General features: G+C 39.3%; 3 protein-coding genes and 2 long non-coding RNA genes across 8 annotated transcripts in view; 3 read left to right on the forward strand and 2 right to left on the reverse strand.

Moving 5' to 3' along the window:
• The window catches only part of igsf9ba (immunoglobulin superfamily, member 9Ba), a 71,642-nt gene extending 18,526 nt beyond the window's left edge, over window positions 1-53,116 (forward strand). The window contains 20 exon segments of the mRNA XM_018668251.1: window positions 426-623; window positions 7,338-7,484; window positions 14,205-14,356; window positions 19,186-19,303; window positions 22,997-23,138; window positions 26,363-26,508; window positions 28,862-29,004; window positions 30,124-30,264; window positions 30,371-30,490; window positions 30,648-30,798; window positions 32,318-32,441; window positions 34,230-34,405; window positions 38,173-38,399; window positions 38,980-39,064; window positions 39,188-39,349; window positions 40,040-40,085; window positions 41,675-43,300; window positions 47,986-48,082; window positions 48,084-48,117; window positions 48,215-53,116. Of these exon segments, the coding sequence (XP_018523767.1) occupies window positions 426-623; window positions 7,338-7,484; window positions 14,205-14,356; window positions 19,186-19,303; window positions 22,997-23,138; window positions 26,363-26,508; window positions 28,862-29,004; window positions 30,124-30,264; window positions 30,371-30,490; window positions 30,648-30,798; window positions 32,318-32,441; window positions 34,230-34,405; window positions 38,173-38,399; window positions 38,980-39,064; window positions 39,188-39,349; window positions 40,040-40,085; window positions 41,675-43,300; window positions 47,986-48,082; window positions 48,084-48,117; window positions 48,215-48,423 (4,244 nt within the window). The 3' untranslated portion in view covers window positions 48,424-53,116.
• A 2,002-nt stretch (window positions 53,117-55,118) lies between these two features.
• On the forward strand, window positions 55,119-79,904 carry LOC108877979 (rho GTPase-activating protein 32-like). Its single transcript, XM_018668250.2, is given in 23 exon segments — window positions 55,119-55,923; window positions 62,345-62,458; window positions 63,350-63,455; window positions 64,632-64,723; window positions 64,997-65,081; window positions 68,338-68,424; window positions 68,534-68,671; window positions 68,799-68,891; window positions 69,596-69,718; window positions 69,908-69,985; window positions 70,372-70,453; window positions 70,554-70,703; window positions 71,862-71,964; window positions 72,963-73,107; window positions 73,519-73,601; window positions 74,051-74,158; window positions 74,312-74,457; window positions 74,565-74,778; window positions 75,225-75,373; window positions 75,536-75,610; window positions 75,733-75,785; window positions 75,787-76,408; window positions 76,591-79,904. Coding segments are annotated over 22 exon segments (5,085 nt in total). The 5' UTR covers window positions 55,119-55,923; window positions 62,345-62,369; the 3' UTR covers window positions 78,855-79,904.
• Window positions 79,905-86,231: 6,327 nt separating this feature from the next.
• LOC108877959 (uncharacterized) lies at window positions 86,232-98,772 on the forward strand. The gene is made up of 3 exons (XR_001960178.2): window positions 86,232-86,997; window positions 90,301-90,466; window positions 98,300-98,772. It is a non-coding gene; the product is annotated as an uncharacterized LOC108877959 (long non-coding RNA).
• LOC108877962 (uncharacterized) lies at window positions 98,100-102,115 on the reverse strand. The gene is made up of 4 exons (XR_001960179.1): window positions 101,918-102,115; window positions 101,050-101,128; window positions 99,534-99,595; window positions 98,100-98,332 (listed from the first exon to the last, which is right to left on the reverse strand). It is a non-coding gene; the product is annotated as an uncharacterized LOC108877962 (long non-coding RNA).
• Window positions 102,116-110,998: 8,883 nt separating this feature from the next.
• Window positions 110,999-243,529, reverse strand: cadm1b (cell adhesion molecule 1b). Of its 4 annotated transcripts, XM_051065518.1 has the most exons (12): window positions 243,395-243,529; window positions 152,426-152,446; window positions 146,704-146,850; window positions 141,973-142,125; window positions 139,004-139,141; window positions 133,854-134,012; window positions 131,937-132,033; window positions 131,485-131,657; window positions 122,932-122,982; window positions 114,314-114,376; window positions 112,277-112,405; window positions 110,999-112,119 (listed from the first exon to the last, which is right to left on the reverse strand). In XM_051065518.1, the coding sequence occupies exons 1-12, from the start codon at window positions 243,468-243,470 to the stop codon at window positions 112,001-112,003; spliced, it is 1,326 nt and encodes a 441-aa protein (XP_050921475.1). In that variant the 5' UTR covers window positions 243,471-243,529; the 3' UTR covers window positions 110,999-112,000. The 4 variants fall into 4 exon arrangements, with proteins under 4 accessions (XP_050921475.1, XP_050921476.1, XP_018523770.1 ...); XM_051065519.1 differs by lacking the exon at window positions 152,426-152,446; XM_018668254.2 differs by lacking the exon at window positions 114,314-114,376 and having other exon boundaries at window positions 243,395-243,527.
• Window positions 243,530-269,565: the final 26,036 nt, after the last annotated feature.

Here is a 269,565-nt window from a genome sequence, read left to right on the forward strand (position 1 = left end):
ACCCCTTGGCAGCTCATTTATAGTACAGTATGGCACAGCCACAAAACACTCACCAACAGATGCAGGTGACAGATGACAATGGAGGCAAGAGGAAAGCTGATGAAAGGGACGTGCACGGTGACCATTCAGAATCTACACAGCGATCTTGTTGTAGGCCATAAGTGTTGAATGCATCTTAAGCAAAATGTAGTTTTAATCCATTGTGCAGCAGTTCAGTCGATCACCTTTAATTGCCACCCAATTATTGTTTGTAAATTAGTCTTGGATGACTTGAATGCAATGAGTTTTTTCTGCTTTGTCTGCAGGAATTCTGTGCAGAAGTATTTTCCTGCACCCTGCTGTCTTGCACGTCAGACTCTTAGCCCCATTGATATGAACATTAAAATTCCTTGGTTGTACTGGAAGCTGCATCTTTCTCCTCTCAGGTGCCCACGGAGTGAGAGAGGAGCCCCGGTTTGTGACGGCGCGCGCTGGAGAGAGCGTGATCCTGGGGTGTGACGTGTCCCCTCCCCTGGATGGCCAGCAGCCCCCCTATGTGGTGGAGTGGTTCAAGTTTGGAGTGCCTATTCCCTTCTTCATCAACTTCCGCTTCTACCCTCCTCATGTGGATCCAGAGTACACTGGTAAGATAAATGTAGCAAAAATAAGCTCACTTGTGAAGTCTGTTTTATCTGTAACGGATTTAGTTTAAAACTTTTTAATTAATGAGCATTTGAATGCATCTTGGGATGGATCAGGATCAGGATCTTTTTCACTGCCAAGTACAGTAAATCCACACGACTCTGTAGCAGATACAACAGAATTTCACACTACATACTGATGAACAGTGACCATGTAGGATACAAAAGGGGGACTAAAGCACACATAATCCACATATTCTAAGACTACACTTCCAGCTCTATACATGCCTTGTGCTCAACATCAAACTGCATTATAGCGTATGTGAAAGATAGCGGCTTGCAGATTAAATCATAATTAAAGACATAATATGCAACTTTCCAGAGGTGGAGCAAAAAGGAGCAGTTTCACATTTTGCTTTTTTCCCCAAGAATTACATGAAATGATTGATACCACTCTCATGTCTGTAAGGTATGAAACTACAGCCAGCAGCATGTTAGCTTACCTTAGCATAAAGACTGGAAACATGGAGAAACAACTAGCCTGGCTCTGCCTTAAGGTAAAACCTCATTTACACTGAGTCGCTTCCTGTATATTGGGCAGTTAGTGCATCCAAGAAGCATTGTTGTTCTTGTTGCTGACTGTAGCTTCTCCTCAAAATGTCAGACTATTCTTTTAAACAACAGCAAAGATAACAGGGCATTTAATTTAGTGTTACTGATTGTTGTTTCACTGTTGTTTGCTAGGTGTTGTTTCACCTTGTTGCAGTAATAATATCACTGATGAACCAGATTGCATTAACAGAGATGCAACCTATCTACACTGGTACTGTCAGCCATGTAAGTGCAACCTTACCAGTACATATCTGTAGCAGAATACCCGCGTACACAATCATGGTAAATCTACATTTGTGTGTCCATCACACAAATTGTTGCTTTAAGGATCCTGCATAACTATAATCATTCTGTAAATATTGGTATGATTATACAGTATATAGATTTCCTTACACTGCTGCAGACCTAATTATGAGCTTCTGGCTGAAAGCAGAGCCATTTCTGACAACCAGTTAAATATACTGCAGTGCAAATGTGCTGTGTACATGTACCTCCCAATCCTATTTCATTGAAAAGATTGACCTGCAACTTCAGCATGATCCAGAGTGTTTTCCTTCAGAATGGTACTTCAGCTGTTTGGGCTTTAAATATAAGGCACAGTACAGTACAGCGAGGCCTTTACTGTGGGTACTAAGAGAAAGACTTGGCCATCTTTGCAAACCGTGCTGGCTCCTGAGCTGCACTTCGTTCTTTTCTAATATGGCGTTCAGGGCTGTGCAGGGACATCTGCTGCATCTAAGTGCATAGAGGGAAATAACTGTGCCTCAGCAATTTACAACTGCATTGTACATACATGCTTTCCTACACACTCCAGTGATGATGCAGCACAGAGCACAGATAGTATAGAGTCAATACAGTATATTAAAAAAAACTATGTGCTGTACAACAGAACAGGAGTTTTATAAAGAAAAGTAATCAAATGAAGATTAATCATGAAAATAATTCCTTATATGAACCTATGATCCACAAATTATTGACACAACATGGACATATGTTCAGTTGGCAGAGATGTATGTCTGTTATTTAGCCTACTCTGGACAAAATAATAGAAACACTTGTCAGTACAATGCAATACAGCTCAACCACACCACAAAGTGCAGCCTCTAAAATGACCGTACAGTTGAATCAGCGCCTCTCTAAAACAATTTGAACAAAAACTGAACACTATAACCATCATGTAGGTAGCATTTATGGCAGGACTGTTTAATTAGGTGTACCTAATAAACTGGCAAAGGAGTGTACTGTATTTTGTCCTTTTAAGTTAATATATTGAACTTGTCAGCAAACATTGTAATTAACGCATCTTGCAGATACAGAGCAACATTAGCATTCATTGGGAGTCGCATTTCTGGCCACCTGGTGAATCATTCTGTTTTTGGTCTAAGCCAACTCCCAGAGGAAATTTCTGGCTCTTTAGGTGTTAAATGCCCCACTATATTCACCAGCTAGACCCAAACTTTATTTCTCTGCTGTTTGGGGCTGGGCAGGTAGCTTAGGGCGAGTTTTTAGAGCTTTTTTGCTGAAAACAGTTACCCTTTGTGGCTGAAAACTATGCTAAGAGAGCAGTGAGTGGGCTGTAAAACCAAGACAATGAACTTAAAGATGCTATAAAGCTCTCTAGACCTGAAGTGAACTGCAGTGTCGGCTAATTATTGTTCGTGTGAGCAACCCCTTTCATGTTTGATCCACAGCTGAATAAAATCTAAATATTGATTATGTCAGCTTTAAAATTAGGACATAACTATGTATGTTAGAGCACTTGATATGTGTTCACTTTCACTGCAGCATCACACAACCTTAAAATTTCCCTCTCCTGGCTTAGACAATGTGTCCGCAACTGCCTTTACTCAGGCTTTTTACAGCAGGAAATTGGTTCCTCTGATGTTGCTTCTGTGTCTGTGACAAGATGGCGAACTGTCAGAACGAGGTCAGAATTACCCCATCCTGTTCCCACCTCTTTACCAAGCATAAAACCCTCTGCCTGACCCAGTAATATGCTGCGAAATAAAGGCAAAACACAGCTTGTCGAAAAGCTGCAGGATTCATCTCCCTAGTGTGAGCGAACTAAACATGGACATAACAGATTTTTCTGTAGTTTTTTTTTCCCCTCTCAATTGGAGTGGAGTGGAAGTAGTGTGAATATTATTGAATTCATTGAAATTCCTCTCTGGGGGCTTTTTCAAGCAAGGTCACCACTGCAAAGAAGACTAATGGCAGTGACTCACTGTCTGGGGAACCCTCCTTTTTGTTTTGTAGTGGCTACTGTAGATGCTGCAGCCACTGGAACGATTCATTGTTTACTTAAACCTCCTGACTAACAGCAGGGTATGAGCGAACAGCGCTTCTCAAACAGCATCGCGCTCTACTGTGCTCACCGGGGCTCTAGCAGTGGGCCTCTGCCATGTGCCGTCAAGTCTACCGTTGAGGAATTACCAGTGAACAGATGCAACACAAATATGGCCAGTCTCATTACATAGATTAAAGTGTATTCTGGGGATTGCATGTGCATAGTGACAGTGTGGGTCATTTGGGCTATTCCCATGAATTGTTATCACTCAATTCAAATATGAATAAAATTGGTGAATAGACTTAATGTGCTATTATTCCATCGCACAGCTGCTACCAAAACAGTGGATTACCCATGAATACTGTACTTACAGTATAGACAAAGTGCAGAGTTGTGCAGATTGCATTTTTGATTCCATCCATCCACCAAGTCCATCTAGTTTGAATGTGACTCAGTTTGACTGGGTCAGTGAGCACTGTTCAGTTCCCAGTCCTACTAATTGTTAAGAGGCCTGCAATATATTCATTTTCATATGTAATTCAAATGAAAGAGAAGACATTTTCTTATTACGACTGTGTATTTTCCCTGTCTGTTTTGCTGCTAAATGAGAAATGGTACATATCTCTTTGCAGACTAAAATCTATCCTGGATCATTTTGCCAGTTTGTCCTGCGGCTATATGGAAATTACAACATTTAAAAACATCTATTTTTGTGCCCGCTCGAGCAAAGACGCAATCAATAATTCAGATGTACAGCTTGTGAAATTTTAGTGTCAGATTCTCCCGCTTTGGGACAAGCTGTTGGAAAACTAAATCATATCTCTCTTAGCACTGGATTTAGCTGCAGCCTGCACAAGAATAATATGCATATGTTTTTATATGTACTGCTTTTATACTGTTCTGATCTACTTTTCCTATATGTACACAGGAGACTGTTGGTTACTGATGAAAAATATCACATTTTTCTCGCTGTTAAAAGACAGGGTGATGTTAATGATCATGTGAACACAAAAAATATTGTGTGGCTTTGTCATTTTGCTTTGTTTTCTTGAATTGAGTTGCTAGAACTTTATGCAGTTAGCAGTATGTTAGAAAATGCTGCATATTGTTAGACTGTAAGTATAAGCAGCCATGTGAGGAAAAAACGTTAAGCCAGGTAGTTTTAATTCCAAGTAAGAGATAACAGAAATCTCTGACAGCCGTGATATCTCCCTGTTGATGAAAAGAACAAGAGAAGCTTCAATAAACCAGTGGTAAAACAGCTGCAAAACCGCCATCAATAAGATGCAGTATTAGCAATAATTCAGTTGATATGGCCAGTTAGAAAGGAGCTATACATAGTTTTCAGCCTGTTTATCTGGTTTAATTACACAGCTAGCCATACACTTAGCATTGTGAAATAATGCCTGAATGCTCCCAAGTCAAAATAACACAAGGTTCTCCAGTTCTTTGTATTCTGTTGGCATTGTGTAAATGCTTGGTCTTGCAGGTCCCGTGTCCAAGTTCCCCCCAAATGCTAGCCTTAAAATTAGTGAATAGCCAAAATGTTAATGTTGTTATTTACACCATTAAGCTCTGATTTTCCTCTTTTAATCATAGGTCTTTTGGGATCAAAAGTCACTGTGTCCGCCAACTTTGTTATATTGGATCTTTAGAGTTTGCTTTCCAAAGCTTTCCTATCTGACAAAGCTTGTGATGTGATCTGAACAAGGTGTTAGCTCCTCTGTTTTCACAGTAGACAGAACCCTGTGTAAGTGGTGTATGCCCGGGGGGATGGACCTGACGTGGATACAGTGCCGTTAACTCTGTTTACAGCAGCACCCTCTCACTCCTTGACAAATGGGAGCTGAGGTTGATCCCTACCCTTCACGCCACCACCCACCCCACTCAGCACTTCAATGCCCAGGCAAAAATAGACCTGGACTTTTTAAAGACAAGCTACCTTTTTACTGCAAGACTGCAGTCCCTACTCTTCTCTCTTCCTCTTTGCTGTATTGATTTTCTGCTAACAAAAAGAGAGGGGAAAAAAACGTCAGTTTTCTACCCCAACTATGGCAGCAATCCCAGGGTTGGGGTATCTATCGCTCCCATTTATATGCCGTGCTCAGAGAGCAATTCAGCCCACACTCAACATCAATATATTTGCCTGACACTCAGTCTGAAGTAACAGGAAACAGTGCTTACAGTACATCTACACATCAAAGTTTGGAAAAATGCTTCATCTGAGAACACTCGTCAGACAGAGCAGAAGCGAGTGTTTTAGTCTGTTGGGCTGTCAGAAGCAGCCATGTGAGCAGCGGGCTGGAGGCTTGAAGACAGACAGCTCAGCAGCTGAAGATTTCACCATGCCTGGTTTCCTGAACTTCTCTCATCCCTTATGATTTCCTCCTTTTAGAATTCCAATTTATCCTCAGCCTTGAAGAAAAAAGGCGTGGATGGAGAAGTTTTGTGAGAAATGGATGATTTCTGTGAAGTACAGGCCTGGTCTTTTTCCACACTGACACCACAAACTTAAATTTAATTCAGCTAAAGGTATGGCTCCTAGGTGATTCTATACATAAATCCTCAACCAGGCGGTCATACATTTACAGTAAAATGTTGACAGTTCATCAGAATATATTTATTCTTTTTGTTTTTGAGAGCTAGATGAGAAAATCGATATCAGTCTCTTATCTGCCCCTTAATTATGACGCTACAGCCAACAGCTGGTTATCTCAACTTAGCAAAAAGAGAAGAAACAAGGGGAAACAGCTAGCCTGGCTCTGTCCAACAATAACTAAATCCACCTACCAGCACCTCTAAAGATCAATAAGTAACAACATATATACATCTCATTTGTTTAATCTGTACAAAAGCTGAAGTTTAATTGGAAGCTAAGCTAACCGCTGCAGGCTGTAGCTTCATATTCAACAGACAGGTATGAGAGCGATATTGATTTTCTCGACTTAACTTTCGGCAAGAAAGCGAATAATATTTCCCAAAATGTCAAAACCATTTTTTTAAATCCACAAACAAGATTCTTTTGCTAATGATCCTCCGAGTTTGGGCTGTTTGTGTGTGTATATCCATTTGTGTTTCTTCCAACAGTCCAAAGACAGGTTGATTGAAGGCTCTGAATTGCCTGAAGATATGAATGTACAGTAAGTGTTCGGGATTGTCTGTCTTTGTTAGCTCTGGGAGAGACTGGCAACCTGTCCAGGGTGTTTTCCTGCCTTCCATCCAGTGCTTGGACAAACTCCAACCTGTTGTTCTTCCAGAATAGGAATAACTCGGTTAAAAAAAAAAAAAGCATTTGTTTGTCACTCCCTGACTTTGTGCATCAAAAAAGCTTGTGCTTATTTTGATAGCTAGTATGAGTTTATGAGAGAAAGGAAAAAGAGAGGATTTATGGATTGTTACATTTAATCCAAATAACATGCAGTGCTCACTGGAAGAGTATATGATCTTTTTAATCTCTTTGGAAGATAAAGCAGTATTTTGACCTTTCAGATCCTGATCAAAAATACTACACCATGATTTGTAGGCTACTGTGGATGCAAAAGGCCAACCCAGCATGTCATAAATGTGTTTCATGCTGCAAGAGAAAGGGAAAAAAAAGGGTTGAAGTGAAGCACTTAGCCCCCAACTGCTATGATGGATCTCTGTGGTGACCAGCAAAGCTACTAGGTGTGAGTTTAAATGGAGGAGCCAACCACTGCTGGAAAAGAGCACGCATTCGTCATGAAAAGCAGAGAGAGATAAATGTGTAGCACTGAGGAGGTTAATTCTGGTGTGTGTTTGGTTTTTTTTTTTTTTTTCTCATCCCCATCTGTCTGCAGGTAGAGCCTCTCTGCATGGGAAGGCCTCCCTGCAGATTGACCCAGTGCGCTCCGAGGACCAGGGCTGGTATGAGTGCAGGGTCCTGATGCTGGAGCAACAGTACGACACCTTCCACAATGGCAGCTGGGTGCACCTCACAGTCAATGGTGAGTCACTTAATCATATAGCCTGAGCCTGCTCTCTGACCTGGGAACGTGTGTTTGTGGGTGTGAATGAAACAAAAACATATATATATATATATATATATATATATATATATATGTATATATAAATAAAACCTGTGTCACACATAAGCTCCATATGTCAGTCTGGTATTATCTAGTATAGAAGGTCAGGCATTTGTAATGCTGCATAATTTTGTAGTTTAGTTAACTCTTCATTTATGTTTCAGTGTGTAGCTTGAGTAATAATGATAATTTAAGTAACAGAGATTTTGATCATATTTTCTTGTACCTTTTGTGCTTTTGAAAGGTTATAATGATTTTTTTCTATTAGATGCACTGACAGAAGTAAATGAATAACATCAAACATGTTATTTACATTTATACTGTACTAGTATCTTTTTAACGTCTATATCTCATCCTTTAAAACTCCTGTTAAGCATTTATAAGCAGCACCACTGAGAAGTTTTTGCTATTTTTCTGACATTTGATATGAAAAAAAAATGTATTTAATCAATTACTTTACTCCTCTTTGCTTTGAGTATTTACATTCATAAGAATCTTAAAATATAGACCCCTGTGATTTATGATGATTTAAAAGGGCATTTGTAAAATCTCCTCTAAAAGAAAGCAACGAAAAACAAAGAGACTAATCGTAAGTTGCAACCTTTCAGTCACGCTGGTTGTTCTATGTAAAGACTTTGCCGTGGTCAGTTTTTACCAGGCCGGTCTGACTGTTAGACGCCATTTTTGGATCATCCCTGCAGCTCCTTGTGTAAAACGGTATGAGAGGCTGGTTAGAAGAGAATTGATTGTGGCCTGTTTAAGGCGGTTCCGGCAGGGATCGTCTGTGATAGTCTGAGAGCTATCAAACTGATGACCAGGCGGAAAAAAAATCTGCACCTTTGCATTTCCCAGGAATGCCCCAGTGGCTCAGAGAATCCTGTGTGAAGTGTGTCTTCACATTGTTGCAGAGAACCAGAGACTACAGAGACAATGATGTCTTTGTGTTTAATTTTTTTAAAGCCCTGTATCTGTTTCATATGAGGGGTGCTTTTTAGACTGATATTATGCTAAGCTGCTTCATATGTTTTGCAGCAGATGAAATTGAATAAAGGCTTGCTGTTTGCAGTCAAAGTGAATGCAGCAGATTCATGCATAGTAGTATGTTTAATTTGTAGCATTATTGCATTCCTCTGCATTTCTTAGTGGGGTCTTATGCAGCTGGTTAATATGAGTGGTGGAATATTTCCCAATCAGGCATTTAAAAACGAAAGGTTCAGGCCAGAAGTGGTGATTTTTTGTGTGTGTGTTAAAGCTTCACAGGTCTCTGACTTCAGAAAGCTGTAATCCTCTGTGTTGTTAGAGAGAGACTTTGCGAGCGAAGGACTGTCAGGCTCATTCACATGTATATTTTTGGTCTGTGAACTTATGAGCGCTGTGTGAAACTCATGCATATTCGATTTGATCATGCATATGTTTTACAATGGATGCAATTCTCGTATTTGAATAATGATTACAACAAGCTGTATGCAAAATACTGTGTAAAGAACCATTTATGAAGCCCATTGCACCGCATAATCACTTTGGAATAAAAAATGCTGATCTGTATAAACAGCTATTATCAATGCAGAACATAATGTTTTCTTTTGTGTGTGTTTGTGTGTCAGTGGGGGTGGGGGTTAGCACGTTGCACGCTGCAAATTACTTACTGCACTTTTGGACACGTGGGCGTCTCATTGTGTGTGTTTGCACGCGTCTAAATGAGATCTCTGTCTGCCTGGTTGAAGTCGTAGCTGAGGAGTGAATAGGTCGTGCTCTGCCGCGAGTGTCACCTGCACACTCTCGTGATGTTTGGAGTTTGCGAACGTCTGTGAGCATGTGTGTGTGTGTGTGTGTGTGTGTGCGTGTGCGTGTGTGTGCGCATGAATGTCTTGTTGTGTAGGCATACTGCATCTCTGTAGCTTGCCTCATCAGTATTCACTCTTAACTTCAACTGCTCCCTCCCTCCCTCTTCTGCTGCTCTCCACTCCTGTCAGGCCTTTCAACAGAAACTGAGCTCTTTGGGCTGTAGCAGAACTAATAATATCCTTGAATGTCACATGTATTTGGCATTTCAAATTAAGGCATCTTACATTACCTCATGTGTGTAACATATGTAGCTAAAGAGACACATCACCACTCGTGGGCACTTGTAGTTTAACAGGTACCAATACTTGTTTTTTTCTGGGGGTTGTTGTTTGAATAATAGGCAGCCATTCATGACAATACCAAAAGCAGCAGTTGTCTCAATGTCTAGACATCTAACAGGGGAATTCATATGAAGACTTTATGCTACTGTCGTCCTCTAAATGGCTGTCTGTGAGGGAAGCAGGTGCCATTTTCGTCTGGCCTCCACACAGACACTAAGGGCACCCATTTCCTTTGGCCGTTGGTATTTGCATACACTCCTCCTTTGAGTTCCTGTTTGCTGGCCTTCACTTCCTGCCAAACGGACAGGGAATTCATGCCCACTCAGTGGCAGGTGTCAGATGGCAAGGCCTTGTGCCCAAAAAAAGACACTAAGGCCACTCTCTCTCTCTCTCTCACTCTCTACCCTCCCTCTATCTCCTCTTCTCATCTCCCCTCTAGTCTTGTCTCCCTTGTCCTGCCTTCTTCTTTTTATTTTGCCAGCATCAGCAGGCTTTTCAGCCATCAAAAAAGTAGACCGCCTACGCTGAAACATAAAAAATTAGACCCTGACACTGTGTCACAAGGTTAGTGATGGCCTGGCATTTAGGTCCCATTTGGTTGAGCCAGTCGGGGCCCAAATGCCAGCTCGTTTGTCCAGTAGCTCCATGTATTCCCCATGTGTGTCTGTCCTTGTCAGTCACTAATGGGCCCGATGTGGCCACAAGTGGAGCCCATGTGAACAATCTTCCTCAGGACCATATGAGACCCCAAGATTAAAATTAAATAATGCTCACATGGACTAAAATATCATCCCATTAGAAACTCATGTGTGGCTTACATAAGCAAATGGACAAATGGACGATGGACAGAAAAGAATTTAATATTTAGCTACATTAGTGTAATTCCAGAAACACATTACACATTATGAGCACAATAATGGCCTAACCTGATGAGTTACCGAGTTACTGAGTTACCACAATTATGAGTTTCTGACTTGTAAATAATCCTAACCCTAGCTGTTATATTTCCAACCTGGTGCTTACCAGTACAGAGGTGCCTGAAAAAAAAAAATTGATTCCTCACATCAGCCAACACTTCTTCAGTGTAATTAAAAACAAATGTAATGGATATGCTGTTATTTTGATAATTATTCACAAATTATTAGCATAAACAACATCTTAGCCAAATCTACCATTCATTTCATATGACATGAGCACAGTGTAAAAACATGGTGCACATGTGGAATGTAAATAAGTACATTAAACTTGAGTACTGTGTACTTGCACTTTATTTTCTTTTCATTTTGTTATTTGACAGAAAATTAACTAGCAGTGATTTTAATCTTTGTTTATTGTCATTTTAACGCAAAAATGCCAAACATTTCATGGTTCCAGTTTCTCAAATGTGAGGGTTTACTGCTTTTCCATGTAATTATTTTCTTTTTAAAATTTTGTTTGTAATAATTTTGAGGTTTGGGCTGTCGGCTTGACAAAACAAGCATTGTGAAGGTGTCAGTCAAACAAGCAACCAATTAATCTAAAATCATTGTTTGCAGTCTTATATAAATAAGTCAGAGATTAGCTCCAGATCAACCAACTACAACAGTAAAATGCCTCTAACATGTTAATGTGTGGATGTCAGTAAGACAGAATAACAATCACTGGGGTCATTTTCTCCATTGAGTAGTTTAACTTTTAATACTTGAAGCACCTTTTCTGGTAATACTTACCTATAACCAAGTAAGATTTTCAGTGCAGTAGTCTAACTTGTAATGGATTATTTTTACAGTGTTGTATTAGTACTTTTACCTCTGAATACTTCCTCTGTCACTGGCAAAAGGCAGACCCCACCTTCACCACCAACAATGAGCATACTTAAACATTAAGTGGAACAGTGAAGTTAACCAGTGAGTTGTGATTGGTCAGGGTCCAACATTTAATCTTCATGTTTGTTAACCAAGACACTATGACTCTGTATTCACATAATGTGACCATCTCAAAAGACATCAATATCTTGTAGTGGATGATGGGGGTGTGGTAGTGAGGAAGTGAGTACCTTGAGTATACTGACATTAGAAGAAGAAGGAAAGTCTCCTTGTGTGCCTCTCTTTTCTCTTCGTAGCAGTTTACACTAAAACGTTTGAGGCTCATGATGCGAAATCAATGAAAAATGTGTACTCTGTGTAGCTGTATTCTCTCAGGAGCAGAGACAAGGAAACAATGACCAAGTGAGGGAATAAAATGATGCAGACACGCACTTGAGTTGAGTCAAATGTAAACCTTCAAAGAGCAGACCAGACCCTGCATCTTAGCATCCAGGCCATCTGCTGATGTGCTGTGTGGTCTACAGAGAAGAACAGGCGGGAGCGCAGCATCTTCAAGCATCTTTTAATGTATATAATTGATGAAGAGCTGCAGTAAGTAGGACAGGAATTTGACACTCAGCTTACTTTTTTTTATTTTTTTGTAGAGCAACTCCCAGGTTTCCCAGCCATAGTGACACTTCTTCAGTGACGAGCCGTACCTGACGGCGTGAAACAACTCCCAGGTTGACCAATGTACCCGCTGCTGTCACTGCCATGTGTGCCACCTATTTCTTGTCAAATTATGCTTAATCCCTTGAGAAAAAATCAGAATTAGGATTAAAATTAATAACAGCACTGAAGTCATCAGATCCTTAAACAAAAACAGTGGTGTAAAGTAACTAATTAAGGACTTCTGACAGTCTTTTGACACTGTGGTAACACTGATACTTTTACTATTGTTACTTTTACTTAAGTAAAAGCAAAATTTTCTTACAGTAATAAAAGTAAATACTTGTTCTAGCATATGCAGAATTATTGATGATACTGACGTGTCAGTGTGTAAGCAGCATTTTACTGGTGGAGCCATATTTATCTGATTTATATACAGTTAGGTAGTGAAGTCCAGTGATTAAATCCCCCCATACACTTTTCATATAAAATCGAAGTATAATATTTCACTCTGAATTGTAGTGGAGTAAAAATATCAAGTAACAGAAAATGGAAATGTACTTAGTTACAATGCACCACTGAGTGCCTGCACACTGTATGAGAGGTGGATGCAGCTATGAGCAGCTCAGTGGTTAAATAATTAGAAGGAGTCAAATCTCCCAATGAAAATCAATAATGTGTATTTTAAGATAAAAGCACAAACTCACGGTGAAGCAACTGCACAAGGTTGTCTCTTAATGACTAAAATGATGCGTCACGATCCGTGTTACTGTAGCCGCTGACCCATCAGCCACATTAGCCAGGGGTACATAAACCAGTCATGCGTTTTATTAGGCTCTACCTTTAATCTACTGTATCATATAATGTGATGAGTGTTAGGGAGTGAGAGGGCAGTATGGACAGGCAGATGTCTAAATGTGCTAATTGGGCAATTTGTTTACTCCATACCAGGTGTTTGTGTGCAGTCTGAAGCATGGCAACACTCCCAGCGGCAAACGGTGACCCACTTGTATAGCAGCACCTTTTTTCTCTTTAACTAAACACAGTGCCACCATTTATAATCAAAATATTATGTTGAAATGGTGAAAGCAGCTGGCTGAGGAAAGTACAGTTTGTTGGCCTACAGTAGGCGGTGAAGAGCTCCCCTGTGGCTGTTAGTGAAGCTCAGAAACACAGAAACATCAGGTGGAAACTGATGTCACCAAGTGGTTTCCTTAGGTTTAAATATGTTTTTTGTCACGAACCTTTGTTGTGTCCTCTGTACTGGTACAGAAAACTGTGACAGCCACATCACCCAGTATCTGATCTACTTTTGGAGGTTCAAATGATCGGTCGGTGTTGACTTATTCAGAAGGATGAAGTCTGTGGTGCATCACTGACATAAATGGGATTAGACAAAATACTGAAAACACCTCTCAGTATTTCACAACATAGTTTAGCAGCTTCACAAACTACAGTCCTCCTAAATGACCAATAGTGTTGAATCAGCACCTTTCTAAAACATTTTCAACACAAGGTGAACATTACAACCTTCATGAGGGTATGAAAAAGAATCATGCGTTTAGAAAAACCAAGCCACATTAGCAGCTGTGTGAGGCTGTATTTTGGCACAACGGTGCTTTGAGCTTAACCGTAACATTGACATGGTAACATGCTGATTTTCAGATTGTTAAAATTTACTAATTAAAAAGAAACACTGGTAACACTTAAAGATGCTGGCAATGTCATTAATTTTGCAGATGTTTAGTCATTAACTAACTAAACTATTGGACAAATTAAAGTTTTGACCTCATTGTGGTGCTAGATGAAAAGTGAGGGGACCATCAACGTCAGTAGGATTCATCCTTGGGGAACCTTGAATGTCTGTCAAAAGTTTCATGGCAGTCCACCCAATAGTTGTTGTGACATTTCAGTCTGGACCAAAGTGATGAATTGACCAGCACTTCCATCCGTAGAGCCACGAACACGCCTAAAAATCCCATGTATGTACTTTTATGATTACTGTTTCAGTTTAAATTTTCACTGTTGTAGTGACAACTGCTCTTTTACTCTCTCCACAGCCCCACCTTCATTTACAGCGACACCGCCGCAGTATGTGGAGGCGAAGGAAGGGGGAAGCACTCTGCTTAGCTGCTCTGCCCAGGGAAATCCAAAACCAATGATCAGCTGGCTGAGGGAGGGGGAGGAGCTCGCAACCAACGCAAAATATTCAGTAAGAGAAAAACAATGGCCACGATTCTGATCTGTGATTGTGTTCGAAAATAGAAGCAGCGTTTGTGCACAGATGGTGTCATCCAATGAGTCCATCTGTACTGAAAGTATGTTATGGACTATATCTCATTCAGGCAAATATCACAATATTATGTTGTGCTGCATTTTTTGTGATAACATCTCTGGGTCAATACGTGATTTAGTCTTTAAAATTTGTGGAGCTGAGACTTAAGTTGAAGATAAATCTTGGTAAATTTACATGTAAGAATATATATGGAAATCTTCTCTATCACAGTACAAGAAGTTCAGGGTTGCAGACATTTGGCTAATTAGGACCACAATCTGGGATCGGGCCCAGCTGCACTGTCACTCAGGCGCTTCCTGCTCCTATGTAGTGTCTTTAGCAAAAAATAAAAAATACAAGTTGAATCACTTAAGAACAGCTACTGGCAGCGCACCTCACATTTCTGAGCCCTCTTTGTTGTCTAGTGATGCCTGCTTTTTTTTTTTTTTAATATTCCTGTGGATAAACTCCCAAATGTAGACAGCCTGATGTCATGACAAGATATTTCTGGCACAGCCTCAGTGAGGTTTGATGGCAGTGAAATGTCTCTGCTACATAAACCATCAACAATAAACATCAGCTTTGCGGTGTTCGTCAAACAGATTCAAAGACGTTTCACACGCATACACACACCGTTCCATCACAGATGACTCAGAATCAGCAAAAGCTTCGACAGACGATGATGCACCGCGGTCACGGGGGATGTATCATCCTGAGTAAGAGGTGCAAATGTCACTTTTTTTCTCAAGTGGAGAAACTCTTGCTCTCTTGCTCTCAATATACTATCGCGAGTGCTCTCTCTTTCTGTCCACCTACACGTGTAGCCGGCGGCTGAACGCAACAAGTTCACGCCTGGGAATTGTCAGGGGCCAATCTCGCAAAGAGTAGGAATTAGGAGTACATGAGGGAGGTCGAGGTAAGCGGAAAAAATGAAATCACAGCAGCTCATTACAAAAAGAAGTGGAGTGCTTTGAACATAACAGGTTGTTGATTATGTATAAAAGAGCAGGGTATTTTTTAATAGTGCTTTTAATTGTTTTTGGAACTTTCTGAAGGGTGGATGTCTTCTTCTTCCTTTTCTGCATGCCTTCACATTCTCCTATGTCACCAATATGACAGTCTGCTGCAGGCGCTATCAACTCTCTACAGCTGCCTGTGTGATACAGTGTGATACAGGAAGTGACAGGAGCATACAGGAGTGTCTGTAAAGGGCCTCTTCTCCCCTTTTTTTCCCCCCTCTTCTGCTCCACTGTCTCTCCCTTTGGTTGCCTCTTTTTAACACCGTCCCCTCAGTAAATGATTAGACAACATTTTGATGCATTATTAATCCCCTTCTCCTGCATCAATATTGCATTAGTGCTAATATGAATGTTACACTAAAAATGAAAATCGCTGATGAGAGCCAAACGCTGTGCTTCACTGGCTTCATCATAATACACTGATAAGTATGAAAAAGCGGTGCGTTTATCAGCTTTCGTCATCCATTTTCCAGCTCTCGGTGTAAGCAAAGACCTCAAGCTTGGGAAAGCTCCTTCTTGTGGTGAGAAGAGAGCTGTGTGCGAGTGTGTGTGTGTGTGTGTGTGTGTGTGTGTGAGTGAGTGAGCGAGTGAGCGAGCATCAGGGTCTATTTGCTCACCCACATGCTCAGATCCATGGAGACATCATGGAGAAAGAGGGGAATGTGACAGACAGAGTTAGAGAGGAGGAGGAATCCTCATTCTCCTCCTCTCTTTACTGTTATTCATTACTTTTTTTTGCATGCACACAGCCACAGCTGCAAAACAGCGATATAAAATAAAACACTTGTGCCAGAGAGGACAGAAAGCTATGTGGGATCATAAGGGTCTCCTCAAAAGTGGCACTCAAATCACAAACAAACAAACAAACAAAAAAAAAACCAGCATGCAGGAAAACAACAGTGAGCTCCTGCTGTTTTCAGAACCCAGCGTCGCTCTCTCTGGATGTGTCAGTGAAGTGCATGTGACAGAAATTGAGATTCTGCCTTCATCTCATGCCTCACCTTATCTACTGCTTCTGTCCCTTTTTGTTCCTCATCTCCTGCAGACTTCCTCCTCCTCCTTTTCTTTAATCTTCTCTCCTTCACCTTGGATTGAGTCCAGCTATGGCCCAGAAAGTATTGGAACAGACTTGTGACCATTACGTATCATCAGATCCTGTCACTTTTACTGTCTTGGACATCTGCTACAATCAGGGTTGCATGTGCTGTCTGCATTTGATTCGATTTTGATAGATTCAGTGCAGCATATAAAAGCTGTATAATTGTGTGTTTGGGCAGAATGGGAACAAATTGTGCAATATTGCGAGCATAAATAAGCAACCTACACTTTCTCCAGCAGTTTATGTGACATAGTACCAAGAAGCACAAGTTTTGGGTTTGCGTCTTTAATCCTGGAGGCCAAGAGCGTAGACAAGAGGGATCCAAGAAAGACCAGTGATGATCATCTCCTCCATAAACTTGTATCCACAGCAGATAAAGATTAAACTTATTGGCCTAGCACTGCTTTGCTTTTGATTAGGGTTTTTTTTTTTTTTTTTTGCAAACTTTTGACCCCTTCCCTCTTTATTAATCTCTTGCCAGGAAATTGTTGCATTGCAGTGCTCCATTTCACATCTACAGATTAAATAAAGAAGAATAAAATGACACAACGATAAAATTAAATTAGCAATATAACTGCATCTTCAAAATATAAGAAATAAAAAAATACACCCCTTCAGAATGGTCACTATATACATTGTTGCTATTTACAGACATTTACATTGACTTGTTTACAGAATAGATACAATGTGAGGTTATTGCTTGTGTGTGGGGAAAGTCTGTCCAAGGATCAATCAGTTAACTGACTGATTCTTAGAGTGAGGAGTTGAAAAGGTTGATTGCCTTTCGCATCACTGGCAGACTGTGCAAGACTTCCTGGAATCCCACAATGCCTTGTTAAGTGATTTGCTCACTCTTCATAGAAAATGAAAGGGGGTGAACTTCACTGTGTGCTGTGTTTGGTGGGAATTCACTGTAAAAACTCTTGTGGTTACATTTGTGCAAAAAATTTTGCTTTACTCTCTGTCTAAACATTTTAACTTTACAGCTCTGCATCTATGAATTCTATTACAGCGTCTCGAGATAACTTCTGTTGTGAATTGGCGCTATATAAATAAAATTTGACTTGACTATTACAGCATTCCACGGTGATCAAACACATGATATTTCGGTGAGAAGCTCTTGCCAAGAGTGGCTTTTATCTTTAAGGCTTAACAAAAAAAAGCCTTAAATGACACCAGTTCAGTAAAAGTTACTGGTGTGTGAAGGAGGCTGAAGAGGAACAGAAAAAAATGCCAGATCAGCCAGACAGTATTCACTGCAAGTATGTGATTAAAATAAAGACTATTTGAATCAGTTTCTGATTTAGTTAATCTCTTCCAACTTTTTAAATCAATGCAAATGGCTTTCCAAGCCTCGAAGTGATGCCTCACAACACATCAGTGTTTAGTTCACACTCCTAGCTCTCAGCACACCACACGTGTTGTACATTGCAGCAGTGATACACAAAGTGTTATCTTGCGATAGACAGTCTGAGTGATGATGGTACAGTTTGCCAACAGACTGGCAGAAGTTAAATGTTGCCCGGGTTGATCTACTAGTACCATCTCTTGGCTGTAAAACATTTGAGAGACAGATGAATAGGAATAATTCTGCAGGCGCAGCAGATTCCCCTCAGCTGCATGAATGGACAGACTACAGCTGTGTGTGATTTGAATGGACAGAGCCTCTCGCAACCTGTTGCATAATTTATGAGGGTATTTTCTATTAGGTTTGGTTAATGTGTTTCTTCACCACGTATTGGTTCTCATCAGCGCCTGGACACAGGGACGCGCAGCAACATTGAGTTACACGTTTCCACGGTTACCACATGCAGGAATCAGACCTGGAGTTAATTAACACATGACACATTCATGACTTTTAAGTGTTTGATGTGTTTTCTTTAGAGTAGTCTCTCACCACAATCGATAGCTACAGGAGTGGGTGTGTCTTATATTTTCTATATCTATGTCTTTGTTCTCATTTATGCCTCTTACTGCCACAGTTACCAGTTACTTTACTAATTAGGATACAACATTTACAAACAGAAAGAATATGAAGAGCTTATTAAATATGATGTTATAGATTCAACTACCCAACAGTGTATAAATTTATAGCTGAAACAGAAAGTTGATTAATCAATTGTTTGATTGACAGAAAATGAATTGGCAAATATTCAGATAATTGATTAACGTAAGGTTTTGCTCAAGGTTGCAGAAATTGACCAGAACCAACAGTTCAGGTCAACAGTAAACAGTAAACAATAGAATTGTGCTGACTCATTAATAATTTTATACAAATAATCTAATGATATATTATCTTTTTTCTGCATTGCGCATGTTTACTTTTGATAATGATACTAATGTACGTTTATTTAAGTAATGTTACTCCATTACAGGTAAATACTTTTACTTGTCAGGATTAGTGAAAATAGCCATTGCAATTTCCCCCAGTCCAAGATGGCACCTTCTTATTTCTTATTATCCTGGCCAACAGCGAAAAAACTCAATTTACTAACTCGTAAATATTCACATTCGAGCAGCTGAAACCAGTGATGTTTAGACATATTTGCTTAGATGACCTGCAGCACTTTGCATTGTGTTACGTTATTTAACTGTTTGTGTCTATGGTTTTGGTTATTAATCTGTTTCTCCTGCACATGTAACCGCAGGTACATGATGGCACTCTGACCATCCTTGGCATCACTAGAGACGACAGAGGGGCCTACACATGTCGAGCCTACAGTGACCAGGGAGAAGTGCTCCACACTACCCGTCTGTTGGTTCAAGGTACCGTATCCGTCAAATGAACACACTCTAGCAAGGAAATCGCAAAGCAGTTTATTAATAAGTGTTGTTGATGAATCTATCTTCATGGATCACCAGATTGTGTAATTGGAAAAAAATTCTATTCTTTACCTGCGGCCTAATATTGCATTTGCATCACTTAAGTTTCATTATTTGTACTTGAAGGCGTTTACTGTAGTAGCATTCAAAAGCAAAGTCATGCAACTCTCAAGTGTGCTGATGTATGTAACACACCTTCTGGGTCTGTATCAGTCAGTCAATAGCTCAGTCTGGGTTCTGTTGTGTGCTCATGTGTGCGCGCTCTTGTGCACAGCCATGTGTGTACAACAGGATCCGTCTGTGAGAATGTCACCGTCTCTCTCCGGTCCATTAACTAGGCTCTCTGCTAGACACAGATCAGATAGATGGTTGTGATACCACCCTCCAGTTCTCTCTCAGTCTCCTGATACAGTGGGGCTGGGGGGAGTTACCAGTGTGTATTTAACAAGCAACCGAGTATCTTGCTTTTTATGGTGGAGGTAGCGTAAGGTCTATTTTAATCCCTGACTTCTGTAGGTGGAAACAGGAGCAGAGGAATTACTCTTCTGTTTGTTCCTGTTGGAGTAAATGCATGTTGCACACGTACACACCGCAAATGCACATTAAATAATCATTGCTTTGTAACCTAGTGAAGAATGTCACCAGTGGTGCATGTGATGCAACTGCAGACCTCCACAAATACTACTACACCCTGCTACACAGCATGCTGCAGCAGTGGTGGTTAAATTGTGGACAGTTGTGACTCCATCACGTAAAAACAGGATTATACTACTAGTCTGTTCAGCTGCTACACAGAGGAACACGTCACCCTACACAGCAGACTATATTTACAAAACTACCTTTGTATCATTTTTGTTGACACTAGATTTGGGTGATACAACCAGTGAGTGTGTAAATTAAATAATTTGTCAGATACCTATATGGGAGAAAAAAGTTTAAAATCATAATATTACAAGAATTAAGTTATAATTTTACCAGATTTTTTAAAGTTATCTCAAGGAAAACTGTGTAATATTTTGAGTTTAAAGTAATAATATATGAGAATTCATGTTGTGACATTATGATAGAAAAAGAGACCTGACACTAATTTACAGTATTAGGAGAAAATGGTTCCATAGAGAAGTGACGTACGTTATAATTGTGACACTGTAGTCAGCTACAAGCTGCAACCTCAACTGAAATATTAACAGATTTTATATAAGCCTCCTAAAAGTAACTCTTTTTACATATGTAGTCACAACACAAGACAGTGAAACACAAGGAAACTTTTGATACAAAAGTAACACAAAAAAAAGACAAAGCAACAAATTTGACTTGTTTATTTCATCTCAAGATATTGTTGAAGAGATGCTCAAATGTTTCCCATATGGACAGACATTTAGAGTTATTAAAAGTTATTAAAACAAGGTATTTCCACACTGAAACACTGAAACCATTTTTGTTCCATCTTTGGACAAAAAGAGAGAGAGTTCACATCCTGCAAAAATAACCCAGTTTCTTTGGGAAAGTATAGTTTGTTTGTATATGTATATCTGCTGGAAAACAGGCCAACAATATGAGACCAGAATAAATCTAGCAATGGACAATCCCAAAATAAATGTGTCAGGGTTTGTTCTTTAGTTTGCATCAGTCACAACACTGAGACTCTGAGGGATAAAATGTGTGTAATAAGACATTTGAATTCTCACCTGTTGTGTCTCCCCTGTCGTGTGTGAGGCTGAGGTTTGAATCTCAGCCGCTGCAGTAACCTTGTTAACTTAATACATATCAAATCAGCATAATATGTTAAACCGCTGACTGTACACACATATGAACAGTTTTATATCGCCCTCATAAAACTTTATTGATGTATGAAACACTTAGAATAGAAACCTGACTGAGGTGTAAAACTGAAAAAAAAAGCTTTTCCTGATGTTGAGATTGTTTGAATATTGGCATGAAAAGTGCTGTAAAAAAAAAAAAAGTTAGATATGATTAGGACTCATACCCAGAACAATATCAAACATATCTTAGGAGTCATGATTCTCACTCCAGTGATCTGTTTTTAATTGTTATGTGAGACGCCTGCAGAGTGCCGTCAGTAGTCTCATCTGATGTATAAAGCTGTGCATGCCGAGAGGAAAATAACCAGGAGGCTTGTATCTGGGCCCACTCATAAAAGACAGCTTACCTTTCATGGCTTCTGCTGTTTTATTGAGAGTTAGAAGCAAACCTGGAGTACCTCGGGGGATGAAGAGGTTACAATGTGAAGCACGCATAAGCTTCAACACTGACTACTATTAAGGTTATGATAGCTGGCTGCGCACTGTATTTTACATCAGGCTGTTGTGATATATTGTAAATAATATATAGTGTGTGCTCTCTCTCACTCACCAAAAAAAAAAAGTTGACATTTCCAAAGTGAAAGCAGTGGATTCCTGCATATGGTTTAATATGACTTTATGATTTAATAACACTTTCCCTCTCTTTAACAGTTTCATAGTCCTTTTCTGTTGTTTAGCAGAGTGCATTTTAAGTTGTGATTTGTTGTTGAAAAATTACCTGTACTTCAACCTGATTGAGCTGCAGCGCAGTTACTGTGCAAGTCATATATTATATCTTATTACCAACATGTAACCTGCAGTACCCTGCAAGTCTTAAAGAACCTGAGTTTAACCATAGAACACAAAGTTCTATGGTTAAATTAATTGTTCATTAATTGTTGTCAGTATTATAAAAATGAATATGCTGCACTGTGTATTTGTTGAAATTATTGTCTCAGTATCATTTGTTGGAGATTTTTTAGGTGTTTTCAAAGCACAGGCAGCGATAACATAAATCCAAGGTGATATTTACTCTTGAATATTTGGTAATAATGACAGCTGTGGAAGAAAAACTCACTTAGGGATTGTGTGACTTCTGTGTGAAGTTTATGTCCAGATTGAAGTGAACTTGAAATGCTCAGTTTTCTTGTCAGCACTGGTTTGTAGAGAACCATAAAGAGAGGATCCATTGGCCAAAAATCTAGACAACAGATGACAAAGAATGGACTGCATATTGTATGAGTTCCTGTAATTTTACATAGCCATTACTTATTTTTTTTATCTTTTGAATGTTTATTTGCTAATGTTATATGTAAAGGATTTTATGTGTTGGGTTTACACTTTGCTCTTGTCCATAAAAACAGATGTGTGAATAGGAAATGTTTTTATTTCACATTATTGGAGACAAAACTATGCAGATTGTAAAGATTGCTTTTTACTTTATGCAGGCCTATGTAGCATTTCAGAGCTCTTGATATATCTCTATATATAGATTTAATAAATGGTTTATAACACACACTAAATGCACACACTAAATATAGGTGTAAGCAGATGAAAGTGCACGTTTAATTGTTTATTAATGCACAGTATCATAACTTCCTCTGTGACGACATAGTTTATATTATTACAACTGTGTTTTACTATATTAAAACACATGATAGTTTGTTATAAGCCAGTTATTAAGTGTTTACATACTGTTTATAAGTGCTAAATGTTGGAGGTTAAAGAGTAGTTACTGACCACAGGATCAAAAAAATGCAAAAGTGTTTTTTACAATGTGGGATCATTCATCAGGGGCACAACAAACTAAAATATGTGTTTCTGTTTCTCTTAGGTCCTCCATACATCGTGTCACCACCAGAAAACGTCACTGTAAACATATCCCAGAATGCACTCTTCACCTGCCAAGCGGAGGCGTATCCTGGCAACCTGACCTACACCTGGTTTTGGGAAGAGGATAACGTCTACTTCAAGAAGTAAAGTTATGATCGAGTTCACTTCTGTAACTGTAGCTGCTGTAACTCTAAGCATATAGGGAAGCATCTTAGTTAAACTCGTGGGTGGGGTAGGGACTTCAGGGCTCCTTTGGTTGGAGGCTCAGTCATTTAAATCACCAACCAGCACACAGGCTGCGTGAGGCTTTTATCCCAAAGCGTTTATGATGCGAGTGACATTGTGTGTCTCAGAGCCCTCTGCTGTGCTGTATTTTGAGCAACTGTCAAAGGGTATTTGGTGTGTGTGCCTGTATATACTGTATATGTGTGTGTGTGTGTGTCTAGTGCCCTGTCCTGCTGCGGCCCTAGAGGCAGTAAGAGCGGGCCTGGTGGGGGTCTGTCTGGAGCGTGCCAGGCGAGTTAGTGCGCTCTGATGACAATATCACATGACTCAGGCCTTGTGTCATCATGTGCCTCTCATGCAGTGATGATCTGAAGCATAGCCAGGACCTCAGTGGGCTCCCTAGAGCAGGTCTTTAGAGTCTTAGATGTTTTTTTTTTTTTTTTTTTTTTTTTACAGCAAAACAAGTGACAGACAGAACAAGTGGGAAGGAAGAACAAGTGAATGGGGTTTTGACTGACACTGAAAACAAGTGTCTAAGGAACTTTCACAGAGGAAGTGCATTGAAGTGTCCAGTTTAATTTTAAACAGCTTTCATGGTGTCAGTCTTGATTTTTTTTTTATTTTATTTTGCAGGATAGGTAAGATATACTTTAGAGGTGCCACTTTCTGATAAGGTTCCCTTTATACTGAGTTTATACATTGGACTGTGGAAGTATCAAACATCTAAGAATTACACTTAATAATGTACTAAGGATCCAAGTTAACAGTGCAAAGGGGCCACACTGTGCAATCTTGGGTCAACCAAAGTTGATAACTGGGAGAGACACATGACTAATTCTGTCGGTCATAGATTCAAAATGGTGGTGAATGATCTGCAAGACATGTCCACTGAGGGTGAGATTTGGGGCTTTGGCGACCAAAGATGACAGTGCCATAACAGACAGCGTCAGAAATTTTCTGATCAAGTTCTGACAGTGTCACAACCAATACAACCCGTCTGCAAACCAGCCAATCAGAATACAACATGAAATAATACAGTTGTATGTGCCATTTTTAAAAAAAAACACACATGCATACATGCAGACCAAAAAAATTGAAGAGAAATTGAAGGGAAATTTGTATGACTAGCAAATAAGAAAAGAAGCGCAGATGGATGACATGAGCTGATGACCTTCCATCGTGGTGCTACAGTTCACCACGCATTCATCACACAATCTGACATGCCTCACACTGATATTGCACAGTCTCACACAGATTTTATTAGACCCATCTCACACATTGTAACATGCAGTAAACAACATGTAGTTGTTGCACAGTCTAAAGGCACCATTAGGGGTATAAAAAGTTCTTCACTGAGTGTGAGGAATACAACTTACCACTTAAAGCTAAGTGGATGAGTAACCTTTGACCTTTGGCCTGTCAATTTATCAGATGATTAATCAGACATAACCTGTTAGAGGTGAGAATTTGCACTTTATCTGCCATATTGCTATAATTTAAAAAATTCTTACATTTTACCTTTTAATGTGTTGTTGTCCTGCAAAACCATGTGTGATTTTAATTTTCAAAACAGTTTATGTTATTTGTGTGAAATCCTTAATGTCTCCTGTAGCAATTTACATGTGCTGTATAACATATAGTACATACAGTACTGTGTAAAACCCACAAGTAACTTCACTTAAACTTTAAAAGTAAAGTGAGGATGCTTAAATAATGCCATGAATAGTTTTTATTCATCTGTTCACTTCATACAAAGTGCAGTGAATACCCAGATCAGTTCAGTATTTGGTGTGACCACCCTTTGCCATCTTGGAGAACTTGCCACAGTTCTCTGTCAGTCTGTGTCTTCTGTCTCTTCATGTAATCCCAGTCAGATCAGGGCTCTGTGGGGGCCAGACCATCTGTTGCAGGACTCCTTGTCCTTCTTGTCTCTGAAGATGGTTCTTTGTGACTCTGACTGTATGTTTTAGATTGTTTTCACACTGCCGAATGAATATGGGAGCGATCAGACGCCTCCCTGATCCTGTTGCGTGATGGATAAGAATTTAAAAAACTGAAGTGCCTAAAACCTTTGTACAATGCTGTATCTCTGCATATATACTGTATATGTGTATCAGCTGCTGGTCAGTGAGGTACATCAGAGCATTATTCTTGTTTTTACACCATGACAAAAGCATAAAGTGACTCAACATCTTATCAAATGTTCAAATTACATGCAATTAACAGCCTAAAAGACTTAAGCACGTTGTTTCTCCTGATCTATGGACTTAAATTAGTATGTATTTATCATTTATTGTACATGTTCATAGAATTTCTGATTGATATATTATTGGTTTTTTTTCCAATATGAACAACATACAAGACATTTCAAACAAATACAGATTATCTACTAAGTAAATATGAAGAAAAATATGAATGTATAGATCTGATAAAATATAACATGTAAATTCCCATTCTGAACTCAATGGTCTTAGGTTATGACTATTGGCTTTATTAATGATCAATAAATCGTTATCCAAGCCTTTAAAGATCAGTCATAGACCATCAATAAGAAAAACTTTAGGGTTTGCAGGTTGTGAAAAATGTCAAAGGAATTTTTCACAGCCAGGTAACCCAAATGTAATTCTCTTGATTAGCCTGTAAGTAATCTGTGAACCATTAGTAAATGTATTAGTCATTAATAAAGCCATTAGTTACAGCTTATTAACTGGTTAGAAAGGAGGCCTGATTAGAAAGAGGTACCTTTTTTATTTAAAGACGTTCAGTCTGAGCTGCTCCTCCTATGCGTGATTAATTGTTGAATTATTTCTCTTTGTGGACAAGGAGAGCAGCTCCATTAACAAACAAAGCAAACTTAATATGTGCTCCGTCATTAGTGGGTTTTATTTTAAATGGTGTCAAGGGGGAAAACATGAAGGCTGTACCATTTGGCGATTATGACAATTAGCAGATTTATTTGAATCTCTTGCTCTGTGTACCCTGTGTTCTTTGAATCCCTCTCAGAGCTGGCTGCTGTTTGACTCTCTGCTGCTCTCTTATGGCACCTTGATGTAATATAGGGGAAAAAAAATAGATGGGTGCCCTGTCCTGTTGGTGTATTTTAGAAACACGGTGTGACAAAACATCTGTGTCTTTCTTGCAGTGATCTGAAGCTCCGAGTGCGCATCCTCATCGACGGCACCCTTATCATCTTCCGGGTCAAGCCAGAGGATGCCGGGAAATACACCTGCAGTCCGAGCAACAGCCTCGGCATCTCGCCCTCAGCATCAGCCTACCTGACTGTTCAGTGTGAGTGTTACCATGGCAACAAAGTGGGAAGGGGTAGGGGTGAGGAGTGCGGAAGTGCAAGGAAGGGAACAGCAGCAGTAGTATGGAGGCTGCTCGTGGTGGAGGCTGCTGTATTATTTGGCAGCGCTGCTCCCACCGCTGTAACGCAAAGTAACCTTCTTGAATTTCAAGGTCAGACGTTATGGAGAGGGAGCAGACACCCACCCCCCGCCCTCCCCTTGTCATTTTTGACTCAGCCTCTTTGACCATTTTTACACTCTCAAAGGATTCTAATGATTGAATTATTATCTATTCCGACTCCAGCCTCATTCCTGTGCACAAAGATGGAGACGGGCTGGTCCTCTGGCTCCATTTTTTCTCTTTTGAATCTGCCCCCCCCCCCGCTAAATGAAAATGGTGACCTTCCTGATCATCAGCTGAGACGAGATGAGATGAGAGAGAAATGACACTCCTGGCCATCTGACGTTTCATCGTCGGCCCCCGTGTGTTGAGCTAATTTGCTCCCAAGTTACTGCTGGTCATTGATTACTGTGCTACAGTATGGAAGAGAGAGAGAGAGAGAGAGAGAGAGAGAGAGAGAGAGAGGAGGGAGAGAGAGAGAGAGAGCGGGAGAGAGAGAGAGAGAGAGAGATAGCTGGGGGATTCACAGCACTGCAGGCACTGATTTCATCACTGGCCTGAGACACAGCAGACCATAATGAGACCAGTGTCTTGGATGCTTCATGCAAAACATTTTCTGAGTCTGCATCACTAGCATCACTCCCAGGAATGACACTAAAGTTAACCTGGGACTAAAAATAGTTCAGATTAGGTACCTGAGAGTAATTTATTAATAATGTTACATTTACTTTGAGTAAAAAAGAGGACTACTGTTTGATACATTTTAAGTGTCTTATTGTTTGTTTTTACCGTATGTACCAAGGATTCCCTGAAAGCTGTATTGTTTCTCAGTGGATTGTCCTTGTGAAGTAAATTTAATTAAATTCAAATCAATGCAATAGCAGGTGGCTGAGAAAAATCTGCAAGATTAGTTCATTCAGGAGATAATTACTGCCCATCTATTGTATAATATATCAGCTGCCGTAGCCATTTGTCCATCAAACACGGGCTCATTGACTCATATTGTCTGATGCTGAGTCTGTTCATTACATTCACTTAAGATTTTGTTAATGGGTTTCATGTGAAAAGGTAAATAACTCCAAGGCTATATATACATGAAAGTAGTAGGAAATAAACATTGCTGAGCTACTCACCTGGCTTAAAAAGTAAATGTTGTCACAAACATTTTACTTTAATTCCCCCATTAAGTGTTGAGAACCAGTATATAAACTTTAAATGAAAGCAATTTACAGCACACTATAATATTGCTGTAAAAAGATTAGTGTTTATTAATGTATTTTTATGAGCAACTACATCACTTCTTGTTGACACCAATAAGTGGAGGCTGCTGTGTAAACAGATAATGATTGACAATATAGTAAAACACACACAGCTGTAATAAGGTAAAATACAGGAGACGTTATAATTGTTGAATACTGGGCATTCGTTAACATTTAAAAATGTCCTTGTTGCTCTATACAACTACATTGTAGTGTGTACACTATTCATTAGATGTTTATGTGCTGCCCATTAATCTCTTTCACTAATTCCCCTAAAACTATACCTCCTTTATTTTCCCAACTTGCAAGGAAAAGTCATTTTTTCCTGTAATGTTATCCAGTCAGGATAAAAACAATATGACATGACATCTTTATACTACAGCCCTGCTATTATTTAAAAAAAAATAACAGTAATAATAATTAGCTATATGTAAAACTTGATCCTATATTAAGTGGAGGTATCCTTCATTATACGGATCCATCCTATTCTCACTTGGATCCCTCCTGCACATTATGAGGTCACAAAAACATGAATCAAAGTATGATTCATTAATGTCACAATTGTTGGTTCCGACAGTTGCACAGTCGTATTGTCAGATCAGATCATGTGTTCTGCTCTGCAACCTGCACTGAGTCAATCTCAGAGATTGATTGATTTGGTCTAAACAATCTCTTAATAAGCTCTTTATCATCAAGCGTTCCCAAGCCATCTCACAAGTTGTTTCTACCTGAACGCCATCTCCTTAAAACTCCTAAGACGCTATGGCACCTCTGGAAAGCTCCTAGATTTTGACTGAGATAGAAGTGATTTCCAAAGTTAAGAAAGTTGATAAAACTCGTCACTCTGAGAATTTCAGCCAGTGCAGTGTGACTTCCACGTGTCCATTTTCTGCTCTGAAATTTCTTTACACGTTAGATTACATATTGATTATGTATCCAGCATCCCTAACGCCGATGTTTTCTTTAATGTCCAGACCCTGCCCGAGTGATCAACATGCCACCGGTCATCTATGTACCACGGAAACTGCCAGGCATCATCCGCTGCCCGGTGGACGCCAACCCACCTGTGACATCAGTAAAGTGGGAGAAAGATGGCTATCCTCTCCGAGTGGAGAAGGTCAGTCTGCCTCAGGACCCCGTTCACCTCCTTTTATAAATCAGTCAATTTTGAAAAATGTTTTGGTTTACTTCTCTGCAGCTCCATATGTCTCAGTGTAAACTGTTTGAAAATTGGTTACAAATTCACAGGGGGTATGATTGCGCTTTGGTGCAGCTGACAAAGACGTGGCTCAGTCCAACCTCACAGCATTAGTACTGTTGATTTTACTAGCTCTGTGGTAGATTTATTATGATTTTAATAGTAGCAACATCAGCACTATTTTATTTTTAAATAATTTCAATTTGATTTGCGTGATTGACATTTTTTTTAACAAAATAAAATCACGTGGGCATTCTGCTGCCTCAAGTGCTGAGTGTAGTTAAAGTCTTTCCTAGTTTAGCCCTGACCCAACTTAACACAAATGTATTTTTGATCACTAGACTGTTTTGGTGATTTTGGACAACAGGTTTTTAAGGATTTATTATAGTATGGGACTTCCAGACTGCTTTGAACTTACAGACACTGTATTTTTAAAATGTCATTTGAAATATTGTAACTAACATTTTCAACAACCACAACAACTGAAAACAGAAGAGTGAAACCTGTCAATACATACAGTATATGACATGTTCATATCAGGTAGCTTTTTATAGTTATAGCAGTTCATGAAAGTCCAAGAATTAAAGACAGTAACAGCACATTGATATTTTAAACCATCCCATTGTTATTCAAAAGTTATGATAAATTGTCCAATGACCTTTGCGAATATAGTAGTCTGCAGCAATTAATACCCCAGCTACACAGTTTCTTTATCATTTCAGCATTATCCTGTCTGTCATTTTCAAACTTTTCTGAAGTGTCCCAGAGAAATCTTTGTCCCCTGAGCTCCCTATCTGTTGCTCTATTTGTCTGCTATCTCATCTACTGTCACTGAGGTCACACAGTATTTCACACTGCTGTTGACGTGCATTGCATAAACCTTCACTTCTCATTCATCTAATTTAAATGGAGCTTTGGGGTGTTTCTCTTTTCTTCTGCGGCTCAAAAAAACATTCAGATGGGGCCCTGAGATTTCAGGAAAAACCCTGAAATCAAGCATTTTAGATGCCCCCCCCCCCCACCCCTCTTGTTTTCTAGTACCCCGGTTGGAGCCTGATGCCAGATGGAAGTATCCGGGTGGCGGAGGCCACAGAAGACTCCCTGGGCACGTACACCTGTGTGCCTTACAACGCCCTGGGTACCATGGGCATGTCCCCCCCTGCCACTTTGGTGCTAAAGGTACATCACAGCTCATTTGGTTTGTGGTGAATGTTCAGCTTCTGCATGTTTTAGCACAGACTGACCTGCCTGCGAGTCTGCATGATGTATGTTTGTGTTTATCAAGGATCCCCCTTACTTTAATGTGAGGCCTGGGGGGGAGTACCGTCAGGAGGCTGGGAGAGAGCTAGTAATTCCCTGTGCTGCTTCTGGAGACCCTGATATACCAACCATCACCTGGAGAAAGGTGCAGTAGAAGAAACACACCTCAGTCTCATGAAACTAAATCATCTTGTGTGTGTGTGTGTGTGGTTTTTTTTTTAAATTCTACCTGTCCTGTGCTGAAATGTGTGTTTGCCAAGCGCCTCTTAACCATGATACTATAATTTCCGTGTCCATTGAAGGTGGGGAAGCCAAGCAGGAGTAAGCACAACATCCTACCCAGTGGCAGCTTACAGTTTCTGTCCCTCAGCAAGGAAGACCACGGAGAATGGGAGTGTGTAGCCACCAATGTGGTCACGAGCATCACTGCCAGCACGCGTATCCTAGTCATCGGTACAAACAATCTGCACAGTGCTCTCAGCCTCCTCAACCACTGACCCATTCTTAGTTATTTTGAGTTCATTGTGATCCCACTTTGCTGTGCCTTTTAAATGATTTGCATAAAGAAGAAGTGACCCCTTATCCCTCAAACTCGTGCCTCTACCCAATTTCCCCTTGGGCGTCATTAAAATTTCATTTGATCTTATCTGTAATAGCTTTGGACAGTTACATTAAAGCCTGAGTCTGTAGCTACTATGTGGTATCCACCCCTCTGCTAAAACCCTGTCACTTCAGTCTTTGTCTGCATAGGTTGTTGGGCCAAGGGACATATTTTTACTCTTAAACTGATTTACTGAAGGACTGACAAAGGCATGCAGGGTTATGAAGTTTAAACAGTGTTATAGTTATAATTATGAAATGCTGAATTATTCCTTTAACCGACTAAACTTCACAATATTTAACCATAAATGAATGACCAGCTACCTTCCAGTAGCTGTAGGATTTTTACATAAAACCACCCAGGAGCTGTACCTTTAGCTGAATTAAAATGAAGTATTCCTAGGCAGTGTGGAATAAGACCAGCCTTCTAGTTCACAGAAATCATCAATTTCTCATAAAACCTCTCCTCCATCCCTGCTTTTTTTTCCTCAAGGCTGAGGATACATTGAAATTCTAAAAGGAGGAAATCACAAGGTATGAGAGAAGCACAGGAAACCATTTATCTGTATAAAAACTAACCTACTTTATGCTAACTTTTTACTAAGCTAGCCATCTCCTGGCTCTAGCTTCATATTTTACATACAGATATGTGTGATGGCGCCAGTTATTTTCATTCAGCTCTCCGCGAGAAAGCAAATAATCCTGCCTTTCGAATGTTGAACTGTTCCTTTAAGTCTGTTAGAGCGTGAAATGTGAGCAAGTCAGTAAGTCTGCCCCAGTAGCCCATTGCCCCAGTGCCTATGGAGTCGTTATGCAGTTGCACAGCTGGCAGTGCTCGGCCTGCCTCTGTGTGACCGGCCCTCAGCTGACAGGTGTCGCGGGGCGGCGCAGACAGCTGTGGTCCTCAGACCCACGCTCAGGTCTCTCTTTTATCCCAGGAAGAAGTAGCTGGCTTCGGGCCACACTGCACAGCTGTTAGGTGGGTGGGACGAGCAGTGCTGCAGACAGCTCTGCTGCTCTTGAACTTGACCTTAACACTGTTCACCACCTCAGCCAGTGTGACATTTTCCACACAAAGCAGTCGCGTGATGCAGCACAGCATTTTGGGAATGAAAACAGCAGCAAAAATGTTTGTAGTTTCCGTTATTTGACTTGAATTCAGTCAATAAGATTAAGAGTCTGACCTACCAGTTATACGAATGAAGTGTTAATGCAGTATTCATATTAACAGAATATCTATAGCTTAATTACCACAAGTGATATTTAGTGATAGGTGATAACTGTAAGTGGTTATATATTTGATAAGTTAATTAGTACGTGTGCATTTTCAGTTTATTCCCTTTCTCTATCTCTGTCTCTATAAACCACTCAGGCACCAGCCCACACGCTCCTGGCAATATCCATGTATTGCCCTCAACGACCTCTGCTAATGTGTCCTGGGAACCAGGTTATGATGGCGGCTTCGAACAGACTTTCTCTGTGTGGTACGGTCCAGTGTGAGTGCTCTTAGTTTACTTTAAATCAATGGTAGCAAGTCTGCGTATGTGGAAATACTACCTGGATGTTATCGGCCTAGTTTGACAAACAGTAGGAGCAGTTTTTTTTCATCATCTTCTGTCCTCTTCATTAATGATGATAAAATATGAAAATCAACCAGAGACTTGCCGCAGAATTGTTTTAACAGCTTATTTCTCAGGGTATTTAGTGGATGTGTATGTGCATAATTCATAGTTGTATTGGAAAAGTAATGGAGTGTCACTGCAATAACATCCCACTCAGCATCATACATGAGATATGCGCCTGCTAATAGTCAGAGCTGACTATATGTTTTGGTTTTTCAGTGCTCATCAGTCAGTCATTCATGATGGTACCATTAGATACACATTTGTTGACTGTAAAAAAGTGACACTTCTGAATGAATTGCTACAGCGTTCTTATGCATAATAACATTTCAAGCGGGGTTGAAACGACACATTTGTGAGTCAAAGGCCTGTAATTACCTTGGTAAGAGATAATTGTATGCTAAATACATTTCAAATTGTAGCCTAGTGGAATATTGTGGATGTAAACGCAACTAAATAACAGTGACTTGTGGGTGAAATGGCTGCAGTGATAACCGACAGAATGCCGTAATTCGAACACAAAAGACATAGGTTTAAATACTTTTGTGTATTCTACAATAAGCAAACATAAATCAAATTAATTTGATATTAAGATTTTGTTGCTATAGTGATCATATTTCCTGAGGTGATTATTCAAGTAGTTTTGAAAATTGTGAAGATATTGCTAGCTGTCAGTGTTCAAAGTGAACAATTAGATTTCATGAAACGCTCTGAATTCAGTAATTGGCTTAAAGGAGCAATTTGTTTTTGTTGTTGTGCTATCGCTACATAGCTAGCGTTAGCACTAACAGCTATATTTATTTACCAGTCTAGAAGAAACGTTGCGTTGAGCATCAAACTTAATTCTTTTACTCACAAAGAGCTGTCTCCAGCAGTGGAAAGCAATGCCAATGTTTTGCTTTATTTCTACCACTTCTTCTCTTCTACTGAAGTTAGCATGCTAACCAGCTAGCGCTGGCCAAGCCGGTCTGACTCGACAGAGCGACTCACTGTAGCATCCAGACTGCCCTGAAGAAGCAGCACTGCTCAGAGGGTGTATTCTCACCTCTGGTATTGTAAACACAACGACAGCTGAAGCTCTTGGCAAGCGATCATCATCATCACCATCACCAGCTCCCAGCGAGAGACCTCATTTGGCAACAGAGAAAACTTACAAATAGCCCCTTTAATAGTTGCTATTGGCAAAACAAATGCTGTAATTTTCACTGGGGATGGGTAGAGGACATGTTCCAGACCCGCAGCCTGAAAAGAGCAATGTAGGGTTTCTTGAAACTCCTACTTCATTCACTTTTTTTGATAAAAGAAATATAATTGAATGTGTATTTTTGTTTATGGTCAATAATCTACTAAAACAATACTAAAATTTAACATCATTCAAATACTGTCTTTGTCTTCTTTGTGGTAAAAATGTGTTGAATTACTGAATTACTCAAGACTGAATGTTGTAGTGAATGGCTGATAGTAATACTTCTAATGTTAGAAACAAATTTTAAAAATTTTAGCTACTTTTCTTGTCTTTTTTTTGTTACAGAGTCAATAATCTTTTGAGTAGTTTCCTGACATGTGACTAAACACAGTTAGCATATTATTCACCATTACGCAGTTTTACACTTTCATCTGCTGTATCTAATTTCAGTGTGTCTGTCTCATTTCTGCTCTCAGGTCAAAGAGAATAGACTTCGGTCCTCATGACTGGCATTCGATGCCAGTTTCTGGTGCTCAGACCTGGTTGGTGGTGCCAGGGCTGGAGCCTGGGACAGAGTACCAGTTCAGTGTGTTGGCACAAAACAAACTGGGCACGGGCCCATTCAGCGAAGTTGTGACAGTCAACACTGCAGGTGGGTGCAGTTTATCAGAGGCTATTCCATCCCATGTTTGCTGCGTCTTGACTTCATAATCAACCCACTGAGCTGCACTGAGACACTATTTATAATTTTAGAATATCAGCAGACAGGGTGTGGAAGATACTGCCCTCTAGTGATGTTTAAATTAATGTATATAAGGGTGTAATTTCCACTGGAGGATGAGGAGACATCTTCCCCTTGCTTCACAATCCTATTTTTGTCCCACTCCTTATATCATCTTACAAAAATCTCCTCAAACAATGACTGTCTGACTCTCCAGCTGCTGAAATACAGATGAGAGAAGGTCTGACTTGATAAAAAATGTTCATCTCAGTCAGCTTCAATTACTGCTGTGTGCTCAGAGTAATAACCTTAAAGAGCAGCACCAAGTGGAGCTGCAAGTAAGTTTCTGTCTTTTTTTTTTTTTTTTTTTTCCGCCCTGCATTTCACCTCTCTGGTGACATACATTCTGCCCTACCCATGGTCCTACCACACAGTCACTGAAGGGAATACCTACAGATAATGTTCAAGGCAGAAAAAGAACCTCCACCTTTTCACCTTCTCTGTGTTATTAAAATATAAACAAATAATTCAGTCTGGATTTTAGTTTGCGACATCTTCTCCCAAAAATAGGCTGAATAGAGCATCAGTCAAAGCAACACCGTAAAGCACAAAGCTCCCTGTAGTAAGGATGCAAATAAACGATCATTTGTCATCTCTATTGAGGAAACTAAACACAATGTTAGTTTTTCATTGGATTTGTTTAAACAAAACACACACACACACAGGGATTTAACAGTATTCTTCACTGTATTTGGACCAGATACACACTTTTTATCATCATCTTTTATGTGAACAATACACAGGTTTAATTCCACCCACTTGCTTAATACTCGTTTTGGAACTGTACATAAACCAAGGACTCTGTAGCTTCTTATTAAGTTAATTTGTACTGTCCTGTCAGGGTTTAAAAGAAGAGATCAAAACCATCCAATCATTTTAATGATGTTATGACTAAGCATGTGCACAGGAGAGTGAGTCAGTAAAGCATTAAAATGTGTTGAACTTTAAAGCTGCTGATGTTTCATAAATAGCGCTATAAATATATTCTAGTGCATTTATTAAGGCAGTAGATAATTCAAACTGCAAACATTTTGAATTCTTGTAGCAGGAAAAGCAAAGGTGTAACTAATGACATTAATGATGGCACTGTTCCATTTAGGTGTGCCAATAAAACAGCATGTACAATACCAGAGGCATTTGTTAATGTTATTAGTTCCACCTGTGTTTGACAAGTCAACATGTTTGCCGTGAGAAAGATCCATTAAAGAATACCTTGTCAGTCAAATGAGCTGAACTTAGCTGCAAATGAGAAACTCATGCATTCATATGAAGTGTATTTTGTGATGTGAAAAAAGCTAAACAACAACAACAAAAAAACAAACAAAAAAAAAAAACAGACTTACATCATTTGGATTTTTGTGCGTTTTAATCCTACTCACTCCTCAAGGACATGCTGCCAATTTAGTCTTTGTATGCCCACTGCCTGAGTGGAAACTGAATTAAAGGTGTATGGTATTTAAAATCAGTGTCTCAGCAAAAAGAAAAGCATGAAGGGAGAAAAGTGCATGGCTGGATTTTTCAACATATCAGTGGAGAGGACAAAGAAGAGAAGGTTTTGAATGAAGGAATGCATAAATCAAGGCACTCCCAAAGTACAAAACATCAGGCTCTTAGAAAACAAACAGCATCGATACCTCAAACAAACACACATAGTCGAACTATGGCACTTGGTTAAATATGAAAATCAGTGCATAAAGTTACTTATTTACCAATGAAACCCTCAGCTGTGAAGAACTCAGTTATGAAAGCCATTAGTTTGAAACAGCAAGATCGAGAGCAGCACTAAAACTAACCTGAGTGCTGGTGATTTAAGAAAACAAATTAGTGACAGCTTGAATTAAAGCGTTATCATTGTGTCATGCATATAACTATGCTCAGGCAGCATGGGTTTACAGGATACCATAAATTCACACAAGCCGGGAACAGAGTGAGTCTCCATTTCCAAACATCAGAGAAAGAAAAGCATCTTTCACAATCAAATCTTCAGACCATGATTGTCTTCAATAGAATTCATAAATCACTGATGAAAGCATATACTATGTACTGTACATAATACTTAAGAAATCAGAATAAATACTAATTAAATAATTAGGTTTTTTAGACAAAGTTAGTAAACTCAGACACCACCTCATCCATTTCATCATTATACTTTGGACTCACTGCTGCTCACACAATCTGTTTTCCTCCTGCATATAATATTTTTGAATCAATCAACGTCAATGTCCAGAGGAAGAACACCAGATCTCAACTGTGAAACTCAAGATCTATGGCTTTAGATAAACAAGATGAAACATACAATTACTCCCCATAAACACCTTCTAATTTATTCTATCCACTGCCATTTTGATTAGATGATTCCACCATTGGATCATAATCTCTAAAACTTGATGGGAGTAATTTCCTCACAATGCTGGTCTTGTTTTACGCAGTGTAAACCCTGATTCTGCTACAAACAATGTGTTGGAAAGTTTTCCTTCATTCAACAAAGGCTAAATGAGGCTTGCAAAGTGCTGACCTAGTTCACACACTCAGAACTGTAGCCAATAGATGGACGGCAATGGAGAATAAGGTTTCTGCTGTATATTGCATTGTTCCATAACCTCATAGTCTCATTGTTAGTATTCATGTATTAGCCAGTCCCAGGCAGCTCACAGCCATCACCATAGTCTTAGCGCAACATGTTTCCCTATTTTTTGAAATATAGAAAATAAGCAATCATATTTAATTTGTTAAAAAATCTTTGTGACCCAGGATTAGATCCAACTCATGTGTAATTAATGTGTCACTGTTCAACATCTCCTGCTCTTTAATGACAAATGGACTGTATGGTTGTTTTATTGTGATTTGCTGTGTTATTACACCACTGGTAGGATGCCTGTCACTCATGTCTTGAGTTTTTCATTTTATTCATTTAGTTTTTTTTAAATTATTATTTGGGCATTTCAGACATGTAATTTGCTTTTTGGGTAAAATTGTAAAACAGACTAGTGTATTTCTGTGTGCATTTATAAGCAGCACATTTAATAAATAGTTTATACCACAATATAGTGTAGGCATAAACAGATTTGCATAGTGTTTATATATAGTATTTGTCAGCTGTTATAACTTCTCTTTTTAAGGATATATTTTATATTATCACAGGTGTGTGCCATTATAATGTCATTCTTTACCTGTTTAAAGAGCATCTTCACCTCATGGGTGCACACAGGAGGAGTTACAGTTGTTTAGAAATGCATTAATAAACACTTCTAACTGTTCACAGCCACATTATAGTGTGTTATAAACCACATGTTTCTATTTTTATGTGAAGAACCAGGTGTTACTTTGGTCCAGACTGAAATATCTCAGAAATTATTGGATGGATTGCCATGAAATTTTTCATAAGCCCTTGACGATCAGTCTTACCGATCTTGGTGACCCTGAGTTGTTGAGATTTTTTGGATTTTAACGAAATGACAACAATCAGATGGAACTGTTTTCAGATTTTCATGGTGACCAGAAGATGAATCCTTTTAACTTTAGTGATCCTTTTCCTCCAGGTCAAAATTTTCAGTTATTCTATGAAATATTTCTAAAAATGTACTTGATGAAATTGGCACAACATTTGATACAGACTGTGCCCCATTCCTGGTCTGCAGGCTCTCCTCTGGGTACCCCAGAACCACTGGTGCTTCTTACTCCACCACGGTGCCTCACAGCCAATCGCACGCAGCATGGTGTCCTCCTCACATGGCTCCCTCCAGCCAACCACTCCTCACCCATCGACCGATACATCATGGAGTTCCGCCTCGGGGAGAGGTGGGAGGTTCTGGATGACCTGATCCCATCCACTGAGACTGAGCTCATAGCCAGAGACCTTGTTCAGGTCAGTTCCGTACACATTTTGATATGGAAACATGAGTCTGCTGGAGGTTTTCTGGCTTCATGCTTTGATTTTGTTGAATGTAAGTGGCACAGGGGTTATATTGGAGGAAGAATTGGTTGAAAAGTTAATTAACAGAACCCTTTTTTGTGATCAATCTCCCCATTTCATGGTGCAAAGCATACGTGGAAATAACATTATTTTCAGTTCTCTATTCCTATACAGTCCACATTTGTATCATATGCAGGAGGTTTTAGAGGACTGGCTTTAATGTAGAGACTGTCATCAACAAAATTTCTTATTTTTTTCCTTTTTGCACTTCAATGCATTTTAATAACCACTCAGTTGTAGACTACTGTTACAAAAAGGTACAATTATCAATATATACAATACTATATTTGATCATTAGAAAACAAGCAGAATAATTATATATCATTATCATACATAAACCAGTTTTCAGAGCCCTGTTACAAAGGGCTTTGGACATACAGTGCAGCGTGGCTGGCCATGATCTAGTAAGCTGAACACAACAAAACAGTGTATGAGACGATCATAATAAGAGTGTGTTTGGTTTGTTTGGCAGGAGTCCTGGTATGAGTTTCGAGTGATGGCTGTCATGGATGACCTGATCAGTGAGAGCAGCAATGTAGTGGGAGTATCTAGCACAGGTCAGTTTCTTCACAGAGGAGCGTTACAAACCACACATGCAAACGATTCGCTCTTGCGAGGAATAGCATTGTGATCTTTCTGTTTGCAACCTGTCCATTTTACCTCCTCATCTGCCCCGTCAGATCCCTTCCCTCCTGCGGAGTTGCCTGATGAGGGGCTGGCGCGACCTGTGGTGGCGGGTGTCGTGGCAACTATCTGTTTTCTGGCAGCGGCAGTACTGTTCAGCACTCTAGCAGCTTGCTTTGTCAATAAGCAACACCGTCGCAAACTCAAACGTAAACCAGGTCGGTTTCCCTCTCCACATGTATTAAATGTAGTATCTCACCATGTCTCACCATGGATGGATTACTGAACAGGCCTGCTGGGAACAGGCACTGGGCATGAAAGGTCAGCCAGAGCATCTCATTTGAAGTGACTGTTAATATTTCAATCAAATGACCACAAAAGGATGCAAGATGACTACAAATAGACATAAAATGACCACAAAGGATTCAACAACCAAAAAGAGACACAAAACAACTACAAAGACACACAAAACATCCATGATAGATGCAAAACAATTACAAAGGGACACAAAACAACCACAGACAAACAATAACAACTAAAAAGAGACACAAGATAACTACAAAGAGATGCAAAATGGGCACAGACACAAAACAACTACTAAGAAACAAAAAACATCCACAAAGAAAAGATGCAACCACAGAGATGCAAGACAACTACAAAAACAGACAAAAACAACTGCAGAGAGATGCAAAGCAACTGTAAAGAGAAGTAAAAACCACAAAGAGACACAAAAGGACCACAGAGATGTATAAGAACAACAAAACATGCAGCCCATGTATGAGGGGTGTGAGGCTTTCTACATGTCTGTGCCCAGGGCCCCTTTGTTTCATAATCCGTCCATGTGTCTGACTTGTACTCATGGTGTTCAACACAGGAAATGCTAAATTTAAATATTTTTGTCCTCTCAGATCCTCCCCTGTCGGTGACACACTTCAGGAAAAGCATTGAGTCACCGTAAGTAAAGCCAGCGCTAAAGCCCCTGCAGTCTACCAGAGGTGGCTACTATTGTGCATCCTCTTTGGCACCTTTTATAAAATTTGACTTCCAATGCCATGTTGTGACAAGATATACACTGAATAACAGTAAAACCTACAAACAGCAACTGTAAATATTTTTGGAAGAAGAAGCAACCCAGGTGGATGATTAAAAAAACAAAAAAACAAAAAAAACATTGATTATTTGCTTAAGTTTCTTTTGAGGGTGTGGAAGAGCATGTACAGTGGCAACCTCTAGTGGATCATGGGCAGATTAAGGAGAGTTCAAAGTAGCAAAGTCAGCATTTTAAACACATTACCCAGAGTGCCCAAGCTGCAGTATGTGTATTGATTTTTGATCCATCTGTATTCTTTAACCTCAAACGCTGTCTGCTTTCTGCATGATTCTCAGTGTTGAATAATGCTGTTTTTTTGTTTAGCTGCACATTTAATGTACAGTATCAGCTACATGTGTGTACTTGTTTGTCTGTCTGTAAAACCTGTGTACATGTATGACTGCATTTCAATCTCAAAAGAAGCTCATTTGTGACAATAATCTGTGTAAATCCCATTCCTGAATAAATGTTTGTTTGCCTGAGACTCTAGAGAAATCCTTAGTATCAGATACCTTTGTGTATTTACACTGAATGGTCCAGGCAGGTCAGGGAGTTCACACTCAGTCCTTCCTACAAGTGGCATAGATAAAGATGAACCAGGCCCATGTCGTTTGTCTCCCATCGCAGACCTCCTCTCACCCCCTTGCCAGGGGTAGAGCCCTGCTGGGACGAGCCTGCCAGGAGCAGTTTCTTGCCCCCGCCCGCCAGCCCCCTGTGAGTGCCTGCTTGCACCAAAATACAGAGCGTGCTGCACTGCACTGGCTTGGCTGCATGGTTAATGCATTGCATAGAGATGATCGACTGACAGTGACTATTTTTTGTAGTGAAGCCTACTGCTGGTCTTATTGCATGCACAGACTTTCACGCACCATGCAGGGATTAAATTGCATTAGCTCTAGCTGCATGTACAGTACAATACTAAGTAGAATGCACTCTTTATAATGTATGTCTACGTGATTCACTCGATGACCCAGTAAATGTCGACTGTGCTGCTCCTGGTGTGGGTAAATGAGGCCTGGTTAGATGTCATCTGCCTTCCTCACATCACCATTTGGTGCAGCATATGGAAATTGGTCTCACGTCTGCTCAAGAAGATGTAGATTCAATAGATAAGTGATACGGTTGTCATGGTTGCGTCGTTGGTCCTCCTTTCATCCCGTCATTCTGGCTCGGTTCATTAGATGCTGTCCCATCAGGATGTTGCTGCCGCCATAAACTGGTCATTATCATAATGCTCTTCATTATGGCTGCCTTGATAGAGTGCTTTGGCTTTGTATTGTGTCATCTGTTCAGTTTAAGAATGAAACTTCAATCATGCCTAAATTAATTTACAGCATCAGCAATTTTTCTTTTGTTTTAAAATACTTCATGCATTTTTTTCCTGTGTGTTTCTTGTGGTGTATGTTAAATCAAGCCAGTGTCTTGTGTCTGCATTTTATTTATTTTTTATCAGGTTATCTTCGGGGAAGATAAGTCCAGAGAGCTCCCCTCCATCTCGGCCGCGCTCTCTTTCTTCAGAGGGTTCCCACGGTCCAGGCCTGTACGTCAGGAAGCTGCCCAGCCCTCAGAGAGAAAAAGACAAAGAGCTCTCCTTCTACAAGAAAACCAAGCGTGCCATAGCCAGCAAGAAATACAGTGTGTCCAAGCATGAAGCAGAAGTCACCACGCCTATTGAGCTGATAAGCCGTGGCCCTGATGGCCGCTTCGTCATGGAGAGCAGCCCACCGCCCCGCCGCATCCAGGGCTTTCCCTTCGCGGAGGAGTCTGACATGTACCCTGAGTTCCGGCAGTCTGATGAGGAGAATGATTTTGACCCCGGGCCTCTGCCGCCCATCATGCCCACGCTGCGGCCCCAGCTCTCCCCAACGTCCTCCAGCCTGGAGTCAACGCAGCCCCCCACCTACAGCCCCCGCCTGCACAGGCCCATGGAAGGTATGAGCTTTGCAGAGGGCAGTGCACTTCACGCCTCAGGGCAGGCCCCGGCCTCCCGCTACAGGGGCTTTCCCCAGGGCCCATTCTATGGGTATCTAGGCAGCCGCGCTGAATCAGGGATTCCACCACCATTCTACATGCCTGACATCAGCCCGCGTAGCTCCGCTCTGTCCTCCCCCCCAGGCACCGCAGAGGGGCCCTTTGGTTACCCCTCCATCCCCGAGGAGAGTGGAGAGATGGAGCACCATCAGTACACAGCCTCTGGCCATTCTCTGTCTCACACACACAGCCCTCCTCCTCGCTCACCTGAAAGCTGGCAGCCTCATGAGCTACCCTTCCTGGGTCTAGAGGGTCCACGGTTCATATACCCACCTCACCATCCCTTACATCATCCCCAGGACCTCCCTGACCCACCCCCATACCCTCCTCACTCTCTCCCCCCCAGTCGCCTGCACCTCCCTTCTCTAAAGGATCCAACAAGCCCTGGACTCCTGCAGCTGGAGGTCCCTATGGCTCCCCCAGGCAGAGACAGGCCCCCGGGGCCTCCGGTTAGGCGTTTAGCTATGCAACAGGCCCAAAGTCTCGGCCAGCTCAGACACACGGCCCACGGTGTGGGTGTACCAGTGTTGCCTTACCCTGACCCGGCAGCCCGTGCAGGGAGCCCAAGCACAGCCCCCAGTAGTAGTCCTCAGTCCTGGCTCAGCCCAAGGGCGGGGCGCCGGGCAGACCCCAGCCTACCCCCGCTAGTACTCCAACCCTCCCGCCTCTCTCCACTCTCCCAAAGCCCCCTTAGCACCCAGCCGGGTTCTCCAGATATTCTAGTGCGGCCCCCTCCACGCCCGAGCATCCTCCGCACCTCTCGGTCTCTGGAGATGCCCGAGATCACCCTGCAGCCCTCGGCCACTGTCAGTTTCTCCCGGAGGTCCTCCCTGACCGCCTCTCCCACTCAGAGCCAGGGTGCCACGCAACCCAGCCCCAGTTACCACGCCCACATGTCCTATGCCTCCACTGCAGCCAGTTACCCCTCCCAGTCCCCCTCTCCCCCTCCAGAGGGCAGGGATGTTTTCGGGCAGAGGCCATCCCAGAGAAGGACAGAGGAGGAGATGCTACCCTCAGAGCCCTCCCAGCTCCAGATATCAGCCTCAGGGTAGGTGATTCATTCCAGTAGAGAATAGTCACATATTTATTTAAAGAGGAGACTTGTCTCCTCGTCTGCTCTCTAGTCCAAATTTCCTCACTATTTATCCACAGTTTTACTTTGATGTTTCCATTTAGGCATAATTAAGATGCATATTGTACATAAATATGCAGAAGGCATGTAATTGCATTTAGCACACATTGTATCAGTTCATAAAAATGACAGTTCTCTAAACTTTTATGGCATGTGAAAGCTCAATTTGATTTTAAGATCATGTATATTTGTCTTTATTATTTGATAGCTCATATTTAATCTCATAAAATATTGATCACAATAATGCAAAATGAAGTCAACTTTAAAAATAATTACTGGAGGAAGATTTAGATGGAAACACTTGAGCTACAGAAACCCTCAAGTTTACTGTTTTTAAAACTGTGTCATTTTTTTTCTCTGTCTCCCATTTTCAACATTGAAACTTTGGATTGAAGTATTTTCCACAGCTTGATACAAATTAAATTTGATCAGGTCTATTATTGATAGCACTAGTAGTAGAAGTATGAAAATGAAAATGTGTGTGAAGCACCAGCAAAAACAATTTTCATGCTCAAATTTAACAATTTATTGTTTATTTAATAAACATTTAAATTTTCACACATACTGTTATATAAAGTGGTACCACTTTCTGATAAGTCACCGTCTATAAAGCATTTATAAGCTGTAATTAATGACCTTATTGATAGTTAATAAATAATAGATATTGCTAGGTTAATACGCACAACTGCAGACTCGAATTATTGTAAGAATCATCTATTAATGAGATATTATCATTTATAAATACTATACAGATGATTTACTAACTTTTGATTTTGGCTTCTTGGCAAGTGAGACATGTTAATATTTATCACTGCAGAACCAATTGTTTGTTATTAATTATTGTAATAATGACTGTTAATGTGTTGACTTGATTAATGATGTAACACTCTAAAGAGATATTTCGCAATTAGAAACCCAAAAGTTTTCATCAATAGCTCAGACATTTTCTATAAAGCATTAGTAGATCATTTATTGATGATTAATTACACCATTAGTTACAACCAATAAATGCTTTACAAATCGTCAGTTCTGCTGTTTTTTATTTATTTATTTTTAGAAATCACTTAATAAATGGTGAAAGCTGACAAGTCATCTGTACAATATTTGTAATGTTTGTGGCTCATTAATAGATGGCTCTTGCCCTGTAAGTGTAAATGATAAGTTGTTAATAAAAGCATTTTGGTGCAGATATTCTGCAGACCTTTTCCAGGAAGGTTAGAGGTGGTATGATCTATCAGAGAGGTTAAATCAAGTGTCATACTGGAGGAGGATAATAGCCAGCCACAACCTGGCAACCCAACATAGTTTAATAGTTTAATTAGATAGTTTAACTTATGAACCCTTTATAAAAGGTGCCTTATCAGAAAGTGGCAAACATAAGGATTAAAAACTCCCTGAGAAGAAGTTTTTCATGAGGGAATATTACAATGAAATCTCAGTAGTAGGAATTTTTCCCAACATTTTGATAGATCAGTGTCCCCATATGCAGAATTTTAGATGTAGCTGAAACTCCTACATTTTAATGCCCCTTAGTATTTCTGTACTGCACACATTCCTGCGCCCCCTCACACCCACCTCACAACCCTAGAAGCTACAATGATAAAGTGGCTAAAGCCACGAGGCAGAGACTTGCTCCTGCACTATCACTGGCCTTTAAGGGAAAGTAGCTTATAGGGCTGCTGCTTTATAGAGGGTAAGGGTCTTACCTGATTTGTTTTTGATTGATCTCAGCTATCTGGGCAGCGTTGTTGTGACCCGGTCCCCTACGCCGCAATAGGTAAGGGTCGGACCCATGTCTGAGAGGGGAGGGGTCAGCAGGGGGAGGGCTCTAATCACTCTCTCCTTTAAAGGGGAATCGCTTTGGGTTGTGCCTCTGTGCTGGATTCAAGTGAAGTACAACTAATGGTAATAATGACTGCAGGACACATTTGTCAATACACCTCCAAGGCACAGTAAGCCTGCTATGCTGTGGCGTAGGCTACAGTAATTAGGCTTGTGAGCAAGCACGAGGAGCGGTTTTGGACTGTGGAGAAGCATTTGATTTTGTCTTTTGATTGTTTGAATACAGACGTGTTTCCCTGCACCAAAAAAAGCCTTGAATCAATAGAGGACGCACATGAATGATAGACTGGAGTATTCCCCTTTAAAGTTTTGTTCCATGTGCAAAATGCCATGCATGCATTCTCTAAACTTCTCTCTATGACCAAACAAATAACAACGATTCTCAAACTAAATTCTTTGTCACATTTGTTGTCCTAAGTGCTTTCGTTTTTTCTGTCATGTGACTGTTTTTTAATGGCCATTTCCTCTTCCTGTCATGTGACTTGTTCTTTAACGGCCATTTCCTCTTCCTGCCATCTCCTCCCGTCAGCATGGTGAAGCCTCTGTACGCAGTGTTCATGTTTATCAAAGTGTGCTGTACAGTGTTTTATGTCTATGGAAATGTATTATATTTTAACACACTGTGGCCTCGGGCACACAGTTTAATGTGATAATGGAAATGTTCTCTTATCTGTCCAGGACTGTTGCAATTCTCAGATTTGTCTCCCCCTCTCTGCTAATGGCTCTCAATCTCTCTCTCCACAGTGACAAATGATGGACAGCATCTCTAAAGCTTTGTGTTCCTATGCCTTTTGAAACAATACATGTTTGACACAACAACTTGGCTTAATGAAAGCATTAAGTCAGGTTCTGAGGCTGTCTGTATTCCGTTCTTTCAAAGGCAAAGACATTGAGCCGACACTGAGCCTCACGAACCTCATCAAACTTTAATGTTGAGTTTGTGAGGTTACTTGGATCTTTAATTTAACTTTATTGCATATTTCTATGAGAGATGGACAGCAAAACCAGAGTATTCGGTATGAGATGAAACCACTTCTAAAACATACTGCATACTGTCGAAAGTGAAGATACTTTAACGTGATGTGATTGTTGTTTTGCTGATTAAACATTGATTATTTTTCATCCAACTTACTGTAGCATGTATCACTCATGAAATGAAAATAGTTCTCCAGGTTTCAGGAGCACATTGCTGCTTATTTTCTGTTGTGAAACACATTAGCACACTAAAACAAACAATCAGAGAAATGCTCAGGCACCTTCTGCAGGGGTCAGCAACCTTTTCTATGATGAGTGTCGGTTTACAAAATGAAGACGGCTGTGTGTGTGGTGGTAGCATTCGTTTACGCACGCCTGTAGTCTGTTTTCAATTTCTAGCATTGATAGTTACACTATTAGAGGAAATTTGACCTTGTTTATGATAATAGTAAGAATTGTAGTGCAAGGGCCCCTATGATGTAAATGGGCCACACCAATTACTGCGATTCCTGCCTCTGCCTTTTGCTGCTCAGTCCGTCTCTGTCTGGTTTTCAGGATTTCAGTTCTGCGGATGGAGGCAAATCTGTAATTCTGGATATGATGGTGTTTTTTCTTGGCAGACCATCAAACAAAACCCACTACTGAGGAAAGCCTCCGTTATGTATTCTGCGTCCCTGAATGGTTTCCCATTGGTTTAGCAATAGACTCTGTACAAACTGCCCTTTGTAAACTGATTTTTGGAGGTAAACAGTGTTTTAATCACGCTGCCTTGCTTAGCATATTTTGATGCTGCCCGCTTTGTCAAGAGTGATGCTTTACATTTGATGTTCAGCACAATACATTTTCACAGCAAAATGCACAACAGCTCAGACTCTGACCCAAACTCCTTTGTTCAGCTGTGGTTTAGGACCTGCTAACTCTGCTCGCCGTGCACATTGCACATTTATCAACTTTATTATGGTACAACACTAATATTTAACAAAATAGTGACATATGTTAATGTCAACACATAGTTTTGCTTTTTCACATGATATTGAAAATGGCTGTGCTCATAGGTTGCTGACCCCTGATTGAGTGTGTACTAAAACTAATGCATTATCTTTCTTAATCTAATTAAGACTTCACTGTTAAAGGAACAGTAATTTACAGTTCCAGAAATTATTTTCATTTTATGAGTTTTATACAGCAAAAAGACCAATAATGCCTGCATTTCTGAAGCAGTCGTTATTTAAAGACCCAAACCAGTACAGTAATTGCAAGCTTTGAAATGTGTGTGGCACTGTTGATAAGTTTACAGAATGTCCATGATTTGAAAAATAACAATTATTGAAGTGATTTTGTATCACTAACAAATATCCTGTAAGAATACATGCTGTATGCAGTTTGTATTAGAATAATCTTTATAAATCCTGGACTGGGTCTTTAATGTAATGACTGTTTGAGAACAAACTTATAGCCAATAATATCACCAAATCCACTGCCACCTTGTGTCAACTATTCTTTCTTTCTTTCGCTTTCTCTTTTCTTTTTCTTCCTTTCTTTCCCTCTTTCTTTCTTTGTGTCTAACTTTTATCATCCATCAATCACAGATAGAAAGTGGAAATTCATCATCTTAGTGAAAGGGCTCTCAATAGAAGTACAAGAGCTCATCAAATCATATGATAGCACCTACTGGAAATAGCAATGAAAGTGCCATTCTGTCTTTTCACTCTGAGACGGGAGCCGAACACGACTGTTGTATTAATGCGGAGCAATGTGTGCTGTGCTGTCTCTCCTCTTCTCAGGGAACCTCTAGGTGCGTCTAGTGATCCTGCCGGGTCTGAGAGCTTACCAGCACTGCTACACCACTGTATTACTAAAGCCAAGGGAGTGGCTGCCAACAATCAATAACAACACAACCTCCGCTCGGAGAACAGGTTAGTCTGATGATTCGAGAAAAGCAACAAAAGATGTAACTCTTCAAATATGTGGGTGGCGTGTTACTCTTGTGGCCTCTGTCTGCCTCCCTTTCAGGTGTGTCTCCCTCTCAGACCCAGCAGCAATCTCAGACACCCCAAGAGGGAGAGAATCTCAACTTCCCCAGAAAGAGGAAAAGGCAAAACAAGAAGAACCCCTATCTCTATTTGACCTCCTTCCTGCACCGCAGGCAGTCTGAGGAGGACCAGACAGGCATTCTGGCCAGTGCAGACTCTGAGGGCCCGAATTATGGGACTCTACGCTGACCTGTGTGCCCACCAAGCCATTGGACTCGACTAAACTGAAGCCCCCCGCCACCCACACACACACACACACACACACACACACACCCCACCTCACCTTCCCCTGAAAAAAAAGATAACAGAAAACAAAATAAAACACACACCTCAGCCCTCCCTGCTCCATCCCGGTCTCTGTATCAAGCTAATACGTTTCTTATAATCTCTAAAAGTTCATCTGTGTTTGGGGAGCAGGGGAAAACATCAAGCTGAATACTCCGGGGTTGGAAAATCTTATTTGAGGACAAGAACAATGGCTTTTCTGAGTTGTCACCACTACTTGTCTCTGAGGAATTCACTTGAAAATGCTCTGAAAATATATAATGTACATAAATAGTAAAACAAGGGAATTAAGCTTCCTCCTACAGTAATAAAAATGTGTTGGTTGAGTATGTGACAACACGTTAAAGATTTTTCACTCACTGGTCATTGAGGGGTCCATATCTTTAGGTTTTTCAGTGATACAGTGTACTGTTAAGCCTGGTGCGTCCTTGGACAGGGACATGAGTCTACCTTTCCTACAATACAAATAGTGTCAGTATTTAAACACAGGGTTCTTACCACAAAATATACCTCAGAGTAAACGCAGAATTGCTGTAATTCTTGTGGTATACTGTACGTACTTGACCTTTTTACATATGAAACGTATGGATAAAAAGGTTTATATCACACACCATGCTCATTCAAACGGATAATATGGCCTAACTTGATCTGATTTAGAAGCTTTGTATTATCAGTAATAGCTGGCATATATTGTGTTTGTTTTGGTTTATGATCCAATGCCAACCGTTACGGGGACGGTGTCTTAAATTCCAGTGCTCGATGGCTCGGTGTGTTTGCACCCATCGTTGTGGCACTGCATTAAGACAGAGATCATAGCCTTCATGAGAACTCTCAAAATAATTTGGGACTTACACGCTCAACAGAGGTTGGACTTGTAGGAGTTACAAGAACAGGGTGATGAATTGTGAAGTGTACTGTAGTATGTGTTTCATTATTAAGGAATCATTTGTGAAATGTGGCACGTCTTGCGGTGCCTTTTTTTGCCTTTTTTCTCTCTTGTTTTTTCTAACATAAACTGCCTTTTCCTTCGCCTTCTCATATTTGTCTCTTCGGGTTAGGGGGAGGGGGATATTACATGTGTTTTTACTTTCTCTGCCAAGGACACATTAGAGAAAATGCTACAGAGGATGCATAACTCTTGTTTTTGTTTTGTTTTTTGCTTTAGTATTTTTTTACATTTATATTTTAAATGGGTACCTGCTTCGACTGTGTATATCCAAGTAGAAGGACAGAACCATAAAAATGAAAAAATACAGAAATTTAGATTTGAAAAAGGCAAGTAAATTAATAAATATAACTTCAGTACATGAGTTTCCATGCAGGAAGAACAAACCAGAACTATAAGGATGTTAATGTTTAACAACAGCTGCGAGAGGAGAATGTGATTGCTTCATAAAGCTGTTAACAAGCAATGGGAAATATTAACAACGGCCACCCTGACTGTTTATCTTTTAACAACTGTATATTACTTGCTAGCTACTTCTCTGTATGTGTGTTAATTTTTCGACACTAACCGATAATGAATGTATGTTTTGCTGTACAGGAAATGAATGTCCCGATGTCACAGTACATTGAATGACCCATTACGCTGTTTAGAACACAGCTGCGATTGGTGAGACGACCAGTTGGCACACTAAGTCCAAATTGTTTTAACTTCTCTGTCTTATCCCTGTTTGCGATAATAACCGGTGCCCCCCCCCCCAAAAAAAAACTCTCTCTCTCACACACACACAGTTTCTCAGCCAAGCTCCCTTTTGCCTATGACAGCTACCAAATACAACCGTTTTCCTTTTTATTGCTAAAGCTAGTTCAATCACTCAAAGACATATCAGATAAGATCCATCTGCCACCAACAAATCCGTGGTTTTCCAACAAACCCACATGAATGAATCGACTCAATGTCTGCTTACTGAAAACTCTTTTGACAAGTGAGAAAGTGATGATTGCCTGAAAGTGAACGTCAAAGTGCATATTCTACTTTAATTGGTTTTCATGTAAGATACGAGGAAAAAAAAATCTATATTTGTTATGTACTGTACATGGTGTGTATTGTATTTGTAAAGATGAATCAAACCATGTTTTACAGGAAGACGTTCTTGTATGAGGGTGTATGAAAAGATGGGACAGATCCCAAGGTAAAAGAAATTAGATTATATATAAAAGTATTTGCTTACAGTACGGCTTTAAGTGGATAATGTTTTTAAAACATTTTAAGGTGCCTCATTTGTCATACTTTAGCAGACATTATTTTATCTGAGAAGAAAAGAAACCTTAATGTTAGTACCGTACAATGTATTATTGCCATAGCCCGCTGGCTGCACAAGTTGAGTAGTATTTTCTCTGATGTATAGTATGTGAATGCCCATTGGAAAAAGCTTTAGAAGCAGACGTGTGTTGCCCTCTATAATATTTCTGGAACAAAGTAATACTGTATTTTGCCCGTTCATGAGCACACATGTAGATTCACTCCAGATCTCGTCACCTTCAGGTGTCCAAAGCAAATAAACTGAAGGAAACTTTTTTCTAAGAGTCACAGACATGCTCTAGTCATGTACAATACGTGCTGTGGAGGAAATTGTGTTTACATTAGTTTGATAAAGAAAAGTGTGTTAGGGCATAGTTGCTTTTGAACATTACGACTTGGTGCTATGTTTAACTTTGTGGTGCTGTAGAATAGAGGTCTAAAGAATTTTTTCGTTTTTCTGTTTCCACGAGCGACTCTCTTTTGGCCCTGTGTGTTTGAGCAACTAAACTAAGCTCCGGTAGACACTATAGGTCCTTATCATAACAGTATCATGGTGTGATGACAGTGATAGACAATAATGGAAAAATAGTAGTATAACCTCAAATAATAGAGACTTGTGACATCAAATGAACTCAAGATGACCTGTTTTCTATAGTGTTTGCAATGTCTGTCTGTGCTTCCAAGGTACCCTCTCTAAAGTATATTTGTGATGATATTGAGAATATTAACCCAGCCTAAAAGGAGAAACATAACCTGATTTTAGATTAGTACACACACACGCACACCACAGGACACACAGGAGGGAATCTGAGAGCATTGTCAGGTCACAAGGGGGATCTTTTTCTACACACTTCCTGTAGGTCTACAATCTTTGGTTAACAGCACTGTTTTTCAAGCACACTACTGCAGGGGCGCAACTGTCTCACATCATCCCCACCACCTTTTTGATGGAACAATTCCTACTAGTACTGTACAGTATAGCCATGACCAGTCACCAGACCACATTTGTATTTACTGCTGATTCTCCTGGTTAGAAAGGTATTGGGAAAGCTCATACATCCTCTCCATGGGTTTTAAACGAATGGATGTCGTCTTCCGGGCTCTTTTTTGCATATTCAACAGAAACATGTACAGTGTTTAAGAGGGCTGCTTTGGACGTACTGTTAGCTTCAGTTTTGGGGTTTTTTTGGTTTGTTTTTTTCTTTTGTTGTTTTTCTTTTTTTTTCCCAGTTTTTCTGCTTACAGCTTTTAGTGCATCACTAGGTGCTGGTAGGATGATACTTAGAACTGATTTGATTTTTTATTGTATTAATCTTGCATGTAGAGACAATACAAAAATGCCTATTTAGCAATCATTCATGGACATCCGAGCTGGTTGTTATTGGACGGAAAATAGAAATATGTAGTATTTTCTATATTCTCTGTTTTTTCATGTGTACCAGCACTGAGAAACTAGAATGTATTATTATCGTAGGCTACAATAAGCACTACATCGTTGACTGTTTTAGCTAATGCTCATACTCAAGCAAACCAAGTAGTGCTTAAAAGGAAGAAAATTTACTACATTTCATTTCATTTTCATCCACTGAACTCTGTGCTGTACATCACATGTTTACATTCTGTATTATATGTTGTTTATTCTGTTTTTTTTTTGTGCATAATGTTTCCATAATGTCCTTCTTTAAGTTGAAACATGTATTCAACAATGTTCATATGTAAATATTTCAAAGCAAAAACATTTTTTACTTTTCTCTGTTTTAAAATGATAACCTGATGTTCTCTTTTCTTTTTTTTTTTTGGTCAGTTTTTTAGACTTGTCATTCTGTTCTCTCACTGCATCAGGTAATACGCTTCACTTAACTTTTTGTGAGCAATTAACTCATACTGTATGGTGCTGTACCAAAGCCTTATGTATAATATTTGTATTACTTTCCTCTCGTTTGCCACTGCTGTCCAGTGAATTCTGTATCGTCTGAGATCATGTCTTACTCACTCTTCATGTTCAACTGCCATGGATCTTGTTTCTTTATTGAGTAAAAAAACAGAAACCTGAATGAACTATGATGTTGGAAAAAAAAAACACTCTGGCCTGTTACCAACTGGCCTGGATGTATAGTGACAGTCGCCATCTCAAGCCTTTATAGGGAAAAACGCACAGGCTCACTCCTGGTAGCTCATCATGACGTAGACATGGGCCTAGCACATGATCTATGCTCTTATCTATGGCATGTCTGTGAGAATATGAAAGCAGTGTTGTATTCATGTCACCATATCATTTCAAATGCTTAGTCCCATACAAAATTTTCCTCTCAAATTTTTGTATTTTGATATAATAAAAAAAAATCAAAAGAGGTTTTATTTTTCTTGTGGTTTTGTATCCTGGTCCAATCAGTGAAGAGGAAGGTGTAGTTCATATGCTGGACACAGGGTGTAAGTATTGGGCAGAGAGTGGAGAAGATAGTGTGATTATTGGAGCAGCTTAATCAGGTCAAGGTTTTTTTTTTTCTTCCTTCTTTCTTTTATTTAATTCTAGGCCACACGGACAACAGCTGAGGGGTTAAAGTCCCAGGTTTCTAAATCATTCAAAAAATGAAAATAATCAAGAAATAATAGACAAGTGTAACTTAATCTACAAGGAAATTTGTTAAAGGAGGATCAAAGGCTGTGTTTCAATGCATGTGTGTTGTTCAGTGATTTATTTTTTGACCCCAGCTCTGCCATCTCCACCCAGACGTTAAGGAATGAATTGTGTGGCGGCTGAGCCTGAATGAGGAAAACAAATAACCTGAAAGAGGATGAGGTCTGTCAGAATGACCTTTGAGCTTTTGTTCAAATTCCCTCTGGCAGACTGGGAAACAAACAAATGAGCAGCCATCTGCATACACCTGAGGAAAATGAAAAGTGCAGTTAATCCACTGGGCAAACACACACACAATCTTTAGGAGGCCCGGACTCCTAAATTTCAAAGGGGATTCTTGAATGTAGTGGTTTAATTGTTCAGTATATATTCACTTGGTATTATCATGAGTGCATTTTTCATGTAAAATAGGTCAATTATGTAAGTGACAGTCACTCAAGAGCTGTTTTTCAATAACTTATTCTTAATTTTCAGCAATGGTCGTTAAAATGCCTGTCACACTCTCCTTAGGTGACAGCCGACAGCCTTTGGGTGACAGCTTCAGATATCTTGTTTTGTCGAGCCAACAATCCAAAAGACAAAAATACTCAATTTGCAGTGACATAAAACAGAGAAAAGCTACACATTTAACGTAATACTTTGTTAGATTAAATGATTGACACTACTCTGCTGTCGGTCTGGTAAATATGTAGCCACAGGAAGAGTTAGCTTAGCTTAGCATAAAGACTGGAAATAGGGGGAAACAGCTAGCCTAAGTATGAAGATAACACAGTCTACCTTCTGCTACTTGTTTCCCCCTGTTTCCAGTCTTTATGCTAGGTTAAGCTAACTGGCAGCTAGCTGTGGCCTTAGCATAGCATTGAACTAATAACTAAGCTAGGCTAACTGTCTAGCCTCATATTTAGGCTACTGTAAAGACAGAACAGTGGTACTGATTTTCTAACTCTCTGCAAGAATTAGTAGTGGTAGAGATCCTTTACTAAGTACTAACATGACACTGTAAAAAAAATATTACATGTAAAATACCTAAAGTACATAAGTATAATTAAGAAAGTAAAAGCAAATGTACTCAACTGAGAAAAATGGCTGTGTGACTATTACTTAATTATATAATTAGATCATTATTATTCATGCGTCAATGTGATGTGTAAGCAGCATTTAACTGTTGTGACTGGTTGAGGTGGAGCTTATTTATCTATTTATACATGACTCCAACTAATGACTGTTTCCATTACACACAGATTATTTACACAATTGATCAACTTTAATTAATAATATATTTGAATTAATAAAATCAATCAATTTCATTTGTAAAAGAACAAAGTGAGAAATGCCCACCACAATTACCAAGAACCAAAGTGACACCTTCAGATAGCTTGCCCTGTCTGACCAAACTGCAGATGTATTCAGTTTATTGCAATATATAACATGTAACAGCAGCTAACCCTCACTTTTGAGAAGCTGGGACAATGGAATGTTGGGCTTTTTTTTTTCTAAATTTGATCAGTTATTTATATTTAATTTTACTATATTTATGATACTTTCAATTTTCTGTTGATTGACTCAGTCAATTAATTAACCACTCAGTTCATCTTTATTTTCATACACTGTCTGGTAATTTAATCTATAACAATGCATTATGTTTCATAAGCTTGTTTTGCATGCAAAATCTTAACTGGCAAACTAACTAGCATCTCAATAAAAGCTAGGTAGGAAAATAAAGTCACATAAAATGGAGATATATGTTTGGCATTTTTGCAGATATATATCAGACATACATCAAACATCATACATCAAAAAAGTAGAGGGAGAATTTCAGTACATGACCTAGAGAGGTAATAAAAGGGTCCCAGTGGCCTCCCCCCACCCCAAAAAAGAGGAAGATCTACATTTCACATTATCTCCTTGAGTGAACAGGCACAATGAGGTGATGTATTAGGATGAGTTATTTGCACACCAGGTTTCACTCCTCTCACTGTTACCACCCCACCTACAGAAGATGGTTATGTAATTCTGTACCAAGCATTACCTAACACCACACAATTTACCAGATGGGGCTCCTCGGGCTTGCGAATATTATCAAACAGGGGATGCATGCGTGCTCCCATGACTACCTAATATTCGTGTCCCTGACTTTGAAAAAGGTCCGGGAAGCCCTGGGGCTAAAATATCTGAGGCGCGGGCACAAAACCAGTTGCGCGCGCTCCCGGTAAGGCGAGTGCAGATTCCCAGCAGCCTATTCAGATTCACACACATACACACATACACGCTGGCAAGCCGGTCGCGCAGGCTCTCCGGAATGACTCCCACGCCGCCTCAGCGATGTCGCGCCCGGTCGCAGTTTTTATCCTGAAACCATCAGTCTACCTCAGATGATCGGCCGTAGCCTCCCCGCGCGCGTGTATGTCCAGTCTGAGCCCTTTTCTGCAGTGCGATGCTCACAACATGTTTCCTCGTCGAGAAGCTCAGCGCTGTGCAGCATAGAGGAGGCAGCGGAGCGGAGCAACGCGCACAGTTACAGGTAGGCTGTTTGAACAGGGGCCTCCACTAACTATCACGTACTGTACAGACAGAGCCAGGTTACTGTTTCATCTGCTGCCTCTGCCCTGACGGTGTGATCCTAACACCTGTGTGCGCATTTCTCTTTCAGTTGATCAGTTTGACAATGGACCGTGTGTGTGCGTGTGCGTGCGCGCGTGTGTGTATATATATATGTATGTACATATACATATATATATGTGTGTGTGTGTGTGTGTGTGTGTGGCTGTAGGCACTTGACCAGAGATTTGTCAGGCCCAACACGTCAGAGTAAACCGGTGGTAAACTTTTCCCCAGTGGATCCTAGTTCCGTTTCCAGCAGGGTTAGAGGACTCTGTGTGTGTGTGTGATTGCATCACGGGTTATGAAAACACATCTAAGTTTTATCTGTCAAGAGGATTTTGGTTGATGGTTTTTTTTTTTTTTTTTTTTTTTGGTCCCCCAAGGAATCACTGGTAATGACGTGGGTGGGCACATAAATGATAAAGACCTGCATGAGCTAATGCAACACTGTGCAACAGCTCTGCAACAAGTGCTACCTTTGTCAGACTAAAATTTTATGTACATTTTTTAAAATTATACAATCTACTGTAAGCAAATGTACTGTTCATTCTACAACATCTCTAAGGCTGCTGTTATTGTGTGATTCCTGTACCACAGATATAAGATAAAATAATAGGTACATGTTAGGTATTTTATGTAAGGCTGAATCAATTAGTTGATTAATCACTGAGATGATTGATAGAAAACTAATCTGCAACTATTTTGATAATCAGTTACTCATTCTGGTCATTTTTAAAGCTAAATGCGCTGCTACTGGATGGAAAGTGTGTCACAAAATAACAGGTAAGGGGTTTCATGTTCATATGGAACAAGTCGACATAAAAATAAATCTGCAACTATTCTTAGCCGTTATTGATTTCCCAAGTAAAAATGCCAAACATTCAGCTCCTGAATTGTGAGGATTTGTTTCCTTTCTTTGTCTTACATTATAATAAACTGAATGTCTTTAGATTTTGGATCATTCATTGGACAAAATAAGGCATCACCTTTGGCATTGGGAAACTGCTTTGGGCATTTTCTCCTATATTCTTCAATTTTTCAATTAATCAGTGAATCAGGAAAATAATCTACAGATAAATTAATTGTTATTAGTCTCACCCCAGCAACATATTGTGAGGCTTTTATTCACAAATAAACAAAACTTGTTTGAGTGTTGACCAGGATAGACAGACAGTAGGAAGGTATTTTGACAACTGATTAGTCGTTTCAGTCATTTTTTTAAGCCAAAAGTTCCAAAAATCATTGGATCTAGCTTCGTTAATGTGAATATTTACTTTTTTCGTTGTCATATGTGATAGAAAACTGAATATCTTTGGGTGTTTGACTTTTTGTGGGGCAAACATTAACTTGGCTTTAAGAACTTGTTAGATATTTTCTATAAGAAAGAAAACAGTCATTGGCTACAGTCCTGCATTTTATTCTGAAGTCTGTAGCCACAGTACACAGTGTCCTTTAGTGTATGTTTGTTTTGGAGTGTGTAGAGACAATATCATTGGAACATATGAGGTATTTTATGATGTAACGCTGTCCAACGCAACCACTGCCTTGAAAATGATTATCAGAATTGAGCCAACTCTGACATAGCTGAACATGACCTTGACAAAGGTAGTAATTGTTGTAGGGTTGTTGTATTCGATTGCATTAGGTCATTGTGATCACCATGATTTGAGTTAGTGAGCCAGTAGCATAGTGACATGGCTGTATCCTCCAGTATTACTGTTAGATTCCCAAAATATTTGTCCCACAGATTAACATTCCCTCTTTTTTTTCCTATTTTCACTATATCATCTCTATTTTCAGAGGAAGTAAATTTGTGCCTACACTTCACTGTAAAGCTTAGGTTGTCTTCCTTGGTGACAGATCGGCTTGTTGATTAAATATTTGGGTCTTTGTTGTCTACAACTTAATCGCCCTGCTGTTAACCCTGCTCTTTGCCCCTCATCTGGAATCTCTGTGGCTCTGAAGGACAGGACAGGACAAAGATTGAGCTATGACACCAACTCAGATGAAATAAAGTTAATCTCACTCTGGTAGATTTCAAGAAGATTATAGGATCACCAAATACCCCCCGCCCCCCCTCCCCCTCCCCCTAGCTGTGAAGCGAATGACACAAAGCTCCGGCAAAGATGGTGGTTGATTTAAAAGAAATTTCTGCGTTGCGGCTTGCTCAGACAGCAGCAGAAGCAGCACCACCTCAGGCAGACCGGGTGCTGATGATGATGGTGATGATGTGTCAAAGCCTGTGGTCAAAGGTTCCTCTAAGCTTTCATTTCCCTCCTCGTGTTGCCTCATCCTCAGTCTGGAGGAGCATCAAGTCACGATGGACGGGAGACATGCTACCATGGCAACCGCGGGCCTCTCTCCACTGCGTCTCTCGCTTGTGTTGACTGCATTCCAGGGCTCAGAATGAGAGCATGAAACCAACTTCTTCCCCCTCGTTGACAACATGGGCCTGGAACTTCTTCTTGGGGATCTGCGCAAAATCGAGGCATGTCAGAGGTGCAATAGAACCTGCAACGATCAGTCATTTTAAATGAACAATGGATCACGTGGCTATGTGTATGTGAAAGGGCTGATGAACCCTCAGGGAATTATCATCCAACTTTGCAGTTCACTTCAGCTCTACTGGGCGCTCCAGCATCTTTTAGCTCACTGTTTTGGTTTTCCTGCTCGCAACTTTACTATTATGGCTCAGTCTGACAGCTCCCGTCTGCATTGTTCCCAGGCACAACAGGCCTAAAAACCCGGCATATATTACCTACCCAGCACCAAACGACAGATGGACAAAGTTGACAACTAGCTGTTGAAAATAGTGGAGTATTCAGAAGCTGAAGAGCCCAATATCTCTCTCAGAGCTAAAAGAGAGCAAATGTTGGACTTCCATTCATCAATTGGACACAAACATGACTCCAGATGAATGACAAAGCTGTATATCTGCTGCGTGTGTAAACTGGAAACTTTTTGCTGATAAGCGTTGCATGTAAAGCTGGTTTCAAAATAAGTAATATTTTGACATATAGTTGCACAAAATGACTGATTTGAAAAGCTTATGATGAACATTTTAAGTACAGAGATATCTGGTTTACCCTCTGGTTTGTACTTTGTACTCTGCTTCTGTTGAAAATTAAATAGCATTTTCAATTTCTTCTTTACTGGCATCTGCAGCTATGTTATTGTTACAGCTCAACAAGCCAAAAGAAATAAATGACAAAGCAGTGTTATTATTTCTCTCCTCGTTTTTAGATTATTTTGCAGTACCTGTTCTTATTAGCTTTAATCATAAAAATGTGATTGTGTCATGTTTGTCAATTACAGTCCTCCTTAAACAGTGTACCAGAAGCTTTTTGATGCTATTGCAATTCCATAATCACCTGTAGGTCCATAAAAGTACTACCTTCTATGCATATGAGCTATATTAGCATTAATGTGTGTCAGTTACGCTTCACTCTGTTTGGGTGGAGTCTGCATTGTCAAAACCTGTTAAAGAAAAAGATGAAATAACAGTTTTTATGTTCCCTCTTCTTCCTCTCGGCCGTACTTTCTCCCTCTTCTCATATGTGATAAAGTAGCTGTGACTCACTTAGACACATCTGCTGTGTGTTTGTAGCTACAAATATGTAGGCAGCCATTCTTCATGTCAGCACACTTGCTGATACCAGTTTCATAAACAGCGTCTGCAAGATTGTGTAGGCTGCTGCCCTATTTTTTCTTGAAAAAAGCCATGTAGGCCATCAGATACCTGGTGGCGACATCTTTCTGTGCTGCTCCAGTCTCCTGACATCAGAACAATGTCTCTGCCTTTGAGTGTGGCAAGTAGACGCCGTCTTTATTCTTGCAACTGGAATAGTTTTGCTTAATACTTTGGATATGATTGATAGGAAATTAGTGGAGAGATGATCTCTGTCTGATTTTCAGCAGGTGTGTGCGGTGTTGGTTCCAAGGCTTCTAACATTAAACCAGTGTCAGAGATTCTGTGGCACTTGGTTTAGCGTCATTGTATATTTTTCTTGCCTGTGATGCTCCTGTGTGTCGCTATATGCCGCCCATTTTCCTCTGCTATGGACAATCTGATGTATACAGAGTGAAAACTCTTGACTTTTTACAATCGTGACAGCCTTTTTATAGCTCAGGCTATTTAGGGCATTTCCGAACGTTTCATGTATTGTGGTGTTCATAACACAGAGCAGCTCTTGCTATCAAGCATTCACTTGTTCACATGTTCCTCTCTGTTGTGTTCAGTTCATCTCCCACAAGGTCTTTCAGATAGAAAGCCCGTGACTCCTTTACCAGGCAGGCAGCTTTAAAGCAAACAGCCAGCCACCCTCCTCTGCAATGTGAAGAACAACATGTTCTTACACTTGAAAAGACACTCACTGTCTGATGTGGTACAATCAGTAAGGTCAGGCATTGTGCTGTGAACCATGCAACATTTTTTTAAATCATAGATTGCATGCAGCCACTGGGAATCTGTCCTCCATTAGCGCCACATAGCCAAAATATTGTAAACGAGGTAATGATAATCACCATATCTTGATGACTGTGCAGTGCAACTTGGTTTTTGTCTCATCCTACATATTTTAGCTATACAAAGAGGAGCTAATTATATTTCAAGTACTCCTAATGGCCCTAGTTCCTCATAATTTGGTGACACACTGCTCATTCATATGACTTTCCAAAGACGTTTTCCCCAAGCGACCCCGATAAAACAGTACTCTCTAAACAGTAAATTAATTTGCTGTCTGTGTAATGCATTGGCTCTCCTCTGGCAAGGTTATGGTGTCTATTAGAGAGGAGATATAGTATGAGATGTGGATAGAGTGGAGTCCGATCTAGCCTGTATTCCTGTCTGCCTGCTCACATTCTGCTGAGTCAGGAGGCTTTGTGGAAGTCAGTCAACAGCAACTCAATGAGGCTCCAGGCCAGAGAAGGGCTGGTGGGAAACTGCTACTACAGCAGCGGCTGGGCTGATTAATCTACTTGTTACTCCAAACATTTCTGTGTTGATTAGCAGACCTGCTTAGGGAAGAGGTAAAACTGCCTCTGTGTTAATTGGAGGGATTTTTTTTAGTGCTGTAACTGGACCTCTGAGGTGTGAGAAGGGCCCTGGGTTTCATGCCCACATGCCCTAAAGCCATTGTTTAACACTAAGCACCCATTTGGAGGCTAGTTATGGGAAGATTGTAGAGGAAGGCTGTAAAGAGACCAGTTTCACTTCATCAGGACATTCCTTCTCTTTGTTTACAGTATATCCAGAGAGGAGTAGTAATTATGGAGACTGATAAAAACTTAGAGTGATGGAGGCTGTCCCAGTATCAGTCTTCTCAAGGACTGAACACAGGCCAGGTACATGTTGAAATGTATTCATTAAAAAAGGGTAGAAAATATCACAAGTATGCTATTTCTGTGTAGTACTTTGGACTGGTAAATGGTTGGATTACCGTACTACCTGACCCTTGGTTTGTGTGCGCCGGTTAATACAAAATTATTTAGGTATATGTGCCATGTGAGCAGTGCGGCACGATGGAGAAGTGCCTGAATATTTTCCCCTCTGCCTGCGTGGGTTTTTTCCTGCAATCCAAACACATGCAGGTTAGGTGGACTGACAACTCTAAATTGCCTGTAGGTGTGAATTTTAGTGTTAATAGTTGTTTGTGTGTGCATGTGCGTGAATGTCTGTGACAGACAGGCAACCTGTCTCTCGCTGAATGGGAGCTGGGATTTGCTCCAGCCCCCTAAGATAACAATGAGCAGGTATAAATAAAAGCCTCAAATACAATCTTAAATCTAAATTCTAACCGAGGGCCCCTCTAAAATAGAGTGATAGTGCACCATCCACCTTAGTTCATATTGTATTTAAGTGGTTCCATGTAATCAATTAAAATACAGTGAACCTGGGTTCAGTATATTCATGAGTGATAAAAGCTAAAATAACAACCCTAAACCTGCATATATTATCCAGGCAGTGACGCCACTGTGACAGTCTTGACATTTCCTTGAGGAGTATATAGAATGTTTTCCAGCCAAAACCTGTCAGTGCTTTGCTAAAAAGAAGCTGATATTCTCACAAACCCGTCCTATGAATTTGCAGCCTGACATGCATTATCTCTGAAGCAGCCCCCCAGCACTGTAGCATGATGTCATCGCACATTACAGTCTGGGCTCTGTGGATCGTAAGCCTTGAGAGTCGCGCGCGCTGCAGCCTCAAGTGGGTTAACGTCTGGTGGCTTCATTGCATCGGACTTTGCCTCCCATCTTGTACTCTCTTAACCCACCCACCTTCCTTCCTTCTCTCGCTCTCTCCGTCTCTCCCTTCTTTCCCTCCCACTCACGTTTCTCTACAGCGGGCTGTTGCAGTAAGGCAGCATCATGGAGACTGGATGTGTGGTTGCCGCGGTGATTGAAAATGCTGCTTCAGGACCCCAGGGAGAACCAGGAAGTAGTGACGTCCTTGAGGGGTGAGTTACTCTCTTTTTTTCCCCCCTCGCTTCATGTCAGCTGATCTGAATTATGTAAAACCATACAGATGCGCACCAAGAGAAGTGCGTGTAAGTGTTACGTCATCTACATGTGTGTTTGCATTTGAATGAGATACAACATGCATTAAAGTTGGAGCAGTGTAATGTTAAGGGAAAGGCAGGAGCCTGCTCCCAGAGTGGGACAAACTGTGTAAAGCTCCATTAGGTCCAAAACTCAGTATATTTCCTATGAGTTCACATGATGTCTATGTAATTAGTTTGTGTGACAGATTATACTGACTCTGTGTTCTTGACCTCATGTCCTGATCTCATCACGCTGAATCACTGTGACAAACCCAAGGCCTGTCTCTCCCCTGTCTTTGTTGCTCATAAAAGTTGAGCCGAATGGACCTCACCCTCCATCCCCGAATGCATTGAGTTACATTTCAAGTGAAGGTTTTGTGAAGCGCTCCCTTGTGGGTGAATGCCTTTGTGACTCTCTGAATAGACAAGCTTTGCTTTCCTGAGCACTCACAAAAGACACCGTAGCTTTTTGTTGACCCCCATGGAAGATGCAACCATTTTTCAGACCAATCTCTGTCAAGGATGAATTTACTGCATCTGTTCCCATCCAAATCTGACAGGAACAGATGATTATATTCTCATGTTTTATTGATGATGACAGATTCAAACACTACAGTCCAAGCACAACGTGTTTTCTGGGCCTCGCTGGTGCAATGTCATGATTTGTTACTTTGTCTCCCTCACTTGCTCCCTCTGGTGTATTTTGGAAAAAACTACAAGACCTTTTTCTTTTTTTTTTTCTTTTTGAAAAAACTCACACTACATGCATGTGCACATGTCATTGTTCTTCTCCTGTGATCTCTTCAGAGATGTGCTGCCTTCTACTGACCTGGACAAAGACGACGCCTTACCTCAAGCTACCAACAGTAATCCTCCAGAAGAGAAACAGCCACAGGAGACATCCACTGCCATGGTACACGCCCACATACACACACACACACACACACACACACACACACACACACACACGTAATACTGACTCATCACTTACAGGGAAAAAAAACAAACACATGCCAACTGACATGTCACCTGCTTCTATAAGGCTGTATTGGTTGTGATTCACAGAGTAATGTCACACATCACTAAGGTCGTATGGCAGTCACATGAGAGTCGTTTCTCACGGTGATAAAGGCGTGGACAGGTGTCAATTTGCATTTGAGGATGTCTCACCTGAGAATGAGGTGGCGTGTTTGATAACTGCTGAGGTAGTGGTGTTATAATAATATTGCAACAGGCAAGCGATGTCTTCTCTCCCTCTCAGTTTACTTCTGGTTACTCTAGTTTTATAAGACAAGGTAAGATAGACTGTATTTATCCCACTGGTGGGATAAATTATGTAATAATAATTTCTTAAATATGGCCTCCATAACAGATCTTTTTTTACACCTTCATATTTCTGTAATATATAAATATAATAATAATATATATAAAATAATATAACATAGTTTATCATAGCAAAGCAGAGAATGACACTACAATAGCAACACATAAATAGCATTAGCATAGAATAGCATAACCTAGCTTGGAATGGAAGAAAAAACATAAGGATTATCATTAGCATAGCATGGAATTGTAAACTTAATATTACAGTAGCATATCATAGCATAGCATAATATTAGCATGAAATAACATAACATAGCAAAGTATAACATTACAGTGGCATAACAACATAACATTAGAAAAAATTGCATACCATAGTATAGCGTAGCTTAACAACATTAGCATAATAAAATGAATAAAATAAAACAGAAGCATAACATTACAAAACAACACAGCATATAATCACATGACAATATCTCAGTAGCATACGAAAGAATAACATAATATTAGCATAAAATAATATACATATCTTTAAATAGTAAAGCATATCATAAATTGTTAGCATAAAATAACATCAGCATATTATAACAGAAGATGCATGACATATATTCGTATATTCTTAGACCAGACGTCTAGGTTTGTATCTTGCATCTTTGCTGCACAACAGCTGTTTTATGGTGGTCAGCATAATTATTCTTGACTGTAATCTCTTCTTCATCAGTTGTCCTGCGACTGACACTTAGTGATGTTTGCTTTCTGTGTTTGGCAGGTGAGGACTGATGATATCACAGAGCATGCAGCTGAGCCCCTCCTGCGCTCCTGCGTCAGCACGGCTAGCATGAAGGTCAAGAACATGAAGAAGTAGGTGCTCCCCGAGACAGTGTTGCTGCTATTATAGGCTGTAAACCAGGGCTCTTATCCAGGCCAGTGAAATGAGGACCTGTAAAATGATGGGCGTGGCACAGGCAGACACGTCAGCCTGCTTCATCTCTAACCCTGCTCTCACACACAGGCCTAATCTCTCCCTCCCTTTCCCCCTCTTTTGCTCTCTTTCGCTTTGCTTTTTCTTTCTATCACAGTGACACTGTGATGAATACTGATGAGCTGCTGTTGTTCTTGCTGTGTTTTATTTAGGCTGACGTTCCCCAGAGGTCACTTCCCCAGGTTGGCAGAATGTGCCCATTTCCACTATGAGACTGTTGACTTTGGCAACATTCAGGTGAGCCCTGAAAATACTTACACTGTGACTTCTGCAGCTACTATGTTTAGAAACTGTGTCTTTGGCTCAAGTCCAGTGGCCATTTTGGTGAGCTGCTCCAAAAATGCGTCATTCTTGTAATGCAATGTGGCAATTGAATCAATGTCCTTGTTTTTTTTTTCTGGACAGTCCCACCCTCATAATCACATTTTCCTTCCTTTTCCTGAAATGTCACATTAGCGCTGTCAGTGTGTTGTTTTATCACAAATAAAATATAAAATATAAATTTGTCCAGAATTATAACCCACCGTGCACATATCATTATTATAATTAATATCATTATTTTTGCCGCTACCAATTTTATTACCTATTCGTGTTGAAGCTGTGAGCCGATTCCAGCGATGTGTTAATCCTCTATATTACAGTATATTAATGTCACAGTCATCTGACCTCTGTAAACCTGTGATCTGGGCTTTTAGTTTGACTTAAGCGCATGATGTCAGCCAGTGAGTAAATAACATACAGTAGTTTCCTGGATAGACAGCTGTGTCTACCTAGGAACTGAAGGAGATGACTCATTTGACATAAACCTGTTCTGACAAAACAATAAAGTGTGTGAGAATATATAGTTACACTTAAATGTAGGTGGAGGTGAATGCTATATTTTCAAAGTATTTTCAAAATATTGTCCTAAAAACAAAAGTGATTTTTAGCCATGCTATCTGCTATCTATTTAGTGACTCTTATAAGCCAACACAGTTATTTGGACATACAGACTTTTCTTGAAGTTTAAGAGAGAGTATATTTGCAGTAGTGATAATGAGTGATGCAGTGATGCATTACTGGTTGTTCAGTCATGTGTGGAAGTGGCTGTTAACCGCCTGGTTAACCTCAGAGCAGTTCAGTTTTCTTGCCAGCAGAGTGCAGCAGTCACCTCTCCACAACCACATGCTGCTGGTGCAGCCTGACACAAAAGAGTGCTTGAGCAGCTGCACGCATGTCAAGGGGCTGAATCCCTACATGAGGCATTAATGGACCACAGTGCAGCGGGCTGGATGGGACTTAAATCCCAGGATGCTCTCGGTCTGTTTGGTAAACGTCCTGCTGCGGTCGCCTGCGACCAGCGTGGCTCTGTCCTTAAGGCTGGAGGGAGGTGAAGCAGCATGACAGTTTAAGTGACCTTGAAAAGCTCCACAGGGAGAAGAAAAGCCGAGCTGAGCTGGAGGAGACAGTAATGCTGAAAGTTGAGCACACTGGCTGCACATCCATACTGAACACAAACACATACAACAACAACATAAAGCAGGCACATACCGCTGCGGTTTATTTTTGATTAATTTCTTGACTTAACCCTGAGAGATAAGTCTCTCATATGCTATCTTCCATGATGCATTTGCCTGTCTCCACATTCACAGACCGTGGCGGCAGGGAGGGAGGGTACTGATCAGGTCTCATGTATCCCACTCACAGAATAGCACAAGGACAGCAGACTGTCTCTGTCTGCAGCCCGCCCGACTGATTCCTCCCCAGATTAACCCCAGTCTCGCCTTGAGAGTGGAATGAATGAGAATTGTTTTGAAATGAAGAAAGGTCGTCTATCTATCCTGTCTATTGCCTCTGTGTGATGGATGAGCTTTTGCAACTGTGTGCATCGGTTGAGCCAAACCCCCCCTTTGTCAACGGGGGAAAGGAGTAGAGAGGGAGGGAGGGCAAGATGGAGATGGGGGGCAGGGAGGCAGAGTACAGGAGAGGGAGGAGGGGGAAGAGATCGAAACTGGGAGGCAGGAAGGAGGGGTGGGGGGCTAAGACACACAGTGGGAAGCATCCTCTTTTCATATTTTTTCGGCTTTGAATAGAGCAGCGAGTGCATGGCGATCTGAAGCCCCGTGAATGATTTAATGTGAGGCGGCGGGAGGGGGGCAGCAAAACAGGCGACTGAGGAGCAGCATTTAAACTCTGCTGCCCTCAGCCAAGATTTAGCTGGTTGGAGGAGCTTACTGAGGTCCAGGACTGCGGCTGCACACAAAGGGAGAGCCACTTCCTCTGGTTTGCGGATGGATATTTGAGACGCCTCAGTGGCAGGTAACAAGAACGCGTGGCTGATTACGCATCAATATTAGCTTCTGGTGCCAGATGTTTGTGTAATAAATGACATAATGCAGGTGTGTCTCTGTGCAGAGGGCTCAGGTCTGAGCTGTGTTTTAGACAAGGAGGAGAATCTTTAAGGTGTGAGCATCATAGAGGAAGTGATGCTTGAGCATGCCTTCAGTGCAAACTTTTAAGATTTGTGCTGTTTCATTTCAAGCTGTTTTTTTGTTTAATCAAAAAGGGTCTCGGTTTATCTGCAGTTCTCTGTATGATTATGCTTCCCATCATCCTTTTGGCCTTTTGACCCCCTTCAGTACTTAATTTAGCTGTTTGGATCGGACTGTTATTCGCAACAAATCCTTGCAGCGGATAGAAGCTCTTCCATCATGCCTTATTCAACAACAATTTCTCATTCTGGGGTTCTTTGTCAGTCTGGTTTGGTGTATTACTGTTGAGCAGTAACTAGGTCGCTGTGTGTTGTGTAACAGTGTATCTGGATGAGCTACAGTTATAAATAACCAGAACTTCCCTTGGCTTCCAGGTCTTTGAAGTGTCTTTGACAGTAATGTCTATCAATGTATTCCCGAACTCCTGCAAGGCTTTGATGTTCACAGTCTTGGGGTGAGGTAAGGGTTGGTAGGGGGGCATATAGAATATTTTTGAGAATAAGAAATCTGTGCTAAATCTACACCTGCCTCCAAGCACCAATATCTTAGCAGCTTATGTATTATACATTTCATACTGCAGGATTTATAGTGAAGTGAAAATATGAATCACTTCTCTGTTGGCAGCAGAGGAAATATACTTATCCCCCCTCCAAAAAAATCCGACTTTATCATAAAGGCTGACATATCCATCAGACATCTGTCAGAATTTCTAAAGGCTCATTTCTAAACCAAAAAAACCCTTTTATTATATTTTTTAAAAGTGTTCACTCACATCTTTTTTTCAAGCATTTTCCCCATGATTCTGTGTTGCTTGAGTTTTTAAGGTATTTATACTCCACTGCTCAGTGTAAAAGTGGTTTTACTATTTAATGGGAAGATGGAGTTGGACATGATGTTTTTCTTGTCCACCAGGTCACGTACAGAGAGGCTGTTGTACTATACCCATCCATTATTTACAATATAGGTCCTCTCAATATTAGCTCCTCAGTCTCTCTCTTCTGACTGGTTCTTTTCCCTCATAGTTGGCCTTCGCAGACGGGCAGAGTGAAGGACCGAAGGCTGGTTTGGACTCCAAAGAACTGGTCTTTCTGGTCCAGATCACTTGCCAGGTACCATTACTTGCTGCAGTCGTGAAACAGATTAAACTGCATGATATCACAAATTGGTCAGTGATGTTTTTCTCCTGTCTAACTTAGTTTCTCATTTTTTCTTCATCAGGGTCGAAACTGGTTGGTGAAGAGATCTTATGAAGACTTCCGGGTGCTGGACAAACACCTGCATTTGTGTATTTATGACCGCCGTTATTCCAATCTCACTGAGCTGCCACGATACGACACATTAAAGGACACTGTTGAGGTACCATAGAGCTACAATGGCTTTATCTGTAATCTGTAACACACAAACTACTTTATAAATTAGGTTTTGGGAAATGATTTAATTTGTTAGACTTTCTAAATCTTGACAATTTCATGTTTCCCCTCAGTCAATAACAAAGATGTTGGCCACCTACCTGTCCCGCTTCTCTGCCATTGCTGACAACAAAATCAACTGTGGTCCAGTATTAACATGGATGGAGGTATCACTTCTTCTTATCAGTTGTTTGCTCATACTGATACTGCACTGTACAGAATGGACCCCACTGTTTAATATTCACTTTTCAATAACTCTCCATGTCCAGTACAAAAGTAAGTCCAGGACAAACTGGGGTTGCTACTGGGTTTGAACTGGGTTTGAACTATGAGGTTTCTTATTGGAGTTTTCTGGCGTTTTTAATTCCGGCATTTAGACATCCTCGTCCTGCAGAGTCGGTCTCTCTGCACCATTTCCACCTGTGGGGCGATACTTTTACAGGATAAAATGGAGTTAACCATGAACATAATCTGCGCAGAGCAGTTTAGAGGCGCAGCATAAATTAACAACATCTCTGAACAAAATCAAAAGACAACTGAGCCAAAAAACACTTATGGTTATGAGCCTCTTCTTTTAACATTCTAAGATAACACTCGCAGACTAGACGCAAAATTAATAACACTGTTAGTGCTGGGGCCAGAAGTCGTAATTATAATTACTTCGGACATCCGATTCTTAATTTCAGGGAAGCAGGAAATAATACACTGGTGGTAAACACAGTTGCGTATCATCTGCCTAGCAATGAAAATCAATATTGTGTCTATGCATGATGAATTAAACTAGACTAGCTACCTCTCCCTGCTTCCAAACCTAGGCAAACATGAAGGAATTTCAGTCAAGCTGTGGTTTAAGTAACTCTTTTTTTTTCAGATTGACAACAAGGGGAACCATCTGCTGGTATCTGAAGAAGCCTCAATCAACGTCCCCGCCATCGCCGCTGCCCACGTCACCAAACGCTACACAGCCCAGGCCACAGACGAGTTAACCTTTGAGGTAACCTCTGAAATATGTTGTTTATCATGGATGAGTCACTTTATCATCAGTTGGCAGCTCTTTCATCTCTGAGCATTAATTTTTCACCACCTGTTTTGCATATGCATATTTGGGATCCCACCGTAATGCCTTTTTAATGCGCTCAGCTGCGATCGGGCTGCTCTCATCTTCACACTCTCTGTGATCCAGGTGGGGGACATTGTGTCAGTGATAGACATGCCTCCAAAAGAAGACACAGGCTGGTGGAGAGGGAAACATGGCTTTCAGGTAAGACGTCTGCTGTGATTCACACTGACAGGTAGACTGCAGTCTGGACTTTTCATTATGTCTGATAGAAAATAATAGTGTCCCTCCCTCCAGAGATGATATATGAGCTGAACCCCATATTTTTGAAATCGCCTTAGCAAAAAGAGGCTAGTTGGTCGCTTTGGTTGAGTGACACCCGAGGACTCTCGGCACAATGATGTAAAGCAAGCAGTTTTCACCCTGAGGCAGCTTGTACCCTCATGCTCACTGACCTATTTTTGCACCTTTGCCCTACAACAGTCTGCTACAGCACTAAGCGCCCCCAATGGTCCTTTGAACTTACAAGCGTATCACTGTCTCTGTCTCTCCTCTTTACTTGGCTCATCCCCTCTCCTCTCTACTTGCAGGTTGGTTTCTTCCCCTGCGACTGTGTTGAGCTGATAAATGACAAGATTCCCCCCAGTGTTCAAAGCTCAGTGCCGAAGCCAGGTACTCTTCAATGTGTGTCCTCTGTTGATGACTTATTTGCTCCCAGAATATGAGTCAGATTGATTTAAAGTGGCTGTTGTGTGTGTGCCATCCTAATCAGTGTGTAAGAAGCATGGGAAGCTGGTAACGTTCCTGAGGTCTTTTATGAAGTCTCGACCGCCGCCACAGAAGCTGCGGCAGCGCGGTATCCTCAGAGAGCGAGTGTTTGGCTGTGACCTGGGGGAACATCTCCACAACTCAGGACATGAGGGTAAATTATTCCTACCGTGGTTTCCCTTTTTGTAATTTCCTTTCTTATTTTCCACCATGTAATTCTTACCTGCTGGCTGTTCACAGTGAAATGTTTCACATTTTCAAATTGTGAATACCCCAAGAAGGGATTATCCGGTGACTCTGCTGCCTGCATAGTGGATTTGTGGTACATTGAGCTGGGTCGGTGGTGTGAATAACTGGTTTATGTTTGCCAGTCGGGTTTGATTCTGCATAGATCCTTGTAGATTTGCCAAAAGCTCTGTGTTTAGTTGTTTTTTTAAAAATGTGTTGAAAGGCCTGTGGTGCTTTAAGGATGTTTATGACATGTCACGTTATATATGCAGAGTATAAAGCTACTTGAGCACCATTGTCAAATATGATGCAGACCAGTGGTTCCCAAACTTTTTGCCTGTGATCCCTTACAGTCAAGTAATGCCTATTTGTGGGCCTGACATAATTTTGTAGAGCAGAAATATGATTTCTTCTTTTTCTGATAATCATTTTGTGAACATAGATTTATTTGCAACCTCTTTGGGAGATCCCATCCATAGACTAGTGCATTATTCTAGTACGTTTGTGGCATTTATCTTAAAAAGATAGGTCACAAGTATGTATACTTTCATTTTAAAAAAGGCTAAATAATTTAAACAGCTGGGCACTGTATGCTTCAGCAGATGTTACACAAACAGGAGTAAATGGTGCATATGTCTGGGACTATTTAAGATATGGATTAAGACACGTTAATCCACCAGTGAGTATTCACATCAGCAGGATTGTATATGTTGGATTCACTCACAATACACTACAGTGCACGTATTCATAGTAATGAAAGAACATGTCACCCAGTTATGGCTCACTAATGTGTTTTTAAAACTTGTGGCTACACAGGCAATTCCTCTGATGAGATCAGTGACGTGTTGGTTTTGTTCTTTTTATGGGATTTGTTGATTTGAAAATACTGAAGATATTAGAAGACTTATCATTTTAATGTGAGTTGTCTAGAATCTAAAGGTTACAGTCACCAGTTCTTGAGCTATACTGTAATTTGTCTTTAGGTTTCCTAAACGAATAAAATATGGTGCTCCTGCAGCACTATATTTGTGCTTTATAGAAAGTTATTGTCTCAGCATCTTCTCATGGCTGTTGTGTCCTACAGTCCCACAGGTTGTCAAGAGTTGTGCTGAATTCATAGAAAAGCATGGAGTCGTGGATGGAATCTACAGACTGTCTGGGATCTCCTCCAACATCCAGAAACTGAGGTTTGTGACCATTTTGCTCATGATTGATTGATTAGGAATATCACACAAAATAATGCCGCTCCCCCAACACACACGCACACACACACTTCTTCTAAAGCTTCTTCACTGACTGACTTCACTGGATTTCTTATTACTAATATGCTTTGTACAAAAGATTTGTTGTTTAATAAGAGTCAGATAAGGGTAAGGCTGCAAATGTGTGTTTGCATGGCAGGGGTCTTGGTTGGTGACTCAATTCTGACAAGCAGTGAATTTCTATTTAGTTAACATGATGCAGCAGAAAGCACTAATTAGGAAGCAGTTCTAAGAAACAGACTGTTTCTCATGAGTCCACTGTCAATATGATGGACGCTGTTGATAGTGTTGTTTTTGAGCTGCTTCTTCTGAAATCTATCAAACACAATTTGTTTCATGTTGTGTGGCTTTGAATGACTATGATGGTCTTTTTTATTCTTGGCAGGAGGAATTCATGAAACAAACTCCAGTCAGTAGATAAACTGGGAAACACATAATCTGATGGGGTGTTGACGGCCAATTACAATGACTTTTCTCACATAAAAAAACATGTTGACTGTCACCACGTCACATCTCATAGTTTTAGGAAATGATAAATATCTGGTGACATGGTGATGTCTCTCACAGTTTACACTTGTTAAGGGCGTTGAAGGGCTATTCACTTTACCTGCTCCAAAGGAAGAAGGCTGCTATTTTTTAATTGGGATGGAATATTTTTAGAAATGGCAAGGAGATGGAAATCATTATAATGTACAATTTTGTTTTTTTTACATTTATTATTATGACACTATGCCAATGCCCAGAATTTTACAGAAGAGATGAAATCAAAACTAAAATCATAAATTCACCAGGAAAATTACAGAGTCAAAAGTAGCTCGTAATGTTAAAATGTCCTAATTGTTGTGTTTTCATGCTGACAGATGGGCAGTAGGATGACTCCCACGCTGTTCTATATCTTCTTCTTCTCTCCTGTCTCTGTTTAGGCACGAGTTTGACTCTGAACAGATCCCAGATCTGAGCAGAGACGTCTTCAGACAGGATATACACTCAGTGGGCTCCCTCTGCAAGCTGTACTTCAGGGAGCTGCCCAACCCTCTGCTCACCTACCAGCTCTACGACAGATTCTCAGTAAGGACCAGAGCAATGAAATTGGGGCACAGACTTATGATGGGTTAAATATGGATGGTAGTTAAATGCTGTGAAGGGGAAAAGCTGCATAGGACAAATTTCTGAGTGATAACAAAAATAATATACTGTAATGAAAATGCCAATAATTGTATAATTTCATAATTTCATTTTCATTTTTCATTGCATTTTTTTTACTCCTGCTCAAAATGGGGTCATCACTGTACACTGAGCTTTCTAGGAATAGCAGGAGATATGCATGCTAAAACCAAATAGCAGATTAAGTGAGCTGAAACACTGGCTGCTGTGAATATAAAAGGGGGAAAAAAAGAGAGCGTGAATGTTAACGCAACTCCCTCTCCTGTGATTATAGGCCTCTCAGTGACGTGCGCGTTATCCTCTGTCTTCTCACAGGAAGCCGTGTCTGCAGCTACAGATGAGGAGAGACTGGTCAAAATCCACAATGTCATCCAGCAGCTCCCTCCTCCACACTACAGGTCAGGTTCGAAGCTCACTGCCGCACCCTGGTGGTCCGAATTGGAAAATGTTTGATCTCTAGAAAAGGGGGTGCTGCGTCAAAACTGCTACCGTCTGATTTGATTCTTGTGAAGATAATGTGCCACCAAAAACTTTTCTTTACAATCATATCTCAATCCGTCAAATCTCTGAGATGTGATTCAGCTCAAGATGAGTCCTCAAAAATGTCATTCTGATGGCCACCGAGTAGAGCACAACATTCCTGCTCTACAGAGGGATTTTTCTAACAGTATCAGTGCTTACTGGATGCCCTGAACTCATCAGTTATGACTCCATCTGCTGCTAATGTGCTGGTAATCTAGTGGTGTTAGATGACCTCCATGACCGGGGATTTTTTTCTGTCTTAAAGGAAATATTTTGAATTGACAGGCGAAATATATATCAGATATTTGCATTTCTTTGTTTACAGGACACTGGAGTTCCTCATGCGACACCTCTCCCACTTGGCCACCTTCAGCTCCATCACTAGCATGCACACTAAAAACCTGGCTATTGTTTGGGCGCCTAACCTCCTCAGGTGACTGTCACTATCTGCACCAATATCTGGCTGCATGCATAGCACTCTTAGCACTGATGATTCGCTGTAGCCTTTCTGTGACAGTGAACTGGGGCATGTCTCAGTGGTCCAGAGCTGTGAAATAGGTTGTGGTGTACTGTAACTGTGTTTCAGGTCCAGACAGATTGAGTCGGCCTGTTTTAGTGGCACAGCAGCATTCATGGAGGTGCGTATCCAGTCGGTGGTGGTGGAGTTCATCCTCAACAACACAGAGGCACTCTTCAGCCCAAAACTCAATGCCATCATACGGGAAAGCACTGGTGGGTCATCTTCATTTACCTCAATATAAGAAGAAACAGAAAACTGAAACAAAGTGAAAGTGATTGTATGAATCGTTAACGCACTTATCTCAACACCTCAACTACAGGTAACAACACCTTATCCAGACCTAAGTCCCTGCTGGTCTGCTCCCCATCCACAAAGTTACTGTCTCTGGAGGAGGCCCAGGCTCGCACTCAGGCACAGCTCAGCTCCCCGGCCACCACCCCCTGCCTCACCCACAGTGACTACATTGAGGTCGGGGAGGGACCCGGAGCCCTGCTCGGCAAGTTCCACACAGTCATCGAGCTCCCAATGGAGAGGTAGATTTATGGACTGTCAGATACGTGTTTGCTTTTATATGAAATTACTCTACAAGCTGTCATTTGTTGTTTGAGCTGTCAAACATAATGCTTTGTAGTGTGAGTAATAAGTCATATTCTTCATTGCTGAAATAATTGCTTGATTAATCAATTAGTGGATTGACAGAAAATGTGTAGAGAACAACTTTGAGAGTTGATTAGTCATTCAAGTCATTGAGTGACTCGAAGTGGTTACAGCTTCTGGAATGTGTCAAATGTGAGTATTTGATACTTTGTCATTTTAAAACATTTTTGTAGACTAAATGATGAATCAGATTAGAATGCAAAAAAGATCATCATTAGTTGCAGCCCTGTTTTGTTTTTTGTTTTTGTCATTTTGAGAGGTGACATGTACTATTGTTAGATGAAAAGCATAGTGTTGAAGATGATTTGTTTCTGTGTTGTAGCAGCAAGCGGCCTCCTGCTAAGGCTAAAAAGTCTCCTGTGGGGAACTGGCTCTCCTTTTTCCACCTGGGCAAGTCCCATTCTGTGTCTAAACGTAAACTGAAGCGACACCCCAGCGAGCCTAACGAGATAAAGAGCATTGCACTGCCAGGTCAGATCACAGCCATTGTTACATGGCAAGAGATCACAAAGCTTCTGTTCCTGTACTTTTCAAACCTTCATTTCCTGTTTTTTTTTTTTTTTTTTTTTTTTATGAATGCGAACTTGTCAGTTTCTTCAGTTAATCTTGGCAGTTGTACGTGTTTGCTCGCAGGTGGCAGAGGGGATAGTGGAACATTGCGCTCCACCAAAAGTGAAGAATCTCTCACCTCTTTGCACAATGCAGAAGGTAATTACTCACTCAGAGTCCTATGCTGCAATAGGCTCTCAGTGGTTTATATTATCTGTATATTTGTGACTACTGAAGACTAAATATACATGTTTTTTTGGGGGTGGGTTTTGCTATCCCAGGGGAACCTCCAAGTTACCGCCCCCTCAGACCTCGTTCGACTAGTGAGGCCATCCTCTGCCATCAGTAGAGATGACCTACGCAACACCAGAAGTAAAGATGACAACAAAACCCACCTACTTAATGAGAGTCATAACGGTGCTGACCGTGCCCGCACCGCAGTGTGTATTTCACCTCCGCACCAGGAGGACGATCTCGATCTTTGTCCGCCGGCTGCAGGCATCTCTACTTTGGACTTTGACCCCATGTCTTTTCAGTGCAGCCCACCCTCAGCGACCCCTGGAATGCAACACAACAGAGATGGAAATAAATGGAGGAAGAGCGCAGGCTGTTCTAGTGAATCGGAGCCAATTTCCTCTCCGAACAACAACATTAGCTGCTCTCAGTCTCCAGATATTAGCCCCGTTCTTGGTAAAGGTGGGAGGAAGGTTACCTCCAAGCAGCTCTCTCCTAAACTCAGGAAGAAATCCTTTAAGACGCAAGCAGATGTTCAGACTGCATCTGCATCCCTACCACCTTTCCCTCCCTCCTCTCCCCCAGTGGAGAAATGTGAAGCTCCAGTGGCAGATGGAAAAGAGCCAAGAGCCTCCTACCAACACTGCAGCCCACTCAGCACAGCGAGCCAGGCATCAGCCCTGACCGACCTCAGCCAATCTGCACAGAACCTGCCCGATCCAGGTCAGTACCACTCCTCTTTCACATCATACATAACATTTTCTGTATATAGTTAGAATATCTATTTAAATAATAATGCATTCTGTAGTTTCTTATGAAAGCTTTTGTGTCTTGTCCCATCATGTCTTACCATAGCTTTGTTTGTCCTGTCATACTGTAGCGTTGTTTGTCTTATCCCTCCCCAGGAACAGATAGACTTATGAGTTCAGTGTCTGTTCTCCCTCCTCACCCTCCCCTGACGAGTGCTGCACGCAAGTTGGCTTTGGCTCTGGCCGAATCTGCCCAGAAGGCCAGCAACAGCTCCCAAAGACGAAACAACATCCCATCACACCCTCTCCAGAGACAGGAAGCTTCTCACGCACAGGAGAGACCACCCCGGCCCTCTGTTCTCGATCTCAAAGTGTACCCCCAGGAGTACTGTAGCCCTCATGTTTCCCAGTGGCAGACATCAGCGCACGGCCCCGTGGAGAGCCTCTGCTGCTCTCACCCCGGTCATTTCCCGCCTGCACACCTCTGCCCGGAGCCGTTGCAGGTCACTGACGGACAGGAAAGCATGTGTAATTTCACGCCTAACGTCAGCCCGCTTGGGTCAGGGAGCTTGGATGAAGGCAGCACAGACAGGAGGGACCGCAAAGAGGAAAAAGAGCTTAGAGATGTCGCACAAGCAGAGCCCACCTATCAGAGTGTTGGCGTTTCAACACCCACTCAGCCGGTCTGCTCGGCTCAGAGCCCGTTAACTTCTCCCGTATATGTGAACACCGATTCTATCAATATCTTTAATTTCCGTGCCATTCTTGCTGAGACCTCCATGCCTGCCTCTGTTGAGGAGGTCCTTCCACGGCCATTACAGCCTTCCTCGACCCATAACTACAGCCCAGAGGAGGACAGACCTCTGGGCATGGTTGAGGATGTCTATAGTAATCACCATCCTCATCATCATCATCGGCCAGTTCGAGCAGGACGAATGCCTGTACCTCACTGCCCTCGGCCTGACGCTCTGCCGCCTCACCTTTCGGGGCCAAAAAGCATGTACAGCCAGTCCTCTGAAAGCCGCTACAGCACTTTAGGTTTAAGGCACCCTTTGTCACCTCAGTACAGACGTAACCATAGAGATGAGCACCTTATCAGTGGCTGCCACAGGCAACAAGGCCAGTGGCAGAGGTCAGAAGATAGAATACTCGGGCATCCGGCCATCCGGAGGGCTCGCTCCTTCCATGCCCCTCAGATTAGTCACTACGAGCTGGCAGAGACAGAAGTCCTGCCCCCTGACACCATGTTTTATGTCGAGCAGACGACAAGCCAAGAGGCACCCTACCAGAGGCTGATTCAGACTGGCATCAACCCTGTTCGGCAGCAATTTGAGAACACAAGCGCTGAGTACCGTTATGGCACTTACTCAGATATGAACCCAACAGATGGTTCCCGCTATTATGTAGAGCCTTACCGACAAAGTGGTATCCGACATAGTCAGTCTTATACCATGCGTAACATGAGGGAAAGCGGACAATCAGATTACTACAATTACTCTCCACATCGTGTCCCCCCTGTGAACAGGGAGCTTTACATAGAAAGCAGGGACACTGTCGTTTACGAGGCTAGAGATGCAGAAGTATTTGAAAGAGTCGTATATCAACCGGTCAAGCAGGAGAGTAAATCCAGACATAAAAATACATGTCCAGCTGTGTCTCCTTATGAGAGTCCTGTCTCACCAACTGACACAAGAAACAGAGACATAATGCACATAAGGAGCAAGTCAGACCCAGGAAATGCCTGCCTCCTTTCCACTGACAGGACGGAAAGCCAAAATGTTGTGGTTGCTACATCCCCAACGTCCCCGAGGTCTCAACAGGCGGACCCCGAGGGCACTAGGCAGTGCGGTCACCGGTCGGGCTCAGAGCCAGGACCATCCAAGCGAATCCAGATCAAAGAGAGCCCCTCGCAGCAACCACCGCTTCGTAAAGTCCCCTCACTCCCAGAAAGGGCCCGTCCTAACCTCAAGAACATCGAGCACAAAGACAGAAGCCATACGCGAGGTCATGACCAAGATCGATTAATGATGACCAACGCTGTCAACAGCTACTCTGGTGTTGTGAAACCCAGCATCCTCAGGAGACCCGGGCGGTCACAGAGCACCAGAGAAAATCGTCACTACTATCATTACCACGCCAAATCCCCTCTGGATCCTGAACATCTGGTATCCTTTCCAAGTCAGCTCAACAGAAGGACTCAGAGCACTAAAGTCAGGCCCACACAATATGACCACATGGAGGGGTATTACGCAGCTCCCAAACTTAAAGCCACAAGATCCAGTAAAGCCGTGACCGGATATTTGCCCGGACAAGGCTGCATGTCTCCCCGCGGGCACAGACTGCTGTCTAAGGCTCTGGGTCACGAGGCTTTTTGTCATGCTGCACTGAGATCAGAGGCCGGGGTCTACGAGGGATTCTGACCACTGGTCTTTATCTGATTCTACACCGGGGCCAAAGGAGAACAGCACTTTATCCTCTGCCAGACCAACAGACTGTTGCATTGAAAGTGTGTTTGTTTTAACCTTCAGGAGCTGCTAAAAAAAAGTGTGAAGTGAGGCTGCTGCTGGGGATTCATACTGTCTCCATCACTGGTAGTTTCATATTTTGCAATGGCTTTTAAAGATGCTGAAAGGGAACAAATGAATCGTATGCAGATATTGTCTTAAATTTAGAGATTTGAAAATAACAGTAAGAGAGAGGGCACGTTTGAGAAAATGATGGCTTGTATTTTATTTAATGTCTAAACAACAAGAGATGAAAAGTTAAAGTAACAGGTTTTATTAATATTATATATAATATTATATTTTAAAGTACATATTAGGAATGTGTATAAAACAACATTCATTTTAAATGTATTATATTTGTATAAATAACACACAGCTAACATGTGGCCAATGTACTGTACATTTTGTTTTCTATTCTAGTCTGCTCAGACTTCAACAAGCACTTTTGAGGATAACTGTGTATGAAACACATTGTCTTAACGTGGTGTACATGAAGCCTCTTGATATACAGTATATATATTTTTTCTGTAAGAAATGGCTTGCTCTTAATCATCGTTAAATACTAAATTAGCACTTTTTGGGGTGGGTAAAATGGATGATAACCTCCTGGTTTCTAACTTTTCGCGTTTTCCTTTCACACATTGTATAATGCAATCTTAACATAACAATGAGTGCTATCAAAGCTACCATGGCCAATATGCTAGACATAAATGCAAATCAGCTCATTCAGTTAGGTGAAAAAGTGTATTTTATATGGCAGTGTGGTTTTGTCACAAAAATGAACATTTCTTTCCTCTTTTAAGGGAACTTTTAACAATGTGGTGTTTTACATGAACTATGATGTTGTTTTATTCATTAAAGCTATTTCAAATCCAAACATGTAGATGAGGATATTCTGTTAAAACATGTTAAATGCGTTATTTTAGTGAGTCTAAAAAAATAAAAATAAAGGTGTATTATCAATGATTATAGTTTGTTGAACTCTTGTGTCATGGGTATTAAAGGAGAGAATTTGAGATGTTCATTTTAAAGCAGTAGCTCCCCACCATTAGCCTTATCACCCCTTAAAAAAAGGGGTAGGCAATACTACAAAAATGAGCTTTTGATCCAAAACCAAGTAACATAATGCCTGTGTCACCTATACCAATACCGATACACTTATAAAAAGGAGTTGTAGATTTAAAAAAACGCCCATTGTTGTTCCGTTTACTTTGTGCCTACATTAACCACACTGCCCACTCGCTGCCCAACGATTGGTTCGACTATCAGGTATGTTACTTGTAGAAGAGAATATAGCCAGAAGTAACTAGCCTGCCTGCGGCGCGGACTGCAAGTATCTGGTAAACTTTTTTCTGACTAATTTCACACTCTCTTCATCGTTTTTTTGTTTTTTCAAGCTTATACTTTTTCAACCCCATTCGATGTCGACTCGTTTTATTTGAGCTAACTGTCGGTTAACCGTCTTAACCAGCGATGTTTGAAGAAAAAAAAAACATGGTCGTTTAAAACATTTACCGGTATTATCAGAATCATCAAACACTTTTCTCGCCGCGGGGATTAAGTATATTCCGTCTGCCGTAAGTTAAAAAAGAGTTTTAATCGTTTAAATTGCAACTTTGTTAACTGTCCAGGTGGGCAGCGTACCGCCATCTTTGTTTTGATTTGTAAAAGGAGAAATGGGCAGTAGGCTGCTGCACAATTTGGTTGCCATCTGCTATCAAATAATACCAGGGCCTGGATCACTGATATCTGTGCCGATAGCTATATATTCTTAAAAGCAGCGAATACACTGTTGTGTAAAGGAGATAAATATGTCGTGATTTATAAGAAGAATGGATCAATAATATGGGCTTCTTCTGGATATATACCACTTGTAAATATGAGACATTTCTTTTTACTAGTCTGTTTATTGCTTAATTAGCTACACGCATGTTTGAACACGAGACAGTTTTTAAATCAACAAATCGTGAATTTTATGGTCTAAAGAGGTGATCACTGCGCACATGCATACAACAGCAACAGAGATGCAAATACTGCAGTACCCAAGTGCTCTCAAAAAATATTACTTTTATGTCAGTCAGTCTGCTGATTATTATTCTCATGGTTAATTGATCAATTGTTAAGTCTGTAAAAATCCAGAAAAAATGGTAAAGGGGAAAAAATGCCCTTTTTCATCTGGCACATACCAAAGTGACGTCTGACCAACAAAACTCATAGATATTCATTTTACCATCAGCATGGTTTGCCATGCATGACAAAGCATCAAATTATCACATTGAGGAAACTACAGACAGCAAATATTTGGCTTTTTTGTTAGAAAAGACTAAAATGATTTAAATTGATTTTCTTTTTTCCAATAATATAATCGATTACCTGGGTGTTCATTGCAGCATTAGAATGATTGTGTGCCCCATTGACTCTAGTTCTGATACTCAAACCAAGTTTGTATTGGTAGTATTGATACTTTGGAGATTGTACTGCACACCCCAAGCCGATATTTGAGGGGAACAAACTAGGGCTAGTGAACAGAGTGGTTTTCTCCTCTAACATTGCCTGATCTTAAGATTTTTTGGAGGCTTAAGGAAGTAAAACTATGTGGTAAAGAAAAATTATGGAAAAGTCAGAGAGCAATTGAAATAATTGTCTTTTTTTTCCCCTCTCTCTTATCTGCTTAATTATCTTGCAGCCTGACCCCCTGGGTTGGGAGCTGCTATGTCAGAATACTTGGCAGGACTTGCACAGTGGTGACTGCTCACCACCAGGTGGCACTGTAGCACTGCAGAAATAACAATGGTCCTATTGCATTCTGGGGAGATCACAGACTTTGATTTGCTTCTCAGACATCTCATATCTGTTCAGAAACACTGCAGAGGATCCTGACTGTTTACTTGTTTGTGTTGCTTTGGAATTTCAGTGGAGGTTATAGTAAGGACTACGAGGGTTAGATGTAAAACAAATAAAGAACTCATTTATTCAGTATGATAGATTCCTCTAATTGACAATATTAGTGACCTTATCCTCAGATGACATGCTGAAAGGGAGCATGAGGCTATTCCTCATATATCATAAGCTTGTTGTTATAGAAAGCCCATTCAATCACAGTTTAAAGTGAGTGAGTTGCCGGGGGATAATCAGATGGAATCAGCCAAGGTTGTCCAGAATGCCTTGGGAATTCTTGCTTTGTTAGAAATTATTAAAGTGTTCCCCCCCCCAGATCAAAACAGCCTCCCATTCACAGCTGACTGAAAGGCTTGGTCTGTGGCAGAAACCATTAAGAGAGCCTGTGAACTCAAAGCAATGTCTCCTGGCAGCTCTGCATTGCTCCTGGAGCAGTGAGCCATTGTTTATTCATCGCCACATTGGCATTCAAAGTGCATCCTCACTGTTCTCTCTCATAACCAACAAGTTGCAATTTTTATGCATGTGAAGGTTGAAGGCAAATTATTTATGGGAGACTGGACCTGAGGAAAGAGAACGGCCTCTAGCAAAATGGTTTACGTTGAGAGCAATCCTTTTCTATAGGCTATTGAATTCGCTGGATCACAGCAAGATATGCATGTATTATTCAGCGTTTCAGAGAAAGAATTGTTGCCCTGCTAGACAGCCATCTGCTTTTTGGACATTGTGATGCATTCAAGACATGCTACCTTTCAGGATCAGGTTAAAGTCTTATTTTTCAGCAGGGGGCAAATGAAATGAGTGGGGAAAAAAGTTCAGTGTCCCTCCCTCTAGGTTTTCAGCTCCCCCTCGCTGCAGTGGTTTGTCAGAAAGTGAGAAGTCTCTGAGCAGAAATTGCTCACGTGTCTTGATGTGTCTAGATGGGAAAGATCGTGGAGCTGGTCGAGGTTTAACTGTGAAGGGAAGGAACTTTTCACCTGTGTGAGAAATTATTCAAGAACATCTGGTGTCATCCAGATGCAGATATGGGATGTGTGAGGCATGTGGTTTGAAACACCAGCAGGTGCAAGGTGAAAGGACTCTCACCTCTCCAGGGGCAGGTGATCTGCGGGGTAATAGTTGCCCTACACATTTGAGGAGATGACTCCTTAGAGTTCAACAAAATTGTGCATTATAGACTCTTTACATTCTGGAGGAACAATTTAAAATCCTTAATGGTTCTGACTCTGACTGCAGTCTGCAGATCTATTAGTAATATAGCACGACGCAGGAGCTGTGTTTCTCTGGTTCACGGCACTTTAGTGGCTCCATAAAGAACCATTTTTGGTTGTTCATTACAGTGTAATGTTCCATTACAAAACATTATTGGAACTTTATGAATGTACACTTCCTCATTGTTTCTTTGATGGATCTTGACTGTGAAGTGCATAGCATATTTTAATAGTAAAATGGTGCAGTAGAAGCCTCTACTTTTCTTACTCTACTTATTTTGGAATTCATATTAGTCTAAATATGTGTATGTGTATTCTTTTCTTGTTTAAAAAAAAAGCATTGTCTTTTAAAATGCTGCCACTGTATATAGATAGCACTGGGTGATGGCCTGAAATTGCGCCTTAAAATAGATGTCTTAGTGAGCAAATAAAGCCGTACCTCAGCTTATTGCAAGCTGAATCCTCCATTTTTTTGGTGCTTTTCCTTGTTTGTGTGACAGAGGAAAAGTCTGATCCATACTCTGCCTGTCTGACTCAGTGCCACATTGTCCTCAGTGATGACGGTTCAGAGATGAGTTTCACAAAAGCCGAACAAGTAGATGGCAGTTTCTACTTTTAGTTACGTGCCTGTTATCTTTTCAGGATCTTGCTGATTATGTAGTTAAGAGAAGCCTTGTGTGCTGTAATCACCAGTGTATTTTAGATTTTACTTGTTTTTAAGCTGTTGTAGCGCCATTTATAAGAAAAAGAAAGTTCTAAGGGATCATCTATGGCTCGCTTAATTACCTAGTTAACATGACAATGGATTTTCATTTAATTAGAGCAACCAAGAGAACCTTATTAGTACTTCAGATAACCAATTAGGGCCTGGCTATGGGCAGAAATATATATTTTATTCAAGTGTATCCATGGTTTTTGAAATAGAAAATCGGCTGCTTTTTAGAGGGAGCAGCGGTGGCGGGGCGGTGGAGAGCAGGGACACAATGCTTAGTGATTGAATAAGTGATTAGACCTCAGGTTTACACAAAGGCTCCTCACTTGCAGTAATGGCTGCCTATTAGGGCTCAGTTTTCTAATTTGACATTCACATGCATATCAAAGTGACTAAGCAACTAGAAGACTGTGTGCTGGCCCATACAATGCAAGGCTCAGTTTGTGTAGCAAATAATGCTCTTGACCTTTAACTGATGAATAATAGCCTGAGAAACAGAATGTAATTATCCAAGGCATTACAGTTGGTTCAAAAGGTAACCACCAGTTGAATAAGCTTTAACCATGTGAATCCATTTGAGGCATTTACTTGTAAATGATACATCTGTTATTTGGGGCATGGCTCTACAGTGTTGAATGCAGTTTGTTGATTTAGAATTTCACAAAATTTAAAACCATAAGGCATTACTAATGAGAAAATAGGAACAAAAGCCAAACAATTCAACAGGTTCCAGGCCATGGTGAGAGAATTTTATCCATCAGAAAAAAAAGAATGTTTGTTTAAATCTGCCATCTGGATCACTGAGCATTTAGTCTAGCCATCAGATGAGAGGCCAGAGTAAACAAGCACAAGCTCAGCTGCTGTGTAGACTGAAAGGATGCAGGGCTGTTGCATGTGGTGCCACTGCACTAATTTATGGTTGGTCAGTCACCCTTAAGTCATACAGGTGAGATATGACGCACATGACACAGACAGGGTATGAAAATTATATGTTAAAAAGAGGACCCTGTTACTGAGCAGAAAAGTAATTACATCCATGCAGTCATTTTACAAGCCACAACAGGGAGCCTCACTTGCTTCAGGCTCCACCTTCTGTAATTTCACAAGTATTTAATTTATGCATTTAAGACCTCAGTTTAATTTGTACGTTAAGAAACAAAGCATGCATGGATATAATTTATCTTTCTGACATGCCCTTTTTAAATTGGACTAAATCAAATATGCTTTAGGCTAGAAGTGGAATAGTTTTTTTTTTTGTTGTTTTTTTTAAAAATCTTTTTAAGGTCTCAGGTAATGTGGTTAAAAGTAAACTAATTACATTGACTCCCCACTCTGTTGTTTATGTTTAATTCTTTCATCATTTAGATGGTAAAAATAAAGTTTATAGTGAGCTGGTCCTTCAGACCTCTTTTCATAAATTAATGCTCTATCAACAGGTTCACCAAGCCTCAATAAAAAATATATTTATTTTTTGCCATTAATTAAAGGTGAATAATGCAGACATGGGTGAACTCTACACAGAAATACAACAAATTACCGCAGAAAAGCCCACAAACGCTGTATATTTTTCTCCATTTGGAGCAAAACAAACCTTTACTATTCACACCAAGAAGTGAAGAACTGTCGGTAGAGGAAGAGGTAGAGGACCTAATGTGTTTAAGGGTAATTATCGACTTAATTGGAGAACGTTGTTCAACTTCACGTTTGTTGTAATTACTCAAGTACTAAAATAAAATTCTTAAAATAACACATTATTCTTGGTACTACTACTATTCCTCAAAATACTAATTAAGCGTTGTAGAAAAGTGTGTTCCATCTTGTTTCCATTAACTTGTCTCTTTTGTTCTTTTCTGTACACATTTTTCTTGTTTCACTAGCTCAGTTTTCTTTTGTTCACATCACAATGAGTTGGTATGAGCACGCTAACACTGGGTACTTACTGCATCTCAGGCTCAGGCTTTCATGTCTTAAAATGAATACCCAGTGATAGCACAAGAATAATGTTTTAGATGATGGCTTTCCACATCTCGTGGTGGTTAATGTCTCTCTGCATGTGTGCAATCTGAAATGTTGAGTGAATTCAAACTCAGTGTAGATGTGTAGAGATGACCACACAGGCAAACAGCTCTACTCAGCAATGTTTTACCAAGCAAAAACTGAATCCTTTGCACAGCTGAACAAAGGAAACAAATACCGAACATTTCTCTGTATTTGTCTGCAAACCTTTATAGTCAATCTTTTTTTATCTGCCATACAAAGTAAAAACACAATAACTAGACGATTTCATGTCTTACTTCACTATGAAAATTATTGTACCATAGAAATGTGTCCTTTTTGATGGAAAAAGACATGAGAAATTCACAAATTTGCATTTGGCCATTGTGCCAATATACTGTACATTACTGCAGTATTTTTGGACCATTATCATCACAATATTTAAAAACTGATATTAATATATATTCATTAGCAAGAAGAAAAGTGAAATTTGCTAACTGATGAAGTGAGTGATATGTCCTGAAGTAATCCTTCACATTTTTGTGATCAGACTGTGCACTATACAAAATAACACATGTAAACACAAGACTCAAAGTGAATGCATTTGAACTGCAAAGTTCCCATAGCCATCTGAAAACTAACAGCATTTGAGTGCTTTTAACAAACGTTTTTCTTTGGTTGGATGTCTGTAGATAGGACATTTTCCCAGTGGCCACTTATCAGCTGTACTGTACTACTGTACTGTAGTGAGTTCATTCTTCTCTCACTCTCTTTCCTCCAGCATAACCAGATAGCATATTTCACTTTACTCAGTTTTAAGCCAGATGAGTTGGCAGTTACACCCAGTATCAGTAACGCAACTGAAGAGCACTGAACAGCCAAATCTGTGACTTTATTCTTTCAGATTAAATCCATCCTCTCTTTTCTGTTCATCCTGAGTCCTGTGTGATTCATTGGTGCAACACAACCTTAATGCTGCAAGCGTTTCAATACTGTTTGTTTTTCTTTTTAGGCTGCCCTAGTGCTTTAAACAACGTTGTGTCAGTAGACTGGGCTCCTACAGTTAACCTTGCATATCAGGGAGGTAAGCCCATGTTAGATGCCTCGCGTCAAGAACAGAAGATTAAGTCCAGAGACGATCAACGAAGACACACAGATGGTGCAGAGGCCTTGCTGGATTTTCATTAATCAGCCAAGAATTCAGAGCCAGAGGATGTGACTGAGATGTTACACAATCGAAAAGGTAAATGAATTGTAGTAATAGTAGTAAGTGTAGTAACTAGCCAGTGTCTTAGATTATAGTTGGATAAGGCACATGTGATTCTGACAACAAATAATATCTGTAAACCTGTGGTGGAGGGCTTCTCCCATATGGAAAGTGGTCTCTGGCTGCATCTCAGGAGGCCATACACAGGAGCCTTGCCTAATGGGATTGTTACTTGCGAAAGCCATGGAACATGGATTTGTGAGATAAAAGTGTGTTATGGTTCATCATAAACATGCTGAAAATGCATGATCAACACGTGAGTTCATAATTTCACTTTAATGTAAACACAGAAAGCATTAAAGCTGTGAATACTGTGTTCCTTGTTTACATGATTAGTTAATTTCTTCATTAGGTGTTTTGTTTTTTGTTAATGTTCCAACTGCCAGGTTTGAAATGATGCTGAAGCTTTTTGTCAGCTGATTAATGTGATAATTGGTAGGATGACCATATTCACATAAATAAGCTGACAGGAAGCTTCAGCAACACCTCTGATGAAGACTACAAGCTTGGCAGTCGAAACATGTCAGGTAATAAAAAAAAGCCTGTATTTACATCAGAATAGTTAACTGAATAAAAGATTTTCCAAAAATTACCATCTTAGTCTATCATTTACATGATGTTTTCACTGTGAATTTTTGTGCCCATGCTGTTGCATGATGAGGTTAATCTGTACCTGTGTGCTGGAGACAATGGCTTCTGCCTAATTAGTGATAGAGTTGAGGAGGGGTCACATACAAACATCCTTATCATGATCTCAATTGAAATAATGATTACGTTAAAGCTGATATTGATATGCGCCATAATTTCACACCAATACACTATGAGTCTTTTGTTAATCTCTGCTTCTCTTTGTTTAACATTCTTTTTTTTGATTATGTCTATCACAATTTGTGAAAATTATTTGTAGTTACATTCAGATTGTGTATTCATTACAACAGAGTTAACTTATTATTCAGGGGTACTAGAGAAAAGAATAATACATGAAATCATTAGTGCCCTGTTTTTGACTAATTTAAGATCTGAAAGACAGAAAATGCGGGGGGTGGGGGGTGGGGGGGTTGTTATGACTACTTTTTTTCTGATAGAGACCAGTAGATGTGCACAAATTGTATTTCACTCTTTAATGCACTTAGTATAATATACCATAGTAGTACAATGAGAGTATTTCATAAATATGTGCAGTGCTAGTTAATAGTTAATTTCCTGTGTTATTATTTACATGTCTATTGTTTCACTGTTCTCCACAGTTACATTCAGGATAAATAAATTAGAGCAAATATTATACATCCATTTATTTATTTTAAGACACTATTAAATAGGATATTGTATTCAATATTGTCAAAATAAAAATAAGTGCAAATATCTGAAGGTGAAGCACTTTTAATTTGTGACTGTCTTCTGACAAACTGGACATATGAGCCACATGTAATTTGTAAAAGCCAAGCTACTGACTATGCTGCTCTAATACATGTTTCCTGTAGTTAGTTACAGCAGCTTCACTGCCAGGTGGAGATAGGCTACTGCATGTCCTGCTTCATTACTATGTCCAGCTCCATCTGTGATCTTCCCCATGATGAGGATTTACCACAGAGACAGTTTAAGCCTTGAATAAATAAATAAATAATGTGGTTGTCCCACAACGGATGACAAGCTGACCATAGACCAAGGGCTGTATGTAAAAAGAGACTGCCAGCATACACAGATCACATAAACTATATGGTAAATGACTTACAAATTTAAAATACCCTGAAAAAAAACTTAAGGTAGGTCCTATGAAAAATCACCTACAGTGCCTTACCAGTCACCCTTACAAGGCTAATATATTGATTTTTCTAAAAATTATTTTCAAGAACAAAGCCTGACGAGTGACTAATAAATGCAGCAACAAAATCATAATATACTGTGTGAAAATGAAGGTTCAGCTTTGAGTCATTTAATCAGTTTTTCCTTTAATTTTACACATCACACAGCATCACCTGTTAGCTAGCAAGGATCCTCATTCATGAGACACAACAAGGCCATGTGTAGAGTGCCTGCACACGGGCGTGTCGTTGTGATCATTTTGCATCTTCACTTGGCTATTTTACATCTATTCATGGTCAGCTTCTTTGTTTCTTTGTGGTCATTCTTACTGTGTCCCTGTAGTTCTGTGTCCATTCCTGTTCATTTTACATTTCTTTGCAGTCATTTCTTGTTTCATTGTGGCATGTCAGAATCTCATAGTGATTGTTTTGTGTCTCTGTTTTTTTGTCTGTCATTTTTGTTTGTAGATTTGTGACAGTAATCTGTCCATACCTGATTGAGCTCAGTTATATGTTAAATTCAAGCCTGAAAACTAAAGTTTAACTCTGCTCCTCCACAAGTTTGAGCCTCTAACATTTTAGTAACTATGCTGTTGGTTCTTAAGGATGTGATCCTTTTCCTGTCAAATGTGACAGTAAACAGCCCATTTTCTGAAAACACTCCTAATGTTTAGAGAATGTTCTGGTTCAGCTATAATGATTAATATCTATTAGGGGTGTGACAACACACTCAGCTCATGAGAACGAGACAAGATTTTAACAATATTTTTAAGAAACCTAACTGATGTAACTGGAAAGATTCTTGTATTTGACTGAAAGTCACATAATGCACAACAATGCAGGTGCATTGTGAAATGTCTCATGAGTTGATCATAATTTTAACTGTTGGTCAGAAGGTGATTTTAAAAATATCTTTACACTATGCAAGGATCAGTTCTACACTTATTTACTTACATTTTTTTTAACAAAGTCTGTTCACAAGTCTGTTAATTTTTAGTGTTGGTCAAAGGGTATTTTTAAAAATATCTTGACAGTATATAACCACTAGTTCTACACTTATTAAAATTTTTCACATAAGCTGCTGTTAAGACCTTTGTAAATTTGGTTGTTACTCATTGAACTAAAACAACACAAAACAAAGACATTTTAAATATGTTAATAAGAAGAAGGTTGAATTTTAAATAATGATTCTGTATGTGACCATCTGTGGTGGAAGAAATACCCAGACTTTTTACTGAAGTATAATAAACAACAAAAGTTAAAATCCTGCATTTAAAAATGTACTTAACTGATGTTTATTATTGTGCAGTTCACAGTAACATACATGATTGCTTCAGTGATTAGTAGATAGACACACAATTAATAATCATTTTACTTTTTCCCAAATATTTGGTCTCATTGGTTAAACTGTTGATGAGGAATAGGTAGAAGTGTACTGATCATTTTCCTTTGTATGTTTCTCTTTGATTTCCTCAAGGTGTCACCACTTCTTCTATGATACCATCCATGATGGCCGGAACGCTGTCCACGATCACAGAGACATGGTCCATGATCGGAGAGACATTGCCGAAGATAAGGGAGACATTGTCCACGATCAGACATCGTCTATGATCGCAGAGAGTCTTCCTACAATGAAGTTCCAGGTAATTCACAAACAGCTTTACATCAACTGTCCAACACAGAGTACTGACATTAAACTGTTTATGTTCAGTATTGAGTATATCAGAAAAGTGTAATAATACAAGTAATCTGCAATATAAAAATAATGTATAATAATGTATAATATAATAGTACATATTAATAGAAGTAATGTAAAAGTAACTAGCAATATCATAAGATGTAGTAGTCAAAGTAATCTGATATTAGAGGTAACAGTAACAGTAATCTGTAATATGAAAGCAATGCAAAAGTAATAGTAATCCAAAATAGAAGTAAAAATGTCACATTATGGTAAGGCATCAAAAATGTCATAAAAATGTCATAGTATAGTATGTGGTCAAAAATGTCAAAAAAAAGAGCCACAGTGTAGTGAGGTATTAAAAATATCATAAAAATGTCATGTCAATAGCAAGAAATCAAAAATGTCATAGTATGGTAAGGCATAAAAATGTTTTTAGTAAGGCATAAAAATGTCAAAAAAATGTTGTAAGGCATAAAATATATTCGTATAGTAAGCATAAAAAAGTCATAGTCTCGTGCATAGTCAAAAATATCATACTACAGTAAGGCATAAAAATGTCAAAAAATGTCAAGGTATGAGGTATGGCTATTAAAAAACAAGATGCTGTAATGCAATTTTATCGAACAGGTCTTTCTCCTTCTACTCCCCTTCTGCATCAACACATCACTGCATTTGGGTCTTTCACTGATCAAGGCAGTGCAATAGGTCCTCTTCAGACAGTTGTCTCAGAACCTCTGTCGTTCTTAACTTCTGACACAGACCCAAAACGTGTTCTTTTGAGCACAGATTTGATCTTAGGAAAAAGAAGTCACATGGTGCTAGCTCAGGCTCAGGTCATACTTCATATACTAAAGCATAACAATGTCAGTCATCATAGTATAGTAGGGTGTCAAAAACTGTCATAGTATAATAAGGTGTGAAAAACTCATTTTATAGTAAGGCATCAAAAAATGTCATAGTATAGTAAGGTTTCAAAAACTCAAAGCATTTTTAGTATGGTAAGAATTTAAAAAATGTAAAAAATGTAATAATAAAGTGTCAAAACTGTTAAAAAATGTCAAATGTCATATAGTAAGGCATCAAAAACTCAAAAAATGTCATAGTATAGTAAGAATTCAAAAAATGTCAAAAAACTTGTCAAAAAATTTGTCAAACGTCACACTATAGTAAGGCATCAAAAACTGTCAAATAATGTCATAGTATAATAAGGCATCAAAAACTGTCGAAAAATATCATAGTAAGGCATCAAAAAATGTCATAGTATAGTAAGGTGTCAAAAAATGTCATACAATAGTAGGGTGTCAAACACCGTCAAAAAATGTCATAGTATAATAAGGTGTCAAAAACTGTCAAAAAATGTCAGAATAGTAAGACATCAAACACTGTCAAAAAATGTCAAAATAGTAAGACATCAAACACCGTCAAAAAATGTCATAGTATAATAAGGCATCAAAAACTGTCAAAAAAAGTCATAGTATAGGACGGTGTCAAAAAATATTGTAGTATAGTAAGGTGTCAAAAAATGTCATAGTATAGTAGGGTGTCAAACACTCAAAACGTCATAGTAGGGTGTGAAAAACTTTCAAAAAAATGTCAAAGTATAGTGCGAATTCAGAAAATATCATAGTAAAGTGTCACAAACTGTCAAAAAATGTCAAAAAAATATAGTATGGCATCAAAAAATGTCATAGTAAGGCGTCAAAAACTGTCAAAAAGAAGTATAGTAAGGCATTAAAAAATGTCAAAAATATAGAAAGGCATCAAAAAATGTCATAGTATAGTACAGTGAAAAACTTTCAAAAAAATGTCATAGTATAGTAAGGCGTCAAAAACTCAAAAAATGTCATTGTATTCTAGGGTGTGAAAAACTTTCAAGAAATGTTATAGTATAGTAAGAATTTTAAAAAAATGTCACAGTATAATAAGGCGTCAAAAACTCAAAAAAATATCATCGTATGGCATCAAAAAATGTCATAGTAAGGTGTCAAAAACTGTCAAAAAGAAGTATAGTAAGGCATTAAAAAATGTCAAAAATATAGAAAGGCATCAAAAAATGTCATAGTATAGTAGAGTGAAAAACTTTCAAAAAAATGTCATAGTATAGTAAGGCGTCAAAAACTCAAAAAATGTCATTGTATACTAGGGTGTGAAAAACTTTCAAAAAATGTTATAGTATAGTAAGGCGTCAAAAACTGTCAAAAAGAAGTATAGTAAGGCATTAAAAAATGTCAAAAATATAGAAAGGCATCAAAAAATGTCATAGTATAGTAGAGTGAAAAACTTTCAAAAAAATGTCATAGTATAGTAAGGCGTCAAAAACTCAAAAAATGTCATTGTATTCTAGGGTGTGAAAAACTTTCAAGAAATGTTATAGTATAGTAAGAATTTTAAAAAATGTCACAGTATAATAAGGCGTCAAAAACTCAAAAAAATATCATCGTATGGCATCAAAAAATGTCATAGTAAGGTGTCAAAAACTGTCAAAAAGAAGTATAGTAAGGCATTAAAAAATGTCAAAAATATAGAAAGGCATCAAAAAATGTCATAGTATAGTAGAGTGAAAAACTTTCAAAAAAATGTCATAGTATAGTAAGGCGTCAAAAACTCAAAAAATGTCATTGTATACTAGGGTGTGAAAAACTTTCAAAAAATGTTATAGTATAGTAAGGCGTCAAAAACTGTCAAAAAGAAGTATAGTAAGGCATTAAAAAATGTCAAAAATATAGAAAGGCATCAAAAAATGTCATAGTATAGTACAGTGAAAAACTTTCAAAAAAATGTTCATAGTATAGTAAGGCGTCAAAAATTCAAAAAATGTCATTGTATACTAGGGTGTGAAAAACTTTCAAGAAAATGTTATAGTATAGTAAGAATTTTTAAAAAATGTCACAGTATAATAAGGCGTCAAAAACTGTCAAAAAATATCATCGTATGGCATCAAAAAATGTCATAGTAAGGTGTCAAAAACTGTCAAAAAGAAGTATAGTAAGGCATTAAAAAATGTCAAAAATATAGAAAGGCATCAAAAAATGTCATAGTATAGTAGAGTGAAAAACTTTCAAAAAAATGTCATAGTATAGTAAGGCGTCAAAAACTCAAAAAATGTCATTGTATACTAGGGTGTGAAAAACTTTCAAAAAATGTTATAGTATAGTAAGGCGTCAAAAACTGTCAAAAAGAAGTATAGTAAGGCATTAAAAAATGTCAAAAATATAGAAAGGCATCAAAAAATGTCATAGTATAGTAGAGTGAAAAACTTTCAAAAAAATGTCATAGTATATAAGGCGTCAAAAACTCAAAAAAATGTATATCAAAAATGTCAAAAATAAAAAAAAATGTCATAGTATAGTAAGTGAAAAACTTTCAAAAAATGTCATAGTATAGTAAGGCGTCAAAACTGTCAAAAAGAAGTATAGTAAGGCATTAAAAAATGTCAAAAATATAGAAAGGCATCAAAAAATGTCATAGTATAGTAGAGTGAAAAACTTTCAAAAAAATGTCATAGTATAGTAAGGCGTCAAAAACTCAAAAAATGTCATTGTATACTAGGGTGTGAAAAACTTTCAAAAAATGTTATAGTATAGTAAGAATTTTTAAAAATGTCACAGTATAATAAGGCGTCAAAAACTCAAAAAAAATATCGTATGGCATCAAAAAATGTCATAGTAAGGTGTCAAAAACTGTCAAAAAGAAGTATAGTAAGGCATTAAAAAATGTCAAAAATATAGAAAGGCATCAAAAAATGTCATAGTATAGTAGAGTGAAAAACTTTCAAAAAAATGTCATAGTATAGTAAGGCGTCAAAAACTCAAAAAATGTCGTATACTAGGGTGTGAAAAACTTTCAAAAAAATGTCATAGTATAGTAAGGCGTCAAAAACTCAAAAAAATATCGTATGGCATCAAAAAATGTCATAGTAAGGTGTCAAAAACTGTCAAAAAGAAGTATAGTAAGGCATTAAAAAATGTCAAAAATATAGAAAGGCATCAAAAAATGTCATAGTATAGTAGAGTGAAAAACTTTCAAAAAAATGTCATAGTATAGTAAGGCGTCAAAAACTCAAAAAATGTCATTGTATACTAGGGTGTGAAAAACTTTCAAAAAATGTTATAGTAAGAATTTTAAAAAATGTCATAGTATAGTAAGGCGTCAAAAACTGTCAAAAAGAAGTATAGTAAGGCATTAAAAAATGTCAAAAATATAGAAAGGCATCAAAAAATGTCATAGTATAGTAGAGTGAAAAACTTTCAAAAAAATGTCATAGTATAGTAAGGCGTCAAAAACTCAAAAAATGTCATTGTATACTAGGGTGTGAAAAACTTTCAAAAAATGTTATAGTATAGTAAGAATTTTTAAAAAATGTCACAGTATAATAAGGCGTCAAAAACTCAAAAAAATATCGTATGGCATCAAAAAATGTCATAGTAAGGTGTCAAAAACTGTCAAAAAGAAGTATAGTAAGGCATTAAAAAATGTCAAAAATATAGAAAGGCATCAAAAAATGTCATAGTATAGTAGAGTGAAAAACTTTCAAAAAAATGTCATAGTATAGTAAGGCGTCAAAAACTCAAAAAATGTCATTGTATACTAGGGTGTGAAAAACTTTCAAAAAATGTTATAGTATAGTAAGGTGTCAAAAACTCAAAAAATTTCATTGTATACTAGGGTGTGAAAAACTTTCAAAAAATGTTATAGTATAGTAAGAATTTTTAAAAAATGTCAGTATAATAAGGCGTCAAAAACTGTCAAAAAAAATATCGTATGGCATCAAAAAATGTCAGTAAGGTGTCAAAAACTGTCAAAAAGAAGTATAGTAAGGCATTAAAAAATGTCAAAAATATAGAAAGGCATCAAAAAATGTCATAGTATAGTAGAGTGAAAAACTTTCAAAAAAATGTCATAGTATAGTAAGGCGTCAAAAACTCAAAAAATGTCATTGTATACTAGGGTGTGAAAAACTTTCAAAAAATGTTATAGTAAGAATTTTTAAAAAATGTCATAGTATAGTAAGGTGTCAAAAACTGTCAAAAAGAAGTATAGTAAGGCATTAAAAAATGTCAAAAATATAGAAAGGCATCAAAAAATGTCATAGTATAGTACAGTGAAAAACTTTCAAAAAAATGTCATAGTATAGTAAGGCGTCAAAAACTCAAAAAATGTCATTGTATACTAGGGTGTGAAAAACTTTCAAAAAATGTTATAGTATAGTAAGAATTTTTTAAAAATGTCACAGTATAATAAGGCGTCAAAAACTCAAAAAAATATCGTATGGCATCAAAAAATGTCATAGTAAGGTGTCAAAAACTGTCAAAAAGAAGTATAGTAAGGCATTAAAAAATGTCAAAAATATAGAAAGGCATCAAAAAATGTCATAGTATAGTAGAGTGAAAAACTTTCAAAAAAATGTCATAGTATAGTAAGGCGTCAAAAACTCAAAAAATGTCGTATACTAGGGTGTGAAAAACTTTCAAAAAAATGTCATAGTATAGTAAGGCGTCAAAAACTCAAAAAATGTCATTGTATACTAGGGTGTGAAAAACTTTCAAAAAATGTTATAGTAAGAATTTTTAAAAAATGTCATAGTATAGTAAGGTGTCAAAAACTGTCAAAAAGAAGTATAGTAAGGCATTAAAAAATGTCAAAAATATAGAAAGGCATCAAAAAATGTCATAGTATAGTACAGTGAAAAACTTTCAAAAAAATGTCATAGTATAGTAAGGCGTCAAAAACTCAAAAAATGTCATTGTATACTAGGGTGTGAAAAACTTTCAAAAAATGTTATAGTATAGTAAGAATTTTTTAAAAATGTCACAGTATAATAAGGCGTCAAAAACTCAAAAAAATATCGTATGGCATCAAAAAATGTCATAGTAAGGTGTCAAAAACTGTCAAAAAGAAGTATAGTAAGGCATTAAAAAATGTCAAAAATATAGAAAGGCATCAAAAAATGTCATAGTATAGTAGAGTGAAAAACTTTCAAAAAAATGTCATAGTATAGTAAGGCGTCAAAAACTCAAAAAATGTCATTGTATACTAGGGTGTGAAAAACTTTCAAAAAATGTTATAGTAAGAATTTTAAAAAATGTCATAGTATAGTAAGGCGTCAAAAACTGTCAAAAAGAAGTATAGTAAGGCATTAAAAAATGTCAAAAATATAGAAAGGCATCAAAAAATGTCATAGTATAGTAGAGTGAAAAACTTTCAAAAAAATGTCATAGTATAGTAAGGCGTCAAAAACTCAAAAAATGTCATAGTATGAGTGTGAAAAACTTTCAAAAAATGTTATAGTATAGTAAGAATAAAAATGTCAGTATAATAAGGGTCAAAAACTCAAAAAATATCGTATGCATCAAAATGTCAAAAATATAGAAACATCAAAAAATGTCATAGTATAGTAGTGAAAAACTTTCAAAAAAATGTCATAGTATAGTAAGAATTAAAAACATGTCAGGCATCAAAATTGTCAAAAAATGTCACACTATAGTAAGCTGTCAAAAAAGTCATAGTATAGGACAGTGTCAAACAATATCATAGCATAGTAAGGTGTCAAAAAATGTCATAGTATAGTAGGGTGTCAAACACTGTCAAAACATGTCATAGTAGGGTGTGAAAAACTTTCAAAAAAAAATGTCATAGTACGAATTCAGAAAATGTCATAGTATAGTAAAGTGTCAAAAACTGACAAAAAATGTCATTGTATACTAGGGTGTGAAAAACTTTCAAGAAATGTTATAGTATAGTAAGAATTTTAAAAAAAATGTCACAGTATAATAAGGCGTCAAAAACTCAAAAAAATATCATCGTATGGCATCAAAAAATGTCATAGTAAGGCGTCAAAAACTGTCAAAAAGAAGTATAGTAAGGCATTAAAAAATGTCAAAAATATAGAAAGGCATCAAAAAATGTCATAGTATAGTAGTAGAGTGAAAACCTTTCAAAAAAATGTCATAGTATAGTAAGAATTAAAAAACATGTCAGGCATCAAAATTGTCAAAAAAGTCATATGTCAAAAAAGTCATAGTATAGTAGGGCATCAAAAACTTGAAAAATATCATAGTAAGAATTCAAATAATGTCATAGTAAGGCGTCAAACACTGTCAAAAAATTTCATAATTTTTGAGTGGAGTTTCACTATTTTCAAATTAATATCATAATATCAAATTTTGCAATGCAGAAATATCTAAGCTACTTGCAAAAGCTAAAAGTAGCTAGAAAAAAAACCCAACCCTAACCCTAACCTATGGCTAATAGGTGTAACCTTAACCTGTGGCTAAAAATATTCACTACAGTATTAAACAGGCTGGCAAAATATTCAGTGTTCAGAAGTATTTATTTTAGGTTTAAGATAATCCTTTATCAGTCCCACAACAGGGAAATTCACTATTGCAACAGAAAAAACAGAAAAGGGCATTATATGTACAAGACAAGATATAAAACCATATAAAATACAACCATATATGAAAATTATACACACTATGAACAGTGTAAACAGGACTATGTACACAGTAACAGATTTGAAATAGCAAAATACAATACCAAAATGAAAATCTAACCTAAACCACAAACAGTGTGTTCAGGTGTAAATGTGTGTCTCTGTGGAAAACAAAAGCAAGATGGCTACTTTAGGATAGTTCCTTTGTCTTAAGCTGCATGTCATAGTAAAGTAAGGTGTCAAAATTGTCTTAGTATATTGTAAGGCATAAAAACATTTAAAAAAATGTCAGAATAGTACATCATAAAAATATTTTGATTGATTTGATCAATTTCTGTGATTAACACATTCTTATCTCTGCAGGAGGCGGAGGCAAAGACAACAGCAGCTGAAGACCTGAAGAGGATGAAAGAAAACAAAAGTGTTATGAAGCTGTCAATTAGATAAAAGACTTCCATCATCTGTAAAAAGTTTCCTGTTGTTCAAGTGAAAACACTGTTTTTTCTCTATCATCTGTAATGTAGTCATGGGCATAGTTCCCAAAGACTACTATGTCTTTTTAAAAACACCTGTGAGAACATTCAGCTACTCATGATAAAATTATTGAATTAATAATAGTACTACAAGCGGTTAAATGATCACAAAGATGCTTAGTAGACATCTTCATCAATTTGCTCATAACTACATTAACACTAAACAGCTCTAACCAGCGTTTCCTTGTGGTCAAATGTCTGACATTATCTTTGCCATGATTTGTGTTATCTGGAATAAAATCATTACAAGTGTCTTCCTAAAGTTTTGAGTTGTCTCTATTTTGAAAACAGTGTTATACAAATAATGTTATTGCACTTTATTATACGAAAAATTATATGATTCTAACGCTTCATTTTTTTAAAATCTAATTTTAAACATTTTCTATTTTTATGGTTTTAGACTCATTGTTCGGACAATATTTTGTAAGCATTTTTAATTATTTAAAAAAAAAAATCATATTTAGGTTTTAGCTGTAAGTATATATTTTAAGGACTAAAATATATATTTTTAAATGCTGTATACTTTAGACTTATTGTTTAAGGTTTTGTACTTTACTTTTTATGGATTTGATACTTATTGTTTAGACATTTTTTACAGGTTTCATGCTTAACTCTTAGATCCATTTTTAAAGGTTTTAATTTTAGACATTCCATTCCTTTAAGGTTTTGAAGTGTATTTTTTTAAAGGTTTTATATTTATATGATTTATATTATTTATTATTTATATTTATACTTAGTTTTTAGACATTTTTTTGTAGGTTTTATACTTTTATACTTTATATTGAAAGGTTTTCCTTTATTAAAACTTTTATAGTTATTTTTTAAAAACTATTTATTAAAAGGGTTTCTATTCTAAACTAAGTTTTATATATGTGTATTTGGGGTTACATATTTTTAGACTTTTTTGCAGCTACATTGTTGAAGAATACTAATTAATACCAATTAAAACTAAGTTATAGCAGCTTTAATTTGTTGCTATTTGTTCCAGACAAGAAGATTTAAAGAGTCAAACTGCTGCTGCAGTAATGACAGAGTCAGACTGAAAAGAATAAACAAACACTGACCTTCTGGAAATGTCTTCACGTCTGTCTCTTCTGTCTGTGATTTACTGGTTGGAGGTTGAATCCTGTGGAGAAAAATGCAACAAACATTAATATAAAGATGTGACTTTTACCACATCAAAATAAAAGCACAGAAAGTTTCTGTGTATTGAACTTCAAACTGTATATATATAAGTAAAAGACACTGACTCTACAAATAAACCAGAGTGTGGACTAAGTGGTTCTGGACTAATCAGAACTAGTCTAAGACTTAAATTTACTTTACAGACAAAGACAGAAGAAGCTGCTCTGACTGGAGAACTGACTCCACCAGCTCCTGATACTCACACAACAGCAGTGGATGGAAATGTTTTTTTTCTCCAAAGTCAGTTAAAATTTGAACAAAATTTGGTTGATAGAAGCAAAAATGAGGCAAAATGACAGTGTTTCTAGTATGACGCTGAACTGAATACATTCATTTTTATGATTTACTGTACTCATGAGACGGAGACAGAGGGACAGAGAGAGAGAGAGGTAGGAAGGGAGACAGAGAGAGAGACAGAGTAAGTGTATGCATGCAGGGGGGGACAGAGAGAGAGAGAGAAAAGAAGAGAGAAAGATACAAAGAGAGACTGAGAGAGAAAAAGAGGCAGAGAGACAGGGAAGGATACAAACGGAAAGAAAAAGTGGGGGTACACCCCAAAAGATAATCAAGTCGATTATCGGCCCAAATCCTCCCTACCAATCAAAGTCAGCAAAGGTCTGATTATCGGTTGGTTCTAACGATTATCTTGCCAGATTTTCCTGTGGTGTGAGGGTACAATTCAGAGCAATTGTACCCTGCCCATCTGCTCTGAAGACGATCAGATTGATAAATATTAAAAATCTATGATCGAAAATCCTGTTGTGTGGGGAGTACACTGAGGAAAGCCGAGCACGTACTCCATGGATTGTCATGTGGAACAGAACAATAGCCAATCAGGAAGTAAGCTGACTGAAGACAGAAGCACAACAAACAAGAGACATCGTCGTCTGCCATGTTTGTTTACTCTAAAGTCGCGTTTGACTGCACAAGATTTTGAGATTTTGTTAGTGGTGAATCTGTTAGTCTGTGATGTGCTGTGTTGGTCTTCTCGTTGCATATCACACACTATAAGAAGAAAACTATGAAACCTGACATTATATGTCTTCATGTGTGTGGTCTCTCACATTTTCAAAATCAGCTAAGATTTTAAAAATCTTTTAGTGTATGCCAGGCTGAAGAAAGCGAGGGAGAGTGAGAGGCAGAGAGTGAGAAGGAGCAAGAGCAAGGGAGAGAGAGAAACACATAATGAGACAGAAAGAGAGTGAGAGTGAGGGACAGAGTGAAAGAGAGAGCTGATGTTTAAATTCTTCATTTTCTTTATGTAAATAAACTTTAATAATGAGTTAAGTCCTTTTGCAATAAACTATTCAGACTTCAGATCAATTACTGAGGATATATAATTTAATGTCAGCTGCTCTGTGTTGGACAGTTTATGTAAAGCTGTTTGTGAATTACCTGGAGGCCTCAGTCCTGGTTTCAAAGAATGTCTTCATTGTATGAAGAAACTGTGTGTTCATGGATGAAGAGGTGACACCTGGAGGAAATAAAAAGAGAAAAATACAAAAGGAAAATGACAACATTTAAAAAACAAATAATCTTATTAATAAAGATTAGTTCATCTCCAAAACTTGAACACTGTAGAAGAATACAACACTGAAAACTAAACACTTGACAATCACACTGAGCTTAGAATAAATTAATTATATTACTAGGATCTGACTTTATTGATTTTTAAAATACTTTTTAAAGAATGATTTCTAACAGTAATCTTAGATCATACAACTCTTGAGAATTAAAACTTGTGGAGGAGCACAGAGTTAAAATCTAGTTTTCAAGCTTGTATTTATTTAAGTCGCAAAACGATCACAATGATTCAAGATTCAAGAAGCTTTATTTATCCCGAGGGAAACTGAGATGCAATGAGATGCTTAACTGCCACACTGAAACACAAAATGGCCACAAAGAAACGTTAAATGGCCAGGAGTAGACCCAAAACTACACACAATACGAAGACACAATACGATGCAAAACAACCACAAAGAAGCTGAACATAAGTACATGTAAAACAGCCAGCTAGAGACGCAAAACGATCCAATTCCACCAAAAATAGGCACAAAATGATCACATCGACATGATAATCCACCATAAACCTAACTTAAAATGACTGAGCTGGAAGACAAAATTACAAAGAAGCAGTAAAATGTCTGCAAAGTAATTGTAAAGAGACGCAAACGGAGTTGTAAACAGGCTACTAAACAGAAATAAATGCTATCATTAGAAGGCAACGTTAATGCTAACGCTAGCCGCTAACCGTTTGCCTTACCTTCATGCTGCAGGTGTGTTCAGCACCCAGTCTCACTCCTGTTCGACAAAAAAGCAGCTCCAGAGTTTGTTTTAGCATCCAGACCTTTTCGGTAACGACGGTTTCTCACAGTACCGGCAAACAGAAGCAGTGGTTCAAACTTGGTTTAAATTTTTTTTCCGACTTCCGTTCTCCGCCTCTCTACGCTCCTCCCGGAAGGCCATAACCAATTACAAGACACGTCGCTGCCGATGACGTCATACGCCAGCTAACATTGGCAGAAAAACGCTGATTGGCTGGTCTATTCTGGTCCGCCTAGCAACCGTCTCTGATTGGCCTTAAAGCACCGTAAAGATGGAGAAAAGCCTTAGAATGAAGCTATGCACCAGATGTATCATCAGTGCACAAAATCTGAATGTGAAACTCTTTGAAACTTATTTGTGACTGTTTTATGACGAACTGGACTTGAGCCACATGCAAGACTAACTTTCAGTTTTGTAAATATTGGCTATGGTCTGGTATAAGAATTAGGCTCAATGGAGTTATGGTGTTAACTGTTGAAATCTGGATGAGGGATCATTTATGTTATTTTATTTTTCATCTTTATTTTTCAATTTTCCCCCTAAGGGATTGCCACCTTATCGTGGTCAGGGGGTTTGCATGCTTCACTGACCCTAGGAGCTATTTCAGCAGAAGCTTAGTCTTCAGGTGGGACACCCAAGATGGACAGGTCGTAGGGCAGAGGCCTGACAAAGTGCAATCCACCTCTCCAGGCTGGGGTTGGACACATAGCTAACAACCCAATTCCATGGAGAAAAAACTGTCATAGGCAAAAATGCCCTCCACAAAATGTGTGTAAAATACTCCCCCAGAAAATTGCTGCTGTAGCATGATGTGTACCCACAATGCTCCCTTCACATTTCTGACTGCCCCTCATATATGCCTGCCTAGAACCGGCCCTGACTACCAGTAACCCTGATATCAAGTCAGATAAAGCAATATTTGAGTGGTTTCAGAATCAAACAGCTATCAACCTGTTGTTTAAATGTTCTGAGAATAGGAATGGAGCCATCCAAAGGGCACATGAATGAACATTAATTCAAGATTAATTTATTTAAGCTGCTCCCTAAGAGCTGAAGAAGACATTAGAACACACTTTGTTTGTAGATGCTGTGACCTAAGTTTTTTTTTTTTTTTAATGTGTGTGAGAATGATTAATAATTATAGGATTTTACAAGTTGAAAATCTGTCATACAGCTTAGCCAAGAGCCTTGGAACCTTTTTTGTAAAGCAAGCAGTGTGCAATTTTTATTTCAAAAGAGAATGACTGTAGTGGTTACGGAGCATGAAACAGATAATTTTTTCAACTTATCTACGTCTTCCCAAATGGAATTGAATTTAAGTTCAAGCCGATGAATTTCATCCCATGATACGTTTCTTTCCAGGTGAAGGACCTGTGTTTGAATTCAATGCCAATTTAATTAAAAAATGTAACTTTTAATTACTTAAATAATTAATTTAATAAGTGAGAATAGACTCAGACTGATAAATTATTGAAGTGGCAGTGTTCCTTCAGCAACTCACTGGCTCACTAAAGCTCCATGTGACTGACTTCAAGGCTGTGTACAGACATTTTTTTTAGACTGTAACAGCCTGTCCCACAAAAATAGAACACTTTCATATGCTGACAACAGAAACACACACACAAAACATAAGCGAAAAAAACATCCATAGATGCATTGCAGTGTATCAGAAAGAAGGTGGGTGACAAAATAAACTTGTAGTGCAACAATAGCATTTTTTATGGCTATCTAAAAATGATAATCACAAGCAGCTATCTACGGTAAGTGTTTCAAATTAAAAATCTACTTTAAATTAAAATTAATTATGCATCAACAGTGCTAAATATGATAGAAAGATTACATGCAGATGTAGCAGAATAAAAGATAGAGATAGAGAGGAGTGAGAAATGTTTGCCTTGCTTACTGTATCTGGGTGGTGGCTATGAAGCGGAACATCAATGTAAATTTGGCAAAAGAAAACTTCTTTGCTTCTGCAGAAAGGAGTCACCTTGAGATTTGGTTGAGGGAACTTCAGAGGGATGCTGCTTGAAGCTTAGGCTCAGCAGATAATTACAGATTTCCTGTCTGAGACACTTAACCTTTTTTTCTTTCTTTCTTTTTGGGGGGTGGGGAAGAGATTTTTCACAGCTTTTTCTAATTAATCACACCTAAAACTTCCACATCAACATCCAGCACATTTTCTCCCTCTGGTAAACATCAATCTCTGATTAAATATCAGAGTATTAAACATCAAGCAGCAACATCGCTGACATTAGAGCCTATAGTGCTGTTCACAGCATCTTTCAGGTTTGGAGTTAATCACCTCACAAACACAAGTCTCTTCTCCCTGACACTTTCATACAGGATTAACAGGCTGGTTGTGTGTGCTTTAATTAATGCAGATTTCTCTGGGTCATACTGTAGCAGTCAGAGATAATTGTGTTGTGGTTATCACAGGCTTCAGGTGCTTGTCCTTTATCATTGTTTGAAACAACTAGCTCATCTTTTGCATGGAAAATGACTTGGCACCTTTTCCCCAACATTAATAGTTATATATAGAAGACACACTTAAGACCCAAAAGAAGTCAGACAATGTTTTCTACAAACCTCTTTGACTTGGCATGGCTCAACGTTGTTGGACTGGGTTCAGTTTTAATGCTTTTTGTTCCTGTGTGTTATCTTCTCTTGCAGTGTTTTGCAATTGTTCAGTTTCAATGAGCAAAAATCCTAATGCAGAGACCTAAAGAGCTAAATTCTTACCTTGAAACACGAAATGCTGTCCTTGTAGTACAAAACACTGAATCACATTCTCATGTTTGCCCAAGTTTCTACTACAGATCACTAAAACCATGCCATACATATTTGCAAGCATTTCTCCAGATTTAAACAATATTACCCTCAACAGCAATTACAGTTAATGCTATTTTAGATGGTGACAGTAAACTTACACAGGTTATTAATATATATATATAAGATTTAATGACATGAATAAAAGTGTCTGCTTGTACCCCAGGGGGTATTTCTGCAGGGGGCTCATGTGGAGAGACTGTAGCAACTAGAAAAACTCAACTAAAAAAAAAAAAAAATCATTACTGAAGTGATTAAAATACCCACATGTTGAGTCAGCTTTAACATTTGAAAACTAGTTACATGTTGTGTTTGAGACTGTGTGAAAACTTCTTGGCAAGCAGAGTCTAGTCTAAACAGTCTAGACAGATAACGAAAGAATGGTAAAATAGACAGCTAAAAAAGTAATGCATGAATGTCTGAAAGAGATTGCTAAAAGTAATAAACAGTTTAGATAGCTAATAGTAATGAATAAATGGCTGAAGTTCCAGCAGGATGAATGTAAAGACCTGAAATTTAAGAATTCGACAGTATGAAATAAAGTGGAACAACATCCACTTTTATTTAATAAGCAGTGTTAAATAACATCCAGTTTAAAAACACATTTGGAAAATGTAGGGTGATTTCAGTGAAGGGGTACTTGAGTTCATCTGCAAGGGGCTGTGGATACAAAAGAAGAATTACAAATGTTCTGCATAATTTCACATACCTCCTCTTTTCTTTCAGAGCCGCTTGTATAACCTTATGTAGTTACCACTGCAGTCTCTTTATTTCTGATAAAAAATACTGTGTTGTGATGCTCTGATAAATATACTGCATGATACACTGTATAATTTGATATAAACGTTTTTTTATGTTGTGACATTTCTGTGAACAGAAGCTCTTGTCATTGTGCTGTTTTATTTTCAGGTTGAGGCTTTTTATCTTCTATATAAAAATTATTCTGAAAAAACTTGTGATACAGGAGGCCCTTGAGCTGTTTTCTGTAAGGAATCAAAATGGAGTTTGGAAAGGAAATACCGGTGGAATTTGTTGTTCTGTTAACAACTGAGCCGGCCAATAAATAAGTAAATAGGAATCATGCAAGTCCTTGAGTATTTGTCTCAACAGGAACGACATAGGGGGAGAGTGTGCAGACAAAGCTTGTTGCATTTGCTGTTGTTCACCGACTATTTATTCCCACATCATTTAATTATACCTCAGCCAAGCCAAGTGCTACATGCCATCAATCTCAATCAATCAATTAGCCAACTAAACAAGCCATGCTCAGACATTCGTTCACTCTCAATTTCCCCATTGTGCTAATTACACTTAAACATGTCATTCCAAATTAGAATTGAACATTTAAATGGAATTAGTTGCTTCTAACTGAAACATCACCCTTCTACGTTCATGCATTCACGATACACTGAAAGCTGGTACAGCCAAACAGCAAAGTCTTATACCTTCTTTTAATTTGGATGTTTAATTTTATGAGTTAAACCTTGAAAAAAAATTAATAGAGAAAATCCTATAATCTGTTGTGTTAATAAAAAAATCAATAGGCAGCTATTTAATGTTCCTTGAGGGAAGCATTATATTTCAATGATTGTATGAGTAAGGGAGAAAAGTGGCTGGTTTCTAAGGTTAAACTATTCCCATTAAAGTTTGAATAATGTTATTGACCTTTACCTGGGATGGATCACTTAAAGTAATGGGAAATGGTGGCACTGACAGAATTATGATGACAGAATAGCTTATGGTTATGAATTAGGTCCTGTTCCTCGAAATGCCTATCAATTTGTCAAATCACTAACATCTACATGTTCGGTCGGAAGCCTTAACAGGGGCCCCCGAGCCTGTAGGTGTCAGTCATTTTGTCATTTAAAACATTTCTCGCCTCTATCTTTACTACAGTGCATGTGTCAGTCACTGATGGGATCCCAGATTGCTGCTGTTGCTGCTGCTGCTGCTGCTGCTGCTGCTACTCACCCACAGCCAATCTACATCGGTACAGTATTTTTGCCTCATCTCAAGATCTTTCGTCTTTGTGAGTTTGACAAGTATCAGCAGCTCAGGATGAAGTGAGCAGGTTCAATCCAGCTAATGTATTCAGAACGTTGAACACAGGGACCAAATTTGACAACACATACAAAGTAACAAATTCTCCGTTCTCAAGGACAGCACTACAAAGTGAAACCACGTTTTTGATCAAGTCACACCAGCACACCACTTTAAACATTGATATCTTTTTATTAAGACAAGTACTCTTCTGATTTTTTTTTTCTTTTGTAAAAATGTTGGTGTTAACCAATACAAAATATGCATGGTCATATGAGAAACATCCTCTTCACTACACAAAAGGAAAAATGTCGCCTGGGTACGGAGAGAAATTTAAGATTCAACAACAAAAACAACCATCTGGGGGTAATAAAACAACCACACCCCTGCTTTCCCTCCTTCCCCAGGCTTTAAACATGAGTTTCATCCAAATATCCAAGACATGTTACAGATCATTCATAAAACTTCATGTCACAGTAAATACGCAATCTTTTCATCTATGAAAATTTATGCACGAATTGAATGAATGCAAACAGATGCTTGACTGTCTGTGGTCACATCCTATAATTACTAAATAACCAATACTGTATGAGCAAAGTGTTACAGTGGAAGAAGAAGAAGAAGAAGAAGTTGTTTTATGAACATCATTGTGATTTTGTTGACACTGACTGTACATAATTTTTGTCTGCTTAACAAATCTAGTTTTCTTTCTTTGTGAACTAGGTCTATGCAAAATAATAACGTTTACTGTAACAGTGCACCATATTAAGAACACATAAACATGTACAACTGAGAAAAACATGTACATCTTGTGATTTCTTCACTTTTTGAATAGCTGTGGTACTACAGTATATACTTGGGGCCTTAAATTTGCATTCTACCTGAGATGCAAAAAACACAACTATTAACACTCATGAACCTGAGAGAGTGAAAACGAACATACTAAATATCAAGTATTTAAAAATAATCAAATATTGGATTAGAATGATGCCTCTGACAATCTTTTAATGTTCCTCAATTAAAAGCAGCAGTGACTTCATAACCATTTAAGATAAATATCAAACCCCAAAATAAAATTTTGTCATGCACATAACTGTTTCCATGACACCGAAACTCTAATATCCACAAAAATGTACTTTTATTGTAGCTTATTATAGCTTTTAGTACTGTATTCCTCTCTGATAATACTAGTGAGCCTTGTCCTTGAAGATATCCATATAAATAACAAATGAAGTGAAGCAGAGAAAATAATTATGACCAAATTTAAATCGTTTTGTGATCACTAATTAAGACAATAAATACTACATCCCGGCATATGACATTCAAGTCATTGGAAGCTGCCACGCCACCCTGATAAACATAAAAATACTTTTTTTCCCAACATTAAACTCATTCCAGCCTTTTTTATTTCATGCTCCATGTCATTTTGTTGATGGAAGTCTATGGTGCGTGAATATAGACAGCTTGGATGAGTATTGGCCCTGTAAGTTAGAAAGAACAGAAATATACAAGATATACTGTAAGAGTGTACATGAGGATATTGTACGATACTAACCATATGCCTCAAAATCAAAGAAGGCACTAAATTAAGTCCTTCAGTCTTTTCCTATATAATGATAAGTATCAAGAGGTGGGTTTAAGGCAGTGGTTATCCTTTTTCATAATACATTTACAGATTTTTTTTCTTGTAACTCAAGCAATACAATGAAATCACTTACTAATTACCAAACAGATTTTACTCTTCTAGCTGTGACAGAGTCAGAGGCATGAAGCGTGCATGGTGTGCACACTGTGTCTCTGTCTGCTAGCGCAGGATCTTCTGATTTGTGTTGGTGAAAAAAAAAAAAAAAGAAATTTGTAACAGTAGACGGCTCCTCTGTGAAGGTTTGAGGCTGCAGGATGACAGTAAGAAAATGATCTTTCCCAAACCAAGTCTAAAGCTCTACGCAAATCTTTGATAACTTGTAAGGCCGAGAGCCCTTACAAGTTATCAAAGACAGCCCAAAGGTAAAATGTCTTTACAGACAGCAAGGAAATGTAACTGATTCATGTTTGCAAAGATTGAATGTCTTTTTCTTGGGTTTGGGCAAGGGCAAAAAAAAAGTCTGTGTAGCAAAGATTTCTAAGTCAAAAAATAAGCAGTGATTTTTTTTCTCCAATTGCTATGGGTATACAAACATACCTTGATACCTTATACACCACTGAAAGGAAACTGCCATTGAAAGTGTGACATCCCCTCCTCCCATTAACTCAATAGAAAAAGATAAAACCTTGAAAAATAAAATAAACAAAGTCCTTGTAACATTTCCAGTTAAAAGCTCAATATTTGCTGTATTATCAGATAAAAATAAATTATTTAGAGAGGAGCACTCTGCAAAGAAGACTTTCAGCCTTTGCTCTATACAAGTAATTTTTTGTATGTATGGACACTCACATAATTCTCATATCTGGTCTAGGGTCAACCATGTGGGTGGTATGAAAATATAAAAAATGTTCATGTTTAAACCAACAGCATGCACAGCAATCTGCACCAATATCTAACGCACAGCAAAATTTAATACGATCTTATGATCGATGCAGCAGGACTAGCTGCTCTTTTAGGTGCTACACAGTATATACAGTGGCAAGAAAAAGTAAGCGAACCATTTGGAATTATCTGCATTTATGTATAAATTTATCTTAAAATATTGTCAGATCTTCATCTGAGTTATGTTTATGAACAAACACAATCTATTTTAACTAATAACACAGAAACCACTGCATTGTTTATGTCCGTTTTGGATACATTCGCAGTGAATGTTTGAAAAAGTATGTGAACCCCTCACCTAATGACATCAACAAAATTCAGGACTTAGTAAAACTAGAGTCCAGTCAATGAAACCAGAATGGAGGTGTGAGTTAAGAGCTGCTTTGACTCATTAAAAAACATGTGAGGGTGGCTGTCTACCAGCCAAAGTTCACTAGAGGTTGGATGATGAACTAGGACAATGACTCTAAACATTGAAGTAAATCTAATATAGAATGCATTCAAAGAAAGAAAATCTACCTTTTGGAGTAGCCCCCTAAGATCTTAGACCTCAGCCCAACAGAGATGCTGTGGAATGACCTCAAGAGAGCCGTTCACACCAGGCATCCTGGGAATATATCTGAGCTGCAGCAGTTGTGAAGGAAGAATGGTCCAAAATTCCACCTAAACTTTGTCAGGTCTGATTTGCTGCTTCAGAAAGAGCTTATTTGGCTGTTGCTGCCAAAGGAGGTTCAACCAGTTATTAAAATGTACTTTTTCCACCAACACTGTTAATGTTTAATGGGTGTATGCAACAAAGACATGTAAGACATACATACTTGTTTTTCTTGCCACTGGATGTCGTACTCTGGATCAGACCCTGCGACAGCCAACATGCATGTACTGCCTGCAGAATGAGCGAAGAGAGAGGAAGTCTTTTGGCTCTAATTATTAGAGCAATGTCTTCTGCCGAGTTTTTTTGGTCTATCCATCCTATGGATGAAAAAAAAAAAAGATTTCTGAGAAAAACTAAATCTAAATCTAGATTCAGGCAATGTTTTTGAAGACATAGATTTTTTTTAAATTTGGAAAATACACATATTTATACTCTTGACACTACTTAGATGAGAATATTAATACCACTCTCATTTCTGTTTGGTAAATATAAAGCTACATCAAGCAGATGGTTAGCTTAGCTTAGCATAAAGACTAAAGGAAATAGGGGCAAACGGCTAGCCTGGCTTTATCTAAATGTAACAAATTTACCTGCAAGCACCTGTGACGCTCACCAGTTAACATCTCATTTGTTTTATCTCATTTGTTTAACTTACACTTTGGTACAAATAACAAAGCGTAAAATTGATTCATTGCAGTTTTATGGACAGTTGTTGATAGAGCCAGGTCAGATTTTACCCTGCCCTGTTTTCATGCTAAGCTAAGCTAACTGGCTGCTGATTCCAGCTTCACACTTATCACACAGACATGAGACTGGCATCAATCTTTTCATCCACCTCTCAGGAAGAAGGTGAATCAGCATATTTCCCAAAATGTCAAACAACTCCTTTAAGATTTTTTTTTCCCGAACAGGATTATCAGCTAATGACAACAAAAAAAGAAAGAACAAACAAACTCTCAGTCAGCAGAAAATCCTAATACAGAGCTTTAAAGTGAATAAACGGTTGAGAATTTTCACTCCATATCATGGCACACCACAGCTGTCAGGATGTCTTACTGTACTCCACAATACCCTAAACAAATACTAAACTGACCTCACAACTAACTGTCAGATGTTTTCTGGAAGCCAACGAGGGACCAGTTGTACTTGGCGGTTTGGTGTGAGATGAAAATGAACAGAACTCCTACTTCACTTTCAGGAACAAATACATTCTATGATGAGCGTGATTACTCACAACTGTTACATTAGTAATCACCACAGCGACCTTGACGGTGAGTGAAATCTGGGCTGAAATAAGTTGAAACCAATCAGACCCGCGTGTATGAGAGGTGAGAGGAGGTGAGAGGAGGAGAGGGGTGGGGTGTGATGAATTTGCAGGGACTGTTGGACTTTGACCCAGTGAGGAGAAATGTGTTGACACTGTGTTCCAGTTACTGAACTCTGGAGATTATTCAAAAAAGAAGAAAAGAAACAAGAGGATGAGGTGGTTCCTCAGATCTGGGTACATGAGCTAAAAGCTAGCTGCAGCACACATAGACAAACACCAGGCCCATTTAATCTCCTCTGAAAAGCCAAATACAACAAAGGATCAGGTGGAGTACATGGAGAAAAAAAATCCAATCCAACAAGCATGTGACGGGGAAAATAAACAACAAAATAAACAAAAGAAATAGAACAAGGCACAAAATTGTCTGTAAAATAATTGAACTGTACAGAATAGGCCCCAGCAGTCCAGGAGGGGTCGGATAGGAGACTCAACAACGCCTCTTCTTACCACTTGGCCACGGTAGTCCTACTTTCCACTTTTTTTCTTTCTTCTCTTCCTCTTTAAATCTCGCCCTCCCTGACCTCAAGCTGTCTCGTAACCAATCAGAGTTAGACATAATGCTCCTACAGCACCACCATCACCATCACCATCATCACCACCACCTCCACCACCAGCATTCCCACCCGTCTCTCCTGGCCTGTCCAGTTTAGATATAGTACTCCTTCTTCTCGTCTGTGTTGTTGTGTCCCCCCTCCGCATTGATGATGGCCGTGTCTGCGTCGGCTGCATCATCCGCACCTTTGGCTTCATGTGTGAAGTAAGTTCCTGCGAAAGAGTACATACAAATTAGCCCACAATGCCACCCCCACCTCCTCATCCTCTCGTGCACTTCAATCCTATGGCACTCCACTTGCAACAAAAAAACACTTGAACTTCCAAGATGTGTTCATGATCAAGTATGATTGTATTGCCGGTGCTTTACCTTTGTGTCTGGCGAAGTATCGACCAAGAACAATGAGTGCACAGAGGATGGCAAACATCACCACGGCAACCACTCCTCCTATGACAGCATGGTCAATTTTTTGCGGTGCCCCCTCGCCGGCTCTGGAGTCTGAAAACAGGACAATAACTGTTAATAATTTTCATGATCAGAAAAGCCTCTCAGCCAGTCACAAAGCCAGCACCTTCACACAGATGTGGACTGCACTGGAAGCTATGGCCATTATATCATTAGGCTGCCAAAATAAACTAAATTGGTTTGTTTTCTCTCAAAGCATTTTAGCATGACCTAACTGCAGAGAGAGAAAAATGCCAGTTTATGTAGCTCACCAGTAAAAATGAGATGATACAACAGCACAAGTTGCTCCATGGAAGATGGTAAATGGTTTACAATTTCTAACTAAATATCCCACAAAGAGGCTATTAAACCCATTAGTTTGTGCTTATTGACAAATCCCGTAAACCACTGACAATAATTTAGCTTTATAATCCCCCAAATTAGGCTTTTTACTAACAGAATGTTTCATAATTTTTCCTTCACTAATGTCCTTCTTTGCTTTATGTACTATGTGATCATCTGTTTGTCCATGAAAGAACTGAAAGGGAAACAGCTAGTCTGGCTCTGTCCAAGGGTAACAGAATCAACTTAAAAGCACCGTTCAAGTTCAAGACAAGATCAAGACACTATAGCTTGTTTGTTAATTTGTACATAAACCAAAGTGTAAAACAAGTGTGTTGTTTTACAAGTGTGTTGTTTTACAGGTGTTATATCCCACACGGTTTCTTGGCTATCTGCAGTCTTTGTGCTAAGCTATGCTAATTGGCTGTTGGCTGTAGCTCCATATGCAGAAATTAAAGTGGTACCGATCCTCACATCTACCTCTCAGCAATAAAGTGTATATTTCCCTAAATGTTAAACTATTCCTTTAATTAAAAACACAAACCAGAATGTATCACGTGAACACGTTTGAAATTAAGTCAGATGTTTCTCTAAGTTCTAAACTATACATTTGTGGCATTGTATGTTGAACCCAGCTCATTATATGAATGTTTACAGAGCTTTATATAGCTGAAATTGCTGCCTGAGCCTCTTGAGTGAGCAATGTTGAAAAATGTTTTAAGACAGTTATTTCACCATCAAACAGTAGACACTGTCTGCAATTTCAGTAAGAGTTCACACACTGTAAAATACATTGTGATTTAAGAGGCCATTTCTGGAAGTTATAGAGCTCAATCATCAGAAATTGACACAAGTTTGGAGATAAATTGGTGCCCGGTGTCCCCATGCAGAGAAATACGTGGCTGCCTCAGGTGTCAGAGAGTATCACTGTCTAGCATTTAGCCAGATTTATCCGTGCACCACAGAAGAACAAGGCAAAATTTGAAGCCTTTAAATTTCCAGTCTCAGAATAGTTCAGAGGCATTTATCAATAGTCTATATCTGTGCACATTTGGACTGATGGAGGAGTAGCTGGTGAGGGAATGGCTGCACTGTTCTTTGCTGCATGAGAGAGCAGCTCAATTTTCCATCACTCTCACTAGTCATGCTCTGAACTTGAATGATTTTGATAAAAGACGAGCAGAGAGTGCAGAATTTCTCAACACTGTGAGGGCGTAATAAGTGGAGCTGAGGAGTCTAGTGACACATTCACATCTCAACCTGAGAGCAACACCTTATTTAAGTTGCATTCCGTTACCACGAGGACATCTTGGAAGCAGAACTGCAATGAAACTAATTAATGAGAAAAGTTTTGTTTCAGTCGAGCGCTCTCTTAAAATGGACTCGTCTTCAACGAAGCGAGCCACTGTTGTGTGTCGGCGTGTGTGACGCAGGGATGTGCAAGGTGCAGTTTGTTTACTGTATCGGGGATGTCAGATAGCATAGCTCATTCCCGGTGAGGAGTGGGAGCGGCCCATGCTCCATGCTAATGAACATACACCCACTAAATGGCCTGCGCACGGTCCTGTCTCCTCGCCCCTCCCTTACACCCCCCCACCCCCTACACCTTCCTGCCCTCACCTTGCTCCCTGCTGTCTTCCGTTTGACACATCCGCGAGGAAACATGTAGGGTCTCGGCCGCCTCTGCACACCGAGGGAGAGTTTTATTTAACAGGTAGAAAAATCTGCCCAGAGTAAGCACAGAGACTCTATCACAAAAATGTCAAAGAGAAACAAAAAAATCCCATAACACCTACAGTATCGACCGTTACGGTTGGTTGCATATCATGTTGCCTATATCAAGTACACTACTGAACACTGGTTTTCTGTTTGTCAGTTTTGTATTTATTACAGAGGGCCTCAAAAACATTGTCTCAAATTCAACACACATGGAATAAATATTACTGTTGTGCTCATTTTCATTTATTTTATGGTGTTGCTGCAGGAGTGCATTATATTGTAAGGAGATTATGAGATATGTTACTTAAAGCAATGCGATACAAAGGTCATGAAAGTTTTGGCTAAAACTGACACTCGCCCATCGTGAGACAAGAAGCTTCTTTGCTAACAGCCTCTTGTGTGCACAATCCACCTTTGTAACACTCTGTCTTTTGGTTTATAGGCGTGTAATGTCTCAGGACAGCCCGTTATCTGATACAAAAACATTTTACAACTAACATTACTGCCTAGAGAAAAGGCTATTGTAAATTAAATTTATGACTTTTAATACCTTTTACAGCCTTTTTGGGGAGACTGAATTAAATGCCTTTCAAGACTTTTTGAGACCTGCAGATACCCTGACTAAACCCTCTCTGTGACAAGTGAGAAAACCATGATGCGGCTAAAAGCTTCAGAAAATCAGGGTAAGTAGACATTAACAAAAATTATTATGCTTCACAATGTCATTCACCCATTTTAAACACACACACGGACGCACACATTACTGAAACCCTATTAGTTATTGTCATGACAGAGGGATCAAAATGCCCTGTGATTATCAGACAACATGCTCTACCTACAGAACTACACAACAACAACACGACAACGGCACAATTTTCAGGTGCCTGTACCATAAAGCCAAGGTTAGTTGGTCATCCAACTGACTTTGGGTTTTGAAGCAGGTTCACTTTTAACTGTGGTAGATCACCATTGTAACCTATGCTGCAGGCCAAACCTGCTCCAGAGCAGGTTCACTTCAGAGGAACAGATCAAAACCTGTCAACAGCCCAAATACTGATCAATCAGATCACTGGTAAAATTGGTCATCATTCCTGTAGGATCCCAACATAGACAAAGTAGTTTAGTTCACAATAAAGTGCCAATAGACAATAGATTCTTTTTACAGATCAGTAGAATAATTTTTTTGTTCCAGGGTTTTCCTTCAGCCCATTGTGGTTTTAAAACACAGCTTCAAACAAAGAAAGGAACAGTCTATCACTACTAGATAATAACTATTTTAGCATCATCACAATTGTGAGTTTATTTCATTCTTGATATTATTGATGCTTTTACACTTATTCCATCCCTGCAGCTCAGAATAAATGAGGACACTTTATGATGATAATTGGAAATAAGAACTAAACTCTTTGTTGTCTTTTGTTAGAAAAATAATCCACACACTGTTAGAAATTTCCCATTAATATAAATGCAACCTGCCACTCAGATAGACCTCATAATAAATTAGCTACTTGTTTTTTCTCTCTGCTTTGGCAGGAGAGACAGTCTTACTTTTAACTATTATAGGTCCATCACATATTCAGAAATAGTTTGTTCATCATCAGACAAAAAAGCAAAAAATGTCACTCTATATTAAAGACCAAACAGGATTTTCCTGCACTTTCTTCATCTTCTTATTCTCTTCTAGCCATGTGATCATATTGTTCAGATTTCACCCTGCTGAATATCATTTTATGCTTACACTGTAACCAAAATTACCAACAGGTATCACAGGTTCATCTCTTATCATATTAAGTACTTGATTTATGGTTCTGACGATGTTGTTCATAACTAACATCTCAGCCATTTGCAGATGAACGTGTTTGATAGGTGGATAAGTAAACCCAGTGTTAACAGAGCTTTATGATACAGGTTTTCAAGGACAGCTAGTGTCAGGTTCAGTGAGGCCAGGTAACCCCAAGAGAGCCAGACTAAACTGGCTTCATGGTATAGGTGTTCTGGACTGTGCTTTTGTGTTCATGTTATTTTGAAAGATATCTAACCCTGGCCTTGGACCTCCACAAGAACAGATTTTCTTTGTGTGTGTTATATTGCCATTAAATGGTAAATGGACTGCACTTTTCTAGTCTTTAATAGCCACTCAAAGCGCTTTACACAATGAGTTGCATTCACCCATTCCCACACACACACACACATTCACAACTGATGTCACAGGCATCAGGAGCAATTTGGGGTGCAGTATTTTGCAATATTTTGGACACTGACATGCAGGCTGGAGGAGCCAAGGATTGAACCACCAACCTTGTGGTTAGTGGCCAACCCGCCATTATCACCATTCCTACCTCTTCTCGTGTTAAATTAGTTTGTCATTCAACAAATCCAGGCTCAGAGTGCATTCTCTGCAGCTGTCCATGTTCAATATATATGCATTCATTATACTACAAGGTGCTTAGAATATAAAAAAAACCCTCCAAATGACAGACAGTGTTATTACAGTGGCCTTTGTGGCCCCACACTTGAAATAAGTAGAATTTGATTATGTCTGTAATGTGGCTGGTGTCCATACCGCCAGCGGAGCTCTGCTCACAGGTCGATCGGGGAGTGCTGACATGCCCACACCGGCGTCCTGACAGGATGTGCACAGCCGTGGGGATTTATGGGGGAATAAAGAGGATTTGCAACTGATGCCTGTGTCTGCGCGGTGGTGAAATCTGCTCCGCTGAACTCCCACTACCACATGCTTTACAGTCGCACCTTTCCCGTCTCTGCACTGGAATGACTAATTGCCACTCTGGTCAGTAACAGAACATCCTATCAGACTTATCTGTCAGCGTGGAGATCAGAGCTGCAGGCTTGTCACCACGCTGATTACATGGAACATAATTTCAGTTTTCCCATCTTTTTTTTTCTTTCAATAGTTTTCTGCTCACACAACGAGGCATATCATGCACACACACGTGCACTAACCCACACACACAAACACATTACAATTTATAGATGTAATTACATGGACATAATTGAAACAATGACTCTCTTGCATTGATAGAGCAAGGCCTTCACTTGCACTAAATAGACTCTCACAGTAACCCTTTCCTGGACAGCAGCAGCAGGACAATGGGACATTGCACCAGAATCAACTTAAGGACTGTCAATAGCCATTTTGCAGCATTGAACTGCTAACATCCGTGGCTTTTGTGTTTGTCGCCGTACGGGAAGGAAATGAATGTAATGAGATGAGCATACATGGGCAATCTCCACCAAATCATTTTTCGTATTGCTGTTGCAGCAGACCATCAACAGAGCACAATATTGTCCTCAGTTGAATTCCAATGCCACTGCTCGCTCGCTAAATAGATTTCCAGAGTCCTTTGTAATAACCAAAACATTGATTTGAAGATGTACAAACACAGCTGTGACATTTAACGGAGGTGCTGAAAATACAAGTGAAGGTCTGAAAACAACTAATAAAATGGCAAATGAATGGAAATTGTGACAGTAAATTTGAACTCTTCGATGGCTGTTTATTGTATCTTTTGAGATTGGCAAAATTCTCTGCACAAAAGCAGCCAGCACCCATCTCCACTTCATACTCCCTCCTTCAACTTGTTTTCCCCCCAGTGGAGATCAAGGTGAAGGAAAAGGTTGACAAAATAATAGAACTCACCGCTCTCTCCCTAAAGTTGCCTAAAGTAACACACCACAAAAGTACACCTTATCAGCTGAGAATGAGGACACAATCTGAGTTCATTGGCACATAACATTCAATCTCCAAACTCTAATGTGCTAAATGGAGCTCTCATTATCGTTTACAACTGCTCCATGAAAAAAAAAACAAAACAATATTACTGCAATGAAACACTCTTTTAACTTCAGGGTGGGCTGGCATTACTAACCTATTCCCTGGAGACCAATTAAAATGGACCATTACAATATTTTCTTTCTTTAATAACTGTTTAAAGGAAAGGGGAGAAAAAAACTGCAGGTCAGAAAAAACACAATTTCAACTGGGAGTCAGAGTAAACAAATGTGAGGGGAAAAAAACTAGCTATTAGCATTTCTAAATGATTCTTTAATTTTTCCAATGAAATACTTCAAAGAGAAATGATACATGTGAGAGTTAAAACAACGCTGGTAAATGTTTAATGACTAATTATGCTGAATACTAAAATGCACTCGTAACAGTCTTTGTTGAAGTCAATGGTGTACATGGAGCTGAGGCTCGAATCCCACAGCAAAACAGCAGCCGTGGTGGAAACCTGCCAACACCTAACACGTACCAGTGCTGAGGGAGGAAACAGCAAACAAAACATGTATGAAAACCGGCCAGAAATGAATTCCTGAAATACCATCTGGCACTAAATCACATAATTTCCTCACTCTAAGAAAAAAAAATATCATGTTTGTTGGAACAAAGACATGGGAATAACCCTGAAGTCATATATGTATTCTGTGCAACACATGTTAAAGTCATAAGGAGCTACAAATCCCCAACAGCTTAGCCAAGCAGGCAATAAAAAATTATATTATGGTTAGTAGTATTATCCAGTCTAAAGGGTGCAGTATGAAGGCCAGATTCGAGTTCATGTATAGTGTAATATTTGCTTGCAAAGCTCTTATTGGCAGTTAATTTACAGTGTTGCACTGGCCATAAACCAAAAGGCTGTTGACCTTGGAAAACGCAGTCTAACTCACCACACTTTCAAGCCCCTTCAATTCTTAGAGTTTTTATATTCCTTTAGGTAAGCGTGTAGGCTTGGTTTCAGAGGTGGGGGACACAGTGAAGTAAAGCAAACATTTTAATGATTAGAGCAAATCACAAATCTCTGTATTGTAAACCTTCTTAAAATACATTTTGACAGACAGTTGTTATTGTTGCCTCACTACAAAGATTGGTGTAATATTCTCTCATCTTTGACTGAAATGCACTTGTAGCATCTTTTAGGACAATAGACAAAAACTATAAAAGTGAGAGGGACGTAAATAGGAAATAGGATTTTGGAAAGCGACGTGTATAATGTAAATAACAAGCCATGCCTGTAGTTTATTCAGCAGAGGTCCTAATGCAGCAAGCTAAACAACAGTTTACCTTGGACTGCAGATCTGTGAAAACATAGGGTCTTTTCAATCAAGTCTACAACATAATTCCCTGTTCCTTGTCTTTCCTCTGGCTCCTCTCGACAATCCGGGGGAGAGAGGGGTTACTGACGGCTTAGCCAGGATATGATGTCCCTGCCTTGGATCATCTCTGAGCATCTGACGAGCTGGAGCATTATCGCCAAAGACTCCCTTTATTCCTTCGATACTGGGGATTCTGGGTAAACTCTACCCTCTGCCCAAAAGATACACAACCACCGACAAAGAACTTTAGTAACACTTTATTTTATGGGTCCCACTGTTGCCAGCTATTTTCCAAAAAATGTTCCTCATAATTTCCCTAAAAACTACCTGGTGTTTAGTAGTAAGTTACCGAGATCTTTAAAGATGAAGAAAGCATTACTTGCTACAGTTACTAAGTTCTTGCTTGTAATATTCAGGTTTTAAAGAAAATAACAGGTTCATAAATTGACAACAGTATCCATCGGATATGTCCTGATAATTAGCAGCTGATTACCATCTGATTTTTAGAAAATCATGAGGAGAGGTTCTTGGAAATTAGGTGGAAAATTCTGGACCTGTTAAATAAAGTATTACCAAAATATTCAATAGAAACACATGGAGAGAAACGATGCCTAAAAACTTTCAAACACTTGAAAGAAATGTTCCTATGACTTATCTCTCCCAAGAGGTCTGCACACACTCTCTGCATCTTTTAAGACACTGGAAGACCTGACAATATGAACTCTTATGAAACTTTCTTAACATGAAACAGAATAGAAGACAAACAACTGTGGGATTCAGTGCTTTAACATGACATGTGCTCCCACGCTGCACAAAACGATATTTTGGCCTTGAACTGATTCTTCAATATGCATGGCTACAACAAGAGGGGAAAGAAGCTAACAAAACCTGGATACTTAAATCATAGTACTGTGAAATTAAAACCATATTTCTGCAGCAGTTATGAACCACAGAATGGAGGGGGAACGGGTTAACAATGTTTAGAAACCCCTCGTGCCAACAGAGGGACAATAGTGTGCTCATGTGTGGATGTGTGGATTACTGATTGACAGCAAATTGAAAGGTTAACATGCTCATTCAGTATGTTCAACTTAGCTGTAAGTAAAATACAGCACAAAACTGATGTTACTAGGTGGAATATGTGACCAAATGTGGAGAAAAGGCAAGTCCCATCACTAAAATTCAAACCTACCAACATTAGACAACAACTGAATCTGCTGAATTCTCAATGAATGGTTCATTCACTACATATAATATTGAAAAAATAAAGGCAATGAGTTCACCAAACAAGAACAGATAAAAGACAACTAGTAATTACAACAGTATAACCAGATTTGAATACACAACTATATGTAAAATTCATGAAAACGATGTCAGCCTCAGAATGGGTATATTATCTGGTTATTTGTAATTTTCTTGTTTACATTCGCAATCCATGAGCAGTTTTCAATCATATTTAGTTGACAAACACACATAATGATAATTTTTTTGTAACAGACTCCACAAGAAATGCATCTGAAAATTTTCTGACTGGACCTTTAAAATTAGGATCATATATGGTAGCAGTTCAGTGGCCTCTGATTACGAGAGAAAATCGCAGCTGGTGGTGGCGGCGGCTGTGCCAATTCACACTCTGGTTAGAATGGATGAATAAGAAATCGTGGTGTACAGTTACTTATTGGCGAGAGGAAAATGCTATACTGTGCCGTTATGCTGATTAAGGTAGCGCAAAGCAATCTACCGCAAGCCAGCTTAGCATTGCCCCTGTGACAGGGTATTTAGAAGAGTAGTGAACTGCAAGAAAGCTCAATTACATCCTCCCAGCATGTACTGCATAAATCACGGTAAATCCTCTTTCAAGCCTGTCTTTCGGAAATTACTGGAATGTTACAGTGGAAAACACGGGGACAGCTGCATCAGTGTTACTCCGAGGAGAAAAGCTTAGGGAAAAAATGCAGAGTAATGCACAGCTCTGCAAAAGCGACTTCCTGTTCTACTGGGCCACACCCAGAGAGAGTCGGAGAGTTGAAATGATGCTGTATCCATGCAGCATGATCATCACTGACATACTGCTGATACTAAAACTGAGACAGGAAAAAAAAGCAGGCTTAAAAGAGAAATTTCAAACATGAGGAAGCCATTTAAAACATGCAAAGCAGAAATGCTCTGTCATAGTGAACAGAGAGTCATGTTTGTGAGAGACCTCACAAACATGACTACAGACAGTGCCATTTATGTGACTCTTGACCTTGTTTTTAAATAATGCACAAAGAAACTGCTGAAAAGCCAATTGTTTGATCAAATAAATGTTTCAATGAATCATATCTGAAAGCTGCCACATTACAATATTGGCACTTTTAATGCAGCCACACAATGAGTTCCAAACTTATTGTATGAATATTTTTATGACTGTATGAATTTCAGAACGGTCATGACAAAAGGGCCAAAATTGCCGTATCTCTAAAGCAGCCATTGATAAACTGATCTATTCTTTAAGGATAGTTTTTGTATTGAAATGTCACATTCTGGCATATCCAAATGTCAACTCCCAAGGTTGCCTCGCCATCTGTGTAGCCTTAGCGGTGCTTTTGAAATAATAGCATTTTTTTTTTTTAATGGTTGATATTGAAATGAAATATTGCAACAGAGCTAAATCAAAGTCTAAAATAGTGGGTACAGAAGATGGCAAAAGGTTGCTCTGCTATAAACACCGCAAATGAACTGCCTTTCATTTATTTCATATGTCTTTGAGAAAATAGTTATTGATGTTTTTTTGGCCTCGCAAAGACGAAATGTGACTGGCATTTGTAGGGGGAGATGTAAAGGGCATTATAATATGATGGATGGGCCGGTTGAGATATAGCTGCAGATGCTGATAAGATAGCAGAACAGCAAAGCGGAGTCCCTACATTTTCTCAGATCAAACATGTGACTGGAAAGGGCTCTGACAGGTGTGTCTGACAGCCCGGCGCTGCCTGTCCTCAATGTCACATATCAGCAGCACTATCTGATTAAAACTGGTCATCCACAGACTCTCTTAGCCTTAGGTACAACTTCTTGCTCTCCTTGATCACCTGATCATATGTGCATGCAAGCACACATACACACAGTCTTGTCTTGATAACTTAAGGGGACATTATATTGACTTATATTAATTTCCTGGACACTTGCTCTAACCTTAACCATAACTAATATTTGCCTAAACCTAACCTTACCCTGACTTTAAAACATGTCTTAACCTTATAATTTAATTATTTACATTACAGGGACTTGCTTTTTGTCCCCATAATGTGACAGATTTATGTCCCCACAATAAGAGGAATATCTAGACCACCACACATAAACACACGCACACACATACAGACATGATTGCTGAGAGGGACAGTAGTGGGGGCATACAGTACCTTGCGTGTTGACTGGGTTGGTGGTGGGTGTGGGGATAGTAGTGGGAGCATCTAGATGAAAAGAGTAAAAAATAAAGAACATGTATAAGAAATAAAGGAAGACAAGAGTAAAGAAATAGACAAAAGTCATTGAAGATGAAAAGCTGTACTATAAAAATCATAACATGCACATGTTTTAGCTGCTGTGGTCCATGCTGGCAGCTCTGTGAGGCTGTACCTAAAGGACAGGTTCTCATTTTTAAGTCTATCTTAAGACAATAGTTATGTGCCCATATGAACATTGTAACAGGTCTTGCTCACTGTAATCATCCCTCCAGTTTAAACTGTACCTAAAGCAGTTTAAGAGTGAAAGTGTTGGGATGGGGAAAACATCCACAGTCCTCTTTCTGTGCAAAAATATATTCAAAACTATCTGAAGCTAATATGAGGCTTCAGCAGTGTGAGTTAGTTGGATTGACTGAGTACTCTCCCAAAGTTACTGTATATTTGGTATGAAATCTTTTTGTGTTATTATATCTCTACCACAGCTCAGCACAGAAACAACATCCAGGAAACAAAGAGGGAATTTAGTACTAAAAAGACTGACTGTGAAAGATATGCACTTAGTTTAATTAGCTCAGACTATTTAAGATAATCTTGAAGATAAAATGTGTCAAGAAGAGATTGAGACCATTTAAACAAGAGGAATAATTACAGCGAGCTAAACCTGTTTTAATGTTCATATGAGCACCTGAATATTGTTTAAAAGTTGACTTAAATAAATGTGAACCTATCTGCTTTAAGCAACAGCAGTGCTCTTTGCTAAAAGCTAACATCAGCATGCTTATATGCTTACAATAACAACGTTAACATGCTGATGTGTAGCAGGTATCTTTTTGTTTTTTTTAACTATGTTTGCCAGCTTAGTGCAGCTTGTTAGCATGCTAACATTTGCTATTTGCACTGAAGACAAAGTACAGCTGGTATTTGGTCATAAACCAAGTACTGCACAAAATCAGGATGAAAACATTCTGGGATCACCAAAACAATTACAATTCATGCTAAGGTGGACATAGACGTCAAAAACTAATTTTATGGCAATCCATTCAACAGCTGTTGAGATATTTGACTAAAAAGCAAAAATCTCAACCTCACAGTGGCACTACACAAGAAAAATCTGGGAATTACCAAGGTAATGAGCATACATCATCTGGGGACCATGAATATTGGTGCAAAATTTTGTGTCAGTCTGTAGGATGTTGAGATATTTTAGTTTGGATTCAGGTGGTGGACTAACATGAAAATCCTGACCTGCTGCCAGTATTCTATGAAAAGTCAGAGTATCACCAGAGTCATTAGGATTCATCCTCTGGTGATCATGAATCTGTATACCAAATTTTGTAACAATGTATCCAATAGTTGTCTCACTGCGTTGCTACAGGAATGGTCAGGTCATTAGAATTGTCTGGGTGTAATGAACCAAATTATATGACAACCCATCCAATAGTTATTAAGATATTTCAGTCAACACCAAAGTGGTGGACAGACCAACACTGCCATCCATAGAGCCACACTGCATGTCTAAAAATACAGAGAAAAGGACACTAATATTTGCACTGGGGTTGTATCATATTTCATTATGGTAAGCTACTGTATTTCTTTTTTGATAAATTTTCTAATTAACTATGAATAATAATGTCTGGCAATCATGGAAAGGTATTGCTATTTTCCAGAGTCTCTCTCAATAATTAATGTCAAACTACAAATTAAACCACTCTGGTGGTCTCCCGCTGCAGCACAGCAGAGCCAGGAGCAGCATCCTCCGCCCCTCACTGTACTGATTAGGCCTGTCACTAACCCCTAAACAAAATAATCAGAAAGACAAAATGGAGGGCAATTCAGGTATGTGATGGTACTAAGGAGGGCTGAAAGCTTTCTCATCAGGGGAATATATGCCTGGGTCTGGTGCAGGAGAGAGATAGCACGACCCCTTGCTGTGGGAGAGTCGCAGCAGGGGAAATTGGCTGGCTGTCTCCATGCCTTTACTGTCTGCACTCCATCAAAAGACAGCAGTGGGGGACCACACACTCCCAAACTAATGATAAAACATCAAGGACAGCATAATGTTGCCGCCGGGGATGGAGTGTATGGCGGAGGTGGTGTTGATGGTGGTAGGGGGGTATCAGGGTATCACGAAGAGATTCTCCTCTGACAGTATTTGAAGAGGGGGGTGGGCTAGATTTCTTTCCCTGTGACCGAAGGCAGTCTGATAGCTGAAATGTCAGTGTCTGGAAGAGGGAAATTGGCCATTCAGGGAAGGGGCCGGGATAGGATGTGGCACATATAATATCCAGCCGAACAAGAATTCTCCATGGGCAATTTCCAGGCTGGATGACTCTGGGCTCAGCATTATGAGGGCTGAAATATGAGTGTATTTTGGAGAGGCCATATTTTCAGGGAGCATTTGTATCTGTGAGGAATTTGATATGAGAAAATTTAACCATAAAGTGAAACAATGTAGGAGAAATTGTTTATCTATGCCTGCTTAAACCTGCCTGCCAACACGACAGCAGGGAAGATATTTTGCTTTTCTTTTGTCTATTTGTTTCTCTTGCTTAGAAGATGAAGTTTTATAGAAAGTATTCTTCAGATACAGAGGGAAATGTCTGCAGAAGAGGTTGTTACAATTAATCTAATTCTTATTGTGAAAAATTAAGATCAAGTGCTAAGTCATTCTATTATGTTGCATGTTTGATTAAATTAGCGTGATTCACAGGGACAGCCTTTACTAAGAACAGGGAGACCCTTGAGTCCTGTCTGCTCACATTATGTCAAAACCCTGATAAATCCCAAACTTCCACTGGCTTGTGATTCTTTGACTTCTTGTCCATGGAAGATTTATGGGTCAAAAAGTCAACTGTGGTGGTAAAAGCACCATTGTTCTCCTGCCAACAGGCAGTATGCGTGAGTTATAGCACCTTTAAGAGAGAAAGGCCTCTGTCTGGCCAGCTCTCTCCCCCATACCATGCGCTGGCCAGGGGGCACAATTCACAGCCAGCTGCAGACACACCCTCGTGGACAACAGCATGACAAGCTTCTTTCTCAGCCTTTTCGACCGGCCACATACAATACGTGCGCCACAATGGGACTTGATTTGACGTGGATTTACATCGGCCTCACACCTGTCTGCGCTGTCGCACAGTGAAAGGTCATTAGTCTTTTTGAAATAGGAAGAGCCCGAAGGACTGGCGCCGGTAGAGGGTGGCAGCAGGATGGAAGAGAACTGATGGACGATTCAGCTTAGCTCTATCAATAATACTCACAAGCAAATATTTATCAAGAACAAAACAACTCATTAAAATAAAGCTATTTGTTGCATGCAGTTGGTTAAACAAAAGCCATTTTTTGACAGGTGTGTGGCGACTTTAACAGGTGCAAGAGCTCATAAATTACAAAAGAGTGAAAATCTCACATAAGACAAGAAAACTGGGATTTTTGTAGACAAATATGAAACAGAAGTTAGTAGGCGGGATAAAAGTGGTGCGTTGGCAGACAGTTGAGGTTATGCATTGCCAGTGAAAAACTACACAATAATAGCACAAGGTTATCATGCTAAGACCAATCTATGTAGCAGAAACACACACTAATTAAGCCACTGTAGCAAGCATGATTAGTCTGGGACAACAAACCCTCATATGGACCACAACATGATTTTGTCTGGCATTAAATCCTCCAGAAAAGAGGAGTGGGAGTCGCAGACATAATTATACGTGGTTATGAGCACCTTTTACCAATCTCCTGTGTCTCATTATAGCGAGCGGAAGTCATGGAGCTTCCAACGCTCGTACACTGGAGGAACTGTGTTTAATGGAAACTGGTAAAATATGTGGATAGGAAGTTACTAATTGAAGAAGTCATGGCCAAAAGCACACACATTGATAACAAAGATACTGTAGCTTTTATACTGAATCAGAGAACATTTGCTTCCCATTGCTTTTCATTCATTCATGCAAGTGTTATTGGTGCAGCATGAAGCAAATGATACATGAATATAACAGCAACCAACACACATCATTCATGAGTTCTTAAATGCCTGCAGGCAATGGAGGGAAAATATCTAAACCATAAGAATATTATATTATTAATTTAAAGATCTGTGTTTGAGACAACTCAAATCTGAGAGGGTTTACTCAAGGAGAGGGTACGGTAAATCTCAGTTTCAGAGGAATCTAGGCACGACAATTAGGAATTTAGTCATGAAAGCTTGAATAAGTCTGCCTTGAGTGAGCTATTTGCCGGCATATGCTGTCCTTTTGTTTGGGAGTGATCATTATGGGCCCATTGGGAACAAGCAGATGTCATCATCTGCCTGGCAGAGCACGATGATGAATAACCATGGGGCGGCAGACTTATGAGAGTCACAGGAAACCTATGTCACAGATACAAAGTCACACATGTCAGCTGGTGAAATAAACATGTTATTTCTCTGACCGTCAGCCAACCTACAGAAGCACTGAACATCAGACGTAGAGTATGATGATGTGGCTGCGCTGGGAGTTATTTCTTTCAAGCGACCAAAGATATCTCTGCAATGAAAAACTGGAATATCAGTGCTTTGTGCCTGAGAGATTTGGATTTGTGAGGTCCTGCTGTGTTTGAAGCGCAGTTTTTAAGACATTCGTAAAACCCCACACGGTTATTCTTCCCCTTCAAAAACATCAACAACACCTATCCAAATAAACTGTTCAGGAGGCAGCGATTTCACAAGTTTTTAAAGTTTCTAGGTGTAGAAATTCAGTCCCAGGTTACTTTAACATTGCCGGGGAAAAAAAAACAGCATTAGTCCTGCACCCACAACACTCCCTGTTTGTCTTCTGTAATTTCTCCTGGCTCTGACAGGTTTTCTGCCGCCTCTGCCCAAGACCTTGTCCCTCCATTAAAATCCTATTCACTGCTCGCCCTACAATTAGTGAAATGGTGTTGACTTGAAAACCGTTACAAATACATTTATTTTCACAAATGCACATTTTCAGCAACTGCCATAAACATTTCGCTCATCAGTCAGACAAAAAGAAATATGTTACATTGCTGGTTTTTGACACACAGTTCATGGCTGTCATCACGACCTAAACAAGCAGACGGAGAAATAATCAAAACAATACCACCAGTCTGAAACCTGCAATCAGCTCTCACACAAAATCCACAATGAGCCCATTTTCAACAACAGCTTTGCTTTTAGCATAACACTCTTCCTCTCGACTCCTCGCATCGTGTGATCCCTCTGCTTTGGGCACATGAGTGTTGGTTTCAGTGGCCAAATCTGACAATCTGTATCAAAGCGTAATGAATAAGATATAATGGCATGGTTTGTACTATAGCATAACACACCAGGGTTTGGATGTTTTGAACAGAAACAGCATGTCAGTGTTGTTGAAAAGGTGTGCGGGGAGATCTCACTATTTCATTTCAACAACATTTAGCTGTTGTCATTATTCTCTAACCAGCATGATTCCTCACACCTGGCTAAAACTAGCAACAAAAAATACACTGCTACAGCAGTGGGTTGCAAAAGTTACCATATGTGAGTAGTCATTGAAAAAAGGTTTACTGAGGTAAATTATGGTCATGGCACTATATAAAGGACTCTGTTTACAAGATGAATCAATCCCCCCAGACTGGATGAGGTGCAAAAACTATAAAAAAAGGATAAAATATATAAATGAATATTGACATATACACATTAACATATAGAATTATAATAACAATGATGATTTTCTCTCCAAACGTCTGGTGTGCTTGAGAATTTGTGTTATTTATGTTTATTTTTTATGCCAATTATGAAAAATATTTGGTTGTGAAATTTTTGGGATGTGTAATTACATGAAGAATGAAGTATAAAGTATATGGGGAACACTGAGATACAGTAATTTATCATATCTTAAAGATCCCCTACAGACATGTTAAACATTACATATAAAAATGTTTTTCTCAAAAAAAAAATCAAATATTCATATTCATTTCAAACTTGCTGTGTAAAAATCATGCTTGATGTGTTCATATCTTAAACTCAGATGAATGCACAGTGAAGATGAAACATCCAAATTAATTAACAATAAGTATCACACATTTTTGAGTAGAGGGGAGCTTTAAGACCCCTACTTATAAATATTGTAATATTTTAGTTTAGTTTAAGTTTGATGGACAAGTAAGCCCTAATCTAACACAAAGAAACACTGATATTCTTCACACTTTTGTTGAACATAAAACCTTAAAGGCAACCAAGATCTACCCTGCACCAGGTTAAGATTTCTGACTTAAAATAGATCCATTTTAACATACAGTATAAATTACACAATGAGGATGCAGGAGATTTTCTGTACATAATACTTTACAGTCTATACAGCAGAGTCACTCTTATTCCTTGTTTTGGGTATGGTTTCTGGCAGACAATGTTCTTGGCACACAGGCAGAAACAAATTGAAACTTGAAATACAAAATGCTCTTCTTAACAGCAGGGAGCAAGCGCTCCAAGGAGAGAAAGCTAAACTCACCAACAATGGCTGCACCTGCAGCAAATTTATTTCCCCCTCGTACTCATCACCCCTGCCAGCCACCAAAAATAGGAAATTAAGGTCCGAGGAGTGTGCACTTCATTGACGTCATGTTACATGATTACTAAATGATGAATTCCCTCTCGCTTTCAAAACTTCAAACAGTTCCCTCCTGCTGTTCCCCTTGGGGATTCAAGCATTAAGATGCCTGGTGCACCTTTAAACAGTTGAGATGTTTGCAAAAAAAAAAGTTTAAACTTTTTCAGATTATGTGCGATTGCAGCAGAGTAAATTCACTGACAGTAGCAACAGTAATTGTATTTTTATTTGTTATTTATTTGATGTATTTTGGCTTTCTTTTCTGTTCTATTAATTGTTGCTTTGTGGATTGTGCTGTGTTGAAGTGAAAACAACAAAAACACAAAAACCACCATTAGTCTACCACGACTGACAATCATATTAAGGTAAATAGAAGAAGAGGCCACAGTGGAGAGAGGTTCAAACCAAGGGGAGCAAACCATCCACGGCATTTAAAGTCAAGTCCAGGGAGAAATGGTCCCTCTATTGCCCTTTACTGGTTGGCTGCAGAACACATTGAAATTCCACCCACTCCAATGTGAGTCAACAGCACCAAAGCCCATTTTTACTGTAAAAAATAAAAAGTGGAATACTCATAGCCAGTGATCTAGTTAAAGTCCATAATCTTATGATGATTTAGGTTGAGTAATTTTAATTTTGTGAATATACACTGGTTCTCTGTTCAGGCAAACTGCTCTAAAGCTGACCCCAAAAATGGATATGATAATGGTTCCAAAGTTGGTTAAAAGAATAAAAAATAATACTATGAAATACTATTTTGAGCAGGAGGATCAACAACATCAAACAGTGTATGAGAGTGATGCTGCAGTTTGCAGTCTGATAGTGTACTATTGTACACAACAAGGTGATGACACATCACTGGAATTATGACCTGTATATTACTGCAGACTCTAAGTAACAACTGATGCTTTACAGGCAAATTTGAATTGCAATGTAACAATCAAAATAAAAAGAAACAGATGAATAACTGTACCAGGCAATCATGTAGTCATATTAATAATTAGGGGGACTCAAATGTAGTTGTAAGAAGATTGGTCTAAAAAGATTGGATAGGAAGATCGGATCAGACTTAAAGGGAAAGTCCACAGAAATGCGAAATGTGCCTTAAATAGATGTGTAAAAGTGAAAAGTGAAAAAAAAAAGTAACTATTGAGAGAAGTACAATTCCTGGCTTCATCCTCGCCTCCGCACAGCTGGCCAATCATGGCGTGAATTGGGTGTGAATGTCAGATCAGAAATGATGTCTGTATCAGAAAGTTACACAAATGCAGTGTGTGTGTGTGTGTGTGTGTGTGTGTGTATTTGGGGTGGAGGGTGGGGGGTATCCAACCATCAGATATGCACTTTGAATTGAGTATACAAGCCCCTTAATGTAACTGTACATGTAGGTCAGCAGTGTCTGCTCTATGACAGTAGAGAGCAGTGGCAATACAGGCTTTTCCACCTGATGCATTTTCTACTCTGCTGTGCAAACCCTTGCTTCAAAAATATAAATCTACCGTGTAAAATCTCACTTCCTGGATTTCAAACATGCCAGTTCAAAGTCAACAGCCACTTTATCCATTACTTTTCCTCTCTGTATGGTTCAAACTCATCACCATGCATTAATAGCACAGCAGCAGCTCAAATCTTCAACATAAATTCGAAATGCTGTGGATTTGTCAACTGCAGCCACCTTCTGCGATTTTAAGCTCCCTGTTCCTCTCAATAATGCCTTATATCCATATATGTTTGAAATATGAATCTGTTTGTTGCACAAATGTTGTAGTAAATCCTTATTGTTGCTACAATTCCCCCAACGGCCAAAGCTACTATAGGCAGTTAAGTCTATAAATCTTCCCATATCAGCAACGCAGACTGAATCCTGGTGTAAAAGAGTGATGGAGGCATTTAAACATCGAGTGCAGTGAAGCGTAATACCTACCATATACATAAAGGATGTAGTCATCGTAGGCCTCTCCCACAGCATTGGACGCCACGCAGCGGTAGGTGCCGTTGTAGGACTTGTTGAGGTTCTCAATGTAGAGATCAGAGCCAGTGACCACAGCGTGAGGCGGCACATCCTCGTCTACTCTCAGCCAGTTGATCTGATGGGGACTGGAGAGCACAAATACCACACACATCACTCAGACGCTGTCTATCCACGCTAGAAATCTGAAATAAAGGTCAAATCTGAGATTGTCTGAGGAGGGCCATCGGCAGGGCCTGTCTAATGATGTCCTTTATACAGCATGCTAACAACTGGTAACATTTAAATGGTACAATGAAATTTAAAGGTTAAGGGGTGCTTGGACTGGCAGAGGAGGGATATACGGTGAGAAGTAGACTAAACAGAAATATCAAATTTGAAGTGCATCCATCTGTGTGAATACTCACTGAGGTTTTCCTTCTGCAATGCACGTCAAATCTAGATTGTCACCCTCTCTGGTTAAACCTTCAGGATATGTCACCACAATCTTCACTTCTGGTTTATCTGAAAATAAAATAGATGAGTAGCTGGAATGACCCAGTGTCATAAGTTATGAAAGACAGCCTTTTTTTCCCTCATACCTGCAGCTAAAGCAAAAGTTAAATGATGACTGAGCTCTGAAGTGAAGCGCTGAGAGAAACAGACTTCTAAATGAAAGCAAAACAGCCGAGAGTGAAACATAGCGGAGGATGAAATGATTATCCTGTGTGTTCAGTAGACATCCAGTGAGTCTACAATACCTTACAGCAAAAATGATTTTTCCTCTTATCAATGCTAGCCAAAGATTACCAAAATGTCAAGCGGTTCCAGTCAAGCTTTCTCTTTTTCCTTGAAAGGTCAGACAAAACAGTTGTCTACCTGAAAAAAATTAATATTCTGCACAGACTACAAAAGGGTACCTTAACCTTTCTTTGATGTTTAACAGTGTAAGGCAGCCTGTATTACCTCTTCAATCAATGCACCATTTAAAGAACACCTAAACATCATCTGACACCTGAGTAAAAGTTTTTTATTCCTTTGTGGTGACTGTATCCCATGGGCCAAGGCACCGGTGGGCTGTAAGAGCACAATGCCTGGACTGATCCATGATCCACGGACAACAGTGTCAGGCAGCGAAAAACATACAGGACCATCTATGATCAGATGGTCAGAGGATACACTGAGCATCTACTTGGGACACATTTCACCAAAGCATTCTGAAGAGTAACTGCACCTAGCTTGGAGTTACTCTTCATCCCTCTGCAGTCTCTGTAGGTGTTTCACCTCTTTGTAGTAGTTTTGTGTCTCACAGAGGTCCACTTTTCTTCTCATTTTGTGTCTCTTTATTGTCTTTTTGTGTCTCTATGCATTCAGTTTACACCTCTGTAGTCATTTTACATCTCTCTGTTGTCAGTTGACATCTCTTTGTTGTCTTTTTGTGTCTCTTTTTGCTTAACTTTGTGGTCGTTATGTCTCTCTTTGTAGTAGTTTTTCCCTGTGGTGTTTTTGCATCTCTGTGGTTGTTTTGCATCTCTGTGGTTGTTTTGTATGTCTTTGTAGTTATCTTGCATCTCTTTGTTGTCTTTTTGCATCTTTCAGCCTTCAGTTTGCATCTCTGTAGTCATTTTGCACCTTTATAGCTGTTTGATTGACTTTGCACAAGAAAAGTTCACTGTCATTTCAAACAAAGGCTGTGGCTCAGGGGCCCCCTGCACCCGGTGGGCCCGTACAGTAAACCATCCATGACCATGAATCACAAAAGCCACATTTATTATATTGGATTAGAGTTCAAGAGGAAATCTAATTTAGACTTTCTTTTTTTTTTTTTTTTTTTTTTTGGCAATACGTACCTACGATCCTTGTTGGTGTATTAAATTAAACTGAGGTGATTTTTTAAAAACCCATTTTATGCCAAAAACTAGCTTGTATGCATCTCCTTGGAGTTGAAAGGTATATAAGCCAATTTCTGTGCTCACTCCTAAAAAAAATAACCCTGAGGTAGTTTCATGAAAAATACTTCTAGTCACTATCAAAGGTACCTGTCTGTGATGCTTGCTTGCTGAGATGTTATCTGTTTAATTTTGTAGCCTGTATTTTTTTGTTTGTTTGTTTGTTTTTTTGTTTTGTTTTGTTTTCTGAGTTTTCAAAACCTTTTTAACTTTAAAAACTGTGATTGTTACTTACCAGGTGGTACCTTTGAATCATAAGAATTGTCTTTATAGGCATATGATATCAACAAATCACCAATAAGCAGCAACTAGCCCAAGCTGGAGACAATCTCTGTCGCTGTCTATGGGGCCTTGGTCTAGTTCTAAGCTTGAGTAAGTACAGTTTAGGTCACTCACATAGCACTTCCAAGTGTCTTTGAGCCAGAAGGTCCTTTACAGCTGGGTGGTCAATGATGCAGTCCACTGGCACTCCATCATCCTCTTTGGTGACAGAAAATTTTACCCGGCTGGTGACAGTAAACATCCTGTCATACGTCTCCTCAACTGTTGTCTCACCTAGAAAAACCATCGCAAGCATGAGAGGGGAAAAAGTTAAGGGCTAAACAGCTCAACAACAAATATGAAATCCTTCAGCAGCACCAACCTGCTGCGAACATAATGAGCAAATAGTCATAGCTATTACAAGCACATTACCTGTCAAACTGGAATGCTTTCAAATGGCATTTACATTTAATTTATGATTCAGTGATGTGGTGCCCGAACGAGACTTTAGAGGATTCAGGTGGGCCATAGGCCTTCAATTCTGATGAGAGCAGTGAGGAACGGCTGGGTCATATAAGCCTGATAATGAATGCCTCTGCAGCTTGAGGGCTGAGCATTGTTGGGGCTAACCCTGCAGTAATCTGCTGCCCACTAGGCCCTAGGCTGTCAGAGGGGCATTCATTTAGAGAGCATTACAATGCCACAGGGGCATCGCATTAGCCGCAGTGCTGAGTGTGATGGTTTACTTGCACTTAATGAAGTGAGGAAATAATTACAGCCCCACTCTGACCTGCAGCACACTTCCATTTCAGCCTTGTCACAGGGGAGCCCGGCTGGACTCAGGGAGGGCAGAACACTGTTGTTCCACAGTTGATGATCACCAATACACACATATGTGGCCTCTTGATGGATATTAACCCCATGTAACACACACCCACCCACCCCAAGAGCTGCCTACATAAAATTTAAAGTACTGGGATCGGTATGTGGTCAGTGCGCTTGAGGGCATTAAATTTGACCACTCTGCCAAGTGTGGTGAGAGAACAGGCTGTTTGAAAAGCACACTGACCGTTAGTGAAAAGTAAGTAAGTAATAACAGTAACATAATGATAATAACAGTGGGAATAAAAGGTGCAACAGTGTGATGAGAACACATAAAGAACAAATGGCTTTTGTTTAAAAACTGTGATTATCTTTGCATTTAGTTCTAAAATCAGCCAGATGGCAAACAGTTCATGTATTAACACTATTAAAACCCAAAACAAGTAAAGACATTACAAGATGTACAACACATAATGTACTGTAGGCATAAAAAAAAACCATATCTAATGTTATACATTTCTTTTCACGCTTGTAAGCTGTTAACGGTCGCCTTCATTTAAGTACAAGTAATTTAACTTCACTCTAAAAAGCACTGCAAGCATTAACGTGACACACAGCAAATTAGTTAATTCCAAACATCTTTAGTTAAAGTGAAGTGCTGTGATCAGTGGTAACAATCTCACAACCATGCCATCTTGTTCCTTGCCAAATAACAAACAGAAATTTCATATTAAGAGCTCTTCTGTCACTGTGCAATCACCAAAGACCAAAACCCAACGATGGGTCACATTTGTAAGGTCAATGAGGGCGTTTCCAAGAGCTGAGTGGGTTGGAGTATGAATTGGAAGGTTGTGGCGATCAGTCATTATCCCCTCAGCCAGTCACAGTAATTGCTTCATAACAATCGTAGAGCTGCATTACGAAAATGCCTCAGGAAAAGGCTTCTTCAAAGAAGAAAATAATATTGGTGTCCAGGAACTTCAGTGGCACAACACAAACATATAGTAGGGCTAAATCATTATCTCAATAAAAACCTGCAACTATTTTGATAATCAATTAATCATTTCAGTTTCAATTACTTTCAGCAAAGTATTTGCAGATGACAGCCTCATTTGAGAGGCTGTCATCTGCAAATGTTTTGTCTTGTAATATAAACAGAATATTTTGGAATCTTTGGACTTTTGGACGAATGACACAAGACATCTGAAAGCGTCACCTTCATCTGCAAAGTTGTGATGCAAAGATGTTTCACATGATATGTCATGACTGCACTCCTTTTGATGGGAACTTTTGCAGGATCTGCTGATTTGGTGCAAAAAACAGAGTTGCTTCTGTGCAAGGTCAAAGAGACATTTTTTAAAATCAATCTCATACTCTGCCTCATGCTACCATGTCTGCAATCAAAGTCCCATGATGTTGTGCCTCTCATTTGTCCTTTGCACCACGCAAAACAGGACAGGCAAAACACATTTCAAGGTCAGGAAAATAGCACCACTAGCGCTCGTCTCAGTGCTGTCATGAAGAAAAAAAAAAAAAGAAAAAGAGTCCTTTATTTGACTTCCAGTATCAATTTTTTTGGTCATGATTCTCCTCACAATGTAATTTTGATATGAGAAAGAGCTCAGAAACTTCATAAAGTTCTGTGTCATGTTTTGAAGATCAGACTCATACAGACGGAGCCATTATCATTGTACAGGCCAACCAATGCTTGTCAATTACCAGTGTCATCCAAACCCAGATGAGGAAAACAACTGTGGATCAGGTCGTGGAAGGACTCCAATCTGAATGCAGAGGAGATTTGAGTGTTACAGCAGAGATGTCAAATCAAACGCTCTTGTGAGCATCAACCAGCGATCAATCCCAGCGCAATCAAGCATAGCCTCTTCTCAGGGTGACATTTTCAGTCAGTCTCTAACCCAAGTCTTCTGCCTGCCATCACACTGCAGAGCAGCCACTGATCAAGCAGTTTGAACACTCCTTCGACAGCACTGTAGCACTGGCATTACCATTAATAAAAGAGGCCAAGATTAAGATAAAGAATTCAAGAAAAGATTTTTCACAACCTGGAAACCCAAAGTTTTTTTTATTATTGACTGATGACTGATCTGTAAAGTGTTAGTAAATTATTAATAAACTATTAATATAGCCATTAATTGCAGCTTATAAACCCTTTGTAAGGGTGCTTTATTACAAAGTGGGACCAATATTAATTAAAAAAAACTGATTTTATAATAAAACATTCTAAAATTGACTTTCACTTGATTTTTCAGCAGGTCTCTGTCTCTGTCTGAAATAGAATTTGGTTTCAGTCAGTTAAAAAAAGTTGTGGGATACTGTCAAAAGCTTAAGATAAGCAAGTAAGTAAATGTTAATTTAGTTTTTTTCCACATCATAAGCTTTTGTAATGTGTAAATAAATATGAATATTTTTTACAAATTTTTGCTCCTGAGGTCAAAATTAAAACTACCTGTTCAAGTTCTTAGAGAACTTTCTCATAAAATTACAAAGAAGAGTACAAAAGTGAAAAAGCTTTCATTTGATCTGCTGAGAGATTCCATAAATGATTTTTCCTGAATACTTATTGTTGCCATAATCCAAAATCTTTCCAAGCTGAATTTGAAAGTGCAGCTTTAATGGCTGGGTGCATTTTCTTTTTAAATGTGTGTAAATGCATTAAATTTTAAGCTGTTTTCCACCAAATCAAAGCAGAATATTTCTAATTGAATTTGAAAAAATACAAGGTCTACTAACTGTTAAAAATTCAGATTAAATCTCACGCGTGCCGTTTCACCTAATCACATACAAATTTAAAAAACACATAATTTAAATGCGGCTGTCCGATGGAACAAATCTCCTCCTGTACTTTAGTGGCAGTAGCAGCTGAGCACTGGGCTCTGCCACATTTAAATATTATTGCAGCTGTCATTTATGCTAACAAGCATCTCGCCACCATGTGTGTTGAGTCTCTCTCAAGCCAGAGCCCATCAGTCCTGTACCTGCCAGCATGATAGATGGTTGCAAAACCAATTCGGCCAATTTGAAAGTGTGTTTAAATTAGCCAGCAAATTTCTTTCTTGCCATTACAGCTGTCTTGCCTGCTCACAGACGTAAGACAAACACGATCACAGAGATTGTATAAAACCAGTGTGATGTGTGCCTTTTAATCTCAATACGTGCGGGAGCTAATGAATTGTTTAGCACGTCTATAACGAGTAGTGATTTGTGTTTCCTGGGGTACAGGAAGACGTGACTCTCTGGCTCTCCTTATGTATCCACTGCCACTATGGATTAGCCCCGCTCAGCATGTCAGTGGCATTTCGCTGATCTAACCATCCTGTAGTCTCTCCCTCCCCTACACAACACTCGACAACTCATAAACAGAAATTGACTTCGACTCCTGTAGGGAACACTGGAGGCACAGATGGCATTTAGCTTCAGATTCGCTCTTGTCTAAATATTTCATCTCTCAACAAGCCAAATGAATCCTCTCCATTCTAATACATATATAATTTGACAACAAGCCCAGAGATATCCACTCTGTGTAAATACGATATGACTAAAATGAATATCCCCCCTTGCTGTACAATAAGTGTATAATGAATAATTGATGACCCCTAATCATAACTGAGAGGTAATAAGGATTTTTCACCACCCCAGATTATATACCCCTCTCTGCAACAGCCTGCAGCTGGCCAAAGGCACTGAAACGAAGATGAGATGTGCAAATACAAGTTCATAACCATGTTTACCATGTATAGAGGGTTTAAAGTACAAAAAGAGATTTAGAGATGTCTGGGTTTAAAATCATATTCTATCAGCAGCCAAGGTGTAACTAATTGTTCTCAGTAAATATTTAAGCAATTTTAAATCTAAACAAGATTCTCTGAAATGAAAATTACAATATGGAGAATGGCTCCGAGGCAAATGTTTTGTAAAATGTATGAGAAGCATAACGCAAGCTTAGACTGCAGCTCTTGCATTTCTGAATGCATATTTGATCTTTACATACTGTAGCTGAGAAAGCAGCGCAGGCTTACGGACAGGAGATTTTACACACAATGTCAAAGAAAAAGAAGAAAAAAACAGAAGAAGAAAACAGAAAAACTGCAATGGACTGGCGATCCGTACTGGGTGTAACTCGCCTCTCGCCCAGTGACAGCTGGGATAGGCTCCAGCCCCCCACCCGGTGACCCTTACCAGATAAGCGGTATAGATGATGGATGGATGGAAAACAGAAAAAGAAATGAAGAAAGAGCGCACTGCCTACCACCAGTTGTATATGCCACTCATGATTATCTTCCTCTACATGTCAGTGAACATAATCAGTACACCACACATTAATGTTTTAGAGGAGAACTATATTTTGTTCACAGAGGAAGTGCCTCTAGAGACCAGGACTTGTAGGGAAGTGGACAGGCCTGGAGGATGTGAAGCAAAGTGGGGGAGGCTGTTATTCTACTGACCTGTCAGTTCTTCCTCTCCTTTCATCCATCTGACGGAGGCAGCTGGCTTGCTGCCTATGGCTGTGCAGGTGAGCTCCGTCTCATTCCCCTCGCTGACCACATCCTCGCGGCTCTCAATGATTGGGCTGCCTGGTGGGACTGACCAACAGCAACAGCAATAGTCAGAAAGACCAACAGCATGACAACATTTGTACAAACGCACACAAAAGAAACCCATGACAAGTTAATAATGAGGGTACAAAACATGTATTTAAGTAATGCATGACTGCTTGTTTCTCATCATTAAGGAGAGACTGAGTCATTAACACTTAATAGAGTAGATCAATTTATGCATTTTAAGTCACAATTACTTCATACATGAATTCAGATGCCACCAAATTAGGTGGAATCCAGTTACATAGGGAAGGACATTTCAGACTGATGCATTTGATCAGCCTGTCTGAGAGCAGAGCCGTACCTCTTCATACTCACTTTTTGTGAATGTTCACAGAGTAATTACTTGCAAATTAGTATCCCAGCAGGACTTAACTTTACTTGAGGGACACAAGTCCATGTAACCTGTATGAATTAGTGATCTTCTAATAACGCTTAAGTAATGATGAACACCTCATGTGTCCTATTTATACTCAGTAGTGAATTTAGTGATTGGGCCTGTAGCCCATCTGTTAGCTTCAACATGTCTGTCCATATTCCCCTCACTTGTCAACAGGCACCTGCTGGATGATGATGTTGAAGTTAGAGCTGTTGTATATTTATTTATATTTACTCATTTAATGTGACGATAGTTATGCTTTCAGCGCTGATCAAACACACGTGTCTGAAACATGCTCTCCAGTGTAGGTGGATTCCAGCTGATTTTGGCAGCAGGAATGAAGTGAATGTTGGTCTGTAGCCATGCTAGTGGCTCTGTGAGGCTTGGGTATAGCAGTGCTTAAAGGCTAATGTCAGCTTGCTAATGTGGTAGAGCAATTTAAACACTTGAACAGGCCACCCTCCATATGTAACTACATATGTGATATTTCTAAGACTATTGCTCTCAGTTGCATGCCCTCAATCTTTCCATACTGCTACTATCCACACTGCTGGCAGTTGGGTGAGGTGTGTGACTGTGATGTTGCCTAATAATTTTGGTTGGACTGTCCCAGAGTATGTCACAGATTTTACATTTACTAGAGTTGTGTTTTAAGCAAGTAAAATGTTTCAAATGTTTACCTTCTTAGTTTAGCACATTAGCATGTACAAAGCACAGCTGAGGTTGATGGTAATATCAGTGGTTTTGGAAGTATTGGTTCATGAAGGTACTGGACAAATCGAAATGTTGACCTAATGGCATGAGATGAAAAGTCTACTTGGGCAACAAGTTGTGAAAGCTGTATTGAGATATACCTTTTAATGTGATATGGTGAACTTGTTAGCAAACAGTCAGATGTTTAAACATCTTGTGGTTATGTCGCAACATTATCATTCATTTGGAGTTATGTGTCTACCAACTCCCAAGGCAAATATATGGCTCTTTAGCTGCTAAATGCTGGTTCACTAGCTAGTCTCTTTTTTCAACAGCTGCCTGTTCTATCTGAAAACGACATTTCACTTAAGACTATAAACATCAGCCTCATGGCAGTGCTTAAGGAGAAGTCTGAGGATCCCCTCTGGGGATGCTGAATATCTGTACAAATATCATGCCAATCCATCATCTATTTCAGTTTGGACCAAAGTGATAGATTGACTGAGCACTAATCATAAACTTCTAGTCACTTAAACCTGCAATGCGAAACTTTTGTTTCCCCCTTCTGACAATGAGAGTAATTACACACACCCCGTCAAAACGTGCTTATGATGCTGTTGATTGCTTAGACTGTAGTCCCTCCTCTGAGATCTGCGTTTCTTTTTTATTTCTAACTGGTGCATCAGAAACTTTTTTTTGGACACTTCCCACCATACTCTTATTTGCCATAGCCTACTCCATCTCTGTTGCTACACTTGCTTCCCTCTTCAGCTCTAGCTGACGTAAAACACATCACAACCAGTGCATCAGCATGGGAATGTATACTGTGAAATACAAAGAAATATACCCAGTGCTGGTGGGTTTAATCAGCACTGCGTGAACATGTTTGGCAAGGGCTTGAATGTAACAGACGTTCATTTATGTGTAAAGGTTCCACCTTCCAGCTTTAATCATTTTTTATAAGTGAACAAGATTAATTCATGATACATCCATTAAGTCAAGTATTAAATCATCATGAGTCATACTTAAGGATGTGTTTACCCTCATTATAAAGTGCTATCCTGAAATTCTCTGCCAAAGTTACATAAGTAAGTATGTGATTACAATCTATGGTTACATGGATGTAAAATCTGCACAAAATAAAATAAGTCTCAGTTGTCCTTTGACCCTTGCCATTAGTCATCACAGCAAACTTGCTAAACTTCAGTTACATGAAAGCAAAAAGTCAGCGGGGTGTTTATTTCAAGGACTCTTCCATGCAACCCTTGGTTCAGAAATACTGCAGCTAGGTTTCAATTGTACAACTAGAGTAATTACTTTAAAGTGCTTTTAATTCCTTTCAATCCCCCAGGATGTCTGCATGTATAATAAAGCTTAACTAGAGTAATTTCACTCCAAAGCATCAAAGTGTGGCACAGCTGACTCTCAATAGGGAATCGTTTGGAGCAGCCAAGTCAACATTCACCGGGATTCACAGAGTCAACACAGCTGCCAAAACCAACGCGGTCTGAGCCATCAGTTTCAGCATCTGCTCCTTTTCGTTATGCTGTTGAGCACCGCAAGAGCCTAATTGGCTGACATTTTGTTTCAGTTGCTAAAGATAACAGGATCAAAGATTACTATTATTTCATATTCACTATCTATACTGGTGTGAAATACAATAAAAGTGTGTAAGTGTGTGTGTGTGCGCATGCGGAGGGATGCGATATGTGTGTGGGGTACACACATGCACCCTCACACCTACCCAGGACAGTGATGTCTGCGTAGGCTTCCTGAGGAGGATCTGTGTAGAGCTGGCACACATAGCGTCCCTCATCGGAGAGTGACACATTGGACAGAGACACCCGCAGTTCGTTGTCAGAGAAATTCACCAGCTGGAACCGGCTGTCCTTCAGAGCTGTGGGGATACATGTGAGACAGAGACAGTGAGGATACAGAGTACAGGGACACAAACGTGAGACACGGAGTGAGAGGGAAGAGGGGAAGGGAGAAAATGGGAAGTGGAGAGGGGTGAGAATGAGAGAGGGGATGGAGGAAGACAAAGAAGTCGCGAGGAGAAAATGAGACAGAGGAGAGGGGGAAAGTGAGGTGGGATTGGGGAGGGATGGAGGTGGGGCGGTGGTTGTGTGTGTGTGTGGGGGGGGGGGTCGCTGCCCTTTTGTGGGCTTTCTCCTTAATTGAGTAAAAGAAAAGTGAGCTTCAGAATGATTCATACAAGTTGATTTATAAAGTAGCTTTACAGTCCACAGAGCACTCGCAAAGACAGGAAAGTGTGAAGAGTGCTCATGAGGACTCCTAACAAGCTAGGAACTCTTAAAATGGGCTGCTGCTGGTCATGGATGGATGCATCAAACTCACATATTCCAGAAAAGGGAGAGGCATTCAAACATACATAATGAATTAAATCACAGTGCGGAGGTAGAGAGGGTTGGATGCCTGAAACTCTAAATCAAAAGTAGCCAGGAATCTGTATACTAATACCTATATAGATTGGCTGGATTTTCTTTTAATGTTGTCAAACTAGGTTAGCCATCTCTCTCAGAGAGTTTCACTCTCAGAGAGTTTTTCATTTGGCCAGCCCCTCATCCCTCAGCACTCTTTTACATAAACAGCTTTGGCTGATTTGATTGGGAGCCCTTTTGATGATTTGACCTGCCTTCTTTATCAAGTCCTCTCTGCATCTGTCGAGCTAACAAACTCTATTCAGCTCCTATTTAAAGCATGGGGAGTTTGTTATTCCCGTCAGGCTTTACACTTAGCATCGCAATCATTACCCAAGGTCTCGGGGCAGTGTCAACATGAAACCTCATCCCCCAATATAATTTGAGAGCTCTTGTGACGTCTCTCCTCAAAGGGAAACAATGACACTGATGCACTTTGAGAATCGAAGCACCTGCTAGGGAGGGAAACCCTTCACTTCTGAGATGCTGAACGTAGTTTATATGATGCAGTTTCATAACTGGCTGACTGCTTACATAAGAGCATGGAGGGTGCACAGTATCTCGTATGTATATATATCTAGTCAGTGTATATGTATATTTTCACCAAAAATACATATATCTATATATATTTTGAAATTATTTTCAATAGTGGTCAATCTGCTGATTCTTTTCTTGATTAATAATTGGTGAATTATTAATCAAATAGTGAAAAAAACAAAAAAACAATCACAATTTCCCAAGACCCAAGATGACACATTCAGTTCAAAATGGAAAGGTATCCAGTTTACTCTTTACAAAGGACACAAGAAAATATTCATTTTAAGAATCTGAGGCTAAGTAATCTGTGGCAATTTTGGCCTTATAAAACAAGGTATATGACTAATGGATTGCTGAGCCTGAGCTCTTGATTCATTTTCTTTTTGTCAAGTAACCAATTAATCAACACACAGTTGTTTGTTTTGTGCTATTGCCCTTATTGAAGCTGTGATGATCACATGGGATTTTTAAAAATCTATTTATATAGTCATATGACTATTTATATTGTTATTTTATGTTAAAGTTGGTGTTTAGATGTTCAAGAGGGTTGGACAGGTAAATAATTACCTCAAACTCAGTATGAAGCTCCATAAATCTGATGGGAGCTGCACATTTTCTGTAGGTTCATCAAAACAAATGACCCCTTTTTCACTGTCACACTATTTTCACTCTGTCAGCTGATACGTTGTTATCATGAAAACAGTCATTATAGCAGCTTTAAGATTTGAAACCAGGTTTTCTGGGGCTTCAGACCTACAGGGGTTAAGTATTTGATGCTAAAAAGAGAGACACTTTAAACATTAAACCTTTCTAACACAAAGTCAGACGACTCCTGAGGAAAGATGCAGTGAATAAATAATGGTGTGATATTGCATCACCATCCATAGAGGTCCACCTTCGCTGATAAAAGCTCATTTTTCCCATTTCAGTTGACAACTCTGCCAAATTGCATGTCATTTCGCATATATCTGACTGAATAAATGGCTCATCTCAACACGACTCGCTCAGCCTCTGTACCTATGACATAATTCATCTTTATTTGCAGCAATAGAAATTTGTTTATTGGGCCTTCACTGGTACTGTAAAGCTGCTATCATTTTGGTGTTTGTGTGCATATCCGTTTCTATGGCTGCCACTTCGCTTGTAGCTGCTGTTTCTTGTAGCACCTGGTGTGTCTTTATGTCACTGCTGTTTACTTCCTTGTATACAAAGATCTGCTACTGTGTCGAGCGGCCCCGTTGACAGGTAACAATGGCACTGGCTGAGGGGGGTCCCCACAGAACCAGCAGTCCTTCAGGAACAGAGCCTAGAATAGTGCTGCCATGGGGTTCACTAGACCCCATTACAAGGAACACAAACACACAGCAGCAGCAGCCCAATAACATTTTGGCCGCCTGTCTGAGATCTGACATATATTCAGATCTAATTGCAGATAACCAAAACTGTTTGCGTTTCGCAATTGACAAAGACACTGTATTGACTAAGGCAGAGAAAATGAAATGTTTACAGGCCCACGTGGAGCAGCTCAATAAAGAATGAAGAGGACAAGGTTGTCTTAACCTCATGGAAAGATTGTGTTAACAGCACAGAGCTAATATTGATTGTTACTACAATGTAAGAGCTAATTATTCATTGTTGCTTTTCTAAACCGAAACATTCCCCATCTCTATCCACTCCTTGGTGTATGAGTGGATATCTTTAAGATGTAGAGCACAACATGACCTATGCTTTACATCAATCCATTTTTCCTTGCCATATTCTCAGGTAGCTTTGGGTATTTTGTACAAATATGACGAAGATGTGTACTCAAACTCCCCTGATGCTCTTCGCAAGTGAGAAAATGGAACGCACGTCTCACTACCTCGACTTGTGAAATAACAGCTGGGAAGCAATATAGACTGAAATGAAGGGTGTTTCTCGTTCACCTTGAATCTTGGCTCAGATCCCAGATACAAACAAGTAAAAAAGCAGAGACAAAAACTCGGTTCAAAGTAGGAGTAGCCCATATGCTCATGCATAATCATAATGTTCAATATCCTAATCTAAGAGATTATCGTAAAATCGAACAGTGACAAGGACACAAAAGTATCCCCATTATGGTAGCACTGTGAATTATCTCATATTAATCTTGCCGCATTCTGAGCTTAATGACTTGTGCAAAAGAGTCAAAAAGTCAAGGACAGATAGAATCACATTTGCACAGAAAATCTAACGCTGAGGCTGATCCTGTAGTCATATCTGATACCTTCACTGTAATGTCAAAACCAGAGACTCCTTCAGTACAGGTTGCCTTGAAATTTAAAGCTGACACAAAGACATTCAGGTCAGGGCCCCCCCAAAAAAAGTATTCTAACAAATGTAGTGAAATAAGCACAGAGTCTGTGTGTATATCAGATGTTGTAGATACAGAATACAGAATATTCAACAAATTGGATCAGCAATGCCATTGTCACCTGTTTGTCCTGTGAGAAGTTAAGTTTGGGGCTACAACTATTGATGAATTTCATCATTGGTTTTTCTGCGAATTACCTTCTCAATCAATCAGTTATTTGTTGAGTCTATAAACATCAGAGAACAGTGAACAATACCTTTTACAGCTTCACAAAGCCCAAAGTGAAATATTAAAATGTCTTGTTTGTCCAACCAACTGCTTAAAGCCCAAAGTTGTACAAACAAGGGAAAGCTGCAAATCCTCATATTTGAGAAGCTGGAGCCATTTAAGTATTCTTGCTTAAAGTCCCCCACCACTTAAACATGTCTTGGCTTATTGTCACTTTACTGTGCAGGGTGATGTATGTGCAGAGTTTGATACTAGCAGGCTGTAGGGGGTTGTCTCTCTGTGCTCATCTTAAATCTCAGTTTAAGACATACTGGCCTAATTATGTGACATCATAACTAGTTTGCAGCCAACTGTGGTTCGGTATGTAGCTAAACAAGTATAATGTAGAAACTAGATACTCACTGAGAATGGACTTTTCATTGAGGTAGGACATATCATGTGTCTAGCAGTTAACTAAAACATATTTGTATATTCATAGATTCCAGGTTTTTTTCAATGAGGCAGCAGGAATAGATGTATTTTTAAGATTTTTTAGCAAGACTACTGAATTTGGAATTAATGGGTAGAAAGACTATATTAAACACAGATTTTTATTCAGAGAGGAGTAATTTTATCTGTCTCAAAACATCTCTGAAGAGAATATTTAAAAAAAGACTAGATAGAATAGAGCTGCAGGCAATCTTTATGTCAATCAACAAATCCATTAGTCAACTAATCATTTCATCTCTAGTTATGTTTACATAAGTAATGGTTAGAGTCTGGCATAGACATCACTTAAATAATTTTGTTATATTCCCACAATGCTCTGCAACTGCTTCCTTGGAATTGTTTTGTGGTAGAAAAACTAATTTCTTTTTGTACGAGCACCATTTTAAGACATTGGGTGTAAAATTTCAGATGATGTTGCGATCACTGTGCCTGAGTCACCAGCACTTACGTCTAACATCTTTGAAGTAGATGGTCTGTCTGTTGGGGTTGAGCAGCTGGATGACGGAGTCGTCGTTGTTCTTCACTCTGCAGCTGATGGTGGCCGTTTCCCCCTCAATCACCGACACATTGTCAGTTGCCAGGTTCTGACCTTCGACTTCACAGCGCAGAAAAAAAGAAAAGAAAATTACAGATGGGAGAATGACAGTTCAAATGGAGGACAAGCATTCCTGTCTGGATATTTACAGCCTATCAAATATTTATATTTCTTACTACAGGGACTGCATGTCAACACATGGGCTGTGTAAAGATATGTGAAAAGGCCGTGTAGATTGTCTGTTTGCAGCCATGTCTAATCCTTTTAATATAAGAGCCATGTGCAGTGTTTGTCACTATTGATCCCCCCCCCCAAGCTCGGAGTGGGGCCCTGTGAGTCGGTGCCAGATGGGCTGTAAGCTCTGCTGCCCACAAAGGTAGGGAGAGAGGAGAGGGTAGGAAGAAAAAGAGACAAAGAAAGAGTGTAAGAAAGTGGCAAGTTGTAGATATGGGTGGGGAGGAGGAGAGGGGGAGTTAAAGAGAGAACAGAGAGAGAGAGAGAAGAGAGAGATGAGCCGGGCTGGATGCTGTTTATGGTTAAGCTTTATCAGAGCCCTCCATCTGAGGTTCCATGTGACCAATGTGTACTCAGTGTGCTCAGTGGTTCTGTTCTGTATCTCTAGGAATAAAAGTGCTGTAAGCAGCATCTGAGTCACTCTCTGTACACCGGCATTGTTGCCACAGACAGGCCCTGGACCTTGTCATTGTAACTTACACGCCACACCAAACCCCCACACAAAAACCCTGGCTTTGCCCCCCCCCCCCCCTCCTTCTGTCTTCCAAGAGAAAGAGGAAGAGAATCAAAAGTCACCTTGTGCTATATTTATCTGGCAGGAGTCAAAAAAGCATAAGGAGAATGGAGAATACGTTTATATGCCTCAGATTCACACCAGCCGAGGAACAACACTCTCAGCCACAGCCCCGAGAAAACATCAAAAGCACATTTGCATGCCCAAGTTGTCAGACACCTCTATTGCATTCTGACATTTACAAAGTGGAGGAAGAAAAAAAAACGCCTGCATTTTCAGATAGTGATAATGGGAATAGACAGCCAAACTAACATGATTCAAAATGAACTCTGTGAATGCGGCAAGCAATAAGAAATTAACCTCCTGTGGAGAAACGCTCCTCAGACCTGTCTGATGCAATGAACTACCCATTTCATCCCACTCTGCTGCCAGGGCTCAGGTTCAGGACAAAAGGAAGGTAAAAACAGACACAGATCATATCCAAAAAGTATACACAGCAGCCCATTAAAGGTAGAAATGTAGTTAAGACAAGGGTTTTAATGCAGCCTATATGTACTGATTGTTAATCTGTATTGACATAATTTAACATTATATTGTGAGAAAGGACACAGACATGAACCAAATTAAATTGTACAGCAGAGGGTGACAGTGAATGATTTCTGCTCAGTGTTTACTGTAGAAAGAGCAGTAGCTCCCTACAGCCACTAGGGACAGATAGGACAACATTGAGTATATCAATAAATGCAGTGGTTCTCAACCTTTTAAAAATATTATTCAGTGTTCACATAAGATCAAACGTCAAATGTTTGGATACTATACCACACCTTAGGCCCTGTCTTGCCTACCTCCTCTGTAGAAACTCTCACTAAAATGTGGTGTTTTTATTCATGTTGATATGTTAGTTGCAACAGTAAGAGAAACACAACATAGAGAGGTTGTGAAAGAGCCCAGAACACATCCAGTGCCAATGTTCTTCTTCCTCTCTGCAATATTGTGCAGGGTAACTACAGTATGGCTAAGGTTAGGGAAAGACTGCGGTCATGGCAAATACACTGGTTAAAGCAGCAGTTCAACATGTCATGCAGAGAGTTAGATGAGAAGGTTGGTACCACATTTGTCCATTACATGCAAGGCTATAGCCAGCAGCCATCTAAACTTTTACAGGGAGTTATGTGAAAGATTATTTCTTAGCTTGGCTGCTCCTTTTTCACACATCAGTTTTTGTACAGATTAAAGATATGATGTGTTAACCTCTGAGTTTTAGAGGATTTTGTTACCTTTGTGCAGAGCCAGATGAACTCTTTCCCCCTGTTTTGAGTCTTTGTGCTAAGCTATGCTAACCAGGTGATGGCTTTAAGTACATATTTAGGATAGAGACATGAGACTGGTACCAATCCTCTCATCTAACTCACTGGAAAGAAAATAAACATATTTCCCAAATTGTGCAACTATTACTTGAAGGTAAGGATAAGGTTAGGGAAAGACTGTGAAAATGGTTAATAAAAAAGTTAATATTGACTGAACATAAATTTTGATATAGAGAATCATCCAATATGGATGTTACTCTGGGTTGGTTGTTACTCAGTGATCTACTTTAGTTCAAAGTCAGTATCCTGCTCTTGTGGGCTTGACAGGGAATGACGATAAAAGGTACCCATACTGCTGACTGACTGCGTTGGTTATTAATGTGCAAACAGCATATAATAAGCATTTTAAGTCATACAGTAAAAACTAAACTTTTTCTCTCATATCATATCATTTCCTCGGGCCCTTTTGACGACATGGTCTAGTACTGGATTGGGAATCTGAATTAGTGAATGAATTAAGGAATGAGAAGAGTGAGCCATTGGTTACTTTCAAACTAAATAAGCCGTTTATAATCTTAAGCATGAAAAATAAATAAAGAACGGAAGCGAGAGATAATCATGAGCATAAAATCAAAATAATCTTCATGTGGAGAGCTGAAATGCTTATGTTATGATATCAAGTGTGCTGGAGCTCCTCTGAACATACATTAAGCGCTGCAGAAGATGAGGCGAAAGCAATGTGAAGTGTTTTGATGTCTATTTTATTTCATCAGCTGTAAAAGTAATATATTTGGCAGTCAAAACAGCAACATAGAGCAGCCTCAAAGCAAGGTTACTCTGCTCCCAATCTGTTGGACTGAGAGAAAGGGAATGCAATAGATAAATTCTCCATAAGGTTTAGCAGCCCCAAGCAAGGTTGGTCCCCCTCCAATATCCTAGCCTAGGCTCATCTCCAATTCAAAACACACATAAATAACGTCGCTGTGATTAGCAATCCCATCAAAGTGAAAACAGGCCACTTTGTGGAACATGGAGGGTTTTCGCAATTGGAGTAAACATTTTCAATTGCCTCGGCATCCTGGTCATGATTGGGTGCAAATGAGGAGAGGCAGTCATTAATTCTGGGTAGTGGGTGGGGATGGAGGGGGAGTGGGCAGAGGCATGGCACAGATGACTGGCTGATAAATTCACACTCATTCCAGCAGCTGTCTGGAAGAGTAAAGTGCCTGTATCTCTACACATGGCTGCCCTCCTGTTCCTGCATCACAACATACTGAATGAAACAGTCAGAGGGAAATACAGACCTTCAAAAGTCTGTGCGCTCTCTGAGGGGATGTACAATCTGGCGTGGAGTGTCTGGCATGGAGATTCGGCTCATCAGCCGTACTCAAAATGCAAAACAGCACCCACCCTGACCAATTTTAACAAAAGTTGACGAAATCAGGAAATATTAGCAGGCCCCCTCCTCCATCAGAAGTTCGGAGACAGGCACCTTTTGAATCAAGTTGGCTCTCCCTTTGAACCTTTCTCTCTTGTTTTCACATCAAAAGACATGAAAGGGGCAGCAAAAAGCAGGACAGCCAGCCCCCAATTCCTCTCCCTGTCACCGCTGTCTGCAGCAGTCGTGTCCTTTCAAGGAACAACCAGGACTATAGACAGTCATTAACAATAAAAGTTTCTCCCTCTCCTTCTCTGATGATACCTTTTCACTGCCGTGTGTCTTTATCCCGCTCAGTCATTAAACCCCGATCCTTATGATGAAATGCTGTTTTAAGGATGTTCACAAGTGAGAAGGCTTCTGTCTCAGGGTATAATTAGCACAGTGCCATTTCTCCCAGACCCCATGCATGGGAAGGTTTGCAAAAATTTCATACCCACTAATTTGACCATCTTTCTTTTTTCTCTCTTTTTTAAACCAAAGATAAGCTTTCTTAGAAGCTACGTGTAACAATTTGTATAATGATGCTACAACATGACTAGAAAATAAGGATGTTCAACCTGAGAAAAACAGGTTTCCTTCTTTAATCAATTGAAACATACAAATGAAACGACAGATGTACTGTAATGATTGATGATTGGATACCGTTTTCTGAAGGGGCACCCTTAATAGAGTGTTTAGAACTCATAACTAATGGATTTGGCAGTGGCTGATGAATCATTAACTAAAGCTCTATAGATCAGTTTTATATCATTAAAGGTTGTGAAGGTTGTGAAAAATCCTTTTGAATGATAGTCACCTTCCTTCCAGAAAAACGCTGCAGAGTGTCTGGACTTCACAACAACTTATTAAGCATTTATTAATGGACTACCAACATTTATACCACCATTATTATCAAATAGAAAGATAAATACCAGCCAAAGGGCAGCCTGGCAACTTAAAATGGACTTATTGCTGACTTATACTGCAGTTGCAGTTACAGTTACTTGGAATATGCATCTATACAAGAAGGATGAGTGTGTTGTACATACTGGTCTCTCTCTCTTTGTAATCTAATGTATTTTCTTACTTTGCTTTTTGGCTCATTTGGTTTTAGTAATCCCAGCTAAAACCAGATGATTACTTTTGTTTAACCTTAAACTCTGTTAGAAGGAACAAAACATGCAACACAAAGAACTAAAGGGTTAGTACACCTGTTTTAGAGAGGTGCTAATTTGCAGTCAGACATCAGAGAAAGGAGAAGACAGCTGCGCACTCACAACTCAAGGAGGATATGCGATGAAATATAGTGTAAACAGGCTATACTGTTATGAATAACTATATATGTAATATAATAATTGTTAAGTGAAAATTAGCCGATCAGATCAGTTGGTCAGTCCACCACTTGGTCTTGACTCAAACATCTTAGTAAGTAGACGCATTTCCATGCGATTAATTAATTAAGAAATTCATGCCTGTACATATGTATGTATCAATTTGTCTGATACATTAGCATTTAGCTCAAGGCACAGCTGTACCCAAGTATAGCTTTACAGAGCCCCTAGCATGGCTGACAACTTCTCTTGTTTTCATTATGAGAGACCGTTATAAGCACCTGTGTTTAGTTTTGCTGTTGGTTTGATTACAAATGGTTAAGTCCACCTCTTAGTGCTGTAATGGAGAACTCAGCAGTTACTGAAGAAAGGAGGTTTCCTTGTTGTTAGTTTGGCTCGATGTAAGCTGCAGCCTGTGTTACCATTTGGATTATATTTGTCTGATTATATTTGGGAGGAAGGTAAGGATTAAGAGGGATGGATTATTGCTGTCTGCTTGAAGAACTGAGGTTTTGTGAGTAACTTTCAGTCCCAGAGCAGCCAGCAAACTTAAGTGGCAACCAAGTAGCCTGGATAAAAATGTGAAATCTGCCACATAAAATGTAGTGAAATGTTGATTTGAGAATTAAAAACAAAAACAGAGTGGATTGGCGTTGTGAGTGCACGTCTCTCTCCTCCTCTCCCTCCCTGAAAAGAAAATATACCAACATAACCAGCCATTCATGTAAATATGCACAGATGAACAGACTGCAATGGACAGCCAATCGACAGACACAGACAGAAGCAAGCAAGTCCAACTGAACAGCAGGTAGCAAAAAAGAATGAATACCTGTCACGGTTTCAGCAGCTCCTGTTGCAGCGCAGGCGAGGACGAGAGCAGAAGAGAAGAAAACAGACAGGTTGTGAGCAGACAAGATGTAAGCAGAGAGCCATATTCCATTGTTGACAAAAAACATACTCGTAATTTAGAAATAGGTGTGTTGAAATCTATTAAATTAAAGCTTCATATGCTATCTGTGTAATTTAACACCAATTAAGAAAAAAACAAAAAGACATAATGAGCAATTTTCACAATCCAGCCATTCTTTCCACAGGTGTGTTCAATCCAGACATAATGAGCCATTTTTCTTTCCTCATCCATTTTCCCTGAGTGTTATATTAATATGGAGGAACAGTGGGAATATGTGGACTTTGTTTTCTCCCCCTCGTGTCCCTGATTGAGATTCCAGCCAGCCCTGCTATGGAGCAGCCACTGCCTAGAGACGCTCCCCCGGGACCCGCGGTGTATCCTGGAGAAGAGAGCACCCATTCGGAACGGTGCCCACCCAAACTGGCATCTCACAGGGCATGGGAGACTGGCGTGTTCCCAAGTCCCTGCAGCAGTGCTCAGGGCCTGTACCCTCGGGAGAGCTTCCATCATTCATTGTCTGCTATTCATAAACAACTCCCCTCCCTTCATTTCTCTCTCTCTCTCACACACACACACCTCCTGCCCCTCTGCTGCACATCCATATCTACATTTTTATATTTCACACACCATCTTTTATTATATTGACATTTCACACAGACTTTGGGGCCTCTGCACTCTGGCTGTGAGCAATGTGAGCCTCAGCGCTGAGCATACAGTATGTTGAAGTGACTGCTTGTCTCACTTGTCATTGCCGGCGTAATAAGGGTGTAAGGTATGACACATGTCCTTGTTATACTCCTTTGTGCATTTTCAATGTGTCAGCAATTCCCTCAGGACAAAAAAGTGTGAGTGACAAATCACACACTGATGGGAAACAACTTGTGAACATTGTCCAGGAAGCCCGCTGCAGTATCTCACAACGTGTTAAGGCCTCTGCTTCTTTAAAACTTCAAGTGTCAGTCAAAACTTTATCTTTATTATGTGATCATTCAATATAATGAGGCTTCTGGGGCAATTCCGCTCCAGCTGAAAGTGATTTGAACAGAAAGAAACCGCAAGTGATAGAGGTTGATAGCCAGGCTCAGACTCGAGCTTGAATGAGCACACCGTATGCATCCCAGTCCAACCAGCCCTCAGGACAGCCCATAATGAGGCTTTTGAGCTGCTTTAATTGCCAGGTAATTATAATGTTGTAGCAACATTATGTAAATGGCTCATTATCATCTTGTATGTGTAGTATATCTGCCCTCATTTTATGTTACTTTGTCAGGAGTATAACCCAGAAAAATGTATCACCCTGATACTGGGGCATCTCAGTGTTTAATCTTGTCAACAGAGACCTATATCTAAACAGAGACACTTGTGATATAGTGTGGTGACACCTTCCCTAACCCTTCAGTATGATCCACTTCCTGCTGGTGGCCCCTGAAAGGGCTATAAATAGCTTTGCGGTGGGAGTGGTGCATCTGCCGCGCTCCCCTTCTCTCCTCTGTACCTGCAGCACATTAGGTAGAAGTTATGAGGTGCCAGCTCGCCTGTGATTAGATGTCATGGCTGTCGCTCTGCTTAGACAGTGCTGATAGACAGATTTCTGGGGAAACGCGTGCGATGGCATGCGCTGCGAGTGCAGCCGTTGCACCAATCTGTCAATCATGCCGGATGAGAGCGGGCAGGCCAGCCGTCCTCCAAATAATGTCTGTCCTTGTCTCCTCACCTCTTCTCCTTTTCATCCAAATCTCATTCTCCTGTTCCACACAATGAGCAGGATTATGTTCAGAAACAGAAAAGTGGAAGCATTCTCCACCTACAGTGATGCTACATTTCCTGCTGGAAACGTGCTCATTGTGAGTATTTGAGAGGGCATGTTCTTGCGCTGCATTATGTTTTCCATAAGAAGTGCTCTGGTATTCAGGCGTCTGTGTTCAACCCATTGCCACCCCAATGAATCCATAATGATCTACACTATTTTTTTAGTCACTGAGGCAAACTCATATCTCTGGAGACTGGATGTCTGTGTGGTTAGAGTGGCACATAGCCTCTCTCTCTCTTGCTCTCTCCCTCTATCGCTGCTCAGTAAAAGCAGTGGGGTAACACTAATGAGACAACATTTCTTCTCAGTACTAGCGTGATGCCTTTGAATTAATGTTCTTCCTTTCAGGTAAAACATTCCCTTGCTTATTTATGCTCATGATCTGCAGCGTGTTGCATGTCAACCTCGTGTGTGATCGCACTGCATAAGAGGACACAACAGAGCTGGATGCTGGAACTCTGTACTTCCCCATAGAGATCCACACCAGTTACCGTTGTGTGTGTGCGTGTGTGGAGTGTTGCCATCTTACTGTGTGCAGCCCACTGTGTTTTCATTTAATTAGGAGGATCAGAGGTGGGCTTCAAACTTTTTCTCTTCAAGGAAATCGGACAGGAGAAGCGAGCTCCTGCAGAGTGGACCCAGATGAACATGGCCAACTTTCGAGGTCAGGATTTTCACAAAAGAAACCGATCAAAGCTGTCCTCGCAAAAAGAAAAAAATAAAAAGAAACCTGTGTCCTACACCTTATGCTATTCTTTGTTGTCAGGGATAATAATTTTCAAATCCACATTAAAGAATTCATGTTTTATCCACAGATATATAAAGGCCCTTTGCATAGAGGAACTGGTATTGGAGATGTGCCAAAACAATCTTAATAACAGTGCATGGAGCTTTCAACCTCAGCTTCATCACTCAGTCTTTTCACCCAATGCATTGTTTGCATGTCAGGGTGTCCATCCTCGGGACAAAAGGCCAAACTCCATACTAGAGCAGCGACATTCGATCATTTAGTCAATCAGCATAAAATTAGTCAGCAACAAAGTTGATAACCAATTAAGAGTTTAAGTCAAGTCAGTTTTAAGCAAAAACTCCAAAAAGTCTGAACACTGACCAGCCAGTCATCTCTGGAGCCGAACTGCAAACTGCAGAGATGACTGCCATTCTTGGATACTGACCATATGTTCGTAATCTAAATGTTTACTTTTTGGCCAGTGTAGCAATTCTTGTTGCATGGATTTTCCCCTATTTGTATGTCTTTTTATATTTGTTGTTCTTCTGCATTTGGAATGCGTTTCCCTTAATGTTTGTGCTTTCACTCTTGAATGTGCTGTGTCCACAGGGGCCACGGTAGTAATTAGCAGCAGCCCTGCTCCACGTGGTGACGAAGATGGCATCATACAGATGAGCTGGGATTACTTAACTTTAGGCAAACACAGACTAGAGGTCTCAAAAGTGCTTTGGATTACATAACAACAGCTACCAAGTTTGCACGTCAGCAGATCTATGTCCATGGCAGCTGAGAAAACTCCACCCGCAAGTGAGGACTGCATAACATGACTGAAAGCTCTGAAAAAGTAAGTAAGGAGACCTAGACTGTCATGCTTATTATTGGAGAATTTACTCGTAATAGATCATGCATTTATACAACCTCTGAAGGGTGTTCTCATTATACTGTAAAAATTGCTGTTTTGTGCATTTTTAAATAACAGCACTGATTTAGCTGCATTTTATTTACACACTTGACCCGCTTCTTTTATTATCAGCTCTCAGGTACAGCTTAATCCAGCCCGACCTGTAGGTGAGATATCAGAAAGTGCTCACCTGTAAACACCATTGGGAATATTCAGATTAATTCTCCCCAGAGTCAACCAAAACATATTTATCAGGGAAAGGCTTACAGGAGATGCAAAGCATGTTCCTGATTGATAAACTGTAATAAAATGGAGATTTTTGCAAATATCCCCACAGAGATAGTTAATTACTTGCTGGCTGTTGATTGAATATGCTTTGTAAATGTCCAATCTATGACCAGAATGTTTGTGTTGTACTCATGAAAAGCCAAGAAGACACCTGTAGCTTAAGACAGCTTTTACGTTGGGAGATTAAGGGATAATCCCCTCAGAAATGCTGTCAGATAAAAAGCAGATATATTGAATTTGGTGCCCTGTCTCCTCCTGTAAAGTGCTATGGGTATCTACAATTGAACATAAATAGCAAAAGATGGATGTTCTTACGAATAAAATGATAAAATTAAGACATTTCAGGCACCTTTGAAAAAAAAAAAATGTGTAGTCTCATTGGTGTATGTGACTAGGTCTTGTCACTCACCACACACATGAAAATGTCTCTGCAGCTGACAAAAAAAAAAAAAAAAAAAAAAACCTGCAAACAGCTAGCAGCCGCTTTAATGACAGCTCTGCAGAGCTCAGGTAGTGTTCGTCTCTCCCAGTCGTGTCAAGAAAAAAGGGAGCACTAACACATTTCTGACGACTGTAGATGCCAGGCTGCTGTTCCACACAGCCTCACATGACAGACACCAAGCTCTCCCAGTTACACAAATAAAACAGCATCAAAATGCAAAAAAGAGAGAAACAAATGAAACAAAATAAGACAGCGGTTGCTTTGTATCACCGTGACACATCTGTCAAAAGGTAATTTGACATAATAAAATGAGACTACTCTACTTGGCAGGATGTCTCAAATCAACATGATATGAGGCAGGAAGAGCATTATAGTAACACACTATTAAGTCATGCTGATTGTGACAAATGCAGTAACGTCTGAGGTCTATAAATCACCAACCAACTGCATTTGCTGGGAGGTACAATGATTTCCTTTTTCCTACTAGGCACAATCATCCACTCTGTTATGTTAACAAGACTGGTTGACTGAGCATGGACTTAAGTGCAGCAGCAGTGGCAGTGCGCTCTGCACCCCAATACCATGCAGCACAGACAGATTCTTGCTTAAAGCCGAGGCAAAGCTTAACCTCTGGCAAAATGACACATCACATCTCATTCAAATTGTCTATTTTGGGTGACGCTGCATCTTTCTCTCTCTCTCTCTCTATTTTTCTCTCCCCCTTCTGTTTTTCTCCTCAGAGGTAGCAGGCACTATGAAGCCTCTTTTCAGCCCCAGTCTCAGTTTTTAAAAAGAAAAGTTGCGGCAGGAGTGCTGCGTTTGTTACCACAGGAGAGAAACCGAAGCTCTGATTCTGCCTGGATCAAAAACGCACGCAGAAACGATTCGAATCAAAGCCTCCAAAGAGTCTTGAGGGAGGAATTTTTGCTATTCTGGAGATGCAGTGATACCTCACCTATAGTATGGTCTCTTGCCAGGAAAAACTCACATGAGCAATGTTCACTGAAGCAGCGGCGTGTTTGTGAGTGCATGCTTTCTAGCCTGTCTGCCAGCATATCTGCTTACTCACTATGAATGTGTGTACATCTGCAAGAGCATTTATGTGTGTATATGTATGTGTGTGTGTGTGTGTGTGTGAGAGAGAGAGAGAGAGAGAGAGGTAATTAGGACATTAGGAGAAGCTTCTGACAGGCTTGTCATCGCCACAGCCTGCCCAGTGGAAAGGAGGTGGTCAGAGGGGTAAGTGGGGGTCCAGCAGGGTCAAGAGACAGCTGCTGCACCACCACTCACTGTCTGGAAGCTCTCAGAGAATATTAAACCACCAGGGCCTCGGCCAAGATGCTCCCTCATTTATGGAATACACAAAGCCCTCTCGCAAGGGGGTAGCGTCTAATATATGCCACTGTAATAAAAGTGCTATTGTATGTTTTATCCTGAAACATTACAACATAAACATAAAAAGACCAAAATAAATGGCAGTGGCATTGAGGTAATTGAGGTTATTTTGTAAATCAGCGAATTTAGAACGCAATGATTGTTGTTCTCATTTTTAACACTCACACTTCTTTTTTTTTCTTTATAATGATAAATCTGTGTGGTCTGACGCCTCCTGTGTATCTGTCTCCAGCAGAGAGGGGCTCTATTATTACAATATGAGACATATTAAATACATCCCCCAAGGCTGATGACCTTGGCGATGACATATCATTAATTGTATAGATGGATTATTATCATCACAACAATAACATGGCTGCTTTTCTGCTCCACTCTCCATAACACCTGTGCCCATTCTCTGGCTGCCTCTGCTCATATACTCATAATCACATCTATCAGCCCAAAACGTTAACTGCATCCGGGGACGCTAAACACGTCCATTTGTTTGCAGTTGTAATGTCTTTTGTGCGCCTCAATCAGGCACCTGTCAGACACACACCTGCTACCTCAGTGCTAAGAGAAAAGGCAGAGGGAAGGCCTTTTGTTTCCTCACAGAGTTTATAATCAGCACGTTGTTTCCAATCTTCTTCCACCATTTTTCAATTTCCCATTTCCCTTTTCTCAGTCAAATCACTGCTATCAATCAGGTGCGGTTTGAGAGAGGAGAGAGCGAGAAAGAGAGTGTATGTGTGAGCGAGTGTGTGTGTGTGTGTGTGTGTGTTAGGGAGAGAGAAAGAGGGGGAAGTTCCTTGATGGAACCATCTCCAGCCCTAGGCCTCATTAGTCAGAGACTGCAGGAGGAAAATGTGTGTGAATGTGAGAGGCGGACGCACGTGTGTGTGCACGCGTGTGTAATAAAAATGAATACTGGTAGAGTGTGTCTGTCAATATGAGGCCATTTAACATTCCCCATTCCATCCAAATGATGCACAGCGGACATTATGCTCTCTATTTGAGTTCCTCTAAATGGATACTCAACCCAGTAAGTTCTATTATATTTTGCCCTTTCCCTCCACTGTGCTTACTGATATCATGGCAGAAGATGACCTATAACGTCTCAAAACAATTTCTGTGCAACCATGACAACATCTTCTCCATATCAGCAAGCCGTGCAGTGAAAACATCTCAAAAATGAATGCGGTTGACTGATGTGGCAGTCAATACGAATCAGACCATAACAGCTGCATAGGCACAAGCCATATTGATCTCATGTGACAAGAGGAGCTCACAGTGCATTGACATCTCTGAGAGTGTGAATGTAGGTGCTTTGATAGTTTGTTTCGCTGAACATGCCGAACATTACAACAAAAATAGCACAGAGTCCTCTGTTAACATTCATGAGGCACAAATTAGGCAACAAATACAAAGAGTGAATAAAGGATGAGCAAACACAAGTCCAGATTATTGCCAACGTGGCAATATGCTCGATGTTTTACTGAGTGTATTGATTATAAAAGAGATCTATTTGAAGTGGCCGTACAAAATGGCAACTATAGTAAATTCACAATGGCAGGGTAATATACGGCTTCACTGCTTTCATTTATTCACAGCTTGACATTTCCTCCCTTCCACAGAGTGTGCTCTAACTGTGTGCCAATGGCCACATCATTTAGACTGGACCCGCATGAATATTTAACATTAGTGCCTGGCTCGTAGCTCGCAGAAAATGAATTATTTTTAGTGGGCTTTGCAGAGGCACCGTGAAAAACTCTCACTCTGGTGATGAATCGCTGGAGAGTTTATGTTGTATTAAGCAGGCAAAACAAATGGCTATCAATCATTTGAAGCTTTCCGTGCTTGCCAGCTACGCATCCCTACCACCACCAATTCCCCCCGCTTTCAGAGATTCTGTTGGTTTTCAGAGGGATCAGCTGCCAGCCTTGGATGTGTAAAAAAGGGTCAGCCTTGAGTTTACTAGCATTTGCTGACAAGCCCTTTCTGGAAGACAAAGGCAGACTCATGACGTGTTACAGTAGGGAACCGTCCTACTGCAAATTTAAGTAAATGTAAATAAAAGTATAGATATGTATAATATAGATACATGACAAACCACTCTTCCTGATTCATTACTTGTAATAACAAACAATTTTGAGGCAACAGAATGTTGTAAACTGTAAGTAGGCTAATTAGCATCTCATAGATTGCATTCACTACAAGACTAGGGTTATAATTTCTAAGGAGAGGTCTTCAAATGTCCTATTTTGTCTGACCAACAGTCCAAAACACTTGAACATAATCAATTCACTATGATATGATATGTGACTATTGCTACAATAACCAACTAGTATCAGAATATGACATGAGTAGAGTATAATGGCGAACTAACATATTGCTACAGCTAAAAAAAACATTCACCTCACATTCACTTTGCATGACCTGCTTCCAATGTTGCCCTCTTAGCCCTGGCTGCAATCAGCTTCACAATCACCTCCTCCTTTTCCGAGGTATTTCAAAGCTTGCATCTGTTTTTTTCCCCCTATTTACATTCTACTGTAACACTATGACTGATTATGCATTCATCACTTCATGTGTAACACAGTGTGACATACTACGAACTTGTTATCTCAGTCTATAAGCACGAATAGAGAGAAAAACTAAGACCTAATAAAAATTGCAAGTAATTAGCCTTCCACAGACTCCCACAGATTTTTAACTCAACAGAAATTGGAAGGAGTTCAACCAGACACATGTCCAGCCAGTGATCAAATTAAAGAGGGACGTTCAAATTATTTCACTTCTTCACTCCCACTATCCCACTGTCAGCAGAGTGAGTATTAAGTCATGCAATGCTGTTTCACATTTTTAAACAAAGTATTAGTAGTAGTATATCTTCTTTTTGGTCTGTTAGAGTAGCTACATAGTCATACCAATGACGCATCCCCTCCAATATTAATGTGTCTGCTTCCAATGTTTGTACACAACTTGTGCAGGGGAGTAGCAAGAATACAAATCAATACATATAGATACATGGCATACATACAGTACCTGCCAAATGCAAATGAAAGAAATACAAATTAATACAAAACATTTAAAAAAACAGATGAATAACTTCCGGTAGACAGCACAGCCATTAAAAATATGGAGTATCAGGTTTGAAATAGTCCATTCTTTGAACATTATACTGCTCCAAAGAGTTGGAACAGGCAGATCAAGGTATATGATAAATTTTCCAGCCTCAACATGGCTATAAGCGATGTTAAAGAAAACTGGACGTTAAAGGGTCCAAACTGGTTCATGATGTGTTGTGACAGAATCAGATCATTCATGATTCAGCATTTGTGTGACCCCCTTTTAGCTTCCAAGTCTAAATGACTGTGGGTAAGCGTTTTGGGGAATTTTGTTTTCAGGATACCTGCAGTTTGAAAAGCAAAGATGGAATAGTGCAATTGTTCAGGTTGTTGTTACAATGGATCATCATTCATACACCTTACTTCAAGTGATGTCTGTATTAAGAAAAGGCCTAATCAGTGTTGCCAGAAAACTGCCAAGGACAGTGGTACAAAGGTGTGAGTGAGAAAAAATCTTATAAATAAATAAGTAAATAAATATAGGCTCCTGCTAAATTAAGAGGGCTAAGAGATCAAACCTAAGAACGCATAAAGGAGTAGCTCTTATAGATGATTAAATCAGCTCTTCATGCTTCCCCTACCTGCTTTGAGTAGTTTTATTTGATTGGCTACGTAATTACCTTAACATTGGTTAATTGCTGGTTAATCTACCTCTCATAGCAAACACATCACCCTCTAGTCTGCCAATCAGCCATTTCAAAATCATGTATAAATTCAGAAATACACACCGACACGCACACACGCACACAGGCGAGTGCCCAAAACACCAGTGTGACACACTGAGTTTACAGATTCTCAGATTACTTGACAGTTTCATTAAGACAGATTACTGTGACCCTGAAGTTTTAATCTTCCAGATAAAGTGAAGCTGTTTTTACACCCATCCTCAAGGATGCACTTCATTTCCAACAACATCCAACCTGAGATGAGATTTGGCCTCTCTCAAATACAATCTGAATTGCTCCAATTGATTAAACAGAAACTGGCAGGCTTGAACAGAGCCGGGCAGAGTACAAACCCATCCACACAGCCACTGGCAACTGTGGACACAAGATTGAGGGTAAGATATCTGTGAGTGGCCTGGCACCTGAGTCAGAGAGATAGTCCTGGCGCTGGGGGAGGGAGGGAGGGAGGGAAGGAGGAGGGGAGGGTCAAATTGGAGACAGACTGGGTGGCTTTGCCTGTGTTTCCCCTTCAGGTTAATATTTTATGGATGTGCGATACAGTTCAGATGACAGTTTGAGATGACTGAGAGTCGGTGTGCAGGCGGCAAGAGTTCAGCGATTTATTAGACGGGAGGGAGTGTGACACTGGGGGGTAGCTGAAACTGAGAAATGTGTTAGTAGCTGTTAATGTGAGGAGTCTGAGAACGACTCAAGTTTGTGCTTGTACTTGAGTGCACGCACATGTATGTGCACGGGTGCACGCGGGGTGAGATGAGTGAGAGCTATCTGCAACCCAAGCCCATTAAAAAAAGCAGAGGCATCGGCGGTACAGATGTGTCTCTCTCTGAGCCCAACATGAAACACAGAAAACGGCCTCTTTGATCATTACCTACCTGTCAGTCTGCCCTCCATAGGGACCGCCTGTTACGACTGCTGATGTGCCGCACTGACAGGCCAGAAACACACACCCAAACTCAAACACATTTGAGGGGAAAAAAAAAAAAAAAAACAGCGCCACTGACTGGTGTCTGCATTCAGACTCATCCCCGAGGAGGTATAACCATGACGACCAGTAGTGTGGGCTAAGCGCAGGTTTATTATTCTATATTTGGATTCCAATTAGCCTCAGTGACTGTAAGGCTTGTTGGGGTCCACATTCACATTTGTACCAGTGGGCAATTTAGTTTCAAATCCCTGTGATTGTATGTTTGTTGAACGTGGGAGGAAACAAGCAGGAACCCATGCGATCAAAGGGAGAGCATATCCAGTAGGTAGTGAGTCAAAGGCAAACAAGCTTGTCCAAGTTCATTTGTTTGACTTACTGCTTCTACAGTAGATATACCACGATCTGCTGAGAATATTTGTAGACAAACAGGAGGACGTGATAACTACATATAGTGGTTTAACCGCTGCTCCATCCAGTCTAGAAACCTGAAATGAACTGCCTGTTTCTATGAATTTCTAAATGCTCTATTCAAAATACAGGGTTTAAAATATTCAGTCTTCGTTTAGATTTTTACTTTTCTTTCCACACTTTTCTTCGGTGATAGTTGTACTATTTCTATTACTATCATTCAAGATTTTGAAGTATGCCACCCCAGTACAATGGAGGTGAATGAGATTTCATTTGTGGTCCTCTAAGCATTGAAAATGTGAATCTTTTTTTTCCATCCAATATCAGCATTTTTCACTTTCTAAAGTACCATCCAGTACCTCCAACCCTCCCCTCATCCTGCTCTGTCAGCCCTTCACTTACATCTTCATCTGTACACTGTCTCAGCTAATGCAGGAACTGGGAGCTTCAGCCAAAGTGATGTCTTCCAGCAGTTAATACTAGGTTGAAGCCTCAGTGCGATAGGAGTCCTAGACCAAATGCATGCTCACATAGTGACTGACAGCTGTGAGCTCCCACCCCTGACTTTGGCTTTCACTGATTGTTTAGAAGGGCACTCAAAAACTTTAGAAGAGCATATCTCTGCACTGCTGCCAGACTGTTCAATGAGTCAGGGACACAGAAACCTTAAACAACATCTCTCCACATCAAGATATGTTTTGGCACCAATTTCAACTAAAATGTATAAGAAGGTCTGTGATCAGATGAAATCTCTGGTCTCCTGCATTGATCTACTGGCTAATACACCAGGCAGCCGTCCTCTATTCCAGCATCTATACCCTTACCCCGCCCCGCCTTTGTCTTGGCACTGAACATAAATTGTGAGCTGTGGATTCGTCCAAAACTGCTGTAATCACTAGGGAAACTGGGCTGGAAATTTTGCATTAAAAAAATAAAAATAAAAAATCAAAACCGCTTCCAGAAATATGATCCTGCTTACTTTGGATAAATCCAGAAAATACATTATCAGCAAGGAGTAGTTACAATGAAAACTCTTTAGAGCCGCAACTATTAGTCGATTAATTGATGAGTCAGTGTAAAGAAAATGAATTGCTAAATATTTTGATTAATCAATTAAAGTCATTTTTCAAACAAAAATGGCAAAACATTGATGATTTCTGGTTTTCCAGTGTGAGAATTTGCTGCTTTTCCTAGTCTAACATTACTGTAAATCAAATATCTTAGCTGCTCTAACAAAAGTTAGAGCAGCTAAGATATTTAAGTTCCATCAGTTTTGCTCAGGGAAAATATTAATCATTTTTTAAAAACTGTATTCTGATATTGTATAGATCAAATGATTAATCGACAACTTGAGAAAAGTTTTAAATAAAATATGTAACTGCTGCTGACCTGACCCCTTAAGGGCTCTGCTACGGCTGCAAAAACCAGTATCAGCAGCAAAGCTTGCTCTGTCCCTGCACAGACTTGCTGCTCTGACGAAAACTAACTTTGCAAACCAACTCACATTGTGAGACTATCTCAAAGTGTCCAAAAATACTGTATCCGTATTGTCTGTGTTGTATCTGTGGGTTAACAACTGTTGGTCAACAATTTCAAAAGGAATTCTTTAGAGACTCTTCCTTGCTAGCTTGTTAGGGGAATATCTGCACCTTCATGATCAATCAAATGCTTTCTAAATCCCCATTTTCTCTGCTATGTTTGTCGCTTTCTCACTGCGCCTCCTGTTGCTCTTGTTCTCTGATTTTTCTGTCACCGCTGTTTCCAGCTTCCATAGGTTAAAGTTACCTCTTTAATCTTCATGTGCCCCCACTGGCACACAGTGTAAACAAATGAACAATGTAATGCAGCAGCAAGTATACACAAATTTATATGCAGAACCGTGTTTGTCTGCCTTTCTATTTCAGGCGAGGTCGACTTTGTTATTAGCGTACCACCCACATGACTTAGGGTGGTCACATTTGCTTGCAGCAATTTACACAGTTTAAGTTGTAATGGCTTTTCCGCATCTCTCTCAGAAACAGCTAAGACACCTCTGTAACTACTTTGGGGGATACACTGTGCGACCACAGCTCCGACACCATTAGCATACATTGTACTGTCAATTTAAAGGTAATGTTTGGAGCTTATTCTAATGGGAATGAGTCCATTTGTTTTGAGAGTAGGATGAGAATGAGGAGCGAGGAAACATGCGGCTATGATGTTGTGTGGAATCGAGCAGAAACATTGTATTGTATATGCCAAATCTCCTGATGCACTCTTGCATAATGTCATCTCTGTCATGCTCCAGATCAGAGCGTCAGATCTTGCAGCACAACATCAAAGACTAAACACCAGTCAAGCACACACCAAGCAAACCAGAGTCCAACAAACTGACAAACTCACACATACTCACAGGAGCTCACTGCATCTTTAAGGCTACACAACACACTGTGTCTGTACCTTCAAATGAGCAAATGAACTAATGTGATCACATCACACAATGTTTGCTTATCTCTCTCTCTGGACCTCTCACCTCAGATAAAGAAGATGTCTATCATCTGTACATTTAGAAAATTGTTTAACACACACAACATAAATTCACAAACATTAGGTTAAATAAAAAATATGGTTTTCATACTTGTGCACTGTGATGGAAGAGGCATTCAGATCCTTTACTTAAAGCTGCAGTACTCAGTAATAATATGTAAACAATGGCTCAAATGTGTATGTAAGTCACTTGACTTTGAGTTTCCCTCAGCTTATAGAGTGTTTACCATCTTTAAGCTGTTTGTCTTGGTTTAAATAACACAATTTTAGTCTTCTGGCTCAGTCTTACTGCTCTCATCAGGTTTATATGCAAAAGAAAGAAATGTTTTCTAAAAACAAACTGCATGTTACCAATCCAGCAACAAAAACAGACAGACAGACACAACTAGCAACCTACGTGGTGAATATAGTCGAGACAGAGCCAGATATTTCCCTCAGGAGTTGGTGGAGACCAAAACAGAGCTAAAGGGAGAGTAAATATTGAAATTACAGTTCTCAGGTGGCCAGAGATACAACTACAAATGAATGCTAATGTTGCTCCATGCCTGCTGGACATTCAGGTCATCGACTTTTTTCCAACTTTCCTAAGTTGGATAAATCAACTTTATAAGGTGATGATGTATCAGTGTATCAGTATATTTGTGCTGCTACCCCCAAGTGACCAAAAAATGTAAAATGTAAAAATACAACTTTTAAGTCTTGCGTTCAGTGTGTTTTGCTGATGTAACGTATTATCAACAAAATCACTGCTGAGGATTTCAGTGTATACTGTATAACACTGGAGATACAATACATGAACAAATGAACAGAAACAAGAACAAATGCATTTGAAGTAAACAAGCAAAGAAACCTTGAAGCTATGAAAGGAAGTAATAGATCTGAATGAACTGGGCAAATAATTCTACTCTGATGGAGGTTTACATTCAAAAACATGTCTCTCAGTTTGTTTAGAAATTAATGGAGAAATAAAGAAAGGGTGTGAATAATGATATAAATGGAGCTGAAAGCTGCTTTATGTATAAAGAATATAGAAATGCATTTGAAAACAAAAAGCAACCAGTGAAAATGAGTACTAATGGTAGGCTACAGCTACACATCAAACATTTTCTATACTAATAACGATATGACACCTGGAATTCAGTACTGACACAAAAATACTTTTTAAAAACACCTTATGATGAGTATGTTTTTCTCTAACTGTCAAAACACCAGCATTCCTGGAGGAAGGAATTTATCTTAAATTTGAGAAAAAAATGGATTTAAACCCACTTAATCTTAAATCTTAGTGTGACAGATGCATTTTGTCAGTACATAAGAAGTATTGAGGTTCAATACCCAAATATAAGATGCCTGGTGTTCAATGTATGTCACATCTTTTTCCTTAGTCGATAGAAATAATATTAAAATCATGGCTCTGATACAATGACGACAATAACGGCAACAATCCAACTGCTATTACTACTGCTCATAATAATAATAAAATGTGAATGTAGGATGTTGCACAGCGGTCCTTGCCGGAGGAGGCGATGAACACAGAAGAGATGATGATCATGGAGGGAATAAAGAGAAAGAGTCGCCTAATCTATGGCACAACACTGCTGACACCTCGTAAGATTAGAGACGCCTCTCAGTCTAAATCAGTCTTCTATCTGCATGCTTAGTGCCATTACTTGCTTTGTGGGGTACTACCCTCAGGGGTGCATTGCCCACACAATGGTAGCTGCCAAGCTGCATAACAGGAGCACACACTCAAACACACACAAGCATACACTTTGACTCATGCAGTCACACAGAGAGCGAGTGAGACGAATCGAATATGATGATTAACAGGGAAAAATTCGGGGAAATCTTTACAGAAAGTGTCTGAACGTTCCTGTGGGCTGATAGCACAGTCACAGTGGTGGAAACTCCCCAACAGTCTTGAATCACCACCTTTCTTTCAAATTCAAATGCGAACTGTTACATCTCAGGTTCAACCATACTGCTAATACGGCGGCACAAGCTGCCGGAGCTTTGATGACCAGAAAAATGGCATTTGAGGGAATTTTTGCCTAACACAGAACACACTGGTGAGAGTGTGTTTTCCCAGGTTTGTTTTGGACAGAGAAGAGACTGCCACTGGAATGCCAGTGTAAATACCCGGTTTTGTCAGCTCTCTGTGCTGCTGTTTGGGATCCAGAGCAACCGCAGGATCAGCATCAGAGAACATTTTCATCCCTCAGCTTACAGACCTACTGAACTGCAGCTCCACATCCTCTTCCTAGCCTTACTGCTCTTAGCTGTGAGCCAGCTTTACTCCTTGAAATAAGGAACAGCCCCACAACTGCTCCTCGCATTTGATTTGTGTACAAGGTTGAAGGAAGCTCAAGTCACTGCCAAGTTCAGCTTGGGAGTTTTGCTTTTTGTTGTGATATGAAGAATTAATAAAACATATTTTTGCAGCCTGCTGTTAAGAGCAATAAAATTAACTGACAAGAGGGTGATTTTTTAAATCAAGTATATTGAGTTTATCTTGCAGCAAAAAAATGCTCAAATATATTTCACCTTTCACTTTAAATTAACACCTTCCCCCTCTGTTTTGTATTTAAGACGTGCAGGGTACTACAGTTGATTTTTTAAAATTAGATTACCAGAATCAATTTCAACAATGCAAAATACCTCATATACAACCTGGCAAATAACACCGGCCTGTATAATGAGGTAAAATAAGGGTAAATGAATCCAAATCAGAGGAGCCATGGGATTGGGGGAATGTGCACTGCGAACAATTAACTAGCTCATCCAGCATACGAATCAGCTCCTGACACATTACGCACATACTGTAAAGCTCATTACTGCTGCAAAAACACACAAGTTGATCAAATTCAGTGACAGAGCAGTGAGCGAGCTCTGTCAGGATCCGCCTGTCATTCAACTCTTTAACCCACTGCTGCACCCTAATCACCCAGCACAGACACAACAACAGCCCCACATTGTGTTTTAACAAGTCATGCTTCGTTATGTGCAGGACTTTTTCTCCAGAGTTTTTTGCTCTTTGATGGATGCTGACTGTTGTGATGCTTTCATCTCCTTCCTCCAAAAAAAAAGAAGAATCCTTGAACGCAAACACCCATGGTTAAACATAAAAGGGGTGAGATATTTTAAAACTGACATCACTTCAAAGGAAGTGAACGCATTCAAAGGGTATCACAGGAAAGAGATTCAAAAGCCTGCTAGTCACCTGTAATCCACTGCTAATACTTGGTCCCCACAACCGCACATTAACATTCACACCACTCACACACACATGCCCCTAGGTTGAATATACAGATGCACACAGGCAATGGGGTGATTCATTAATATTCGACTGAACACCAACAAAATGTACAGCTGCAAGATTTTCTCACATAGATCAGTATTTGGTAGTTACTTTGTCTGTATTGATTCAGCATGCCAAGAAGAAGGATCTGCACACATACACGGATTATCTTGTGAATATATCAGTGTCATTACAGATCAGCAGCTGTTTCATAGCGACAACTACCCTGTTAGCTGGCATCTACCTTGCTGTCTTTGCCGTTCCTCTCGGTGTCTCATTCTTTCATCACTTTCATCAGTTTCATGTCTCTGCCACCACATTCTTTTGAATTTGTTGCCTCAGTCAGTTGTGTTGAAAAGCTTTAAGAGAAACTACCTTACCTCTAAAGTAAACCAAGGAAGGAACTGTACCTTCAAAGGCCTTTTTATTTCTTACAGCGGAAGAGAAGTTAAAAGTTTTTCTTTTTTCTTTTTTTTTAAAGAAAAAAATACTAAATCCTTGATGCGGCACAAACAAGCATTTACCAGAGGTCTTTATGATCATAACTAAGGGTGATGTTTTATTTTGAAAGTGAACCTATAGTATATGCAGAATATTATCATGTGATATGTAGCAAATTATGGGGAACAGGGTTTTTATACCAGGTTTATAAACTGTTTTCTTTTGTCATTTTTACTAAGGTCTGTGTAATACTGTTTTTAGTAAGATAAAAACAGATGTTGCCTCGTGAATATGGATGATGCACAAAGACTGAGGTTGCTGTTCATATATGAAATATTTAAATCAGCCAGTTACATGGAGAAAGCCTAGAAGATAAGAAAAAGCTTTTTATCAGCATAAACTGTGAATATGTAGTGGTTTGTAAAATGTAATGCATAATAGAGTAACAAGGATTGATTTCAGATGAAGCGAGTTAGCATTAAGATACACTAGCCAAGTACAGGTAGACTGATTGGCAACTTGTCAACTGACAAAATCAGTTGTTGGTTAGAAATGAGAAGCCTTCTTTTGTTTAATTCTGTGTCAAATCAGACCCACTGTATGAAAAATGATGTATTTCAATGGTAAATCAGTCATTGTTAGAATCACAAACTGCCATGTGTTTGCCATGCAAGAAAAGAACGTTTAACAACTTAGCAAACAGATCAAAATCCCTTTGACTGGTAGCACCATTTAACCCTGATGTCCAGGTTTGACGTGGCTGGGTACTTTTGTTGCATGTCATACCTTTCCCTCTCCTCTTGTATATGTCTCTCCCTACACTATCATCAATTAAAGGCAAAATAACTCTTGAATAGCTTGAAAGACTACTATAGAAAAAACATACTTGAGCAAGCAATACAATTATTATACATATGCATTAGTGTTTGTGCTTTACCACTATGCTTCACTCAAAGGAGTTGTTGAAGAATAAACATAATATGATGAGTTATAAGTTTGGCTGGAGTTTAAACTTATAAAGAGTGAGACTGAGCTTATAGCGACACTCTAAACTCTGATAAACTAGAACCATATTGGCTGCCATTCATTAAATGTTTCTGTCCTTAATGAACCTAACCTGTAACTCCTACATAATAATGTAGTCCGCTGATTTATTCCTTACACTTTTGCACTTATGTTTTTGGTTTTATGAAGGTGATTAAAAAAGGGATAGGTGATAATAAAAAGCTCTTAAGATTTCATCCTTAAAAATTTTGACAGTCCTGGCATCCCTAGTTATGGCTGAACAATAGCTGTTTGGGGCTGAGGTTTAGCAGTTGCTTATAACTTAAAGCTACTGGTTAAAACTTAGGAATGTTTTGCAAAGGATGAATCATCATTGGTATTAACTTCATTGTGTCATTTTGAAGAAACACTAGAGAGACACTAGCACTATTGTTCTATAAAGGAATCTCAGTTATCAGGCACAGTAAAAGTGTAAACAATGTATAACAGAAGGAGGCTAAACATCCACCAGTATACCTTAGGTACAGTCGCAGTGAAAAAGAGAATCACACATTTTGGCAGAACACTCACAAGCTCTTAAGGGAAAAATGGGCTTCATCTTTAAGCTGCTCAAATTTCCATTTCCATTTGATTGCTCTCTCAAACTGCTGCGTATTAGTTTGGCACAGCGGGAAGATAGATTCCACTCTATAAAACAAATCTTTAAACCATTTTGTTTCTGGGCATCTTCACTTTGACCCAAAAATCAGCAGATGGTGTGAAGAGACAAGTGAGAAAAGCAAAGGAAATTAAAAAATAACAACAAGATAAGTTCCTTTGTGGACCAGATAAAGAAGAAGAATATTTAGGATTCCGTGTTGGGACACTAAAAGCTAATAAATTTTTATTTTTTAATTTGTTTTATTTTTCGCTAAGCCTCTAAAATGCCTCCAGGCTGTAGATTGGTATTCTGCACAAAAATGTTAAAACAATATCTTTTAACCACAGACAATCAGGATGCAGCAATGGTCCTAACATCACTTTAAACTTTGATTCAAAAGGAATCAGGTATAATACTAACACAAAAACTGCAAAATACTCCAGTGCCGTCTCTGTTTTAAGCAAATAACTCATGATGGATCAAAGGTGACAAATGACAATGGTGTCGCAAAAACACACAAGCTAAACGTGACCACTCCGCAGGTGAGGCTGCTCCACCTTAGCTGTTGTTGATGATGATGTATGTCTTTGTGGAATAAAAAATAAAAATAAAGCTGAGAACTGCTAATCTCTCCACTCTGATTATTGCTGTCACTTTAGATTTATCCATTGCACATGTGCAGATTTGGCAGTCAATTTCATAGCCTTAAACACAATCTCCCAGGGAAATGCTAAGGTCAAGAAGGATCCATAAATAATCCCTAAGTCTGTGACTCTTCCACTAAGCGTTATTCAAAGTGGATCGATAGGATGTTGTGATTCAAACACAAAAACCTATTCTTTTGCTTATCAGCAAAGCTCTCTCCCAGCACTTTCTGGTGATCAATTATTAAAATCAACTTCACATGGCCCCCACGTGTCAACAAAACAGGGAAGTCAGATTTATTCTATAGGCTAAGACTTTTGAGAGGTAATTTTTCATCTGAGTGGCCTTTAGCATTTCTTATTAAAATACATTATTGTTCTTGTAGATTTATTTATTCAATGTGATAGCTCATTAGTCAGATTAATGTAATGTACTCTCTTCTCACTAGAAATGGTGTGCCTGCAAAGAGGTCCATGTCGCTGTATAAATAAATGACATGAGGTAAAGTTCAAGTCTTCTGCTTTTTGCCCAAACACTGGCTTTCATTATGCATCTATTTTTAAGGATGTGGGGATGCTAAATTTAACTTTCAGTACTTCAGCTGAACAGCAGATCAACTCTCAGCTTCAATATGCAAAATTTACTTCTCAAGTCTCAAAAGCGAGAAGTATTTAGATGATTCTGCTGGTTTAGATGTAAATATAAGGTAAGATTTTATTGATTCCAAGGGCCAAAATTCACAATTTCATAATAAATATTTCATATATCATAAGGGAAATTCAATGTAATGTAAAACATTTCTATTTATATTCTAAGTCTTAATATACCAACATTAACAATAACTGCAGCTGCAGTATAAGTACTTTTTTACCTTTGGAAGCTAATGGAGTAGAGATGTTAGGTGCATAACTTTGAAATACAAAAACATACTAGCACCTTTGAATTGTACTTAATTATATTACTTTGGTAAATACACTCCACCACAGCTTGTGTCACATTAAAATGTGTACTAATGTGCTAAGGCTGGCTAGAGGCAGTGAGGCTGTAGTTAGCAGCAGAGTTGTGAGCTAAATGCTAACAATAGCATGCACCATGTTAGTTTTGCATGTTAACATTTGATAATTAACACTAAACACAGAAGTACAGCTGTGGCTGACAGGAATGTTATTAGTCTTACAGGTATTTGATCATAAACCAAATACTGGATGAAGTAAATTTTTGATATGATGATGGTGCAAGGATAAAAGTTATGGAGTCACCAAAGTCATTACAATTCATCCTGATGTGGATGTGAATGTAAGAACCAAATTTAATGGCAGTATTCCATTCTATATTCCTCACGTTTTTCACACAAAATCACAAAATAGTCACGGGTTTATCAAAGTCTTTAGTATTGTCACTGTCAGGAAACCATGAACATCTGTACAAACGTTCATTGCAAATTCATTCGATAGTTGTTGAAATATTTCAGTAAGTTCAAAGTAGGTGGACTGACCGACAGACTGACGCTGCCACCCATAGAGCTATACAGCTAGTGACTGAGAATTTTTCAGATAGATTTTCATTATACTAACATGAAAACCTTAATATATATATATAAAATTCTAGATTCATTATTGCCACTTTCACTAAATACAGTTATGCTTAGGATAAATCATTATTAATAAACTTTCCAGCAAAAAGTAGTTTATTTTTTATGACCATTAAAATACATTAAAGACATTAAAAGATGACCCCCCTGACCCTTAACGGATAAGCGGTATAGATAATGAATTCAAGGAAAGCTATACAGTTAAGACTTTACAAGTCACTATGTGTACAAAACGTCTGTTTAATATGTTAGACCAAATCATTATGAATGTTTATTGCAACATTATTGTTTGCCTCCCGGCCCTAGCACCTCTTAAGCTTCTGCATAAAGTAGCTGCCAGAAAAGATAGATGGGACATTACATATTCTTGATGAGCAATTTGACTACCATTTAAATGTATTAGTATACAGTACCTGAATGTAGACATAAAATAATTAAATAAAATAAAAACACTGGCCTTGAGTCATCAGTTGCAAGACTGCACAAACTGTATTGTGTAGGAGTCTGGGGATTTCAGGGTACAACACTTGGATTAATTAAAATGTTTATGTATGTACATTTAAAAAAGCTGTAAAAGTGCATGTTCGCCATCAGGTTTACAAAACAGTACACCAGATGTGCACAAGTCCACATCTGTGATAGTCACTGGTTTATGCAGAGTGTTCAGACACCAACTTGTACAGGCTACATCCTGGTCTCCGATGTCCAAGTCCTGCTCTTTGCACTGACCACACAGACAAATTTAGCAAATTTTATGCAGTACAAAAAAGAAAAACTCACTGGACTAAAAGTATTATGTTGTGCCACTGAGTGTAATCCAGGCAACAAACATGTTTCTTTCAAAATGTATTTGGCAAAAGCTTTTACTATATACATATCACAGAGGTAAGTATATGCACACAGTCTAAAACAAGTAAAGCCACTGCAAAAACACAGGTTTGTACACATACTGCCAGCCTGTTGTTTATGCTGAATGCCTTTGGGAGTCAACCCACATTGGGTTTATTCTCTGGCATTATATCAAGATCCAGAAAATGAAATAATAATAATGTATATCTCTAATAAAATCTGCCATATATATATTACTAGGCAAAAACACAACACAGCATCTCATACAATTTTTTTTGTTGTTTTTTTCCTCTTATTGCGAAATTTCTAGTGAATTTCTAGATTCAACACTTTGTTTGTCTTGCTCCAGCTCTCCAAAGCATATACTTCACTGCACAACAAAGCCTTTAAACTGACTGTCTTACTCCTATGCAAAGTAGGACACGCCTTCACTCTGGGGAAACACTGCCCATCTCTACGGCTATTTGAGGAACTACTTACTCCCAAAGGTTTGATTTCTAAAATCAACAGAATTTGTATAAAAATGTAGCACTGAGTCATATCCACTCTTAATGCCAAACACCACTCAAGGAAAAAAAAAAAGAGGTAAGATGATGTCGTCTTCTTTTTACTATGTCAGAAAAAAGACAGCGATTACAGATAAACACTGTTTACAAAATGTTCTAATACTGGCTGTTTGAGATGATGTGAATCCAGTGTTTGATCACAGTCCTAAGGCAATTTTTCAAATCTATCTGCACTACAAAACAGTCTCATGGAAAACACATTTGCTGTGCTCTGATTACAGATTATTACAACCCAATGAACAAACATTTGTCTTGTCAACATCACCAGTATGAACTACTTCCTCATGATTGTGATCCTATTTGAATTTCACTGCATACTATTTTTCATGTCAAAAAGTTACTCTCGTATGTATTACTCATCAAATGTGAGAAAAGCTGCTCACAGGTTGTCCTGCTGGCCACAGAGTCTGAGGCAGGCGCTACTTAACCTCAACATCCTGGGTTTATACATTCAGCTGAGGACCATTTTTGCATGTCATCCCTCCCGTCTCTCCCTCTCCTTTTTTTTTTTTTTTTTACTTTCAACATTTGTGCTGTCATCCTCCACCTCCCACTGTTCAGTGCAGGCAAAAATGAAAACCAAAACTTCCATTTAACTTGCATTCTGTAACAGCTTCACTCGTGAAGCTACAAAGTGAGATGCTGACCAACATTGATGTTTTAACCACAGTATGTAATATTAGTCTTGAGACTAGAAGTCTAGTATTAGCCTACCTGATATTAAACTATTTTGCAGAAAAAAACAAGTTGACAATTAAATTGAAGTTTCCAACAGCAAAGGAATAATAAATGAATATTCATTTGGGTTTAAATGAAGCAACTTTTTTCCAAGGAAATTTGTCTGGAAATCAACAACAGAACTAACTTAATCAATCTTTGTCTCTAGTTTCGCTGTGATCTGTACCAATTACATAGTTCTTTCCTGAAAAACTAGGAAAACACAAGAAAGTATGGACCTCTAAAGTACAATGTCACTAAATAAACCCGATATTGGATAAATGGATTATAATAATAATAATTTTAAAAAACCTTAAAGCTCAAAAAACCTTAAAAGAGAAGAGAAGGGAGATGGCATGCAACACCAGTCCCACATGTTAATCAAGCCACTGATGTTGCGATTAAGAAGCGCACATCTGAAAAGTCAACAAAGGCACCCCCAGTAATTGGTGTTTATTTTCTTCTATTTTAGTGCATTTTAGCATTTTAGGTATACTGCATATTGTAGCCTTACATTTACATTTCATGATTCCTAATTTCCATGAGCCATGTCCATGTCCACACGGTATGTTGAGAAAGATATATTTCAAATGAAAAAACAACGCTCAACTAAAACTTTAGACATTAAACGTGCATTATATCGCCATAATTATATAGATATATGATATGTTATTCTGAGGCTGTTTTCATATCTTCATGGTCTTGGCCAAGCCACTTCGTTCAATTCAAAGAAAGGAGAGGCTGTCCTGTTTCAACATGACACTGTCCACGTGCACAAAGCCACGTTCATATAGAAATGGTTTTCTGACTTTGATAGGAAGAGCCTGAGTGGCCAGCACAGCCCTGACCTCAACCCCACCCAACACCTTTGGGATTAACTGGAACAAGGACTGCGAGCCAGGCCTTATCACCCGACATCGGTGGGCGACCTCAGTAATGCTCTTGAGGCTGAATGGGAGCAAATCTCAGCAGCCGGGTTCCAAAGTCTCTTGAAAAGCCTTCATACAAGAGTGGAGGCTGTCACAGCAGCAGAGTAAAGCCTGTGGTTTTGGAATCAGGTGTTTAACAACCTCATATGTTTGGCTATACATATATTTTCTTCAGATGTCCACTTACATTTGGTCATTTATGGTGTATTAAACTGCCATAAATACCCCTACATGTGGCCCTGTAAACATCACCTTGTTATCTTCCTTTCCTCTGCAGTCATCTGAATATTAATGTCTCTGTGATTTGTGCAGATTGTACCCTATGAAGTCTGGTACAGCTTGAAATAAATGGCTGGCAGTTTTCACTGCGAGACAGGCCATTTGGTGAAGTTTGGCACTGAGAGCCACTCTGGACTAACACAGAGGGATTTATTTATTTTTCATTCTTTAATTTATTCTTTTATGAGATCAGAAATAATTTTTGTGAGCCAGATGTGGGCAAAAGGGCAACACATATGAAGTTTCAGACAAACAATGCATTATCATATTACAAAAACAATCTCATAGCCCTAAAAACACAGAGACAGAGAGAGAGAGAGAGAGAGATGAGAAAGCAGTGCCACAGCCTGGAAGATAACAACTTATGCAAAACAATAGTTCCCACAGGATTCATCTTATACAGCCCTAACTGAGGCTTTGAACTCACTGAGAGAAAACAATTTCTAAAGTTTTCCTGCAGGCGATTCAGCACAGAGGATGAACTTCAAGTTGAGTTGACGGAGCTGAAGGTTTGAACCATGAACTTTACTGACCCCCACATTGCTGTCTTAATACTAAGTGGAGAACTGTTTTAATAATTAAGGAACCTTAATACCTTACAGTAGTTTTATTTATTAATTGTCAGCCATTAGTAAATGATTTATTCAAACATATTTACTATTCACTGTTTAAGATGAATAATTAAACAAAACAATATGTAAGGCCGTCACTGTAATGGAGTTGTTTTCCTCTGCTGCAGACGTTTAACCACACTTGTTAAAGGTTGTCTTTTTTTTTTTTAAAAAAATCCTTTGTTCTATTTACAGCTTTATTCTTGTAGCTTTCTTTCAAGCAAATGTTTTTTCACGAAGAAAAGAAAAATAAGGCATGATGAATTCATATACTCAGACTAAATGTTTAAGTCAAAATAATGAGAAACTAAGTGAGTAATGCTAAATTTCCATTTTTGACTCAATATCATCCATTTTTAATTACCATGAGTGTGCTTATTTTGATCTTGTATACATTTCCTCTTGTAGTGGAAATGGGCTTCCAATATGTCTTTTAGTTTATGTGGCTTATCTCTTTGTTGTACATTAAATCTTGGCATATTATGGTGACATTGTTCTAAAAAGATCACCTGAATTTAATTAATTAATTTATTTATTCATTTACTTTTTGCATCTGCGTTACCTTTCAGAGGATACATGTCAAACTGAAAACATTAATTCTGCATAATGCACCAAATCTGTCTGTTTTTAGAACCACCTAGAGGAAATGCATGTAATTTCTGCAGAGAGCTTTTGTGAGAAAACCGATTCCCACAACTCCACTCATGAGCAGTCCTATGCAAATCCATTTACTGTCGATGTGCGAAATGAAGTCATAAACCCTCCATAACCCCAAGCCAAGCTCTCCATCCTGAGGTTGCTGGTGTGGTGTTCCCCGTTGAGACCACCTTATTAAGCTGAATGACAAACACTTCAGCACTTGAAGTGGAGAGATGCTGCTGGGGGAGGAGGCATGTGCTTTCCCACATTTCAGATGCTTGTTAGTTTTCCAGAGTGCTTTATTATTTTGTTGTGCCATTTTGAACACCATCAACTTGACAGACTGTTCAACAGTTTTTACTAAAGCACTGTACTTAAGTGCCTATTTCATGTACAGTGCTTATAGTTTACATGACTATTTCCATTTCATGTTACTTTATTCTTCCACTCAGTTCAAAGGAAAATAATGTACTTTTTACACCACTTATTTATTGGTATAGTAACCAGTTTCTTTACAAATAAATGTCTTACATACAAAATAATGTAATATGATGATAATATACTGCGCAGTGAAACAACTCAACAGTATTTCCTTCAGCAGTTAATCAACAATGTTTTCTGTCGTATAAGCACTATGAAGCTGCTTCCTAATAAGTAGGTCCTCATTTTGCCACTGAGTAAACACTGATGTAAACAATGCTGTATTTAAAAATGCCTTTTTTTCTTTTTCTTTTTTTTAAAGAGGAAAAAAATGTTCAACACATTTGTTAGCGCACAAGGATCGAAATTAAATGTATTTTGGTGAATAACACTGGATGTGAATGTATCTTTTGTTTGTTTATAAGAAAACTACACAGGGCACCTTTAAATAAAGGATTTAAATATGTCCTCCACTGCTCAACAATACATGCACATTCAGTACATACTGTAGTTACAGTTATGTCTATATGAAAACAAACAAACAAAAAAAAGAATGAGAAGACTTGGTGAAACCACAAAATCAATACCAAATTTGAGAGGTCAACTGAACACTGAACTCAACCATGATATTTAAATGTATTTTCCCTGGAAATAAACTGCAACTTCACATGACAGGCCAGGTCCAGACTGATAGGGCAAGCAATGCTTGAGGCACTGCCTGCCACAGAAATGCAGTTTAATACTTGCTTTTGCTCCAGCACCAAGATATTTCCCCCACTGGCTTTCTAATTCAATGTATGACCTCTCGCCGGAGAGTTTTAAAAGTCTTCAGGCAAAGATCCAGCAGCTTTAGGTCTGGCCAATGACAGATGAGCCGCAGAGGCAGGAGCAAGACAGCTTGCCCTGGGCAAACCACAGAGCTTTGGTCAGCCTGCAGGGGTGAACTTCTGCTGCAGCGAGGGAAAGGAACAAGCTCCTGTTACATTATTTTCCCTCTACAATATGGCACTGTCCTTTCAAGGCAACCACCAATCACAGTATGCATTATGTGCAACTAAACAGTGGGAGATCATTATGATATAGTCAGTTTATCTTGTCTGATTCTGTAGACCTTAACTAGCAACTGTTTATCACAGGAAGCACTGGGCTCATTTCCCTGAGCAGGCAGTAGTCACCTGTTCAAATATGTGTGCAAACACAGTATGTAGCTCGTTCTGCACTTGGATGGAGATAAGTTTAAATTTAACTGGATGATCAGCAGTGGATCACAGTCCACAGATTCAGTGATTAATGACACCAAAGGGAGACAATATGAGAGCAACAAGAAGACAAGCCATGTTACCCTCTGGTGTTACTAATTGCTACCATGGAGTTTTTTCCATGAGGATTTTTTTTTTTTTTCCCGAATTGTTGGAATGAGGCAAAGCTCATTTAGTAATTGGATATGCAAGCAAGAAAGTGAATAATAGATCTTAAGGACTAAAAGGGCTGTTTTGCATATGAGGGGAAGCTGCTCTTTTGCATATTATAAGTACTACACTTGAGTATGTTGGTCATTTCATTTCTTTTCACTGATGAATAAAGCTTTTATGTTTGTATGATGTATGACATGCATGAGGACACCTGTTTGATAATTAAAAGACACAATTTAACCACAAACATTTTGCTTTAATTCTTGCTGAACAACTGCCTAGTGTTTCTTAGTAACAGTTCTCTTTCTATTTCAGTGTGTCACCACATGTAGGACCAATTTATTGCATTAAACACAAAAAGACAAGATGTGAATATATGTACTTGTACTGACAGGGCTTTTAAAATTAAAAACTCTGACCATTTAAAGCTAATTAGCTGTACTTCTATTTATTAACACAATGATCACCAGTCGATTTAGCATTTCCTTGGCTCGCTAACTGTTCCTCTTTGACTCATGCATACAGTAGATCTTTGCTAAGCATCCTCTGTGCCATTGTAGTCCAGTGCTGGAGGGAGCCTGCCCTCCAGTTACGCTGTTATCAGACGGCTGATAAAATGTTAACAAAGAAGACATTAGAAAGCAAACGGGGGACAGCTGGTGCAATCTTAGCAGAGCAGAGCAGCAGTGGAGATGTCAGACAGTCATTCTGAGTCGCTGCCAAAAGCCACAATATGGTCACTAAAATTGTACTGCATGGACAATTTGCTTCTCTGTACAAGAAAAAAAGGCTCTTGAAGACTTAGTAAAGCATAAGAAGAGTTCTTTTCATGGCACTTTTTATATGTATCTGCTTTTGAAAAATATCTTTACTTTGGCTTTATATTATTAGGCTCACAGAAATCCCAAAATATAATTCCCTGAAGAACAAAAATTACACACTTTTCTTTAAAACAATATCAGTTCTCTGGATATTTTTAATTTTGAAGAACTCTTCTTTGCTTTTTTACAACTGCAGCCTGAGAGCAGAGTTAATGTGCTCTTGTGAAACACACTTGTAAATCACCTTGAACTTCGCCTGTGAACCCAGTGTGTGAACACCCAGAGGTGCCACTCGAACATCCAGTGTACTGAACATGACTGTTCTATCCTGAATATGGAGTATGATCACAACTACCATGCTGCACGCTGCATGAGGAAGGACTAGCCAATGTTTAAAGGGGCACTTTGTGGTGCAAATGTGTAACTGTGACATACAAAGTTGACATGTATTGTCTCTCAAGGGCTCGCCCTCGTAGTCTCTGAGGAAACTCCTCTGGCTTTGTGTTAAAAGTATCACCGGGCAGGAAACGGAGATCTGGTACGACTATAGCCCTTAGCCTCTGCATGGTGTACCTCTGGAGGGGAGACATTTCAACAGAGGAGGCAAAATAAGACAACTGAGAAATCTTCTGGCCATCTTGTTAGGTCACAAGTGGCTAGAGATAACGTAGCTCAAAGTCTGTTGTTGACAGTTATGGATGATGTGGACAAAAATGATTTTCATGATGCATTGTTACAGTTAAACATTTTTGAGAATCATCTACTGCCACAGGGTTAGGTTACAGAAAAGCTTTATCAATTGAAAACTACTCTTTTGGTCCTGCTGGTTGTTTCTTGTGAGTTTATCTTTGAGCCAGCTGGACCAATCTCTGGCCTGGCCTGCAGCAGTCAGCAGTCAGCACCGCCGGTGCAGACTGCACATTTGTCATAATTGTCCTCAGGCAAGCACACAAAAATAGTAGTTACAGCTGTTGTGCTGGTTTTCTGCTTTGACAAGCAAACATACTGTAGGTGAACACACCCGGCTACACAACTGGCTGGAAGCATTAAGTTGGACAGCATCATGAAGATCACAACTGGATCTTTGAACCATGAATACTGCAACTAGGAACTAGAGAAATATATTGTCTTCTGCATAAATAAGAGACAGCATCTGATCAATAGGAAACATTAAAAACTGGCAAAATACTGACAATAATAATTTTGCTTTTGCTGAGATTCATGGTAGGAGTCTGCAATTACTGATCAGTTCTGTGAAATTTTGTCTCAAATGGCATGAAAAAAGCATGCATACCAGTGTGTATTTGCATGTTTATGTAATTCTAGCATTGGTGTGTGGAGGGAGAGATCTGTAATATCTTTTGCATCATACAGACTGTCATTCATCAAATCGGGTGACCTCTGGCCGGTGCCCTTAGCCACATCCACAGAGTCTAGCTTTGATGGATGCCTTATTAGAGTCCTTTATTAGTGTACTTTAGCCGGGAGATAAACTTTGTAATTAATGTCTCAGTTTGAGTATATCTCATTTATTTCAATCGGATAAAGGTGACTCTTCCAGCCGACCGGAGAACAATGGCCATCGGAGGAGACAGCAGCTTGGCAGCCGAGCGGAGCCTAGGAATGCTGAATAACAATCCCGTCATCCATCATGGTATGGAGGGAGTCGGCAGGCTGTGTTTGTCCTGAGGAGAAGCTCCAAGGAGCAGTTCACAATCGTGAAGGATGGCGAGACTGAAAGCGCCCCCCCCCCCCCCCATGCTGCTTCTCATACCTATATATTCTTCAAATTAGCCCAAAATAGTAGGGTTGTACTTGTCCACCTAACTCAGCAAAGTGGGTTTCAATTAGAATTCAAAGCATTTTAGCAGCTAGGGGTGCCAATATGTACTACTGGCCTGCTGCTGTAATCTACAGTTCTGTATTACCCACGCATCATTAAAATCAGAGCTGATGAATGACATAATGATGAGAGCAGCCCGAGCTCCGCTCAGTTACGGTCTGTGATGATGGCAGTAGTAATTTTCCTGTTAGGCTGGCCCCTCCTGTTTACTTAACCTTTCCACAGTCCTCATTAACTCACCAACACCAGCAACTACGTTGGGTTGCCAAGGGCAAACACAATGGGCAGATGGAGCCGAGCTGAGACCATCACTTAGCTGGGCTGAGGTCACTCTGCTATCCTGCTGGTCCGAACTCTTCACTCTGAATCTTAACATGTCATTACATTATTCCTGCTGCTAGCTATGCAACCAGCAATAACTGCTATTTCACGAGCTCTCATTCTCATTTAAGGATAAGGCGAGGCGTGAATCAGCAGGGTGTTGTTGAGGGAAAGAAATCACACCATTTCCTTCTGCTCTACCGATACAAGATTCTTTTTCTTTTTCTTTTTCTTTTTAACAGAAATACCCTTAAGTTTAGCTCCATGAGGGAGGACAAAATGCAAACCCAGCACTGGGGGTAATGGGATATGCAGTCATTCATTCTGCTGCTGGTTCATGCTCTCTGGCCAAATGACATCTTGGAACAGAGCCACGCTGATACAGTAGCACCTCGTGAAATCACAGCTATTATTAATCCAGAGAAGGACAGCAGTCTGATTACACACAGCCATAAAAGAAACACAGTCACAAAACACAAAACACTGAAAGCTGGCCATTCCCATCTATAAAGAAAAGCTTAACACAGCACTGAAAATGTGTGCAATTAAATTTCTAGGAACTCCAATGCAGTGATAAAAACACATCTTAAAGCTGCAATCTGTTACTTTCCTCACATTCAAACCACAGCAAACATTATAGAACATCTGACTGCTGCATTTTACAAAACTGTCATTTTGTTGTTGAGAGTAAGCAGTGAAATATGAATACAGAATTCAAGGAGACAGACAACATTATCAGTGTCAACTGGGTCCTGACAAACCTGGTCAACATTTATCAATTGCAGAGCATGGAGTATATTCCAAAACACATTAAATACTGTTTGGCATTTTTAGTGCTTCAACACTCTCCAACCTACAAATGTACAGCTTGCTATAGTCTAATCAAAAAATGCTGAATTTCAGCTTTAAGTTACGCATTATGGATCAGCCAGAGCAGCACATGCCAGGCTAGAGCATGTGAGTATGACTAATGGGACACTGTTTTCTGACTGAATGGTTAATAGCTTAATTGACAAAATAATCATGCAAGTATGGCTTCAAATATTATTTGCAGCCGTACCTGAAAAAGCTCCTTATGAAGGTTTTGCGAAACACTTTAGACCTATTAGATCATCAATAAAAATGCAAAAAAGTAAGTAAACGAGTCCAACAGCACTAACTAGAATAATAAGAGCTGTTTTAGTAAAGCTCTTTTGACTAAAAATAAAATCTAAAGCCGTTTACATAGTTTTAAGAACCTTCTTCTGTGTCGCTCTCCCAGGTGACCAGTTTAAGCAGATGGCCCGTAATGTCAGCACTAGCAGGAACTTCCTCTCCTAAGCCCAACTTAGTCTCTGTCAGGTCCCTCCGGTTATTTGAAATGCTCACAAAAGGTCATGCCTGCCATGTTAGAGTAAACAAGAGGCCGGTTTTACCATCATGTTTTGTCTCTGTAAGACTCTCAGTGGGATGCCCACACTCTGTTTTGTTTAAGTGGGCCTGTCTCCAATCAGTTAAATCAACAGCAGCCATTTGGAACAGGAGCCGGAGTGACAGGTGAACTGTGGCGCTGCCTGCCTTCCTTCCCCATGTTATCAGCTACCAGGTTTGTGAATGGCAGGACTTGAGCCACTCTCCTGTCGATAGTGAAACAACCCACAGGGACACACAGGAAATCCATTAGCCCAATACTACTGTTTGACATGCTCCGAGTGAACTGCACTTATCCTGACACGCTGCCATGTGAGGCTGTCCTGTGACTGACTTATCGAGTGTACTGTAGCATCTGTATGAGGCGTCAACCAAATTGGGTAATGTATCGGCGAACATGGTCATTAACATCATACCTGCTAAATATCAGCATGTTAGCATCGTCACCATGAACATGTTCTTGTATTCTTATGTTAGCATTTAGCTCACTGCTGTACCTGAGGACTCCACAGACCTTAGTCTTGTTTCTTGAAATATGAATAAAATTATTAATCAATCAACAGACTAGGTGCTGATTCATTTTTTGTTGATCAACTGTTAATCATCTAACTGTTGGAGACCTGGTTTTAACATTTGCAAGTCATCAAGCAGTTTTTACTGCCCAAACTGAAGCACTGTTTAGACACCACAATGAGACTGTGGTTTTGCTTAGTTACACCAACACTTGCCAACACTTTCACACCAGAAAGTAAACAACAGTCCCCACTAAATAGGCTCCCAGTTTGTCAGGGGTAAAGGCTGTTGACTTTCATGCCATCTGGTGACCTCCTAAAAGCAACTAAGAGGCATTTCTCCAGCAGCAGCCAAAGCTAGATAGCGCCTCAGACTGCCTTATTGGTTATATCTCTGTGGGTGTCCTTCAGCCCCATTTAGGTCACTCCCTCCACTGTGTTATACAAATAAAATTACGCACAGATTGCAATTCAACTGCTATTTCTCCGCTTGGCAAATTGCTATGAGGCCAGGAGAAATTGAAAAACCTGGCAAGGTCTCAGGTACCTGACAGTGACTGTGACTATGATGAAGTATCCTCCTGTTACCACTGTTGACTTTGCCAAATATCAGAGATCTCCACTGTCTCCACCTCATGCTCCGGGGGCCTGCCAGCTTTATAAACAGAGAGGAATCTGTGCCAATACCTCTATAAGTAGCACCAACGGACCAGCCTGTAGGATCATGCCTCTCCAAATATCTCGCTGAGAGGTTACTTCGTCTTCATGTTCTGTTTTGCTCCTCACTTGATTTGGAGATTTCGGGAGTAAATCTCTTCCAAGCCTCAGTGGTTTGGAGCACTGAGAGATTGGAAAGCTAACCTGTGCATCAGAGAAGTTGTGAATCAAAACAATTGGTGGCAACTGCTGGATGTTAAAAAACAAAAGGAGTGTTCAAAAACACAAATGAGTGACTATAAAACCTATTCATGCAAACACAGTCTTAGTTCGAATCTTTTTTAAAATATCTCTATTTATTTGGTCAAAATTCTAATTACTAAATTAAAAAAGTTGGTTTGGTTTTTATTAAATAACGCCTTTCTTCTGATTAGAGTGCAAGAAATCATGGATTTTGACAATTTCAATAATTCCTGCTGGGTTAAATTAGTGTCTCTACACAGAATTTGTCACATTCATACCATTGGTGCCGGACAGAAGTAGTATGTTACTGTTATTTCATCCAAAGTCCTGTGTCACAAACAGTTTCATCAAGTGTTTTGAGGCTGAATAACCTCCACATTTCCACAGATTATGTTCATCTGTCAGAGGAGAGGACTGCCAACAGTGAACAACCAGAACATCTTCAGTTTCCGCCGTCAGTGTAAATACATTCAGTTCAGCTCCACCACTGCAATAATGGTGGCACTTGAGAGCACAAGATGTACTGTAAATCAGCTGCCAGATGCATGTATAATGTGGAGTACGGTCAGCACTGAGTCTACAAGAGCCGCCAATGACTCGACAGGTGTTGAAGTAACATGAGTGAAAAGTAAGATCAAGCTAGCTAGCTGTCACTTTCTGAGTAAAGTACAAAGTGAACAACACGATGGGTTCTACCGAAGGCAGGGTACATAACCAATGCTATGTGGGCTTGTTGAAAAAAGCAAAAGAAAACATACTGTATCACTGATCACAGGCTATACATATACAGTTAAATGACATGCTCCTGCCAGCAGTACACCACATCAGCTCTCACATGTCAACTGCTACCATGGAAACAAACACTGAGGAATGATGCTTAAACACAGTTTCCACAAAAATGTCCAAAATTGGTTTCATTCTGCAGTGAAGAATGGAAGAATGTGCACAACAGCAGCAGCATCATTATACTTCATATTTCCATACACAAAAATTAAGAAAATTCAAATTTCAGTTTGATTTTTAATCAATTAAATTCTGATTTTAAAACCAAAACTCAGAAACCATCATCTACAGTATTTGGTTCTACATCTTAGAGCAAACACAGCACATAAAAATGCAACCTGAGTGTATGCATGTCAAACAAACATGGACACACACAAACACACACACACGCAACATTTTTTCTAACAGCTGAACTCAGAGGAAGAGACAGGTTATGACAGAAGTAAAGTGGTTATCTGAGATAAGAAATGTCTATCCTTCAACTGAAAATCATATTTCTCACTTCACATTTTATCTGTGGGTAACACCTGTTGCAATAACAACAAGTCAAATGGATACAGACACATGAGGGGTATTCACTTGCCAATATCCTTTTAGATCCAGGGCAGGGAAATGAAGTTACACTGTATATGGTATCCCATTTAAAAATCACACTTTGATGTGCAAATGTGTGCAAACTCACATGGTGACTGCAAACAGCCTTTGTCATTCTGTAAACACCTATATAGAACTGGTGCCTCCTTCAAAACCACAGCTACCACAGGTGGTATTTTAATCTAATCCCACAATCGCTGATTCTCAAATCTCAACGTAAACACGCTGCATTTTTCCCACAAAGCAATGCCAGTGAAAATCGGCGGGTCACTCAAGAAGATCCGCAGTAATGTCCCCTCCAGTGTCCATCGATCACGTCAAACCCCTCCTTTAGCTTGTGGACATTTTGTGTTTTGACAAGCCTCACTAGACCGAGCACCCTGTGTTTAAGGCCAAAAGCCTATGTTTATGTGGCTGCTGGCAGACTGGGCCCTGAACTACTTGTGGTGTGGAAACCTGATCCATTTATCTTTTGGATTGTGAATCTGGCATCTGACCTTGCTGCCCTGAGGAAATGTTGATAAAGCTTTTTACCTCAGAATCATGGTTGATAACGTTAACTTTGCTCCGGAGCTTCCGCGTTACAGACCAACTAACGTGCAGACTATAGAGTGTGGCAATGGATGCTATGGTATAAAATGTGGTGGCTTGAAATTGGACATTTCTCAGCTGTGTTTCCTGGCCATATTAAATCATATTTGGAGAAGTAAATTAACTGTTAAATGATTAACAACACACTAAAAACACTGTGATGCTGCTGAATCATACAGCTTTTGTGTTGGGCTCATGACTTAAGACTGTATATTGGTGTTTGCATTATCCTGCACAGTGCACTTCAACTGTTATGACCTAAACATGATTCTTGGCATCCAAATGTATATGTTCTGAAAGCGCCTGGGGCCATATCTGCCATACCTCACAAAGGAAAGGCAACATGATATATTAGGTCAGTGATAACAAGTGTCAAGACTGTAACTCACCTCTTAATGCATCCTCTCTCCAAGTTTCCTAATTTCTCCCTGTGCTATCTCACTAAGGGACCTAGTGAACTGTGCCTGTACATCCAGCTCTCACCTGTTCCAGCTGTTAGCTGTTAGCTTACACTGCAAGTCCCTGGTTATTTAAGTCACTCTCATTTTTACTCTGTTTCACTCTTGATGGCTTATAGTTTTGATCTGCTACATTTCACAGGAATTTTTTAATTCTACATTTTAACCCACTACGTTTATCAAACAGCTATAGTTTGAAGCTTAAGCAATTAGTGGATTAATCCATTAGTCAATCAGTCCTAAACTGGCAACTATTTTGATGATCAAATACTTGTTACAAATTCTTTGTTTCCCGTGTCTCCTAAACAAACAAGAGAAGAATCACACAAAAAAAAAAAACAAAATCATCTTCCAGGACCTTGGGAGCACCATAATTAATCACTCTCAGAGGGGTCATTCTGCATAAGTAGTTTCACCATGAATACTTTTAAGTACATTTAGCTGGTAACTCTTATGTACTAACTGAAATAGAATTAAAAATGGAAGACTCTTTGCATAAATAAGGAATATCAGTAATCCTTTCACCATCCATTTCTGGCATACTTAACTATATTGTTACTCAGGTGTCACTTGACCAAGTCTAAAGGCAAAAATGTGTATACCTGTTTGAATGGACACACTTGAAGCCAGGATGAAAAGCTTTCCATCAGCACCCATGTGAAGAATGAATACAGAGAGTTTGAGAGAGATGTTCAAATCCTGCATACTTTCTCACCTTGCCAATTCCTCTTTGGAAAGTTATGAAAATCGTCTGACATCAGAAAGTTTATTTCATGTTTTACAGGGACAAGTATATACATGCAGCATGAGCTGATGCCACATACCACAGCAGTAATAACCTATGCTACAGTAGTTTGCAATGCACATCCCTAGTTGTGGAGGGAGGGTGTTTGGGACACTGTTCAACAACTTGAAAAGCACTTCATCTGAAAGCACACCGACACCTTTAAATAGGTCCTGTCCAGGTCACAGCAGAAGTGACACCACTTCTTAAGTTTTTCAAACTTTTTATAGCAGTGACTCTCAACAAATTCACTTCCTGCTCCACATCATTCACCTGGCCTTCTAGGGAAAATTGTTATATGAACCCAAGCACTGGTCTCACTGCCTATACAAATCCATTCCAATCCATCACTTTCTATTAATCTAGAGGCTGGGCCCTAACCCCCTATATGAGAAACTCCATCCTAGTCCATAAGTTCTGCCACCAGCTGTCCCCACAAAGAGGAGCTATGACAATGGCAAACAAGAGCTGCTTGCCTGGAGAGGCGACTCCGCATGGAAGGAGATGAAAAACCATTTTATAAATGTGGATGGCTCATAAAAAGATGCAGCATCCAGCATGCTTAATTAAATTCTTGTCAAGCCAGATGGATATTCTTCTTCATGTGGTTCTTTTATCATCCAGGGTCCCAGAATACTAAGCCCCTCTGTCTTCAGTTCTGCTCCATGGCCAGCAACCTGATTCCTGTCACACTTGGAAGATCATGTCCCTTGTAGAAAAAAAACAACAAAAACAAAAAAGTAATAATCCTCCCAGCTACCTTTGTTCAGCCTGGTTTCAAGTCTTCCAGCAGGTACACTCTTCAAATCTCAAACCACTGTCCTACTGTCTGCTCAGACTTTCTTGTGTGAATGCTTATGGTAGCCTGATTTCTAAAGGGGTCCCACCTGCACTGCCAAGCTCCATCTGTTAACCTCTGCCTGTGTCTTATCGTCCATGTTCACACTTCTCTGTAGGGTTTGTTACCTGTCAGTCATTCTAAGTGCTATAAGAAGGCAGATGAACCTCCTTGAGGTTCTTGCCTTCATACTGCACTTAAAAATACCATGACCTGGGTGATTGAGAATCTGCACAGACTTTCCTGTCTGTCCCCTCTTGACAGGAAAATAACTATCCTTGTGGTACAGATCAGTTGGCATATTTCATCACACGCTGTTGTAAACCACTGAAATGAACCCTCCAATGCATCTTCATCCATAGTTTAATTGATAACTTAGCTGCCACACTTCTTTCAGATTTATCCAACACTCTGCCACCTACAATAAGTCACACCCTCCACAGCTCCTGCACAATTCAACAGAGACTGCCCTCCCAAGAAAAATAACAGCTGTAGTCAAACGGCCAAAAGCAACATATGTTTACAAGTTCAAGTGACTCTTGTCCATCAGGAGCAAAGGAAGAAGTAGCGATAAAGCCACAAAGCCAGAAAGATTTGGATAGGGCAGCCACACATCTGACATGGGTAACCACTGATCACTTTCTCTTGTGTACTGACAGCCAATGTTGCTTCTTTTTATCCACAACCATGATCATATGCCAACCAGGTTATTATTTCTTTAACCATGACAACACAGGTCATTAACCTTACCATAGTAGTAACTTTAACCAAAATCTGAATGTTTTCCAAACCCTAACCAAGCCTTTTCTGTGCCTACACCTAACACAATTAGATAATTGTGATTTGTAATGGTTTTTGGAAGGCTCTGATAAACAATGTTGCCCTGCCAATAAAGACAGAAAATGCTTATATGTGTCTTTTTCTAAAGCAGTTACAAACACATTTTGTTATTCAAATTGAGAGACTTGTTGGATGAACACTAATATATGGATATGCAGCATCATCAGTGAGGATTGGCAGGAAAATTGCTGATAAAAGATTTTGAGCTCCATATAGTTTTAACAGTCCACTCTGCCTCCAGTCCAAGTCTCTGTTGGTCTGTGCCTAGTTTTTTTTCCTACATCTGATACATCGTCTCTGCTTGGAGTCCAACCGTCCAACAATCATAACAAGAAGTGTTATTAAAAAACCAAATACATTATATATATTTTCAAAAAGTCTATATTCAGAGGTTATTCAGTGATAGTGTATGTAATGAGCTAGTCTTGTTTTATACGTTTTGACTGTAAATGCTTTTAATATCGTGTTCATAAGTGAGGTCATTAGTAGTGATTAAAATCTCCAACAATCATCCTGGTGTTCTCTTGCTGTTGGGCTGCAGATGAGCTCAGTAGTCGAGCAGGGAACCAACATTAGCACCATGCAGAGTAGCAGCACTCTGATTTAGTGTTCCCAGGGCTGGTGATTGAGGAGAGCATTACGTCACAGCTGATAGATCAGAGAGTCTTACAGCAGAGTGGAGCTCCATCAACTGCTGCTGACAGTAGCGTTAGTGCTGACAACCAGCAAAAATGGATTTATGAAAAAACACAGATACTCTATGCACTGACACAAAACAGGGAGAGAGCTTACACATACATACACACACACACACACACACACACACACACACACACACACACACACACACTCAATACTGTACAGGCACATCATTCTTGAGTGCAAACACCCACATTCAATAAAACACATGAAGACATTAGTGCAGAAAAACTAAATCTGCATGATGCAGGTGCTGCAATAAAATGCTGGCTGGCAAAGTAAGAAACATGGAGCAGGAAGAGGGATGTGCAGGAACACTTTAAGACGTCATTCTATGGTATGGTTATTATTTCTTCGTGGGTGGCAGTTACTGTCATCTTACACAGAGGTTTCCTCGGATAATCCTCTGATAAAAGACATGCAGATTAAGGAAATTTAGTGGCTATAGGTATAATTTGTCTAACATACATTTCAATGTGTCATGTGCTTGTTGTTCATCCTTTTTCTTATCCATAAATACATTTTCATTTTTTAGAAATACTCAATAGTATTTCTGATGTTTTTTCTTCAACACACCTTACCTTCAGTTATGAAAAATATTCTCATTCTTCCATCCCAGTTACAGTATAGTGCAGTGTCCCTGCAAGGAAACTGCCCGACACTAAACTCCTATTATAGCCTATATTAGTCTCATGTTTTAGCTGTCCTAACTTTGCTGACACTCAGCTCCAATGCTGAGAGCATCGAAGCAGCAAGCAGAAACCAGCAGGGCATTTTGAGACAAGTCTCGGTTTGTAAAAGTTTACAGTCTGCCATGCAGTTATCCTGCAATGCGTGTACAATGACTAAGCTAAAAAAAAAAAAAAAAGAAAAAGAAAAAAGTGCAGTGATTTGACAGACAAAATAAGATTTGACTTGAAGGCCTAGTGACTGATAATTCAAAGAGACTATCCTCCTGTAAAAAATGACCCAAGGTCATCTGTGCAAGCAGTTTAATATGACCCATAGTTATGTTTTATTATTAGCCGACCTCTGGCAGCCATAGTAATTATGATGGGAGTAAAGGAGGAAGTCAGGTGACGCAGTATATAGAGCGACGATGTCCATATTAGAAGGAAGTTGGGGTGGATGGATAAATGGGCCGACAACCGCAGGACTTTCACACAGGAGACTGATGAACAGCAGTCTCCTTTGTGTCCCATTTAAAACCAACAGTCTAGTATTTTCTTTTATCCACGACCTTTCCACAACCTTAATGGCATGTTTATTATCGTAACCATGACAATAAAGGTCCTCTGCCCTAAGGAGGTATTTATTTTAACAGAAACACATGATCTTTTCCAAAACCTAACCAAGTAGTTTTTGTCCCTGAACCTAACCAAACCAAGACTGTTCCACAATTTTAACCACTTGCTTATTATTGTTACTCTGACGACAAAAGTCCAGTGCATGTGCCATAGGTATGCTCCTGTGTGTTGTAACTGAGGGTAGAGACAAACAACCTATGTGGTCTATAGGCTATAGGGCACTCCCCAATATACAGTATGTTTTAGCTGCAACCTCAAGGGACTGCAGGTGAATATTCGCTTTAAGCTAACTAAGCTACATCAAATGGTAGCATTTACATTTAACACTGTGCATGGTCCCTTACAAATAAATGAAATGAATGATGAACTGGCAACATGTCCAGGATATGCAGTGCTGGGACAGACTCTGACCTCCTGCATCCCTGCACAGGGTATTAGATATAGAAAATGGATAAATGGATGGATGTTTCATCCCGATGCATTAACTCACCACTCACCATCAGATACCTGGAAAGTTTTGAAGCATTCTTCTAAAAAAAGGCTTCCTAAAACACTGGCATGGACCAGGAAATGTTTGAAAAAGGTTTTGTTTTTTTTCATGTTCATGATTTATTCAAAATATACCTGTACATCAGAATACTTTTATTTTACAGCAGCCAGATGCTACAGTTACATAATGACTCACTGCACTAACTAAATGCATGATTTGGCTACAGTTATTAACAAGGAATGACACATTTTCAGACTTTAACTAAACTCTAATGGATATATAGAACTGAAAGGCATTTCCATTAGTTTGTTGATGATGGACATGTAACATATTGGTTGTGCAGCTGAATGTTAAATTAATCGCGTGGGCCACTATGCAGAGTTTTGATTTCTTACTTCTATTTTATATTACTTACATAGTATTAAACCATTATCCAGCACAAGCCCATTTTCCTGTAATTTACAATATGATGTGCATTTTTCCTGGAATCTCAGCAACACAACCCAGCTTTGATCTACCCAGCAACAACAGCAGAGACATGAGTGCTATAGGCCCTGCATACCAATTGCTTATCAACACAAATGCTAATGTGACCTTTATATTAGAAACAAAATTATGAATGAGAATCAGATTCAATAGCTGGCAGACATGAAACATATTCCATCACTTGATGAGAACCTACAGCTTCCACCCTGTGAGTGTTGTAGGTTAATCAAAGTTAGTCTGTTTGAGAAACACAAACGTGTCACTGACTTAACAAAGGGTGACAAATGTAGAGGAGTTATGATACTACTAAAAGTTCATGCCCAGACATGTCACTTCATTATATGTGGTAGACATATTGAAGAGTTATTTCTGATTTACTAATTCAGCTGAAGAGAAACACGGTTTACTCACTAGAACCTGTAATATTTTTAACGGGCTTAGGTTTAGTCAACACCTTAACAAAGATATGGTTTAACAGAGGTGGAAAACATACTCACATTATGTAATCTGTAGTTAATATAGTTGTGGCTGGCCTTCAAGCTACATACTGTATCATCAGAAAACATTTGTAAAATTTTGACCCAATTTTTCACTGTAGAAAGAGCAATGATTACGGGCATGGTTCGCAACTCGAATTTTATATTTCAGCATGTTGGCTACCTGCACCAAACAATTTTATCTATTTATTTGTTTGCTATTTTAGCAGGTTATCTTAAAAATAATACAAGGAAATTTCAATAACATTTGGTGGAAGATTATCAATAGGACAAGTAATTAGCTATGGAATCTATGTTAAGATTTTGGACTCATAGTATATCTTATTATGAGACTGGTTATGCCCTGTTACAGTTACTTGAATTCAAAGAAACAAACTTATTATTTTAACTTTAACCCTCTATGGATATACTGTTGGTGTAATTTCTAAAATAGGTTGTTCATAACCATTAATTTGACAGCTCTCGTTTATAACACAACATGAAAATACTATGACAATCTGAATCTGTATACAGGGATGGATTATAAGTCCATGGGACCTTGGGTACAGACATGTAAAAGCCCTCCACCATTTATGCATAGGCGGCAGTAGCTTTGTGTCTCTTTGTGGTCATTTTGTGCCTCTTTGTAGTCACTTGATTGACTTTCTAAGAAGAAACATTAACAGTCACTTCAAACAAGAGGCTCTGGCTCCCCTGACCCATTTGGGCCCCTTTGGGCCCTGTTCAGTAATCCATCCATGCCTGTGTATCTACAGTGAACTGAGCACTCTGCACTAACTTTGCACCCAACCCAGAGGTGAGAGAAGCTCAGAGTTCTTATAGACAGCCTTACTACTCCATAGCCTGCAGGCTGGTTTAAACTCTAACAATGCATCAAATTTTATGAGCTCATCAAACGTTCCGAGTGTAAAATCTTGTTCTGCATAGTTACAGATTACTGGCAGGACAACACTGCCTTCAGTTAAAAGAGGAGCATTGCATGCAGCACAGTATTTCTGGAATGTAGTGTAGCAAAATGTTAGTTTTGTTTTTTTTTTAAACACAGATGTTTAAGTAAAGTAACTATAAAAAACAAAAGTTTTATCTTATAGCTATAGCTTAATAGTCTATCATTACTGCTATCTCACTAAAAAACTATATGTTGCATTTTAAAATTATTCTCAAACATTTCCAACAATTCATCTCTTCTCTGACAATTAATTATCAGTTACTTACTACCAGGAAACAAACTTTCTGTATACACAGTCACACACACGCATGCAGGCATTCTCAGTGAAAGACTTAGTGCCATGGTGCTGAATGTGATTGAGATATTTTTTCGGAGGAAGTGGTCACATTTCTAATTAGCTGCACAGCTGCAGTGCAGCAGCAATAAAGGAGTCCCTTCAATTTTCTTTAATCAGATGTTAGAACACAAAGGCAGTCTGATAAGGATTATTCCTAAGACGTTTCAATGATGGCAGGCTGTCTGTGATGTGTATTTGCAGTGTGGTATGTGCTTATTAAGACTAATCTATAGACTTCCTGAGGATATTAGATGGGTGTCTCACTCAAACATATGGCACCCTGAAAAAAATTAAGCAGGGGGTGCTTTACCTCTTCTCAAATAACAGCCACTCTGAATCCCCAGCTGACAGTTACGTAAAGAGATAATCTTTTTGGTTTTACATATCCACATATAAAGCATAAAGTGATTTCATCATCACTTGTCTCACAAGGTTGCTGCCTCCTGTTTTGCCTTGAGCAAACTCTTTTCCATCTCATCCAGGTAGGGAGTGGTGAGCCCTGCTATCCAGATTGAGGTGAGAGAAGGGTTGGTCTCCTGCCTCCAGCACCATCTGCTCCAAAGGGCCACTTTTAGACATGCTGAATAGACAATACTGTACTTGCAAACACAGACGGTGATTATCAGAGCCATGACATCATCAATGTAGACAAGGCAGTTAATGGTTTTAGAGATGATTGGCCTTGCATCAAGCTTGAATAATCTAGCCTTTATTATCAAAAACCTACAGTATAAGCAGTATATACATTTACCATAAATGACAAAATCAATCTGGATTTGGAAAAGGTCATTGCACAAAAACTGCATTAATAAAAGCCTCAAACAACCTTAGACAAAGCCCTGATCCTCCCCTGGCAAAACACAACATTTGATTCTACAGATCACACTGTGCTGGTTTTTGGGTGAAAAGCTCTGAACTGATCTACTTAACAAGAAGACAGGTTTTTATGAGTAACAGTGAACATGCCTCAAATACAAATACTCCATATGCCGTTCCACAGGGTTTAGTACTCTGTCCACTCCTTTTTCCATTGCACATGCTTCCACCAGCCACATTACCCAACACCATATGTAAATGTTCATACCAATGTGTACGATACCGTACAAGCTGCTAGTGCCAACTGACCCTAACGGTTTAAATTGTTAAACAGACTGCTTTAAAGCATGAAGATGGTGGAGCATTTAGCAGCTGAACAGCCTGATATTTCCCTCTGCAGGTAAAACTGCTAAAACAGAGTGAATATATTTGCAGTAATTGCTGGATGTGTAAATATACAATCAACACAGAAAGTGATGATATATCAACATTGTGCTCATAACTTGTTTCTGCTGTGGCCGACAATCAGTTATGACAGGTTTTAAAATACTGTATTTGTGTAGTCAAATTAAATGCTCTCTAACTGTTCTGCATTAGCTTTCTGTCTCTTCTTGTTACCAGAAGTTTACAAGGCTCTGAACTCTGAACGGTAAAAACATTTTGTTTCTATTATTTTATTCCTATCACACTATCGTGTTTTAATGATATACAACAAAGCATTAAATGACCGGGATGTGTTAAAAGCTTCACCCTTATATCAACTCAAGCCAGAAACAACCAGCGCCTGGAGAGAGAAAAATTACTTTCGAGCTACAAGATCAGAGAAGCAACCCAACCTTTGAACCTAAGAACGAGAGAAACCAGCCTCAGAGAGAGGAGGGAGGGGGCTATCGACCGAGGGGAGAGGCAGGACTGCAGTAAGTGGAATCTGGGGTGGGAGTTTCCGTGTCAGTGGGCTCATCTTACAGCCTCCCTGATGGACCACGATGACGTCCCCTAGGGTCCAGATGGGATTCAGTGGTCAGCTCGGTGACAGCTGGTGAAGGGTGGTCAGAGCCTCATGCATAATGGAGGCTCAGCAGACCACACCACAACCTGACTGCTGCACTGATGTGGAAGTAGTTCCATCACAGTGTCAATACTGCAGGGTTACTAGAATATTAACTGCTCTTTAAGGCCTTTACCCTGCTTTAAACATTTTGTAAAAGTTAATAGAGCATTTCATCCCGAGTGCTGATTGATGTTTGAATTAGTTTTAACAAAATCTCTTCTGGTTTATGATAACATCGTAGTATTATTCATCTTTTCTGTCACTTACGACAACATTGTACTCAGCTAAGCCTGGGAACATCACAAAATCACTACCAGAGAAAATGTTGACAATCAGAGAGATTGTAAAGAAATCAACAGTTTTTCCAGATTATCTAAAATGCTTATTTGGAGGTAAAACTGAAAGCTAAAATGATGATCCCTCCTTGTATATATATAAAAAAAAAAAGATGTGCGTGCACAACTGCAGTATGCAGTGGTAGGACAAAGCTGAACCAAGAAGTCTACCTGTAAAGTCTGAACATAACATTACATAATAACAGATTTTTTTTGCCACCTGGGGGCAGTGGAAACTATATACACAACTCTGACATATTAACATCTTTTCAGTTGAATGGGAGTCGTGTTTGTGTCCAACTGTTGAATTCAAGTCCAATATTCACTCTCCTCTTAGTTCTGTTTTTGGTCTCAACTAACTCCTGAGGGAAATATCTGGCTTTTTAGTAGGTAAATGCATCACTTTGTTCACCAGTTAGCTTCTAATGTTTTCTGTCTGCTGGTGCTGAGCACACAGTGTTCAGTGGATCTTTAGAGATTTTTCAGATGCCTGCTGCAGCTGAAAATGATAACAGCTAGTGCGACTGAACCAAAATCAGTAAATTTGCAGGCCTTAAAACCAAAATAATGAGCTCAAAGGCACTAAAAGCACTTGAGGAGAACTGCAGAATCAAGCACTGATTCTCTATGCCTTCATCACAACAGGTGTTCTTTTCCACATGGCATGTGGTCAGCTGACCCATTGTTAAGTTAAAATATTTCATTATAGCATCTCTAAGATGAGCACAACCAAAATGTGGGTTGTATTATATAAGAAAACTGCATGCACACAAATACTGTTAGGAAGCCATCCGTGTTCTACTTCTGTATATTTGCTGTGTTTAGTTTTATTTAATTTATTTTTGAGTTTGATCTGACTGCAAAACCAATGTCTCAATGGGGACAAAGGAGTTGAGGTTGAACTGTGACGTTTACAATGAAATATCGGATTGATAATTTTACCACCTTGCATTTCCTCCTTGACTCTCCTGTTGATTTGTTCAAAACCTGTCTGATTAGCTGATGGCTCATGAAACTTGCCCTATTGGACTTCTGTTTTTGTGCTGTATTCTCTGATCTGAATTATTATTACCAACATGAACAACTGCCAAAACAGCAAAGAGCCAGGTTGTATTCGTAGTCGAATGGTTGGGGCGCGTACCACATGGGCTTAAGTGTCCTAAGCAGCTGGTCCCCAGATCAACACCTGGTTTGGCCGGACCTTTACTGTGTGTCATTCCCCTGCTCTCTCTCTCTCCTGTTTGCTGTCTCATCTCAAAAAAAAGGAAATCTAAGCTGGTTAGACTACTACTACTGCTGGGTAGCTCCTCTAAGATCTTTTTTTACATCTCAAGGGCCCCGGAGTCCTCGCTTGTCAATGTGTTGACGAATCAACACTACCAGCTATTCTGTTGTGAAGGGACACACTGCAGTACATCACCTCAATCAGTCATCACAGCCCTTGTAGGCAGCCACCACGACTAGCGACCCGACCCCCATCCCCGGCACAGCAGCGAGAAAGTGCTTACCTAGGAGAAAAAGACAGAGAGGACATTAAATCAGTGAGCATAATATTCTAGTGAGCAGCGGACTCGCTTTCACAGATTAGCCAATCTCTCCTCTGCACAGTGTACTGCCATGGAGTTTTAACCCTCTCTAGCTTCAATTGAAATGGAGAGAGGGGAGATTATCCCATATATTCTGGTGCTCAGCATTTTCTAATGTGTCTAAATACGGGTAGTAACGAAGGTCGATGCACACGTGTTTCTCTCAGGGAACAACTGGAGTTTATCGGGAAGACACTGAAAAATGGCATGAAAACTAATAACAAATATAATAGCAAAGACCGTGGGTCTGCTATCTTATTTATCTGAATATTCACAGAGGAAAAAGCGCTGTACCAAGCCCAGAGGGAGAGAGATGAAAATGAAAAAAAAGCACATTGTGGGGATTCTCTGCTTCTGTGGACAGACTGAGCCCTGTATTCAGGCCACAGCCCTGTGTGAAGTGTTTTTCACTCAGCTCGATCAAAAGACAAGGATGTCTTCCAGTGCCGGATGTTACATCACACAGCTTGATTTTTCACACTCTCTTATCCATTTCTCTGCTTATTTGTACCCATTTAAATCTAGGGACCTCACAGCCCTTTTACCAAGCCAAGCAGGCACACAAACAAAGCTAATGAACAATCGGAGGGAGGATGCTGCATGACTACTGAAAGAAAATAATGGAGATGCATGTTGTGTGTGGAGCACTTCAGTGAATGGGATCTTGATCAATCAAGTACCTTCTGTTGACATACCCTAGTGGGGAAAAATAAACTAAGAAATCATAAGTGGTCATTATGCTTTAGAGACAAAAATGGATGAGAAACGGGATTTGAGCATCTGACTCAATAAATGCAGAATTAAAACACACTAAAATATAGTTGTAAGCAGATGTAAGGACATTTTTAAGTGTTTAAGACATTTTATGTGATTAGAACTATGCTATTATATATTGTACATCGTATTATATTGTCAATTACCACTTGTTATAGTTGACACATTAATAAACAATAATAAATGCCCTCAATTCCTGTATGTATATTGTGTAGAATTACACAGAACTTTTACTTAAGTAAAAATAGAAATACCACAGTCCTGCATTCAAATTTTATAATGTTAATGACAGCAGCAAGGAAAAACTCCCTCGGAAGGAAGAAACCTTGAGCAGAACCTGGCTCACGGTGGATGGCCGAGGCAGACAGCATGGAATTTTCATGTCTGTTTTGAAAAAGGTCAATTTCCTTACAGTGGGTGAGGGAGAGAAAGTCAGCTCAGGTGCTGGTGGATACAGGCACCGCTGACCTCTTCCACCTCTTCGGTTTCCTCAAGCTCAAAAAGTTGCGAACTCTCTTCCAGGCTCAAGTGTAGGTTGCCCTCATTGTCTCAGACGTCTCAATCACCTCAGGTTTAGGATCAGGGAAAGCATCAGAGAGGGACTCCTCCTGCTTGGATGTTTCTTTCTCGTCCTTATCTGCAGGCTTATCCTAAGGCTTCTCTTCTTTTTTTATCTCACGCTTCTGCTTCTCTTCTCTCTCAACCTTGAGCTCCGTGGAGAGTTCGAGGTTGCATGAAAGCTGATCAATGAGCTGAGTTTTCAGCCTATGTCCACCACTTGTCATAAACCATTTATTAGTTGTTTATGTACTGCTTAGAAATGCTAAAAAGGAGGGTCGAAATAAAGTATTACCGTATCAGGTTTCCAGAGTGAAAAAATATGTAAGTAACAAAGTAATGAAGAAAATGTCAATCAGTACAAATAGAGATATATACGTTAGGTTTCACACTCTGCAGAGGGATTAAGGGTAACAGTTCTATTAGCTTTGAACTTTGGGTATGGGCAATGTCAAGTTCTTGTTCAAATTCTTGTACCCAGTTGGCTGATCTGGGTTCATCATTATAAAAGGCCTCCACCCTTCTTTCTATTGGACTGTGGACCCAGGTGCCTCAGAGATTTTTTTTCTTCCATTTTTTTTTTTAAATTGGCTGAGCTGTGACAGCCAATAGAGCAGGACAATGATTGACTCACACAGACAGACTAGCCCACACAAAGCCTGAGAGACATGAGGCCAAAGCACACTGTCTAGACTGATACTGATAATCAGTCAAAATGCATCAGTGGGTCAATGGTTAGGAGGAGTTCAAGGTTGTCCACCTGAGTGGGTCTCCCTCAGTGGGAGCTGGCAACTGCCCATTCAATAGAATTAGCATCGGATTTCTGTGATCCCTGAGAAGACACAGACGATCTCCAGACCAAAGCAGCTTTTCACATTTTATTTACCCAGAAATAATGAGATATCTATCCAGAGAGATCCTCTGGATGCTAGAGATCCTCACTGTACATTTAGCAGTGAGTTATCTTTTTACTTCAGTGTTCATTCTAGTGCTTCCAACCATACTGTTACTGTTGTCAATGCTTGACAGAGCAGATCTGTCACTGTTGTTCTGTGGCCTTGATGAAACAACCAAAAAGAAGGACAGACTCTAATTTTCCAGCCTTGAGCAGTGGTTAAGTGCAAAGATTGTTTCCAGCTTCACAAAGAGCTCTGAGCCATGAATTTGCAATAGGGAGCTGAGCTGCCAACCAAGGTCACTGAACTTTAACAAAGTTATACTTGTGTAGATAGAAAAAGATTATCAGTAGACTCCCACTAGAGCCTACTGTTATAAAACCATATATTAATGATAATTTACTAATGAATAAGGTTGGGTGGTATGATAATATATAACGCCAGGTAGTCTATAGTGGCCTTACTTTTTGTACCACAGTAGCATCCAGTGTAATATCTCTGGTTGAACTGGGACACTGTGTGAGACACTGATGACTACTTGCATAATTATGATGAATGGCGTGTATTCAAAAAGTTTTTAATTCACTGGTGCAGCCAAAAACTATGGAAGACCATTTCTGCCAGAAAACAGTAAACAAAAACTTATGGAAAGTTATGATTTATAATAACTCAAAATCATGACATTATAAGAGACATTATAAGTCATAAGGATAATAGGTCATAATTATGACTGTGGAAGTCTAATTAATAAACTAGTGAGTAACAATTGTAAGAATAGGTAAAAATGATGAGATGATAAGGTGCATTTTTGACTATAAAAAAAATTTAAATGACTTACTGACTCGGTAAGTCATAATTTTGACTGACTGTGCTATGCAATTTTTACAATGCATAAATTTTACTATTATAAATATTAATATTAAATAAACCCCCATTAAAAAGGCATTCTAATTTTACTACTGTATCTGTAAATAAAACTTCTATGCAGTATAAATTTATATAAAATGTAACAAACTATTTTATCTTTTTAGATTTAGTACTCAACACTTTCTTCAAGGTCTCCTACTGCACTGAAGCTTTAATGTTGTACCTCACTTGTACGTTGCTTTGGATAAAAGTGTCAGCCAAATGGATAAATATAAATGTGGTGTAATTTAAAGAGGTGTTAGTTAAAAGGGCTTTACTATTTAGTCAAGTTCTTTGAGGACTCCCTTGACTTTTAAGATGGGTATTCATTCATTTCATATCAATAACAGAATAAAGAATAAAGTTCAGTAAGCCAACCTGATCTCAGCAAATTACTGGAGTTGTGAATATTTACTTATTGTACTGACATCCAAAGATCAATGTAACTGCTGTGGTGTCAGAGACGTGTGAATAGTTTTATCTCCAGATAATTAATGCAAAACACCAAATGACTATTCAATTAAAACAGCAGGTTTGTCAGCTAAGACCATTGATTAACAATAAATCAACTGATTAAATAATTAACCCAAAGCCTAAAGCAATTACTTCACCATTTTAGGTGACACTTCTGGTAGTATTGTGTTTATGCTGTATTTAAAGATACATATCTACTGTTCAAATCAATACAATATGTGAATGAAACCACATGAACAGGTCTGAAGTCTGCATAAACTGACACTAGTGAGGAGCTGCTCCAACTGAAGTTAAAAAAAAAAAAAAGGGAAAAAAAATTGATGTTTGGATGTTTCCTGAGGCAGTGTTATGCAAAACATGCCTCTGAACCCTATTGATACTGCCCTCAGTTTTGAACTGAAGAAATTTGAGCTTGCCCTGGGTTGTCAATCCACAGCACACACTTACAATTTGCTCCTGTGTCAAAAACAAAGACATGAAGAGAAAACAACAATCCAAAGCTGCATAATTTTACCGAGAGACAAGGGCAAGATGGCACTGTTTGGGCATTGTGCAGCATTTTAAAAACCACCGAAGCAGCTTCATTATTTTAGAGGGTTTCTTCCCGAGAGCTGCAGCAGCTCCCTGTGGATCACATCAGTGTCAAGTCATCATCTGTGACAGCAAACCGCCGCTGCTGAAGACAGCAAAACGCACCTCCAGTAAACACACGGCAGCGACAACCCGCCCTGTGGTTTTGGTTAAAAAATTCAACATCTTCCGACAATGAAGTTAGACCACATCAATTATCAATTACACTTAATGGTGGAGGAGAAATTGAATTAAAAAAAGAGTCATGGCTGACCACAGGATACGAAGAGATATTGTTCTTGGCAGCCGCATTCTATTCATTCATCATTGACGTAAAGGTAATAGGACTTCAGAGCTGTACTAATGACCAACGACAGCCTCTCTGTAAAATAGATGAAAGGTGTGCCATTATGGGGTGGACTCATGAGAGGAGAGGCCATGCGGCTAATGACTCATTAGAGACATCTATAGCCAGACAGGCTGGGAGCCAAAAGGCCAGGAGTCCTTTTTAAAGACTCAATACCCCAGCTGACACTAATTGTAGCCGTCAGGATAGCATGGATTTTCATCGCAGATAATAACAGTCTGCTCCCCTGACACATCCTGGCCTGTTACCCACAACTGGCACTGCCCAGGTCTGTTAGCCCTGCTCAACAGTGTCTCCTCTCCCAAAAAGTTGGAGCACAACAGAGCCACCATAAAACAGCGAGAGCCGGGCGCAGTAATGATGGCTTTAAATCTGATAAGCTGGTAAATGTGAACAATCAGAGTGAGAGTGAGATGCAGCGGTGAGGCTGGCCTAAAAAGGAAACGCCAGAGAGAGTAATTTTCAATATTCTCATTGCATCATTCAGCTCCTGCAAGCACCTGCAGTGTTGAGCAGACCCATCTCTCATTTGGACAGAGGCAAAGCGGGATGTTTTATGGTCTAGTCATACTCCCTGTCACTGTGCTAATGTGATTCAGTTCCAAAACAGTCAGAGGAAATGAGAAAAGCTACTCCTTCCCACCCTTGCAGCACTCAGACATGATACACATGGGGCTTCACACTGCTAGCAGGAGAAAAAAAAATTACAAAAACCTTTCATGATACATTGACATAGGGGGAGGAGAGACACTTACCACCGACTGCAGAAGCAGCAGCGTGAGATTTTTGATGCTAGATTTGAATGTTAGAGTAGAAACTGTGGAGTAGAGATCGGTGGCAGTTCATTACACTTCAAACTGAAAATGACTGGCAGCAACTCTCCCCTGGGCTAAGTAAGGAACAAGAGCCGGAGTGCTGTATTTTACAGATGACAGACTATCGAACATGCTGGTGGTAAAGAAAAAATAATCAGGAAAACATTCTGAAGGAGGCCGTGTTTTCTTTTAGGGTCGACATAAAAGGTTTTCACAAAAAGCGTGGCAATATCATTCGACCACAGCGCCCGCAGTGTTCACTATTAGCGCTTTAATAAATAACTGCAGACCATGCAAACACAGGGAAAACCGCTCCGACTAGGTTAAAGTGAATACATATTCACTTAAATGGGAAGTCGGCGCAAACCTGTGCAGTATGTGGTCCTACTCAGCACAATTCAGTATTGTGACAAAATGGAGAAATTGAGCAGTATTATGTGTTGACTACTCAGTTTTGTCATAGTTTCTATTAACATCAGCTGCAGAGAGAGTCAGGCCTGCAACTGGGAAGGCTTCTATAAAAGATTATTACTAATTCCTGTTCTTTTATAATTTTTTTATTTAACTTAAATCCTGAAATTCAAAATGTCCTCCATGTTTCCCTGTCATCTTGATAAATTCAGAAATGTACATTTCCTCAGCACTGATTCCGTCAGTACAAAAATATTCATACTCACCACTCTATTGCTCTAACAGTTTGTTTTTTAATCAGTCGATAGACAAAAAAAATAATCGTCAAAACTGCCAAATACTCTATTGTTCAAGCTCCTCAGTTGTGAGGATTTTCTGCTTATCAGTGCATTTTATGTCATTGTAACCTGAATATTTTAAGGACATTACCCCTATCAGTACCTTTCGATCAATAATAAGCTGCTGTCAAGCATTAAAAGTCTTTTAGTAGCTCAAAGGCTATGGTCAGTTCCATTCACACTTTCCTTTTACTGTATTATCTCCTTCACTATTGACCGTTAACATTCATTTCCATCAATGTATTGTGATCAGTGTGTTTCATGTCTGCTTGCAAACCAAAATTCCTCGTTGGAAATGTCCCCAGTAGGCAACATATGCAGGAAGAGGTGGGTAGAAGAAATTGGAAATGCTAATAATTAATGAAAACAGCATTTCTGTCAGAGAAAAGAAACTCAGAGCAGCAGATTGAAGAAAAAGTCATGACTCTGTTATACTGACATTACTGGTGCTGCAGAAGCGGACATTATGCTGAATTTACCGTGTGAGCCATTATAGTAATTACACCCTTTTGTTCTGGCTATTATATGAGACTGCCATTATTTGAACGTCTGCTTTTATTTGAGAATTTATAGCACACTGTATATAAAGTCGAGCATTAGGCTTGAGAGATTTGACTGCTGTGGGACTTGACTTACTTGAGACATAAGAGCAAAAACATTCAGTTTGACCCAGTAGAAACAATGATACTGTAACACCAGATGGATCTTGCATAGCTGTACATCTTGAATATTAAATAAATTATGAAGCCTCTGCTTTGAATGGGCTTGGTCTGCTAACAGAGTTTTGAATTTAAAATGTTAAACTGTCACACAGTTTAAGCTTACAGATTTCCAAGGAATAATGTTCTCCTTTACATCTACCTACGTCCACTTCTTAATTGTATAATTACTGAATGTACACATGGGGCTCTTGTATTCAATTTGTAATAAAAATAACAGGGATCTGTCTATTGGTGGGCGTGAGTGGGTCAAAAATATTAACTTAAAGACCTGTCAACAACTAGGGAAAAAATACATGGTAAATATTGTTGTCTAATCTGAGATTTTTACCATGTAATGATTATCTAAATTAAGGACAGAAGAAACAAAGAAGAGTTGTTTTAATGAACATGGACAGATAAACATACAAATGTATTTACATGAGAATACTTAATGTTCAATATTTATGTGTGTATCGCCCAGGTCCTCTACCCTACAGTGATGAGAAAATAAAAAATGTAACATCATTTAATAATCAGTATTCAAAGACTTACACCTCCACTTGCTTGTAAAGACTTGACATTTGACTGGGACTCACCCCAAAAGACCTAAAAAGCACCTCATGTATCCAGGAAGTAGCCAAGTCATTCATTCATGTAGTCACTGATTCATTTACAGTATCTGCCCTAGTGGTGGTGACGTCAGCAGTTGATACCACACTCATGCACTCGTCTCTGGAAATACTGCTACAAAGCGGAGGAAGCTTTGTGTCCATGAAACCGGGTGTGCTTGCTTTTTAAAAGGGCTTCCAACGGCGAATTAAAACCATGCCACCTCAGTCAACCATCTCAATGAGAGGAAACAAATCCATAACCACTGGCTTTAAAAGGCCACAGGACCAACAAACCTTTTAAAAGACCAAAAGAGGTGTAAGCTGAGAAACAAAGGTCAATCTAATATGGACTTCTTTAACGATTGTTTCGCTCTTTGACTAATTCCCGGAAGGCAAAAAAGAAATAAGGGAGGGAGGAGGGAGTGAGGAAAGAGCCAGTTAGCTAGTCTGCTCTATCTGCTTCTCTCTGCCTAATGGGAATATGTGTTACGCAACAACGATCCCGATGGGAGTTTAACCAAGGTGAGATTTTATTCCACCTCTAAAGTCCTCTTCAGGTAACCTTAAAGCAGCTATTGAAGCTAATGTTCACAATTTTCATAAATATTTGAAGATATGCTACTGTAATGATAGCAGGGCCAAGGCTAGCCCTGCCTCACATCTGCTATTACAAGGCTAATCTAAGCTCCCCATGAGAATTTCTAGATTTAATTTAGGCATTTGGGGATGATGCTTGGCGGCGACAAGGGCCATCCATCTTCTCTTAACAGTCCTAATCTTTATAGAGGCTGCAGACTTCAGGTAGTGCATGTGATGGATAGCACCCCTGGCTGAGGACAGTCCATTAGTAGGAAGAGAAAACCACAAAGCCAAAGCCTAGTTACACTGTCTTAAGTGCAATTCGGAGGTAGTGGCAGCTCTGTATACTACATTACCAAAGAAAAAAAACAACGTTTTGGAACAAACGTCTACCCCAGTTAACCGTCCCGGTACCCCTCATAGGTTTAGGTTATCGAACTCCAGGCCTGCAGAGAGTTTCACCTCGACTGTCACCGAGCTCAGCAGCCATTAAAGACAAAGTAACTCTCGAATTCTGCCTGGAGGACCTAACCTTGAAGGTTTTTAGATGTATACTGCTTTTCTGTATCTGTTTTAAAACCCCTCAAGCGTTAAATCATGCTCAACTTTGAATTTATCACAGACGCTAATTTGTGTATCCAGAAATCTCAGTGACCTTGTACCGCGTGGCATTATCAGGACGACGTTACATAAACAAAAAAATAAGCAGGAAAACAAACTTTGCTGGTTAATCAGTTCAAGTGAAGATGATGTGCTTTTACTCCCCCCATGATGTCCAATTAAGAGTTGTGTTTATCACTGGAGCTCTGCAGTGCAGGTTTTTTTTTTTTTTAACAGGTACCCACTGCTGCTGCCACCACTTTTATCTGCACAGACAGCAGGACACCAGTTCAAAACAAAAACATGGATTATGTATAAAGTAAAGGAGGGGGGGAGAGAAAAGTTGCATCCATATTTGCAAAGACGTGTTTGTTAAATCATTCTGAGCAAACACAAAAACACTGTTTATCACACATTCATTTGCCATTATGGCAAGCTTCAATGCATTTCAATGGAGTAAATAAAGGGAAGATAAAATGCAGTAATCCATCACAAATCATCTCAGGCCTCCTGTCATCTCACACAGCATGCTAGCCTGCCTTGGCTTTAATTAAGTTATTCTGGAACTGCTGACAACAAAATAAATAAAGAAATGGAGGGAAAATAGAGAAGAGTGTGAAGTGTGGGGAGTTTCTATGGAGACCTGAAGCGTCTGGCTTGATCCCAATAATTTGTTCTCTGCTGTCTTCATCTCTTTTTCTGCAGCTTTCCCTCTCTCACTAGTTTATACACACATAAACTCTTTCCTCACGCACATATCCCCTTGACGCCACAGAACCTTTAACTTTGATTATAATCACTGTCATTCTTCAAACATAACAGCATTTCATCACATGGAGGCTGAATTCATTTCTGTAAAATTGCAATTATACTGTGTTTTCACTAACCCTGATGCTCTGTTTAGGCTCCTGGAGACCCTGCACCTTCTTTAACTTCTAAAATATATAAACTTAACATTGTTTAATCACCTTGATACCCAAAAACTTACACCTAATTTTATGACAATTACTTATAAACATGATTTTGGACTGAGGGCATGTTTCATGAGTCTGCTACAGAAAATGGTTCCAAAGCATGGTTCAATAAAATGGACTCTCATATGTTGTGTATCTGTGATTGGTGTTGACAACATGTTGTACGCTGCACTACACAGAGTTTTACAACAGTTTCATCATAAAAGATCTAACAGATCAAGGACTGAAGGGGAATGAAGTACTAGGAACTATTCTTTGTTTGACCTTTTTTTCTTGACAAACAAAATATTTATGCATTGCTGATATAACATAAGAATTGACATATTTCTCTTATTTGGTGTAATTACACTTTATTGATTGATTTTATTTTATTTTTACAATTTAAGATAATGCCAACAAAACACAAGGGTTAAAACTCACAGAAAGTGACAAACTGGACGACTGACTGATGCGATACTTAATTGAGCAGATGTGATCAGATCTATCATCATTTACTGTCCTGCCATCAAACATGACAATTAAACAAGGCAACATCAGCCAAATTCAGCAGAACAAAGGACCTTCTCAAAGTCCCATTTCTCCCATGTAATTCACTCGCACTGGCATTTCAAGCTAGAAAACCATACAGCAGGATAACTAATGGCGCAAAGTGCTAAACCGTGCCACTCAACTACAGTGCTCAGTCTCAATTTGGACAGTGAAGGAGCAACACCTTTTAAAGCCTGTGGCTTGTTTGGAAGCAGTGATGGAAGAGGTCGTAACAGCATCTCTACAGCTGATTTTAGGAAGAGAGAGGAGGGGTGATAGATGGGTGAACTTTATATCTGACCCGGAGGAAAACAGCACACAATGTAAACTGTGTGCAGGCGGGCTGTCCTGGAATTCATAAGAGGGTGAGATTAAAGTTCACTTACACTCAGTTGTGGCCTTTGGAGTTTACTTTCATTTGATGCTACATGGTCTTTCTAAAGACACCTATTTTTGTGACATTTGAGTGAAGTGTGATTGTTGACAGTGCTTTCACCTAGACTGCTGCTAAATCATGCTGTTTAATTACTGGCACGGATGCCCTCTTCAACACAGCTACATAATTTACTATTAGACTTCATATAATGGAAAAGGCTTATAATGCATTATAATGAGTGTTTAACATTTTTCCAGAGAGCCCAAAAAACATGAAGGACTCTGTTTGATACAAACTGTGCTGACATCCAGTCTGAGACAAACATGTAATCTAAACTAATTCAACTCATTAATGCCTGTTTATCAACTATGTGTATTTTGTGATGGTAAATGAGGTCAAGCAAAAGTGTTGGATGAATATGTCCATTAGTCCATGGGTCTCAGCATTGTTACCCTTTCTGCTCCAATACAAATTTTGCTTAATATGAACTTTTGTTTAGTCTGCATTATCTGAACTGTATTTCTCCCCTCCTACTGTCAGCAGCTGAGTAACAAAATTATGCATGAATAAAGAGACCTAGTAGTATCAGCAGGCACAAAGCTAACATTAGCTGGATACTAGAGAACTAGTTGACTCTTTCAGCTTGAGGACAAATGAGAGCTCCTTAAATTCTCTCGTACCCCTAGAAAACTTTAAATTTTGCATTTACATAAGGGAAAAAAGTGTGAAATGTTTCCACACATGACAATGAGTGGGCACTTTGGCAGATTAGATTTTTGAAAAAAGACAAAGCAGAACGGAGGGATTTCCTCATGGGAGGAGAAACCTTGGCTCCAAACTCTAACCATTGTCTCCTACTCTTTTATTTTCCTCTACTTCAACAGAGGGATAATCTGCTTCAAATGACACCATATTGTTGATAGCAGAGAGGCTTATTGTCCTCCTTTCATGTCTCTGATAAAAGACACAGAGAGCTACTGTTCCAGCCGCCGGGATTGAGAGGAGAGTACCATTACACTTCCTCATCTCCATAAAGCCTCCATTCATCCATTTACCTCTCAGGACTCTGGGCTCCACCAGCCTGAAGGAAGAAGCAGTCGAGTGCAGAAAGCTGGTTCACTTTGCTCTGTTCAGTATGGTGTGGCACCCAGGCAGCCTGATGTGCTGAGTAGTGACAGTCAGCAGATTCGCTTTGTTGTGCACTTTCATTTAGGCAACAAGGGACTGCTTTCGTTAAGTGCAACTCACTGGGATGAAAGAATTAGAGTTGGCGAAGGCAGGCAACGTTAGTTTTACTCCATCACTTTGAAATCCCGGCTATAACCATCTGTCTAACTCACTCCAGAAATTCAAGCCAGCAGAACCAGGGACAGATTATTCATTTCAACTCCTACAGTAGACACAGCGCTGAAGCTTATCTGCGCGGCACTGATGCAGAAACGAGACAGACTTAAAGTTATCACAATTGAATATTAATATTACTTAATTATCCTTCAGGGGAGATATCAGTCCAAACATTGCTGATGGGAATGCTAGACTTGCCGGAGCATTTTGCTGTGCATTTTTAACATTTCGTTGTTAATGGGCGAGGAGCTCAGAGGAAGAAAAAAGGAGCTCTTACAGTTAGAGAGCGTTCTCAGATGATAGCGTGCATGTTTTTTTTGTTTTTTTTCTTCTCAGATAAAATCTGTCTGGAAAAACTCTTGAAAACTCTTTGAAAAGGAGTTCAATGCCTCGTTCCTGCATCACGGCCAGATGGCTGAGCATTAGCAAGAGAGGCTGGAGCCTTAAACCTGACAGTCATTCAATTCACACATCCACTGACCTGGCCTAAACAAAAAGCCCTCCCTACACACACATTGCCACACACACACACACACACACACACACACACACACACACACACACACACACACACACACACACACACACACACACACACACACAAACATGCGTGGAGTAATATGTGTTTACAAAATAGAGCCCTCGAGGAACATAATGGCCGGCAAAAGCTTTTGTGAGCTCTGAAGAGAGGGGTGACTGACCCTCACTTGGCCATCTTCATTAAAGCCGCTGGGAGAGCAAAGGGAGCTATAGGCCAAAGCTGAAGTAGAGCAGGGCCAACCAGCAATCTCCCACATATGTGATATACACACACACACAAACGCTTACCCACACGCTCACACATTCACACTCTCACACACATTTGTTTATCGGGAAACAGTGATCAGATATGCACACATTGTCAAAGTCTATTCTCACACTATAAAGGTCATATTCACAGGTGCAAGGATTGTCTAATTGCACATTTCATACAATCTTGAGCCTCTGAATGGAAACTGCGAAGGCATTTCTAAAGATAAAAAAGCAATAAGAGTTCACAATATTATGTTTCTCCACAAACATATTTGGTGGAATCATTGGCATTCAAATTACAGAGTATATTTTCCAGCTGATATACTTTAAACAAGATAATCATCAGCAGAGGGAAGTGGGGTAGAAATTTCATTGAGCAAACAATGATTATTTTATTCATAATCCAGGGGAAAAAAGGAATAGGGAGAATATCTGATGAGATGATTCAGGGTGAGGCGGGCTTAAAGCCAAAGAGAGTCTGTTCTCGTCAACATCAACTACTGTCCTGCACCGCCGGAAATAAAAAGAAAACATTGTCCAGCAATCAATAAGATGAAATGAGAGTGGTAAGATAGCAAAGCAGGAACGGGCATGACTTATATATATACAATGTTGCTCTGTATCATCTGTATTTATTAATATAACATGACCAAAGTATCATATGGAGATCTTGGTGGTTTACAGTTTAAGTGTAAATGGATGGTAACACATTGTACTAAAATCTGTCACAACGTGAGTTCTTCAACACTTGAAGATAAACTGCATCTATTTTTTATTTTACATCTAAGACTCTGCTCTGGTAAATGCACATACTTTAAACCTGTATTACCAAGATAACTCATAAAAGCACCCTGCAGTACAAAAAATATATATTTATTACTATAACATTTTTAAAAATATATTTTTCTGATGTTTTACTTGTTGGAATATGTTCAAGTCTAGTAACATTAAGAACATTAACAATGGCCTTGCAATGGCCCTGCTGCTTCAGTTTCAGGACTCTGAAACTGAAGCTTTTTAATGGAATTCAACCATAACAACTGTTATTATTTACACCTGCACTTTTCCTACTGTGACATGTCTTTAGACACCTGCCTTCACAAAATTAGTATTTAATATTTTGGATTAAAACCTTGACTTCACACTTCATCACTACTATATATGATGTCATTTGAGAAGCAACACTGTTTCTTACATAAGGACCTGAACGAAGCACAGAGCTCGCTCTCCCTCTCCCTCATTCACAAATTCACTTTATTTATTTATGGAGATTTTTACAGAGTCAAGTCATGTTTTTTTTACTGTATATAGCAGTTATCTCGGGTAACTTTTCATATACAGCAGGTCTAGACTGAACATCTTGCTGCACCTTATTTACACCTGAACCACCAGCTAAGCTGCCAAGTGGTGCTGCTAATGTAAGAGAACTCACCCTTACCCTTAGGACTATATGGTGTTTGTACCTGTTATGCCAATTCTTAGTTTTAGTCTACAGTGAATTATAGTCTTTTGCACTTATTTATTGTCTTGTACACATATCATGTCTGTCACTCAGTAGTTTACTCTGTATACTCTTCTATACATATTATACATACTCTATACATCACTATTGACTGTCACTATCTAACTAACTAACACTATTGAAACAGTGGAAAATATCTGCGTTAGAGTTGAAACAAATAGCCAATTAATTGATAAGGTAAATCCGTTACACTTTTGATATATATACCTTTAATGTAACTTTTGATAACTGTGTAATCATTACAGTCATTTTTAAATAAAAAAATATAACAGAAATTGAGTGGTGCCAGCCTCCCAAATGTGAATATTTGCTGTTTATGGCAGTAAACTGGATATCTTTAGGTTTGGAATATCTATCAGATTAAAAAGATATTTAATACATCACCTCAGGGTTCAGGAAAGTTTGATGGGCATTTCCACCATTTTCTCACAATCTAAAGCCTGAGCAATTAATTGATTAATCAGAAAAATAATCAGCAGATTATACAAATGATGACTATAATCAGTAGTTGCAGGCTGGTCCAGGGTAAAAAAAAAAAACAAAATCAACAAAAAACAGAAAAAGACAAAAGAAAAAAAGACAAGAAAAAAAGAAAAAAGTTTAAAACCTGCAATGAATCTATCAAAATCGCTGTACTGCACCACTAACTTACAGTAATGCGCAGTTTATTTGATGAAAAGCCAGAAAAATAGCATAATATACACTGACGTTGCCATATCCAAACGTTAAAGTCTGTACAACATTGCAGTCACATTGCCAAAATCAAACGAGGGAAGCAGAGTTTCTATCCTCAGGTCATCCAGATCCTCAGCACACACTTTTACACACATAAACAGTTCTGCAATACTGTAGTGTTTGTTTCTGTCACTTGCACAACAGGTCACTTAGATGAAAATACTGGCAGATTTGACCAGGATTTGTATGTATATTTGTTCATATATTTCTATGTATACAGATTTGTATTAGTATATATATACCTTTAATGTAATTTTTCTCTCCATCTATTTTATTCAATCCCTCTGATATTCTCGCACAGTAACTGAGCATCCCTTTCCTTCCACTGTGTGTATCTCCGTGAATGTGACAAAGAACCTTGAACACTGATGAAAGAGGGTGTGTGTGTGGTCAAGAACACTCATCCCTGAGCTCTGTGAGACGGAGACACACTTGCCTACATGCACACACATGTATGCAGTTACTATGACGACCAATGCTGTTGTTTTGACAGCAAATGATCATACTGTCCAAGTACACAATAGCAGATCTGGTCACTTGTAAATTACAACATGGACACTCTCAGACTTAAAGATCGCAGCTGAAAAACAGATGCGCCTGTTAACTGGAATACACCTCTCTGGATGTCACTTTAGAAAAAAACAGAAAAACAGTAACATAAAAACACTTTTCTTTTGGAGAATTTATGTGAAAGCTGTGAATGCCTTTAAAAGTATCATTTCAAATGATAGCAGATGCTCAGCATGATGGGTGAGGAGTGAAATGAGTGTGAATTGATCTTTAGTTCCTCTCAGTAGTCTATAGCAGTGGAGATGTCAAAAACGGTGGCTGTGTGAACTATGTCTAAATCTCTGACAGCTGTGAACTGCAGCTTCAAGTGTGAATGAAAAGCTTTGTATAAAACTTTGTACTGTTTTTTTTCCCCCCTCATCAACAAGCTACTGCCTAACAGAGGGACAATCAACTGCAAATATAAAGCGACAGAAGAAGAAAAGGGAACTCAAACCTCATCAATTCCAGTAGTTTTGTGAGACTGCCTTCGAAAAAGACCCCAGAGGTCGTCAGCGCAAACTGCTTATTATGAGCCATACTTAACTTTTATTGTTAGGCAACCTCTACCGGCTGTGGTAATTACAACAAGAGCAAAGGAAGAGATCAGGTGACGCGTGTTTATTATTGTGACCATGACGACAAAGGTCCTCTAACCATGTCTTTTAACCCAAACCACAATCAGTTCCTAAACTTAACCAAGCAGTCTGTGTGCCTAAACCCTGACTAAACCGTGACACACACATGCAGAGGTTCAGACTGTCCTCCATTTGGACATCATAACTGACCAGAGGGAGTCACTAGCGCTTCAAAAGTTGGACTCAGGGTTTTGGACATCACTAGAGAATAAGATTCCAGAAATGCTAGCAGCAGTTCTGTAAGATAATACTAAAGCACAGCAATGCTTTTAGCTAAATTCAAATATCAGGATGCTGACATGCTCACAGTGTCAACAGCTAACATACTGATGATGTTTAGGAAGCATAATCTTTAATCACGTTCACCATCTTAGCTTAGCATGATAGCATGCTAACATTCGCTAATCAAAACTAAACACAGAGCACGATTAAGGCTGTTGCTAAAAAAAAGTCAGAAAAGTCAGTAGGCTTCCCATTTTTTTTTAATGCAAGATGGAAAATGCAAACTGTAAAGTGCAGGAAAAAAAGACAAGCACTGCTGCTCTTTTTCCACTGGGGCCGCTCATTAATTGGTGGCACATCCTGCTGCCACCAGTGTTGAAGTTTCCCCCTCTATGATGGCCTTTTCGGCTCTAATCTTGAGTCAGGTCTAATTATCTTTGGCTTTTTTTCAAAAACTGGGTCTGACTGTTTTCAGGTCAGATTGAGTCATTTGGTTTTTGAAAATTAGAATTCATGCATGTCTGATTCACGTGGGTGTACCTCAGGTCTATCTGAAGACTTCCCACCCACCAACACTGACAGCTGTGTACCTTAGATCACAGGAAGGAGACGACACTACTATCAGAAATGAAACCTGGATCTCTGCAGGGGTGAGCAAGTGTTTAGTTCCTGTACCACCTGTGCAGCTCCTGATGCTTTTGTTTTTAACCACTGGCTTATGCAGATCCTTGACAAAAAATACATAAAGCTATGGAAAAAAGGCAAGCGTTATCACACTGCTGCTGAATGCTTAAGTTGTTATTGGTTGAAACACAAAACTGCAGAGAGAGGAAATGCACACTATGGATATGCTGCAAAGCAGAATGGGTCAGTATGAACAGAACTGTGGTGGACAGCAAACAGTCAGATTCAAAGAAATGCTCAGGATGAGCCAACTAAGTCATTAAATCCAACTTGCTTTGAAAAAATCAAAGGGGTAAAGAGAAAATTACTTATACTCGCCCTGGCAGGAGAACAAAGGCGAATCTCTGCCCACATCCCATCACCTCTGACCACCCAAAACAGTCTCATCAACAGATAAATCTATAACTTTACCACATCCAAAGTCAGGATGAGATAAAACTAACCGACCACACAGGCAAACCAGCTGCCATTTTGTGAAACCTATAGACAGCTCTGAGTCTCGATGACTGCTTCATCAAAATAGAAACCACCAAATAAAACAGACTTGTAAATCATACAAAAGTCCCACACGAATATCAGCATTTCCTTAGAAGGCTGCTTCATTTATTTTTCAGCCATGCATATTTAACAGTTGCTCTCACTTGGGGAAAACACGCTACTTCATGGAACTCATTCCAGGAATTCATCAGCACTCTGTCAGGCAACATGGCAGCCAAATATTTCTATGTCAGAAACGCACAGGCCAAAAGGACTGCTGTAAAGAAATAGGACATACTGATGATCAACTGTGCTCGTGATGCGCTGAAGCAAAAAAAGCATTTTTTTTTTTTTAGAGATGAGAGCAGTCATATTACGCAATCATTCAGATGCTGCAGAGCTGCTAATTCCACATCCAAAAGTAATATTTTCAAAGAAGAAACAAACAAACCGTAATCCCCTTACCACCATACACAAAATCTTTTTTTTCTTCTTTTAAATCTGACTTCCTCTCTTTGTACTGTCAAATTTTATCATAAGTGCACAGAGTGAGATAATGTAGAGCATCGTCTCTGGCTGCTTCATAATTCTCTGCATTCACGCAGGAATATTTAGGATTGAATCCTATCTGAATATCAAAAATCAGACCCAGATCCTAATCAGAAAAGCAATAGCAACACACTGACAATAATACTTTTCCAGCTTTTATCTACAGATATTTTATTTGTGGCAACTGCTAAACTTCAGAACAAAAAAGAGAAAACAAAACAATAACAAAAAAATAAATATTTGGTAGACTACCATGAAAGCCCAAGTTCAAAGAAATATGGACTTGCGGTGTGTTGCATCATGTGGGGGCACACCACTGAGTCATCTGCCACGGAGCTCATTCCAGACAAACCTGTGAGCCGAGTATGTGCGGCAAAACAGAGAGATTCATTGATCTTTCTTTTCCACCACCATCACCTCATTTAAACAAAAAAAAATCTCCAGCATGATATTTATGAAACATAAATAAGGAATAGACAAATCTAATTTATTTCAGGGTCAATTCCATCAGCTTCCAGTGACAGCACAATCAATGCCACTGAAAACAGTGTTCCCTTAAAGTAAAAAGAAAAGAAGTAAAAGCAAAAATCTCCATAACTGACATTGTAAGATTCAGAGGGTCTACGTGGCTGCATCATAAACGTCTAATTTAGCCTGTTTTTCTAAGCGAGAGCTGCATGAGCACACCCACCGATTGCCACATGACCTCCGCAAAGAACTAAAACACAGGGTGTTTTCCCTCAGCGCAGCCATAATGATACATTACTATTTATGTTCCGGCAGCTGGTGGGTGGCTGTGCTGAAAAGTCACTCAGTCTGCCTCCTTTATTTGCCCCCTGAATCTTGTAAGGCACCGTGAAGTTCAGTTTTATATGAATGCCGCTGTTAGTTAAGATGTAAATTCTCTTTACAAGTTGAGTGATGGCTCAATGTTTTTTTTGAGCTGTGAATATAAAAATCTTCATCATGTAAATGACTTCTCTGCACAGACTTATTTGTTTAGTGCAGTTCTAACTGTGTTTAATGTTCAGTGTAGCAGTGAGAATACTGGCTGCTTAACTCATTGGGAAAGAGAGTTTACACAGCTGTAATGATTAGGTGATTAATAGATAAGTCTATAAATGACATTTATTTTGATAATCAATCAATTAATCATTTCAGTCATTTTTTAAAGCAAACATGCCAAACATTTGCAGGATCCACTTTTTGTTTGTTTCTTTTTACATTTCATAGAACAATGAATGAATTCATCGAGGAAAAAAATTGTCAAACTTATGGATAATGGAAATAATCAATAATAATAAGAAACAATTCATGGTTTCAGTTTCTCAAAGTGAATATTTGTGGCTTTTTCTTTGTCTTAAATTACAGTAAACTGAATAATTTTGACGTTTGGGATTACTAACAATTCTAAGTCACTTTGGGCTCCTGGTTATCATGACGTGATGACACGTCATGATCGTGAAAATAATGAACACTTTTCGCAGTTGCTGCCGAATCTAAAACAAATTGCAAAAAAGTACATTTTCCTGATAATGATAATAATAATATAATTCACTTGCAATCGAATAGTTATTAAGTGTATTTAAGTAAAGGATCAGAGCATTGCCTCTTCTGGCTTGAGATCAAGGTACTGGAGATAAAAACACAAACAGTGGGTGTGCTCATGCAGGTCTCGCTTAAGTCACATGCTGAATTTCAAGTAATAATAAAAACAGCAGCAAAGTATGGTTCATACTGTATTTTGCACTGTGCATCCTCACATGAACCTCAGTTTTTACTAAATGGAGGTGCTTTACATAACACTTCCTAGAAAATTAAGTGGGAGTTTTAGCCAATGTTCTAAACATCTACTGTTCTTGTTTTGTTCCCTTTTTTTTTTTAAAGAATATTCAACCGAAAAAGACTGACAGTACAGTCGAGTACAGGCAATAACTGAGGCTCCACAGGTGTACCTTGTGATTGGATTATCAACGTTGCCCCCATTATCACGAAATGATTAAAACAATAGAGCGCTTTATCTTTTTTAGAGCTTTGTCTGTATTTAAAAGAGAAATGTGCAGAGATTTCCTGTCTTAGTTAATTTTAGATCAGTGTCTAAACATCGTGGATCACCGCGTTCTCCTCGTCAGTCCCTCGTCTGTTCTCTGCTGCACCGCGCAGCATCATGCATGCAGCTCAAAACAGGAGGGAGGCACACTGGGCACATGATGAGAAGTTAGATATGCTTTCTTTAGGCATTAAATACCGCACGCAATCAAAGGTGAAATTAGCACTTTCTGGTTTATTAGATCCTAGGGAGAGAGTCATTTGATTATTCTGCTCCTCCACTTGTGCCTCTCACTGCTGTCACACCTCAAACTACAAATTAATTGGGTTAAAAATGCAAAAAAGGCTGCACACCTCATTTTCTTCCAGATTTTTCACAGGCACAAAAAAAACCCTCTCACAGTCCAGGCAAGTAAAAATCATCATTTGATTTTCAACTGCTTTAGTCCCCCCCCCTAGACTTTTACTGGATCCAGGCCCTATTAATGTATGTATTTACATGTAGATAATTTGTTTTCTCCTCAAGCCAGACACCAGAAATGTGGCACTTCTGCACAGAAAATTAATTGTGAAATATAGTCTGGAGTGTGAGGGCATCCATTACGAATCTCAAGGGGTAAGGGTATATTTTAACTGGTCCATAACAATAAATATTGCAGACTATAAGGCTTATGTGGGAATATAAATTTGTCTGTGGGTTCACAAAGTCACTCTCCAGTTCTACAGTGCAGCTCCAGCTATAATATTAAAGATTTCATAATGTGATTATATTCTGTTCTGTGGTTTCAGACCTAGGGAGGGAATTGTTCATGTCAATTGTTCTCTATCTGAGGAACTGCATATATTCTTATATTAACTTTTCTTCCCCAGTAAACAAGAACTCAGAATGAAGGAGCATCATTTTTACAAAACCCATTTTTAAATATTTCTAAAGATGGTAATACTTTCCTTTAGCCCCCATTTAACATTTATAAGCAGTATATGGATGTTTAATAAATTACTTGCAGTACAACACACCATAATGTAGTTGTATGGGTAAAGGATGTATTTATGTGTTTATTAATGTATGTCAACAATTTCATGTAGACATATTTTAAACATTTTATAGGATCTTGTTATATTGCATTATATTGTTAATCACTAGTTGCATGAGTTATGGAGGTCTCACAGGAGGAGTTACAGTGACAATCACATCAACACTTGAAACCTGGAACCAGAGAATTTTTGGTATTTTTGCTGAAAAGAACAAATAAAGCAATTGTTTTGATTTACAAATTATTAATTAACTAATCGCCGCAGCTCTGTAGTCTCTGAATGAAATACTGCCCAGTGATTTCGTCATATCAACCACACACTGGATCAGCTGGACCAGTCTCTGTCAAACATTATCAAGGTCCTGTCGATAGCTTGTCTAAGTTCAATATTGATTTTCAGCTACTGCAGCTCTCAAAGTAAACTTTATCCATCTATGTATCTGAAGATTGGGTTGCAGGCACTGTTCAGTCTTGTTCCACTTGACAGGCCCAAGCCATTAGGGAAGACAAAAACAATGCTTAGGCTGCTGAAGTAAGAAAAAGTTTTTGACTCTTTTTCATCTGCAAATTAGCCATTGACAAGATCCAAATGGGTAACCTTAATTAACTGAAGCTTCTGTGCTCCACAGTCTGAACCACCTGGCTGTCAAACGGCGAACACAGCTGGCCGTCGATGTGCGGTCAGCAAGAAATGGACTTGTGCGTGTGTGTGTGTGAGACAGTGTGTTTGTGTGTGAGGGAAGTTTGATTGAACTAAAACTCCTTATTACAATGTTCATATTATTCTTAATAAAGGGCATAATTATAAATCTATATGGACGTTTAACCTTGTATACGTGTGGCCTTAAGGGCTACATCCCCTCTTTCATTTGCAGCATGTAATTAGAATTGAACAGAAAAAGGACTGACAGTTGGTATTAGCAAGTTTAGAAAAAAGTATGTTAGGTACTTAAGTATCAAAAGTAAAAGCATTTCTTTAGCAGGCCCCTTTCAGAGTGTTGCATTATAATATCTAACACATTATTGGATTATTATCACAGATACATTAACATGTACCCAACAAATCATCATCATTTATTGATGATGAGATCATATTTTAGAGGCTGATGATAAGAGTATATTTTGTTCATAAAATCTTAACCTGCAACATTGTAACTACAACTGTCAGATAAATGTAGGCAAGTAAAAAATACAATATTTGTTTCTCCAGGGGCTGAAAGATGCTTGGAGAGCCCCCATTAAATGACCAGGTGACCAAGTTAGGATGCTGCATGTGAAAGAATGTTGTATAAATATATTTCCTCAAAGGGGGGCATGTACATTTCTTTGCCTAAGTAATGCCTAAGTAAAAGGATGGATGGAAGATTTCCATGTGGGAGTTTTGCTTTGTACTTTGTACTTTGTACTCTCAGAATTGATATTTTGCATAAGATGGTAATGTTCAAGTAAAGTGCAATTACCTCCAAACTGTACTTAGGTTGAGTACTTGGGTAAGTCCTCTATTCTCCATTCTGTTCAAAATAACCTTTGTTATGGACCATTACTAATGATTACAGTCTTGCTTTTCTTCTATTTACATAATAATGATAACCAGTTTCTACTTTTAGTTTAGTGCTTCTCCAAACTTGTAGCAGCCCAGAAAAATGTCCCACTTATTAAAATATGGTGTCTTTGAGAAAAAAAATAAAGAAGGCAGTCTGTAATTTTAAATCCCCTCCTCATCACACACTGCAAATGCAGCTTCAAGAACTGCAAGATATCATTTAAGTTTTTAAAGGTCATATAGTTTGATCATTCATGCTGCACAACCTGGCGACAGATGTGATCAGGTCATGTACTTTGCCTGAGCTTACGTCTGACCCAGAAAATTGAACGGAGAATATTCATGTCTGTGTCCTTGGAGAATTCCAGAGGCTCTCTCTTTCATGACCGTCATACGACCCTTCCTGTAGCACACATGGGCAAACTGCCACACCATACTGTAAAAATGCTACCAGATGGCCTCCATATCCTCTTACTGGCTGACTCTGTGGTTATGGGTTAACTGGGTGACGCCCACTCAAGTATTTTCACTGTGATTGTAGCTGGTGCTGTTTGGGTACGCACAAAACAGAACAGCCAGCTTCAAAATCTCCAACAACACGATGATAAAAGGAGAAAAATAGCCAAAGGGGGAAGAAACTGTTTCATTTGTTGCCCTGTATTTTCTTCAGAAAATATTCAGTGGCTATTCTGCAAGTTAGCACTGGTCTGTAATTGAACTAAACAAAGTGTTTTACAGAGAAAAACACTAAAAGCCCTAAATCTGCTCATTGGCTACATGGCTGACAGTTTGTGTCTGTCATGTGTTACCATTACATATGAGACATAGAGGTAAGCATCACATTTTCCAGCAATCTTTGAAATACCCTGATTGTGTGTTAAACAACACTTACTGAAGGCAGAAGGCCTTAAAGTCTCTAATAACCATCTGGACAAACAAGTGTGTGTGTGTGTGTGTGTGTGTGTGTGTGTGTGTGTGTGTGTGTGTGTGTGTGTGTAACAAACAAAAGATTTTAACCCTTTTCTTAAAGGTATAATCTTTAAGATTTTCATAGAATAACCCCCCCATTTATGACACTATTTAAGGTTGCCATTTTTTGTAATGGCCATTCAACATATTTGAATTTAGTAATAATCTCCCTAAAATAGTTTTCATTGGTAGTCGCAGAGTCCACCATCCCTGCATAAGGAATTCACAGGAACACAGTACATCCAATTTTATCTCATTAACATCAGCCTCACTGTTTACTGTTCACATCTGTCATTTGAGCATTTTGTGAGCAGATCAGCTCTAAATATATTTTCCTCTGTCTAGTTGTGTGGACAACTACTTGTATTTTGTGCAGCATAAAATCAAATGAGAGTTGCAATTATTATTGACTGACTCATTATTAAAACGCCAGCTTGTTTGGCTGCACTGTAAACAGATGGCTCCTCTTTTGTATCTCTGACAAAGTAGCTGGTCAAGGAGTATTTGCTGTAGTGTAAAACCACACTTGTTCTTACCACACCAGCTAGCAACAGCTGTCACGTCAACCAGGATTGAAATTTTAAGGGAAAACAATGTTAAATTGCAACTTTATTTCCTAATTCAGGACTACAGACATGGCATTTGTCCTTGCTTATTTTGCTGTTCTGTATGAACATATCAAACATTGGAAGAAGAATTAATACAAGTCTGGCTATATCCTATAAAAAGAAAGAAAACTGGAAATGGAAATCCTTTTTTTTTTTTTTTTTTTTTGGTTCAGTGAACTGAATATTTTTTACCCAGGGGGTCTTGGGACTCCAGCAGTATGTGTTGTTACACAATGGTCCAGCATTTATTTTTCGGAAAATAGTGTTAAAGCCCCTGAAAACCTGGTTTTAAATCTCTTTAAAGGTGACTTTTTATTTCATTTTATTTTTTTATCTCTTTTGTATTATATACAACAAGAGTTTAACACTCAAAAATAGCTCGGCTAAATCAGGACTATGTGGGTGTGGTTTCATCAGATGTGACTGACTGTGGCCCAGTAAAATAAAACGACCTCAAAACTGTTCAGATGCTGTTAAATCCTGATTGATGCACAGACGTATGTGACACGTACACCTTTTTCCAACGGAGCCACTCCCTCTTCAAATCAGTGAGAAGAGCACAGACAAAAACACAAAATCTCAAAATGTGAAATAAACAAAACTGTTCCTGATTTGGCAGAAAACAATGTGTTCATGTAGAAGCACACCATTTGTAGTTACAAGCTGTTTGAGAAAATGTTTTATTAAAGCCTTTAAGCTCTGCGACTTAAATCTAATGGTAATAATACTAATAATAAGAAGAAGATGATACATCCATTCAGCCAATGCGTTTCATTTGACTGATCTTACTCTACATGTTATTTAATCATGCTGAAGCAGTTATTGTGATACATAACTGTCTACCTCCGCACTTCTCAAGACAGACGGTGATTTGCCACATTTTCAGTAACTCACTTAGCACCGCATTTCAAAACTGGAGCCAGGAGAAATGTCAGAATAGGAAAAACAAATCAGGCTTAATTGTATCTAAAATTAGATAACTGCAAGACAAGAGGATTTGTAATAGTGAGAGAGGCAGTGGATGAAAGAGCGAATCAAGTCAAGATCATTGAGAGGTGAGTAACAAAGCCCTGCCAAGCTTTACTGTTGTGGAAAAAAAAAACCTCCTCACCTCAAGGTTACAAGCAGCCAGGCTATGTGCAGAAAATGAAATACTCAAGGAAGACATAAGTCTCATTAAGGCCCATAAAGGACATCCCTAATAAAATCCTCAGCCTGACATGCAAGAGCTCTCCAGTGATGGCTGATTAATTGCTGGTGCAAATGAAAGCATGAGAGAGAGCCGGGGCTCTGTGGCTGTAATTTATCCTCTCCTGTCCTGTCTTGTCCTCACAGCCTGGGGAGATCGCCCAGGAAGACAGGAGACGGAGAGTGGGTGGCTGGTTTGGAGGGAGGGGGGTGGCGGGTGTGGGGGCGGGAGACGGGGGGCACAGGGGGGTATCATCTTCATATTATGTGGAGGAAAACATGTTTAGGTGGCCAGTGAGATCATTTGTTTAGATTGTTTCAGTTATAACAAGCTGTATGTGTTGACATCTGGGTGTTTGAATGGGGAGGAAAAAATTCCCCGAGCAGGTCAGACTGATAATGATGACTGCAACACAGTCGGTGAAGAAATATGGTGGCAGCAAAGATGACCCAAAATATATTCTCGGCAGTCATACATCAAGTAAAGACTGTGCTATTTTATGACAGCTCACTCTGTAATCCATCAATAATATCATCTTACTGATTCTCTGTCAGGATATATATATTTCATCATTTCATCACCTCCTTCTGTCAGATTTGTGTTTATGATTAATAGAGAGGTTTCCAATGCCAGGAGGGCATACTTGTCAAACATATGGCTAATGAGTGAGTAATTACCTCCCATAACGTGCTTTGATGCTTCGCCTTTGATCATTTCTGAATCAGACTAAAGTGGATTAATCAATGGTAAGGAAAGCTTTAAGAATAGCCGATGATATATGGGGCTGCCGCAGCCGAGGTTATGAGACAGACATGGGGGTCCAAGGACAATCTGGGCCAGGATAATGCCCAGCTGAGGCCAGACACACACCTGCCCTCTAACTGTAATAAGTGGCTGTGGCACATAAAGAGGAGAGAGGAAAGAAACAAAGAAATGAGAGTAAAGGTGTGTGTGTTGGGGTGTGGGGGGGGGTTGACTAGGACACCCCTGTGTGTACACAGTGGCTACTTTCACACAAGAGTCCTGCTGCCCTGGTTGTAGGTTTTCATGTGTAAATATCATATTTTGGTTAAAATAACCTGGTTAAATTCACACTCCAAGTATGAGAAACAAGGTGTTGTTTTTAACAAATAAGATCTGGCATTTCTTTACTGTTACTACTGAGATCCACTGTTACAACGGAGATCGTGATTACCGTTTCCTGTGTTAAAAACTGGCAAATATACCTTTCATCCTTATCCTTAACCAACAGAATGTCATTTATTTAGTCAAGGCACCTCAAGGAGAAACACATACCCTGTTATTTGGTTTGTTCTTGGCAGCTGTTAAATTCAAGTGGCAAGACGACAAAGGTAAACAGAGCAATCTCAATATCACCTTAAAGTATTAGGCTGGCGATATGCTATATTTTTCATACTGTCAACAAATCTCACGAAGAGACCAAAAACTACCCATGTGTTGATCAGTATTTAAATACTACCCAACTTCCCTCCTCAGTCACTGGCACTTTGCCCCACCACTCTTTTCTTCCTCGAAGATTTTTTTTTTTTTTAAGAACAAGTCACAAACGTGGTTTCAAATAGGAAAAAATGGGGCACTTGTTGGGGACTATTTTCAGCTGTGGATGAATACACAATTGATGCCCCTAAAGTAAAACAATAACTTAAACCACCACTTTTGTTTTAATTACAGCATTCTCAGAAACATTTAGACAAGAGAAACCTGTATAACAATTAATACCAACACCCTCACAATATGGTTCCACTGACAGGTTGATACCAAATTATTGACCTAGCCTTTTTGAATGTACTTGTCTAATCATGGATGTCCTGGTGGCCAAGAGGTTTAAGACGCTGATCATGTGATTCCAGCGACCCCAAGTTCAGTTGGAGACTTCTGTTGCATGTCATCCATCCTCCCTCTCCCCTCAGTTCCTCCATCTCTCTACTATTGACTATCATTTAAGGTAAGAAATCCACCCCCCACACCCCAACAAAAAACACTGTCATCATGTCCACATGTCAACAATTGAACTCACAAGCAGAGTTATCACAATCAGAACGATATCCCTGATGCACAAAACACAAAAAGCTGTTCCTTCATCCTGAATATGACCAATAGCCAGTTTAGTCAGACTGTGTGAATGTACAGACAGCTGAGCTTGAGCTGAATGACATTTGGACAGACAGCAGAATCACAGCAGTGTCAGAATCCTCAGTCTAACAAGCTCCTTCGGGCTGATTGAAGTCATGAAAAATTCAACTGGCCACATTGCTGAAACAACAAGTAGGACAAAAAAAGGGGGCCTAAGGAAACATCCCCTAAACCTAACTGGCAGTTTAAGTGACGCTTAACACAACAGCATGGAAGAGATGGCTTAATAACATGAAACAGACGCATCAAATGACTGTGGCTGTTGAACGGCTGGCTGCCAGACTCATTGTCACTGTCTGCTGGTGGTGCGTATGCTGCGGCTCTAACAGGTGATATATCATGTGAACTATCATACAGCTGGCTAGAGTGATGATGATTTAAAAGGCTCAGTGAGAGGAGACAGCTTGTCTGAAAGCCTTGTTCCACTGTGTCCGCAGCCTGATGTGATGCATCCCAGAGTCACCTTCAAATGCTGCTCCTCTTGACTGAAGGCTTGATGGGTCTCATAAATACCAATCGTAATTATCATCCAGCAGCAAACAAACCTCCATTTTTCAGGCCATTCTGACAAGAGTAAGGGTAAACCGAGGAGGCCACGCTGGCATTTTGCATATCTTGTCTGACTGATATGTCATTGTGACGGTTTAATACCCCATAATTATGCCATTGTGGATGCCTGATGGCCGAACTGGCCTGGGTTGGCAATACATGGCCGCCGAGTGAGGAGTGAGATGTTTTTTTGCCGCAAATTGCATCGGTGTTGATGACACAAGAGGTGATGAATATTCGGAGGTGACCTACTCAACACAAAGAGCGATGGCTGGAGACAAAAACAAACATGCAGTTGGTTTGTCTGACATGCTTGTGTGTCTAGGGAATCATTAAACACAATTAGGCATAATCACTGGACAAAAACATGTCACCCATCACACTAATAGTTTGTTTACTATGAATATATCAGTTCAAACTTTACAAGTTACATAAGCACAAGGTGACATCATTTTCCTAATAATGTCACTTACACTTACAATATATTTTGACAGACAGGTGCTTCCCCGAGGGCCCACCAGCTGTCATTCAACACTTCATCAGCCATGGGCTCAATGTGTCATCCAAGTAACCATGAAAGTTCCCTCTGCTCTCTTTTCATCTACCTGTGCTGCTAATCAACAAGTTGTCAAGGCAAAGAGACAACAAGTATCTCTTTATTCTGCAGGAGTGATGTTTATTGTATGTATAAATAACTAAAATATATGTGTCAAAGTCAATCTGTTCATTCTTTGTCTGTTAACTTTCTTCTTGTTCCTGACAAAGAAGTGTATAACATCTCCAGGCTGCACTTTCTGCAGAATTATGACATGAAAAGGTGTGGTTCCATATATCTGCTCTCCTCTGACCCATATTATTCATATGTTTACGTAAAACTGCCATTCAGTTTCTACTTATTGTAATTCTCCCATTTTAATTTCAGTCAACGGATTCAACCAGTGTTACATAATGAGTTAATCAATAAGGTTGAGTGCTGGTACGTGGATTTTTTTTTAACTGTTAGACAAAGCCGGGCTAACTCATTTCCTGTCTTTATGTTGAGCTAAGCTAACCATCTCCTGGCTGTAGCTTCATATTTAGTGCATCGATCATCTCTTCAGCCTCAGAGGACAAATTATTATTATTATTTATTTCTTATCCTGGCCAAGGGTCTAAGGATAAGGAGCGTTAAGTAAAAATAACTTGACAGTATGCTGCATGTCAAAGACTCAACTAAAGCAAATCGTATGTCTGCTTAAGGAAGCCCAAATGGATTTAGCCTGAATGTGTTATATTCAATCCTTTGTGTCAACCAAAAACACAAGGTTGCACGATGCAAAAAAAAACTTTTAAATGTAATGGCATACTGCTAAAAATTGGCAAGTGCTTCTGTGTCAAAGCCGCTGAAGTTGTTTTTAATCAACAAAATTCAATTACAATCTATAAAAACTGCCAAAGAGGTGTGACTGAGATTAAGGGTACATTTTTGACCTCAACTGAGGCACAGCAAAATGCTGCTTAATTCATTTTTTACACATGGGTCCCTTACCACACATTCCAACCTTGAGATTGGACACAGGAATGAGAAAAAAAAAAAAAAGCGCCCCCCAGCTCCCCAATCCACACATGAGCCGGAGAGCTGATATCTGTGTAAAAGAAAGCATCACATAATACACTGGACTGAACCGCAACCTTGACTGAAGTCACTGAAAAGACTGCTATTGAAACACTTCTTTTGTTCTCTTCAATATTCTCTGCAATTTTTCACACATTATAGTACAACTAGGGAATTTAAACTGCTTCTTTAATTATTTGCAACTAGAAAGATGCATCAAATAAAATCATGGTCGAGAGACAGGAAGATATGAACATCTATACACTGCAATATAGTGATCTGCTGTACATTTATGTAGAAATTTACAGTAACAGTCTTTGTGACTGAAAAGGAAAGAATGATGATCTCCTCTATCTGCTGCAGATATAGTATTTGTAGCAGATATTTTATAGTTGGCTTTATTAGGTTTGAAAGTGCCAGTTCTTTTGCTGTATGCAATCTACAGTAACCGCTCCACAATACTGATCGAAAGATGTAAGCAGAGGGAAAAAAGAGCAGACTCAGTGGTTAATAAATGTAAAGATCAATCTAAAACTATGTTTAAACAAAATAACTGCGCAACAAAAAGAGGAGCGTGCAATTTTTGGTAAGCACACAGACATTAAGCTGGAAAAAAAAACTTCAACTTGAACTTGTAAAAATTAACAGAGGTGAAATTTAGGTGTTAATGAATCTTGAAGGTGAAAATGAGAACTGTTGCAAGAAATGTCTGCCTTTCCCGTGAAATATGAAATGATTTAATTAGCGTGGAGATGTCTGTGTGTATTAAGTTTTTACTGTTGACTGTAAAACACTTCCATGCAGCAGAAATATGTGGTTTATGGCAATAAGAATACAAACTGCCTCAGACCAGATGTGGCGAGTAATCAGCGCATTCGTACTGAATCATGAGGACTGAAAACCACAGGCATCGCAACAACTGTATACAAATCACTGCAAAAGAAGACATTTTGTATTCTTAAACTGTTTTTTTCTTTCACAACTATATCTGATGTAAGTAGATTATTTTCTCTATTTTGTTGGTAGAAAAGCACAATAGTACTAGAAAGGAGAAGGACAAGGTCAGACTGAGAGAGAAGCCCTCACTCTTACAACTAGGTGATTTCATGCCATATGTATCGATAGATTTTTCTGCTCCCTGGGTTCAAACTTTCAACAGTTTCTAACCCAGCTTCACCACAAGCAAGGCTGCTTTCTGATGATTCAAATAATTCCAGCCCCTCTCTTCAAATGGAACATCTTGATGGATTATGCAGTGTCAGCCTTCACCGCGCTGAACACATTTGAATAAATGTAGATTTGAGATTTACTGAAAGATGAGGCCAATACGTCAAAGTGATACACAACTGCATGCAAATGCTTGGTACTTTGAAGCTCTTGCATTTCAAAAAATGTGGTGTGGAATTTTTTTTTTTACAAACTTCCAAATCTGAAATGTGTTTCATGTTAATTTAATTCATTCAGGTTGTTGTCCCACCACACACTGTCATACTGCACTGACAGGCAGCAATGAGGTTAATAGTGATTTGTCTGTGCTCTGAGATCTTTTGTATTAGCTGTCTTCAAAAGTTTTCAGTCGCCATCATGTCATTAGAAATTCAGAGAGAAGTCTCAAGAGGTTCTGTTCAATTGGCCTGAACGTACAATATAAAAAGGCGGAGGGGAAAAAAGCAGCAATTTGTGCAAACAGTGAGAAACAATCAGCGCAAACCTTAGAAGATATGACATTTGGGCACAAGTGACAAAATGAAATCATGTACAACAATCCTATTACACATGTATGCCATTTGACAACCCTTAAGTCTACTGATATTTGAACCAGAATAATCCACGTTGTACAGGTCCAGCCTATTTATTCATGCAAAGATCGCGATTCTCTCAGGCTTAGGAAATCAGCTTTTGCTTCACTACCGCCTTTGTCACACACATACTTCCCTACCCTCGCTAACTACACTATCTCCCTGCCTGTTCAAGCAAAACTTTATGCTAAGTAAATCATTTACATCTCCCAAGCAGCCTATCTGCATTTTCCAATAAAACCCTAAATTGATGGATGTCATCTTAGTGCTCACAGGCAATAACTCCTGCTGCTTCAAAATAACAATATGTTTTGGTTTTATGAGGTCTAGACATGCTATTCTTTTTAATGACATCCCTAGGCCAGCGCTGTTTACATTTATTGATATCTGTTTTTAGACCAGAGCAGCTCTGTCTTCCACAGAGGTTTCCTATACAGAGTTAAGATTGACTTATGCTGACAAAACAAAACTTTTCATTTGGTAAGTTTAAACCACAGAGTGTGGCTGTAAAAATACTGGGCACATGTTTCTCTCAGATACATCTTGCTGAGATCCAAGACAACCTTTCCACTACATTTGAAAATACATAGAAGATAAATATAAACTGCTTTAACAGTAGTCTGACACCTTATTGAAGGTGCTAAACTTCTACTTCTGCTTGGATCCATTTAAAAATCAAGTTAACAACATTAGATGCATGTACTCTTTAAAACTTCAACTGGTGAATAAATTGAATTGAGCAAGTGCTAAATAAAACAAACATAAAATTAAATCTAATCAGCTGTAGATATAATTGTGTTGGTTCTGCGGTGTATTTGTGCCAGACCACACAGGTTTTAACACCCTGAAAACACATTTTCTCATCCAGCTTCTTCTGTGCAACCAAAGTTATAACATCTTTCACTATTTCAGTTAAGAAATTTCTTTTCTCCTTAGGATCTAGCAACGTCTGAGTCAAAATCTGTGGCGGTGGTGGTCGCACATGGAAACAGGGATGGAATTAGCCGGAAGCCATTACCACACATCACTGGCGAGAGTGTTAAGAGCTGGTAACAATCAGGGCAAATCACATCACGTCCTCTCATCTCTTCTAAAAGCAGTGCTCTCCCCACTGTGGCGTACAGTTTGGTAATGTGTGGAGAGTTTGGAGGAGTTTCTCCCCAGAGGAAACTCGCCCAGAATGTGAAGGAGTTGCAAGTGAAAATATACAGCAGGGGGAAAATAAACTACCAAAGGCAAATTCAAGTTGCATATTGAGAGGCCAGAGGTCTCCATTTTTACACTGAATCATGATGTACATATTAACCAGACTGGCAGTTTTAAATAACACTGTACACATTGAATAATAATAAACATAAAAACTGTGTCTTTCCTTTTTTTTAATTTGAATTATTATTAAGGGGCAATCAGTTAGATTTGGATGAATCTACATGATACTAAGTCATGGCTGCCAAACTGGCGATGAAACAGTGTTTATGGCTGCGTAAACTGACAATTCCAGTAATGATCCTGTTTACGACTCACTAATAATGATCCTGTTTACGAACCACTGTGCCTCAAGAAAATAAGAGCGCAAAGTTGTGCTTTGTGTCACGCGCCCACATGAAATTACAGCCCTCGGTTTTCACATAAGGGAAAGGCACTGGCATACAGCAAAAGCAGCTACTGTACCTCCATTAAGTGGACTGACAGCTCTCACAGGAGAGGGACATCTTTTTATGTGAGCAACACTGAAGCTTGCAAGAAAAAAAATCTATATATGGTTCATGCACTACATGGGGGACCAAGTGTCAGCACACAACGGATCAGCACTGAGCCACCGTGTCCATATATTTCACTAGTAACTGTAAACTCCTTTGTCCTAAAACTGAATCATTATTGTGCTATAACATCAAGGCGCATAAAAAGCAAGAAGTCAAAGAAGATAGGTGCTGAATCCTTTTTTTTTTTTTCTTTCTGCAAACAGCAGCTCTGTGCTAATGAGTGCTGGCATGTGTCCTGCCTTGGAGGATAACAGCAAACCAATTGAAACACGGTTTTAGAGGGGGCGCAGACTTTACAATGACTAATTAAATTTATGGGAGCATCATGGTCTGTCAAAACTAAATGAGACCTGATTGCAGAAAAGAGCACAAAGAACTGGAAGTACCTCTGTGTGAGGAATGAACTTTGCTTGTTCCTCCAGCTTGTATGGATTTCTGCTGGTGAGCCACAGCACCGTCCACACAAAGGTCCCCCTTGCTCAAGAGCTGTCACTGCACTTGCTAGAAGTGTACCCGAGTGCTCAGCAGTACCACGTTGTTATTCTCACACTGAGCTGCTGGAGCTTCTAGTCTACATACAGATATGTAAACTACATATATATGTATACAGAAACATATGTTAGCCACTGTGGCAAGTACTGCAACTTCAATGGGAAAGACGTGTCAGTGGGTGAGGTCTCTCACTAAAAGCCATAAAACTCCATACAAGAATCACGAAACTATCAAAAAATACACAATATTTTTATATATGAAATAATATAACTGCTCTTCTCTTTTTCTTGATGCACTGGTGGAACAAAGAACAAAGGACAGATGAAAGAATTAACTCCGGGTGAAAATCTGACAAGTGGAATCGGCTTATCTTGACAAATGAATAGCATTAATGGAGGTCTGCTACTGAAATCCATCTAGAGTGTGAACCATTTGGTACAATGGAAGTTGTAGAAGACTTTTAATAGGAAAGTTATAAAGTGCTGTAAAATACGAAAACCACAACAAAACAAACCAAATACTAGCACATAAGGATAAAGGGAGAAAAAAAAAAACATTGCTCTGCTGTCTCCATTAAGGTTCACAGCTCATTAAGAGAGAGTCAACAAACTTCCCCTATTAGAACCCACTGGGAAAAGAGAAAAGGGAAAAAGAAAAGAAAAACAGATTCCTACCTAACATGAGCATAAACAAAAACTAAATACAAAGTAATTAGTTAAATGAAAGAAAAATATGTCAAGAGGAGATGCAAACTTTGCAATTAAATTTCTTTAAATGTTTTGGGGTCTTGGTTGAAACTGTTAGCTCACCTATCAGCCCTAAACCTATTTGCACATCCTTTAATACATGAATAAAAAAAACTACTTGTGATTTTTACTGATGCTGCAAACTGTGATGTTTTTAGTCAATCTGGCCTGTACTGTAAAACACAGCTAGATATGAAAAACATAAAAATGCAGATATGAGTGTAAACTGTACCTCAAATACTGTGGGATTAATACAAATACGGACTGGGGCCCTTAACTACTGTAAAAGCAAATACTAACAATAGTAGTTGAAGGAGTTTAAAACACTTACAAATGTTTTCTGTCAGGAGATGCAGAATGTGTCTAAAATCCATACTGCATACTTACTCTTATCAGAGTTTGTAGTGTGTTGACACTAGAAAAGTATATTTAAAACATTCAAAACGAAGACTAAAAAAAAAAAACAAAACATGTTGATATTTGAGGTTGCTGTTATTGGAAACCACTCTGCCACAATGTAGCACTCAAAGGATAATTAAAACTAATTGTGTGAAACAGGAACACCTCAGAAAAAAATAAATACTGTTACATTTTTGAAAAAACATTTTCCAGTCTCCTTGTTAAGTTTAATTGGCAGAGGCGTGTGAGGGTGCAGTTTGACATCTGCTGGTGCAAGTATTGTATCATGTCCTGTTAATGTAGAACAGATAAGTATGTTAGTTTCTTGTATACACAAACCGTATACTATAAAGATTAGTAAATAGCAGATAGTGTATATAGTTAGCACGTGTTATGGAAAACAACAAACCTTTACCACTCTCACCACCTACAAAAGCCCAAGCATTCAACAGAAGTGGTGCATTTGTGTGCTGTGGCGATGTTAGGCATCCTTCTGTCAGTGCATATGTCCACATTTTTACAAAAGGTTACATCGATTCAAAACTTTAAGTTATGCTAAGCACAGACATGTGTTTGATTTAGCAATAGAAAAGCTGCCATGCAGTAAGCTCACCGTCTGAACTGCAGGGCAGTTGTTCATTTGGCAGCTTGGGGTTTACTTCCCTTGTTAGTTACAGACAGACTGCTATTTGGAAGCCAATGGATCAAGCCCATATTTCCTCTCAAATACATTTACCTGTCATCTCAGATGTAAACAATGTGACTTTGAGTTTCCCCCTTCCATTAGCTCTATTGCCTCCCGTGTCTCTCCGCAGCGCAATGACTCAAGTATGAGAAGTAATCAATAGGCTCCTGGTTTGGGTGAATGAGTCTTAGTGCTTGGTTTGCACAGTCTTGATCTGCCTGACAATGACAGATTATAGTGCTGTATCTGAGAGTAATTAAGATGGGTCTATCGTCACGCTGATAACTCAAGAGCACGATGCCCCCAAGGCAGGCAGCATCAACCTGTCAGACAACAGCTCTCTTCTGAGTAAACAGCATCAAAAATTTTCTTATGATTCACCTTGAGAAGAAGAGGAAAAGCTCTGCATCGACTCTAAATTCTGTAACAATTGTGTTTTACATTCTCAGTCTTACTGAAAACTGCTGCTACTACGAGACTGGCAAGCATTTAAAAAAAAAAAAAAAAAAAAAAAGTAAAAACCTGACCGTATGTGCCAAATTGTCCCCCAAGCAATGCACTTAGTATATTAGGTACCACCTAGAGTAAATGAAGATGCAAAATATCCATTTTCCTGAAACCACACTGTACTCCAAAAACCCTACTGGAGTTTCTATTTTCAACAACAATCCTGTATCCTTTAAGGAATTTGGGGAAAAGCACTTATTTATTTTCTTGCCTAGCCTTAGACAATCAGATCGATGCCGCTGTCATATCTGTATGTTAAATAAAAAGCTATAACCAGCAGCTGGCATGAAAGTGGTATCGATCCTCTCATCCAACTCTTAGCAAGAAAGCAAATAAGTGTATTTCCCAAAATGTCAACCTAAACCTCAGATGTGGTCACTCTGACTCTGCAGTTTGTAATTTTGTCATATAGGGTTACATTCATTGTGAGGTCTTTCCTATATTTTTGCTTCTCCATACATGCAAATGAGCAAATATTATGAACAAACATCAGTGTAATGCAGTGGAATACAGCAGTCAGTGTCAGTGCACAAACACTGATGGTAACATTAGTCCCAGTCAATTAACTGATTAGTCAAACGACAAAAAACAACTTTGAAACTTTTGATTAAGAATTTATCAGTTTTTTTGAGCAACATTCTCTGGCTCCAGCTTCTCATTTGTGAGGATTTGTTGCTCTCCTTTGCTGTAATTTGGATTTGGGACTATAAGTCAGACAAAACAAAGACATTTGAATACATTATCTTGGACCGTGGGTAATTGTTTTGACATTTTGTCAATTCATCAATTAGTTGGAAGAACAATTGACAGATTAATCAATGACGATAACCCTTACTCAAAAACTGAACACTTGATGTAGATTTTACTGTCAAACTACTGCATTGTATTACATTACAGGGGGGTTCTGTTTTTCTGGTCCTGTAGTGTATTTAATGTTGTTTCTTTAAGACTTGTTTGTTCCTTCCAGCTGGCATCCCTGAGTGTATTGTTCAAACAAAATTAGAGGGGCGTTCTGGTGCAGAGGGGGCACTGCTGAAAAGAAACACAGAAAACTTGGAAGGACTGGGCTATTCTAATGTAGTCCCCCAAGTTGAGCTGTATCCTGCTGTGTAAGGGAATAATATTTCATTCAGTCTGCATAAATACATTTGCAAACAGCACTCCGACAAGAGGGGGACTGACTGATTCTGGACGATGGTGTTTAGCGAGAACAGTACCTGTCCTAACATCTCACTGTGTATAAGCAACACATAAATCTGTTAAAATATCTTTTTTTTTAACATTTCTGTTCTCTATCTCACAGAGAAGTATGGCAACTGCAGCCCCCTTTTCTATCTATTATCAACCTAAGATTTATTGATTAGTGTAGTGTTTGCATTCTGTTGGCTCTCGCTGATACAGGGAGTACTTGTACTTTTGTTGCATTACTTCCACCTATCTGCAGCTTCTTACAGAGGACTCTTAAGTACACAGCGGTTATTTTATCAGGCTCAGATCTGCCCAGACAAGTCCAGAGAGGAGACAGAAAGGTGCAGCCACTCTCCCTGTTGTCTGGAATGTAAGGTGCAACTGAGTTCTGCCAGATAGAAGAAAGTTCTCCCCTTCAGATTTCTATAGAAGTGGATGTAGTGGATGTAGTAAAGAACTGGTCTGAAAGCAGGGAGGGCATGGGCCAACTAATTCCTAAACAGCCTCTCATATCAATAGCTTTAAATGTGTCCAAAACAGGAAACTAATACTATAAGGAGCCTACTCGTTGGTCATTTTTCTTGTGGTGGACCAGACAAAAATACTTCTCTGTTTAGGGGCGCCCCCATAGCCGAATGGCTGGGGCGTGTACCACATGGGCTTAAGTGCCCTAAGCAGCAAAACCCCCCAAAAAAATAATAATAATAAAAAATGCCTCTCTGTTTTTAGAAAACACTGCGTAGCCGTTGATTAAAGCACCGGAACCATTTCCATTCCAATTGGAGCAGTGGATTAGTGGGAGCTCGATAACTGAATTTATTGATTAGAGATTCAGTCTTTGCTTGCAGAAAGAGTCCTCTCTCCTCCGTATTGATCAGCAGTCATTTAGTCTTAATGTTGTGAGCTCTGGTTCGAGTCTCATCCACTCTCAAGGTTCTCCTACTTTGGTGAATTCCTCTTTGGCTGTGACCTAATAACGGCACGGTTTCTTAAAATACACGATCTAAACATTTCAGACTGGTCCATCACAAGACGACAGTAACTAAAAGATGAAGTCACTGTCTGGACCATCATCAGTGAGAAATCTGCTCTTGCCCAGTTTTTTGGCTGTAAGTGCAGTTCCCATTTGGCTCAAAGTGTGTAATTTTGACTGCTGTGATGAAATAAATCCTAATATTTGTGAGAATCAGAAAACTGATGTCTCAGATATTGCATATGACACATGGATGAGCGAGCAAATTATGTAGAGCGCCCCTTTGGGCTGATCAGTGTAATTTTTGATAATGTGAGAGGCATCCCCAACTTCTGACAAAATCTGACAAGTGAACAAGTGTTTCGGGGCCCTGCTTAGCCCAATAGGAAAAACTTCTGAAAATGCCCTAATGGAGCAATGAGATGCACTTTATAAAAACCTCATCAGTTACATTAGAGAGATATGGCATACAGATACTTTATAGATCTAGTGCCCCCATTAGGTAAATCAGGGACTAATGTGTTCGGTATTAAAGTGGCTATGATCAATATTTTCATAACAGCATGTAACAACCTGACAATGTGAGAGCGGTCGCTTTGACAGCCCAGCAATGTGACTGGGTGTTGCTTCACACAGAAGGCTCTTCCCTGTTTGTCTTGTCTGAGTTCTTCATGGTAATATCATATATTCTGTCAGTTCATTCATGATTATTCACTCCATAACATCTTATCTAATATTGAAAACTTAGTCTCTCCATACAACAAGAGAGAGCCAGAAACTCTTGATTTGCATACAGCTGCAGCAAATTATTTTCATTCATAAAATTATGGAATCCATCCCCCAACACCTCCTCTTCAAAGAGCAAGTGTTTTCCAACTAGACAACCGACAAGCCCCAACTTGGCTACACAACCAGCAAGTGCCAACAGTGAGGTACCTAAGGGTGTAGGGGAAAAACTGACACTGATATAATGAAAGGTAACATCTAAGTTTGCGATTAAGTAGATATTTGAATCACGGAGCGTTTATGAGATCATCTTATGGCAGGAGGCAGCGCAACAGCACTTAAACTCAAGTAGCAATCTGATTCTCCCTCTAACTTCCCTGCTGTATTCATTTCAAAAATGATCTGGCAAAGCAGTACACTGTGGTAAAATTTAGGGAAGGTTTAAAGGTGTCAAGACTTGAATCTCCTCCAACCCTAGTAAAAAAAAAAAAAAAAAAAAAAAACACAATTACTGGCATCTGTGATGTGTGTGAGAGACAGATGAATGGTCAGGCTGAGGATGATCTTCAATACCTTGCCAAATATAACCGCAGGGAACACACCGAAGTGGAAACGCAGGGATCGTTTTTAAGCCATTTTTTAAGTATCTTCATTTTACTGAGCTGGATACTCATGTGTTAGGAAAAAAAAATTGTTTGACTTATAGTACGGAGAATATCTGCCTGATGGTGTTCTTCATTTCCAAAGTACTGTGCTCTGACTGCCCCAATGCCTTAATGGTGGCTTGTAATTGCTCCATCTCCCATACTAATGTGCACTCTATGCCCCTCTCAAAACAAAAACATTGCATTTCCCTTTTTTTTTGGTTTTGTTTTGTCCCACCCCCACCCCCCACTTTAGACCTGATTGTCACTGTCTAAGCATCGCAGCCAATAGAGTGAGATCTCTCAGATCCAGGGAACAGAGAGAACAATGTCATATTCATAAGCAGAGACATCAGCTCTCCTCCTCATTACCACAGCACAGTCATGAATGGAAGCTTCTGTCCCCACAATCATGAAAGGACCTGTCATCTGTCTGTTTCTGCTAATTGACTGTTTACTACATTTCAACGCAGACAGACAGACACATTTTTTGATCGTCCTCGGTTTGTCATTGAGTTTGACACCGCAGTACAAATCCCTTGCATAGAACTGTCCGGAAGTTTTTCCTTTATTTTTGATTTTTTTCATCTTTACAACATGACTCAAAGTAATAGCATGTCTACAGCAGAACTCCTGTGACCTTGACAAAACAATCAGATACAGTATTTACTTGAAGGTCCCACTATAAAGTATGTGGACTGAAACCCTTGCACTCGGCACCCGAGGTGATGTTTTTAAGGAGAGATTGAAGTCTTTCAGAAACTGAAAAACATATGAAGTCAAGGACAGAAAGAGATTTTTAATTTTTTTTTTCCAACATTGACCTCCATAACCTATGTCTTTCTGTGTAAACTGACTGAGTTGCTGCAACCTCTGACTCGAAAAGACAAAAGCTAAAGTGAAATCTGCCTATTCACTGCGAGCTGCAGGGCGCCTCGTGCGCTCGGGTCCATTTTAAAACCTATCTCCAAGAGAGTGTGAAGTTTGATGCACACTCTCGCGTGCTGCCATGCACAGACCAGGCAGGTTTAAATATATTCGATTTGCAGGCGAGAACTTGTGTGCCTTCGCACAGACGCACAGCAGCAAAATTCAGAGCGGATACGGCAGACAAACACAGCCTGGAGGTGTGATGTCCTCGGTGAAATGATAACCGCATAGCCCGCATGACTCACTTTGTTACATCTGCTACTAATGGCTAAATTCCTCACATGCATTAGCTGCCAATTCGCTGCCAGCCCCTCCCTTTCAAACAGTAAGATTAGCTGCCACCACATAAAGTAGTGCCATGCATTATCTAGCAATTAGAGTGAGCCTTATTAAGCAGAGTTTAATGTAAATTTAATGAGCAATAAATTCAATTTCTTTAAATAGAAGAGTATATTATTGTTACAAATGATGTACTGTGGTGATCTCAACGTACGGGCGATGAAATACTTCACATATCAACGGGCCATTAAGTGCAGTATTAAATTTATACTGAAACATGGTACTGTACTGTACTATCAGCACCATTTTATACAGACAGTAGAGAGAGCAGAGATGACGCTGAGAGCTGAAACAATTACTCAATGAATTGATCGACCAATCTACAGACAATGAATCAACAACAATTCTGATGATCAATTATTTGTTTCAGTCATTTCTCCAACAAAAATGTCAAACCTTCTCCGGCTTCCGCTTCTCAACTGTAAGGATTCGCTGTTTTTCTTCATCTTGTTTGATAGTGAACTGTCAAACTGTGGGGTTTTCTGACTGCCCATCAGACAAAAAAACAATTTAAAGGGGTCAGCTCAGCTTTTAGGAAACTGTGATGACTATTTTTTATTTTATGACATTTGATGTACTGTAACTAAGGACTTGTGACTTGTGAATGCTGCACTTGAGCAAAATTTTGATGTAGTTGCACTTGAATTACTCTGTTTTATGTTTTTATACTAATATTTCACCATATTTGAGGAGCAAATATTGTCCTTTAGCCTCCATTAATTTGCTGCTTACACATACTGTTAATTCATCAGTGAATAAAACCAAGGAAATATTATACTGTATGGTAAGAAATACTCACAAGGGAAATATTTCTGCATAATGAGCGAGTTTTTGATCGCAGTGACCATATTTGTATAAACTGTTGCTACAATTTCATTGTTAAGTAAAGGATGTGAATACCTCTACCACCGCTAGCTCTGGTTCTCTGCTCCTTCTAATGACCTTATCATTAGCACTCAACAGTAATGTGCATATACAAGTACTTCCTGTAGGCCTAAATGTGCACCACTGACAGGAAGAAAAAAAAAGCAAAAACCACCAGGAGGCTGACATTTTTCATAGTAACTGAGGGAATAAGAACACAGACAGACAAACACAAATTGAGGGCAGAGCAGAACACTGCCAGCTGATTTCAGCAATATCCGTTTCAAAGCCAAACCCCACCGTAAGCAGCCAGAGACGGACATCTTCAATCACTCACTGTGTCACATGCCAACTGGCAAACAAGAGCACCCTAACAACTGTATGTTTCCTTTTGTTTTTTGTGTGTTTTGTTTTTTTTCTGAGACCCTGTCCTTCAGTGGCGCCTTGAGGCTTCATGACAGCTCGTATTGATCCACTTCACCATCACTCAGTCCTGACGAATGACTTTAAACTGGCAATAAGTGGGATTATGCAACCTTCTGAAATTCGACCATCTGATATGCTACAACAGGCCGAGCCCCGGGAGACGCAGGGAGAGAAAATACTGCTAAACACATTCTTTGTTAAAATGCGAAGTCTCAGCGTTTCATAACAGGATGCTCGGGCCGAGGCAGCTCTTAAGCTTCATTATAACAACTTTCCCTCATGATGTCCTGGATCAGCTGTCTCCCTCTCCCTCAGTCTTTCTTTAATTAACCCACTTTCCTTGGTATCTTTATAATAAACCCATCCAGTTAGCTGGATCGTTCCTCTCACACCAGATACAGAAACAAAGTTCAAATGCACTGATTCTGGAATATTAACAAAGAAGAATAGGAAGCTGTCAAAAAGCAAACTGTCAGCACTTCACAAAGTGAAAGCCCGGGCCCTTATTCTTTTTGCTCCCAGAAGCTGGCACAAAGAAAAAACAAATGGAAAACCTGAGGTCAGATCAGAGCCATTTCTGGCTTGAGGATTTCTACCTGAACCATGAGACAGCATCAGTTTTCACACTGCAACCCGGGGTTTATTGAGCTCCAGGTTATTGCGTATTCATGATGCATTATTTTATTTGACTGAGAGGTTAATTAAATTAATGTGACAAGGAGACGCTAGACAATGCTGTAAATGTCATTCAGCCGCTATTCAACACAGACCATAATAAATTCAACAACTGTGAAATGAAAGCCTGGTAAGCAGTGAGCTGTGGGAGGAGAAAAAAAAGGGAACAAATGGGAAAAAGAAAAGAAAAAACAATCCCACTGTTAGGAAAAAAAAATTAATTCTCTAACTTCTAACTTCATTTTGGGAGCAAGTTGTCACTCTCAACACACACACACACACACACACACACACATACATACACCAGACCTGTTGATGGGTGATGCAGATTTTATACAGTGCACTCATGGTAATAGAAATTAAACCACTGAGAAGTCACTCAAGTGGGCTTCAAGTATAAACCTGTCATCTCAACTGTTGCTTTCCGTTTTAACAACCGGGGGGTTGACAACACCACAACATGGCCATCCTACCGCTAGGAGGGATTTAAAGCGGCTGCTCGCTGACATTTTAATCGTTTCACATGCGTCAGTATTGTCGGCGGATACGTTTTCCAGGGAAAGAAGAGAGAGAAAAAAAATAATAAGACACTGACGCATGCAACTCTGATGCAACCGCGGTGGAATGACAGGGGAAATGATCAGATCTGGTGGGGGGGGCTGCAACGGTCGCGCACATTTGGTTGGGTTCGTGCGGTTGCAAGCTGCAAAAGCCCCATCTAACAGCTACATGGCAGATTTACATCTCCAGCCTCACTTTAACAGGAGGAGAGAAGTGAAGACTGCGGACTTGCACACACGCAGGCACGCACGCACACACACACACGCCGCGCGCACATACACTGGCATCAGGGGCTGCAGTTGTGCGGCCAGAGGACACTGAGCGAGACTAGAGCTGCAATGCGTGTTTTTCCTCCAAAGCGCACCTGAAGCGCAGACTTGAGAGATCTTTGGGGGGGGGGGTTTAAAAGACAAGTGGGGATGAGTTTGGACTGTGAAGGTTTATGCGGTGTGCCTAAAAAGGATACGAGCGCGTTCGAGCCCGCGTTCTACCCGTAGCCGGAAAATCTCAGCATTTGATAATAAAGAGCCACGTTTCAGTGAGCACTGCCTTCAACTTGCCCTGGGTCTGAAATACTGTGCGACCATTTCAGTCGGTCATCACCGGTGTCACTTTCTCTCCGCCTATGCAATTGTGCAGCACTAACATTACTTTTTATAGCGGTCCTCTGTAGCCTTTGCAGTAAAACTCAGGACAACACCCTTTCAATCAGTGCTAAAATACGAGATAAGTGCCCTTACGGTGTCGGGAAAACAGCGAGGTTATTTCGGAGTCGACGGCAGTATCGGAGCAATAGAAAGTGATGCTGAGATTTCAAAGGGGGGGAAGAGAGAAAAAAGCTTGTGCGCATCTAGCGCGCAAACGCACCACAACTTCTTTTTCCCCGGTACTCCTCGGGCTTTAGCTGTGGACGGGAGTAAATTCTGCATCACAGACACACGCGAGACAAAGCGAGGGGGTGAAAAAAAGGGGAAAAAAACTTACCTTTGTGAAGAAACGCGGCTGAAATCACGAAAACAGAGAGAGAAATAGCGAGAGATCCGCTCCCCGTGATCGCCATGTTGGACACCTGCTTGAGACTGGCGGCGCTAAATCACCTAGAGACGGCCATGGGATGAAAATGTAGACACATGAGAGGCGGAGGGAGGGCTCAAGCAGGGAGCCTGCTATCATATTGGGCTGCATTATGTTGCAATGACATCTAGGCCTATAAAATTATATACGAATATTACACGGATACCTTTGGAGATTTTTTGTTGTTGTTTAATTTCAAAACTGCATTACTGTCCGCGTGGATTGCCACTGAGCACCAAAGACACACTGTAATTCCCAGTAGGAATATTGAGGGAATATTACAGTGATACCATGGGAAGTGTAAAACACCATGGAGCGCGGTGAGGTAACCATAAACTCACCACCGAGAACCACAGACACTTTAGAGGAATATTATAGTAATTTTCTTTTATGGTTATAGTCTGTTAGTTCATGTGGGTGAGACCAACCTATACTCAACTGGCTGCACTTTGGGTTTTATAGCTGAGGCACAAATAATTCTCAGATAAAACATCATTTAGTTTATGTTTATTATACAGTAGTATTCGGGCCAGTAAGCTGCTGTTTGTTTGACGGAGTGTGTATTCCAGTCTGTTTTATGACACTTTAAAGGCTGCAGAGAAAGAGAGGATGCATTATTCTATGGAACAATATACCTTTGTGTTACTTTACATAAATACAATTGAGGTCAAATTGTAACATGTTAAATTAAAAGGTATTTTTGAGGGTTTGTTGTTTAAAAAAAATAACAAAAATGTGTGTTTTTGTCCCAAAAAAAGGACATGGATGTGCTAAAATAACAGCAATGTTACCCATAAACCGGTTTAGTTAAAGGAATAATCAGTAAAGTTTGCTGAAACTCTGCTTCTCAAGCCATTGTCTACATTGCCTACTCAAAGAGCGCCCCCTTTCCTTTAAAAGAAGTATTACAGTCTATAATTGAAGCTGATGGTGGTGAAGAGATGGCATGCTCCTCCAAAACTCAGAACAATACTATCAAAACTTCTCATTTTAAAAATCATACTGCTTGAATGGAAATGAGATACTGCAGATTATTAATAAGTGTGACAAACTGAACTCTCTCTCTCTCTCTCTCTCTCTCTCTCTGTGCTTTATTATATCTCAATGTTTCAACTCCCCCAACTTATTCTCACCTGCAACATGGTACATTTGGAATATCTTATGGGAATCACAGAGCTACAGAAAGCCGTGCATGACAACATTGAATCTCATTTCCTTTTTTCATTGTGTCAAAACAGCACAAAGGCTGCTAATTGCACAATCTATTCTCTGAGACTGCGTGTCAGTCCTCATTCCATGGATGAGTAGATAGCATTTAGAACTTCAGTCTAATGCTGCAGCCGTCCCTATCACTACAGATTGAATTCCACACATCAAATTTATTTCAGATGTTATTATCTGTGGCAGCTTGCCAGTTCTGCCTGCCACTCACACAATGTCTCCACAAGGTGTTTTCTCCTCACAGCGCCTGGCCGGGCTGCTTTATTTTCCGACAGCATAGCACCGGTGAGCATCAGTCTGCGAGGTGCACCTGGTAGAGACACGCTCAGTAACTTATAGTTCCACCTTTTGTGTTTTTGTTTTTCGCATTTGTAACTTTTTTTATTTTTTATTTTTTTTTTGGGGGGGGGGGTGATAATGTGATTTACAGTACGCTCGATGGTTCATTTCAGTTCTTGTGCACTCACAATACCACACACTGCCAACTTTTTGTTTTCTGTCCCAGTCTCTCTCTCTCTCTCTCCCTCCCTCTTTCTCTCTTTTGCTGTGTCGGTGATTCACTCCACTACTGCATGGCATTTCCTTTGCTCATGAGAATAGATGGGGTTCCTGGGTCTCTCTGAGAAGAGAAGCCCAGCGTCTCTGTCTCCCCGAGCGGGATGAATAATGGATGGGGAATGGATCAGATGACTGAACTGCTTCATCTGGATCCTCTGTAGTAATGGCCAGCCATAGATTCTCTCTGTATGTGTGTGCAGTGCTGTGCGTGCTCAATCCGTGTGTCACGCCAGGACTGGCTTGCAAACGGTTAAGTGGTTTATTTTGGTAATCTCGCGTATGAGCTAGTCACACACTGAATACTGGTGGGTGCCATTTAATAGGGCAGCCATCAGCATTTTCTATTTAAATTAGTGGGGAAAGTGGTAATAAAAAGATTTTCGCCCAGGCCTCTTTCTCAGTTAATGTTTGATTAGAAATGCAATGGTTTTAAATTAAGATTTCTTTTCCCTCTTGGTATGAAATCAATCAAATTAACGGAAATTGAATTATTTGAGATGGTAATCTATTTAGGCAAACCATTCACCATGAAAATGTTTTTCCTCTTGTTGTGAAAGGAAGAATAATTGAATCAGACCCTTGTAAGTGACCCCCAATGGCTGAGCAAGAACAAGAGTTATTGAAATGGAATGTAGATTTTCTCATGCTTAGACGACATAAGTGAACAGGCAGGAGGTATGCAAAATTCAATTTTCCCCACATTATATATACAGAGATTCACATGTATATGATATGTAACATAGCAGGATAGAACCAATGGGAGAATAATGAGACTGTAGAGATGTTTGCAAGGCCCCCACCCAGTCCATATATCTATCCAAAGTCATATGCACTTTTTAAAACTTATTTTAGCACAACAGGATTTATAAAGTAGAATTGTATTACTGCAAATTTCCACCCACCCCCACCCTACCTCCATAGCAAATTATTACAGGAAATGATATTCCAAATATATCACCACAGGTCATCAATTCTTTATGCCTTCCAGGGATGAAACATGTGCACTCAATTGGTTTCCTGCCTCTTTTTTTTTCACACTTACACACATGTAGAGACCACTTGTAAATCTCATTTACATGTTTTTGACAAAGGAAATCTTATTTTATCAAGAGTTAAATGTTAAAGAGAACTGCATCTTGGTATTTCAAAACACTAATTTAGTTCCATGGTTCTGATTAATAAATATCCATCACAAGGTAATTTGTGGTGAATTCAGATTGCTTGAAAAGCAAACACACCCGCACAAATACATACTGTATTACTCTTTGTCTGTTCATTTAAAGCAACAGGATTTAGTGTTTTCAATGCTCAATAAATCTATATAAATGACATACAGTAATGGTCTCCATCATTCTCTGTCATTTCCCCAACTGAAAATACGTAAATACTCAATTGTTAGACACATGCTGTACATTTTTATCAGCCAATGCATGTGAAGGCAATTTTGCATCCAACCAAACCCACAGACACAAAGCAGGTAATTGTAATAAATCATGAGTCACGTGGCACCTTACAGAGGCTTAATGGTTATAAATTTGTCAGGGTATAGTGTATGTCAAGTTGGCTGGATGGGCCTGAGTGTGCGCCTCTCTTGTCTTTATATATGTATAGAAGAGAAATATTGTTTCAGTCCTCCCATTTATATTAGTCTAAACTCTGAAAGACTCAGGGGCTTGCACTATGCTTTTTTTTTTTTTGGCCACTTCAACCCCATTTTCAGAGTTTGAAAGAATGTATTGACCCACTTCTACCTTTTTGTCTGCTTCAAGTGGTCCATCTAATCCAACATATATACTTCAGGGCATCTTTTCTGTCTAAAAGTAGAACCCTGGCCCTTACAGATGAAGTCAAGTGCACCCTCAATGACATCCATTACAAGATGAACTGTTTGATCAAGTTTGCGTTCACGCTGCCATTGAGCAGAACCTGGACGTTTAAAAAAAAAAATCACTCCATATTAATTACTTCAGCCATTTATCTATAACATTTAGTGAACTATTTAAACCATTTATCCAGGCCTATTGCTTTTGGCTAACTATTTAAGTCACTTGCCCATTATTTAACAAGCTACATCAACCTCTTTTCCATAACTTACCTACCTAGGATTACTTATTACTATTTGAACTATTAAATTAGCTCATAGTTTCAACTTCTTTACATATTTGTTATCTAGTTTGCACATACTTAACTTCAACTGCAGTGTCCAGGTGTTACTGCTGACTCATTTCTTTTGAATCAGTTCCCATTTTTTCAAATTAACTGAGCTACTAAATCTTTCCATGTACCCCCTGGCAACTGCAGGAGTATCCCCTGGGGGCAAAAGTACCCGTGGTTGAGAAACGCTGCCTCAGGGCTATCAGAAAGCTTATATGTTACATACAGAGATGTTTACTGAAGCCATTTCGCCCTTAAATCGAATATTTGCCCCTGAAATAGTATTTCATTAATGTACAATAATTGTATCATAATTATGGGTAACAGAGACACCCTCCTAATCACAATAAAAAACCACCTCAACAGAGATTATGGGCTTTTATGCCTCAATTACCAACACAGGTGTTCTGTGGACAATCTCTTTAAAGGAGCACAAACACAGATGAAAAAAAGAAAAGACAGAACAAAGGTTTGTGGTTACGTGCTGACATACCAACAGGCAATGTATTGCTAGCTATGCTTTACTGGAATTATTAACACAGCTGGAACGCTTGGCTGAAAACACCTACATACAGTGGACTAAGCAGCATAATGCAGGGCCAGGATCATTAGAATCAAACTGTCCATGACAATTTCTGCTGGGAGCCAAATAGCTGGTGGCCTCCTGCTGTTAGTGAAGAACAACATGTCTATAATTTCCCACACTAGGTTCAGAGCAAATCAGTGGATATAATACCAGTAATAACATCATATTAATATACATGTATAGAGCCAACAAAAGCCACGTAAATTCATGTTTAGCCTTAAGCTTGCAGCAGCACCATTTCAACCTGAGGTGTAATGTTAATATATAGGCTGCATGGTGCTTCAAAGCACTAAAACAGACAGGAACATTTTACCAGATTCAGTCAGTTTGAGGGCATTGCTGCACTTCCTCCAAACAGCATTAAATCAAATGTGGATTAGGACACATTTGCATATTAATTAGGCTGAAAAATCCCATAAAAACTAAGCTTGTATCTCCCCAAATCCAGATGAATGATTTGATGCCAAAACTGGATTGTGGGACAACCAGTCTTACAGAGGCCACTTCATTCTCAAGTCCTACATTACATGTAGGACCTGGCAGCAAACAGTCACCTAAAGGTGAATCTCAAAGCATCAGCATGTTCAGGAACAAAATCCCGCCCTGAGACTTCAGGTTAGGACTCAGACTCTTGATTCATCAGTGTGAGCACTCATCCTGTTAAGACTCATGAATTTCAGAAATAAAGCAAAAACAAATTCATCAAATGCTGTTTTACACTATCCGAAACAAACTAAGCCAATATTTTCCCCAGGTCCGCGCTGTTCATTTCCAATGATTACAACCGAGCAAAAATCAAACCTCAGAAAATCCAATAAAATGCTTTAACCTTGACAGTGCATGTAGCAATCATCTGTAATCCTATTGGATACACCAATTAGTCTCTAAGAATATGCTTTCACACATCAAAATAATTTCATTTTTCAATTACTGAAATCAAAGAGACAATAATAAGGCTTAAAAACATTCTGTTACTTCTTAATATATATATTTATTTAAACTGCAAATGTTTTGATAAACAGGGAGAGGTTAATATCTTTCAACCTGTTTTACAGAAAGGGTTTAATAGATAAAGATACTCTAAGCACGGTCAAAAGTCCTGCTGAGTTCATTTAAAACATTTATTCAGTTGAAGAGATATTGCTGAAAAATTATACCACAGCTTGGATTTCCTGTATATAAATAAAGCAACCACAAGCTTTAACCAGTATTTAACAAGAGAGATCATATCTGCCATTATATCTACTTCACTGCCTTGTGACTGATTTTGTATAGATTTGATTGACTGCATTTGAAGCAATGACTGTTTGACCCCAGATTACAATAGAGCTTTAATTGAACTCTCAAATTCACAGGCAGCCGTCTAGAAGGTCTCGCTGCATAGATTAGAGACAAAGGTGATGGAGCATTTGCACTCAGGGACCCTGAGGTGTAGAAAACATGTGTGACAAGATATGATTACCAATCTCTGTATTCACTTTAAAGCAAAAACAAACAAAAAAAAAAAAACAAGTTATTAATTAAGAGTTTAGATGACATGTTGTTGTTTTTTTCTCCTTACATTTTGCTGAGTTGGCTTTATGGAGGTCTGAGTATGAGTTATTATTTCAGCTTTAATTTGATGGTTTAATTAGATAGTTAGTGGCCTGTAAACTGTTAAGTGAACTTTATAGTGTCCTAATTTGTATGTAAATTTTCATTGTTATGGTAATACTACAATAAAATACATTGTTGCTGTCTGTGTTGTGCTGAGCAGACCTTTAAAGGAGCCAGGATTACAATAACAGCCTTTATTGTACTTAATATTTTGTTTAAATGACTATACATCTTTATTTTTTAGAGGTTTCTTTTTTATCTAACTTTCAGACTATAATGTAACCATTTCTTGTGCTCTGCTGAACAGATAGCAGTGATTTATTGTGAAATAGCCATACATGTCAATGCATATAAAGTTATGTGCAGCACATAAACACATATGGTTTTTCACACAGTCTGTTGTTTTACCCTCAACTGGCAAACCTAACCAGGACAGTAAACTGGCTTCACCTAGATGCCCTGTATACATTACAATTCTTGCATTCCTTTTTCCTACGTAGCCATCCTTATCTGTTAAATAAACTAATAAATAAATAACAATATATGATCCAGTTTCAATAATTCATCCTACAAGGCTACTGTTATTCACTTTTTAAATCAGCTCCTCTGTGTAAAAGACACAGTTCATTGAGCAACAGTCTTAGCATTACAGATTACTTTTCCTCCCTTGTGTTTAAAAAGTTCCCTTATTTAATAAATGAATGGGAACTGCGGTATGAGGGTCTTTATGAAAACAGACAGGATTTCATCAGGTGTGAAAAGCAGTGCTTTAGCCAGGCTTAATTGGGTCTCATATTTTTGTTTCTCTCCCTTTCTCTCTCTCTTTCATTCTGTTGGTGTAAAGCGTACATGAAGCAAGTTTCATTGAGTTGAGAGAAATTAAAAGTTGTTCAAATTCTTGCAGTTTTAAACTTACCAAACAATGGAGCCTCTATAATTTACCAGTTATTCAGCATATAACCAGAGGCATGTTAAATATAATATTGATGTTATAATGATATTCATAATTAGCTGTTGTGTTTTTGTCCCATTCTAAGACATTGTGCTTTAATTCTTAATGAGACAAATTAAAACTACCTCCACAAAAATGCTGCTACTAAACATCAGATCATAGTAAAACACAGAACAATGATACACATTCATAAAATACTGTATTAAATATTGCATTTTTAGTTGCTTGTTTATTGATTGAATTTTCTGCCACCGTCACACTGAGATATCGGATTGATTTTGAACATGACTGTAAATTAGTGCAAGTGAAGCCATACTGAGGGATTTTTAATGCATCAGTGCTGAGTTACATACTGAAAGAGTAGGATCTGATTAGAGCTCACAGACCCCACTGTGACGCAAACAACAGGTCAATGACTTCGATAAATCCGAATGGAAACAAATGATTAAGTTTTTGCATATTTTAACATATTTAACTGCAACAATGATTCTGTGTCTGTTTAAAGTAATTACAGTAATTTCAAGACCCTGTCAACAGATATTAAGTTTTAGAATCCAAAAGGGTAAATGCATTGAAAAAGGGGTGATTCTCGTGTGTAAATTTTGAGGCATCTGATTTCTTGTAAGCAAACAATTTGAACAGTATTTTTTAGAAGCTGGAGATATGGGCTCTAGTTGAGTGTAGTTTGGGGTGACTTTAAATTTAATAAAATATCTACTTAGAATATACAAGACGAGGCCGTGATCTTCAAATGCTCTAATCTACCCTGAACAAAGAGCTAATTAATAGCAGCTGAGACTGAATGCCAACACTTTCAAACCGATTAAGATCAAACTGGAATCCTGTTTATTGTTTGTGGGATTTATTAAATGGCAGTCAAGAGCAAAAAAAAAAAAAAAAATGAAGACAGAAAAGGGGAAACATGCAACTAAATTCCCTTGACAGATTCATAGTTAAATGTTTTACAAACTAGATTGCTAGGCCACTAACTCCCACTCATTTTGCACTTTCTACAGAGGCTCAAAACACAGCATCTGTGCCCCACCAATCAGTGCATTTCACTACTAAGAAGTGTTGCACCATATATATATATATATATTTTTAAAATCACAGAACTCTGCGAATTTCCATTATCATTACCATTTTTCAGAATGGAAATTTCAGATAAACCATACTTCAGACAATATAATGAATGTACAGACTTTCAATGTACTAGTCTGTCATTGCTCCAAGAATTGTATGTCTTTATAATGTTTTACACAAATTGAAACACATTTAACTTGAGGAGACATGTCCTCTATTATGTGTCTAGCTCATTATGAACTTACATTTACAGCATTAGGCAATGCAAGAGGACGAATGAATGAGACCATTTACAAAAAGAAACAAAAAAGACCTTCTTTTCTTGACACTGTAGCAGCTCAAGTGCTGTACCCACACTAAAAGGTTTAAACATATAGCCAATGAACAATGACAGAACACACTCGAGCAGCAGAGTGCTGTTCTTGCAGTAAAGCTCCAAACAGCGAGACTGCCACTAAAATAATAGTCTTAGCACTACAGTTGTCTCTCCATAGGCAAAGCCCCGGCAGTCTTGTGTGTCATTAGGCCTGTAGTGCACTGCAAAGAAGCAAGTGACACATACTGTAAGCAAAGAGGATCCACACCAGTAAACATCCCAAAGAAGGCGCAGCAAAATGTAGTGAATGAGTCAGTGACTATATTCTTAAGCGTTAACCGTTTTATACTGTTTACTGCAGGAAGTTTCCACAGGTGAATGGGCTCATCCAATATTTGCTGTGCATAGTGAGTTCTGTGGGGCCTCTGTGAATAAGAACTGGATCATGACAACCCACACCAATAATATCAAAAGTACAATGCCACCTTCTCATCACTCCCGCACAGTGCAATGAAGCAGACAGCAAATCATTGTAAATTAAAGGAGGCCACATTTGAAATGAAATGAGGCAACACAATTGGTTTCATTAACTAATTTGCACTCTGAATAATTCAAATCACAACCAGGGGGAGAATGATGGCTTGTGTTTACACAGTGACCCTAATTATCAAAATACTTCATTAGCAACATGAACTGTCCTGGTATGTCGGCCTCATAATGTTTGTCATGTCGGCAAAATAAATACTTGTGAGGCCTATCAGAATAACATCATGTATAATGCTCCAGTGTCTGAGCATACACTAATTACGCATTTTAAGACTGTGTTCACATATTTTCAGTCTTCCAAACCTCAGTAGTTTAGTCATAACCTCCTAGTATCCAGACACCATGATGTTATATTGAAGACATGAATAATAACAACATATTTTAAACCTCTGAAGGATATGGCTCACTCTTGCTTTCTACCACACAAACACACACAGTCAAACGTACTGCAAGCGTGAAGACATACATGAACATACTTCCTAAAGTCAATTCATCTACAATTATGATGTAATAGACCTGAAATGAACTGAATGAACCTGCATTGCAGAATATTAACAAGCTCTATTACACTGCGGAGATTGTGCAAATATTCCTATTTATTTAATTCTATCACAAAATGTTTGTTTGTTTTTTTTTAAGGTCAAAGGACATCAGACAACAAAACTACCCTGTTCATCTGTGTGGACATGAATGTTACAAAAAAAAATATCCCCCTAAAACTAATTGCTTCATAAATGTTTTCATCGAATTTTGATGGAAAAGCAATCACTCTAGCACAATTTATTAAGTATAACTGCAGCAAAAAAGGAGTCTGAGTCACCTGAAATTCTGCTGTAAAAACATGCACTCTGAACTATCCAAGGGAATAAAAAAAATAGCTTTTTTGTTTTATTACTCACAATTATTAGTTAGCTTAGTTTTTCAGAACAGCAACCTCTTTAACACTTGTTTTTCCTGTGTTCATGAGCAACATTTCTTTTTGCAAAATATTTCTCAGACACATGTCCTTGAGGAAAGTAAACTCTTGTGCAAACATAAGGGGAGGTCATCTGCATTGACATGGTGAGCCACGCTGGCCTCTGCACCTTTTCTACTCTGCTCTCATCCTCTTAATGGCCTCCAGATACTGCTTTACTCATCTCCGACCTGACCTTTGGTTTGATGTCTTCCAGCTGGATGTCCAGTGGCAGGCTTTAAAGGCAAGATAAAGTAGTAGACGCTTCTGCCGGACATGAACTGACTTCTGCTGCATAAACTGTGTGTTCCGTGGACCTACTTTGCTGTGTAATGGAGCTTTATACAATTCTTCTATTCAGTAGTATCTTTCACACAGCTAGCCTTGATCAAAAGCGTAGACCGCACTAATGAAACACAGGGATACAGTCCTCTAACAAGCTTGTGCACCATGATCTCAAGTCCATGAGTGGTCATGATCTAATAAGTACTGTATGAAGTACTTCTTTATCTTGGTGGCTAAAATCATAGACATATACCAACTCAAAATGGGTGTGTGAAGCTGACCGTTGTTCAGAAACAGAGACCTAAAATCTAGCCATAGTTTCCAAAAACATACAATAAGTTCTGCTCAATTACAAAGGGAAAAATACTCACAATGTGCTATTTGGTTTAATTACGCAAGATGTGTTTCTATGATTGGATTATTACAATTAGTATCAGCATGATATACTTTAAAGTATTGGAAAAAGTACTTACATCATGTGTAAAAGTGCCACACAGCACGGAAACAAAATTAACAATATACAGCTACGTTAGCAGCTCCGTGAGGTGTAGGCATACTTAGCACAGTGCTTTGAGTTAAATTCTAACATGCTAACATGTCATTAAAAACATGCTGACTGTTCACAGAACATTTATTATCCCCATCACCTTAGTTTGGTGTGTTAGCATGCTGATATTTGCTAATTAGTGCGAAAAAGACGGTAGAGCTATAGGTAATAGGAATGTCATTAGTTTTTCAAGGTATTTAGTCAAACAAAGTAAACCACAACACCACCAATTAAATGTAATAGTGCTAGATGAAAAGTCAGAAGTTCAGTTCATTTTGAGCAATCAATCTAATAGTTCCCAAGACACTTCATTGAAATCCACAAATTTCAACTTCAAGGTTGTGCTCGGAGAAAAGTCGAGGGTGTCACCAGAGTCAATATGACTCATCCTCTAATCACCATGGATCTCTGCCAAAAAAATGAATGGCGATCCATCCAATAGGTGCTGCTGCATCAAAGAGAGCCAACCAACATTGTCATCTAGGTCCAAGCTGCTAGGGTCACTTAATAACAAAAGCCCCCACTTTAAAAAATGTTCCCCACTTTAAGACACGTCTACAGCATGTGGTATCTTTCTTATGTTCTGACTGAAAATATGACAAAATCTTTGTGTCTGATATTATTACCCAACAACTGGCCTATAAGGTCTCTGCCTCAGTATCGGACAAATAGAAAATGAGCTCACCTAATTCTAATCTACACTAGAGAAAATAGAATTGAATTAAATATGCTCTTCCCTCTTCAGTGGAACTTAATAAAACCCATCACCATAGCTCACACGCCATCAATGAATGTTCAGCTGGGGATGCATTCTGCTTTATATTTCCTCTGTGTGAGATAACAGGTCACTGCGAGAAATAGTGATGAAACCAACACAGCCATATTATTCTCAGCTGAAACGTCTATTCATCTATTGCTTCATGGATGATTGATATGGCAATTACTTAGAGTCTGCCTCCGAATCTGCCTTTAAATACAACTGCGTATAAGTCACTGTAACTATATGTAAGTATCAATGATTTCAGCAGCAAGTGGGAGATTCAGGCCTAAGTGGGTATATGTAAAGTCAGCTTCACAGAATATCCAAAACACTAGACCACTCTTTGCAAAACTGTTGGTCAAAAATCCTACATTATCATTCTGAAATGGTTCATGTTCCTCTCCAGACACACTACAAAAGCTCTCGAGCTCTCAAAAGTATCTTTCATCCCTAAACTCTAACTCAGATACAGCAAATTACTTTACAACTCAGGCTGTGCTGGGCAGGCAGGGTTACATGGGATAAGTTACACTGCTTCATTCATCCAGTATAACCACACCAGGAAAGTTCCAAACTCCAACTCTTAGTACATAACCTGTGATAAGGGGTCACAGGCAGATACTGTATTGCTTCATTTTAAAAGGAGTAGTTTGACATTTTGGCAAATGATCTCGCTTTCCCGCCAGGGGTAGAATGTGAAGATCTATACCACCATGTCTGTGCAGTAAATATGAAGCTACAGCTAAGCGCTAGTTAGCTTGGCCTAGCTCAAAGACTAAAATGAGGGGAAATCAAATCAAAATAGGTGTATACAAGGACCTGTTTTGGCACCAAGAAACTCTAATATACTTCTGATGGGCATGTAAGTGGTGCAGGGGCAAAACCCTTACCTGTTTACCGCTGCAGAGACCTGGGCTCAGCTCCCGACTGTGCAGACGTGTTTGCTCCAATAAACAAAATAGGCAGTAATTGCAGGTGGGACTCTGGTGACAGGTCATGTCCATCTAAAAGAGTAAAAGGTTCATGATATATAAGTAAGTTATCAATGTCTATTAAAGAAATGTCATGTTAACAGAATAATTATACAGCTGTATTCTCAAGTGCTATATTTAGATGTGTAATATATATGGATGTACAGTCTCTCTTCTTCTTTCTTTTTTTTTTAAATGAGCTGGATACATTTCCTTGTGCTGCACATGTAACTGAACTAGAATTACAGTTCATGTTTTACAGCAAAGGAGTGACTTTGCCTGCTCATTCAACCATTACAAAGGTGATTTCAAAAGACTGCAGGTATTATCACTTAATCTGAATGGCTGAATACTGACTAATATGGGATATCTTTATTAAAACATGTCCTGGTCTACAATCCAGCACCTGCCTATTCAACAGTCACATGCTCTTCATTAAGTCTCCCTTTTTTGTCTGTCAGTCATATCTCACCCTGGCCATAACTCAGCTGGGGACATGAGTGATAACAGCACCATCATGGGTCTTTTCAATTAGTTTCCGAGATGAAAAATATATAATCCTCATCCTTCATGCCAGGATGCTTTCCCAGATTACAACACAGTCTGTATTAATCATAAAATTTATGAACATGAAGTCTGTGCTTGCATAGCACTGCCAATCATATTGTCTGGCTCTAGGCACTGATAACTACTCATGCACAAGCATAACAAAGACAATTAAGGGTTGAGGTGTGTGTTTATGTTCTACTTGTGGAGGTGTTTTATTGTAAACAATAAACACTACAAAATGGCTCACAGCACTTCAAGTCCTGGGGCTGTTGGCTAAACATTTGTACAAAATAAAATGTGGTGTGATGTTTGTTCATGCTAATTAAGCGTCACTCCACTTGGCTGATGGTAAAGTTACTTGAATAGACTGTTCTGTAACACAACCAGCTACACAGCCATGTGTGAACTGGAAGTACAGGCAAAAAATTCATACAACATAGCCATGTAGCCATGAGCTACTATCAAGGCTATGGATGACCCATATAATTCCATATAGTTGCTGATAATGCCACAAAGTGTCCATGGATTGAAGAAATTATGCATTAACAAAACAAAACAAAAGCGATCTTGGAGGAAAAGCAGCTGTGAAATACCACCACGTCTCAGTTTTACTGGTGCTCAGTTATTAACATAATGCTCTCACATTCTCTTGAATATATTCTCTTAACAGCAGCTGATGGAAACACCCGCTGATTCATGGGTTACTTAGCCAACTTGTCAGAGATTCACATAAAAAATTGTACAGAAGGTTGAATCATGGGTTTGACCAGCTTATCAGCACCTTCTGCAGTTGGAGCAGCAGCAGTGGCTGTGATACACAGTTCATGGAGGCAATGAATGTGCTTTAAAACCCTTCGCGCCAGATGGCTGCAAGTTGTGTGCCAAAAATTGCACTTCTTCTCAGAGTCATAACTCTGTCAAATCTGAACAAACAGATATGATACCAATTCTGAGATTTGGTTATATTATGCAGGATATCATTATCTCTGATGTCCATCGCGACTAAATGTCTGTAAATGCACTTAGATATCATAGAAAAAAAGACTACAACTCCAGAGCCTGGCTGGAAATGATTGTGTTTTTAAGTTTTCTTCAGTATCAAAGTAATCCAGTTGCTGTGTGTACATCCATGCTTGCAATAGCTAATTCGGCATACTTTTGACATACAGTGGTGCCAAATATAGTTGTAGCAAATAGGTAAGTCCATAGCAACATCCTATTTATATACCCCAGATGATAATGGGAACTGTATTTACAAGCCTCTGCAGGTTCCATTGTACAAAGCAGGAGGAGCAATATTGCATATAGGCTAATGAGTTTCTATCCCAGTGGTGACAAATTTAAAACTTACCTGCTGCCACAACGTGATAACATACAGAAATTAAGTGTTGTCGTAAATAATTGGTTCCATTTTCAAGCAGAAATAAACTGTTTATTTCTCTCTAACAGCTTTACCAGCACAAATATATAAAATAATGCAAAATAAGATTATTATAAGTTAACAAAAGAGTCACTCCTGGAGGACGGGTTAAGTCTTTCTTCTATATTTTCTTTATAATGTAGTCTAAGGAATATGTTCTCTCCAACTTGTTATAGGATCTTTAAGGAATCTGGAAAAATTATTACTCAAGTAAAAGTTCTCTTCCGTTAAAGAAATTTAGAGGTAAAATTACTTGTGTAAAAATTGACTTAGAGAAGAGGGTCACATGATAGAACTATTAAATTAAAGCACATCCTTAGGCAACAAGATAAAGTGAACTGGCTAAACCAACTGTAATTTCTATCTCTGAGAAGACACCATGCAGCCTGTGCATACAACTATTTAGCAAATTACAAATCCTTCTTCAGTATAGTCTCACTAGAATTAACCAGAGAAGAGAGCAAAAATGTGTGACTGGGAGTGTGATTTCTGGTGACACAGTCCGTAATTTGTTGTCGTAGTCACCTGCCACTGTCTCGTGCACCGTGAAGTCCTCCACGATCTGTTCTTGGTTCAACTTCTCTCCTCGTTCATTTTCACTTTTAAAAAAATAACCAGTCCTCTCAGTCTCTATTGTCTCGTTGGGCTACTCAAAGCTTTCAAACATTTCGAGTTGAATTCCGAGCGCGCGCTGAGGCTCTACTATGATACTATGAGAACTTCGGCATTTTGTCCCACCCAGCATGCACCTGTTGGTCCGGCAACATAGCAGGTGTGTTTGATTTGTGTCACTAGGAGTAATCGCCGGGTGGTGCATCTGTTTTATGTATTTCTGGGTGATTTTTTTTTTTTTTTTAAACCAATGCAATATACTGCATCAGGCAAAAGCACACTGACACTCATTGAATCGTGAGTGTATACATTTAGCTCATGTATGTAGACTGTGAGCTGAGAGCGTCTCCAGTGGCCGTAGACCATAGTACTGCAGACACACCAGCAGCTTCTTCTTTGCTGCAGCTATTGAGTTGTCACCTTTCATTTGTTCCACTCTCACGTGGTTTATCATGACCTCATCATATCATGAGAGTGGAGACAACTCGTTGTATGTATATTTTTCCGGGGGGGGGGGGTGTTATGTAATCCTCCAACCTGAATCATTAGTGCAGAAGTCTCAGATGTAAACTGAGGCTAGCAATGACCTATATGCATTCATCTAGACTATGTAAGATAGCATATAGACCTATATATCTAGGTTATGTAAGATAGAAAATCAGGCCAATTGCTGTATTAGCTGTACAGTTAATTTTCAGCAACAATAAAAATTCATCATTGCATCAATTCAGATCATTATGGCAAACTGACGGGAAAAGAATAGATGTATTTCTACTCAAACGTGTAGCAAGAGTGTTAATTCCAAATAGAAGCCTTAGCCTATGCACACATTCTGTACGTCAGTGCATGTCACTGTTAATCACCAAGTGAACTACAACACAGACGCAGCTTTCCTGTGTGAGGTCTTGTAACATGACTTTTTTCCTTTTTTTGAAATGAAACCAAATGACCTTATAGTAATTGAAACATTACCGCACAACTTCTGTAAATGTCTGTTTGTTATTATTTGGATATAAGAGTATGCTTTTTCTGCCATAGAAGACCTGTAGTAGTTTTAGTCAGAGTGTGGCAGTGTTTCAATCTCAGTGTCTCTGTTTTCAGCCATATTACAGTATGCAATCATGCAAAACAGTATCTGCATGCACTGACCACAGGATGACTTAGGTTACACAAGGCATTAAGGAAAGAGGTAGAACTCAAAAGCATGATTCAACAAAGACCAATGTTGATAGAGAGCATATATTTTTAATCCAGATTATTGTAAAGATTTCACTGAAGAGTTGAACTTTTGATTTAGATTTTGTGGTGATCATTGATAAATTAAAAAAAAAAAGCGCTACAGTGTTAAACTGTTGCATTGGACCTGTCAATCAGTTTGAAATCAGTAGCAGGTTTTAAACTCATTTTGAATGTTGATTGTGGAGCACATTCAAATCACAGATGGATTTTGAATGTAAACAAACAGGGAAAAAAATGGAATGGAGTAGAATTGAATGGAGTGGAAAATCATTTGATTTGATCATTTGAGTCAAAACTGCATTCTGTGTGTATTATGATATCATCAGGGCTCTACTGTATATAAGGCTGCAGCTCTCCAGAACACCACACTGTTTCAAACCTTCCAGCAAGCAACACACCGCTGTGAGGAAGCAAATACTACTACAGACAACACAAGCAGACCACTGAAACAGACTGTCTGTTCAGAGACCAACCGCAATTTTAAACAACTTCAAACCTGATTCTACCACCTAAAAATGGCAAGTTATAACTCCATGCCACAAAACCAGCGGACTGCTAGACAAGTGGCAGGTAGGAATCAGGACCACAGGATGGAGAGCCATGCTCCTCAACAAGAAATATGGCACCTTTGGAACCTGTTGAGCAATGGAGAGTCAACTGTTGTAGAGAATACAACTGGAGAATCCAACTTCCTCATGAGTTGGAGGAGACCAAACAACAGTTGGCTAACCATAAATGTCTCAAACAAGGGTTAATCAACAGGGAGAAAGAGACAAAAAGAGAACTAGAGAGGCTGCAAAATTACAGCAATGCAGAAACACTCAGCACCACAAAGATTGCCACTCAGGTGAGAAACAACATCAAAAGGAGGAAAAAGAAAGACCTTCAGCAAAATTACGAGGAGTTGCAGGTGCAGTACACAGTCTGCCAGGAGAAGTTTAACAAGGTTCTCCAGGTAGAGTTGAAGTTCAGTCAGGACAAGCTTACAGCTGAGCTCCAGGTGGAGAAAGAGAAAAATAATGCTCTCCACAAAGAACTGAAGGTTACACAGGAAAGGTCTGACACTGAGCTCCAGATGGAGAAGGTGAAAAACAAGGCACTCCAAGAAGAACTGGAAAAAGTCAGAACTTCATACCAAGAGGTCAGCAAAAGGTATGGAGTTGATGTCCTCACGGCCAGGCAGCAGGCTGACAGTCTTCAGCGTGAGCTTGAGAGCCAAATCAAGTCTCTCAAAGACACAGTGTCACAGAGCGAGCTGTTGTGCAAAACCTGAGGTATGACCAGGACACCCTCCTTCAACAGATGGTGCAGGAGATCCTCCTCACCTTCAAAGCCCTTAATGGTCAGGCACCATCATACCTTGAAGATCTCATAGTTCCCTACAATCCTACCAGGACACTGCGCTCCCAGGATGCTGGTTTACTGGTGTTTCCCAGAGTTTCCAAGAGTCGAATGGGAGGCAGAGCCTTCAGCTATCAAGCTCCTCTACTGTGGAACCTTCTCCCAGTTTTGGTCCGGGAGGCAGACACCCTCTGTATCTTTAAGAGGCAGCTTAAAACTTTCCTCTTTGATAAAGCTTATAGTTAGGGTTGGCTCAACCATCCCTTAGTTATGATGCTATAGGCCTAGACTGCCAGGAGATCTCCCATGATGCACTGAGCTTCTCTCTCTCTCTCTCTCCCTCTCCACAGTATGGATACACATCCCATAAATACATGTTACTAACTCAATATCTTCCCTTTCCCGTAGTTGTGTGCTCTTCTGTCTCTCTCTCCTCTTCTGTCTCTTTCTGCAGGTATTTCTGCCTCTGGAGCTGTGGAGTCTGATCTGTGATGACAAGCCTCCTGCTGCTCCTACAAAACAACCCCCCACCCCCTTCCCACTCTCTCTTTCTCAACCCAACCGGTCGAGGCAGATGGCCGCCCACCCTGAGTCTGGTTCTGCTCAAGGTTTCTGCCTCTTAAAAAAGGAAGTTTTTCCTTGCCACTGTCGCCTAGTGCTTGCTCATGGTGGGAACTGTTGGGTCTCTCTCTGTAAATATTATAAAATAAAGAGTATGGTCTAGACCTGCTCTATATGAAAAGTGCCTTGAGATAACATTTGTTGTGATTCGGCGCTATGTAAATAAAATTGAATTGAAACTGAATTGAATTGAATCAAACTCACTCAGAGAGACGCTGCTGAGAAAGAACTGAGAAAGAACTGAAAACTCAGCTCAGTGATCAGCTCTCACGCAACCTTGAGCTCTTCACAGAGCTGAAGCAGAAGCGTGTAGATAAGGACAAGAAAGAAACATCCAAGCAGGAGGAGTCCCTCTCTGATGCTTTCCCTGATCCCAAACCTGAGGTGATTGAGACGTCTGAGACAATGAGGACAACCAACACTTGAGCCTGGAAGAGAGCTTGCCATTTTTTGGGCTTGAGGAAACCAAAGAGGTGGAAGAGGTCAGCAGTGCCTGTATCCACCAGCACCTGAGCTGATTTTCTCTCCCTCACCCACTGTAAGGAAATTGACCTTTTTCAAAACAGACATGAAAATTCCAGCCGGCCGAGGCAGACGGCCATCCACCGTGAGCCAGGTTCTGCTCAAGGTTTCTTCCTTCCAAGGGAGTTTTTCCTTGCTGCTGTCACCAAGTGCTTGTTCATGGGTGAACTGTTGGGTCAAGGTCTATTCATGTGATGTCAGGCAAGCATCAGGGGTGAGTGGAGGGATTTTAAAATGTCATCAAAAAAACAAATTCAATAAATCTTCAAAAAAAATTTCCTGCATCTATCGCTGTGTTTAGTAGTAGTTTTTAATAGTACAGTCAAGTGTTCAACAACTTGTTGTCTAATGTACAACCTTTTATCTCTGTTGAGGAGAGCCTGTAGAACCTTTTGAAAATTTAGTCACTGAAATGTCATTGAAATAAGCACTATAATCCAAAAACTTACAATAAAATTACAACAAAAAACATACAGCAAAATAATTACGTTTCTGCTCCATGAAATCAGATTCAATTTGATTAATCTCCATTATTTCTTTGCATTCTGTCCAAAACCAGGATTACATGCTGAGTGACACCGTGACAAATGACTGACCAGGAACCATATATACTCAGCACTTTTCTCATGATTCCTGGCCAATATTCAGCTTTCACAATTTAATGTGTTTAATGCCTCTATTAAAATATGTATTTCATCTGATATCAATTTAAGAGACCATGGGGGATGAGTTTGCGGTGGGGGACCTGTGCCCCAGTAGAGCTTTATGCCAAGCAACACCCCTGCATGTAACCTTGCAAAGGCTGCCTGTACATTCAGGTAATTATTTTCTTTCACAAAAAAGGAGACATGTGTTTGAATGACTGACTTAACTATGTACCAGCTAAATTTGATTTCAGTTGGGCTGTTTTTCACTCGACAAATTTCACATCACTGTTTGCTCTTTTGCGTATTAACCACGACTCAACTGTAACTATCTGGCAGGAAGCATCCAGTGTGATAGTTCTGTCTTTTCCTCTTGTGATGAATTGAATTAGGCAGAAGCAACATGTATATGAACACTGTCTGAGCTCAGACAGAAATTAGGGAGAAGAAAGGAATTAATGAGGACTCACTAATTTCAACTCACAGCATCATCAAATGAGCTTAGTAAAAGGGCTCTGTATTGACTAGCTATTGCAGGGGTCATTTTATTCATTTTATTTTTTTATTTTTAAAGAAGGCAATTTAATAGCATAATGAGGGCAATCAATTTGAGAATTGTCAGCCAAATGAATTGAGAAGTATATGTCTTGACGTTTTTAATTGTACAAAGGGTGTGAAAAATCCACTCCCTGAATTGAAAGTTAATGGGCCAGGTGGATACATACGGACAGCCGAGCCAGCAGACAGTGTAATTAATTAGCACACAGCATTTGCATTCCTGCTTCTTCTCTGTCAGAAATGGGCAAAACAATGATGTGACAACATTTAGCATGGTGAAATGGGAACAAACAGAATATCAAACCAGGAGGCTGCCATCATTATGCACTGTTTGTATTGACTGATGCTCTTTTATTGATTCACTTCTCTTCACAAGATAGTATAACAAGAAAAAGGCTAATTCTTTGCGTCCAAGACGCTAAAAACACAGAAACACATTGTGATTTCAGACCATATCCCTGTAATATTGGAAATACAATTTAAGGATTATGATTCCACACAATATGTGCTTGATAACACATTAAAAAGTCAGCTTTAGAGGTGTTGCTATATAGATTTTCTGACCTTAAATTTGGACAAAGCCAGACTAGCTGCTTCTCTCGCTTTCCAGTCTTTGTGCTAAGCTAAGTTAGCCAGCTTCTGACTATAGCTTCATACATTGTGTAAAGACATGAGAGAGGTGTCAAGCTTTTATAAGTCTAACTCTTGGTAACAAAGCGAATAGGCATTACTCTCAAAATGTTGAACTTTTCCTTTAATAGACTGGATGGGCTATTTTTTTCTTTGCATGTTAGTGGTAAAACACTTTCACACTGATAATATAAGGGTAGTTTTTCAACAACATCATGTTTACCATGATTTTCTGAATCTACAAGCAGCTAATGACCCCTTTTTGACTCCACTGCTAACTATCTTGTAGCACAATACTAAAACAACAAGATGGGAGAATGATTTATATCTCGAAATAGCTAGGTGGTTCAGGTCAAGTGTTTGCATCAGGTTCACTCCTTTTCCGTCTCTGCCAGGCATGGGCTGATACAATGTAAGATTCTTCTCCGCTATCACTTAACTGAGGTCAGTCTGTCAGGGATATATGAAGACTTTCATCCTGCCTGAGACAGATGCTGTCAGTCTTCCTCTGCCTGTATTCATAGGTTTTAAATATCCCCCTAATTTGCACAATATTTCACAATTTTAAGTTAGAAGTATTCAGCACTATTTTACAAATGATCTCAGTCATTGTCAAACCATTTTCAATTAACACTTTATCTGGAGTCACCCACACACCTGTACTAACACAGCACATGAAAGACTTCACTTGTGTGGCTTCATAACTCTTTTAGCTAGATGCCTGAGTCTTGTCAGGTGGAAATCCTCTGCTCCACCTACACATCAGTCTTGAATTAGAGACATTTTGTTCTTTGTTAAGCTGGTGATGATTACATGTATACTAACAGAGTCCTCAGCCATATTCTTTATTTCTAGTTAACTTCTTTCAGTTATTTCTTTTGTCTTTCATATAGGCCCAAATTCCCTTTTTCCTAAGTCCATTCATCCATTATCTACACCGCCTATACCTGAGGTTTGCAGGAAGGATGGAACAAATCCCAGCTGACACTGGGCGAGAAGCAGGGTACACCCTGGACAGATCACCAGCTTTTTCCTATGCGTATTTTGTTGTTGTTTCTTTCTGATATTGTAAGCTTATTTAAAATCTGAATTGAACGCTTTAGAGCTTACTTACTATTAACTGTTTGGAAACCCAATAGAAACACTCAATAAAAACACAGAGGAACACATTTTCCAGCAATAAAAAATACATAAAGAAGAATCTAACACTGAACAAACATTAATTGCTAGGCTCACACACACACACGCAAGTACACACTTATGGCCATGAACACATATATTTAACACATATATGACATATGAGACTTAAGTAGAGCTCAGAAATAAATTGACGCTTATGATCTCATCTCCCAGTGACACTTACTGGAGTTAAGCGAAACACAATCGCTTCAAAGTGCAAAAGAAATAATACTGTCTGTCTACTAAGTCTTTTGCTGGGTACACCTCCCTCTCACCACATGATAGAGGGTGTAATGAAGAATGGCATAAAAAATTTATAGAATCACTTCAAAGATAGCATATGCTTTCATGATTTCAAATGTTTTTGGAATAGGAAATTGATAGGACTGCTATATAGCATATCAACCTCTTAGTCAAATCCTCTTCATATGACCTTACTATATTTACTGGGTAAACACCAGATTACCAGTGGGTTTTTCCTCTGTTTGTTGCACACATTTCGCATGTAGACGCAGTTCCTGCATAATGCGTTCAATGTTTAATGTGAAAGTGATTACAAGAAATTCAGTGGCATAATTTTTGTTGTTAAAATACACCTTGTTGTAGATTTGATACTAAACACAACAAAAAGTACAACAGTTCTGACCCCAGCAGGAGTAAAATTGTGCAGGTTACTTTTAGATGAAAAGCAAAGACAAGAGATGATTGAAAGGCTGTGAACTGTAAGTGAGGTTGAAGGAAATGAGCAACAGGCAAAATTTCTTTGTTCTTATCATCCTCACTCTCACTCTCTCAATCAATAGAAAAAGGGGTGGGGTTGGGGGGGTCTATTTGAAGTCTGTTTTGCACTTCAGAATAAGGGTAAAGCCAGAGCTACCACTCTGCCCTTAGCTCCTGTTAGACTTGGAGTTAGAGTAATAATGTATATTGCTTTCAAACCATTATGGTATTACAGAATATACACACCAATGGAATTTGGTTGCAATGTTTTAAATGAGCTATATCTTTTAAGCAAAATGTACATATTTTTGCACATACGTTTATTTACTTTCTTGCAGACAGTTAGATGAGGAGATCTATACCACTCTCATTTCTGTCTGTAAGGCTTCAGCCAGCAGCTGATTAGCTTAGCTTAGCTTATCACTTGGCTTGGAGCAGTGATTTTCCTGGAATCTGGTTTCCTGACAACTGCTCATAGCCAAGAAATAGTCCAGCACATAAACCCCAAATTGTTGTTCTTACACTTTGGTTTTTGTGAGCTTTAGAGGTGCTGGCAGGTGGAGTTTGTTACCTTTGGACAGAGCCAGGCTAACTGTTTCCGCCTGTTTCCAGTCTGTAAGCTTTGCTAACTGGCTGCTGGCTGGAGCTTCATATTTACTGTACAGACATGAGTGTGGTATCAATCCACTTGTTGGATATATATTATTAAGTCTCCTCAGAGAAATGCCCAAAACGTCAGACTGTTCCTTCAAGAGAAGTCAGTGTTCAGCTTTGCAAAAATAAATTAAACCCAATCTAAAGACATTAACTTAATAATGTATGTTGCAGCAGAAACTGTCTCCCTTATCCTTACATTACTATGTAATAGCTGTTAAATCCCATGACATTTAAAATCATTATTAGTTAAAGCTTTTTTATGATGCAAACCAAATTTGTTTTACGAGATTAAGTTGAAACACAGCCCACTTCTGTTTCAGCTGGTGTCTGCCTGTGTTTAACACACACCTTATTTTCAGCATCAATCTAAAGGCACATTTGAAACCTCATTGAAGTTATAGTGGGTGCTGCAACCAACGAACCGTGGCAGAGTTAACTTCCAGGTTGGCTTGCAGAATAAGAGACCTGCTGGACTCAAGAGGTTTGTAGAGGCCATAACATTATTCACATAAACACTGCACGTTGAAAAACCTGTTAAAGTAAGACTGACCTGAACAAACACACCAGAGCCAGCTCTTATACATGGGGCCCTGCTGGGAACCTAATAACACCAAAAGTGCCAAAGTAGGTACTAACACAAACAGGGAAAATAATAAATTGCTTTTAAGGAGTAGAACTTATATACAGGGTGCACACAGGGAGGGAAGCAATGACCATGAATGAAGTCAGATTTTCCACCTACATTATTTCCTGTAACCTGTTGCAGCATAATCACTTTATATACCATACTTTGTGTATTCACTGTATTAATCTCATACTGTACATGTAAAAGATTATTCCTTTGGCTAATCACATATTTCATGCATCTCTCATCTTTTTACTTCAACAGTCTTTGGTGTATCAGTATTACAGACAGCATCTTGAAGGCAGCTTGATGACTGAGAGCAGCGTTCTGCATAGCCCAGGGTTTGAAATGGGGTTTGAGTATGTTAGAGGCTTGTCATACATCTTGAGTGAAATCCAAAGTGACAGGCTTCTTGAAAGACTGAGGATCTGATGCGAACTGTCACTGCACATTACAGAAGCTGGTGTATGCTAAGCTCGGTTTACAGGATGTTTGAGTAGTCTGCAGTGAAAGTCTTAAAATCAGACTGTTACTCTAATTGCAAATACCATTTTTAAATAATGACAAATGCATTTGCAGAGGAGACTGTTTGCTTGTATTTTGATGGATTTATAGCAATAGCCGGCTCTTTGCCACCTGTTCAGATGTAGCATCTGTGTTGAACTCGTTTCATGTCATTATCAGATTGTAATTTAGGTATATTTCAGGGATCTATTACAGTAATTTGTCTGAGGCACAGGGTCTGTGTGTGTGTGTGTGTGTGTGTGTGTGTATGTTGATGGTAAAGACAGCTGTTTTTAAGAGCATATCACGTCCTTCTAAGGTGCTAAAAATAGAGTAAATTCTCATTTCCTTACACAGTCATCAAGTGTCATTAGATCGTCACATGTAGCACAGATGTAGAACAATTTCAGATGATTGTGATTTTGCCAATTTGCACTGCATTCAGAAAAAATAAGTAATTAAAAAGTAAGAGATAGACATTAGTGATAATGGAGAATTTGATGGAAATTCACCTGTGAAAACCTGCTGCAAAATTCCTGAATGCAGAACAACTACCTTAAGACTGGGATCACTGGTACAGCTACCTTTATTTGATAGATTCTAGAGTACCAATGATACATTAATATAAACGGCCTCATGTACCAGTGCTGCCAGTTTAGATGTATCTGCTCAGTGATAAACCATAGATGCAAAGTGATGTGTGAAAAATAGTGTGAAAATATCGCAAAACAAATACAGAAAAATAGATGCAAACTGCTGAGCTGTGCAAGCAAGACTTTTAAAAATAACCAAGTGGGAGCGTTTGCCTGAGACATAAGAAACAGAAAACAATCAATCAAACACCAACCATACCAGACTCAGTAAATACCACTGCAGTTGCATTGTGCTAAACCTCCCATCCAGCTGGAGTGTTGGGTCAGAGTCAGACAGTTAGGTTTGGGGCCAGATACCATGGGTGCATGATGGAAACCTATTATCTACCATTTTGCAAATTACACCACTTTTACAGTAGAAATGTGATCAACATTAGTTCTCATTAATTCTTAATTGCATTTGTACACTATCCATGCATGAATTACACAGCAAGAAGAAACCATCTCGAGTGTGTCCCGTTTAGCAGTAGAGATATGCTGCCCCCACATGCCAGAAAGACCACATTACATGTAAAGTGCTATGTGATGTTTTTTATCTAAGGCTCTGTTTCCATGCTGTAATGTTTGGACATCTCTAGGTGGCAGCAGATATCTACAATATATTTACCCTAATATCTTCTTGCCTGCTTTTGTTCGACTCAGCTTGTGTTTTCTGTTTCATTGTTATGCTTGGTCCCTGCCATGCAGCTCTTCATTTGATTTATGTTTTTGAAAGCAGAAAATATTTACATCCTGAAAAGAAAATCATTTATACTTGGACATATTGGAGATGTGCAGGAGATGGAGAAAACATTGTTTATCAGAGAGAGGTGTTAATTCAACCCTAACTTGCAATGCCACAGTTTGTTGTGTTTTTGTTTTTGATTGAATTATATCATAGTGTTGTATTTTCTGTTTTTTAATCTTTATTTTATTCTTCAAATATATTATCAAACAGTTGTGGTTCTGTCCTAAAATTATGCTTGATGCACTTTGCAGTTCGACTCCACCAGAGGGATATTTTCAGTATTTGTAAGTGTTTGCACTGCCCATTTAGGAACCTACTTTGAAAAAGTTAAACAGTCTCATCAAGTACTT

Source organism: Lates calcarifer, linkage group LG21 (assembly GCF_001640805.2).
Source record: "Lates calcarifer isolate ASB-BC8 linkage group LG21, TLL_Latcal_v3, whole genome shotgun sequence".
NCBI lineage: Eukaryota > Metazoa > Chordata > Actinopteri > Centropomidae > Lates > Lates calcarifer.

Bases quoted from the DNA above. Each gene is read 5' to 3' on its own strand.
- cadm1b (XM_051065518.1), bottom strand. From the start codon at position 243,470: ATGGCGATCACGGGGAGCGGATCTCTCGCTATTTCTCTCTCTGTTTTC. The intron at 152,447-243,394 runs GTAAGTTTTTTT...GCGCTGCAACAG, and splicing joins AGCCGCGTTTCTTCACAAAG to GAGCTGCTGAAACCGTGACA. The intron at 112,406-114,313 runs GTGAGGGCAGGA...TCCTGTTTTCAG, and splicing joins GGAAGACAGCAGGGAGCAAG to ACTCCAGAGCCGGCGAGGGG.